This window comes from Vicugna pacos, chromosome 9, assembly GCF_048564905.1.
Source record: "Vicugna pacos chromosome 9, VicPac4, whole genome shotgun sequence".
NCBI classification, from domain to species: Eukaryota; Metazoa; Chordata; class Mammalia; order Artiodactyla; family Camelidae; genus Vicugna; species Vicugna pacos.
In genome coordinates this window covers 69,721,838-69,945,492 of record NC_132995.1, presented here as the reverse complement: position 1 = coordinate 69,945,492, position 223,655 = coordinate 69,721,838, and the positions used below count along the sequence as shown (strand labels likewise).

Genomic DNA, 223,655 nt, shown 5'->3' with positions numbered 1-223,655 from the left:
CATAATCTACTGTTTTAAAACTTAGATAACAAGTTTTTTTCTGTTTTTTGTCTTTCAGCTTTACTTTTGTAACTGACTCTTTTCTGTCTTTTGTAATTCTGTTGAAATGTTCCTCTATGTATTTTAGAAATGTTATCCTATTTAGGAATAGCTGAGCAGTTTTTATAAAACCCTATTATCTTTTTATCTCACCTTCCATTTTATTTGTTCTCCTTACTCCCTTTTTCCCTTTTCTTCATCTTTTTTTCTCTCTCTCTCCTATTTTCTTTTATTCCTTGAAAGTACCTTATTCTTACCATAGCAACTATAGACATCACATGGCCTCACAGCAGTTTCATAAATAAAAAGCTGAGCAGCTTCAGGTTTAATACCTACAAAATCTAAACCTCCTTGGACAAAACTTTGAAAGCAACCAGATTATCTGGTTCAGTATCTTTGCTTTTGCAAGAACTCTGAGTGATTTTGACTAAGTTCCATCAATACTATAATTCCCAGATTTTGTATTAGAAATGTTATCTGTGTGAAGCAATTCCATTTTCTAATAATCTTTCATTATTCCCATTGTTCCTGTAGGAAAAAATCGCTTCAGCCAAAAACATTCTAAAACCGCTTTAGTGGTCAGGATTCTGTCAGGTAAATACTTCAACTGTTTGTTTATTTAAAGCATTCTGATCCATGTATTCTGATCCTAACTTGTTGAACCAAAGTGATTTTGTTGTTTCAACTAATACATATTTCAAGGCTTCTCACAACTGTGGATTTTAACAGTTTTCTCTCAACTTTCAGACCATAGATACAGGAAAATCACCCCATGGTACTGTACACAGTCTTCCCTGTTGCTAAATAAAGTCAGGCTGTACCAGTAGGGACACCAGGAGGAGACGTTTTTCCTTTGGTAGCTCACTTCACTCATTTCCCCTTCGGGCTGTGATAATTCCCATGGTGGAGAGGGGTGAGGGGAGGCAAAAAGGGTGAAAGGGGGTCAAAAGTACAAACTTCCAGTTATAAAATAATGAAGTCATGGGGATGTAACGTACAGCACGGTGACTATATTTATGTACTAAGTATTTGAAAGTCGCTAAGAGAGTGGGTTTATTTTTTGAGAGTAGATCTGAAAAGTTCTCATCACAAGAAAAAAAATGTGTTTAACTATAAACGTTAACTAGATATGGTGGTGATCATTTCACAGTATACACGACTATCAAATCATGTGATACATGTGAAACTAATATAATGTTATATGTCAATTATATCTCAATTAAAATTATTCTCAATAATTTTAAAAAGTTATTGTATGGTGGGGAGAGGCGGAGAGGTGAGAACATTTCTCAGCAGAACTAATGTTGACCCTCCAAAAAAGGGAAAATTTGTCAGTCAAGAGCCAGATGTGATTACAGAACAATTTGATGACAAACTGAAAAAAAAAAAAGAGATAATCAATAGAATCAGGAATTTCAAACTTAAATTCCCAAGTTGAATTTTGAGCTAGTTGAGACCTATTTAATTATGCGCAATTTAAAAGTTAAAATACAGCTGAATCTTGATGAAAACAGGAATGTAAATAAAAAACCTTTCTGTGCACTTTAAAAAAAAATACAGTTGAATCTTTATTTAGTTAAAAGTAGGACCTGATTACTTTCTAATCATTTTTGGTTGGAAATTTTTAGTGATACACATATTTCTTAAGCATATTATACTCAGTCTTATCCTATCTAGAGTAAAATACAGTTAAAGGGAAAAACAAACAAATCAATATTATTTGTAAAGATAGTGCATAGAGTTATGTGCTTAGAAATTATAAAAATAAGCTATTAGCATTCCTGATTTGGCTTACAAAATGGCTTAATTAACTCAATTTTCTACCCTTTCTTTCTTTCTGCAATTAGTCTATTTCTTGCGCTATTACAGATTCATCTTCCGGTAAACGATCACTCCTAATGATGGGAAGAATAGTTGTCTGGGAGGTGATACAAGAGATACTGCTGTTAAGAAGGAAGGTAACGATGAGCTTTCACAACTGAGGCAGAGGGAAGCGGGTCAGTTAAGTGAAGCAAGCTGAAGTGGGCTGTTCTGCGTGGTTCTGTTTTTCTTTTTTATTTTGGGGGAGAGGCAATTAGGTTTTTATTTATTTATCTTAAATGGAGGTACTGGGGATTGAACCCAGGACCTTGTGCATGCTAGGCACACACTCTGCCCCTGAGCTATACCCTCCCCCTTACACGGTTCTGTTTTTCAAGTCCTGATGAAGACCCAACAAACAGGTAAAACATTTGTTCTCACCAGTATTTATCCTGCAGTTGCCAAAAACCATGTCATCTATTTCTGTAATAACTGACAGTTTCCTAGTCATTGCCAAATGTTGGAATATTATAAACAGTTATTTGAAAATTTCAACCACTGTAAACAAGCAAAGCCCTAGTTCTATGCTATTTAAAAAAAGGAACATGTTTAAGAAAGTTCATCTTTATATGCTAGTTACAAATGCAAACCCTGCTTAGAAAAATTCAAAGCCTAATTCAATACATGTTTGTACTCAACATTTTTTAAAATCCTTTTTCACTATCAAATGGGCCTTCCCTGACCTATCGACCAGATTTCCTTCTTATCTTCTCATGGGACTCTGTGAAATCTCTTGGCAGCATTTAAATAGTTACAATTCTATATCAGTCATTATTCAATTGAAATATTTCTCCTGCTAGATTGAAATTTCTACCTGAAAACAACATGGAGCCCAGTGCCTAGAACATAGTGATGGGGTTCAGGACACACTACCCCAAAATATGACACCTTAACATATTGGATATTTTTAACGTTTTGTTTCTAATGTCTGGCCTTTATTTCACAATTCTTTTGAGAATTATTATGGGGGTTTTGAGGTTTCCCCTAGTACAAGAAAGTCCCATGAGCCTTGTTCACCCTTGTGTATTCCAGCCTCACATATAGCATATGCTCAATAAATCAATGACTAAATTTTGTTTTCTCAGGACTAACAAACGAGGAGCACCCACAACTGAGTTGAAATGACTTAACAGCTAAACAGACATTTCATTCTGTCTCCCGGGACCTATAGCTCACAATCTGATATACATACAAAGCTGGTAAGCTTTCTAGCTCACGTTGAACTTTTAGGAGTTCTTTATTAAAGAGGTACACTAAAAATTGGGATTTGGAAAATAGTGGGGTTTGGCCAGGCCTAAACCAGGCCTTTATAGTGAGTGGAGTGATGGAGAGGAGAGCGAGTGTGGTACGTCTGTTGAATGTGGGCGATACGATTTGTGTTGGGATAAATTATGATAAGATTGGATACAGGATAAGGCCTTTGAAAAGCAAAAAAAAAGTAGGTGCAAATTAGCTACTCTCACCAGAATGACTAAAACAAAAAAGAAAAAACCAAGTACTGACAGGGACATGGAGTGGCTGGAACTCTCACACACTGCTGGTAGGAGTGCAAATTGGCACCACTGCTCTGGAAAACTATTTGGCATTACCTAGTGGGCTTAAACAAACCAGCAGCTCCATTGCTGGTGTGTATCTAAAGTGGAATGCGTTCATACCTTCAACAGAAGACCTACACAAGAATGTCCAAAGAAACAATTTATGATAGCCCAAATTTGAAACTTCCCCAATGCTCATCCACAGAAGAACAGATCAGCGCTGGTACAGCCATGAGAAGAACAAACTACAGCCAGAGCTACTCTGAAGGAAAATCTCACAGTGTTGAGTCAGATTCGGTGGAGTACATGCTAAGTGATTCCGTTTACATAAATATGCAGATGAGCAAAACTAATATATGCAATTGGAAGTCAGATAGTGGTTTTCCTTGTAGGGTGTGCAGTGTGCTTGGAAGAGGGCATGGGGAGGTTCTGGGCAGGGGCAATGTTGTGTGCCTTGATCAGCTGCTATTTATATGTGTAAGATCAGTTTACAGAAAATCCTTGAGCTGCACACTTGTGATTTGTGCACTGTTCTGTCTGTAAGTTACAGTTCAATAAAATGTCCCCCTAGCCCCGCCATCACTGCCTGTTTCAGAGCCCTGGTACTATTTCAATAGTAATTAAACTGTATCTTGTGATTTACTACCTCAGGTTTTAAAGATTCATTATCTACTGTGTGAAGTAGTCCGTTTTTTAATTTAGTTAAATTTATCCTTTCAGAATTATAAGTCAGTTTTATCAGTCAACCTATGTACCCTAGTTATATAATTAGCTTAATTATTTTGTAGTCTAACACATCTCAAATCTTTCCATCTATAATCAGTTACCCGTTCTCTCTTCTCCCCCTCTCTCCTCTCCCTCCTCCCCTCCCTCCATCTCCCCCACCCCCGACACACCCCTTTGCACACACTTCTAAAAACAATTGAGGCCTAAGTGCTTTATGCAGTGTTACATAGATTTTAAATGTAGGCTTCCTGACGCGCAGCTCAGCAGTCTTTTCCTGTATCTCCGCGGTACGAGAAGAAAGCTGGGCGCTTCCCCGACAAAAAGGTCAGAGAATTCCAAGAAAATTAGAAACCACATCAGCATGATATCAACGTTTACTTAAAGTATCTGACTTCTAAGAAACATAGTAATTCCTTTCGTGTTCCAAAGAGAACTCTTGAGTGAAAAAGCACCTAATCATTATTTCTGGAATGTGACCAAAAGCCACCTTTGAAAACTTAGGTACAATTAAATCTTTTTTTTTTTTAATTCTTAAACTTACGATTAATTTAAAAAAGAAGTCCCACCGAAGATCCAGTAACGTGGTAACCATCCCGGAGCACATCCCATCAAGATCCCATCAAGGAGGGGCCCGCCTGCTGAGCGCTGAGCGCGCGTCGCGGCTTAGCGAGCGCGAGCGAGCGTCACCTGGAGGGCAGTGCGCGCTCTGCTCTCCTCGCTGACTCACCCCGCTGCCCGCGCAGATGCGCTTGAGCAGGTGTCTTCCAGGTGGAGGAACCAACACTAAGCTAACTCCGGCTTCACCCGCCGAAATCAGGGCATACATGAGTGCTCTAAATCTCGTAATAAATCTCACTTGATAGTAACCCTAATATAAATTATACTGTAAGTAAGATAGGGGCTTTTCTTTCTCTCGTAAATGAAACTTTGCTTTCCTTTTGGATAAATATTGACCATAATTATTTCTTCTCTGACTTGTTACCCCTTACATAAGCCTTTCCAAATATTCTCAGACTTCTCAATAGCCTTACGGGATTGAAGATGTTTCCAATCTAACCAATTCTAAAAGAAATGAGATGACTTTTTTTTTCAACAAATCATTCAGTAAGAAACAGTACAATTATGAAATTCAGCTCTGAAATTTTGAATTCTTCACGTTGCCATTCTATATGTCCTGATAATTTTTCCAGTTGTCATCAGTCTCTTTATCAGTAAATTTATTTGCAGATCTTTATAGAAAAGAAATCCCTTATTGTGGTAATTTCTCAGTATATATGTATAGCAAATCATCATATTGTTCATCTTAAATTTAAACATCAATTATATCTGAATAAAGCTGGAAAAAATGAAAAGGAACCAAGGCCAAAACCCCAAAATTAAATACAGATTATTTCAACAATAAATAAGGTTGAAGTTTTAATTCATGAGAAAATTGATGTTTGTTTGTTTGGTTTTTTTAACCAGTAAAGAGATATTCATTCCGGTTTAGTAATAGTATGGAAGGGAAAAAAACACTTTTTCATAAAGCCTCTTCGAATAACAACTGCCATTAAGAGATGAGGTATTTCTATTGTTAAAAGGAAACAACATGCCCAAAATGGAGTCAGTTGTGTTAGACCCACGTCACCAAACCAACTTATTACCTAACCTAACTGCAATCTCACCTTCCCATAAGTGTAACCTTTAACCAGCCAACCTGGAATTACCTGGTCAGCACTAAAGGAAGTAATCCCTGTAGGCCCTCCCATTCCATTTAGGAGGGTGGCCTGGCCTGAAACAATGCATTCTTTGCTAACAATTTCCTTTTCTCACACCCCATCCTTTGTATTTGCTAGATGGGATGCCGCCCGCTTCATGACTCGTTTAATTGAGCCAATCTTACATTTACTCAGTTGATTTTGTTGTTGAACACTATGCAGCCAATCTGGATCAGGAAGGTAATATTGTCCCCACTTTCAAATATTTCCCTGTAGATAGAGGTGGCTAGGGAATTGAGTAAGCAGAGAGGGGAGACACTTCCTGATTGCACAATATTAGTGGTTGGACAGGTTAAAAGGCAAGCTCTGTGTTCTCAGGACTCTAAAATGTCAGGATTTTGATCATCTTTGTCAGTTTAATCTTTTCTCTTCACAAAGTAACTCAATCATTTCATACTTTGTTCACAGCCAGTTTTGGAGGAAAGTCTCTCCTACTCAGAGACTTCCAGGTCACATGTGTATAGAGAATTTTTTAGAAACATGAGACATGACCGTTCCTAAAATATGCCAGTTTACTGTTAAGAAGAGAGATTCATAATCTTGGTCAATATCAAACAAGTTGTAAATGGTGAATTAAGTTACTATCAATTTCTATATTCGGTTTTAGGGGAAAAGAAAAAGATCCTCGATGTTGAAAGGGGTTTGTTTGTTTTCTCCTCAAAATAATCACAAATTGCTCAAGTGTCCTCTCTAGTCAAAGTTAGTGTTTTTTAATAAGTATAAAGAAACCTCAGGTCTCACATGATTTTTATATTTATGACACAGAGATTTATATGCAAAAGAAAACAGTTGTAAATATGGCTTATCATGCAGATAATCCCCTCCTCCTCCCACCTCTCCTTAAGTGTAGGGACCTCCGGGACCTACTTATTGGGGAGGGGGAAGTTTCCCCTACCCTTCTCGAGTTCTTGTGGCTGAACTGCTAATAAAACTAATACAGGACAGATGAACAGGAGAAAAAGAACATTTTTAATTCATGCGCATGGAGGTCTCATAGAGATGAGACCTAAGAAGTGGCCAAAGCAGGCAGCCTTTATACCTTTTGGACAAAGGAACAGTAAGTCTGTGAAGCAGCCTGCCCTGGGCCCCACCAGTGCCTGCCTCTGAAACTCCCCAAAGTCTCACATGTTAGCCGCTGAGCTGCTGGCCGCAGAGAGTGTTAGCAGAGTCCTTTTCGCTGAACAAGTTTCTTAGTTCTGAGAACAGGTCAATTCCCGGAAATAATGATGTCTCATTTCAGGAGGCAGTGATGCAGACTGGCTCCCAAAGCTAATCCTGTGGTGCAAGGAATCAGGTATTTCATATTAGGTGTTTCTATGGAAACAAAAGGAAAAACAATGGTTAATGATTGGCGCAGACTGAAACCAATTTCTGAGCCCGGGGGCAGTCAGTCAAGAAGATTCCTAGATGTCAGGGTCAAAGCTTCTTTTGTAGTTTGCAAGGTCTCTGAAGATGTCACTGGGCATTCAGGTAAAGTTTCTGAATGGCTCCTACAGCAGTAGGCATGAGAATTGTTTCAATACGAGCTGTTGGGCAATTCCTCTGAAGTTTATATTGTCCTCTAGCTTCAGTTTGCCAGGATTCAGGAAAAGGGCAGTTTCATTTCTCAGTGATTGCATGTCAAAAGGTAGGAGAAAATTGGAAACATTAGCTCAGAGTTGAAGCCAGATATTGGAGGCGATGAGGAAAATTCAGGACCCAGTCAGGTTTCAGGTGAATAACAAAACCTCAAGGAAAAGTAATAGCACAAGAATCTAATATCCACTAGTGGCTATTATAGGTTCTATTGAAACATAATTTTTCCCCCTGACGTCACCCACATTTCTATCAAAGATAGCCAAATTAAAATTAATTTGTTTGCAAAGTTGTACTGGGCTCAATCACTAGTACTTCCATTAAAAAAATAATAAATGTAGGTTTTATTAAAAAAAACAAAGAGGTAGCAAATCACAAGATACAGTTTAATTACTATTGAAACAGTACCAGGGCTCTGAAACAGGCAGTGATGGCAGGGCTAGGGGGACGTTTTATTGAACTCTAACCTACAGATAGAACAGTGCACAAATCACAAGTGTGCAGCTCAAGGATTTTCTGTAAACTGATCTTATACATATAAATAGCAGCTGATCAAGGCACACAACATTGCCGGTGCCCAGAACCTCCCCATGCCCTCTTCCAAGCACACTGCACACCCCACAAGGAAAACCACTATCTGACTTCCAATTGCGTACATTAGTTTTGCTCATCTGCATATTTATGTAAATGGAATCACTTAGCATGTACTCCACTGCGTCTGACTCAACACTGTTTGTGAGATTTTCCTTCAGAGTAGTTCTGGCTGTAGTTTGTTCTTCTCATGGCTGTAGACTCCTCTGTACCAGCGCTGATCTGTTCTTCTGTGGATGAGCATTGGGGAAGTTTCAAGTTTAGGCTATCATACATTGTGTTTCTTTGGACATCCTTGTGTAGGTCTTCTGTTGAAGGTATGAACGCATTCCACTTTAGATACACACCAGCAATGGAGCTGCTGGTTCGTTTAAGCCCACTAGGCAATGCCAAATAGTTTTCCAGAGCAGTGGTGCCAATGTGCACTCCTGCCGGCAGTGTGTGAGAGTTCCAGCCACTCCACGTCCTTGTCAGTACTTGGTGTTTTCTCTCGAGTCAGGTTTCTCCGTTAGTTCTGTCAACCTTGCCCGATGATTAAGGGTGATAGGGACAGTGATAATTATAAGATGCCTGAAAGGTTTTTGTTAAGGCTCCTGTGACTTGCCCAGTGAAGTGGATGCCTTGATCACTGGATAGTGTGGAAGATACACCCCAAGCGGGAAAACTTTTTTGAACAGTTTCTTTGCCATTGTGTGCCATTTGCATCAGCCTTGCAGCAAGGGAAGGTTTAGCCCATGCAGAACACACCTATAATAACAAGCACATTTTGAGAACCCATATTAAATGTCAGTTGAATGAAGTCCAGCTGCAGGTGCTCAAAGGGTCCAGAGGGAAGAGGTCTGAGGTCTCTGAGGACAAAAATATTTTACCCACCCCCCCAACCGGGGTTATATGGACCTGACAGGACAGACCTTGCTGGTAGACTGTTTTCACAATTTTCTAGAAATCTTCCTGCCAATGTCTATTTACAGCTGGAGCCCTCTTAAATGCACTATGTTAGGCGAAGGAATGCAAAACAGAACAAAACAAAAAAACAAAAAATGAGGTTTGTTAGGGAGCCAGAAGAACCAAGCAGCCGTCCCGGGTTTCCTATACCCTTGACTGCTGTGTAATTTACAGCTATTGTTCACCTGTCTGAATTTCTCTGATTCAGGAGCACACTGTGGCCATGTTATGAGGACATCAGATGGCGAAAGTATGGCAATTAAGGATCAATTTTTTTTTTTTTGCAGAAGCAGAATAGATTGCACCTGTGTGTGCCAAAACCTTTACAGGTTCTGCTGTAGCTACCTTTGCGTGAAAGTCAAAGCATTTTGCTGATACCTGGGTGCAGTCCTTTTAGCGTGAGCCTGAATTTTGATGGCAGACAACATTTTATGCCCTCATATAAGACTTCCAGGAATTCCACATAATTTGTGAAACATTTATATTATGTACCTGTACAGACACAACGTAAAGAAGGCTTAAATTAGTTTTTGACAATGTTCCCCGTGGAATTTAACGTATCAAATATGCCTAATTAGTCTCATACCTCTTTTTATAAGGAGAGAGAACAAATCTTTGAGATATTTCAGGGGCCCTCTGAAATATATCTCAGAGTTAGTTCTAAGTCAAAAAGAATCATTTAGTATTTGATTTGAGGGAAGTTTGTCCAAAATATCCAAAAGGTTTGTAAAACACTTAGTCAAATAGATCACTGTGAAACAATGCTTAGTCATACATTGAACCAAAATAACAGGTAAAGACTTCATAGGCAAATATAGAAGGTTATAATATTCTAAGCAAAGCGTATCTATTTTAATATTGAGAGGACTAGGTTTACTTTAGTAATCAAAGGCCTAATAAAGACAAGATAAAACATAAGTGATTATTTTGACAAGACATAAGATCTTTTTTTTCTCCCTCTAGACAAATTACCTAAAGGTAAAGAAAAATCTTTCATAATCTCTTATTATCGAGTGGACCAATAGGAAAAAAAAATCAACTTTGTTCTTTTAACAGAGAGAACAAAATTCCAACTTTGCTCTAGTTTATTTTATTTTTTATTGAAGTATAGTTAATTTACAATATTGTGTTAGTTTTAGGCATATAACAAAATGATTCAGTAATACATACTTTTTTTTTCAGATTCTTCTTCACTGTAAGTTATTACAAGATAATGAATATAGTTCCCTGTGCTCTACAGGAAGCCCTTGTTGTTTGTCTATTTTATATATAGTAGTTTGTATCTGTGTATCCCAAACTCCTCATTTATCCTTCCGCTATCCCTTTCCCCTTTGGTAACCATAGTTTGTTTTCTATGTCTGTGATTCTATTTCTGGTTTGTAAATGAGTTTATTTGTATCATTTTTGTTTAGATTCCATATGTAAGTGATGTCATGTATTTGTCTTCCTCTATCTGACTTACTTCACTTAATATAATAATCTCTTAGGTTCATCCATATTGCTGCAAATGGCATTATTTCATTCTTTTTTACAGCTGAGTAATATTCCACTGTGTATATATGTGTGTGTGTGTGTGTGTGTGTGTGTTTGTATGTGTGTATATATATGTATATCACATCTTCTTTATCCAGTCATCTGTTAATGGACATTTAGGCTGCTTCCATGTCTTGGCTATTGTAAATAGTGCTGCTGTGAACATTGGAATGCATGTATCTTTTTGAGTTATAGTTTGCTCCGGATATACACCCAGGAGTCAGATTGCTGGATCGTACGGCAACTCTGTTTTTAGTTGTTGTTGTTGTTGTTGTTGTTTTCATTTTTAATTTTTTTTTAATGAAGTACAGCCAATTACAATGTGTCAGTCTCTGGTGTACTATTTTTAGTTTCTTAAGGAACCTCTATACTGTTCTCCGTAGTGGCTGCACCTGCAGCAGTTTACTTTTAATGTTAAAACTCATTTACTTAATTAAATTCATCCCAGTCTTATTCAGTGCTGAGCACACATAAAAGTCCTTTCTAAAGATTCGTTTTTTCACAAATCTTTTACAGCTTTTTATGACCATTTTAGTTTGTGCCTTATTTTCCTTCCCATTTTGAGTTAACCATTCCTAACCATACAGAGTGTTTAGGGCAAAATCACTTTCTATTTCCTCAACAAAAACATCTCCATACCTTATACTTTTCTTACTCAAAAACACATCATATTTCTATTATTATGTCTAGTGGTTTTAACCACGTATATGAATTAGAATTCTTAATCCTCTGAAATTTTAATTTTTTAGTGAAAATAAAGAAGTAAACAATTGTGAACTATATTGACATTTTGTGGCTTGGCAAACTTACAAACACATTTTATAATATCTAGAAACATGTGCTACTTCATAGTACAACCTTTCAATAAAGCACAGGATATATTTACTAACATACTTAGTCTCTGTAATAAGAGGTCAAAAGTAGGTAAACTAGACTTGTTTGGCAATTAATGTTTTAGTATTTTATCTTATTTGGAAATGATCTAGACATTCAATGAGTTCTCATCATTTAACTCGGCAAAACTCTAGGGGTATAAATTACCAAAGAGATTTAGGAAACTACTTAAGTAGACGTATCATAAAACAATTTTGTTAAAAAGTTCACCAGAAAGCTCTTATCTCAATCACATCAATTTAATTCATTGGTTCTTAATAATCGTATTTAGATTACTCATGAAAATTTCATTAGACATTAAAGCAATTAGTCATTATCAAGGTTTTTTTCTCCTGACAAATTTTGCAACAGAAACAAACATTAGCCCATTTGACCAGTAAATCCAGGTAGAAAAAAAGTTGTTTATATGCATTATATTTATTGCTAATTCTCAAGATATGCCTGTATTAATTAAACTAACAAACTTAAAATTAGCTTTTATTCACTAAAGACTATCCTAGATCATGGAAGCTTGGAAAACCATCTGGGTTGGTTTTTATTATTTAAGACTTTTAATATAAGTGCTTGATTGTTTAAGTCAATTAAATAGGGTTCTTTTACAAATTAGTTTGGCAATACCCTCCAGAGGCAGAAGGAGGTACAAATAGACATGCAGACAGACTCAACCAGAGAGCTCAGAGTTTTCATTTTAAAACTTCAGTCATGAATCAGGTACAACGCCAAACGCAGTCGTTTATAAATAACAGTTGGAATCACGTAGATTTTTCCTTCAGATAAATAAAATCTTTTATTTGTGGAGAAGAATTTTAAGATCTGCATTTGCTCTTGACAAGCAATTTTAAGGATGCTATTTGGGCAAGAGAGATCTTTTAGGAGTTTGTGTTTAAAAGGCCTCTTTCCCGATTCTTTCTTTAGTTTCAGGTTTTAACAAGTGAGCTAATCTGGGCTCACTCTCAAGTGATGTGGGCTGTTTGCTCTTCAAAGACAGGATAAGATTTACAAGGAACAGAGAAAGTGTAAGTTTCCTCTTAGGACTTTTGAAGTGTATTTGTCTATTTTCGTAAGTCTTAGTGTAATTATTATTAATTTTTTTCTTAAGTACAGGACAATTTTGCTCCAACATCCTGATCTTTTATAATATCTACAAGCATTTTGAGAGAAATAGACAAGGCCTTAGGACTGGTAAAGTTAGGCCCTGACTTGTTTCCATTGAAACAAGGCTAGGTTTTGTAGAGATTTGCAAGATAAAGACAGTTTCTATTCTTCCTTGAATATCAGACTCCAGCTGATTTATTTCCTGATTGTTTGTAGGGAGGCCTGGAGAACTGCTGAGGAGAGGCAGTTTTTAAGAGGAGTTTATGCAGGATTTTTAAGTCTAATTTTTGTTCTTTCATCTTAAAAAGGGATTCTCTAAGGCTAGTCACTTTTTTTCCCTTTCAATTTGATCCTCCCCTAAGTACCAATATGACAGCTGTTAACGATGAGAGCTTTCACAAAAAGTTTTCCTTTTAAACAGAGCCAGTTTAAAGGATGCATTGCCAGCCATTGACAGGTAGGATCCTATGCTAATTTCAAACGTCGACTCAAACCAGTAAGCTTTTTTTTTTCAATGGTTTAACCAAAGAAGCAAGAGGCATCTCACAAGAGAATATGTAGCCATCACCATATCGAGAAAGCTCACTCCTAGAGACAGCCTAAGAAAGTAAAAGTCCTTCATTGCTACAGGCAGTAAGAATGGTGCGGAGAAAAATATGTGTCCATTGTCCCACAGAAATGCGGGGCACCTCCAGCCCTAAACCCACTATTAATGGCACAAGGCAGGAGCTGCTGGAATGAGACTTGATGGTGTAAGTGCCAATCTGATTCCAAAAGCCCAAGAAACAAGAGCTCAGAAGATGGATGTTTCAGCTCAAGAAGAAAGAGTGAATTCACCCTTCCTCCACTTTTTGTTCTCTTTGGCCCCCACCCAGCCTACCCAGTGTGGGAAGGGCTCTCTGCTTTACTGTTCACCTATTTAAATGCTAATCTCCTCTGGAAACACCCTCACACACATGCAGAAGTAATGTTTTCCCAGCTATCTGAGCACACCTTAGCCCAATCAAATTGACACATAAAATTAACCATCACAGCTAGTTTCAGGGTGAAAAACGTTCTAATTTCAGCTCACCAATCATGAGACAAAGAACAAGAAGTAGTAGGAGGTTCTGCTTGGCCTTCTCAACAGGTTCACACAAAAGGGGAAAGGTATAATTTGGCCTTGTCACAGGTAAATAGTGACAGTTACCCTCAAGGCTTACATGAGTTGTGAGAGTGAACAGGAGAGCGTGTGCTCTAGAGTGCAAGCTCGTACCTCTTCATTCTTTGATCAGAGAGGAAAGCTTCCCTTTGCTTCTGAACTGGAAAAAAAAAAAAGTGAAGAGTGAGTTTTATCTAAGTCATATGAGGAAGGAGTAGGCGCTTTGCTTTGTAGTAAGCGCTTTCCTGGAACACAAAATGTTGGTGGCCGAGTGGGGGATTTCTTAACTGTTCCCTTCTTCAAGAACACAGGGCTCAAGTTGAGCACTGTCACTCTTTTGCTCAAGATGAATGAATATCATTTTTGCCGAACAACTCAAAGGTGAGAATAAACCTTCTGAATGCTGCCAAGCAGAGTCCAAAAATAACCCCTTAAGATGTCCCTTTGGCACTGTTTCTACAAAATCAGTCGAACCATTTATGGAGATGTGTTAGAAAAGGTCAGTTGTTTTAGATTCCTGGACTTCAGATACCTTAATAGAGGAATGCCTGAAATGGAAACAGGAACTACTGGTATGAAAGTGTGTACTGACGTCAATAGCGTCAAGAGCTGAGAGTAACCGGTCGAGTGGGTTCCATAAAGTCGGCGGCACACTGGTCGTTGAGTTCCTTGAAGCTAAGACGTTGATGCTCTTGGCAATGTTACCTCTCATGTAAGGGCACGCATGGCTCAGTATCTTGCCAAGCTTCCTTACTGGCCCAGACAGTGGCTTGTCCAGGGAAAAATCCAACCCATGCATGGCCTGCTATGGCGATGAGTCCTGAGTCCTTCAAGGTTTGTATGAAGTAATTGGGCTTTAGCTCACAGAGCATCTTCAGATCCTGGGGGGAAAGGCCAGTACAGCATACAGAAGGGATCTAGGTGGTCAGATTTTTAGTTTCTGAATATGGGAGGGATGGAATTTGGAAAACTTAGTTTAGAGGGTTGTAGTCAGATATTGAAGAATTGTGGAAGAATTGAACATTTGGTAACTGTTAGTAATTTGTGCCAAGGAACAGGATCCAGTCCAAATTATAGGCTGGTACCTAATCTGGTTTTTCCACAGGGAGGAAGGAAGTCACTTAAACCTCTACCAGAGAAGATGGAGTTTGCATACTCATCAATTACCTGTAATTTACTGAGTAAGTGTGCAAATAGCACAAAAACAATGAACAGGGCTAGAGTTTGATAACTTGGGACTAGACTCAGAGGAGGGTGCCATAGTTTTCCATTAAAACATAAAATTTCTCTCTATAATCACTCCCCTTTTAATCAAAAATAATTTCAAAGATTGGTATTTATGCAAAACTGGTATTTATCACAGAGCACCTCTTAAGTTTGCTTTGCTGGAAGTTTAATACAAATGTCACATTGGATTTTTAAAAGCATCTTAAGCCAAGAACTCACCGTCAGATTTCATCTGTAGTGTCTATAAATTTGAGTAAATTCCTCTCTTCTCAAATTCCCTGAAACATCCTGAAGTTCCTAGGCCTGCCAGGAAGTAGCCTTCATTACTCACCCTGTAAACCAGATAACAGTCCAGTGTTCCTCAGCTTTTTGTCAGCATTCGTGCCACAAATGTTTAGTTTAGTCCCTTAAGAGTACCTGGTCATATCTGATGAAATGAGCATTATTCTCAATCATGACATTCCAAGCAAGGCCTTGGTTGCATAAGCAACGTTTTCACTTAAGTCTTGTTAACAGAAAGGACAAACTGTTATCAAAATTGTGAAAATAGCTATATTGCCATGAAAATAAGAATATTCAGTAAGAGTTTTTGAATTCTGGAGTTTCTGAATTTCTCGCTGGATGAGAGAAAATTATAAATGTTTCATTTCTGTTTATAAAAGCAGCACTTACTAAATTATTATGAGTTATAGATAGCTCAAGAGAAAAGAGAAAGGGGTTCCTTATATCTAGAAAATATAACATGAATATCAACAATATTCTAAACAAAATCCACAATCATCCCTTGTATATATATATTTTTTCTATACTTAGATTTAATACTTACTCAGAAGATATAGCTGTTTTTATTAAACCAACAACATTAATCTAGTCTTATTTGCCAAAGATTTACTAAATAATGTGAACTTGAATTCCTAGGCAATTTGCATTAATGTATATGTATGTATATATCTACATATATACATATACAGTAGAATTATTAGAGGATTAATTTCTTTAATTTCTGAAATTTCATAATTATACAAGGCCTACTTTTCTCTAAATCATTCCAAATAGCACTCTTTTAAGAAATTTTATAATCTAGTATTACCACGAAGGAAAGAAAAATTACACTCACAGACATATAAACATACATACAGACCCAAACAGAGTTTATGGCTTCAATTTTAAAATTTCAGCCAACTTTGCTTTTCAGCCAAGTAGAAAGAAAAGAGGGGTTCTCTTCCCATTAGGTACAAATTCTTAATTGATTTGAATTTAAAATAGACAAAAAAGAGTAATAAGCCAGATTCCCTGCTATCTTTCACCCACAGAGACAAGATTTCTATTAACCATTTAGGATATTTACAGAGTTCATCCAAATTTCAGACCATAAAACTGAAAGAAGCCAGCACCAGAAATCAAGCCAGTACTCAAAAAAGAATAAAAATCAAATCCTTACTGTGCCACTGATGGACAGGAGTCTGGAACACAGGACCAAGAGCTGGGCTTGCCACGGCATCTCTGGATCATGAGTCAGGAGTGGAGCACAAAGGACTTGCGGAGTTCTCCTTGCCTGGGTGGCGTAAAAGGGACTGCAGGAGAGGTCTAGTCCTGCCTGACTCACGGCACCACACTGTCGAAGCCAAAAACTGGACAAGTAAGGATACTGATTTTATTCAGGCTCTTGGGGAGAGCAGATCACAGTATCTCAGCAAGTGGTTTTGCCTCAGAGTTTCAAGAGAAATGCTGTGGTCTGAATGTTTGTGTCCCCACCAAATTCACATTGAAATCCTAATGTCTGATGTGATGGTATAAGGTGGGGCCTTTGGGAAATGCCTGGGTCATGAGGGTGGAGCTCTCATGAATGGGATTAGTGCCCTTATAAAAGAGACCCCACAGATCTCCCTAGCCCCTTCTGCCATGTGACGATACAGGCAGAAGGTGCCATCTGTGAATCCAAAAGCAGGTTCTCACCAGACACCTAACCTGCCAGCACCTTGATCTTACACTTCCCAGCCTCCAGAGCTGTGAGAAATAAATTTCTTTTGTTTATAAGCCACTCAGTCTGGGACATTTTGTCACAGCAGCCTGAACTGACTAAGAAGGCTCAAGGCTGCAGGTGGAATGATTTACAGTTGGAGCTGTTTTGCAAGCAGGGGAAGTCTCAGTTGGTTAGCTGAACAGGAAATGTTTTCCTCTGTGGAGAGCTAATTCCAGGTAGACAAACAGTTCTAATCTCAGCTCCATCATGAGACAGAGACTGGAAGTTGAACATTCTGTGTCTGCCCAGTTCAGAAGATTCATGTGAAAGGAACTTGTCACAGATAAACAATGGGGTCATGTGTGAGTCTTACGAGAATCATGAGAAAGTTAGAAAATCTTACTTCAGTTGTACTTGGAAAAGTTGCTCTCTGCAGTAAGCCATTTCTCAGACCATGAAAGGGTGGAGGAGTTTGGGAAAACAAACGGTTGGGGTATTTTTTAAGCATTCCTCTTTTTCAGTCTCAGGTAAAGTTTAACATTGACACTAGTAATGTAACCTAATCATGTGAGTGACACCAGGGGCAGAGGTCATCGGGGCCATCTTAGAATTCTGCTTATCACAGGAGTGATTCAAGAAGCTGAGAAAGTTGCCTAATAACTTTGGTTATTTCTTTGCCATATGTGTGTGAGGGGGAAGGCTGGCTAGAAGAGATCTGTGAAGGTTTGAAATGACTATTGTGAATAATAGAAACAGTCAACTGAAGATACTTAAGATCACCTTGAGGTAGATATATTAATACTGAAGACCATACATTTGCAATCCACTAATGCGCTCTAAATCTAATCCACTAAGTTATGTGGTTGTGTAGTGTTCTCCAGGAAATCTTTGACAGATTTGTCAACTGAGTGAGTGGAGAAGGAGATCAGTGGACTGATCCAAGTTAAAGTAATTCTGGGTGAATGGAATGAAAGTACAAAAAGATATGGCAATGGCAGGAAGAGGTTATGGACACTGTGGGTCAAAGCTAGATAAAGAAGGAGGGAAGGCAGGAAGGAAGAGGGAGGGAGGGAGGAAGGAAGGGATGGAGGGAGGAAGGAGGGAAAGAAGAAGGAAGGAAGGAAGAGGGAAGGAGGGAGGAAGGAAGGAAGGAAGGAAACAGAACAAGGTAAATGGAGGAACAAAGTGACTAAAACTCCTGAGGAGTTCAAATAAATAGGTATAGTGGGAGTAAAGTAACGACACAGCTGAAATGAAGGGAAGTTCGGGATAAATACTCGACTGTTGGGGTCTATAATTTAGAGGTAGAGCATCATGGTGATGAAGTCCAAAATGGAGTCATGGGTACAGGTGGCTAAAGCACATTAAAGAAACAGACTGTGAATCACGTGGTAATGCTCCTGAGAAGTGTGGAAACGTGGCGAGCAGGTGTCAGGGGAAAGCAGGGCACACGGTGGGAGAGTAGGAATGGCAAAGGAGATTTTTTTTCCCTGTCAGTGAGGGAACAATGTTTTAAAAGTAGTAGTGAGGAGCCAGAAAAACGGCAACGCAAACTTCCAGATCTGGAGCAGCTGTTTAATTGAGTGAGTGGCCTTCCTGGCACAGGATTTCAAGAAGAAGAATGTCAGTACCTTGTTGACATACATGTTTCTCAAATACCTGCTACCTCCCTAATAAAAAAGAATGGTACTTTTATTTTTGTGGAATGCCAATTTGCTGAAAAACACCATCAAAATAACCTGCTGCCAAGACAAAGCTGAATTTACAGTTTATAGCTTATGGTGGGAAAGGTATATGTAGAGAGAGACTACAATTCATTTTTTTTAAATGTGTCCAATTCTATTAGTTTTAACACATGCATAGAACTATTGAACCATTACTGTAATCAGGATACAGAATACCTCCATCACCCCCAAAATTCCCTTACGCCGCTCCTTTGTAGTCAGAATGTCTCCTCGCCTCTAATCCCCGACAACACCTAACCCCTGGATGTCATACAATAGAACTGCACGTTGTGCTGAGGCAGCCATTCGGAAACATTTGGGGCATTTCCAGGTTTGGGCAACTATGAATAATGTTGCTCCAGACATTCATTGATAGGATTTTGTGTGAATATAAGTTTTCAATTATTCTGAGTAAATAGCTTCCTAGGAGCAGGATTGCTGGATCATACAAGTGTATTTAACTTTATAAGAAATTGCAAAACTGTTTTCTGGAATAACTATATGATATTGTGTTCCCACCAACAGTGTGTGATAATTCGTTGCTTCCTGTCCTTGTTAGCACTTATTATTGTCCATTTTTTGTTGGCTTGTTTGTTTAGCCATTCTATTAGATAAGTAACGTTATCTTATTGTGATTTTAATTTGCATTTCCCTAATGGCTAATGATGGTAACCACCTTTTCCTGTGCTTACTTGCCGTCTGTGTATCTTTTAGAAAGTGTCCTTTCAAATCCTTTGTCCATTTGTTAAATTGGGCTTTTTCTTATTATTGAATTTTGAGAGCTCTTTGTACATTTTTTTTTGAGAATTCTGGGTACACTTCCTTTGTCCAATTTTGAAACATTGTCCAGCAGTCTACAATTTGTGTTTTAATTCTCTTAAGAGTGTCTTTTGCAGAACAAAAAAATTAAGTTTTGATGCAGTCCAATTTATAGTTTTTTTTCTTTTATGAACTGTCCTCTTGGTATCATAACTAAAAACAATTTGCCGAACTCAAGGCCACAAAGATTTCCTTCTATGTTTTCTTCTAAATGTTTTATAGTTTGCATGGTTTTTTTGAGGTTGGGACAGAGAGGTTTTGTTTTGTTTTGTTTCGTTTTTGCATTTGGGTGTTCAATTGTTTTTCCCTACCACTTACTGAAAGAGCATTCTTCATCCATTAAATTGACTTTGCACCTTTATCAAAAACCAGTTAACTGTATTTGTGTCTATTCCTGGACCCTGTGCTGTTCCACTGATCACGTGTGTACGATTTCACCCATAACACACTGTGTCAATTACCACAGCTTTATAATGAGGCTTAAAATTGGGTAGTATGCATTCTCTAATTTTGTTCTTCAAATTTTTTTTTCTGCACTAATTTCATTCTCACTTCCTCCTGCCTCTCAAATGTATGAATGTTAGACTATTTGATATCATCTCATTGTTCTCTCTCTGTGGTTCAGATTGGATAATTTCTATTGCTCTTCAAGTTCACAGACAATTTCCTCTTTTCCTTTCTGCTACTGAGCTATCGAGTTTTCTTCTGGTAATCCTAACATCTGAGTCATCTCAAACTGGGGTTTGTTTTATCCCTTGTGAGTTGCTGCCATTTTCTTATTTTTGCCTCTGTTTTATTATTATTTTTTTTAATGTTGAGTAATTTTGCTTTATATCCTGGATGTTTTAATTGTTATGTTATGAAACTCTAAGGCTTGTTCAAATCCTCTGGAGAATGTTGAGTTTTTCTCTTTTTTGGGGTGTCGCAGCTTGTTGTCCCTGTTAGGTTCAGGCCAAAAGTCTTGGCTTGTGGGCCATGCATGGTTCCAATGTAATTTCAGTTTTCATACCTTTTCAGTCCTATTTGGATCTGTTCTCTGTGTGTCTCCCCGGGGGCTAAAGGGGCCTGGGTGGTGGTCTATACCATGGACTTTGGTCTTCTATATCATGTCAGTTTCACACATGAGCTCCTCGGAGTGATCCTAGAACTTCAAACACATATCTATGGGATTGCCTTTTTGAGTTGTCTCCTCTCCAAAATTTCTACAACATTCTCTGGCTCCCAGGGTTTCTTCTCCTGGTTCTCTGGCCAGAATGCCTGGCTTTCAGTCTTCTTGTGCTGTCAGATACCTCCCACAATTGGCTCTACCTTCAAGGTGTATCAGCAAGCTCAGCTGCTGATGCAGCCAGGGCCCTCAGCCACTGCCCAGACAGAGCGCAGCTTGGAGCTGGAGCCCTGCACAGCCAACAGAGGAAAACAAAACCAGGATATTTCCCCATTCTGTCTGTTCTTCAGGGGACCCTTTTCTCATTCCACTTATCTGAGAAAGAGATTTTCTTTTGCCTGTGCTCTTCACAATATTCCAGAATCTGGGTTCCCTTGAGACTAAGCCAGGAAATAATAAAAGGGGAAAAAAAATTGGAAATTCACTATTTTGTTGGTCTTATTTTTCAGTTTTGATTTCTTACCCAATTTGTCTGCTACTATTTACTTTGAGCATCCTCGATTAGTTTCTTTATGTATTCTGTCCAGGATTTGTGTTGTGGTCGTTGGGAGAAATAGGATAGAGTATGCTTATGCCGTTTAACTAGTGATAGAACCAGTACTTTTTATAATAATTCAGGAAATTTTGCTGTGTTGGTGTGACCTATTGAGATATACTTCTACAAGTTTTATGTTAGGTAGGCTGTGTTGCTTTAAGTGTATTTGAAGTAGAATTTTCCTAGCTTCAAAGTAATGTCTTTTGCGTTAACAAGCACTTTCATTTTCACAGGTCTTGTTATAAACTGCTTAGTCTTTTTACAAATTAGAGCAATGCTCAAAGTCACGTGAATAGACATCTGCTCTGCAAGATACCATGGAAATCAGCTTGTGATACAAGCAGCTTGTGATAACAGGACGAGCGAAAATGATTGTCCTTTACTCAATTTAAAGTAGCTGAATTTAGCCCTACATTTACAAAGAGTTGTTTTGTAACATGAAGTTTAACCACATGTTCTCAATTATCACATTATCTCACAACTGTGACTGGTAGGAAATTATTGTCTTCAGTTGCTGTGAAGAGCACATAGATGTCTTTAATTTGGATGATGTTATATACATTTTATCATCCTTTTCTAAATTACCATTGGTTCTTCTATCTCCTACATTGTGTACTTGTTGTAGAGTTCGTTTTATTAAACACTTCTAGTTGGTTAAAATCACATATACTAGATAATAAATTTATATGCATTTTCGTCTGGTCTTATATGAAAAGTACCACAAACTTTACATAAAACCAACTTGCATTGACTATTCCTCCTCATTTGCTGACTATAAAAAAAAAAGAGAGAAAAATTAAAAATTAAAAACCCTATCCATATTCTTAGATTCTGTTTCAATTGTTAGCTTCTCCTCCAAGTATTTGGGCAGTTCCCTACTGGTCTTCAGGCCAGTCTGGGTACTTGGTTAGTAGCTGAATCTCTTTGATTCTCAGTAGTAATGATGCCCAGCTATTGACACCAAGCAATTAGCCAAACCTCTCTCTCAAGGAATGACACTGTAAAAATAGTCTAGCTTAAAAAGCAAGGATAAAAGAACTGGTAAGATGGGACAGTTTTTGCCTTATCAATCTTACTAATTTTTTTTTCAAAAAATGAGCTTTTGGTTTTGTAGATTTTCTCTATTGATTTCTTGTTTTCAATTTCATTGGTTTCTGCTCTAAATATTTCTTTTCTTCTGCTCATTTTGAACTTGTGCTTTCATTTAAAAAATGATAAACAAGGATCAGAAATAGCAAGAGTCAAAAACTAGTGGAAGAAACAAAACTATTTTTAGGTTGTTATTCAAGTAAGTCAACCATGCTTTGAAAAATTACAAACATGAAAGTCATATTAATCTAAAACAGCAAATTTGACTTACAGTTGAAAAAATAACTTGAGAATAAAGTAAGAAAATAATTATTGGGATAAATGTTTTGAGTTCCCCTTAATACTTTGGATATCTGATCATTCAGGTAGCATATAAGTTTTCTTTCCGAAGTTTTCCAGTGTTGTTTCTGTCCTAAAAGCCTTTATACAAGGGTCCTTTCTCACAGAAAGTTTTTACAGGTGTCTCAGAAGACACCTATGATCTTTTTCTAAAAATCACTTACCTCTGGGTTTTGTACTTAGTTGTTCTGTGCATCTGTGCTCATCTAGATATAAAAAACCCGACTGGAAAAATACGTATATGTATTAAATATATTATAAGACATAATACAAATGAATGGGAATCACCATCTTAAAAAAAAAAAGGCAAGGGTAATCTTCATGACCTTGGATTGTGCAATAAGTGTTTAATATCCAGAATATATATATATATATAATATATTTATACATACATAATATATAATATATATTATGTACATGTGTGTATGTATTTATATATATATATATATATATAAAACCCTACAATTCAACAACAAAAACCCAAACAAGCCAATTCAAGAATGAGCAAAGCACTTCAATAGACATTTCTCTAAAGAGTATATACAAATGGTGATTAAGTACACAAAAAGATGCTCAAAATCATCAGTCACTAGGGAAATCCAAATCAAAGCTGAGGTACCCCTTGATACCTAGCAGGATGGCTATAACAAATAATGGAAAATAATGTGTGTTGATGAGGATGTGGAGAAACTGGAATCCTTGTACACTGTTGGTAGACTGTAAAATGGCACAGACATTTTGGTAAACAGTTTGGCAGTCCCTCAGAAAGCAGAGCATTACCATATAACCCAGCAATTCCACTGGGTATATATCCAAAAAAATTGAAAACAGCAACTCAGATACTTGTACCTGAATGTTCACAGTACCTTACTCACAATAGCTAAAAGGTAGAAATAACCCAATGGTTATTGGATGAATGGATAAATAAAATAAAAAGGACTAAGTTCTGACACATGCTACAACATGGATGAATCTTAAAAACGTTATGTTAAATGAAATCAGCCAAATAAAAATGAACAAATATTATATGATAACATTATGAAGTCTTTGAACAGGCAGATTATAGGGAGTTATTGAAGAACAAAAACAAAAATAAGAAGAGGAAGACCAACAGAAATGTACACCTGATACTGGTCCAGGGCAAGGTGTTGTCAGGTCCTACCCCCACCCTGGATACAGGAAATAGTTATTGAATTAGAGGCCCATTCTGCTCTCTAAGTGGGCCTGCCCACTCCAGGTTTCCTCCTTTTCGATTATCTTCCTTAGCCGTATCTGAAGCGGGCATTGGAGAGTATGCACTCTTTGGAAGCTAAGCAGTGTTCTCAACTCATTTCCTATCTATAGAAGACTGGGGGCCAAAGAGGCACTTTAAGTCCTGTTGGGGCTCTTGGTTTCCTTGGCAGCATAATTATCTCATAAATATAACTGGCTTCTGTCTATTTGATTCCAGTGAGCTTCAATTGCCAGTAGCCATACCCACAGTCCTTTTCTTGCTACATCTCCAGTTTCTCTGTTTACTTGATTCCAGGCACCTTGTACCCATCAAGCTTTTTGGGAGAGCAACACCTCTGTTCCCTTCTTCCTGAGCCATTTCATCCAGTTGAAAGGATTCACTGGGTGACATTTCAAACCATTTGGAAATTTTAAAGATGGGTATGACAGAAATATGCTTGACTTTATTCTTGCCTAAAGGTCTAGTTCTAATAGCCTTATTTAATTTTAAAAGCCTACTCAATTGTATAGTTTACCAACTGGGAATGAAAAGCCTATTCACTTTTATAACTTACCAACTGAGATAAAAAGCATTTGCCACTCCCAACCCTGAAAGTTACTGAATTTCCCTGTCTTCTTTCTTTCTTTCCATTTCTGCTTATAAATTAGTCAATTATTTTTTGAGTACCTCTCTTTCATGAAGTATTTTGTTATATGCAGCAAACACTAACCAACATATACTATTAACATTTGTTTTCTAGTTTCTAGTTTCTTCTCCCAGAGCTACAAGCTTACTAGTTCCATTATATACCTTCCAAGTTATGTGGGTGGCAGTGTAATCAAATATTCCAATGCATAACATAGTCATTCTTCCAGCTTAACCCCAAAGCCAATTCTACAAAACTAAGGTTTTGTTAAAATAGCTCTGGCCATCAATTTCCGTATCAATTAATATATGCTAGGTTTTGTCAAAATCTTAATGACATAAAGTAACAAAGATTTATTTGTTGTTTATGCTGAATGACTATTGCTAGGGTCTTCCCTATACACCTCTGCCCTCTTGGTTGGATACAGGCCTATGGAGTCATGGTTGAAGAAGGATTAATAAAATGGCCATATGTAGGCTAACAGATTGCTTGTTCTTGTGGTTGCCCTTAAAACAGTCAGCTGACCTGACTGACCCTGACCGGTTGCTACTCACAGTTCCAGGTCCATTGTTAAAATAAAGCTATTGATCTTACAGTTTCCAGTAATCAAAAGCTATAATCATGCTTAGTCTCTGAGTCGATCACCAGGGAGAAGGTCACAGAACTGTAACCTTAAAAAGTAAGCTAAATACTGAAAAGACCACACCTTGAGTGTCTTATGAGATTAAGAGATCAAAGAAGTGACAACTGCTGGCCTCAATAGAATTGGTTGCCTGGAGGCATTATGACGCCATCTAAGTCTTCTGAAGAGAATATGATTCTGTTGATTGTTATTGATGCTTTATTGTTTGAGCCCTAGCTGTATAACCACCCCACCCCATCCCCAAGGTGGGCTCACAGTTTTGAAGGCACTAGCCTGCTGTGAGTCCCCTTTGCCCAGCAAAGTAATAAAGCTGCCTCTTTTCTTCTAAGCTCCAAGACCTGGTCTCTGAGTTATTTGGCTCGTCAGGGACAGGGCCGATCTTCATGCAACATGATCACAAGAGAAAGAGAGTTCCAAAGGATCACAGAATAGCAATTCACTACTATGGCTCTTGATGACACACATAATCTGCTTACAATTGATTGACCATGTCTGGAGGAAGAAATTTTCCTCCACGCTTCTAGGTTCTTCTGGCTGGTCCAAGAATTAAAATTGACATGAGACAGATTAAAAGAAGAAAATCAAACAAAAGTTTAATAACATGTATGTGTGGGGAGAGCCCCAGGAAAACTGAGTAACTCATTAAAATGGCTGAAATCCTCACCTGAAATATCATCTTCAGCTAAAAACTAAAGAAGATGTTGGGAATAGTGGTTTGAAATTTCAAAGAGGAGAAAAGTAATTGATCTGGAGATGGAGAAGCAGCTGTTTGGTAAACAAATGTTGCTGGACCATGCAGACCAATGGGGCGCCGAGAGGAATTTTCACAAACAGATTTTGCTAGGTTCCTCCCTTCTACATACCTGGTTCATACTACAGTTATCTGTGGTGATGGCTGCCTTCCTGGAACTGGTCCTCTGTCTACATTCTTTAGGCAGCAAGGGGGAAGGTCAAAGTTTCTTCCTGAGTCTCTTGGGCCTTGATTGTTTTTAGCTTGAAATAATCCACATGCCAAAGAGAAATTTTTGATGGTAAATTTTGTTCTTCTACAGCCAGAACTAGTCATGTGGTCCCCATTCAAGCACAAGAGAGCCAGGAAATACAGTCTACCATGTGACCTGAAGGTGGAGAGCAGGAAGTACTTGGTGAACCACATAATCCAACTGCATATGAACTGTATAATCAACTGTACTCGAGGACTGGTGAACAGAGGCCCAGCTTCAATAGATTGCAACCCCTCATCCATTCTTAGACTTAAGAGGCCCCTGACCAGCTTTAACAGCACAAGTACATACCAGGCACCTTTCTCCCAGACTTCCACAAAAGGAGTCTGTGGTTATTTTGTCAGGTAACTATACCAGGTAAAGGAGAATTCCTCAAACTTCCATTTACAATTGACCCTGACTGATATAAAGCCAAATCTTGATGCCCAAACCACCAAGTTCATCTACCAGTCAGAGTCTTAAAAGGACATCAGGTGATAACTGAAGCTTTGACCAGAATCCACAAGCTCCACGGGACAGCAATCATCCAGGGTAATTTCCCTAGTTTCTAAATGTATAGATAGAGCAAATGGCACCACTTCCATTAAACCACGCCCCCATCTCCTCCCCAGAAAAAAGTAAGTCTGCTATAGTAAGAAGAGCCAATCAGAAGTCCCTCCTGTGTAAAGAAGGAAATAAAACATAAGTTCCTTTCAAACCTTTCAGCTAGCTGTCCTATGGAGTAATCAACATTACAGATCTATCTCCAAGCAAAAGAATCGCATGACTATTGAGCTGTTGATGATGTGAAAGTGACTTCATTCAACTTTCAGAGGTAAATGATGGATAAGCAGATAATCTTTGGCTATGCTTTACAGCTTTTTTGACATACAGGTTCTTTGCCCTGAAGAACTAACAAGAACATGCCAGATCCAGCTAATTTGATAGCTTGAGAGAAAAACTGGTTTTTCCTGTTCGTGAGCTTTAATTTCAATTCTACAGTTTTAAGAATTATAATAGCATAGGAGCATAGTATAACTGACACCCAGAAACACAAGGTTTAATTTCCTAAGCACTGAAAATTTTTGTATTTTAACTGTTTTGGAAAGAAATTCTTTAAAATACATATATCACCATCGCCCCTGCTCTCTTTCTTTCTTATTTGTTGTCTTTTCATCAGGAATAGGAACAGGTACTGTGAATGATATATACAGGGAAACTCAGAGCAGTCTAGTGTTATCAGAGTATAAATTGTAAAGCTAGGAGAGGCTATGAAAGTGTTACTTGCTTTCGGTCATCAGCTTTGGGACTCACATCTTTCCATTAGTTGTGGGTCTCATATTTCTGGGCCTCTATTTTCATTGTTGTGTTTATTTGCCTAAAGTTTTGGCCATTTTCCAAAATGCCAAAGTACACGTTACTGTTTCATAACTCTAAGTGCTTCCACTTTTCTTTTTTCTTGTTTTAAATATTTCTGAACACACTAAAAGCTCTTTTCTTCTAAAACAAAATGTGTTTATGTCATAAGGTATATTTTTCCTGCTGGTGTATTTTAAAAATATTTTAAATCTTTTTCCCCTTAAAACTACACATAATTACTAACTAGTATTTTAAAATGAATATATATATATATATTCATTACATATTATATCTATGTATATATATAGCTAACTCAGTCTTAGAATAGTGCCTAGCTGTTATTATTACCAGGGACATTTTAGTTCCAAAATATTTGGACAAACATTAAGATGTAATATATATTCCACCAATCAGGGATTTTATCAACTTCATATTACGAAATATTTGAAAGCCAGTTACTCTACTCGAACACAGTTACTTAATTTTATTTTTCTGCTCTCTTTCTCCGTTTGTCTTTCTTGGACGGAGTGTTAATCATCTGCAATATAAAGAGACACAGGCTTAATTCATAGCGGCACTGTGTTAAGAGGAAAGGGGTAACCCTGCTCTGCTATTTGGTGGCAGCGCGCTGGGCTCCGCTCAGCCTCCAGGTCTCAGCTAGGGAGGGAGAAGTGGTCATTTCCAACTGAACCACGCTTCTTCCACGACTGGGTGGCAGCCTGGGCCGGAGTGGATCTCGCTTGTTTTCACAGTCAGTAACAGTTACTTCTAGAAGCAGGTCTGTTTGTTTCCCGGAGCTGCCTGCCCACTCCCCCAGCCTTGGTCCTTTGCCCCAGAGGACTTTGACTTGACTCCCGCGGCCGGACGCCGTGGCACCCTTCGCCAGTCGGCAGCCCGGCAGGGTCCGCTGCGCGAGTCACTCCGTCCGCCTCGTCCCCGCAGGACACATCTAGCAGGAGGCAGTGCCCCTGGGGGGTGACGCGACAGTGAAGCCGGCAGCGGGGGTCGCCAGCGGAGCCGTCCCGGTGCCTCGCCTTCAGGATGGAGCTGGCGAGAGCCGAGCTGGGGCCGTCAGAGCCGAGCAGGGAACGGCGTTTGCCCGGGCCGAGGAGGAAGCCGGAGCATTTGGGAGACGGGACCGCGGGAACCCGGAAACGCCTGGGCCGCACCGGGCCAGCGGCGGCGGCGGCGGCGGCGGCGGCGGGAGCGGACGGCGCTGCGCATCGGGGGTCGCGGGGGACCCGGCGGGCGCGGCAGCCTGGGGCGCCCGGCGGAGCGGAGCCGCCGCCCGCAGTGCGCGCAGCCGGCCGAGGCGCGCGGGAGGTGAGCACGGTGCGCTCCGAGGCGCTGGCGGGCACAGGGAGGCCGGAGGCTGCGGCTCCGGCCGGGGACAGCTCCGGCGGCGGCGGCGGCGCGCGCGGGTTGATGTGAAGTCCGTCTGAGTGAAGGGGACGGTGTCGAAGACCTTAAGTACTAGCGAAGTCGGTGTGGGAGTGGATGAAATGACACGTTGTAACTCCGAGGGACGACGTGAGGAATGTGCTGGGTGGTGGAGGAGGAGGTAAATGGCCCGAGGAAAGGGGTGTGTCAAGCGAATGAAAACGGCAGTGTGTGCTTCAGAGCCTGCGGCGTGGGGACCAGTGGCCAGACGGCCAGGTTGGCGCTCATTCCTTCAGCGAAGGGCCCTGGAGCTCCCGCTCCGGGTGTAGCCCGGTGGCAGGCCCACCAGATCCGGACCCTGCGCCGAAGAAGCCGCAGGGACTTCAAGGAATGGAAAGGCTGTCCTTGGTAAGGCTAGCACGTAGGCAAGGGCCATCCGAGGCCAGGTGGATTCCTACCGGAACAGGTGTGTGTGTTGGGGGAGGGTTCTGAATGTTTAGGAAGGGAGAATTTTAATTAACGAACTTACTTAGATCAGATAAACTCCCAGGAAAGCGGATTCACGTGAATTAAAGAATAATATTAAATGTAGTACTGGGCCTTGCTTAGTAAACCACTTAACGTTTCATTACTTTGTGGTAAAAGACTGAATCTTTTCTTGTGTTCTGTTACTTGCAGTGTTTGAAAATGGAACCAGAGTTAAGTTTTTTGTTTTCAATCAGCATACAACTTTGGTAGTTAAAAGATGAAATTTGGTGCCGTTTCTCACGTGGTGCTCTTCCTCCATTTTCACTGGTAAACTCAAGTTGTTTCCTATAAGGAAGGGCGTGACTTATAAATTTACATTTCTGCTCCTGGCTTTCCTCCCAAGTATTGATTCTACTTCGTCAGCATCTCAGTTTGCTGCTTTTTTTCATTCCCACTGCCTCTGTGCTAAATGTGGCTCCTCTTTCCTCTTCTTATTTGCACTATAGCAGTGGCTGGACTTGCTGCCCTCAGCCTGTCTCCCTTACAGTAACTCCCCCCATACTGCTTTTTAAAGCCAGAGAGGTCTTTTCGTTCTTTGGTGACCCTTCCCTCAGAAATACTCAATGACTCTCCATTGGCTCCAGAATATATTTTAAATTATTTAGGGTGGCATTCAAAGCTCTTCAAAATTTGTAGCTCCATGGCTCCAATCAAATCAATATGCCCTTTCACTCTTTTTTAAAAAACTTACTTTGTCCCACATATTCTATTTTTTAGCTAAACCATAGTAGTTACTTTGAAATGAAATTTCTGAACATGTTCTATCTTTGCTTACATCCTTTCTTCCTACAAGGAAGGCCTTCCTACCATCTTTGTAGAAGTTCTATTTATTCTTTAATACCACCTCCTTGAAAATTTTTTTGTTGAGATATAATTGACATATAACTTTATATTAGTTTCCAGTATACAACATAATGATTTGATATCTGTATGTATTGCAAAATTATCACCACAAGTCTAGTTAACATCCATCACCACACATAGATACAAAGTTTTTTTTCTTGTGATAACAACTTTTTAAGATTTACTCTCTTAGCAACTTTCAAATATACAATACAGTATTATTAAGTGTAGTTACCATGCTGTACAATATCTCCCAGGACTTATTTCTTTTCTAACTAAAAGTTTGTACTTCTTTCTTAATGAAACTTTTCTGAAGTCTACCATTAGTCCAAAACATTCTTTTTCTCTTGTTTGTTGGGCTTTTATAAATTTTATAATACTTGTTAAATTTTCATTTTTGAGAAATGTATCTATACTACCTCAAAGATTTATTACTAGGATCAAATAAAGTACTAAAACAGAACAGAAAAGAACTTTCAAATATGAGATTTCAAAACAGAAATAGAGTCATAGTTTCAAAGAACAAACAGGTGGTTGCCAGAGGGGTGGGGTTGGAGGAAGGAGAGAAATAGGTGAAGGAGATTAAAAAGTACAAACTTTGAGTCATGAGTATGAAGTGTACTATATGAGGAATATAATGAGTACTGTAATATCTTTGTATGGTGACAGCTGGTAACTAGACTTACCATGGTGATCACTTTGAAATGTATAGAAATATCAAATCACTATGTTGTATACCAGGAACTTCATGTTGTAAATCGTTTGTACTTCAGAAACAAACAAATTCAGAAAAAGAGATCAGATTTGTGGTTACCAGAAGACCGCAGCACAGAGGGTAGTGTGGAGTTGGATGAAGGTACTCAAAAGGAACAAACTTCTAGTCATAAGATAAATGAATACTAGGGATGTAATGTACAACATGATAAATATAATTACACTGCTATACATTATGTATCAGAGTTGTTAAGAGAGTAAATCCTGAGAGTTCTCATCACAAAGAAAAATTTTTTTTTCTGTTCCTTTAATTTTGTATTATATGAGTTGATGGACTTCACTAAACTGACTGTGGTAATCATTTCATGATGTATGTAAGTCAAATCATTATGCTATACAACTTACACAGTACTGTATGTCAATTATACCTTAATAAAACTGGAAGGAAAATAGAGTTATCCTTGTCTCCAGGAGCACTGGAGACTTCTTTAAAGTTCATATCGAGTTGTTTAGCTTCAGCTTGCAGGGTTTTGGGAAAAGGACAGTTTTTATTTTTTATGATTCCAGGTTAAAAGGGTGAAAGAAAATTGGAAATGTTGGTTTGGAGAGTCCTAGCCAGCTATTGGTGGAAACTAGAATAATTTAGTAACCAGTCCTTTACAAGTAATTAACAAAACCTCAAAGGAAATGAACGGCACTAGAATCTGATAATCCACAAAAGTGTGCTTCTGAAACGTAATTTTCCTCTCTATAGTCATCTCCATTTCTCCCAGTGGTAATCACGGTAAGACTAATCTGTTTGCAAAGTAAGTCTAGTCTCATGAAACTTGGCCTGATTATTTACGTAAGTGCAGCAAGGATAGTATTTGACCATATAGGCTCTTTTTAAGTCTGCTTTGCTGAAACTTTTCAGAAGGAATCTGAGATTAGACTTTTAAAAGTGTCTCAAGCCTAGGAAGCCAAGTCAAGGGCTCACTGTCCGATTTCTCCTGCAATATTTAGAGATTTGAGTGAACTCTTCTCTTTTACTGAGGTCCCCAAGAAATCCTGAGTTTCTTTGGCCGGCCAGGAAATGACCTTCCTTACTCACCTGGTAAGGCTGAGAACTCTGAAAGCAAGATACCAGGTGTTTTTGCTTCTGATGGGACTTCATTGGCTCTATAAAGTCAGCCTTAGTTCCTTAAAGCTGATATGCACATCCTTCTCAATAACACATTCCAGTCAAAACTTTGGCAATATAGCCAATGTTTCCAATTGTGTCCTATTAGAAAGAGAACAGATTTTTATTGAACCTATGCAAATAACTATATTGCCGTGAAACTAAAAATACTCGTTAAGAGTTTCTGAATTCTGGAGGGATCAGGAAGGGAGAAAACCTTTCTGTTTACAAAGGTATACTTTACTAAATTGCTGTAAGTTATAGAAAGCTTAAGAGAAAAGGTTTCCTTAAATCTGTTAAAATGTTAAAGAACTAGCAATATTTTTAACACAAACTCAAAAAATTAAAATCATTCTCATCATTTTATTCAGGCTCATGCAATTATTCTTGTTTTGCCTGATCTAGAGTTGTTAGTTTCATGAATCCATTAGTTTTTTTTCCATTAGCATTCTGGAAATTATTACCCAGTTCAATGGTCTGATCTTAAAGTTATTAGAAATCTGTATTCTAGAGTACTTGTCAGAGTGATTTCCACGAATCTTTTTGAAGACAGGCATTTTTGGATCACAGCTGCTTGTAAAAGCTTTCAGGAAAGCATGAGCGTAAATATTAACTATAAATGACAAAAGACTTAAAAGTGGCCGTGGTTAAAGGTCTAATGAGAGTTCATTCTAATGCAGTTGACAGGGAAATTTGGTTATTTCTGTGATACACAAAATTTTAAGGTAACATTCCACTCTCCAAGCTAGCAACAGCCAGTAGGATACTGGCTGCAAATGTGCAACCCACATTTCTGTCTGACCGTATTATTTTGGCCCCCAACCTGACAGTTGAGCTGCTTACACACACAAGAACCCATAACGTGCATGCCTCAGGCAGGCAGAAATCCAAGCCAGGTTCTCAGGACACAAGATGAACAAAAAAGTTATAGCTGTCCTTGGGAAGGCAAGGATCAATAACCAATGGGTACATCAAAACCAAATTCACAAGAGTCACAGTTCAGAGAACTGATTTTTACTAATGTTTTTCTTCCATTAATCTGAATTTGAAAAGGAAGGGACATTGTGAAATTTCACCTTTCTCTTTCTACTGGGCATCATAGACAGAAATCAGGGAAAGCTCAAATTGGTAAGAATTCTTACCCATTGCTGGTTTCTGCCAGTTCTCCCAGGATCCCATCAGCAGGCTCTGGAACAAGCCTATCTCAGTAATCCCATCCTTTGTCACCATAAACTGTATGGGAGGAAAATAATTTTCCCTCCATCTTTCTGACTTCTTAGCTAAAATCTTATACTAAAGGCCAATTATCAAGAAAAAAACAAACAAGTTTATTAACTTGTATACTTCAGGTATCCATGGGACACACTGAAGGAAAATGAGTAACTTAAAGAGGTGGCTTTCAGAAGTCAGGATTAAAGACCATCTTAATAGGAAAAGTGGAGAGGCAGTACGTAGGCCTCTTAAATGATTTTTAGGAAAGCTGAATGTGCCCTTAGAGAAATAGAAGATATGATACTTTGTGACCAAAGTTTATCTAAGTGTGGTGTTGACATCCGGTCTCCTCTCCTGTGATTAATAGTCAGTTCTCCTTGGTTGATGAAGCTCTGCCAGGGAGGGGATTTATGACAAGTGAGTTCCTTCTAGAGGATTTATCTTTAAGCAAATAAAGGAAGTTCAGATAATGCCTTCCTGCACTTGAATACCTACAGCTCAAAATATTTAATATGCCTAAGTGGCATACTTTGAGGATGGCATACTGTGCTTTTCATCCCTCCCATTTTATAGATGAGAATATTGAAGGTCAGTCAGGTCAAATAATTGGGCCTTGGTCCTACATACACTTTTTAGGCTGCCTCAGTTGTATTTAAAGTGGATATAATTTGTATTCTCAAATGTGTGTTTCACTCAGTAGGAACTCAATATATTGAATAAATGACTGGATAAATATTAGAATGAACTGAAATAGTCTCTCAGTTAAAGCCTAATCTTATCCTTCAGTAGCTATAGATTATAACTTTTGAGCTTTCCCTTTTCTATAAGTTTTAGAGAGGAAAGTTTCTATTTGATATTGTTCTGCTATGGATTTGTGTGTGGGTGTATGTGCAGTTGCAGAAAATTTAAGAGTAAATTGTAGACCTGTCTGGGTAACTGAAACAGTTTGAATATCATCATATGGGCAGTTAATAATGTGTGTATGAATTTATTATTAAAGTTCAGATCAATATGAATTAGTAGTTTAACATTCTGTTTCAGCCCTCTAAAAAAAATAATAGCTGGGTATTCTAAGTATATTCAACTGAATTGTCTCCTTTAATGAAGGAATGTAGTGCTGTAGTGATAAATATTTTAATGATTGTTTTTTGGATATGTTTTGCTATGTAAATTTGAGGGCGTTTGGTATATAAATATGAGAGTGTTTATTTTATAGTCTGTAATACTACTCAGCTTCTCTATCCAGATTGCCTGCCCAGAACTCTTACTAGTTTATCATCCATACTGGAGATACCATCTCAAATAAAACCAAAGAACCAGTTGCTGTCTGGAGAGAAGCATTTTGATTGAAAAGGTATGCTAAGCCAGGTAATGTAGTAGAAATTAGAGTTCAGATGAAGTGGAAACTTTTAGGTAACATCAGATAAATGCTATGAAAGAAGATCATTCCAATTAGAAAGTGTTCACATACTACTTTACAGCCACTCTGCCTAGTTTTTCTGTAAAAGGTAGGTAAGGAGTTTTTTCTAAATCCGTGTGTGCTATAAAAGGCCAATTTTAAACAATACTTCTAGTAGCATTTTGTAACATGAGTAGGTCTCATAAGGTTATTCAGTGAATGAATACTCAAATGAGGCATTGTGGTATTATAACCACTTTGTATGATTTATATCCTTTAATCCTCATAACCATCCTGTGAGGCACATACTATTGTTTATCCACATTTTATAGATAAGAGAGAGACAGAGAGGTAGGTTGCCCTGGTTATCAAGTGGTGGAGACAGAATGTGCAGTTAGGCGGTCTGGTCCAGAGGCATACTCTAGTATGCTACGCTGACTGACCCTCTAACACTTAGACAGGATTTAACACGTTACTGCAAAGGCCACACAAAGGACTTACTGCAGATATTCACGGGTCATGAATTGGTAGCTTAACCGAGAGAAATCTTGCTTCATATCTGAGCTGTGGCGTGTTATGCAAAGCAAGTTTAGACTTAATATCTCTGAACCTCAGTTTTTAAATCTGTAAATGAGTGATACCTCCTTTTACAGATTAAATGAGATTTAAATGAGATGATGCCATAAAGTACCTAGCGACAATATCTGACGTGTTGTAGATGCTCAGTAAATGTTATTTCATTAATTTAACTTCTCTTGTGAAGTTGGAATTATTAGAAAACATTTAATTAGAATCGGTTTTGGCATGCGTCTGTCTTTTATGTATTATACAGAAAGGCTTAATTCACAGGATCATTCTTCCCTTCTGAGAATTTACGTGTTGTGGAGTTTATTTATTCTTTTATAAATCCAATGTAGAGTAAATGCCTAATATGTGACAGGTACTGGTAAGGAGGTGTAGAAAATACAGTGATGAATAAAAGAAGGAAATACATATATGTCAACCAAGTCACTTGATAAAATTTACGAATGGTATTATGAAAGACATGTGCAGGGTGGCATGGGAATCTAGTAGAGGGAAGGCTTGAGTCCGCTTGGAAACTTCACTGAGAGGAGTTCTGTATTTTGAGGTCTGTAGGATATATAAAAGTTCTGCAAGTAAAGGAAAGAGTTTTTTTAAAAGAGGGATATTGATTCAACGAATACATGAAGAGCAAGTTTTTGAGATAGGCCATATTTTATGGCAGGAAATGTAGCTTGGGGCCAGAATTGAAGGGGCTGTTTTATGTGAAGGAGTTTGTACTGTTCTTCTATTTGGTAGAGAGTCAGTTAAACTTTACAAATAGGGAAGGGATGTGGTCAGATCTCCATTTCATTAAGGTATTTGCTGTATATGGAGGATAGATTAGAGTTATAAGAGTCTGAAGGCTGTACCCATGAGGAGGCAGGGTATGAGACCTGAACAGTAAATATTGAACAAGCATCATTAAAATGTATTCATATTCTGTATAGTATATATAAACTTATAAGACTATAGGTTTACCTGAGAGTGGTTGCATAGTCAGATTTAGAAAGGGTGTTGATTAAAAAAAACAACATTATACAGCATTTGAATTTTAACATTGGAATTCTGTTCTTAGGGGAGAGTGATAATCTTCCATTAATTACCTAAGCACAATTAGCAGCTAGGATTTTTTTAAGTTTTAAAATCCTTGACAATTTGCCAGACCATAAAGCCATAAGTAACAGCTCATTTTATATCTTCTGTTAAGTTTCAGTTAAATTATTTTCACTGATAAACACATTTTTCTAAAATTTTTACCATTTGCGAATGCTACAAAGAAAAACATTTTAAGTCCCCTTACCTCAGGTTTATCCTCAGGCTGAATTAAATGAATAGCTAAACATTATTCTTGATTACTCTAGTACCTTTCAGTACTTAAACATTTGAAAAATTGTTAGAAAATACTGGCACCTTGTCATTAATGTTAGTGTTTGAAAATACTATTAAATAGTATTATAAAAAATACTATATAAATATTGTACAATAAATAGAGTACTATTTATAGGCTGATTATGTTTGACTTTCTGCATAAAGGTAGATATGTTTCAGATGGCATGTTTTGACACATGATTTGCCCAAATATTTCATGCTTAAGGGAGTCAATTTGAGAATAGTCTAGTATGGACAGAAAACTTTAAAATTGAGCATTATTTTCTAGCTTATAACCTTTATCTCTGATTATCTGCTATTAATATTTCAGGTTATAAAAACAAAGACTAATAAAAATAATGATAATCTGTACTTTTTGACTCTTACGTCCTTTAAAATAGCAAAGAAATTGATGTTTTCTAAAATAAGCTGTAACATATATATGTGGGAGACACCCAGGAGAACTGAGTAACTTGCCAGCATGGCCTAAATCCTCACCTTAAATGCCTTCTTCCACTAAAGACAAAGGAGAATGTTGGGGGTGATAGTTTGAGGCTTCAAAGGGAAGGAAGTCAGTTAACATGGAAATGGAAAAGCAGATGTTTAGTTAGTAAATGATTGCTGGGCCATGCAAAGACAATGGGACAGTGAGTGGACCCTGATTTCTAGGCTCTGCCTAGACTTCCTGACACCACACCCAGCCCATATTCCTTGCACTTATCTCTGGTGATACTCTGGAAACAGGCCCTCTAACTAAATTTTTTTTCAGTCAGGGGAAAGGTCAAAACTTTTTACTGCGTCCTTCAGACCTTCACTGTTTCCAGCTTGAAATAATCCACAAGCCAAAGAGATATTTTGAGCTGGCAAGTTTTGCTAGCTTACAGATCCTGCCCAGATTTTACACTAGTCTCTGTTCTTTGTAGAATACCCTTAACTTCAGCCTTTAGCTGTAAGTGGTGGGAAATGACCACTGCAGAAAGTGGTAGAGCAGAATAGCAATGGGAGGGTGAGAAGGAATATGTTTTTACATGACACCTCACATCAGAAGGGGATCTTAAAGCTACATTTATCAGGTCATTATGTTTTCCCAATCATTGACATTATGTAAAGAGTGCAATAATACTTGTACAATTTTTAATCTAAAAATTAGAATGCAAATCAGTTTTATATTTGTAAAGTTGAAGAAATATTTGGGTACTATTGATTTTACCTGAATGTAGGAGTGGAAATTCTGCAGTCTATAGAAGAACAAGTTAAAAATTGACAGTACTCTAACTTATATAAGGGTGATATTATCGTATGTAAACAGATGTACGATACCTTAAGGAAGAAAAGGAAGTAGAAATAATGATAAGTTGTTTAACTTAGAATGTAATAAAAACTGTGGAATATAATAGTCAGTTGTTAAGTGTTACTGAGAAGGATTTCGCTTTTCTTAAGCACTGAAGAATTGTAGAAACAAAATTGACTATATCACTTGTGTAAATTACCTTCAACTTATATTTCTTTCACTTTTATAAAAAATAAGATTTTTGAATCTTCCACAGGACTATTATGGACTTCAAATACAGCATATTGTTGCTACTTTGGGGAAATACTGTATGTACTTCTGAGGTCATTGGAAAGAAGATATGTAAATGCCAGTGTCAGAAGTAAAACTAGTTGTGATGAATTTTAGTTTTCATATTTAGCATACAAGTGTAGGGTTGCAGTTTTAAAGTTTTGACATCATGGAAGATAATGAACAAGAAGTTGCAGCTGAGGTCGGCATTTCTGTATGTATTCACTTTTTCTGTTTATTTACTTGAAAAAAACCTTAAGAGGCTTATTTTTACACCAATAGCTGTTTCTGACTAGTATATAATTTGTACTTAACATTTGCATAGCGCTTTATAACTTGTGTGTTTTCATATGTACTGTATTATATCATTAACCTTCAATAGATTATTGTATTATACTTAGGGAGTATATTTCAGAACTAGTGTTTAGAAAATGTAAATGTAGCTCACTGTAAAAGTCTTATGTTACAAATTGAACCTTTTATAATAGAAGGAATATTGATTTGCAGAATTTCTTAGGTATTTAGTAGTCTTTAAAAATCTCCACGTATATTTTATTACAGTTTTAAAACATTGACTAGACATTATGTTTTGTGAGACTTTTAGTGGCTGGAGACATATCGGTAAAATACAGATATTAATTGTCTCAGTAGAATAATGGGCTTTATACGCAGACCTGAGGATTATCCATGTACATTGGTAAGCTATTAGAAATAACTGTAGCCAGACAGATTTTCAGATTTACCTACAAGTTCTTGTCTCTGTTTGAAAAAATAAATAGAAATTATTAATATATAGTGTTTTGAATATTTCAGAATTTATTTAATGCATATCTAATATAATTAATGATCATAAACAATTTTTCACTAAATCTGGAAGTAGTAGTGGCAGTGTGCGTTAATAACACTCACACCTTGTGTAATGTATATTTTTAAAACATCTGTGAAGTAACTCAGAATTGGCTGACAAAGAATGTCAAGGCAGAGATGTTTGGGAGCTACTTTAATGAAAATGAGGGATATGTAATTAACATATCAAATGTACTTAAATTATGCCTTATATTGGGTTTGAAAAAACTCTTTTTTTCTTAAGAGTATTAAATAATTACTGAGAACTTTTTTGAACTCTTAATACTCTTACTCATATTTTTTGCACAAAATTCTAACCAAGATATCATCCAAACTCATCAAATCCAAATGAATGGAGCTTAATGGATGAACGAAGTTTTGTTGTATATTTTTCTTCCAAGAGGTGAGAAGGGATTTTAAAATAATGAAATTCAACTTTGTAAATATCTAAGCTTATCTAAAAATTCAGAGGAAATGTTTAGTGATTAGAAAGCCAGTGGAAGATTTATTATAATGACTAAGCAAATCCTGAAACATTCTGTGCAAAAGCCTTTCAGAAGTACTAGCAGTGTGATTGCTGTATCAGTATGATTGTAGTATACACACACACAAAGATCACAATTATATTATCATTATTATACAATAATTATACACTAATCATTTTACAATAGTTAATGATTATGTTGTATATTACTGTATATGTACTCAAAGTTTACAATTTAAGGATTGAGACAACACTTTAAGATGAAAAATTAAAATTTCTTTAATAGAATTGTGTGTGAGAACTGGAAGAGACTTGAAATCATATAAAATACTAAATTTAGAAAAATAGCTTAAATTATTTATAGCTTATATAATATTTAGGAGCTACTTGTTGAACATTTTTAAGGAAAACTTTGAGATTTAAAAAAAATTAAGATTTAAATTTAAATCTTTAAAGGGAAAAGAAAAAGCTCCTAAATGTTCATCAGTAGGAAAATGGGTAAATTAAAGGTCTTCTCATTTGATGGAATATTAAAAGCAATGAACTAGGTTCATATATCAACACAGATGGCAAAACAGTGCTGAAGAAAGTAAGGAAGATGCTGAATAATGTGTACAGTTTAATGCCATATATGTATATTAAAATATTTATGGCTTATAGGTGTATGTATATAAAGTACATAAAAACTTAAAAGTGGACTGAAATACATACTCCAAAGGCATGGTAACGGGATGGGAAAAGGAGTACGACTTAGAGTTATGGCTTAAAGGGGACTTTGACTTTAGCTGTAATGTTTTATTCCTTTAAAAAAGGACAGGTAAGCATATGTAACAAGATTGAAACTTGATAGTTCTGGGGGTGGAATCATGGATGTTTATTATATTCTTGGTACTTGATTATATTTTAAAAATCTGTTTCTTTTCCTCAAGAAAAATGTACTATCTTTTAGGAGAGATTGGAACTTTGTCATTTTAAGACTTTATTTTCTATATAACTAAAAATCCCAAAAAGTTGTTAAAATCCATTTGGTGGGAATATGAAATGGTCTAGGTACTTTATTTCACCTTAGCTGCTAATGTCCTGGGGTTTAGGGATTTCCAAAACAACTGAAATAAGAAAACATTGACAGAATCTATACCAAAATATCATTGGATGTCTTTAAATGGTAGGATTATGGTTTAAATTTTTGCTTCTTAATATAATTTTAAAATTTCTACATTTTTCTAAGAATATATTACTTTTAAAGTAAAGCAATAAATACTTTTTTTTTCTTTTAGAAAAACCAGAACAAATCAAAACAAAGAAAAGCCATCAGAATGAAACAGTGCCTTTTACTCTAGCAATCAGGAAGAGTGCATTTTTCAGGTTTTAGCTGATAAGGTGACAGTGGAGCGTCTAAGCGTCCTGACTGTTCTGACTCTGCTGTAAATCTGAGGGCGTCACTGAACTCTAAGTGGGTTCAGGGAGCTTAGTAGCCGTGGTCCTTAAAGGAACACGGGCAGTAATTTGGTGAGTAGTTCTTGAGATTTTTGACAGTAAACTAAATGAGGCTGCATTTGTGAAAGAACTTAACAGTTTCTTGGATAGGAAAGTTTTGTGAAACAAAAGATAATCTGAAACCAGAGGATTGCAATACCTGAAGGGGTAAAAGAAGGGGAATTAGGCAGTAAGAGAAAAAGATATATAGGAGGGACTGAAATTAAATCTTAAACAGGAAATTGCATAAAGACTGTTTCAGTTATAATGGGAAAATATTGTGGACTTTAAAATGAGGACTCAATGTTAATCTTATAAATTATAGAGGTGGAATATAACCTTTGTTTTGGTCTATTTCATACTTATATATTTGCTGTGCATTTATGGGTTGTTTTAGTGATAATCACTTCTAACTATATTGTACTCCAAAACCAAATTAAGTATTTGTGTATTCTTAGGAATACTAGTAGTTTTTCTTTTTTTTTGAGTTTTTTCCACCTTTGGGAAAATTGTAAATTAAATTGTAGTTCTTTATGAGTGGTCTGGTACAAATAATCATGTGTTGCATGTATTTTACTTTTTGACTTCATATTAGAAAAACAACGCAGTTCTTTCCTCCTATGTATCTCCTTTACGTTTCACACAGAATACTTCACTTCTAACACTTATGTCATCAAATGTATGTGAGAGTTTTACCCACACCAGGCAATTCTCTGCAACATCAACTGGGCATCCTACAATGTAATTCAGTTCTGACACTTTCTGGAGATAGTGTCAGATCCCCCAGGTTAAGGACTTAATCCCACCGGACTGCTCCCACCGTACTTCAGATGCCAGTGCCAAGTAGCAGGCCCTCAGGTGACCCACAACTTCTGTCTGACTTGGTTACAAATCAGAGTTTCCCACAACCTTTTCCTCAGGTTTGATTAATTTGCTAGAGTGGCTCATAGAAATCAGGGAAACATTTATGTTTACCAGTTTATTAAAGGATATGATAAAGGATACAGATGAATAGCAAAATGAAGAAATATTTAGGGTAAGATCTAGGAGGGTCCCCAGCAAAGGAACCTCTGTCCCCAGGGAGTTGGGTGCCTCACCTTCCCTGTGTGACTGTGTTCACCAAGCTGGAAGCTCTCTGAGCCTCATGCTGTTGGGGTTTTTATGGAGGTTTCATCACGTAGGCATGATCTATCATTAACTCCATTTTCAACCCATCTCCTTCCAAGAGAATGAGGGGTGGAGAAGTTCAGGGAATGGGGCTGAAAATTCCAAGCTTCTAATCATGGCCTGATCTTTCTGGTGAGCAGCTGTCATCCAGGAGCCATCTATAAGCCTACCCAAAGATGTCTCATTAGAACAAAAGACACTTCTACCCGCGAAATTATAAAGGTTTCAGGAGCCCTGTGTCAGCAGCTGGAGTCAAGGCCAAATATTAAAACAAAAGATATTTCTAGTGTTCTTACCACTTAGGAAATTACTAGGGTTTCAGGAACCTGTGTCAGGAGCCAGGGGCAGAGACCCATATTGTGCGAGACTAAGTATTAAGAACTGTAGTAATAATTAAGAACTGTATTATCACAGTGAATGTTTATATTGGTGGTGTTTATACTTGAAAATGGAAAAGCAAAATTGTAAAAAATAGTGTATCCTGGCTTAGAATCTGACCTTTAAATTTTCATTTGAAAAGAAATCAGATTATTTTTGTTAGAACATGTACATTGTGGTCTTAGTTACACGGAATAAACAAAAGATTTTCTTTTGAAAGAAATTTTTTGAACAGATTTGAAGGCATTGACATTTTCCTGGGGAATCAGATGCCTATGCCAAATCAGATTGCTGGCAACTTGTTCTCCTTCCATATAAAGGCCACCAGGAAGTCCTCTGTAATTCTACAGTAGCACGGAATGGGATCCAGGGAACCCGATATTTAACTGTCTAACTGATATTTCCAATTAGTCATATGACCTTGTACAAGTCCTCTGACTTCTCTGTTCACTGTTTTCTTTATTTTGAAATGAAGAGATTATACTAGATAATTCCTGAAGCATCTTCCGCCTCTAAAATGCTGTAATTTGATTTCCTGTTATGATTCTTCTGCTAATGCAGATTTATAATGAGCTAGGTTGTTGATAAAGTGGGTTGCACCACATTGCGTTCCCACGAGCAGTGCTGAGAGTTCTGTTTGCTCCGAACTCTCGTCAACACTTGTAGCATCAACTGATAGGATTTTGGCCACTCTAACAGGTGTCTAATGTGTCTTGTGGTGTTAGTTTGTGTTTCTCCAACAACTGTGATGTGGAGCTTCCTTTCATATGCCTATTAGTCATTCATTTGTCTTTTTTGGTGAAATGTCTATTCACATCTTCTGTCCATTTTAAATTGGGTTGTTTGTGTTCTACTTACTGTGTTGTAAGAGTTCTGCATGTATTCTGGATATACGTCCATGGTCAGATTTTTGTGTTGAGAATATTTTTTCCCATGGTGTGGTTTAGATTTCATTGTTTTTACAGTGTCTTTGGAAGAGCAGTTTTCAATTTTGATACCGTCCCGTTAATCTACATTTTTCTCTTTTGGTTTGTGCTTTATGTATCCTAAGAAATTTTTGCCCATTTCTATGTAGCTATGATTTTCTCCTATTTTCTTCTTGAATGTTTATAGTTTTAGCTTTTATAACAGTTCTGTGATCCATTTCTAGTTAATATTTGGTGTGAGGCAGATAAGCAGAAGTTCATTTAAGAAAACCCCAGATATCTCATTATTCCAGAAGTATATGTGGAAAAGACTGTGCTTCCTTTTTATTAACTTTGTCAAAATTATTTGACCAAATACATATGGATTTTGTTCTGGACTCTATCCTGTTCCATTGATCGATTCTTCTGTGCTTATGTAAATAGTAGTCTTAATTACTAGGACTTTACAGTAAGTCTGGAATTTCAGTATTTTAACTCTTCTCACTTTATTCTTCCTTTTCAAAATTGTTTTGGTTGTCTAGGTGCTTTGTATTTCCATATAAACTTTAAAATCAGCTTGTCAATTTTTACAAAAACAAAACCTTCAGGAATTTTGTTTTAGGATGGGATCTTTAGATTAATTTAAAGCAAAAGATGTGACCTGAGATGGAGAGGCAGTTGACTGACCATGCACATTGTATTAAGTCCTTCCTTGAAGAAGGATCTTACTGGAGCATCTCTCAAGTCTATAGAGTTATAGTGGTTGATCAGATCTTCTATATTCTTTCTGGGTTTTGTTTGTTTGTTTGTTGTTTTTTTGTCTCTGGGGTATGTGTGTGCATTCTATCAATTATTGAAAAAGATTGGTTAAAACCCACATTTTAACTGGATTTACCTGTTTTTCCTTTTAGTTTGGTCAGTTTTTGCTTTATGTGTTTTGAAGCTGTGTTATTGGGTACATGTATATTTGTAATGGTTTTATCTTCCTGATGTATTGACTCATCATTATGAAATGTCCTTCTTTAGAAATAATTCTTATATAGTCTATTTTGCCCAGAATTAATATAGCCCCTCCAGTTTTCTCATAGTTATTTTTTTCTCATGTCATATCTTTTCATATCCACTTACTCTTTAACATATTTGTATCTTCATATTTAAAGTGAGCCTCTTGGAGTTAATATTAAATTACATCATGAAAAATATAGGAACTTTGCAGCTTATATCTTTGGGGGAAGCTGGGTGGAGGGTACGTGAGAACTCCTGTACTATATATTTTTTCAGATATGTGAGTCTAAATTTACTTTAAGAGTATTTATAATTGCTTGTTGGTGTTGTTAGTGGTGCATTTTTGTAGTAACTTCTTTAAAATTCTTGTCTTACAATTCCAACATCTGTATCATGTTTGTTTTGTCTATTCATTGTCCTTACTCATCCTACTTGAGATTTTTCCTGTCTTTTGATGAGTATACTTATTTTGGGTTGAGTCCTGGACGTCTTGAGTGTTATGAGACCTTAATTCCTACTTAAGCCTTCTATATTAGTGGACAGCCACTGAGGATAGAGGAAGGATGCTGCCTCTTTGCTGACATTCACCTTATATAGGGCAGGAATAGTTGGCAAGGCTCTGCCCCATAGTCTTTGTAGCTTCAGTCCCTGGTGGGAGATGGGAAGGCCACTACCTCTGTTGTCATTAGTGCAGGGTGGGGATGGTCAGCAAGGCTCTGCCCCACAGATTACGCAGCACTCGGCTGGGAGTGTTTCATCATGCAGGGCTGCTATCGTCCTAATCCTTTGGTTAGAGACAGTGGGTTTTTTCTTGTGGGTTTTTTGTTGTTGTTGTTGTTGATGTATACCCCTTGGTGGTTCCAGGTTGTGAACCCAGGGTGAGATACATGAGTAGCAAAAAGTCTCCAGGGAATTCATTGCTGGATCATCACTCAGATCTAAAATCTCTAGCCAGTTTGTTTTATTTTATTTACCTTTTTGGAGTCTTCTGGTAGTTGCTTTGTCTTTGGTCCAAGGTTTATAGTTGTAATTATAATTAGCAGGAAGGATAGGGTGGAATGCATTTCCTATATCTTGTGAGAAGTCTCTTACTGTTTTTCTATTATTATTTCTAATTTTTGTATTTTCTAATTTTGTTTATTTGTCCTGTGTATTTTGTTTTTCAGGCAAATGAAGATAAAACAATGTCAGCCAACCTAAAATACCTTTCCCTGGGAATTTTGGTCTTTCAGACTACCAGTTTGGTTCTAACGATGCGTTATTCTAGGACTTTAAAAGAGGAGGGACCTCGTTATCTATCTTCTACAGCTGTGGTTGTTGCTGAACTTTTGAAGATAATGGCCTGTATTTTATTAGTCTACAAAGACAGCAGTAGGTATCTAGGTTTTTTGTTTTTAATTCATTGCAATTTATTTAATTGTTTTGGAGTTATTCCATATGATATATATATATATATATATTAGTATACATTGATAACTACACATTTGAACACCATTGCATTATCTAATGCCCTGCTATTAAGACTTCAATTTTCATTTTATTAAGATAGTTTTAGTCTAGTAATAAGAGTATTGTAATGTATATCATGATTCATGTCTTCTGTTTAATGCTGTAAATATGAAACAGTTTCTTACATTTTTAGTAATTTGAGAATATGAGTAAATTCTATAATTCTGTGACTGTTAGAACTTTAAAGGAGTCATAATTTTTCTAGTAAAGTCAAGGCTTTTCATTCTATTTGCTGCATGATAAGTCTAGCAGTGACTAATTTGATATAGTTTAAAAAGTAACAGCTTTATTGAGATATAATTCAGGTACCATACAATTCACTGATTTTAAAATGTACAATTCAGTGGGTTTGGGGTATATTACATTATTAATTCTTTGACATAGTTTTATGTCATTGATATATATATATATATCATAAAATTTGCAACTGTAACCATTTCTGAGTGCACAGTTCAGTGGTATTAATTACATTAACAACGTTGTACAGCTATCAGCACTATCTTTTCTAATCCCAAATGGAAACTAACCATTAAACAATAACTTCCCCCTATTCTCCTTTACCCTAAGTCCCTGGAAACCTCTAATCTACTTTTCATGTCTACAAATTGGCCTATTCTAGATATTTCATCTAAGTAGAATCATATAATGTTTGTCCTTTTATGTCTGGTTTATTTCAGTATAATGTTTTCAAGGTTTATTTATATTGTGGGATGTATTAGAATTTATTTCTTTTTATGGTTAAATGATATCCCATTGTGTATGAGTGTGTGTGTATATGCACACATGGTCCCCAGCTTACAATGGTTCTACTTGATGATTTTTTTTTTTAAACATGCTTTCCTCTCATTTAATGTTCTAAGGAAGTACAACTGTAATTATTAATACTGTTACAGTTTTATGTATATGTTAAAGTTCCAAGGCTATATATGATTATCAAGTAATATCAGTAAGCATTCCTATCATAATATTCCAGCAAATAAAATCAGTTGCCTTTTGAGAGAAAAAAATATTTTGAAACAGTTACAAGTAGACTTATCAAAGACAGCTGGCATTTTCAATAACAATGCACACATAATTTGTAAAAATCTATTATCTTCCCAATTTAGCACAAATTCAAAGCTAACCTAATTTTAATGTTTAAAATGTGTTTCTCCCCTCTGGCTTGAAATGAAATAACAAACTCTTCTAATTAACAGATATTCTTAATGATTTTTTGACTTTTTGATGGTGTGAAAGTGATATGCATTCAGTAGAAACCATACTTAACATTTTGAATTTGGATCTTTTCCTGGGCTGGTGACACACAGTGTGATACCTTCAGTGATGCTGGGCAGCCGCAGCTCCCAGCCAGCCATGTGGTCCTGAGGGTAAACAACCAGCATACTTACAACCACACTGCACCCATACAGCCATTGTTTCTCACTTTCACTACAGTATTCAATAAATTACATGAGATATTCAGTTCTTCATTACAAAATAGGCTTGCGTTAGATAATTTTGCCCAACAGTAGACTAGTGTCAGTGTTCTGAGCACGTTTAAGATAGGCTTGGCTAAGCTATGATGTTTGGTAGATTAGGTGTATTAAGTGCATTTTTGACTTAGGATATTTTCCGCCATGTGCTTATCGGGATATAAGCCTTATTAAGTCAAAGAACTGTATAACATTTTATCCATTCATGTGTTGATGGACACTTGAGCTGTTCTACCTTTTGGCTTTTGTGAATAATGCTGTGATGAACAATGAATAATGCTGCAGTAGACATACAAGTCTCTGTTCAAGCCCCCGCTTTCATTTTTTTTTTTAATATGTACTTCAGAGTGGAATTGCTGGGTCATATGCTATTACCAAATTTAACTTTTTGAAGAATAGTGAAACTTTTCACAGCAACTGCACCGTTTTACAATCCCACCAGCAGTGTACAAGAGTTCCAATTTATTCACATTGTTACCAATACTTATTATTTTCCATTTTTAAAAAAATTATAGCAATTCTAGTAGATATGAAGTAATATCCCATTGTTGTTTTGAATATTATTTCCCTGATGACTAATGATGTTGAGCATCTTTTCATGTGTTTATTGACCATCTGTATATCTTTAGAAAAATGTCTACTTAAGTCTGTTGTCCATTTTTGAATTGGGTTGTAACTATCACGTTGGCCAGTGTGGCTAGAGCACACCGATCTGGGAGGAGAATGGAACAAAGAGAGATTGAATTGGTATTCAAAAAACAGACTATTCAGGATAGTCTTGTAGGCTATGAATTTCATTGTGAAAGCAAAGGGAAATAACTGAAATGTTTAAAATATGGTCTGTTTTGCAAATGAAAAGACCAACATGGCAGCCGTATTGACAGGGATGGAAGTGCACGAACAGGTGCCGGAGATCATGTCTGGAAGCATTTGTACTCGTCCAGGCAAGAAGATGATCCTGGCCCAGACTATATTGTTAAAGAAGAGAGGATGTTTATGAGATATCTTTTTGAGCTACAACTGAAATGAGTTGTTAGTAGATTAGGTGAGTGAAGGTCAGGAAGAAGGAGGAACCCAGTGTGAGAAATAATTCATTGTTTTTTGTTTTATATATATATTTTTTGTGGTAGGGGAGGTAATTTGGATTATTTATTTATGTATTTATTTATTTATTATTATTAAATAAAGGTACTGGGGGTTAAACCTAGGGCCTTGTGCATGCTAAGCATGCATTCTACCACTGAGCTATACCCTCCTCCTATTCCTTGTCTTTTTAGATTAAGTTACTCAGTGAAAGAGTGTGCAGTGAATGATGTGTGGAACACAGATTTTTAGGGAAATTGAGGCTTCTTTTTGGGCCATGTTAAATTTGAGATGTTTATAAGGCATTCAAACTGAGATGTCATAGTAGAATATATGAAGATGGAGCACGACTTGTCAACTTATATATTGCTTTAAAGTCAAGGGCTGTATGAAATAACCTAGTATATACTAAGAGAAGAAGGCTGAAGACTAAATTGTAACATTCTCAACATTTAGAGGTCAGACTGAGTAGGCGGAATCAGCAAAAAGAGACCGAGGAGTCCAGCAAGATAGGAAAAAAAAGCCATGAAAATATAATAGGAAACTGAGAAAGCAGTGTTTTTGCTGTTAAGGTGTAGATGACTGGAAATATCCATTCATCTAGTACTGTGAAGCCAAAGGTATCTTTGACATGAGTAGTTGGCATTATGGAGAGATGTGATAAACCAATTTTATTTATTAAACCAAAGCATAAATAGATACACCATGCACAAAAGTAAATTCTAGGTGGATTAAAGATTGACATTTAAAAGACAAAACTTTATGTCCTGGGTACTGTGAATGATTTCAAACAAGATATAAAAACCACAAATAAATTGTAAAAGAAAATATAGATAATTTGGGGTACATTAAAATAAAAAACATGTTTTTTCATTTTTTTTATATATCAAACCAAGTGAGAAGACAAGTTACAGATTGAGAGATGATATTTACATCACATATAATCACTAATAATTAATATCCAGAATGTACAAAGAACTCCACAACTTCCAAATAAGAAAAAGGCAAGCAACTCAATAAAAAAGGGGACAAAGATATAAATAGGCAGTTCACAGAAGAGAAAAACTGGCCAATTAATGTATAAAAAGATGCTCAGCCTCTAGCAATCAGAGAAATCAAATTAGAACCACAAGACTCAATTTTACTGCTCTCATACTGGCAAAAATGAAGTTTATCAATATCAAGAATTGGCTAAACTGCTGAGAAAAATATATGATAACATTAATTATTTAAAAGTTTAACTTAAAATGAGCGAATATTTTAGATTTGTTTCCTGCTAAAACGAAGAAAAAACTTTCTTAAAAATTTTTATTTTCCTTATGTAATTTTTGACTTATTTTAGTGTGAAGAAAGGATGAATACCAGATAGTATTCTTTAAAGTTTTTTTTTCATTTATAAACAATTTTCATTATCAAAGTTTTTACAAAATGTCATTGTTGGTAAAGTGGTAGGATTCCTTAGAACTTCTCCTTTCTTTGGGGTTTATGTACCTCTTAAAGTTCTTTGGACTTTTTTGTGATTGATACTGTGGGTTGGCTAGCTAGGAGTCCTCCATTTTTAACTCCTTTCTCCCTTTCTTGTCTCTAATGTGGAGGATGTAAAAGAAAACATTTACTTTCTAGACTCCTTGCAGCAAGGGGTAGCCAAGCAACACAGTCCTGGTCAATGAGAGGGAGGAAGACGCCTGCTAGGCGACTGTTTCCTCCTCCTCTTTCTTGCTTCCAGAAAGAAGAACCAGGCGTGCATCAGTCATTTGGTAACCTTGTTGCAATAATCATGTAGACAATAGATGGAAAGCAAGAAGATAAAAGACAGTACACACAGAGAGAGCTTAAGTTCCTGATGTCATCCCTGAGCTGCTATAGCAACTTTGGACCTGGACTCGGGATATATGAGACAAATCTGTATGGGTTTGAGCCAGTGTTGGTTGAGTTTTCTGTCACTTGAGCTAAACCCACTCCTTAACTAATTTACCTTCTTTTTATGATTAAAGTCTTCACAGTTATTAATAGGCATGAATGGCTGATGATAAAATGCATTCTAAAATACAAGGTATTGTAATGTTGCTATGATAAAGTGACAATACCTGGTTAACAAATTAATACTTTGAGGTTTTGGTTATCATAAATACCTATGTGTATGTATGTATTTGACTCATTTCCCAACGAAACAATGTAATGATATGCTCTGCTTAATGTGCTACCTAACATTTGAAATGTTGGCATCATTAAAGGTTTTAGTTTGCCTTGTTTTATTGTCCTTTGCAGATAATTGTGCTTTTTACAAATTGAAGATTTGTGGCAACCTGTGTTGGTTAGCATTTTTTAGCAATGAAGTATTTTTTAATTAACGTATGTACATTGTTTTTTAAAGACATAATCCTGCTGTGCAGTTAACAGGCTATAGAATAGAATAAACATAATTTTCACATGCACTGGGAAACCAAAAATAAGTCTTTTGACTCACTTTATTGCGCTATTCACTCTATGGCAGTGGTCTGGAACTGAACCTGTGATACCTCCAAAGTATGTCTGTATATTTTAGACCTAAAAGTATCTCTACATGTAGTCAAATGTGCATTTTTTACAGGTGAGAAAAGTGAAGAGAAAGAGGGTGTGTAACTTATTCAGAGTTACTTAATTACTGATTTTGCCCATTTCATGTTTTTTTCTAGAATGTAGTCTAAGAGGACTGAATCGAATACTACACGATGAAATTCTTAATAAACCAATGGAAACTCTTAAACTTGCTATTCCGTCAGGGATATATACTCTTCAGAATAATTTACTCTATGTGGCACTGTCAAATCTAGATGCAGCTACTTATCAGGTACTTAAAATACATTTCTAGTAGTACTTCTAAGAAAGAAAGAAACAAACAATAATATTAGCTGTTTTCTTTTTCAGGTCACATATCAGTTGAAAATTCTTACGACGGCATTATTTTCCGTGTCTATGCTTAGTAAAAAATTAGGTGTGTACCAGTGGCTCTCCCTAGTAATTCTGATGACAGGAGTTGCTTTTGTACAGGTAACTATTCAAGATAAGTATACCTTTCATTTTTATCACAGTTTCAAAACTTCATTTTGGAGAATATGGTTCTATTATTTGTTGAAGCAAATAAATGCATATTCTCACAACTGACTTTTTCTGAGGACTTCCTTTGAGCAAGATGCTACATTGGGACTGTAAATGATACAAAGAAATAAAATCAAATTACCTGACATAAAGAAATGAACAGTCTAGTTGGGGGAAAAGACCCTATATATAAAATAAAGCTGATTTTAACTGGGTATCTGGACATTTGAGATTGACCACTCCCTTCCTATTGTCTTATCAGCTTCCCTGAGACCGTTCTTCCCTGGCTCTTCTCGCGTCCTTCGAATGGTCCCTTACTGGTTTCCTTCCTGGGGTCCTCTCCCTTGATACTCCCATTAGATATTGGGGTTACTGATAAGCTGGTTATCTCTCTTAAAGTGTGTCCTCATTTCTGGAGAGTTCATTCATTCTGGAGGTTTTTATTAACGCGCACTGATAGCTTCTTGGTCTGGGTCATCAGCTCTTGTTTTCGCCCTGGTTTCAGATTTGTATACCTAAAAGCTGTCGGACGTCTTTGGCTGGTTGTTCAATAGACCTTATAAACTCAGTGTATCCAACACTAAACTTTATCTTTTCCCACCAAGCCTGTTCTTTATTTCTGTTTTTTCTAGTCATTATTTGCACAGCCTAGGAGTTGTTCTAGACTCTTCCTTCAGCCTGTACATTCAGTCAAATCACTAAGACCTTTCTGATTCTGCTTTCTAATACTTCTTGATTCTGTCCTTGTCTGTCTCTGCTGAGACCTTCTCTAGTGCCTCAGGTAATCTTTTGCCTAATTGATTTTTTTTTTTTTTTACTTCAGTCTTACCTATCCCCCAAAATTCGGCCTCCACTTAGTCACCATTGTGGTCTAAAAACAAATCCAATCATGTCAATTTGCTGCCATCCAAACCCACCCCCCATCACCTTCCTCCGGGTGTGGTATGTATATTTTGAATAAATATTCTAATATTTATTTAAATGGATATTACAAAAGTATAACTGGCATATCAAACTCCTATTTTCATAGATAACACTTATAGTAAGCTAAATGTGGTATTCAATTTTGAAAAGTGAGGTATTTTAAATTAAAATATCAAGTAATTAATATTTCAGATAGAACACAGATTTGACAAAGTCCATGAAGGTGATAAGCAAATAAATGAAGTTTTAGGAACACTGACCTGCAGGATAAAGCTCAGAATTGTTAGCATGATACCACATGGATCTTCCATAAATGCCAACAGCTCCAGGCTCATTTTTGCTGCTCCAACACTCCATACTCTGAATGTCTACAGCTGAACAGCTTATAGGGCCTATTTTATGCATCTGTATTTATTCGTTCTCTTTCTCTTTTTTAGGGGATTTTTTGAAATTATATTTTGTGACAGTAATATCACTATGGGGAAAAAAAAAACTGATTTTCTAAGGTTTTCTTTCAGAAGCTCTCCTCTGCAATCCCCAAGAACGGTGTTGGTTGCATTTTTACCTTAAGGTCTAAAAGTGGGCAGTAAATAAGCATTTTGCAAAATATTATAGGAATTAAAGTTCAGTTTTGTTTCTCTTTTTGTTCAGTGGCCCTCAGATTCTCAAGAGCTTGATTCTAAGGAACTTTCAGCTGGCTCTCAGTTTGTAGGCCTCATGGCAGTGCTCACAGCATGTTTTTCAAGTGGCTTTGCCGGGGTTTACTTTGAGAAAATCTTAAAAGAAACCAAACAATCAGTGTGGATAAGAAATATTCAACTTGGTAAGTTTCAAATATTTTCAAATAGTGTTTCTTATAGTGAATATGTTATTATGGATAAAGATTTCTATATATCTTTAATTAAATAAGCCTTTTATAAAATCTGCTGATCCAAATATCTGGCAAGGTTTTTACCATTTGAAAAACTTATTTTAAATGAATGTCTTTTATCAAGAGTATACAATTTTAGGTCAGTGACATAGCAGTGCATCCTGTTTCTGTCCTTACCATTTGAAGCCTTTATTCTTCATTGCTACCTTTCCCTGGAAGATGTTGCAAATAACTTACACAGTTTCCTCCTGGGAAAAGAGATTAAGGTAGCAAGTTTCAATTACATGATACAGTGTTATCAACTATAGTCTATGTAGATGTATATCAAACCACCACAATGTACACTTTAAAAATCCTACAAATTTATTGATTATACCTCAAGAAAGCTGGAAAAAAAAGGATACTTAAATAGACGAAGTTTGAAATGAAGAAACTCTTGTCAGTTTTAAAATATTAATATTTTTATTTCAAAATGTTATGTTTTAGCTTTTAAATACTATAACATTTTTCTAGCTGAAGATAAATAGTTTAAAAGAAAAAAAAATCCACATATTGAAAGATTGCCTTTGAACAGATATTTAAACTATTATTTACAGCACGGTAACATTTGACTCATACAAAGATTTCAGAATTTAGTATTCCTGTCGTATATTAAAATTTTGGAAGATGCTGCATGTGTGCAGCAGCTCAGATTGCAAATCAGCACATTCTTTTAAGCCTCTGTCCCTCTGATTTGGAGCTCATCTTTGAAACCACTCTTTTTTTGTGTTCACATCAGCTTAATAGATACGTCTCCTGATAGCAGCCATAACAGGCCCTTCCAGTCCCTACACAGTGAATTGTCTGTAATCCTAATGGCCTGCATTTTAAGTCTAACAAAGCTTCCAAATTCGATTAAAGTCCATCTTTCCTGCTGTTTTCAAGTAAAGTGATTACAGATGGAACCTTCATTTTATCACATAGTATTTATTTGTTTCTCTGCAAAATTTGTAGACATGTATCAAGTTTTTTTAAGAACCTTCAAAATAAAGACAAAGTTAAATTAGCTTCTTTTTATTCATTTCAGCACTGGTTACAATTATAAAAAATAGAAAACATTTAGGAGATTGGTTAAATAAATGACTAATATGATAATAGTGTAGTTGTTAGGACCATGGACTTCAAAACCACTGCCTTAAAATCTTGAATCCATCACTAACCAGCAGTAAGAGTTTGGGCAAGTTTATTTAATGTTTCTTTTTCTCAGTTTCTTCATCTGTAAAATGAGCATAAAATTATCTACCTCATAGGATTGTTATGAGTTAACATAAACAAAGCTCTTCGAACATTTCATTGCATGTGGCATTACATACATATTTCGTATTATTACTATAGAAACAATGGAGTATTATGTAACTGATAGAATGTAGTAGATCTGTGCATACCAACATGTACATATTCTGTACTTATACATTTTTTTATAATTATCATGTTATTTTTATAACTTAAAAAATATGAATACCTTTGAAAGTTTGTGTAATTTTCTATTATCCTAGTATTATTTTCATATTCTAAATTAGACATATTAAAGTGACAGAGCTGGCATAAATAAAACTTTAGTAAGAACATTTCACATCCTTTTTGGTTCCTTGTCATTGTGGAATACTTTGGTTAGTTGTGGCTTTATGAAAAATTGCTTTCCTCTGCACTCTTTGACTGCATATTGTACCAGAGACTGCCCCAAAGAGGTGACATCTGTAGGCATCCACTTCTTTATTCGTAGTTTGGGATTGCTCCAGGAAATCTTAGATCCAGTAGTCACGTGATAAGCTCTATAGTAGAAGTAAGGGGCGCGGCAATGAATAAGACACACTTCTGCTCTCACTGCGCCGACTGTCCCTCATGATGAGACTTCAGTAATGACAGACTCTGATGTTGCCTGTGACTATTTCTTAGCTCTGATTTTTTTTTGTATTACTTATTATATTTCCAAAATTTCTAAATAAAAATACTATTTTTTTTTCCCCATACCACATACCTAAGCTTTTATATCTGCATGTATGAATGTTTGAAAATCTAGATCTAGCAACAGGAAGATGTAAGATACAATAAAATATACTGAAAGTGAACATTTTACAAATATTTGAATGGGATAGTCATGTAGTCACGTAATGTATACTTTTTTTTCAGTGCTCCAAAGTTGGTGATCTCCGTTCTTTTTTATATTCTCGTGTCTTTTCCTTATAGTCATAATATACTACTAATATACTACCACTTTTTGCTAAGTTTATATAAATATCCAACTTAAAAAATTTTTAAGTAATCAAATTTTATCAAAAAGGAAAAGCTAAGTATAAAATTATTTGGAATGTCAATGGAAAAATTTCTCTCCAGACAAACTAAATGGCATATGACATAGACTTTACTTTTTTTTAGGTTTCTTTGGGAGTATATTTGGATTAATGGGTGTATATATTTATGATGGAGAACTAGTATCAAAGAATGGTTTTTTTCAGGGATATAACCGGCTGACCTGGATAGTTGTTATTCTTCAGGTAAAGCATTTAAAGTCTTATATTTAATAAACTTTATTTCAATATAGAGAATCAAAGCAGCTATGATGTACTGATGTGAAGAAAAGTCTCCTATTAGTGCTCTCATTATATCTTGTTTATTGAGCAAAGTTAAAATAGAACTGGTCTTAATGTCATAATGAAAACTTACCTGGAAGTGGGTTGTGAATGAACTTTGTGATATTTAAATTTAACATAATGAAAATGCAAGTTTGAAAAGAAAAGAGTTGAAATTGAGGACAAATATAACTTTCGCTTTTTCTATAATTCTAGTCATTATACAGGAAGTCTGTGGTCAGCCCATCCAGGCTGAAGAAGCAGATGTAGATATTTACATCTGTAACAGTTATAGCCTCCTATTGCAGTTACATACTGCAGTAGTCCTGTTAAATTCCCTCGGTTTATAACCTGAAATTGTTCAAGGGTTGAGTAATTTCATCTTCCAAAAAAACTTACTGAGTATTCTGGAAATTAAGACACAAGTCTCTGCATTCACAAAGTCTTTCTCTAGAGGTAGCTGAAATGTCAGGAATGAGATCCCTTAGGGAAGGTGAGTGAAGGTGGCAAAGGATAGTTGTATTTTGAAAGCAGGAAGGATACATCTGTTTTCAAGATAGAAAAGAAGACAAGGATAAGTGAAAATTGAGAGAAAATTTGAAGTAGATATAGGGTAAGTCAGGAGAGTTTATGTATGATGGCTTTTATCCCATCAAGGAGGGAAGCCCTCTTTCCTTAAGAAGTGGGTGCAGAGTTGAGTAAAATAGAAAACGTTGGGTACAGTGGTATGAGGGATTAAATAGGAAGAAGTCAGTGAATGAGAATATTGCCAAGAAATGCTGGAACTCCAGCATCAGTTTGTAGTGAGCTCAGTTGGTCTAAGTTGGGAAGAAACTAGAGAAAGAAAGCCAAATTAGGCTATTAAAAAGCTGGTAAAATAACTTTCAAGTGACACTTTATTTTTAATCAAAAGTAAAAATATTTCACTAATCAGAGTGTCCAGTCTTCCCATATTTGTCTGAACAAGTGATGCTTAATTACTAAATTGGATGAGGGTAGATACTTTATTTGTAATATTGTCAAACTCCATTATAATAAACTGCAGATTATGCTGGTAGTTATTTTCTCAGATAGCTTTTAACATAAGTGGGCTGTTGAACAAAGCCTGGAAGTCTATTGGTTATGAGACATTTATTAAAAATCACTTACTTTAAGGGGATTAAATTTATAGGACAAAAGCCTAAAAAACTTTATTGAGTAATGAGATTGTTTTGCAAAGCAGTTTTATATATGTTTATTTTTTGAAATAATCTTTTAAAATTTCTGCAGGCACTGGGAGGCCTTGTAATAGCTGCTGTTATTAAGTATGCGGATAATATTTTAAAAGGATTTGCAACCTCTTTGTCCATAATTTTATCAACACTGATATCCTATTTTTGGCTACAAGATTTTGTGCCAACCAGGTAATGTATTCTCTCCTATTTCTTTAAATTTTCAAAAGTATATAAGAATTCCATCTAATCTGAAAATTTTTGTTCCATTACAGCTTTTTAAGAATCATGGAAATATAGTGAAAGATTCATTTAACTATCTTTTTAAAAAGGTTTCGAACTAAACACAGGAAGAAAATCTGTAACTCTGGAAAGTTTTATATATACTTTGGCTGGCCAGAATTTTCCCAATAGGTCTGAATGGACTTTTTTTCCCTCAAAGTTTAAAGTCATATTTTTTAAAGTTAATAGGCTGTATAAAGCCATAAAATAAATCATATAATGACATTTTTAAATGAAGAGTTTACATAGCTAAAGCCAGGAAAGTGGATGACATTCTTGAAGAGGGTAGTTTGTTCATAGAGAAAAGTTGGCTGGTGAGAAAAGTTGTCGTCATCAGGGGCTTATTTGGTTTGGCCCTTGGCTGCCTTTCTGTTTTCATCTGATAATCCTCTTGTTCACTTTGATTTTCTTTCTTTCTTTCCTTTTCTCTTTCTTCCTTCTTTCTTTCCTTCTCTTCCTTCCTTCCTCCCTTCCTTCCTCCCTTCCTTCCTTCCTCCCTTTGGCTGTCATAACCTCTGCTCTGGGCTTTGACTTGCCCTTTATTCCTCTTGGAATTCTCAGCCCTGCGCACTCACGTGGCACACTCCCTCCCACCCTCCCTCACACACTCCCTCACACACTCCCTCACATCCTCAGATCTTGGCTCAAATGTCACTTTATTAAGGATCTCTCTAAATAAAAAGTACCTCCACTTTCATCATTCTTCCGTCCTTTCTTCAGAAGACTTGTTGCCATCTGTTAATAAGTAAGTGGGGCTGGAGCTTGGCATATAATAGGTAATTAGTAGGTTTGTTGAAAGAATTTCAAGAACTTAAATGAATTTCACTAACTATATTAAAAATTTGTGTTAGTTAGACAGAATTATGGATGGAATTTGGCAGTAGAAATACATAATATGCTCATTTTATTTCTGTATTGAACATTTATGGTTTGGTTTTTCTCTAGCAACTGGCACAGTAGGTCTGGGACATGCATGTTGAAATTTATAATTTTTCTGAGGCATGAATTTTAAAGTATTTCTGTTTTTTAGCTTGGCATGGGAATGAATTACTTAGCTAGTGAGACTACCCAAATAATTAGCACCTATATCTTAATGATGCTCATTCCCCATTCATTAAGTGGAGAAATTATGTGCTTTAATATTACTTGAGAACGTTTGGAACGTATAGATTTTTAGGATACCCTTAAAAAGGCAACAGCATACCTTCAAAAAAAAAAATACCCTCATATCAAGCCAAGATGTTAACTTTAAATCTTCAAATCATGTAGGAGATAAAATAAGTAAATGAAGAAGTAAAACAGCAGAAAGACAAAAGAGTAGGCGTTTTTCAGTGACATACAGCTGCATGTGTAAATCCATGTTTCTGAGGGAGCATGTAAAGTGTGTTAGGAGGAAGATAAAAAGAGAAAAGATGTAGTGGGGTAGGATATAGCTCAGTGCTAGAGCGCATGCTTAGCATGCACAAGATCATGGGTTCAATCCCCAGTACCTCCATTAAATAAAAATAAAAATAAATAATAATAATGAATAAGAAGAGAAAAGATGACATTTTCATTATTGAATGAGTGACTATTTGGGGAATATGCACAGGACACTGAGTCAGATGGAGGAGGTGGGTTATTTTTTCTAAAGTAGATAACAAGCCCTCCATCTTCATGTGTTCTTACTTTCGTGGAGAACATCTCCCCAATAAATCCAACGATCTGTATTCCCAGGGCAGTAGTATATTTTCCTTTGTTATCCCTGTTTCTCCACCTGAAACAGTTTTTTGGTTTCTCAGAATTAGTACCCCTGTACCTGCCTTTCTGATTGTTCCTTTGGTAACCTGTCAGTCCTCACCCACTCTGTTGTCCATCTTATCCACTGCCATGTCTTGACTGTCCTCTCTATGAAGGAGAGTCCCAATTTCACCTTGACTCTATATCCTCTATATCCCTATATATTTTCAGTGACTGCTAGCTGTCTCTACTGATACCACATCACCAGTGTTCCCTTGCCTATTTTCCTTACGCTCATAAGTTTGCTTATTGGTATTACCATTCTTGCATTTAGGCTTGCTTATTCTTTTATCAAAAATTCATTAAGTGTGTTCACTGTGTATCTGCCAATCAGTGTACAAGATCCTAGAAAAACAGGAATGCATGAATAATGGTTTTCTGTCTTCAAGGTCATCACAGTGATCAGAGAGACAGGAAAATAAACTATGACAGTATGATCAATGCAGCAATAGAAGTATATACACAATTCCATTTGAAAGAGGGGGGCTAAAATCTTTGAAATGATACTAAATTCTGATAGTTTTGTCCTTAAATTTTTCTCTCGCAGAACCATCTAAAAATAGCTGGCTTGGAAAGCGGGGGTTTCCTGATGTTAGTAGGTATTCTGGTAGATCCTGATAGAGATGGCACAGAGTGGATTCCTACAGTGGGTAGAAATTTGTATCAGACAACTTTTCAGCTGAATATGTGATGCTCTGCAATTCCAGAGTTCTGGAAAGCTGTACGTGCATCTAAGGCTTTTGAAAATTTGCCCATTTGCATCAACTCAACACTAAACGTATCATAACAGATAATGATTAAGCTCCCTATATATGCTAGGTACTGGCGATACAGTGATGAATGAGCAGCGAATGGTTGAGTAGGGGAACAGAACGTAAATAATGCATTATTTAATACAGTGTGATAAACTGTTACCAGAGAGTAACTGCCTAGGGGAGTGAGTCTTAGAGACTTTAGACCTGAGTTGTTATGAATAAATAATTTTCTTGGGAGAAGGGTTATTACAGGCAGAGAATTAGCATCTACAAGGTCACTGCCCTGAAGGGCAGGTTGTGTTCACTGAAGGCCATGGCTGAGTTATAACGGGATGGGGTGGAGTGTGGGAGATGAAGCTGGACAGATCACATTATGAAGGGTTCTTTAGGTCATGATAAGGATTAGTGATCTTTTTCATGTCCCTGCAACTGTACTTTGAAGAATATATATGTTAAAAGTTAAGATTGGTATTCCAGTTTACATTCAGTTTAAATTCCAGTACCAGTTTAAATTCATTTCCAGTTTGTAATAAGGTATATTATATTTAAGAACAGATAAAATAGAGATGAAACCAAGTCTCCCTGCATTTAATCTAATTTCCTTCTGTAAAGCATCCTATAAAAATTAGTCCTGAGTTTTGATTATACTACCTTGTATTTTAAACTGAACTTTGGTTTGGAAAGAATGCAATTTTCCCTTTATATCTTCAAATATTTTTAAAAATTGAGATCTTTTATTATTCAATATATTATAGGCAAAAGGCATATTAAGGTGAAATACAACATTTAAAACATCTTTGCTTGGGAGACTACAGTACAGCGCAGTGCATGACAGTGCAGGCTTGGCTCTGGAGGCACACATACCTGGCTTTGAATCCCATCTTCCACTTCAAGCTGTGGGACTTTACACAAATTACTTAAATTTGCTGAACCTCAGTTTCCTCATATATAAACAAATGAGGAAAATACTAGTCCTTCATTGGGTTGTTGTGAGAACTAGATGAGATAATGCATGTAAAACACTTAGCTGAATACCTGGAATGTAGTAAGTCCTCAATATTTGTTACCATGTTACTGGAACATTTTGTCCCAAATTATATTTGTTTTTATGGTGAAGAAATAGAACTTGTTTTGATTTTAATCTGATTTCTCTTTTTCATTTTTTCTTCATCTATTTAGTGTCTTTTTCCTTGGAGCCATCCTTGTTATAACAGCTACGTTCCTCTACGGTTATGATCCCAAACCTGCAGGAAATCCCACTAAAGCATAGCCCCAATGCTGTCTTTCTCTGGTCTTTCACAATGGTGCCCTGGGAGTCTCAGCGTTAATCTTGCACAGAGGACTGCTACAGATTCTAAGAAGAAATCATCATGTTGAATCTGATCCTGTTGTTCAAATGGTTTGAAAATATCAAAGTTTAAGGATAAAATATATGTATATGTAACAGAATGCCTATTGCATCTAGAAATCAAAACTTGAAAGTATTTCCAGGGATTAGAGTAACTATCAGAGGAAACTTGAAATCTGAGTTTAAAAAGATTTTACTTTTTGATTGCTGCAGAAATACGCTATGCACTCTTCGCAAGAGCACACAACAAATGTCAGATACCAATTTTTGCAAATTAGATATATTTAATCTTATTAAATGTTTTTTATCTTACTCTTTCTGAACACATGTATCAAATCACATGGAATATTCAAAGTTTGAACATTATAATTACCTATAAAGCTGTGAAGAAATAGAAGTATGATTTGAAAAACATTTTCATGAATCTAATTTTTATACTTATACAAAAGATTACTAAACAAAGGATTGCTATATTGCAAATATTTAACTGCATAAAAATTGATAAAGTAACATTCTGGGTCTGATTTGTCAGAGAATAAAATTCATATTTAAATTTAATGTAAAGGAATATACACATCTGTTTCTCCATTTATATTTTAAGATCTTTTAGTGCTTCAGAACTGCTGAAGGCAATCCAGTTGCTCCTCTGCTAGATAGTAGCCAGTGACTTTTACACTAATGGAGTTTTGTCCTTAATCCCTTAATTGTATTTCTTTTCTGTAAATCAGATAAATCCTTAATATTACTTTAAATTAAATTTCTATATGTTAATTTCCATTAAAGTTTTAAAATGTAATTTAAAGGGATTAAATACTCATTTAATAATTTAAAATTATTATTATTGTCTAATATCTCCATTTTGAGAATTTTGAACTATCAAAGCATATACTGTACACATCTAGAATGTTTTTAAATGAATATTTTACTCACTGATCTGTAAAAATTTCCTTTAATATACAACTCTTGACAAAACAACTACCAAAAAAATACTAGTACAGATGTCAGGGAATTGAGACCAAAATGACTTTTCTTGGAGGCATTCCAGATTGCCATGATACTACATTATTTTAAATGGCACTATAACTATAAATTCAAGGCTGCTCAGAAGAACTTTCTAGGTGTCTCATAAACTCACCATTCCTGGGAATACTCTGATCGCATGTCTTGAAGAGGCAGCTGAATTCTGACCTCCCTTTCTGTGGCCCTACAAAAGCTGCCAGAAAGGAGCTTTAAAATAGTGGTTTCTTTTCCATTTTATCACTGAAGTTGAGGTTGCAAATTACATAAGTTATTTAATAAATTCGTTCAGGGAAAGAAAATATAGCAGAAATGATCAAATGAATTGGTGGGCACAAATACTTTCTAAAATTGGAATAGGGTTTAATTATTGATTAGAGACAAAATTACTTACTGTGTATGAAGTATTTTATTTTACTTTTTCATTCATGCTTTATATATTTTTAAGTCTCCTGTTCTAATAGTATTAAAAATTGTAAAAATAAATATTTTTATATAGTTCTAATGGAATTTGTTAAACAAAATTTGGCAAAAAAATACTGTTACAAACTGTTGGGTACTCTTGGCTAATTAGGCCTGGCTATGTTACTTTGCTGATGCAAACCTAGTCTCTACAGGACAGAGACCTAATCTATTCCATCTAGAGTTTTAGAAAGTGTTTAAAATTACAAAGTATTTTAAATTAATTTGCTGGTGATTCCAAATCGGCACCAAGCAAACTTTCTGGAACCCTTACTTACCGATTTTCAGTGACCACCTTTTAGAGTATTTGTTTAATAACTTTACCACATTTTGAGAATGGTGTTTTTAGACTGTATCAACATTCAGACTTATATCTTATTACCTACTGCTAAGTGAAATTGAAATCCTGCAAATGCACAGACTGTAAGACTAAATATAAAGATTTGTGTTCAGCTCACATTGAAGTACTGGTTGTGTATTTACGTATTAATTCAGTATGCATTCATAATTTTTCATTCAGGTTTAGCCTATCCCTATTTAAACACTTCAAAAAATGATACAAGGAAATTATTGGACATCAGACATGTTAGTTATAGTAATAACATTTTCAGCTGTCCAAAATAACCCAATTTTCAAGATTTCCACCAAAGTTCATACAATGTAATCAAGAGTTCTAAGAAAGGGGAAAATAGTCTCAAGTATATTTTCAAATTAAACTTTTATTAGACAGGCATAATTTATATTTTGCTTTTCTAGTAGGTTTGAAGATGTTAGAGATTTGGTTGTGTAGTTCATAATTTTTAATTTATGAAGAAATAATCATATTTGAGAAGGTAGACCTATATCCTAGGTCATGTCATATACACAGATAATGCCATTTTCTCTGTTTCGATGACCTTCAGAAGCCTTATTGTGTCAGTCTTTGTAATGATGACTCCTTGATTATTTAAATTCTTATACTTTTTAAAGTTTACATGTTATCTCTCAGCTACTTTGTTCATTATAAAAATGTGCTAAATCATGGGAGAAGAGTACCAACGGATCGCTCTGTAAAAATTAAGAATATGGTATTTCAGAAGAAAAGTTTAAAATGCAACATGTAGATGTTTCAACACAGTCATATCAATTCTTTAATAAGTGGTTTTTATAGAAGTTATAGGCTACTTTTATGGTGAAAAATATAGTTTAGAGATGCAAAACTTTAATGTTTACATCAATTTATATTGAATGTCACAATTTCAAAGAAAGAAAGGTAGTTTGATATTTAATCGAGTTTCTAGGGAGACAGAATCTGAGAGGAAACTGATTTTGTGCTCGGTAGACTTAGTGTAATACAGACTGTTCTTAAGAATTGATACATTTTTCCTACATATCAAATTATTAGACTCTTAAAATGTCATATATTTTCATTCACCTGAGTGTTATTTTGTTTTATTTTTAAAAACCAGGTTTAGCATCGCTCATTTTCAGTTTCATTATAATATTTAATTACATGTGAATATATGCTCTATATAAGAGAAAGTTTATAGAAGTTATTTATGCTATATTGAAAATCATCTTATGGATCTCCCGGATATGTAGCATATCTGAAGTAATTATAGGACCAAAGAAAAAAACACCTTTATCAAAATTTGGTCCTGTGTGCCTTGCTTTACCAAATACCTAACTTTTCTGGAGGATATTACCATAATTCACAACTCTGGACACATAGGCAAAATTAGGATGTTTTAAGAATAACTGTAATTCAATTTTGTTGTCTCAACATTTGCTATTTAAATCCATTGTCTAACAGAATATTAAAATAGGTGTATTATACAAGCATTAGTGAACAGTACTTATTTAAATAAATTATGGCACAATTGCTCCATCATTGAACTTTTGAAACTTTTAACAATTGTATATAACCGTCATTTTGGTTTTTTATTTCTTACGATAAGATATAATTTACTGTGATTTTTAAAATATTTTTAAACGGTCTGGGATTCTGAATCTGTCTATATGTCTGTGTATTTCGTTTATTTAGAAAGATTCTTTTGGGTTTGGGGCTGTGGTTTATATATTTAAATTTTTTATGGACATAATTCAAAGGAATGTATAATGTGTGGTCTTTTGTTAAATGGCTTTTTAATTGACAAATTTCTCTTTGTCATTATTTGGTATCCAGTTATTATTTGATAGATGTATGGAAATAAGATTATTTTCATAACTGTACATTTTTTCCCTATATTTCCTTGTTCCCCTATTTCCCCTGTGTCGGACTTAACCATGAGTTAGTTTCCTCTCTACATACCAAAAATGACTCACTGATCCTTTCCGTAGCTCTCCAGTCACCTTTCCATGTGTGTAATCTTCCGTTTTTCTAGCCTATGATCTAGCATGAAAGACTGGATTTTATTTAAACTAGTTAGAATTCCTCTACCTGTATAATAACAGCCTAATTTTTTTTTTGCTTTTAATAAATTATCTCTTTACTAGCTTCAAAGTTAAGTAATTACAGTAATTGGTATATATTTTCCTCATAGTTTGAATGTAATTGCTTCTATGGTGACTATCAATTCAATGCATAGAGATCAAATAATCAGCATGATAAAGGGTTTTATTCCTACCTCTGGTACTAAAGTAACCTTGTACAAAATGCTGTTTTAAAACATTAATAAGAATAGCATTTTAAAAATATACATTCTTCTGGTATCTTCTCATGAGAAGTACTAACTGAAAATCTTTATTTATACTGAGATACTTTTGTTGAAAGTATGTCATAATCCCTGAATCCCGTGCTATGCAAATGCGCCTTATAATCCAAATCTTACAGGTACTCCTGCTGTTCAGTAAAGTCAGATAGTGCCCGGCACTGGTAATCAGAATTGTCACTGTTCTTAAAAAGAGTTTTTAATAAATAAATAAATAAATAAATAGCCTTCAAATCCCAAATATTTGAAATGCTGCTGTAGTAGTAGAGAGTGTCTTGGTGACTACAAATTCAGGGGTTTCCCAAATTCACCTTCAAGTTCAGTAATTCATTACGAAGACAGAACTCACTGAAAGGTATTCTACTCACAATCACATTTATTACAGAGAAAGGACACAAATTAGAACCAGACAAAGGAAGGGACACAGAGGAGTCTAGGAGGGGTCTGAACTCCAGCTGTCCTCTCCCTGTGGAGTCACAGACGATGTTACCTACCCCTGACCACAATGTGGATGATACTGCCAACCAGGCAAAGCTCACTCATGCTTTTGGTAGTCAGATTTTTACTGAAGCTGTGTTACTTGGCATGATTGACTGATTTTTGCCCACATGATTGAACCTGCTCACCAGCCCTGATCCTCCCTGGAGAACTGACTGACATCAGGCTCCGGGGCTTCATCCTGAATCATCTTGTTTGCATAAATTATCAGGTGGGACTTGAGGGGCCTAACATGAATAACACGCCAATCACTGGAACTTCCTGAAGATGTGGACCAGAACTTTGGATAAGGCCAAATTCCTTTCCACACAGTGACCATTTGTCTCTAATAGACATTCTTCTGAATGCATGAGGATGATACAAACAATGACAGTTGTTTATAGAGATTGTTAATTCATATCTTGTCATTTTTCCAGAAATCTTGTTCAATGATTCTGAACATGAATCGAGGGTAGAAAAACACATTATCAGATTTGGAGCTCAGGAGCATGCGTAGTATTCACTTAGTTTTCAGTTCTGATATTTAAGGAGAACTTTAAATGCTGGAATACTTTATTTTTTAAAAGATACTTTTTTATTGAAATACAGGCATTTTACAATGCGTCAATTTCTGGTGTACAGCACAATGCTTCAGTCATACATGAATACACATGGATTCATTTTCATCTTCTTTTTCAAGATACTGAATACAGTTCCCTGTGCAATACAGTAGAAACTTGTTTATCTGCTTCATATATCGTAGTTAGTAGCTGCAAATCTCAAACTCCCAATTTATCCCTTCCCACCCTCTTCCCCTGCTGGTAACTGTTAAGTTTGTTTTCTGTGTCTGTGAGTCTGTTTCTGTTTTGTAAGTAAGTTCGTTTGTCTTTTTTATTATATATATATAGGAATACTTTGAACACAAGTAAATTTAAAAATTAATTCATAAACTTTTAATCTATACTCTATATTAACATGCAATCTTGAGCTAATTAATTTTATTATTTTTTTGAAGATCTAATTGAGTTTTCTGGTGATTCATGAACTGGGCAGCATCCCATCTAGCTCGGTGCTCCCCGAGCTAATTTTAAATTACCATTAACCATCACTATTCTATGGAAGAGTTAATAGAATAAAACTGCTATCAGTTGTTAGTTTGGCTCACAGTGGGCCTTTTGATAGCTCCATACTTCCAGTCATCCTTTACCATGGTTATCAGCCCTTCAGTGGATTTAGTCAACTTTTTTCATTTATGCATTTATTTACGATTTCTAGTATGTTAAAAATAACTTCTTTAAAACAAACAATAACGATATTCCTTTAGAAATAGTTTACCCAAGATAGGCATTTTCATCCTTTTTTAAGTTGAACTCATTGAGGATTTAAAAGAACAATGAATGCTGTTACAGTCTTGTGGGGTAATCATCTGCACACTTGTTAAATGTATTTTAAACATAGAGTATTTAAGAGGTCTAGTTAATGTGCTAGACAAACTTCACCTGTGCTTAAACAAAATCTGTGAATGTCTTTGTGCTTAAACAAAATCTGTGAATGTCTTTGTGTTTGCCGTTTTAAAAGACACTGCATATACAAACACATGATTTCTAATAATTGAGGGTTTAAGTTTTCCCCTTTAGGCTAAAGTTTTATTATGTGCCATTTTATTCTGCTTGGGTAATAAATATACCAGTTAAAAATGATGACGCCAAGTGCTTTTTCTAATATAAGCAAGTGGCTTCAATAAGTTTTTAAATATAGCAGCAGTAGAGTAATATTTCTTGAGTGATGAAAGGATTATAGAAAATCATGACCGACAGATAAATTTATGTTTGACTTTAAAAATATTGCTGTGAATTCTAGAGCTTTAATATCTGAGGCTTTCTTTGGATGTTATATGTATAATGCCCCAAACTTCCATTATTTCATATTATTTATCTCCATTTACCTTAAAGGCCATGTTTGTTTTTATTTTTAATAGTTTGTTCTTAGCATATTATTGCCATTTTAATTAATTCAATCATGCTATGATAGTGTCAGCTTAGCTCTGAAAAATTCATGGGTTATCTCCATGCGCTCACAAAGCATTAGTAAACTGCTCCACCTTCCCAGCCCCCGCAGCTGGGGTGACACGTCCCCTTGGTCAGAACACCATGGCTGTGCTAGGTGGGCCCCCAACGTGGGAACGAGTAGAAAAAAGTGTAAGGCTGGTCTCCTCTCCTGACACTTGTCCCAGGGTAGTCAGTCCCCTCCTGTTTTTACTTTGGTTCAGAGTGATTTTAATTGTTTTTAACATTTTTGTACTAAAGTTGAACACATTACCTTGGTTCCGGCAGGCTCAGCCCTTCCCTTTCTCACTGAGGTGTTCAGAAAACTCAGATGACAGCAGGGCTGTAAGAGGAGGAGTAGGTCCAGACAATGCTGAGTAGGTGATCACAGAGGCCCTTTTTTAACTTAAAATTTCTCCACCTTTTTATTTTGAAAATTTTTGAACATATATAAAAGTTGAAATAATGGTATACCATTTACCCGCCACCTAAATCCAACCGTTATTAACATTTTGCCATACTAGCTTTATGAGGACACTTTACTCCTAAATATTTCAGTATATATCCTAAAAATAAGGACATTTTTCTAATTAAACTCAATCCCATTATCACACTTTAAAAATGTAATTTGATAGTATCATGTAAGTTCATATTCAGATATTTCAAATTGTCTCAAAAATGATCTTTTACAGTTTTTTTGGTTTTGAGCCAGGATTCATTCAAGGTTCATAGTCTGTATTTGTCTCTTTAGTCTGGAAGATCCTTTCCTGCACCTCTATGGCTTTTCTTCCACATGAGGTGACTTTCTGAAGAATCTAAGTCATTTGGCTCCCATTCTTGATCTGTCTGTATCCTTGACGTGTTCCGTTTATTTTCTGCATTTCCTTTGAACTGGAAGTCTATAGGTGTGACTAACTTCAGGTTAAATGTTCTGGGAATATTTCACAGGTGATCTTGTAGATCTTATACTGTATCACATTAGAAGATACATAATTCTAGATTGTCTCAACACTGATGATAATCATTTGGTCAAGGTGGTGACTACCTGATCTTTCCATTGTAAAGGTCATTTTTTCCCTCTTAGTAATTAGTAATCTTTAGGGTAATATTTTGGCACCAAAGGAATGTTCTTTTTCCTGACAGCCTGACAGAAAATTCAGTGGCTTTTGTATCAACTGATGATTCTTAATGGAATCATTTATTACGTTGACGTGCAAAATCATGACTTAAAAATTTTTAATTCTCTAATTTTCTTCATTTATTAGTTAATATTCTTTTATTAAGAAAAGATTGTTCTCCCTTTCTTATTCCCAAAGTGCCTCCATTTCCCCCCAAATATCACTGTCTTCAATATTCAGTGTATTACAGTCAGTTAGTCATTTTTGATGGCCATATGGTGAGTCGGTAGCCACTGCAAGCTTGTTTCTGTGTCTTTGAGACATGACATTAGTCTTGGAGTTCTTCCTTGCTTCAGGTACAACGTGACCCAGGCTTGCCTTGTACTTGTCCTGTTCCAAACCTGGAGTAGCAGCCACTTCGCCAAGGAGCCCTGCCTATTCCCTTTAGGAGGAATGGAATCTGCACTCCATTTGCTGCTAGGCTGTATTTCAGTGGACAGAGCTGGGAAATAACGTTTTGAAAAGTTCATGAATTCAAATTGATGTTTACAATTAAACTTTAGCATTATAATTTTTCTTTTTAATTTTATATTTGCCTCTCTTTTCTCTTACAGTGAAAATATTGGTTCTGAGTAACACTGATGTATTTGCTTCTATGTTTTATTATGCAGCTTATGCTCAACACTGCAATTCCAGTATTACTAACGGTAAACATACTGAATAAAATTTAAGATTTCTTCGCCGTTCTCTTTGTCTTCAGAGTAATAGCCCACTAAGAATATATAGTCAGAGTACAGTGTTCAAAAGTTAATGGCAGGGGAAAGGGTATAGCTCAGTAGTAGAGTGCGTGCGTAGTACGCACAAGGTCCTGGGTTCAACCCCCAGTACCTCCATTAAATAAACAAACCAACCTAATTTACCCCGCCCCTCCAAAAAAGTTAACAGAAATTATTCCTTTCTCTACATGGTTATGTTACCAATGTGATATAATTAGTTTCATTTGTTTTTGTTTGTGTTCAATTTTATATTTAATTAAAGCTTTTTATTATTGAATATGCAAAGCATTTACGTGGCTCAAAGTTAAAACCATATAAAAAGTATACTCAGATTAGCCAAGCCTCATGCCTATCCCTCCACTCCATTCCTAACCACCTCCTGTAGGTAATTATGTTCATTGGTCTCTATTCATCTTTCCTGCATTTCTTTTTTAAAAACAAATGATTATGAATATTGCTGTATTTACCGTGTTGCTTTCACTATGTGGAGTGTGTTCTTTGCTTTTAAAATTTCTTTTTATGTTTAGAAAGGTTTGTTACGTTATAGTGGTTACATTTATACTGGTAAAATTTTACATAATGCTTTTAAGAGTCCCCTTTTTGCTTGTCTAAGCTTCTACTATTCAGTTTGTCATTTTTACACAATATTCTTTGTCATTTAATTTCCTTTGTAATTACTAATGAACTTATTCTACTCCTTTCTCCCATCTTCTCATATTTTTAGTTGCCATATTTCTATTTGATTAGAATGTATAATATTCACATACTGTTTTTTCACCCTAGACCCTGCATTATGTTATACAATTAAATATATTTTAAGTACATTTAATACTCTTCATCAGTACTTTAGCTGAAGGCTCCCCAATCAACTCTTGGCCGGATGAAGCTCCTCCGGTACAGGCTCAAGGAGGGCTTGGCGTGTGAGTACAACGTTCCTCAAGTCCTAGCCTGTTTAAATTTTTTTTCTAGAGCCTAGATACTTTAAGTGCAGCTTGACTATAAAGTCCTTGGCTCCCACTCTCCTTCCTTGATTTTTTTTTTTTTTGAAAATTTCGCTCCGTTGTGTTGCTTGGGGTTATTGTCAAGAAGTCCGGCACCACTTGTTTTTTTTTTCCCCTTTGGAAAAAATGTTCACTTTGTTGGTTTTTGCCTGGAGCCCCAGATAATTTTTTTTCATGTTATTTTTCTCTCTGATCCTTTTTTTCCCCCCATAGCTGGTTTATTCCTCTCCTCCATTTTTCTTACTTTCATTTGTGTCTGTTCTTTCTTAGGAACTCTGTAATTTGTTTTCCTTTTTTAGATGATCTTATTTTTTCAGTATATTTCTTGAGTTTGATCAGTTGTCAACTCATATCTTCCTATTGCATTTTTAATTGTCCAACTTTCACCTCTGCAATTGCTTATTTAATGTTCTTTGATTCATTCTGGAGTGCTGTGCATAGTTTTCCTCTGCTTCATATTTTCTGTAGGGTAGTACTTTCTGTTAATTGAAAAGTTTTCATTTTATAGGAGCCTTTCCTGGGGTTTTGCTGGCTTTTTTCTATTCCTGATAAAATGTGTAGGATTTTCTTGGATCAGCAAGAACAAGCAGTTCTATGGAAGGGAGCAGTGAAGGGCAGCAGGTGACTGTTTCACAGATAAGGAAGGCCCTCTGCTGTTCATATTGTAAAGTGCAGTTTCTTTAATAAACGGCACATTTAAGGGGTTGGATCCTGTGCTACAACCTTGTATCTTTAGGAATATTTAGCTTCAGCTACTTGCCCTTCTCTCCGAGGGATTCGTCTCCCTTCCAAGGTGCCTAATGAAGCGTTCTCATGGACTTTCCAAATACTGGTTCTTGCCTGTTTTCAAGACTGAATCTTCGCCTTCTTGTTGATTTTGGGAACTCCCATTATTCTTCCAAATCATTCCCTTTTGCTTATGTTAGCAGATGCTAGTTTCTGTTAACTGCAACCAAAGGACCCTAACTGATACATCAACCTCTTAATGTAAAGTTTATGAAACTTCACGATGGCAGGTCACATAAAAAGCCACAAGCATACGCACAACACACCTGTTAGAACAAGCCTCATCGCTCGTGTTTACTATCCCAGCTCTTCTAGCACAAAGTCCTGGGGTATTGCGGACATTCAATATGCGTTAAGTTTCTTATTCCGTTTTTTCCAACAGCACTTACCACAACCTGCAATCATCTTCCTTTTGTGTTTGGTTTATAACTATGTCCCCCAGTATAATCAAGCTCTATGCAGATAAATACCATGTTATTTATTGATGTACCTCCAGTGTCTAGTAAAACACTGACACTTATAGGTACTCAGTAAACATTTTTTGAATGACTGAACAATAATCAGTTCTTAAGGATGATAAAACTGGTGCGGCTGAAGTATGATTTTGAAAAAGTCAGAGTAACCACACAGTAAGTGATCTTACCAGCCTCTACATCCATCTAAAATAAGCTCCCGGGATTTACTTATGAAATTCACCTCATCTTACTTTCTCTAAAGTGCTTCAAGTCAGAGTTCAAGTAAATGTTTTCTGTAAGAATATTTTTAAACACCTGATGAGTTTACTTACTGATGGGAAAACATGATGTATCAGGCTAAAATGCCTTTCTTTCTCCCTTCCATGGAAATTGGTTTGTCTTCTATATCTAGTCAGTTATGGAAATAGAAAATTCAATCAAATTTATTTTTTAACATTGTATTTTGAAATAATTTCAAATTTACAGAGAAGCTGCCATAATAGTACAAAGAATACATATTCCTTTTACCCTGTATATTCGTTACCTATAGCTGTATACCAAATTACCCCAAAGCTTAGTGGCTTAAAACAAGGACTCTTTATCTTACAGTTTCCGAGAGTCAGGAAACCAGGAGTGGTTAAGCTGAGCAGTCCTCGCTCAGGGTGTCCTGAAGTTGCAGTCAGGATGTTGACAGGGGTTGCTGTCGGCCACAGGCTTGAGCAGGACTAGAGGACTGCTTCCAAGACGACTCACTCACATTTCTGTTGGTAGAAAGCCTCAATTTCTGGACACCAGGACCTCCCTGCAAGCTGCCTCAGTGTCCTCACGACATGGCGGCTGGTTTCCACTAGACGTGGGCCCTGAGTGAATGAAAAAGGGAGAGGGGGCAGGAAGGTGCCTTTTATGACCTACCCTATGAAGTCAGGGCTGTCACTTCTGCATGTCCTATTAGACAAAAGACAGTCACTAAGCCCGACCCACATTCAAGAAAAGGGGAATTAAGACTCCACCTCTTCCAGAAGAGTATCACTAAATTCGTGAACATACCTTAAAACCATCATACCTAAATTCGCTAATTTTTTTAACATCTTGCCATTTTGCTTTAACCGCTCCTCACATATACATACGTTATTTCCTAACCGTTAATGCATCACATCCCCTCACTCCTTAACATTCCACGTACTTTAGAAAAAAGGATATTCTCTTATATAAACACGGTGCAGCTTTCACAATCAAACTTAACATCGTGATACTTTAACCCGCAATTACCCTGTCTAGCAATTTTCCCCTATTAAATTGATTTTTAAACAATATGGTAAGGCAGGTAGTGGGCTACAAAGCGTGACACAGGTGATGAAAGTTTTTATAGACGAGGAATAAAGGAAAGGTGCTGGGACAAGAGAGCTGCTGGTAACAGGTAGGCTTCGGTTGAGCTCTAGGCTTCGCCGACCCCCGACCCCGACCCCAGCCCCGAGTCCCCAGCTCCAAGCCCCGGAAGAACCAAAGACTATGAGAACTCAGCATATCTTTTCTCCTTCAGTTACCCACTATTTCTGGAAAGCTATTTCAGCTGTTTCCCTCGGTTCCGGTCTCGGTCAGAACACAGCTGGAGGCAGCCCTAAACAGTAGAGGACGGCTGGTTAAAACCCCAGCGCAACCATCTATCAGCCGTACTTCCAAGGGCAGGTAACTTTCAGATAACTTACACCTCCTCTGTCGAGGGGCGCTAGAACGGCCCCTGCCGCCCAGGGCTGCCGCGAGGACCGAGCGAGCTGGCGAACCGAGAGCGCAGGGCTCCCCCCACCGGCGGCCGCAGCCCTGGGCCAGCCCGCCCGCGCCCCTCCGGGGCTCCCTCCGCGCGCCGGCGGCCGGGCGGCCGGCCGGGCGGGGCGGCGTCACGTGGGCGGGGCGGGCTCGTCGGCCGATCGCACGATGTGACGCGCCGCCGGAGGCAGGCCGGGCCCTCAAGATGGCGGCGGGTGCCCCGAGCGGCTCGGCCCGGCAGTAGTCGGGGGACGGCACTCGCCGCTGGGGCCGGCCGCCCCGGGAGTGGCTGCAGCAGCGCCAGGAGTCGAGGATGGTAAAATGACCCAGGGGAAGAAGAAGAAACGGGCCGCGAACCGCAGTATCATGCTGGCCAAGAAGATCATCATTAAGGACGGAGGCACGGTGAGCCGGGGTACCGCGCCGGCGAGCGTCTGTCGGGGTCCCGATCTCCTGCCCGCAGCGCGGCCGCCTGCAGCCGCGCCTGAGCGCCCCCGTCTCCCCCTCCCCTTCCGCGGTGCCGGCCCCTCGGGCTCCCGGGCCCCCATGCCTCTGCGCCGGGGGCTCCCCTCCCGCGCCCGGGCCTGCGGCCTCCGGGGCCCGTCCTCTTGGATGGAGAAGCCGCTCGGCTCTCCCGCACCTGCCGGCCTCCGCCCCGGCCGCCCCCGGAGGCCACGCGCGCCTCCGCCGCGGGGAGGAATCGGCGCCGGGCCCCGCGTCGCCGGGGCGGTGCTGGTGCCGCCGCGCCCCTCGCCTCCGCCGCCAAGGCCCCGCGAGGCCGCGGCCGCGCTTTGGAAGCGGCCGGGAGCAATCCGTGCCTCCCATATGCTGCTAGCGGGGCGGCATCTGGCGCGGCGACCCCGCGGGGGCCCCGTGGTGCGTGCGCCCTCTTCCTCCACGGCGCTCTGGGTCCGGGCCCCCGCTCCGCGCCGCTTCCAGTGCGGTAAACACCGTCAGAGGTGGGCTTCCCTCCTCACTTACCGGAGTCCGGAGCCTGACGGAGGGCGCCGGGGGCCTAGGCTTAAATCTGCTGGTTTTCAATGAATACTAATGACCCTGTTGTTTTAAAATCATCTGGTGTATTTGAGAACAAACAGAAATGCTAGGAAGAGTTGGTCTTGGTCTCAGGATAGAAGACCTTTGAAAGGAAGACAGTAAGAAAAAATGTTTGCGTTTTCGAAGCAGTTGTCATCACAGTAAACTTTATGCATCGTGCTGTTCTTAACCGGCAGGGGACGTAGGCCTTTTAATTGAAAATAACTCGCCTTTACTTTTTTCGTGCTGAAATTTCTCCGTTGCAGCACTCTGTAGTCTTTGTTGCATTCTTTGATAATCACATTCTGAAATAGAATGGAAAGGCGAAATACATTTTTCGCTGTCCCAAGAAATAGGCAGGAATAGTTCCTTTTATTCCATATTTGTATATATTTTGTTGGAGCCCTCAACAGCTAGCCCAGTGCTACATGTGTAATTAGGCCACCAGTGAGGATTTGCTAAATTCACTTGAAATCAGTGACAACTTTATTTTGACATTTCAGAATATGGCCCAGTCAGTGTGTTAAAACATAGAAGGCTTGAGACCTACGGACCAGTTTCAGAATATATTTTTAGTTAACTGTCGAATCGATAGATGTCAGCGCTTTGTCATTTGGTGAAAAAAGAAACTTTGCAATTCAAGTCCTCAGATCTTTTTGTTGTATTTAATTAATTAAAACGGCGCTTTGATTTAATCAGCTATGGATCGTCATGGTTCCTTGGATCAAGTTGTTTAGAACTGCTATGTGAGGAGAGAAACAGCTTGAAGGAATACCTATGCCCTTTGTCAATCATGGGGACTCAGTATTTTTTTTTACAAAAGACTAAGAATGAAACTGTGATCAAGAAACGCTTTCCTTTTCCTTGCAGAGTTCAGTTTTGTTACCTCTGTGGAGTATGATTCTCTTGAGAGCAGTTAAATCCTGTGAGATTTGGAAGAGTCTTTTTTATCTTGTTGTTTATTAAAGTTGTAGTGAATTCATAGCTTGTTTTTGGACACAAAATACAATTTTTACCCCAGCAGTATGCTTTTAAGAGGGCACATGGAGCAAGTGCAGGCTGCTTTTGGGGGCTGTGGGCATGGGGGTGTTACCATTTACCATCTTTTTACGCGTGTGCTGCACTTTCTAAAACCTCTGGACACCTCTTTAGAATAGGGGCTTTGTTCATGCATCTTTGAATCCTACAGGGCCTACTATGTGAATTTAAAGTGATAACACATTTCAAGTGATTTTGAAAAATGTGTCTACTTGTACATTCTTAAATGATTTTTAATGTAATTTTATGTATTCCCATGTATAAATAGGGGAGATTTGTATTTCTAGAAGTACTTTTTTGTAGTATTTGCCTTTTAATCTACTGTAGCTGTAAATGAAAAAATATATAACTATTATAGTTATAGAAATGATTTTAAAATGGCATTTGCTTTTCTGACTACTGTTGTGAACATCCAGGTATCTGAGGCTAAATGGTCATACATGACAGGCTCTGAACAGTATTTCACATCCCTGACCATGGGTGCTGACCTGACTCCCTTCTTTTTCCTTCTAGTGTTCAGCTTTGTTAAGATTATTTTGCTTTGTCCTTCTGCTAATGACATCTTTGTAAGTTTGATCAGCCAATTGTAATATTCAAAAACAAAATTAGTAATGAGTTAATGATTTGTCAAAAACTTAGCACGTATTTTCTGTAGTTTTTAACACACATTTATTGTAGTTTGAACACTTGTAAGCAAACCAAGTTAATCATAAATTGCTAAATGTTTTTCTTTTCTTGAAATTGTATTTCATTTGGCTCTGAAGCCAGAGATGTTGTCCATTTGAGTAGCACACAGTTAAGGTAAATTACATGAAGGTGTGTGATTCTGTATCAGGACTTCTTAACTTGGGTCTGTTCACCCTGAAGTTGTTAGTAAAATTTTCTTTGACTACATTTTTCTAGGGAGATGCCAGAAAGGATCCATACTTCCCCAGAGAGTTTAAGAACATGTGTTCTATTTGAAAACAACATCAGTAACTAAAGAATAGTTCAACAGGTTAAATTCAATAAATATTTCCTTAATCATCTACTGTGACATTATTGGGGAATTTACTTTTTGAAGCATCCATACATAGGATTATAGTTTTTAGTTATGTTTAGGGTATTTTTTTGTGTGTGTGAGGATAGGTAATTAGGTTTATTTATTTTTGTGAAGGTCCTGGGGATTGAACCTAGGACCTCACGTATGCACGCACCCTACCACTGAGTTATATGCTCCATTTTGCTACGTCTCTTATTCATTGTAGACCGTTTAGGACAGCTGAATTAAAAGTGCATTCTGACATTTTAGAATACTTCTGGTTTTGTTGTTAAATCATTACCATGTATTACCATTTTGTTTATAAATATTCTTGGTAGAGGCTAAGAGCTGAAGAGTTATATACATGAGTTCTGTGTATTATCAAAAATAGAATGTTCCTTATATTTTTTCTTTTTTTTAAAATATGACCTTGATTATTGTATGAATACAACAGCTGTGTGCCTACATCTCTGACGAAATGGAAAATGTTCAGTTTTTCCACAAGTGAGTTGGTAACAACTCAAGTTGTGGAAAACAACTTTAAAGATTAGATAAAAAGCTAAGCATATGTGAATTGCTTTGTTGAAAGTACTGAGAAAAGAAAAACTGGTATTTGAAATATGCCAAGGGATGCAGAGAACCAGATTTTTGTTCCTTGTATCTCTGACTTTATTCACAATAAATAGGAATCAGCAACCATTTCAAAAGTAGTACCCAAGCTCTGATCCTTTGCGCTCTTCACCTACTAGGATGCTTGAAGAAGTTGCAGAATAGCCCTCTGTAGCTCCCAGAGAGCTGCTAAATAGTCACCCTCCAACTGCTAGCGTGCAGGCCATGAAGAGGGCCATGGTGCTTTAGGTTAGTGTGTTTGGGGTTATATTCGTTAGTAGTTTTCTCAGATTGTATTTCTAGTTCATCTTAATATAGTTTGAAGACCTGCTTCCCAGTGTCATCTGTGGAAATCCACTTAGAGTTGAAGTGTAACTCCTTTGTAGCTACCAAATTTTGCAGTTTAAGTAAAAAAATCATTTTTCTCAAGTATCATTCTGACAAATATATGTGATTTAAATTTTGCAATTATTTAAAAGCTTGAGTTCTTTTAGCATTATTTTTTAGATGTGTCAGTCAAATGAGCAGTTGACCATTTCAGCCAGGGTACATCAAGATCCCTGAGATGGGTTTTGTCTCTTTCAGGGATGGATGTAGTAGCTTGTTCTTAATGGATCTACTTTCTCAATAATGTATAAATACAGTTATGAATTCTACCTCACGAAATACTTACTAGGGATCTTTTAAAAACAAGAGGTAGCAGATATGCCATCGCTTAGCTATGTAAATTGAGTAATTAGAGATCGCACCAAGACTGATCTCGCTTAGGCTCCATCCTAGATATTGATAACACTGATTTTTGTGTTGATGGGTTTTCTTTTTTAATTTTATTTTACCTTTTTAGTGAGTTCAGTTTGTAGTCATTTGAACCATGTAACCCAGTGTTCACGGGAATAAACACTTAATGTAATAATGGCTGAACAGCCACGTATTTTCATCTTAAGAATGGAGAGAGATGCAATAGATCGTCATGTTACTTATCTTTTCAAAATTTACCACAAAGCAGTATAATCTTAAGCTATAGACATTTTTTAGTTTTTTTAAGAGTAAAACTTGATCTCACTATACTCTTGTTGAATATTTTTAAGAAGTAGATTTCATTCTTTTTAGGTACAGTCTAACCAGTAATCTCTTCATTTTTGTGATGATACACAAATATTGAATCTCTCTTTAAAACTGGTCCATAACATACCAGTAAAATAATTCTAAAGTCTTACTGCAAATTAAGCCAAAATGACTTAATTAGTATGCTAGTGTCTGTCTGTGTTTATGGTGATTCATACTTTCAGGGAACTGAGGATCAGTTATGTTTTTGCTCCCAAATGTAGTAAACCTTGCCTTGTCTGATGAAAGGCATAGAACATAAACCTCCAGCTGACTTTGTGACAGAGGAAACACGGTAACAAATACTAGCAGTAAAGCCTTAGATTTCCTCATAATGAGTCAGGATTCCGTGAAAGCAGCTTTGTCGTTACAATATTTTCTGTAAGATTTTTTTAAAGTATTCTTCCATGAAAAGCTCCATTTCTTAGATGTCTGTAATTAAGCATCTTTGCCTTTTTGTGCAAGATTTTTACATTATTTTAGTCAACTTATGTTGTGTATTGTTCAGAGATAATTGTTTCTTTCTGAAGATATATTTTACCCTCATTCTTGAGTGATGACTTGTCAATATTTAATTCTAAGTTCAAAATTACTCTCCTTCAGACCTTATTTTGGTTTTTGTCATTTTTTTATTTTCTCAAATTTATTTTGAGAATTTTCAAAACTAGAAAAGTTGCAGGAGGAGCATGATGAATATTTATTTGCCAATCCCATAGATTCGAGATTCGCCAGTTGTTAACATCTTGCCCCATTTGTTTTTCCTTTCTCTCTACTATATATATATATATATATATATATATACATATAAATACATATCTATACACATACTTACACATATACCTTTTTTTTTCCTGAACATTTCATTTAGTTGTAGACATCATGACCCTTTATCCCTAAAGTATTAGGGATGTATCCTAAGAATAAGAATATTCTCCCACATAACCACAATATAGCCACCACATTCAGAAAGTTTAACATTAATACAATACTCTTATGTAAGTCACGTTTCCTCAGCTTTCCCAATAACGTCCCAATAATGACTTTTTTTTTTGGATGCAGAATTTAATTATTACATTATTTGCCATGTCTCTTCAGTATAGAATAGCTTTTTGGTTTTTTGTAATACTGACATTTTTGATCGTCTAGGCCCTTTGTTTTGAAGACTGAGCCTCAGTTTGGCTTATTCTCATGGTTTCCTCACATGATAACATCCTATTTAATAAGTAGGATTATAATGGCGTTATACTGCCCAGTTACTGGTGGAATTACTTCTGTCCCCTGGCCAGCAATCCATGTAAGTCCCTGACTGACTGAGAGGAATACCACATTGGTCATGTCCTGCGCAGTAACTGCTGGATGCATAAACTTGATTGGGCAATCATAGACTCAGAATTTGAGAGCAAGGTGATGATTTAAGTAAGAAATCAATAGTTCACCCCTAACTCCTGAGAGAGGTAAAGTGACTTACTTAAGTCACCTAGCAGCTTAGTGACTGTAACGATAAAATCCACGGACATTAAATCCCCTTTCTGTACCAGGCGTTGGGCTATGTATGCACTGGGTGGCTAAGAGTGGGTCCTGCTGTTAAGAGTAACAGTATGTGGCCAATTTGTGCTCTGTAACCACTGCAGCCATTGTGACTCCAGACTTGGGCTGTGCATTTGCCTGGGTTGACCCTAAACTGGAGATAATACTATTTAACTTGAAAGGTTGTTGGGAAGGGTAAATAAGATTATGAATGTAAATCATTTTAAGTCTTCAGTAATCTTCGTTTTATTATTTTAATCTAGTGTATGTACACAGTAAACCCAGGTGATACATGATACAGTAGTGAACAGTGGGATATCGGAGTACAGAGAAGGGAATTAATGAGGGAAGTTGCAAATTTAATTAATGAACATATTGTCCTTTTAACAGTGTTTAAATACAAAATGCTGAATGCCTATAGTGATGAGTAGAGGAGACTTAGAGAGTCATTCATTTCAGTTCTACAAACACTTAGGAAGCACTTTTGTGCTGTGCATGTACCACATGCTCCAGATCATAAAAGGATAAAGCGTGGGGCCTGCCTCAGCCAGCATGAGCTTGCAAAAGGTGAGTGTAGGTTAAATAAAATGGAATAGGTACTTTACAGAACGAAATATAACTTTGTAGAAGTCATCTACCCTTGCAAGATAGAAGAACAAATAAGTAGATTTTAAAAGGCTTATCCAAAAGCCTAGATGATGAAACCAAATCTGTTACCAGTGGGAAGTATGATCTGGGAAATGGGAACTGGATCAGAGGATGGAGATGGGCCAGAGAAGATTGTCCCTGACTTCTGGGGTTGAAGTTGGAGGTGACTGCCAGGGAACCAACTCTCATGCCTCCATAAGAGAGAAATTACTCAACTGAATGGACTTTTGATATAGTATTTATTAAGACTTTAGGTGGCATATCTTGGCATTTGGGTGGGGTTAGCCATGTGTTGGTTTATGTTCAAATCCGTCTCCTTCAGGATTTTTCTCTTTGTACCTCTTGAATTCTTTCGAGAATCCTCAAAAGTCATCTGTTGATACTTTCTACTCTTGATGCTGTAAACCACTCACTGATTAAATATTTGCCCCCCACCCCCACCCCGCTTCTCTGTTAACCTTTTCCGCCTCATCTTTCTGCCCAGGCCGTGATGACCCTTGTGTTCTTCCCAGATTGTCCTGGGATTTTGATTACAGATAGGTATTCTATTAAAACCCCCAGCCCTTATGTCAAAAGTCCTAACTAGAAGTTTTTGTAATTCCAATTCAGGAAAATATTTTTTAAATTTGTTAATTTCATTAAGATCATGTATCACTTTTGAATTCATTTAAAACAGGGTAGATGAATATGGATACAATACAACTCTCAAAATTACCAGTGTCTCTCCCCTTGCCCTGCGTTCTAGTTTTACATAGTTTTTCTCTTAGATAAACAAAACATTTTCCTCTTATTGAAAGTACAATCATGCCTATTAGAAAAGATTTAGAAAATTCAGAACAGCATAATAAACAATTTTATGTCACTTAAAATCACTACCTAACATAAACATTGTTAACACTGAAGTGACTTTTTGTTTTTCATAGTTGAACTTACATACACAATTGTATATCCTGCTTTGATTTTTTTTTAATTTAACATTGCCATAAACATTTTTACAAGTCTTTAAAGTGTATTCATAAACAGTATTTGCGTATTATTTGTCTGATTTACATAGTATGATTTGTTTATAGGATGTGTAACTAAAGGTCGAGCACCTAGGTTTCCGTGTTTCCTACTATAAATGATGCTGCTGTGAACATCTTTGTGGTAGAGCTTTTTCTGAATGTTTGGTTATTTCTATAGGATAGAATATTATTAGCTATTCTGAAAATTATTTGTTTATATTCTTTACGTTTTTATGGTGTCTTAGTATTTTTGTACTGATTTTCATGAGTGCTTTACCTGGTTAAGATGTTTCTAGCCTTTTGCCATTTCTTGTGTATTTTACTCACTTTGTTTTCTTCAAATCAGAGAATGCTGTACATGTTTTTCACCAGCAAGTATGCCTGAAACTAATTTATCTTTATTCTTTCACCTTTCCTCACTGTGCAGCTGCCCAAGGCAGAAACGAAAGTCTTTTCATCTTTGATCTTCTCCTCTGCTGCATCTAGTCAACCCCTGAGACCTTTTCATTCTACCTCCTACACGTCTTTGTACCCGTTCCCTTGGCTCCCTCGCTGCTACCTCTGTCTCCCTCTTTTGGGCAACTTTGCCAACACTGTCCGTGAATAATTGAAGTGTTCTTCACTTTAGCAGCCACTTTTAACACATTTATTTTCTTCCAGGCTTTTGGCTCTATGTGTATACTTACACACATCGTTACATAATTATCATCTGACTTTTTATCAGCATTTCCCAAAAAGTTTTCCAAGGACCTCAAGTGCTCACAAGATACTGTCTCTTATATGACAGAAGGAGTCCGTGGTCAAGTTTGGAAAACAGTGCACACAGCATCTTTTTGGAGATTCATAATACAAATTAGCATGTTAGAGGCCCTGGGAAGTTCTGTTTGGCCTGCTCTAATGGGCGCTGAGTACCTGTGGTGAACAAAACCGGTTTGGAGCTTACAAATCCTGTGGACTTTTTTTAACCTTAACTCACCGTACTTGCTCTGTTTGGTTCTGGTCATTACCCCTTCCTTCCTGAAACTGCTCCTTTGTCTTCTGAGGCACTGGGCTCTCTTGATTCTCCTGATAGAAATATCAGGATTCCCTGATGGTTTCTTCTTTATCTCCAAGGGTCCCTTTTCTTCTGTCCACTCTGAAATGGGCGAGGCTGGTGCCCCGAATCCCCTCACTGGTCAAGGGTCAGAGGTACTTAAATGTAGGTGTTTCTTGGGATTGTGTCTTAGGCTGCTTTTCTTTTCACACTTCATCTCACCCACTCTGGTTTCAAATATCACATTTGCTGCTAACTGATTGTTTTAATCAGCCGTCAAAGGACAGTAGAAATGTTTTAAGTACAAGGGTGATCCTCTTAGGTAGGACCTGAGGTAACTCTGAGCCTCATGAGGGAAAAAGAAGTAGAAAGCTACCATCTTCCATTAGTAGACAACCAAACTAAAACCTTAGAATTCATTCGCTCCATCCCTCCATCCTCCGTGGGTGCCACTCCCCTGTTTCACGCGCTCATCGTCTCTTGTTTGAACTCACTAAGATGGCCTCCCTCCGCACACACTTTGCTCCTCAGTTACAGCCTTTAGGAAATCACTATGATGTATTAAAAAGTGCAGGTCTCATCACACTGTTCTCTTGCTTGAAACCCTTCAGTGGTTTCCTTTGTCTCTGGAGTGAAGTTGAGAAACTCCTTAACACAGCTTAGAGGCTGTGTGTTCTGCCTTCCTTTCAGCCTTAGACCATTACGATCCTTGTCTGCTTCCTCTGGCTTTCTGTGTTGTGATTGTCCACGCTACTTCCCTTTCTTGCGTTTACATGTAAGCAGATGTTTATAATGAGGCTTCTTCCTCTCCAGGCTGTGAACTCCTTGAGATCGGAGAATGTGTCTTACTGTTTTTTAAATCCCAGCACCTCTGGTACATAGTAGGTGCTCTAAATGTTTACTGAATGAATGAAATCTTGTACAAATTCATTCCCAGCTGTGGTCCTTCAGTTCTGTCTCCCAGCCCCCACCTACTTCCGTTTCTCAGGTTCCTCAAATTCAAGTTCTCCTACCAAGGGACTTTTCTAAATTCTGCAGGTTAGGAGAGACATCTATTTTTTTTTTTAATGATGTAGCATCATTTTCAGTATATAGAGAAATCCAAACATTGTTAATATTTTCCACTAAGACTGTTCAATATATTGTCAAAACTTAAGTATAACATTGTAATATGTATTGACTGTACTTATCTTTCATTTATACTGACTTATTAATGGAAACTGAGTTAATGCTATAGGTCATTGACTCTTCCATCCATTTAATATTACCCTTAGAAATATGAAATCCAACAACTGAAGTAATTGTTAAGATATTACCAGCAACAGTATACGCTGATTTTGTATTGTCTTCCTTGTGTATATCAAGTCCCACATCTCTCACGTGCTACTCAGGACTTTTCTGCTTTTGAGCTGTGTTGGGATCTGTTATGATTCTTGCCACATACTTCATTTATATTTTTAGGGTTAGTGCAGTAGCCTCCTAACCATTCATCTTCCTTAGTTTTGCCCTCTTTAATCCATTTGCTGCAGCTTTGCCAGAATGGTCTTTCTTAAAACTTTCATCTGATCCTGTGAGTCTCACTTGACATCCTTTAGTGGCTCCCCAATGCCTTCAGAATTGAACATAGACTCCTTAGCATGGACGTTAGTGCTTTGTGCCTCGAGCTCATCTCTCAGTGCTCCCCGTGTGCAGCCCGGGCTCTGGTTGTACTCAGCTATGGGAGTCCTGCAGTGCCTCCTGCTCTCAAGCCTTACTGCCTTTGTGCAGGCTGCTTCCTTGATTTATGCTGTCCACCTTCCTACCCCGACTCCTGGCCTGACTCCTTTACATCCTTTCAGTCTTCCTCCTAGAAGTCTCATATTCCCACCCCTACCCTGGACTCTGTGTTCCCATTGTACACTGTGTTTATATAATGTATTTATTTGTTTCCTTGTCTGCCCCCATCACCTGGAGGACAGGGTGTCCAGATGTTTGACGTAGTGCCCAATACATGTGTGTTCTCCTTAAATATTTATTGACTGTTGTCATTATTGTTAGTAAATCTGGAATGCACTGTTAACTTTCTAAAAATCTGTTTTTACAGCCTCAAGGAATAGGTTCTCCTAGTGTTTATCACGCGGTTATCGTCATCTTTTTGGAGTTTTTCGCTTGGGGATTATTGACAGCGCCCACGTTGGTGGTAAGTAATCTTTAACTTGTTTAACACTGACTTTAAAATGTCTTTTTCTTCAGTTTTGTGGGGGAGAAAGCGGTTCTTTTGTCTTTTCCCTGGTGAATTCTCCCACCTGTGTCGTCAGCCCTTGGGTGCTGTGTCTCACTGCCGGCGCTGTCTCTTCCAGCCCTTGCTCTCCCTCACTTGCTGGCAGCGCTTGGGCGAGTGGGATTCTTCCGGTAAACAGTGGCCTTGTTCAAGCAGAGGCGCAGTCCCCGCTCTGGGCAGGGTGGACGGATTCTGATACTGACCGGCTTAGGGAGAGTAGTGTCTGTGACCTGAATCACCCAGCATTATTATTTTGAGATTCATTCATGCAGTTGTATTTTCCAGATACAGGTTTCTTCTAGTTTAGGCCAAGGATCTAGAGGGGACCACCTAGAAAGGTGATTCTTTTCATAGCCCTGAGCTGATCTTACTCAAACATTCCCAAGGGTAGAACCTTAGAAAAGACCACTCTGTCAGACCGTACAGCTTAGATGCTAGCTGGTTTTCTCCTGTTGGTGTAGATGAGAGGAATGGAATGAAGGAAGGAGTGGATATGGCAGAAGTGTGTAATACCTTGAAAGGTGTAACCAGGATAAATGTACAGCTTTCCAAATCCCAGAAGAACAGAGTTTTAAAGTGTATTTCCTTGTATTTTCATGAGCTTGTTTGTTGTTATACAAAAAAATTACAAAAAATTTCTTTAAATAAATCGAATGAGTAGGTAAGTAGATTCAACTAGTCTAAGAAAATTTGTTCCCTATTTCTTAGCATATTTTTTATATAACTACACAATCATTACTGTATCTACATAAAACACAGACATTTAACAGTTATTTCGAATTATTATTTACAAGGCATATTCATGAATACTGCTAAAACAGAAGAAAAACAAATCTCAAATAAATACAGTTTGTTTTGCAATAAACCGTGCATTGCAAGTTAGAACAGTTTGCTGAATAACAGTTCCCTAACATATAATTTTAAGAATGCTGATTTGATTATGTTTTGATTGAGATCTTTTCCTTTTTAAGAAGGAAACAGCTCATTTACCTGTAACAGGTCATCAGTTTCACATAAATGAATTTTCAAAATAATTGAAATGTGGACTTTTAAAATGTCTGATTTTTTTATAATTTCGGATGGGAATCTTTCAAATATTAATTTACACGTTTCCTGCCTTCACAATCCATGGACACTGATTTGGAACTTCATCAGATGATGCAAGTTCATTGTGACATTTGTAACTACATTATACTGTAATAACCTGAAGTCAAGGACTACTGTGCTGTTGTAATAACTGTGTTCTCTCACAGCTTTATGTTAGCTTCCTAATGTTTCAGTGTGCTTATTTATAATCTACTACCAATTTAACGTCTAAATGTGTCCGGTAGATCATTAGTCGTATAGTTTTAAAGTACTAAAGCTTTGTAATAGCAAACAGTTCGTATACATTTATATTAAAAATGAGTCCAAGCACAGCCCTGAGCACTTTAAATACATTATTAGTTTTAATCCTTAAAACCACTTTATCAATGAGAGATTAGCCTCATAGTACAGATGAAGAAATGAAGAGTTAGAAGAGTTAAGCAACTTGCTTGCTACTCTGATAGTAAACTGCAGCTTTGGCTTCGAAGTTAGGCTTGTTTTGTTCCAGTGCTCAGTCTTGGGGATACTGATTTAAGAGGTTCATACCCATGTTCTGGGTAGTCAGGTCACTATTGGCAGTCCAAGCACTAGCTAAGTAGACAGATTTGAAAGTTGGGTAAACTGTCAGCAAGCCCGTGTTGATTCCATGATTTGTCATCATGATTTGAAATGTGTATAGCTGTTTTTTTTTTTAATTTGTTTCTGGTTTATATTTTTTTGGCTATATCAACTTTCTGTCTAACTTTAATATCATTATTTCTAATTGGACAAAGAGACTGTCTTCTTTAAGAACAAGGAAGAAATCCAATTATTTATATATAAGTGCTTGCTTTCTTTTTTGTAGTTTTGGAAAAACTATCTTTTTGCTTAGTATATTCTTAATTATTTTTGTTAATTAAAAAATAAATAGTACCTTTGATTTCTTTTTTTAAGTACTGAATTGAATTGTGGTCAGGAAAATGAAAAGTGCTAATTTGGAACTTAGTGAATTGTTTTCTTTTGCAAGCTTAAGTACATTTATGTGTGTGGTGGGCAAAACCTTGGGGGGAGACCTAGGCAAAGTAAGAATTGAGTTGGAGAGTTTAGATTGTATCTGAATGCTGAGATTCTTTCTACTCCAGCTACTTTCTGGTATTTTGGCCTTTTCACATTAGAACAGCAAGAATCTTTAAAATATCATTGAAGGAAGTAGTGCGTGAGAAATAGGTACACATACATTACTCACTGTATATATTATATATATATGTATATAGCTTTTTTAATAATTAGAAACACAGTGTGTGTCTATTGTAAACCATTCAGCTGTACAGAACTGTGTAAGGACGAGAAAGTTCTCCTGCGGGCCTGCTCATTCCTCCAGGTGACTATCCCTTTTTAGGCGATTTGGGGCTCAGGGTAGGCTTCACCAGCTCCGTTAGGTCACACTGGCCACCTGGAGCTGACTGTTTCAGCAGTTAGAATGTAGAGTCTATTAATTCAGTGATTTTTTTTTTTTTTTAACCAGAGGTGAATATCCGGAATACCTGGGGAGTGTTTTCAGAATACCTAGGCCCTTACCACCTGTCTGGCTGAAATCAGAGTTTTCAAAGGCAGGGCCCAGGCATGTGTATTTTTTAGAAGTGATACTAGAGTGTATCACTAATTAAGAACCAGTTTATTAAGTCATTGTGGGCTTTCAAAAAGGGTTTGCTCATTTTGGGACTTTGTGCCTGTGGTGTGTTGTTGTTGATGACTTTGTTAGCATCTTCTTTGTTTCAGACTCTTACGCTCCCCCGTGACGGGACATGGGAGAAGTGAGTTTCAGGGTCAAAGGCACAAAGTTGTAGCACTTCTTCTCTTTCTAAAAGTCTGTTATAACCTTTAAACAGTTTATTTCTGTCTTATGTGTTTTGAAACTGATTATAAATGGTGCCTGCTAGAGAGTCACAACTCTTAACATTCATTTAAAAAGGAGTAGTGAGGATGAAGATATAATTTAGTCTGTGTTTTATCTCTCTCCCCCATCCATAGCTCTCAAAAATTAAGTTTCAGCTTTTCAGTTTTCAAAGATGCCCTTTGAATTAATTCATTTAACAGATACCCAACCTTAAGACATATTAATTATAATAAATGTTTGGTTTGGGATTTATAATAGTCTTCGTTTTAGAGAGTAATGTGAAATTAAAAGAATTTTCTTTTAAATTTCATGGGGTTGCAATTATTTTTGCATTGTAAGCTTACAGAGCTTATGGAACACTGTGCTCTAGAGTACAGTCAGAGAACAGAGGCTGTGTCCTGCATGGAAGTCCTGTCCGGGAGCGAGGTGAAGTCTCCACCAGCAAGAGGCGTTAAGTTAACTACAAAGAAGAATTTTTTTTTCACTGACAAATGTTTTTAAGGACCGAGTCTAACATTTTGAGAGGTTATGACTATATGGTTAGTTCATAGTGGGTGTTCAATCCGTGATTATTGATTGACTAAATGACATATATTTACATAAAGAGAATTAGTGACAGTAGGTTTAAGGATCTATAATGCTATAAAGTGGCTTCAGTTTTTTGACATACTGATGATTCTAGAAATACTTGATCAGTGCTTATGGTTCAGGCAGCTAGATGCACAGTCCATCTTATGGAGCAACACCCTGTGCTCCAGTCCTCTAGCATCTCTTCTATAGAAATGGCTGAGCACCCTTTGCTGCAGAGATAGTCCTTAGGCATTTAATGTTTTAAGGACTATTTGCTCTCAGAATTTTTTAAGCTTAGAAATTTTAAGACCCATAAAATTTCTTGGAAAATGTTAGATTTTTTTCTATTTAGCTCTAAAATCCAGTGCTTAAAGTTCCTCCCGGATCAAAAATCTTTACAACGTATGTATTACTTGTTATATTTGTCTTTGTGTTAAAATTTTGTTAAAAACAAACATGGGGGCTTGTTTATCTTAAATTAACTATATTCTTTTGCAGTGGGTTATAAAGGTTTTTATTTTGTAATATTAGGTAAATTAATTTGCATAATTGTCATATTAAATCATTTCAAAAGCAGAATTTGTCATCAGTTATAAACATTTAGTAAACAATTACTATATGAAAGCACTCTTTGAGGTACTCATAGAGATAAACATTTATTAGATGCAAGGTATAGTAAATATAGTGCCTGTCTGCCCTTAAGAAATTTGAAATATAATTGAAAAGAAATATTTATTAAATATCTGAAAAGATGAAAAATAGAAGAACTAAGCAACACAGTACTGCAATATAAGAAATATTACAAAGCTGTATGTGACTACCCAGTGAGTGCCGTAACCACCTATTACACGGTCCTAAAGGCAGAACTGATCGCTTTGGACAGGAAAGTTTGGTGCAGAGGAGCAATATGGAGGGTTTGGGGGTCAACTAGAGAGCGAAGAGAAGGGAAACTAACATTTAAGATACAGAATATCGTATATGCAAGTATGCATATTGGAAAGCGTAAGAATATTTCTGAAACAGTAAAGAGACCAGATTGATTGGAATGGAAGACAGCTTGGCAAAGTGAATTGTTAGCAATAAGATTTAAAGTATTATAAAGCTTCTTGTAGGCATTCATTCATCATGTCCTTCATTCTTTTTCACACCAAACCCATTTTTTTGTCCCCAGAAAGAATTGGCCCTTAGTAATAACTAGAAGAAGAGCAGATTTGAGTTGTTACAAATGGTTTTGGGATACCAGTTTCAGGAGTTTAAACCTTTATCTTTAGTACACGAACTAACAAACTGACCAGTGCAAATGCTGCTAGTAGCCCATTTTTCTGTAAATAAAGTTTTATTAGAACACAGGCAGCCTGTTCATTTACGTGCAGCCTCTGGCTGCCTTTATTGAGTTGAGTGCTTGCAACAGAGACTGTGTGGCCCACAAAGCTAGAAAAAGCTGAAAATACTTCTAATCTGATCCTTTACAGACACTTTCTTCAGACTTGTGGATCTTTGCTGTAAATAATACGGTTTCTCAACTGTTGAGATTTGGGGCCAGATGCTTATTTGTTGTGTGTTGGGGGTGGGGAGGGGCTGGCCTGTATATGACAGGATGTTTAGCAGCTTTCCTAACCCCTCCCTACTAGGTACCAGTAGCATCTTTTCTCTCCCCTGTTCCCCCAAATTGTGGCAATCAAACATGTCTCCAGACATTGCCAACTGTCCCCTGGGGTCAAAGTTACCCTCGGTTGAGAAACACAGAATATGTGACTATCATAAATATGTAATTTTTCCCATATTAGTGATGTCCTTGGACTATTAAACATTTCATTTCTAATTTTCTTTAGGTTAATTTTTGTTTAATTTCTAGTTATTGGCAAAAGAAGCGTAACTGAAGAAGAGAGCATTCTAATCCTTCTAAAGGTTTTACTTGCAAAGATGTCAGAAAGCACTATCAGCATAGTTTTTATTCCTAAAGAGATTTTTCCCACCTTTCTTATTCTCCATATGGCCATTCTTCATTGCTTTTATTGAGAGACAGTGTGCTGTCATGGAAGAAGCATTGGCTTTGTCAAGTTAAGAACTCAGTTCCCACGTCTGTAAAGTGGTAATATTATCTAATTCATGTTATTGTTGGGATTAAATAAAAGAGTATGTATTATATATAGAGCCTCTGGCACATAGACTGTAAAAATGGTGGCTGATGCTTTTTATTTTTTCAGTTACCTTTCCCTAATTGCTTTTTCAACCACTGAGTTCCCACTGGTTCCCTTGTTGCCCAGTGAGCAAACTGATTCCGTGTGGTTTGAGATCAGTCCTTAAAAAGGACGGAGGAATTTGTTGTACATTTTCATGGCTTGGGATTTTTTTTTCTTACCTTATAAAATCTCTAGATCCACTTTTTGGCAGTTAAAATTTCCCTATTTATTCTCCTGGTCCCCTGTTTTAGGTGATAGGCCTGTCTGTATAGGAGCTGTAAGTCCGTCAGTTATATGTGGGAAGCAGGACAGCATTAAAAGCAGGGACTTGCAAGCCCGACTTCCTGTGCTCAATTTCAGTTTTGCCATTACTGTGTAATCTTGGATAAGGCATGTAACCTCTGTGTGTGTCAGTCTTCTGATAGGGCTGTTATGAGGAATTAAAGGAGGTAATGTATTAAAGTGCCCAATTTAGTGCCTTGTGACATAGTAAATGCCAAATAAACGTTTGGTGGTATTAGTATTTACTCATATGCATAGTGTCATACAAACTGAAAATTTTATGATGAAGGGACGTTTTAAGTTTTACTAGGACTAAAAAATGTAGCATGAGCTTTTTATTTTGTTTTTATTCTTTAGGTATTACATGAGACCTTCCCTAAACATACATTTCTGATGAATGGCCTAATTCAAGGAGTAAAGGTAAGATCAGTCATATATATATACGTATTTATGTGTGTATGCAAACACACACATGTTCTGCCAGTGTGTTAAGTTAGTTAATTGACCGATCCACTAAGTGTTAGTTTTTACAGTTGGAGTATATCTTGGGGGATTACTTAATACTTTTTAAATGAACTAGGTTTTAAATATGATTTTAGTCAAATATAGCCAAGTATGTATAATAATGATAAACCACGTCATAACAGATTTTCCCTGTTTTTTTATGTGTTGCCATTTTCATCACAGAGATCTGAATGCTTTTGTAAACTAGAAACAAGAATATAGATTGAAAAGAAAAGAACTATTTAAAAAAATGCATAAGTATAAAATATATCAGTATGGTTACAGTCTTGATTATTCTATACTTTTTATTATTCTGTGTTTACTCTTGATTCCATTTGATCAACAAGTTTATAAATAGGTAATTAATCTGTGGATATAAAAACAGATAATTAGCATATGGTATTTTCTCTAGAATTGGCTAATGTAGGATTGTGGTTGAGAGTTTATTAGAACATTTCATATTTAATCCTCTACCAGAGCCCTGCAGATGATTCTAGACAGTCTTGGGAAATTTTTAAATTATATACAGATAAGAAATAAGTTGTGTATGTAAAGTTTGGTGATATGCCTATTTTAGAAACGAACTTATTTAAAATTCTTCTGTGGCAGGAAAATGATTTACTCTTGGCTCGTCAGCATACACGGTGCATGCCACTTTTCCGTTTGTCTTCTTAGGGCTTGCTGTCATTCCTCAGCGCCCCGCTTATTGGTGCTCTTTCGGATGTTTGGGGCCGAAAGTCCTTCTTGCTGCTAACAGTGTTTTTCACGTGTGCCCCAATCCCTTTAATGAAGATCAGCCCATGGTACGTGCACATTCAGATTATAGCAACTAAGTATCACTGTTGATGATTTTCTGAATATTGCTTTCACTTTTTTTTCCAGCTTACCTATGTCGGTTTTAAATGCATTTTTCTAATACATTTATTCTTTGACATAGATAAAAGGGCCCTTAAAAATACAGTAGCTAAGGAATAGTTCATAAAGGTTTTTGAACTGGCTGCCACCAAAGAAGCCATGTAGACTGCTGGCTAACCTGCTTTTGGATTTCACAGCCCAAATTTCCAAACTATTTTAGGGGCTGGATAATGTTGCTGACTTTTTATTTTCTTGAGTAGAATGTTAAAAACACAAAGTTTATCATCACTATCTGCATTAATTAGGAATAGGCTTCGTTATATATCAGTAAAGACCTGAATAATAGTTGTTTAAAATCAGGGAAACTGATTATTAATTTTTCTCTCCGTATGAAAGAAGTCTGGAGTTGAGCAGTCCCGAGCTGGTGTGCCACTTCCCGGGACCAGACTTTTCCTGTCTTTGTGCTCTGCCATCCTCAGCTGTCACCTCACTGTCAGCAGTGGGGAAGGCTGCTGAGTGAGCTCCAGCTCATGGCACTTCCAGGCAGCGAGATGGAAGGAGGAGGGCATGAGAAGAGCGCGCTGCCTTCCTTTAAGGAAACTGTAGCGTTCCCCCTCAGCCTCTCCTCACATCTGGTCAGATTTCAGGTGTCTGCTGCTCCTAGTTACAGGAGGCTGGGCTCATGGCCACCCTGATTAAAATCAAGATTCTTTCACTGAGGAAGAAGGGAGGGAAAGCTCACAGGAGAATGATTTTCCCAAGATGATAGAGCCCAGTTTGGTTGTAGGTGTATTAATTCTTTGATTAAAGTTCTGTATCACTTGACTATTACTGTTAATTCTACATCATGGATGGGACATGTTTCCAAGGTGCATCTAGAAGGGTCAGGGGTATATGTAGGCAGGATCTTCCTTGCTTTCACAGGTTAGATACAACCCTAAAGGCCGCAAACCCTTGATGAATGTTAATCACACAAATGATATCTTACCAGACAAATCTAGCGCATGAACAGATCATTTGCTGTGGAAAGCCGTGTGTTAGAAGAAATTGGGGAAGCAGTTGAGTCCTGGTGGTATGATATTTTGAAAGTGTACTGTGATTACACTTGATTTTAAAAACTAAATGTCAGCTTTACAATAGAAACTTCTTACTCCCAGACAGATATTTTTGAATCATATATAGCAAAGTGTCGTCTGCTTTTTAAAATAGCATTTGTTCATTTTATAGTATATTCTCAACTTTATTTCTGAACACTGCCATACAGCTTTCTTTTACATAAAAACTGAGTTGTTTTGCTACCATTTGAGGAGCTAAGAATAACTTAGAAAAAACACCTCGTTTCTATATACAGACTAGAAATAAGTATGGAGTAACTTGTTCCTTGGATTTTTTTTTTTTTTTTTTACTAAATTTTGATTTTTTTTTTGTGGTACCATAATGGGAAATTGCAATGGATGAATTATAATAGATTCTAGTTTGTTGCTGTTTTTAGTAGAAACAGCAACAGCAAAGCCACTTAACAGTTCAACAATTGCGTAAAAAATTGACCTGAATACATGATCTAATTTATCTAAGTATTTATAGCAAGTGAGTTGCTATTGAAGGCCCACTGCTAGCTCTATGTTTTCATAATATCTGTGGCTTATGATTTATAGAAGAATTAATCTATAAACTGTTGACTGAAATTAGCTATTCTTACGTCAATTCACTTACAGAAATGAAAGAAGATTAAGGTAATGGTAATTATTCTAACCATTTCTTGTCAATTGTCTTTCAATCCTAGGTGGTACTTCGCTGTTATCTCTGTTTCTGGGGTTTTTGCAGTGACTTTCTCCGTGGTATTTGCATACGTAGCAGATATAACCCAAGAACATGAAAGAAGTATGGCTTATGGACTGGTATGCATGTTTAATCTGATGAAAAACACCCCATATTATCTCATATTACAAAGAGTGGAAGCCTTTGCATGATAAGATTTATTTTTGCATAAATACATTTTATAATAAAGTCATCCATTAGGCTACATTAAACTTTGTTCTCAATACAAAGCCATGTAAGTTTTGATATTTTCATTCAGTATTAGTTGCACATCAGATTGGAAATTATAGTGGAATTTCACTTATAGGAGTTCTTTTTAATAGAATACTAAAATTAAGGAGCTATTTAATATGTCATAAATTTAAAAGTTACTCCTATTTAATGGCCGATCTAAAATAGAATAGGTTAACATCTAGCTCAGGGATCACCAAACCTTTTCTGTGGCTTGTTGGCCGCATATAGTCTCTCTCGTCTCTCATATCCTTTTTTATTTCTTTTTCACTTTTAGCTTTTTTAAATTAATTTTTATAGAGTAAACTGGACTCAGTGATGTTTCCCACCGTCAGGTGCACAGCGTGTTCCTTTGATACAGTTGTACACTGCAGTATGAGTGCTGCTGTTGCTGTAGTTACTACGGAGTTATACAGTTCAGTGTGTTTATCTGTATTCACTTTACTGTGTGTTGGATCTCTGTGGCTACTTTACTGCTCACGGCAAATTTGCCTCGCGTATTCTTTATTTTGCTTGTGGGTGTGTGTTTACATCTCTTTCCACGTGGAAGAAACATTTATACCTAGACTTGGCCCACAAGCCATAGTTTGCCAAACTAAACACTGTTTATATTTAAGGGCAGTATAGTCTGTTTCTGTTAAGTCTAGAAACAAAATAGATAACAAATCATTATTAGATAGCCAGAAGTAGGACAGTGGTGAGTTTCAGCAAAAATGGGACAAGCAGGTTTTTGGTTTTTTTGCCCATATTTATCTTTATTTGGTGCTTACCAACTCCATGAGGTAAGCGGTATAAGTGTCCTCATTTTACATAAAGACGCTGCTCAGGGAGTCCAGAGATACTGCTCCAGTAACTCAGAATTAATCATCTCCTTTCATCTCACTCCCAAACCTCCTCAGCAAACTTGACTTCTTAGCTTTGGTGTATGGTTTCCTTCTGGTGTTTCTTTAGCCACAGAAATAGGAGATACAAGCAAATGGGTTAAAGAACCCTGATGTGGCTTGAAGAGGAGGAAGAGCTAGGCCGTGCCTTTCAGCCCCAAAGGCTCTGTTGATTCACAGACTCCAGTGGCTGTGAGAACACCCCTCCAACCTCAGGCAGTCACCAGTCTACTTTCTGTTTCTGTAGTTTGCTTTCAATAGAAATTTCATATAAATGAAATAATCTAAAATAAAGTCTTTTGTGTCTACACTTAGCATAATCGTAGGAGATTTATCCATGCTGATGTCAGTATTTCCTTTTTATTGCTGTGTAGTATTCCATCATGTGGGTTATACCACATTTTGTTCTTCCATTCACCAGCTGATAAACATTTAGGTTGGTAGCTAGATGTTTAGTTACTAGAATTTGATGTACTTGTCAAATAATTGACCATTGGAAATTGAATTGCTTATCTTGAGCATCTATTAATAATTAACAACTAAAACTATGACCTCCTGTGAAGTTTAAATCCTCCATGCAAAAGTCATAAATAGCATAGAAACAGAATAAAGCACAGAGTAGGGAGCAGAAGCTTGTGCACCTCCCACATTAATTTCTAATTATCCTCTGAGGAGTGTGGTCTCTATCAGGTGTTCCCTGCTATCACATTTACTGATTTGCAGACCACTTTGTCCAGGAAGCCAGATATGTCTGGGATTAATAGGATTAATAGTTTTTTCCCACCTGTGTCTTCTCTACTTTAATCTGCATTTTCACCAGACTTGTATGGGCTTCCTCAGAATTTTAGAGGCATGGTTAGCGTTGTGCTCAATGCTGAGGATGGACGAGCCCATTCCTCCGCACCCTGCCACCTAAGATGACCTAGTTCAGTTTTGTGCTGCAGCTTAACACAGTTCCTGACGAAAAGATATACTTCAAAGTCTCGAAGCTTTATTTCAGCAAGTCTTAAATATGTATCACAGTAAACATTCACTTAATTTTAATTTACATATTGGGGGGGAAAATCACAGTGACACTGGATTTCCTTCGAGTGTCGATTTAGGCTTCTTTCACAGAGCACTGAGGGTGGGTGGAGGCTCTCAGGGGAGGCAGGGAGGGGGCATTTTGGCTGCACTTCAGGCCCCCAACTTTTCTCAACTAAAACACTTTTTGTTTATTTTTAAATCTGTTTTACTTACAAATTTGTGAGTAAGATTTATCTGGACAGAGGGCACCAAATCTTAAAAGATTAAGTTTGAAGCCACTATCTTAGAGCTGATTACATATTTTTTAGTTAAGAATCTAATTCGTTTCTATTCCTGCAAAAGAAGAGAGTATAAAGAAAATGGCCCAGGTAGGAAGAAGAAAGGCAGGGTGCGGTGGGGGGGGCGGGCATAAGTCAGAGTTTCTGAGGTGCTGAAGTGAAGGAGCCAAGGTGTCCTGACTGATAGCTTTCTGTTGACCTTGATGTGTTGCAGGTTTCAGCAACATTCGCTGCAAGTTTGGTAACCAGCCCTGCAATTGGCGCTTACCTTGGGCGAGTGTACGGGGACAGCCTGGTGGTGGTCCTGGCTACAGCGATAGCTTTGCTGGATATTTGCTTTATCCTTGTTGCTGTGCCAGAGTCACTGCCGGAGAAGATGCGGCCGGCATCGTGGGGGGCACCCATTTCCTGGGAACAGGCTGACCCCTTTGCAGTAAGTCTGCACCTTTTCCTTCTCTTTGCTTAAAAAAGGAATGTGTGATTCAGTGCAGCAGTAATGTTTTGTTGTGGATGTTTCTTTGGGGAAAACATTGTGATGGATTTAAAAAAATATTTTGCAGTCCGTTTCAGAATAGTTCGGGGGAGGATGAAATAAATTTAAAAAAGAAAAAGAAAAAAAGACAGCTAGGTGTCTGTCTGCGCACTGCCAGAAGATTTCTCTGCATGTTCGTACGACTAGGTCAGTGTTTTGATGTAAAACCTAACATCAAGTCATCTTCTTGTTCTAGTCCTTAAAAAAAGTGGGCCAGGACTCCATAGTGCTGCTCATCTGCATCACGGTGTTCCTCTCCTACCTGCCGGAGGCGGGCCAATATTCCAGCTTTTTTTTATACCTCAGACAGGTACAGTTCTGTCCTACCAAGGTGGACTTTTCTTTCTTTGTTGAGTGCTGCAGTAAAAGAATATTTAATCTTGAGAGAGCTACAGTAATGGAGACTTTTACAAATGGCTATGATTTTTTTTAATGGCCCACTAGAGTTAACTTCCTGTCTAGTGTGGCTGACCTTCCTTATGCATTTCTATTAAGACTTTTGGCTTCGTAGAAAAGGTTAGTTTTCCTGTCAGTGTACGTGGTTTGAGTTTGTTTATGTGCTGCTTACAGAGGTGATGGGATGTTTTAATCCACTTACCTGCTCCAGTCTCTGTGATTGAGAGAGTATGTGAGAAAGCAGCTAGCCAAAATGAGGGCAGTCGTTTTTCCCTCCTTGACACTAACCTTACTAGTCACCTTTATCAGTACCTGTAAAAAGCACAACACAGTGCAATATTTATTTGTAAAATGGATTTTGAGTGCTTGATAGCTGTCTCCAGTTTAGGAAATCTAAATTAAGGGATTTAGATTTACTTAATCTGAATTAAACAGCTGTTATTTTCAGTATGTTAACACTTACTATAATTTTGGTTTTCAGTGATAAACCAGATTCTTCCTCTGAGGAATTCTTTGATTATAAATGAATTGTAGGGGAAAGGTAGAGCTCAGTGGTACAGTGCATGCTTAGCATGCACGAGGTCCTAGGTTCAATCCCCAGTACCTCCATTAAAAATAAATTTTTTTTAATGAATTACATTTGCTTTTTTGGGGTCCATTTAATATCAATGTACAAGTAATTGCATCAGTATATTTGTTGTGCTTTTTTATTAATGTTACTTTTTCCGGAAACCTCCTAGATAATGAAATTTTCACCGGAAAGTGTTGCAGCATTCATAGCGGTCCTTGGCATTCTCTCCATTATTGCACAGGTAAGTTTCTTTTTAGTTAGAGGGAGAGATGTTTATAGGTTCAAAAACACAATTCTGTTAGTATAGTCAGTGTTGATCAGATTTTGGTGACTGACACATATTCAGTATATGATGTATGAACCAGAAAGACTGATTTACACTAGAGTATTTACCTGTATAAAATCAGAAATTTTATATATCTTACTCTTGTTCTACTGCTGATTTCATTCAGTACATGTTCAATAGCTGCCATGCGTTAAGCACTTGGGATATAGCAGTGAACATAACTAAATTCCTGCTATGGTAAAGTTTGCGTTCTTGTGGGATAAGCAGATTAATAAACATGTCAATATGAACATATCAGGTGTAACGGAACCGCTAGAGAAAAGGAGTCAAGGGATACAGAGCATGGCTGGGTGTTATTTTCTATGGGAGGACTGGGAAGGCTTCGTTGATACAAGTGACATTTGAGCAGAGACCCAAAGGAATGAAGAACATGCCACCGAAAACAGCTGGAGGAAGAGACTTCTGAGCGGCCAGAACATAAACACAACCCGAGAGGCCGCAGCTGGCTCGTAATGGCCAGGGGCCAGGGAGGCTCTGGTGGAGTGAGCAAGGGAGTGTCAGGAAGTGAATCCCAAGAGGTAGAGAGAGACCAGAGCTCTCTCGTTTATGAATTTCTGGTAGGTTTAGTGAGAAACTTCAAATTTATATTCTGTAATGTACTTCCCCCATGGCCCCACAGATGCATACATGTGGCACTGAGTATTAGTACTATTTCTAACTCAGTTTTATCCTTAAAATCTTTTATCTGGAAAAACACTGCATTTAAGTACTTACTCCTGGGTATTAGAAATGTGCTTTGGGGGAAAATACATTGTTGCCCATATATAAAAACAGCTTTTGAAAAAAAAAAAAAGAAAAAAAAACACCTTTCTGAGCACAAAGGAAAGTGCAGAAATAGAATAGAGCTTGATCAATTATCAAATGTTAAACCGACCTTGAATCCTGAGATAAATCCAACCTGCTCGTTATGTCTTGTCTTTTTCACATATTGCTGAGATGAGACTTGCAATATTTATTTAAGATTTAGATCTTAAAGAGAACAGGCTAACATTTATTGTAAAGATACTTAAGAGATTAATAGCTGTAAGGTCTTAAGTTTCATTTCATACTTAAATGAGCATGGGAGCTGTAGGTAGGCAGCTAGTAATCTGAGCAGTCACACTGTGGACTGCGTGAGTGATGAGCTAAAGGTGCCTTAGGGGAAAGTTTCCCTCTGCTCAGCTGGCATCTGGCGCACAGAGGATGCAAGATGGCAAACAGTCGATAAGGGCTCAGAATCTGGGAGGGCAGAGACCTGGAAACCCAGCAGGGGGCGTGGTCAGGTTTGTACTGGAGGGAGCGCAGCGGCGGCCGCAGCGTGAGGGCTGGAGTCTGGGAAGGAAGGACCCCCCACCAGCCAGCGTCCGTGGCGCAGCGGATGCCGTGCAGAGAAACGCGGGATACAGGACTTAAATGCCCATTCGGCTTTGGGGGTCTACATAGAAACACAGTTTTTGAGATGAAAAAAAATCACATTTCTAAAAGAAGATGAGTTGAACTTCAAAAACAGGTGGATAGGAGTATGTAGTCTGCATGTAAATACTGGTAATTACACTTTGTCATTACATGAATTAAAATATTATGAATAATTTATAGCCCCAGAGGTAGAATTATCTTGTATTCTCGTTTATGTCAAGTATACAGTTGAGAAGGACTTGTCCCCTTTCCCCCCTCAAGTCAGTGAACTGAGCCCAGCGTCTGACTCTGCTCCGCGGCAGCGCGGAGCTGCCCGGAGCTGCTCCTTGACGCCCGCGTGCGTGCGTCGTGCGTGCCTTCCTCCTGCTGCGCCTACTACCTCCTGCTTCCGCCGTCCGAAGTGGCCCTCCTCTCAGTTCCCATGGGAACTCGGGTGTATGGTCCAGAATGCATTGTATTCTGAATTTTACTCTCCATTTCTGGTGGTTTTTGCCTCAGTCGATCGTGAGCTCCAGTAGAGCTCTGGGAAGACTGCGAAGGCAGGATTGTGTCACATTTGTCTTGGTCTCTCTAGTGCCTGCAGCCCAGTAGGTGCTAAATTAGAGGTGATTGGTTTTTCCCATGTTGATTTAAAACCTTTAAAAAGTAAGCATTGAAAAATTGGGAGATGTTACATGAAACTATGGAAATGTACTTTCTCCTCCCAAACTGAGATCTGGTAACGTGAATACAGCCTTCCAGTGAGAGCCAGACAATCGCTGGCCCCCTGGGGCCCTTACTGTCTGGTTTGCCATAGGCCCCTTCGTTTCCGTGGCACCAGTAGGCATGAGTTTGTAACATCTGCACTAAATAAATGTTTGCAGGAGTTCGTGGCTGTGGTTAGTTCCACACATTTCTCTCCCTCAGTGCTGTCATTTAGTCCTCTGTGTTCTAGTGACTCCCAAATTGATAGATACCAAGCCAGTCCCTGAGCTCCTGTTGGACCCACCTGCTGGACATCTCAGACCTGACGTGGCCCCGGCCACAGTCTGGATTCCTTCCACCCTGTGCTGCCCATCCCGTTCAGTGGCATCACTGTTCTCCTGGTGGTTGGGCCAGAAACCTTGGTGTCATCCTTGATGCGTTTGTTTCTCCTTACCCCACATCCAGCCCATCAGATGGTATCTCCTTTCACGTCTCGCTCCAAAATACATTTGAATCAAAGCATTTCTCACCACCTGCGTTTCTAGGAGCCTAGTCTGAGCCAGGGCAGTAGCTTCCATCTGGTCTGTCTGCTTTCGTACTTGTCTCTCTACAGCTTATTCGAGACTCGGCAGAGTAATTTTTGTAAAGTGGAAATGTAATGAGTGCTTACTTGTTTAATATTCACTTTCTGTTGCAACCAGAATAAAATCAAGTCTCTTGACAAAACCTCATTTTCCTCCTTTCCCCGAGTTGTTGAACACATTCCAGATCCAGGGCATTCCAGATCCACCCCTACCTGTCTAGATATTCACATGGCTACCTCCTCCTCGTCCTCATTCAGCCCTCACCTCCGACGTCACCTTGGGGAGGCCTTCCCCACACATCCTGGTTCAAGCAGCACCCCTATCACACTGCCCTACTTTATTTTCTTCATAGCAGCTCAGGCCTGGAATTCCCGTGTTCAGTAAGTATGCTTATGCCCGCTTTCCTCTACTAGGAGGTAATCTAAGTGCTGACCAGTACTCTGACCTATTCACTGTCCCTGGATCAGTGCCTTCAGACCCAGAATAGCCATTGGATATAGTGGGAACTGGGCAAATATTTGTTTACTGAGTGACCAAAAGTTGACATCAGTTAACTATTAATTAGCTGTGTCATCTTGGATAAGTCATACATCATTTTAACCTTTGGGACTTGGTTCTCTCATCTTTAAAATCAGAATCAGGGGACACTGATTTTTTTTTCCTGTCTAGCACACTCTATATACAAAGTAAGTAATTTGCGCCATTATTACCACTGAGTTGAGAATATGGTGACATTTAAAATCAAGCATCCTTCCCATAAATACTTAGGAACTTATGGGAGGTGCTGGGGATACAAAGATAAATGAGAAAAAAGCCCCTGCCCTTGGGAGAAAACCGAAGTCCCCACTTAGAGTGTCGTGTACTCAGGAAGTTTTTGCTGACGGCTGGGTGAGTCCCCTTTTGTGTCTGTGGTTGTTGAGGAATGCGATCCAACAAGGTTCCATGCCTTGTGGAACTCAACCTTATTTACCCTCGCCTGATTTACGGGAAAGTCTCAGAGAAGAAAGCTGTGAGTCTTAGTTGTTCAGGAATTCTTAAAAGAATCTTCATTTGCTTTCCACTGGCTTATTTGTGATTAAATCTGATTAAACATGTCTCAATTTAGAGAGTTTTATACTTGATAATTGAGAGCTTAGGAGTATGCCAGTCATCAAATAATGATTTACTGAATTTTCACTTCTTCTGTGGACTTACCAGCTGTCTTAAGGGATATATTTAATATTTTAATTTGAATAGCAAAAAATAATTTTTAATGCCCCCAGATTATTGCTGAATTTGTATTAGCTTTGAAAGAAAAGGAAAAGCAAGAACACTCAATTCATAATATTGTGTATTAAATGGTTTTTCTGTGCCAGGCACAATGCTAAGTATATCATTGCCTTTAACTCACATGGCAAAGTTGTGAAACAGGTACTGTTAAACCACCATTTTGTAAGAGATCAAATTGCATCTCAGAGTAAAGTGACTTGCCCAAGGTCACACAGTTAGAGCCAAGATTATGATTAAGGCTGTTTTCCCAAAGGCTGTGTGTTCTTAGTTATTACACTACGCTGCTCCCAAGTCATACTTGTTAAACTGATTTACCATTCACAGAAGCATCATGGTTTCAGCAACAGGACAGGTTCATTTAGGTGAAGGACATATGAGTAATTGTACTATTTCAGTCTTCTTTTAGTCAGGAGAATAAGCGTTTTGGATTAACTTGGACCTGTGAAAACTCTTTTAAAGCTGTTACATAACAGGGATCTCCAAGCCACGAGTTAGAACTTTTGACCCTACTGTTCACTATTTCTGATTTTAAGTGGTCCTCAGTAGAAGAGGACTGAACACAAAGTGCACCTTTTCTATTTTCAGTTTTCTAACTTTTTCCCTGAATCTGGATCAGCAGAGGAACCTTTCATCTGCTTATATAACCTGGAGTAATGGTTTTAGCAATTATCAGGGCAATTGTTGCTAAAAAGCCAAAATGTAGAGAAGTGGTAAATAATAGTCCTTTTATATTATAGATTGAAGGGAGTTACCAAATATTGTTTCCTTTTCAGTATTAAAAAGCTTATTCTATTTTAATAAACCATTTTGGTTTTTCTTATTTTCCAGACCATAGTCTTGAGTTTGCTTATGAGGTCAATTGGAAACAAGAACACCATTTTATTGGGTCTGGGATTTCAAATATTACAGCTGGCGTGGTATGGCTTCGGTTCAGAGCCTTGGTAGGTGCAAATATTTTAATTTCCTTAATTCTGGTGTTTGCCTTTTTCTTTTTTCCAGCCTTATTGAGGTATAATTGACAAATATTTTTGTCATTTTTTTTGTATTTCTTAATTTGCTTCTCAACTAAGGCTGACTTTATCTGTCTTAGTATGCTTTTTCTTCTCTGAAAATGTATGTGACACAAATTTCTCACTGGTGTATTATTTGTATACTCTAGAGTGGCTTGAGAATAGCAAAGTGACGTTTTATACCTGAGAGACAGGTTGGGTTTCTGAATGAGCTTACTGAGTTTTTGAATCTCTAGTGAGTATTTAGTCCAGATCAGTCTGTGAGGAAAAAACATGTAATCCCAAAGCAATAAGGCCCTGAGAGGTAGCCTTGTTTGCCTTTTTCATTTTTCTGATTGGGGGGAAAAAAAGGTTGAGTAACACCAGTGATCGTAACTGATGGCAACCCAGAAGGCACGGGGCAGAGTCCAGTAGTTTTGGTCCCGGCTTCACGCCGGGAAGGCGCTCTGCTTTTCTTGCCAGTCTGGGTTCCCGCAGGGAGGCGATGGCAGCGGTGCTGCGGACGCCAGGCTGCCGCGGACGCCTTGGTTTGCAGTGGTGTCTCATTCACTGAGCCGCCATCTGTTTGGACTTGGGTATGAGTAAGCATCAAGAGTGTGTTTCGATGGACGTTTTGTTTTTCAGTCTAGCTTGTACAAAGAGGTACTCATAATTTAAATTATCAAAAACATTTCTTAAACATCAAGCCAGCAGCACATTTAGGTCAAATCAGTGATTTCATGACGCTGAATCACAAGCCTGTGAGAACCTTGCTGGAAGTTATTAGCAAATGTTTTAAAACATTTAATGACGTTTCCTGCTGTGTGTTATCCGTGGTTCTCAACGCCCCCAGGCCTGCAGTAATAATATCCACACACTTTGCGGTTCGGTTGTGATACATGACATCCCAGTTCTGCCTTCGAACCCCCCACCACTCTTGTGAATAAGTGGCTGTAGTTCTGCTTTCTAGAAGAGTAAACAGGGATAGGCGTTTAAGTGACTTGGGAGGCACATGGGAAGGAGGGCGAGCACAGCTCTCCTTTTCCCGGCACCACAGCCGTCTCCCCGTCAGTTGCTAGATTCTGAATGTGGGCTTCGACGCGGACAGGGACAGTGGGGACTAACAGCGCTCTCGCTCTGCTGCTCCCGCTGCAGGATGATGTGGGCGGCCGGGGCGGTCGCAGCCATGTCCAGCATTACCTTCCCAGCCGTCAGCGCGCTCGTCTCGCGGACTGCCGATGCCGACCAACAAGGTGAGTGGACAGGAACCGGTGACAATGATTTAAAAGTACAGGACACTCGAACCCTGCGTTCTCGCTGGATTTTTCTCGCAGAGGATTTTTCATTGTTTTCATTGGTAAGAAGAAAAGCAGGTTCTAGGGTGTTGCCCTTCGGTGGGTGTATGTAGCCTTGCCTCACTTTGAACATGTGCTCCTGTCTAGTCTTTTGCTAGAAAACGTAGTGAAGGTTGGCCACCTTATATTCACTAACCGTTTACTTATTACGTGCTTGCTATGATGTGCTGGACACCTTGGGGACAGAAAATAACCCTTTCATTAAAATGTCACGTTTTAGCTATCTAAAGACATACAGAAAACTTACTATTGTCTTACCCTTTTGTGGCAGGAACACTTTAATTCCTAAAATGCTAACACATGAGGAATAATTGTTTGAAAAGCCTATGTTTTAATGTAGTCATAAGGAAAAAGAGGGGTGTTACAAACGAGTGCCAGCGGTCACTTGGCTGGTAACTGAGGAAAGGCCTGTGGCCAAAGCGAGTTGCATTTTCATTTTGGGAGAAGATCCCAGAGATAAACAAAACCAAACTCTGTAAAAAGGGACTGTATTTGACTAACTGAGGTCTTAAGCAGCTACCTGGGGACAGTTTTGTGTAACAGTTGTGCTTATGAACTCATGCCTGGTTTTGAGCCAGGAGACGTTTCCAAGAAAAGAAAGTGCTTCTGCCCGCTTGCTAGATGCGTGCCTGGGCCTACCTGAGCCCACGTGTGCATCAGACAAGCTCACTGAACTTTGTAGAGCTGATGGCTTCTAAGTAATTTTTCATGCCATTGCATAAGTAAGTTGCTAGTGTCTGATAGAAACTTTGGTTTTAGAATAAATGATTTCAGTTCTGGGCTAGGAAAAAATAAATGGTACACTAAGTAATTTGTTTAAACAATTCAGGCGTCGTTCAAGGAATGATAACAGGAATTCGAGGACTGTGCAATGGTCTGGGACCAGCTCTTTATGGATTCATTTTCTACATATTTCACGTGGAACTTAAAGAACTGCCAATGACAGGAACAGACTTGGGAACAAACACAAGCCCACAGCACCACTTTGAACAGGTAATTCTTCAGATATGTGATAAAAGTGTACTTCATTTGGCTGGATTGAAAGATGATTTTTGGTCACTAAAGCTTTTGAGAGTCTTACAACTTTAGACTGAATAAAAACACTTAGAACCCCAAACCTAAGGGACTGTGTCCTCCTGCATACTCTGTAAAATTGGCTGTGCATCCTTTCTCCCCTGGGTAGTTAAAAAATTATATATTCTACTTTGTCTCACGATACCGTGTGGCACGGGGAACCACCACCTGTCTGCACGACTGCCTGCTTCTCATCTGAGACCACCGGAGCGTTAGGGTTCCCCGTATTGGGTGCTGGCAAACGTCTTGGTTCACGTGCCCGCTATATTCCCCTCACAACTGAAAAACATCGTCGTCATTTCAGCCAGTACAAGCAACTCATCAGTTTCCTTGTATTTAGCAGAATTCTACACTAATCTTCTGACCAGTTAAGACTACTTTTAAATAAAAAAGAATGTGTGGGCTCTACACAGGTAAAACTGGCGATGCAAGTTTTTGCTAAAAATGAATGTAATTGGGCCAGGAGAGAGGTCTGTTTGGTTCTTCTCATAGTAAAGGCATTATATGTGGTGCCCTTACTTTCGGTCACTAAAGAATACAATTAACTAAACAAAGAAAACGGTAATTGATTCTGCTACTGTAGTTAATATTGTAATGTAATGTCACGTGCTTGATTTTACTTTTGAAATCTGCTTCCTCTTGAACAGATTAAGTGAAGGCCTACAGAATGTGTTCAGATTTTATGCTACAAATGACAGTATATTTTTTTGCATGTGCTGTTTTAAAAAAATGTTATGGCTGTTTCTTGGGTCAGCTGTTATCTCCCCAGAACTCTGTAGGTGTGATAGTGTTTATTTTCTCCTAAAAAGGGAGTATGTTTTCTAACTGGGGCTTTAATGAAGGAGAGGCGCCGTTGGCTTTTAACTCACAGCAGTTAGTTATTAAAAAGATAAGCAGTTTCTTCTCAGCTAAGATGTTTACGCAGAAATCCTGATTATCTTTTTCGTCCTCAGAATTCCATCATCCCTGGCCCCCCTTTCCTCTTTGGAGCCTGTTCAGTACTGCTGGCTCTGCTTGTTGCCTTGTTTATTCCGGAACATACCAATTTGAGCTTAAGATCCAGCAGCTGGAGAAAGCACTGTGGCAGCCACAGCCACCCCCACAGTACGCAAGCGCCAGGAGAGGCCAAAGAACCTTTACTCCAGGACACAAATGTGTGAGCTGAAATCAGGAAGACTTTTCTATCAGCACCCAGGTCTTAGTTTTCACCTGTAGTTCTGGATGTACATTCCACTTCCACCTGCCATGGACTTTAAGATTGTCTTAAGACATGATCTGCATGAACTCCGTGGAAACTAAAGAGAACCGAAGCGAACTGGACAGTTTTCCAAAGATGTTACAGTTTCTTTTGAAAAGAAACCTTTTGTTTTATTAGCACCAGTTTCTTGCCACTAAGCTGTTTGTTTTATTATACATCCCTTAATTAAAATTAAAAACTATATATGTAACTTCTTAGATACTAGCAATGTCTCTGCTACCATTTCCTTCAGGTGTTGAGCTTTAATTCTATTTATGCCGACTCGCAGTGAGACAGAGTAGGTAGTATGGCGTGGACCTGTTCGTTTTAACATTGTAAAATCTTGAGTCAGATTTTAATATTGTAAAATCTTGGGTCAAATAATTCAAAGCCTTAATGCAGATGCACTAAAGTAAAGAAATGGTAAATGAATTGTTTGCATTTTAAAAACAAAACTCTTAAGAAAACTGTACTAAATCTGAATCATGTTTCAAGCTTGTTTGTAGTAATTTTATTTTTAACATTATTCACTACTGTTTTTGAAATGAAAAAATATCAGCCATTTAGAATTTAAATTGGGGTGTTTGGAGCCTGTAAGTCTAAATGCTGGCTCAAATTTGTTCCCCAACTACTTATACCACTATTCTTTTAATGTTTGCATAATCATAAGAACCTCAACACTTGAATACATAATCTAAAAATTATATAGTAAAGCTGGTAGCCTTGAAAATGTCAATGTGATATCTATATGTAGATAAATATATATAGTGGCCTTTCAGGACTGTCACAGTAACACGTTATTTACAGAGCTAATGTTTGTCCTAAATTTTCAGGACCCTAGAAGAGAGCTTTATACAATTACTGATGTGAATTTCTCTAAAGTGTATATTTTTGTGTCCAGTTATATTATTTAAAAAAGTGTTACTTTGTAAAAATTGTACATAAAGTATTGTATAGTTTACACTGTTTTCATCTTGTGTGTGGTTATTGCTTAATGCTTTTTAAACTTGGAACATTCACTATGGTTAAATAAGGTCTTAAAAGAAATGTAAATATTGTTAATAAAATTAAATATTTTAATGAGTTTTTTTTTAAAGAAAGTCTTGATCTGTGATTCCCTTATAAGGCCTACCTGTTTTGGCTTTATTTGTTACTGTATCATTTTACAGTAACAAATAAATCAAAGCTTTATACCTTCTTGCTTTGAATCCATTTCTTTTCCCTTGCTTAATAATATACTACTGTAGAAAGACAAAAGGAAAGAAATGAAAATTTGGCCCATAGATTAATGAAGTACTTAATCTAAATATAGATGTTGGCGGTCAATCATTTGTTTTTATATACTGTTTACATGTCATATTCCCAAAATATTAATACTTTTATTAACAAAGCTCATAGTTTACAGAAATACATGACTGCAACATTTTGATTATTAACACATGTACAACTGTACACAGCAAAACAGTTTCAAAAGTTTAAGAGGTAGAACAAATCATTAATTAGCACACCCAAGTCTGTACATACACATTTAATACCAGAAAAGTCTTTACCAAGTTGGTATCCAAAGGATCTCTATCCTATCTTTCAGAAATTTTCCCAATTTTCCATGTGTAGATACGGAAAAAGGATACCTATATTTAAAGAGCTACCCATATGACATGTATCCCATCCAAACCCTGTCACAATGTCTTATATTACATACTATTTACAAGAAGGATTCCAATATTGCCAAGAAGTTTCCAGATTATGAGTACCTTCAAGTTACTGTAACTAAGTATTCTTACTAATGTAGTATATCTAAATGATGGGGAAAAAAAGTGTATATAAAATGTCACTACCTAACAATGGTTACTACATTTTTCAGATTAGCTCCCTAGTTTCAAACGGTTTACAACTGCCAGCAGAGTTTCAAGAGTACCATAAGACTCAATATTGTGTCTTCATAAAAAAATTAGCAAAGATTCTTTGTCTTGCCATGGAAGCCAGTAACATTGGTATGTCATTAATATCTTGAAATGTCTCTTTCCTCATCTGTGTAATAAGGTCCTTGAAAGTAATTTAAGTATCACATGAGCATTAGCAATCTCCACAAACAAAAACTGATTTAGTTTTCTCAAGAGAATGTGACTCTACTGGATGGTGGTCAACAAGAAAACAAAATGGGACCCTGTGATTCTGGGTGAGTTTTTTTAAAAATCACCTCATTTTTTTCCAAGGAGCAATTCTTGTTTGAAACTTGTAATTATAGGGAAGTGAAGAAAGTTAGTAACTTCTTACAGTTTGTCATTTTGCCTACTGTATTAAGCAAGCATGAAAATGAACCCATTCTGATATAAAAATGAGAATTCATGATGGTCTCATAGTAAAGATTTTGTATAAATACTAATTTTTAAAACAAAATTTCACTAATACAGATATAACTGCGTAACAACTAGAATTCCAAATGAAAAAAACTGGGTGAGTGCAGACTTCCAGGAAGCATTAAAACCCTATAAACTCTGAAGCTCAAATGGCCACAGTGCTTTCTCCCTGATGTGGTCATGTAAATAGACTGTCCAAAACATTTTTACAGTAAATTTATCAAAATTAATACTTATTCAAAAGCTAATTTAAAGGTTTCAAGGAAAATATTTACTTGCTATGAAGGATTTATTTATTTCATTCTAAGGCAATTTTAGGACTTTTCCCTTTAAATATCAATACAGATACCTCAGGAGATAATCATTTTCCCTCATAATTCTACGATGGCAAATTTAAAATTTTTATTGTACTAATAAAAATGATAAAATGAATTGATAGAATTCTTTGGCTTCATACTATTCCATCTGAACAGGCTGTAATTTACCCAGATATTCAGTATGATTAGAATGTCTTTTACAAGGTTCAACTCTTTCCTTAGAACTTCTGAGAATGTCTAAGGATTAGTTTAATAAAATTCATATTAGTATTCTATAAAACACCATGTTCCAAACTACAGAGTGTCATTTGCTCAGAATCTTCACCAATCCCTAAGTACAAACTTGCTCCCCTCAACTGCATAAATGAGAGCAGTACTGAAAGGAACCAATCCAATACAGCAGCTCAGGTCAACTTGCTTGTTTAAGATTTGATCTATGCTGTCACTATATTTTTAAGCCACGCAACTTTCTAAAAATTAAAAAAAATAAAGTGAATGATACTAGGACTAACTGTTCGGTAACTGCCCAGGGAAATACGCTGAAGACGCAGAAGGAAGCACTGCGGGCTTTGAAGATGCCTGTAATGCTCCTACAGTGCCATCTTTCTGATGCTCTGCAAATGAGGACAAGAAAAGATTATTTATAATCACGTAAGTCTGTATCTAATACATTTAATGAAACCAGTGTACGATCCATTTCAGAAACGTCTTCTCACCTGCATTATTAAACAGATTCTGGCTGAGCCCCCGTAAAGGAATGCTATCTTCCCTTTTCTTCAGATACTTGGACTCCAGCCCTAAATTTTCACCACTTGAAAGGAAAATAGTAATTATTTACTTATTTTAACAAAGTTTAATTTTTTCTTTAGTAATTAACTCTGAGTGTTTAATCTCTCTATATATACATATACTATATACAAGATAACTAAATTATATATATAGCTTTGTTCAAAACAAATCATATTCTTCACTGGGTTCTTAAGCAAGTAATTTAATCTCTTCATAAGCCAAAGTACACTTCCCAGTAGAGAGTAAGTTATAATAAATAACATTAGAAAGCTAGAAAAAGGAATGTAGGGTAAATAATAACTCTTATGAGTACTATAAAATTTTAAATAGTAATGCATAAATGGTACATGACAGAAGAAAAATACACATTATGCCTTGAGAATATTATTTAATTTCTATCACATCCTATATTTAAAACGAGTAAGATTTCTTTCTCCTTTGACCAAAAGCTCCTCAAAATTTTGTAGTGCTTCAAAGTTGTTGTTATTAAATATCAATATAGATTGTACAATAATGAATTCTGGTCAGGTGACTATAAATATGAAATTCTGAAAAAAACAAAGGAGGACGGGGCATGTCTGTTGGTTACATTTTTCCTCTTTCTACCACTAGATTCCTTCTTGTGAAATCTGTCCACTAGTACACTTGTTCTCTAGCAGTACACTTGTTATAAGAAGTTAAAGTCTCTTGCAAAACAATGACATTTTATCTTTAAAAGTAAATGATAGTCTTTTCCCAATTTTCAGAAAAGAATAAATAAAGTGGGTGAATAGGTGTCTTTTTCAATTTTAATTTTTCCTTTAACCTCTGATGCCCATTGCCACTTATTAACAGCTGACAAGACAACAAACCAATTCTAAACAGAAAAAAACTCAAAATAGCTGAACAGTCCTAATTTTATGGACACATGATTGATTTTGTACTACAAATATGATCAATTTTTTCTGCAAGTAAAATTGTTCTTGGTGTGCAGATGATAGAGTTAAACATATAAAGATCATGGTATTCTACCATTAATATGAATTCCAGGTGCTCTGCCACCTAAACAAGTATGAGATTAAATATAATAAGCATACACATTTCAGAACTTAAAAGAATTCTCACCTTTTTAAAAAAGGGAGGCCCATCAACATTAACTATTTTAATACTCATTTTGGTGCCAATATTAGAGGAAGCAGTGAATAAAGGCCAGAGAGTTGGAATACAAAGCCTCTGAGCCATGCCAGTAGTTTGCAATGTACCAGGATGGTGACAGTTCATGATAATGAGGGCCAGCAGACAGGCCTTAAACTGATTAAATTTTAAATAAAGAAACATAATGATAAGAAAACAGTATTACAAACATGAAGACTACTCAGAGAGACAAGTTTGCATATATAAATTGTTTACTTAGCCATAACTCATGATTCAACAAGCTTCACTATGCAAAACCTGCTTAAGATCTAAAAACTAGGCAAGGAATTTCTGAGTAGGCAAAACAGAAGTCACAGATTGGCACTGAAGCTTATTTATGTTAGCTTGGCCAAGGGGCAACCTCACAAGCCATTTTATTCCTATTTACCAAAGAATTCTAACAGTTTACCTAGCTGACTTCTCAGATTACACTGTAAGCATAACAGAAAAACAAAGAGCTTCCAGAGACAAACATAGCCATTATAACAGGAAACAAAAAATAGCCAACTGTGAGGAATTTAAAAGATTTCTCTTTACTTGCCCAAGAATAGTGTGTTCTTCATTTGTGTAGGAAAATCTTTTTAAAATATTAAATTCTACTATATATCTATCGCACATTTTTTTTAAAAAATACGAGAAACCTTTTTCATAGCTAAAAGTGACTCAAACTTAAATCTCACTGATCAGAAACTTAAAATGTCATATAAGTAAGTGGATATCATAACTTTCAAACACTGATAAAAACTTTTTTTTGAAAGGAAACTTTCAAAATTGCAAACATTAAATTTTGTGTCAAGAACTTACTTTTCCTTATCAGTGGAGCAAGGATTAATAGTTCCTGATTGAACATCTCCAAGTGATGTACTTGGTTTTGTAAACTGCAAATTAAACTGAACCTGTGAAGAGGGAAAACATCTTCTGTAACTGAATTAATGAGACCTGAGACAATTTTATATGGAAACAGGTGGTTAAATTTTTTTTCTGCTAAATCTAGACCATGTAAGTTCAACCTATATTGTATAACATAAGCACATCTTATTGAGAAGATTTAATTTAAAAAATCCTATTTCTCCTTGCCAGAAAGTTCCTGTCATATAAACAAGATGAACAGCATCAATCAACAATTATTTTGAAACAAAAACATGAACACTAATACATTTAAGTAAGTGTTATAATGCTAAAAGTATCCAAGTACCACAATGATGCACTTATCTCATGCATTCTGAGAACTCTTCCCTTTTCAAAAACTTTCAAAGCCTGTCATATTTATTCAAGGATTCTAAATGAGTGCTAGGAGTTTGAATTTTGAAACAGTCAAAAGTAATCCAAGATTCTCCGCAAAAGTCCAAACTAAAATAGCAAGCATACAGGACATAGCAGTTTATTTAAAGTAATAATGACTGTTACTGAGTGGGTTTCATACCAGGAATGTATAAATGGGATTTATGCTAGGAAATCTATACACATAAGTCACCATACTAATGAAGAAAAAAACTGTGACCACTTGTATGCAAAAAGTAAAGGTATGAGAAGATAGTATCTATTTTTGGCAAAAACTCAAAAGAGGAATAGACAGATACTAGCTTAATAGGATAAAATTATAAATTAGAAAGGTATTTGCTGTACTTGGTGACCAAAGTTCAATATTCTAAAGCTATCAGTTCTCCCTACGTTAATCTATACATTTAACATGATCACATTAAATACAAATAGCACTTTTAAAACTGAGACAAGATGATTCTCATATTTCTTATAGAAAAATAAATATGCAAGAAGAGTGAGGAAAGTTAAGAAAGAGTCTAAGATATTAATACATAACATAGTTTCCAGCCACCATTCATAAATAATTAGAAAACTCAAAAACAGACAGTGCAAGACTATGATCTCTGAGAGAACTATGTGATCTGCACAACTGACCCCGCTTCCTAATTAGAGGCACTTCCTAGGTACAGAGAAAGAACATCCCTGCTAAGTGGAGGGGATCAGAATCAGTTTAGAGAGGCTGAGATGACTGGAGGCTAAAAGGCAGAATTCTGATGAAAAGAGAGCTATAAAGAGAACAAGCCCCAGAAATCTGCACATGAATCCCCTTGAGTTTTTGCTGAGTAACAGACACATGCACAGGGTAAAAATCCACAGTGCTGGGCAAATACAACAGGAGAGTTTTAAGCTGAACAATTTCTAAGGTTTATACTCATGGAGACAAAGTAGAGAGTCCTTGTAATCATTTTAAGGCCTTCACTGGGGAGCTATAAATGGTCACAGCTTTGTAACTGCTGAACTATCCCCAAGTAAAAGCTACTTTAAATGCATCCTAGTAAAGCTAAAGAAAAAAAAAAAAAAACAGAAAAAAGAACTCAAAGGGACCACGGGGATCCACAAGTAACTTAAATACTTGCCACTCTTTAAAGTAAGACAACAAAATCCAGACAATCAACAATGTGACATGGACAATGTTCCACATCCTATCAAAAATTAATAGATGACAATAAGTAGGAAAATATGAGTCATACCAAGAAAAATCAGTCAACAGAAACAGACCCAGATATGACAGAACAAGGACAGACATGTTAAAACAATGTAACTCTGAAAAATTTAATGGAAATCTAGTATGAGAGAAACAAAAGATATAAAAAATGAAATGGAATCTATAGAGGTGATAAATTCAACGTCTAAAATGAAAATTTCTCACTGGATAGGATTAATAGCAAATTAAACACTTACAGAAGAAAAGTTAGCAAACTTTAAGACACAATGTTAGAATCTGTATAAAATGAAGCAAATGATAACAAAATAAATATATGAAGTCTGAATGGGACAAAATCATGTGATCAACCATGTGTAACTGGAGTACTAAAAGGAGACAACAGGGGGAAAAAAGTGAAGAACTAATGGCCAGAATTTTCCAAACTGGTGAACTATATATAAACCCACTGATCAAAGGATCTCAATAAAAAGTCCCAAGTGGATAATAAAAGACATGCACCACACCATATATTATAAAAAAGTTGCTGAAAAATAAATGAAAAAAATCTAAAAAGCATCTGGAGAAAAAAGTCACTTTCTAGAAGAAAAGTGATAAACATGACTGTTGATTGTCTTGCCAAAACCTATTCAATCCAGACAACAATGGAATGACATCTTCAAAATGCTGAAAGGAAAAAACAGAATCTTGCCAACCTGAAATTCTATATGCAGAGAAAATAATGCCAAAAATATAAATGTAAGACAGAAGCAGAAAGAATTCATTGCCCACAGACAGGCACTGTAAGAAATCTTAAAGACCTGCACTGTAAGAAACCTTAGTTACAGGAGAAAGGGAGATGGTACTAGATGAAAATGCAGATCTATACAAAGGGACAGAGCATGTAAATCGAAAATATACAGGTAAACCAAAAGGACTTTTCCCTCTTTAATTTCTTCGAAAGACATTTGGTTGTTTAAAGAAAAAAAAAGTGGGGTTTATAACTAATTCAGAAGTAAAATTTTGACAATAGTTAGCAGGTCAGGAATGAGGAAATAGAATTATATTATTTTAAGGTTGTTATATGGGAAGTAATATATTTTAAAGATAGATTATAAGATGAAGATGTAGACTGTAAACTACAGAGAGAACAAAAAGCCAATAGTAAAGGTAAAACAGAATGCAAAAATGAGCAATTAACTGAAGGCAGGATTAAAGTAGAAAAGAGGGAAGAAGAACAGATGGGATATGTAGAAAACAAATATCAAGGTGATAAACATCAACATATACGTTAAACTTTAAATTGTTAAAGACAATGTCAGAATGGATAAAAATGTAAGAGTTAAGTACAGAATATCTACAGAAAATCCACTTTTTATAAAGACATAGATTGATAAAAGTAAAAGGATAGAAAATGATGCATCATATAAATACTAATAAGAAAGCCAGAGTACAATATCAAGGTATATTCTTCTTTCTGTTCAGGAAAATGAAAAGAGAAATTTCTAAGTGTCAAAGAGTGAGGAAAAGCCCCTTTTCCCCACAGTTCTCTTCTGCCCCAACCACCGGACAGTTCTACAGAAACAGAGACAATTCTACAGAAACAGAAGCCATAGGGGTAATGGTGACAACAGAACTGGCCAAGCAGGCCCCTAAAACTCTGAAATAGGGGAATCACATCCTCTGATCACAGATGCTGTGATCTCACCAGCATGGTGAAACTCTCATTACTTTTTTTTCTTTCTCAGTGCTCCTAAGATACAGACACAATTGCAGGAAGTGTGTCTCAGACCAGGGGAACTCAGGCCCATGCTTTCTAGCCAGTATCCAGGAAGGAGGACCCTGGGGACTCAGAAATGTGTGGGAAATCACAGAAAGGAACTCAAGAAAGAGCTCCTATAAAGTTGTGTATGAACTGCTAGGTTCACTTCTAAGCTGGATATGCAAGATTTGACCCTAATTAGCATACCAAAGGCTTTGAGAACTGAACTATGGAATAAACCACTGCTCAGTCACAAAACAGCCACTAGATGATGATGCAAACACAGACAGATCCAAATAACATGGCAAAGTCCTTAAGGACTGAACCGACACAGGAACTGCCATCTACAGAAGGTAAGGCAGAACTAGCAACTTGAGCAGAACAAGACTATTTGCTAAAACAACTAAAATAAAATTTATAATTTAAAAAATTCACATTCTTCTTAGGATTTTAAGATCTAAAGACTTATATACTATTCAATATCAGATCCAGACACAATCCAAAATCACTCAACAAAGAACCAGGAAAACCTAAGAAATTCGCAAGGCAAAAGATAAGCCAGCAGATGTCAACACCAAGATGGCAAAGATAATGGAATTATCAGAAAGGCAGTTAAAAATCTCTATTATAATCATGCTCTAGGAAGTAAAAGTGAACACTCTGGAAATAAATGTAAAGAAAAAGTCTCACCAAAAAACAGAGGATGTGAAAAAGAAACAGAATTTTAAGAATTAAAAGTTCCCTGGATAGACTCTGTAGCAGAATGGAGAGTACAGAGCAAAGAGTAAACTTGAAGCTTGATCAATAGAAATGATCAAATCTGAAGAACAGAGAAAAAAATATCTAAGAAAAAAGAAACAAGAGAGTCTCATGGATCTATAGCAAAACAGACAAAGGTCAAACATTCTTGTTGCCTGAATTCCAGGAGAGAGGAGTGTGGTACAGAAAACATACTTAAGAAATAATGGCTGAACACTTAAAAAATTTGGCAAAACGTATCAACTTAGAGATCCAAAAAACTCATCCTAAAAAAGATACAGTCAAATAAATCCATGCCCAGACACATCACCAACTGCTGAAAACTAAAAGACTAAATCTTAAAAGCAGCCTGAGAAAAAGGACACATTATACGTAGTTGAACAATAATGGAATTTACTTCAGGTTTCTCAAAGAAAATACTGATCAGGAATGAAGATGAAAGAAAGGTGTTCCCAAATAAAGAAAAAGAAAGAAACTTCTTTGACAGACAACCTCCCCTAAAATGAAAGAATGTTCTATTATTCAGGGAAGTTATATCAGACAAAAACATGAAACACCAGGAATAAAGGAAGACCAATGGAAATGGTAAACAGGGACAAGTATAACAATGATTCTCCACTCGAGTGTTTAAGGCATGTATAATAGTTGACAGCAAAAATTATAGCACTGTCTGATGAAGTTTCCAATGTATATAGACATAATACATATGAAATACCAAAACATAAAGAGACAAAGGTGTAAGGGACTATAAGCTAGTAAGGTATTTATATTCCACTTGACGTGATAAAATATTAGTTCTATAGATACTGTGAAAAGCTAAATATGTTTATTACGATACCTGGAGAGACCACTGAAAAAAAAACATTATACAAAGAGACATAGTCAAAAACAAACCAGAAAAACTAAAAAGGAATACTATAAAATGTCCAAATAACCCACAAAGAAGTCAGGAAAAGGAAAATGAATGAAAAATGGTGGAAACAAACAAGATAAGCTCTTTACATGAAAAACATTTTAAGTAGGATAGACAGGTTTAAAGAAAAAGGGTGGAGTAAGATATTCCATGGAAATATCACTCAAAAGAAAATCTGAATAGCTATATTCATATGAAACAAAGGAGACTTCAGAGCAAGAAAAATTACCAAAAATGGAGGAAATTACATACTGATAAAAGAGTCAAGCAACCAAGAGGATAACAATTACAAAGGTTTATGAACCTAACAAAAGAGCTTCAAAATACACAAGACAAAAATGCCCAGAAATAGAAGTCCAGGACCAGATGGTTTCATAGGTGTATTCTACCAAACAGCCAGAGAAGAAGTTAACACCTATCCTCCTCAAACTATTGCAAAAGATTACAGAGGAAGGAACACTTCTGAACCATTCTATGAGGCCACCATCACCCTGATACTAAAACCAGACAAAGATATCACACACACAGAAAGAAAACTACAGGCCAATACCATTGATGAAAATAGATACAAAAATCCTCAAAAAAATATTAGCAAACCAAATCCCACAATACATTATAAGGATCATACACCATGAATAAGTAGCATTTACCCAGGGATACAAGGATCTCTCAATATCTGCAAATCAATCAGTGTGATCCACCATATTAACAAATTAAAGAATAAAAACCATATGATTATCTCAATAGACGCAGAAAAAGATTTTGATAAAATTCAATATCCATTGATATTAAAAACTCTCTGGAAAGTGGGCACAGAGGGAACATACCTCAACATAATAAAGGCCACATATGACAAATCCACAGCTAACATCATGCTCCATGTTAAAAAGATGAAAGTATTTCCTCTAAGATCAGGGACAAGTCAAGGATATCCACTCTGGCCACTTATATCTAACATAGTTTTGGAAGCCCTAGCCACAGCAATCAGAGAAGAAAAAGAAATAAAAGGAATCCAAACTAGAAAGGAAGAAGTAAAATTGTCACTGTTTGCAGAGGACATGATACTATACATATAAAAGACACCACCAAAAAAATACTAAAACTCGTCAATGAATTCAGTAAAGTTGCAGGATACAAAATTAATAAGAAATCTTGCATTTCTGAACACTAACAATGAACAATCAGAAAGAGAAATGAAGGAAACAATTCCGTTTACCAAAAGAAGAAAACACCTAGGAATAAACCCACCTAAAGAGGGAAAAGACCTGTACTGGGCAAACCATAAGACACCGATGAAAGAAGCTGAAGTTGACACAAACAAATGGGAAGACACACTGTGTTCATGAGTTGGAAGAATTAATATTGTTAAAATGATCATACTTCCCAAAGCAATCTACAAAGTCAACGCAATCCCTATCAAAATACCATTCACAGAACTAGAAGAAGTAATTTTAAAATGTGTATGAAAACACAATATATCCCAAATATCCAAAACAATCTTGAGAAAAAAGAACAGAGCTGGAGGAATCATGCTCCCTGATTTCAGACTATGCTACAAAGTTACAGTAATCAAAACAGCATGGAAGTGGCACAAAAACAGACAGATCAGTGGAACAGAACAGAGCCCAAAAATAAACTCACACACTTGCAGTCAATTCATCTATGACAAAGGCAAACTATACAATGGAGAAAAGATACTCTCTTCAGTAAATGGTGCTGGGAAAACTGGACAGCTACATGTAAAAGAATGAAATTAGAATATTCTTTAACATCATATATTAAAATAAAACTCAAAATGGATTAAAGACCTAAAGATCATATACCATAAAACTCCTAGAGGAAAACATAGGCAGAACATTCTGACATAAATAAGAGTAACATGTTCTTGGACCTGTCTCCTAAAGGAAATAAAAGCAGAAATAAACAAATGGGATTTAATTAAACTTAAGAGCTTTTGCACAACAAAGGAAATCATCAACAAAGTGAAAGGACAACCTACTGAATGGAAGAAAATATTTGCAAATGGTATGACTGACAAGGAGTTTAATATCCAACATATATAAACAGCTCATACAACTCAACATCAAAAAACAAACAACTCGATTAAAACATGGGCCAAAGATCTGAATAGATATTTTTTCAAAGACATATAAATGGCCAACAGGCATATGAAAAGAAGCTCAACATCGTTAATCACCAGGGAAATCCAAATTAAAACCACAATGAGCTATTACCTCACATCTGTCAGAATGGCTAAAATCAAAAGAATACAAATAACAAACGTTGGCAAGGATGTGGAGAAAAGGTAACCCTCCTACACTGTTGGTGGGAACGTAAATTGGTGCAGCCACTGTGGAACAGTGTGGAGGTTTTTCAAAAAACTAAAAATAGACCAGCAATTCCACTCTTGTGTACATATCCAAAAAAACAAAAACACTAATTTGAAAGGATATGTGCACCCTGATGTTCATAGCAGCATTATTTACAACTACCAAGATACAAAAGTAACCTAAATGTCCATCACAAACAAATGGATGAAAATGTGGTGTACACACACCCACCCACACAATGCACTACTACTCAGCCATAAAAAAAGAATGAAAATTTGCCATCTGCAACAACAAAGATGAACTTGGAGGGCATTACACTAAGTGAAATAAATCAGAGAAAGACAAATATTGTATGATGTTACTTATATGTAGAATCTAAAAAATATTAACCAGAGAATAAAACAAAAAAGAAACAGACTCACAGATATAGAGAATAAATTAGTGGTTACCAGTGGGGAGACAGAAGAGGGAGGGGCAACAGAGGAGAAGGGGGGATAAAAGGGTTATTATGAGATTACATGAAATCATGTGTGTGAAACTTTTGAAAACTGTAAAAGCACTATAGAATTTAAAGAATCTTTCAATAATAAAACAAATGTTTTTAAACTGATAGAAATGGAAACATCCAAAGTAATAACTGGAGATATCAAAACTCTTCTCTCAGTAACTGATAAAACAAATAGAAAGACAACAAGGATATAGAAGAACTGAACAAAATTAACCAACTGGATCTGACTAACATTTAGATCGGTGAAGTTTATCCCAAGACTGTAAGGCTGATATAATATTTGAAAGTCATAATATACTTATTAAATGATGAAAGAAAAAAAACCACACAATCATTAACAATTAATGTATAAAAAACCACTAATAATGACTTTAGCAAGTTTCAGGAAATAAGATCAATATATAAAAATCAATTACATTCCTATACAGCATTAATAAATACTCCGAGAGAGTAATCAATAAAACAATTATATTCACAATAGCATCAAAATAATAATATACTTAAAAATAAATTTAGTAAAAGAATTGTAATATTTGACACTGAAAACTGCCAAATCTGAGAGAAATTAAATAACATTTAAATAAACAGACATTTAACATTCATGGATTAGAAAACTAAATATTGTCAAAATAACATTTCTTGCAAAATTGACCTATAAATTCTATATACTCTATCAAAATCCAAGCAGACTATTTTGTAGAAACTGACAAGATGATCCAAACATTTACGTGGAAATATAAAGTATCTAAAATAATGAAACAAGTTTGAAAAAGAGGAGAGTTGGAAGATTTATACTACTCAATTAAAAAACTTAATAAAGTCACAGTAATCATGACAGTGTGGTACTGGCACAAGGACAATCAATGAAGCAGAATTGAGAGCCCAGAAATCCTTACATTTATGGTCAAATGTTCCAGCAAAAGTGTCTAGACAACTGAACAACAAAAGTATTTTAAATAAGTGTTACTGAGATAATTGGATATCCACATTCCAAAATAAAAAAAGAACCAAGACCCTTAAACCTCATACCATACATAAAAAGTAACTCAGAGTGGAACACAGATCTTATTTTCAACCTGTGGCTGGACAAAGTTCTTAGATATGATTCCAAAAGCATGATTCACTAAAGAAAAAACTCTGATAAACTAGACTTAATCAAATTAGAAACTTTCTGTGCTTCAAAAGAGAAAATGAAAAAGAAACCACAGATTGGGAGAAATACTTGCAAATCACATACCTGATGAACTATTTATATCGAGAATATATGAAGAACTCATAACTCAGTAATAAGAGAAACAATCAAATTTTAAAATGGGCAAACGATTCAGTTATTTCACCAAAGCAGATACTTTATATTTCTATGAAAAAAGCAAAGTGTAGATCAGCCGGCATGCACTATTGATACCTATCTATACAGACACTCACGTATACAAACACACATACATTTACAGATATCCTTGTATATCCTTTAAATATTTTTGGAAAATACCACAAGAAATTCTTAACAGTGATTTTTTTTTTTTTTCCTGAGGAGTGGACTAGGGACCCCCGGAGGGACATATAAATAGTATATTCTCTTATACGTTTGGGAGCTTCCCATGCTCATATATTATCTATTTTTTAAAATAGTTAATACAAAAGAAATAGAAATAATTTAGAACCATCCAGTGAATGAGGTAGTTAATCAAACTAAGAAATGCTATCTCTAGATAAAATCTGTCTGTAAATACACACTTTGCGCTAAAAACACTATCAAAATAAATTAATCATCTGATCCTAGATAGCTCTTCTCTCATTGTGGAAAATCCCTCATCTACTTCATAATCTCCACAATGAAATATGATCATGTCTTACTTTGTGAATTTATGCCACACAAAAAGAATCAGAAATTACAGTGTTTAAGAGATCTTATCACAAGCATTTTCTTTGACCCAAATAACATCTCCTCTTTAATAACAGTTTACTTTGAAAGACATTACGGTTTACTATCACAGTGGTGTTTCACCACAAACTGCTCTATCTTTTACAACTAGAACAATGTCTGGCCACAGTAGACATTCATTCAGTATTTACTGAATGAATGAACCCTTGGAGACTATTGTCTTCAAAAATAAAGCAGAAGAAACAAGTTATTTTGTCTGTCTTGTTTTAAAATTATCCAGTGATCTATTGGTCAGCACGGCACAATCTTTTAAAATATTCCTATGTACTTCCTTTGGCATGATGTTGCTTCTTATTTAATTTAACTCATGTTATTTTACATCCTCACAGTTAAACATACTTGAATGTACTAAATCTTGAAATTAAGATTTTAAGAAATCAGATATATCACAGATTCAATGTATTAAACATTTTTTTAACTGAATTTAAAAGAACATGTTTGAATCGCCATAGCTGCTAGCACAAGACTACCTAGATCAGTGGTCTCCAACGCAGGCAGTGATTACAACCACCCACTAGGCATGAGAAAAAAAATCCTGTGACACTGATTAGTAAAATTTTTTTTAATTGAAGTACAGTCAGTTACAATGTGTTAATTTCTGGTGTACAGCACAATGTCTCAGTCATGCATATACACACATATATTCGTTTTCATATTCTATGTCATTAAAGATTATAAGATATTGAATACAGTTCCCTGTGGTATACAGAAGAAAATTTTTTAAAATCTATTTTTATATATATGGGTAACATTTGCAAATCTCAAATTCCTAACTTTAACTCTACCCACTCCCTTTCCCCTGGTAACCATAAGATTGTTTATGGTCTTCAAGTCTGTTTCTGTTTTTAGATGAGTTCATTAGTGTTCTCTTTTTTTTTTACATTCCATATATCAGTGATATATGGTATTTTTCTTTCTATACATATTTTTAATCTCATTCTTTAATTTCTATTTTTAGTTTATTAATAATAGCTAATATTAATGAAGCACTTATACATCAAGCACTATTCTAAGCAAACGCATTAGTTCACTTAACTTTCACAATAATCCAGTAAGATACATAAAACTATTGCTCCATTTTTCAACTGGAGAAACTGAAATATAACCGTTGGATGTTGTTTTTTGTTTGTTGGTAGCTTGCCCAACTTCATACTGATAGAGGCAGGATTTAAACTCTAATGCTAGATTCCACTTTTTAAACCACTATAATTGAGTAGTATATGGATTCAATTCACAATTAAATATTCATATACTGGAGATTCAAGCTTAAAGATTTCATTAAAGATTTCATTGTTGTTGTTGCTCTTGCTGTTAGGTATGCATGATCAAAAGAATATGGAGATGCAATGTTCACAGCAGCACTATATACAATAGCCAAGACACAAGCAACACAAGCACATGTCCATCAACAAATGAATGGATAAAGAAGATGTAGTAAATACATACAATGGAATACAACACAGCCATAAAAAATAACAATATCATTTGCAGCAACATGGATGAAAGTGGAGATTGTCATACTAAGTGAAATAAGCCAGAAAGAGAAAGAAAAATACCATAGGATACCACTTAATATGTGAAATCTAAAAAAATTATACAAATGAACTTATTTACAAAACAGAAAGAGGCTCAGACATAGAAAACACTTACGGTTACCAGGGGGAAAGGGGAGGGTAGAGGGATAAATTGGGATTTGCAGATACTAGCTACTATATATAAAACAGATAAACAACAAGCTCCTACTGTATAGCACACGGGAACTATATTCAATATCTTGTAATAACCTATAATGAAAAAGAATATAAAAAGGAATATGTATATATATGTATAATTAAATCACAATGCTGTACACCAGAAATTAACACAACATTGTAAGCCAACTATACTTCAATTTAAAAAAAAAAGAATATGGAGATCCAACAATGTCCTAGTGAATAGCACAGGGAATTATACTCCGCATCTTCTAATAAACCATAATGGAAAAGAAAAATATGGAGATCAGTAAAACAGGAAATCACTGAAAGCTTCCATGTTTATGAACATACTTGTCATAATAATTCCTCAGATTCCATAAGAGCTATAACAAAGGTAATATTACTATTTCATAAGTCATATTTAATCCTACCAACTAAGCAATTATCTGCAGAAAGTCTTGTCCTCATTTTGAACATTATATAAATTCCTGGAAAGCTGTTTATAATAAAAAGCAACTGTGAATTCAATAATTCTGAAGAAAAAATTTGATACCAAGATGTAAAGCATACTTGAATATACCTATATTTGTTTTAAAAATAGTATTCCTTTGAATACACATATCCAATTTTCAATAAGCAATGTAAGAAAAGCCAATTAAATGCATCTAAATACTCTTCACATAGTAATATTCTAAGCATAAAAACTCAGGCTTACTTCTCATTTCATTGAGAATTCTCAATACCTCTGAACGATAGTTAATAAGGCTAAAACTAATAAGAAGTACATGCCTAGGCAACACCTCCAACTTATTTTTAGGGCAGCTCAAAACCAATTTGACAAACAGTTTATAGCAGCAGTTCCAAAGTCCTCAACTCTATCTTTTATAAAACATTCTTTTCAAAAACGTTTATCTCCATGATTTAGGAAAAAGTCAATTTGGACCTAAAGCTAGGAAAGAAAACAGAATTAGTGGCTCATCTGGGTGGATTAAATTACTGTGAAAATAGAATTATAATACATAGGAAAACAATGTATAAATCTAAGACATTAGTAATAACAATAATGATGAAAAGTGGGTGGAAAGAAGCCTTAGCACATAAATCAGGGTTTGGAGGGATTGCCAAGCATATGCTATTTGAGATAATGTTGCCAGAAGTGTATTTTACAATTTTTTATAAGTCCACCTATCAGACCCTTAAATCCTGACAATGGAATCCAAAAATGTCACCACAACTAATAATATACCAGTAATATGAAGTCAGTAACTCTAGATAAGTTTGACCGTTGTAGGAGATGTAAGTAAAAGAATGAATAAAAATGGAGAGGTTGAACAGGAATAAATCAAGTTTAAGCATGCTGATATCCAGGTTTTTATAAGTTATACTGACCCAAAAAATATCATATAGTGCATATATTTCCCGTAAGCATATATACTATTCAGAAATAAACTCATCTTATACATCACCTAATACTTAGCAACTGATCAAAGAAAAAAAATTTAAATGAAAAAACATTTGCATGTTTATAAACTGCTATATTTTTTCCCCAAAAAGAGCGTATTAGATAATCTGGCTACCTTTGGTCCTGAAACTGGATGGATAGTATTTTTGGCAGATAGAGGATGGGGAAAGGTGTTCTGGAATGCAAACGCAGAGGAGACAGGATAACCAATCCCACAAGTTGGGTAAGTCAGTCTACCATCAACCTAAAAATAAAAACATAAAAAAGGTTAAGAATGAGAAATGAGTTCTGAGTAGTATTTGGTGATCCATCATCTATTATTAAATACCTGATAGTTAAGAGCACTATCTCGGAGGCCAATTTTGTCTACGATGACACTACAAAACTCTGCTTTATTATACAGCATGAGGCTGGATACCTTTGCCCAGAGAGCTCTTCAGGGTGGCTGTGTAAGTTTAGACAAAACAAAACCACTGGAACCTGCCTCTGAACTGAAGTAAAACAAAGACCTCTGAATCACCTTGGTTCCCTCTAAGCCTCCCCATTCCTGAAAAGGGGAGTGAGGAGCTAGAGTCATAGATCAAGAGTCCAATCAGGGATAAAATAAAAATAATTTTCTACCAGGTTGAGTAGAAATAATGTTTGTGCTCTTAAGTAGACTAAGACAAAAGTCTGCTCTGCCACTGATTTTCAATATAGTAACCTCACTAGTAATGTCATGAAACCTTTAGTTTTGTAAGAGGACAAAACACAGATCTTAAGAAGCACTTACGTGCATCAGCGGCTGCATGACAAATACACCTTTCACACAGCTATTTATCATCAGTCGTTAAGATTAAGCCTATCAAGCTTTTTCAAGTTTGTAATTCAGTACCAAGCATTTCATTCTGCACCTTTTCCCAATTTAGCAGAAATATTTTCCCTTCTTTAAACATCAAGTACTATTTCATTTACTAGGGTAGGCTAATAATTCAAAGTGATCACGGATTTGCATTTTAAATACCCCGCCAATGCCTTCCAAAGACTACCAGAAACATGTCTATAGTGTACACGCTGTGTTTGCTGCTCCTTGCAACAAAGAAGACCACACGCTGTGAGGATCCTAGTAAGAGGGGAGGCTCAGTAAGGCAGTGTTAAAGGGACTTGCCTACTGGACTTGGGCATGTGTTAGGTGATTTAAGGAACAGTTTAAGGACATGAGGCTTTGCTGTGGATTGAATGCTATTAAGAAACGGGGATAATTGTATGACTGGGTACCTGAATAAATTTTATCTAATAAGACAGGAGGAATGTATTAAGGCTGAAACTGTAATTGGTAATGAGTAGCAGTCACACTTTAGCCAGGAAAGAAGGATGCTTGCCCATTTGTGTGGTTTGGCAATGTCATATTTTTGTCTGTGTTCAGACATGATTATAAAGTTGTCTTGTTTTTGCCTTGATCCATCACAATCACAGAGTGGTCTCGTCCAAGGCTGATATTCTGTGAAACTGTTTATGATCAACAGGAGACCCAAAGCCCAGCTGTACGTACAAGGCCACTTCCTAGCAATATGTAGGCCTAGCTGAGACCAGACCTCAGGTCCTCAGAGCCAGAAAGCTTAAATCGTGTAACTAGGTTCTTCCAGAATCTAGAGCTGACAAGCCTTTCTCTTTTATTTCTAATGGAATTCTGTTTAGGCTCCTTCCATCCCAATTCTAAATTTGAGGCCATAATCTATTCTCCTTTCTTGAGGTCTCCTAAATACTTCGTGTGTGTGTGTGTGTGTGTGTGTGTGTGTGTTACAGTTTTTCAGCACATTTGGCATTACTTTAGTTAATGCTGAATGATTTGTATATTCATCAAAATCTTACAAATGTGCCTTTAAAAGCTTCTTTGTTAAGAACAAATATACCTTTACGTCCTACTTCCAAATGCAACTTAAACTCTACTTCAGTATCAAAAACTAGAACTTCAGTCATATTAGTACCAGAACCTAACATTTTTGTTTTCAAAAATTTACTAAGAACATTCACAACATCTTAATTTAAATCTTACCACATTGGAGTTTGGAGAAATTCCACTTCTGATGGTATTGCTCCCAGAATGTAGAGGTGAGGTGGTAGAAGGTCCCAACACATCTTGCTTTCTCACTACCTGATTTTCATTTAGTTCTTTATTTAACCATGTGATTACTTAAACAAAACAACAAGAATCAAGCTAAAGAATTTTGAATATTTTAATCTTTCTAATAATTTTAGAAGACTATTGAAAAGTTTTATTGAAATTTTTTAAAGTTTTTAAAACCACCTTATGTCACAGGAGAATAATATAGATTCACCTAAATTTCTGTCATTAACGATCTTATTTTAGAAACTGCCACAGGATTCCTTACTCTTTTACGATTAGAAACACATATTTCTGCTAGTCAAGGATCTCTTTGAAGGTTTTCATTTCTAGAAGGATATTTTACAGTTTATTTAAAGTTCAAATTCTTATTTCTGATAATCAATACTAGAAACTGAGAAACAGTTAAAGCTTAATCTCATTATTTTTGTTTCAAATAATTCATATTATTACTAGTAGCTAAACACAGCAATTATAACAAGGAGTGAAGAATTTAAATAGAAAATTATAGTCAATATTGTCAACATCTTTAATTATTATTAAATATTAATATTCTATTAAGTTTTAATTTTGGGTTACAATACATGTGATAGGTTCTTTTTTTATAATGATGTAAATGCTTTATAGGGTAGATGATAAAATTTACTATAGCAAAGATATTAAGATGGTATATTTAAAGATTATTTGTGTATAGCAGTATCTTGATTTACCTAGATTTATTAATTCAAATAAAATTTTCAGGTTGAGAATAAAACTACAAACCTCATTTACATAAAAAAGGTAAAATACTTACATTTTTCATTATTTTTCAGAAGTTGTTTGCTTTCTTCAAGTTTCTGAACAGTTGCTTCTAATTGTTCTTGTAGTTTGCATACCTGAAATACATAATCCTCATAGTAAGTATAATAAAGACTAAAATAAAAACTGAAGAAATGTATTACTATTGAGTAATTAATTACTATTATTATTAAATAAGAAAGAAATCAGCTGATCAATGTAATAAATTATATATGTACACATAATTATACATATACACATATACATATATACACACACGCACACATACATATGAACGAGGTATTTCAGTAATGATAAGTAACTTCTCAAACTGAAATAGGTTATTAAGTTCTGTTCATTATAGTCACATTCTTTTGGGAAAAAAGCCAAAGCCATTCTCTAATATAACAAAGCAGAAATTTAAAAAATATATCTGAGGAAATTTGTTATGCTTTGCAAATAGTTACACAAACAAAAAATATAAAATATTAATTACTTCTTGCTCTTTAATTCGGAGAGACTGTCCAACATCTTGTAATTCCTTTTGTTCCTTTTGTAATTTTTCTTCCTTCTCAGCCAAGAGTTTCTCCTGCTGAATAGTTACTGTATTCTTCAGTTTCAATTTACCCATTAGAGTCTTTAGATCCCCTTGCAACTTCTTGATAATTTCATTTGCCTGTAAAAGAGCTTCATATGTATATCTCTATATAATCCAATGAAATATTAATATTCTATTAAGCTTTTAAAAACAAACCTTAAGAAGTTCAGCTGATAATGATTTTATTGTAGCTTCAAGTTTTCCTAGTTGTACCTGATTTTTCTCACCATTTTCTTCTAAAGCCACCTGACATGTATTTTTAAAAACATGAATAATTAGGACATTTGTGTTTATTTATGTAAAGCATCACTCATAAATATGATCATCAATTTAAGAAAATTTTAAAATAGACCTTTTGTTCCTGGATTGTATCAAATGCTTCTTTTGTTCTTAAAACAAGCTGGTCCTTATCCTTGATTTCCTGTTCTAAAACGGCCACTTTTGTTTGTAGCTGATTAATATGCTTTTCTTTTTCATGGCATTCAGCATCTAGTGTAGAATTCTCTCTTCGCAAAGAGAGAACTTCTTGCTTAGCCCGCTGGAGCTCCTAGAGGACGGAAAGAAGGACGCATTATGAAAAAGGGAAGTTGACTGGTTTGGTTATTTATAACTAAGATATTTAAAATAGAAAAAGTCTCCTTAATAGTTTTAAAGGTCTAGTATTGATGTTCTTTAAAGGACATGAAGGTCTCTCTCTCTAAAGGTCTACGTGACTTGTAGATTTGGAATATAATTGTAAAATGTGTTAATTCAATCACAACAAGGGAAAATAAAACAATCCTGATTTATGAATTAATTACTACAACTTTAAAAAACCAGCAACAAGAACTTTCTGAAATTTACAGTTTTAAGAAATCACTTAGGTAATAAATGCTCATTGTAACAGAATTTCAAAATACATAAAATAAACAAATAAAGCCTATCACTCTGCCATCTATGTGGTGATTCGCCGTCTAATCTGCATGCTGGAATCCCCTGGGAAGCTTTCACAGCTCCCGATGCCTGGTACCATGTCCAAGGGATTCTGCCTTCATTGCTGTCAGGTGTGATCTGAGCTCTCCAACTGACTCGAAGGGTAGCCAAGGGTGAGAGCCATAATCTAGAGTTAACATTTTTCTCTCTTGCTTATCTATACAGATTTACTTTTTTAAAGCGACTATATAGTGCACTTTTATAATTTTCTTCATAGAATATACTACAAATATCTTTTCACTTCAACAAATATGTTAACACTCTGGATTTCCTTTTGGTTCAAGCTTTAAAGCAAAAGCAAACAATAATTGTTAATTAAAAATCGACTGTGTAAAAATCTAGACTAGATCACATCTCAATCAGTTAATACCAGCCCAAATGTTGCCAGTATACTAAAGTCCACTATGTAGTATTCCTAGTTAGTTTTCATTTTTAATAGAAAATTTACAAAATACTTTAATAGTATTATAACATAGGGGTTTTAGAAGCACTATTATACCAAGTAGTTTTAGAAGTGCTAACAACAGATAAATGCAAAACCTGGCTCCACTGTGTGATCTTGGGAATTACTTAACATCCTTAATTTTCAGTTCCCTAGTTTGTAAAACAGAAATAACACTTCAGAAATTAATTCATTTCATCTTCACAAAAACCCTTACGTAAACTACGTAGCATATAGCTGATACATAGTAAATACCTAATAAATGACAGTAATTATTATTTTTAGGGCACTAACATTTAAAAGGTATACTTTAATATAATTAGGTAACAATACTCAAAAGTTAAAAAAGGAAAGTTCCCAGGACTCATAATTTGAAAGTCTTTTGAAAACCCTGGAAGAACTATTTGATTAAATTATATGAAAATCAATGTAACAAACCACACTGTTTATACACTGGTCACTTTCAGGGCTAAAAAAGAAGAAACCACAGAGCATCACAGTGAAGCATTCACTGTGCAATGTACTATGGCAGCTGAACTGTTTACTAACTAACTAACTGGCATGAAAGGTGAAGGGAGTAGGGAGGAGGGACTGAAGACACCTATCGTTGGGCAGAATGCTAAGAGGATCTGAACACAAAATCAGTCAGGCTTTAGAGTTTCTAAGCATAACAGACTGCTGAAAGGGAGTTGGATGTCTTTTGAGTTAGAATACGGCTGATCTTTATATTTAAATATGATAGACATAACAAAACTATATATATGTCTTCTAACAACTCATAGGACAATAATGTATGACAGTGCTTGTAAGGAGTTTATCATCAGTGCCAAAGCATCAATAAAAGTACTACTAAGATTTTTTAAATTTGTTGCCTAAAAGAACAAGGTAGTACTAGAGATAGGCAGATAATAGAGGGTTCCTATCCTCACTCTTCTGCTTATTGGCTATGCAAACTTAGACAAGTTACTTAACCTCTCTGTGCCTTAGTTTCATCATTTGTATAGTGGGGATAATAACATTACCTTCTTTAAAATAATTGTTCTAATTAAATGAGTTAATCTATGCAAAGCACTTAAAACAGCGTTCGGTAAGCATAAACTATTATCGTTACTGTGTTATTATCATTATTACTAGACAGTAAACTCCATAGCGGTGCGATACGTTGAGCAGGCTGAAAGACCCAGCCCTGTCAACACTGAGCACCCTGAGCTCCAGACACTGCGCTGACATTAAAAGTACACTGAAGAATCTGAGGGCTGTGCCGATGAGCTGCTCCTCAAGAACCGAACCAAAAAGATCCAACTTTACCTTAGTTCTGTTCTAAATTAGCCCATTTAACTAGATTTCAGATTCTCAATTTTTTTTGGTAGTCTTTGAACTGACCACCCTAAGACCACAAGAGATCCCTGCAGAACATCCAGAGGGGCACCATCCACATGAGCAATAAGTAACCAAAGTAAAACATGCTCTTAAATTTGGGGGGGAAAAAAGACCAAACACAACAACAGCCAATACCTCCTCAACACCAGACAGTTTTGTTTTGAGCTCTCTGATGGTGGCGTCTCCTTTGTATTTCCTTTCAGTCAGGTCTTTATTAGCCGATTCTAACTCAGACAGTCTGTTCTGCAGCTGCTGGACGTTTCGTTGATGGAGGATTTCTAAATCTTTTTTCTGTTGTTCATGCTGCTGTTGGTACTGAACCTGTGTCTATTTTATAATAAAATATAGCACCAAAATTCAAAGAAAAAACCGGAAACAAGTAAAGTATGAGAAGATTTTAAGGAAAAAAAAACTTAATTATTCTTCTTCATAAGATTTCCCTCTTTTTAAGAGGATCTATTTTCAACTACAGATTTCATGAACCACACAGTAAGGTCAACAAAGGCAAATTTACCACTATGATTTTGTTCATAATTTCTATTTCTCCTAAATCCACATATGTTTAGAAGTAATAGTCTTCAAGTTAAAGGAAGAATGATAAATGATTAAGTTTTCAAAAAAACAAACTGCAAAATAGTATATGTAGTGTGAATCTATTTGTGTGAAAAAACAAATGAGCAGGCACGTAAGGAACTTTGAGTAACTGCTTTAAACAACATTACACTGTTTCAGTTTTTTACAACCAGTATATATGTTTTCTAATGAAAAAAACACCTAAACTTGTAAAATTGACAAGATACTGTTCATTAGTTCAGTCTTATACTTAGTTGTTACATTTTACCAACAGTAAAATCTGAACATGGTTGTAACTACAATCTGTCTGAATAGTACCACAAACTTATCTTAGTAATTTCTGTTGACGAACACTATCAAATCCTAAACACATTTTAAAATGAATATTTTTCTGATTATAAAAGTTATGTTTTCTTAAAGATACAAGAAAGAAATCACAAATTAATAGGAAAGAGCCCATATAAAACTGAAAATGCAACCTTGGTAAACATGCTAACTGTACCTGTTTGAGGGTACTCACACATACTGAAGGCAACAGAGGCCAAAGGCTATAAAATGAAGAACTGGCTTTATACTAGTGATCATTAGAATTTTGGACTTCTTGTTTAAAAAAAAAGTGTAATGGATAGGATTACAACATTTACATTTTCTACTCTGTTCACTTCAGGTGATTGTGATGCACACTTAAAATCACTGGTCTTTAAAGTCTTAAAATCACTGCCCTATAGAATATTTATCAGCAGGAAGAGAAGAGTGGCCTGCCTGGTTTTAAAGTCTTTGTCCCTTAAAAGACAAAACAAATTAAGAACATAAGAGAAATGGTATGAAGATTTTAAAAATCTTAAGACAGTATGTATGACATTGTACTAATACATTTAAAACAGAGATGAAATACTTGGCTTTCTAAGGAAATACAAGCTAACATAAATAACTCAGGGAAAGGAACGATAGAAAATCTGAACAGACCAATAATCATGAAGGAAATGGGGAAAAAAAACCCCTCAAAATAAATGCCTCAAAAAAATACCGGACTCATATGATAAAAGGCTAATTCTATCAGGCCTCCAAGGAACAGATAATTCCTCGTTATTTGGCTGTTCCAAAGCGTAGAGAAAACCGGAAAATGTTCTCATAACTTTCACAATGCTAGATAATTCATAGTCCAGAACCCATCATTTTAATTAGCAGACTAACACAGGGTTCAGAAAAAGGGTAATCTCAGATCAGTATCACCTATGAATATATATATGCAACATCCTAAATTAAATATTTGCAAACTGATTCAACAGAATAGTAAAAATCTCTTTGGCTAAATATATTCTGTGAATTTAAACAGGGTTCCACATTTGGAAATTATTGTCACTCATTACATTATTAAGGTGAAAAACATGATATGATTATTTGATTAAATCCCCAAAAGTCACTTCATGTGACTTAGCACTCTTTGGAAGCCAGACAGGTACACATATACTGCAGTCTCACGTCTAGGAACAAAGAACGTTCACTGAAGCATTATTTGCAATAACCAAAATTTGAAGCATTAAATGTCCACCAGCTGGGTAAGCAGTTAAGTAATTTATGACATACCCAAATAATGAATGCTACGCAGCCACTTCTGAACTGTTAAAGAATGATGTCATGTGAGGTGAAAAAGTTACAGTCAATATATCCAGTAGGACCTTATTATCTTAGAACAAAACCAAAACTCAAATATGTGTTGTACTTATCTATAACTATATACAATATACATATTTCTACATTTATAAATATAAACAACTATTTATAAGTTATATGTTATTTACATATATAGAGAAAAATATGGAAAAACAAGTATCAAAGTGGTTATAAATTATCTCTGGGTAATAAGACTTAAAGAGAGACAATTTTTACATACTTCTGCACTGTTTGAAAATTTTAAAGCAAGCATATATTACTCTTATAATTAACAAGATGACTAACAGCAATAACAAAATATTTTTCCAGTTTTTTTTAATGTTCATACCTGCAAAGCCTTCTCCTTCTCGTTCGTCAGTTCCTGGGAGTGCTTATTTGACAACGCTGCTGTGTGTGATGCCCATTCGTTACGTAATTTATCTAATTCTTGAATTTTTTCCGATAATGTCTGTATTAGAATTCAACACAGAATATTAAAACTCTTGAATATGTTAATTAGAACATGGCAATATTTGTAAAGGATATAAAAGAAAATGGAATCACAGCTTTTTAAGACATACTCAAAGCCTTTTCCTATAGAAACTATTTGAATTTGAAGAAATCAAGATCAGAATAAAAGCAATTTTAGAGCTAAAATGGTCCACAGCTAAACTATTACTAATCTTTTAGTTAAATCTGGCTCTTTACCACCCAATTCTCTCCTCTGGCATTAAGAAATAAAGCAACCCAGGGTAGAGCAAGTCAGTCATAAACAGTACAGGTGACCTTTGGACAACACAGGTTTGAAATGTACAAGTACACTTATCCTCAGATTTTTTTCAATAAATACATACTACAGTGCCAAAGTCGGCTGAATCCGAGCAGGCAAAACCACAGACATGGAGGGCTGACTACCCGAGGATCTTCAACCACACAGTGGGTAGGCGCACCTAACCCCTGTGTTGTTCAAGGGTCAACTGTAGTTTACTCCTGCACGTAAAACCTAGTTATGTCGGATCCCAAGAGGTGCCATGCTGTGCAGGACAATTTTCTGCCTGAAGTCATGCAGCTTATCAGATACTTTGGTCCTCAATTTCAAGGAGTAGCTATGAATGAAATGATGATAAGCCTATCAGAGGGATTAAGGCAATGCTTAACAGAAGGAAGGAAGGGAAAGATTTAGAAGAAGGAACTGAAAAGCCATTTAGACAAGAGGAACGAGGTGAATAAAAGAGAAGCAGAGAACTAACAAATGACAGATCCTATATATTACCTTATTTAATGAAGACTTGGAGGGAGCGTGTCGCATATTGGGGATAACAGAAATGTTTGGACAGAATTCATTATCAAGGAGAAAAAGCACCAGGTTGAGATAATTAACTGGTACAGTAAAGGTATCAAAAAGGAAAGGGAATTCCTTGGAAGCATGATTTGGAAAAAAAAAAAAACCCACAAATGCCTAGATTTGATTCAAAAAGCAATTCAGAGCCTATGTTTGGATGTCTTACAAAGAGAAAATGAAATGTGAATTACCTTTTGTGTGAAATTCAGTTGCCTGGTAACATCATCTAGTGATTGGGTCAATGATAATTTTTCTTCCTATTTACAAAAATAATACAATTATGCAGCTTACAATTTAATCATCTGTAGCTGTGCTACCCAAAGTGCAGCAAAATACAGCATCAGCCCCGCCCTGGGAGTTCATTAGGAAGGCAGAATCTCAGGCTCCACCTCAAACCTTCCGAGTTAGAATCTTCACAAGTAAGATGCCCGGAAGATTTGCCTAACCACTAAATTTTGAGATGCACTGATCTATAGCATTCAACTAAAAGGACTTTCTGAAAACTCCTACAAGGCGTCCCAATGTTATTTCCTTGTGCAATATACCTTAAACAATTTTAGAGCACTTTGTAATCTTCCAGACACTTTCATATATTTTATCTCCTTTAAAATAGGCCAGATAGGGTAGATATTTCCATACATATCTACCAGCTGATGAAACCAAGACACCAAGAGTTTAAGTGACCTGCCCAAGGTCACAAAAAGCTAGTAGAAACCTGGCACCTAAGTTTCCCAATCCTGGTCCATTTCTATCCTGTTGTGCCATGACTAGATAAAAATAAAATAAAATAAAGTCATTATATGCTATAAAAATTTCCTGGGCATCTTTTAAAAAAACTTTATTCAGAAAACAAAATCTAATAGCAATATAGCTCTTCAGCGGTTTATCAGAGACCTTTGGGACTTATTTTATTTTAAAAGAACAACTTAAAAGAAAAAAAAGAACAACAAACTTAAGTCTTACCTTGCTACACTTCAAACAGTCTGCTAAAAACTTCTTTATTTCCACATCATTTCCAGGTAAAAGTTTTAGTGAGAGGTGTGTGAGATGCTTAAAAGGATTTGTCTCCACCACATTTAGAAAGGCAGGCGAGTTTTCCAAAATAGCTGCTGGAGAAACTAACTGTAGCAAAAACCTTTGAAAAGAAAGTGCCACATAACACATTTACGAAGTCGTGAAACTCTCCTACTGAATCGTTGAGCTTTTCACTGGATCATCATCAATGATTAGAAGGATCAGAAAAGGGGCTTATTGGAATCATAGGGGCCAATATGAAAGTACTCCCAATGGTAAAACTGGACTAATTAATATAAAGAGTAAAATGGACATTTATCTGTGGACTGAAACACAGTAAATATATAAATGTCCATGAGTTCACAATGAAGAGACAGATGAGGCGAGAGAGAAAGCAAGACTTAAAATGAAAACAAACCAAAAACACATGGAAACCACGACAGTAACCACTCCTTACTCTGAAAATTGACAATTTAAAAGTAAGAATTAAGCATTTTTCCTTTCCTATATGAACTTTCGGAGTAATCAAATAGCTCTAACTGATGAGGGAAAGTTCTTCTTTATAAAAGAATTATACCTAATAAATACTAGAAGAATAATGGAATTCGAAAAGCATAATTTTGTAGTTCCTAATGAAGTAACAACAAACATCAATTGATGAAACTAATAGATAAGAGGGTGGAGAACTTAACAGTGCAAGGTTCAGGTGTTAGCACTACACAAATATGGATACACACATACACACACACACAAAACCTTATTCCTCTCTTCCAAATTCATTATAAAAACATGTTTTTTTAAATAAAAACATACTCTGAACACTAACAAAAAACTATCAGAAAGAGAAACTAAGGAAGCCATCCTATTTACCATCACATCAAAAAGAATAAAATTTCTAGGAATAAACCTATCTAAGGAGGGAAAAGAGCTGTACTCAGAAAACTATAAGACATTGATAAAAAAAAACTGAAGACAACAAACATATGGAAAGACATATCCTGTTCATGGATTGGAAGAATTAATATTGTTAAAATGACCATACTTCCCAAGGCAATCTACAAATTCAACACAATCCGTATCAAAATACTGATGGCATTTTTCACATAACTAGAACAAATAATTTTAAAGTTAGTATAGAAACATAAAAGACCCCGAAGAATCAAAACAATTTTGAGAAAAAAGAACAGAGCTGGAGGAATCATGCTCCCTAAATTCAGACTACACTACAGAGCTACAGTCATCATTAGTCAGCATTATTTACAATTGCCAAGATATGGAAGCAACCTAAATGTCCATCAACAGACAGATGGATAAGGAAGATGTGGTATATATATACAAAACGCAATAATACTCAGCCATAAAAAATAATAAAAATTTGCCAGTTGCAACAACATGGATGGATGTGGAGGGTATTACACTAAGTGAAATAAGTCAGACAGAGAAAGATAAATACTGTATGATACCACTTATATGTAGAATCTAAAAAATACAGCAAACTAGTGAACATAAAAAAAGAAACAGACTCACAGATATACAGAACAAACTAGTGGGGAGAGAGAAAGGGGAGGAGCAATACAGAGGCACGTGATTAAGAGGTACAAACTGTTATGTATACAATAAGCTACAAAGATATACTATAAAACACAGGGAAGATAGCCAATATTTTATAATAACTATAATTGGTAAGTAACCTTTGGAAAAAATATACTTGATGCTGTTAAATATTTTAGGTAACTTTGACGGCTTTGTGAAGACATAAAAATTAAGGGGTAAATATTCCTCATTTTATAAATGTGAGATTTATGAAGCTCTCACTACAACTTAAAAAATAGACAGAGGTACTTATAATAGATAGAAAATATTTTGCTATAACTTGTCTAAGAACCGAGCTTGTCTTGAGAGAAGTTTAATGATGTACTGCTCTCCTGAGACTTACCTTGGAATTTCTTTGGCTTGCTCTTGAGTACACTGCTGAAGGAGATCTATGAATTTTTGTGGGAAAGCTAAGAAGTCAACCAGAAGACCTTGCTGGAATTTTAAACTATACAGAAGACATGAAACAAGATTTTTTTTAATTTTAATTACTGTATTTAATTATAATCAACACCTTGAAAGTTTTTTTAAATTTACTGAATACCCATTATAATCAAGAACTAAGCCACAGAACTTTGTTATTTTTAGATTTTATTCAGTAGGAGGAAAAGGTCAATAAATTTAGCCAAAGTTCCAAATCTCTGAGCTGCTTTAAGCAGAACTCTGATAATATATGAAATATTTATTTTCAAAAACATTCTGAATAATCACAGTATAAATATTTCAGTTTCCAAAATACCTAAACGTTCCTAATAGGTATGTGTTTCAAAGAGAACAGTATTGATACATTCATAAAACTTAAAAACATAACTTATTCCTAGATTAAAGACCAGAAAAATAAACTTAGTTACCTCTGAAAATCTTCCTCAGATATAACAAGGTTATACAGAAAAAAAGGATCAGTATCATCAGTCAGACGGATAACCAAATCCTAAAAGAAAGATTGTTATTTTTTAACATTTCCAGTAGATTTGGCTTTTAGAGTAATTTCTTCCTGGAAGTGAAATCCTCCAATGAACATCAACACATCACTGCTATAGTTCAGATGACTTTGCTTTCTGGTGCTGCTGGGTTTTCATTGGTCTTTAGAGACTTAGCATCTTTAACAGGGGTAGATATTTCTGCTCCCTGAGAGCCACATGGGCAAGGGGAGTCCATAAAAATTAATTAAATGCTAAGAGTGGAAAGGTGAGGAGTATCACTCTATCAGAGGCTTAGGAAAATTCAGACCTAGCCCTTGCTGCACTATGACACCATGACAGAAATACTCTTTACCACTGACTGTATCATATTCGATTATATTTTCAGTTTCTCTCAAGTCAATTGTCTGGTATTTCAAAAGTGGCAAATACATCAGCAGAAATGACAGTCACCCACCCCCTAGACAGGAAAGGAGCATTTGTCTCTCAGACAGAGGACAGGGTGTCAGGTGACAGGCTGCCAGGGCTTCTTCCTAAGAGCCTGTTCTCTCCCACCCCAGGTGGCCTCTGATGTGGAACTCCATCTGTTTCCAGTTTTAAATGAAATGAATACCCTTCACAGAGGCCACTTTCCAGGTAGTTAAATTTACCATATGGCAGATCATCACAGGAGCTAAAACTGGCAGAAAAGTACACAGAAATTATGTACTTCCGAGAACAGCAGCGCGAGGAACACAGGCACAGCTATAAGATAATGAAGGACTAATAAAGAAATAAGCATTCAGGTTAAGAATAAGTTTCTACTTTGAAATAAAATCTATTTGTAGCTACTGAGGAACTGCTAGGGTCCTAGAAAAATCTAAACCACTTATGAGTAGAACAAGAAAATGAAGAGGTACAGCAGGCATAAGGAATAACATGTAAGAAATAAAATACATAATCTTTACCCTGGAAACTTGGCAATTTGCTCTGCCTCAGAATGCCCTGTTCTTAAAGTAGCTTCTATTTAAGTATTTCTTGAAACCCACTGAAATGCTATAAAAACCTGAAGCTGCTACTAATACTATTAGGTCCCTGAATATGTTTAGGGAAAGCTATGACACGGAGAAAACAGACTCTCAGCCCTCTATTCTATGCCCATGCTCTGTTAACGACTCATACTTCTGAAGATCATATAAGACTGATGTTTTAAGTGTCTCTCTTCAAAAGTCAAAGATTGAAGAGTATCTCCCTGTAGTGCCTCAATTCATTCTGTTCTCACGTTACGTGAAATGCCAGTTCTACACAGTAGCAATATATAGTCTAGCAACTTAAAAGTACATTGAGCAAACCAAAGGAGACTGCTGTCCCAAACCCCAATTCTTGCGTGCTTTAGAAATACACGGTACAATAATCTCTCAGGTGTTGTCTTAGCAGATTCTAGCACCCTAGATCTGCAAGTTACAAAATGGCCCAAAAGTAAAAAGCAAAATGGACGTAACAAAAGATCTCACATTCTTAAAGAACAACAGTAATTATAATGTACAGAAATTACCGTATCGGCCCAAAAAAGACAAGTAATTATTTCAAAAGAAATAAATACCAACCTTTCTGTGAACTGGATTAGAAACTGATTGTAGTTCAATGCTCACTCTAATACTCACTCTCCTGTGTGAAAAGATATGCCCAACTATCAGAAACAGTCACATGAAATGAATTATCACTGTCACTTGTACAGCTAAAGTTTCCCTTCATAAGCCACAAGATCTTCCACAGGTTGCCTCTAACTTATGAACTGATGTTTGGAAAGCACACTGGATCTGAAGTTTAAATTCTTGTTTTTCCATAGGGAAGTAATCAGGTTTTTAACCTGAGGCTAAATTTTTCTCTCCTGTAAAAAGAAGTTGTTGTGAGGATTAAATGAGATAAACAACTTGGTATGTCTACTACTGGCCTAGTATACACCCTTAATGGCCTGAGTTTTCTCAAACAGCATCTATTGAACGACAAACCATCAATTTTATAACAACTTTTCACATTAAAAAATTACCAATTCAAATGATCAAATTGATTTATGAGCGATTTCATTTGAAAAATTTTAAATGTGAACTAATGTTAGAATACTTGGAATGTTTACAACCAGAAAAATCATATTCCCTTCCTTTATGCATACACAAAATTTCTTTTTCAGATCCACAAACTACATCCACTCAATAGACTCTCTATGCAATATATATCCACAGAAGTACTGTCAACAAGTTTATTATCATCTATCTAATCCTAGAGTAACTCCAAACCCTAAAGGGAAAAAGACCATAGTTTTACACATTCTGTATTGCATCTTAGAGAATCCAGTATCAAATAGAGACATATAAATAAAGGCGCTCATAAACATTAATCAAATTGTGCAAAAATATTTTAATAATTCGGGAAATAAAGGGATAATGATATAAAAAAAAATCCCTGTACAGGTGGTTCTCAAACTATTCTGCTAGGATTAAATAACAAGGGTCTTTCCCTGAGGGGCAGGGAAAGTAAACTAACAAACTGAATGTTTTCAATTTTAAGTTATTCTTTTAAAAACATATTTTAAATCTTTCTTACATTCTACTATTTATCTACTACAGACATAGCAACTGAGTGTTGATGGAGAAACTCGGGAATAGTTGACTAAGGCTAGATTCAACTGTTTGGATTTTTCTTATGCTCTGATTTGTAACTTAGATTGGTTGAATTCGTGTCATTGTAGTTAAGTTTCTTATTTAACACACGACTGGATGCTAAATAACAGGTCATACGATGAGGTCACAATGGCTTGTGCGTTACCCGAAAAGGAACAGGCAGCACTGGTGAACATCACAAAGGCAAAAAGACACTCTCAATTCCCTCATTTGTAAAGCAAGTGGCCTGAGTTAGGTTTGTGGGGGCCTTCTCAGCTCTGCAAGGTCATGATGTTTGGTGCTCATTTTCTGAAGCTTTTTCTAGTACGAACTACCACAACGAGACTTCCGGGCAAGATGGCGGAGTAGAAGGACGCTTGTAAGTCACCCTCTCCCACAAATACACCAAGACCCACATCTACAGAACTACCACAACGGCATGACACTGTTCGGTAACCAACTTGATATGGTGAGTTACACTTTTAAAACCGTCATATTTGATAAATCTGTAAAAAGAAAAAAAGTTCAGAAAGCATCCCTTTAATACAGTGTTCTTTACCTAATACTGGAAGAGTTTTATTACTATGCTAATTTCCCAATCATATTAATGATATTGTTGCATATATTCCAAAAGCCTATGCACATCAGATGCTGGGAGCAAAAAGGAGGAGGAAAGGTCCGCAGATTAAAACTATTCTCCACGAGGAGGGGAGGGTGTAGGTCAGTGGTAGAGCGCATGCTTAGCATGCACAAGGTCCTGGGTTCAATCCCCAGTACCTCCATTAAAAAAATAATAATAAAATAAGTAAATAACTCTAATTACCCCTCCCCCTAAAAACTATCCCCAATATTTACTTCAAAAACCTTCTTAGAAATACTTTGTAGAAAAATGTGAGCTTTCAGAGGATCTGAAATCACAAATCTTACTTTTCTCCATTGTAAAGCTCAATGTTACAGGAACAATATAAAACAAATCAAAAAACACTTTCTCAAATAAACATCACACCTGAACAATGCATAAATCGACGTAACATCCTTCCTGTCAGTTAGATTTGGCATTAGCAAAACTGGATTCTAGCCCACCTCTGCCACCTAGTAGCTGTAACCTTAAATTCTCAATTCAAACAAAAGCTACTCTAAGCCAGGTACTATGCTGGGTGCTAGGGATACAAACAGAAATAAACATGGTCCACGTCCTCAAATTGAGATCAGATTAAATGACTTTACCCTAGATTTGCTCCTGATTGTATTTTAGGGCTACAAGAGAGAGGAGAGTTATTAACACTCATTGAGTACACACACGATTGAATACCTGCCAGGCATTTTGCTTTTATCACTTAACAACAATAATTTTGTTAAGCGAATATTATCTGTCTTACAAAGGAAAAACCTGAGATGCGTAGAGTTACAAACTTGGTTAAGGTCACACCACAGAGCCCAAATTAGAATTCAGATCTTTCACCTACACCATGCTATCTAATAAATGAATACACACAATTTCAACTTAGGCAACTTTGAAAAGGTCCCTATAGCAAAGGGATTTAAAACAGACAGTGCAGATTATGAAAGAAAAAGCATTTGAGGAAGAGGGAAGAGCAGGAGTAAAGGTATGGTACTGAGACAGCATCAGCTACATTCAGAGGGTAACAAATGGTCTTATGTGACTAACTACACTGGGGAGAGGAGGTCAGGAAACAAACTTGGAAGAGCAGGTTGGTGTTAAACCATGGGTTTCAAAGTTCTGAATCACTTTCCTCCAGACAGAGTTCTCTGAGCATTACCACTGTCTTCAGCTGAAGTTCCTTCTACTCGGTGACTTTAGTTCATTTATATTACTTCATGCATTAATCACACTTTAATGATAGCTAATGTTTAGTGAATGCTCATTAAGTTCCAGGCACTGTTCTAAGCACTTCATATGTATTAATTTATTTCATGCTCATAATAATCCCACGAGGCAGGCACTTTTATTTTCATCAATTTAAAGATAAGGCACAGAAAAGTCAAGAAAAACTGTACAAAATCGAAGAGTAAGTGGTAAAACTGGGATTTAAACCCAAACAATCCAGCTCCAGAGCCTGAACTCTTAAATGTGTTGTGCCACTCCTCCAAGGAAGACCCTTTTGTTTTCCCTATGAAACTCTGAGTTCCTTGAGTGCTAGAGTGAAAACAGATTTTTATTTTCCTGCTATTGGAGGAAGGTGGGGAGGAGGGAGGGAGTTTTATATTCTCAGCACCTAAGACAATGCCTGGTACATAGCAGGCATTCATAAATATTTGCTGAGCTGAACTGGCCTTGAATATCCAAGGGTCTGGATTGGTTTTTCTATAGGTCAGGGGTCAACAAACTTTATCTGTAAAGGGCCAGAAAGGAAACATTTTAGGCTTTGCAGGCCATAAGGCCTCTGTCACATTTATTCATCTCCGCCCCTACAGCACATAAGAAGCAACAGACAATTCTTAAACAAATGAGAATGGCGGTATTTCATAAAACTTTACAAAAAAGGCAGTGGGCCATCTGGCCTATGGGCTCCAGTCGGCTGACCCCTTTTATAGGCGATGTGAATGGTTTCTAAACAGAAGGGATGAAAGGCTGAATTTGTGTTTTATGACGATAACTGTGATGGCAATATAATGAGACGGAGAGGATCTAAGAGTTTCAATATTGGAATGAAAAATCATCCCCTCCCCCTTCCTTTTATATTGTTATAATCATTCTAGAACAGGGCCATCCAATAGAGATACAATGAAGGCCACAAATACAAGTAATTTTTAGTTTTCTAGAAGCCACATTAAAAAAGTTAAAAGAAACAGATACATTTTAGTAACATTGCATTAACCCTATATATCCAAAATATTGTCATCTTAACACATAATCGATATAAAAATTGAAATAATTTACATTCCTTTTTTTCTTACAGAAAGTCTTCAAAGTCCGATGTGTTTTTTACTCTTATGGCACATCCGTTCAGATTAGCTCCATTTCTTTTGTCCAATAACCACTGTGGCTCCCATACTGGGCAGCACAGAAGAATAACCTACAGATATCCATTTACAGCTGCTGGTTTTGGTACCATTTCCTTGTCTGGCTTGCCAAGTGCTTTTGTACCTAATTCTGAACTATAGACTAGTTTCACGTTACTGGCAACTCAATAAATCAATGCCTTCATTTTTTACACGTCACATTTCCACACCATTTAGTTTTCACATACAGTTACACACTTGATCCTCATTAACAACCAACCGTGTGGACAGACAACTTATATGAGTTTTACAAATGAGGAAACTTAAGGGTCAGAGAAGTTAAGAGACAGCCAATGAGTGGTGGAACTGAAAAACAAAATTGAAATCTGCCTTTCAGCCAAATCTAGCAGCACCTCTTTAGTCAAAGTTGTAATCTTGTATTATGTGTGAGACTGGCCTGTCTTTCCTCCTTAAACAGACAGAAAACTCCATGAACGCAAGGACTTTTTCCTGACCCCTGTATCCCCAGGGCCCAGCAAGGTGTTTTGCAAACAGGCAGTGTTTGTTGAATGAATAAATGAATGAATGAATTTACGGTCTTCCCCAATTGTTTTTGGTCTATTAAAAGTAATGTATTTTCTTTTTAGTAATTAACATGAAAAAGAGGCAATATACCGTAAAACTGATTTTTTTAAGTCGAAGCTTAAAATTACTTCCAAAATAATTCGAAGGAGAGAGAAAATAGGGTCGGGAGCCAAGGCCTGAATTTAGTGCCCGCCCTGCCATGAACTCGTGAGCACTTGTGTAAATTATTTCTCTCGGCCAGAGCTCTTATCTGTCAAAAAGAGAGCAAAGGGCTATAATCCCCACGATTCAGTTCAAAGTTGTTGTTGTTGTTGTTGCTGTTTAGTTAACCTGATGCAGGTCAGCGTCCCCATTTCTTACACCCTTCCCTCCTCAGCAACGGCCGACCTGGTGAGAGAAGGAACCCCTAGGTCCCAGCTGGGTCGGTCTCCGCGTCCCGGGACGCCGGCCGGACACCCAGCCGCAGGGCGGTGCCCACTGGCCGCAGCCGCCATCTTTCCCCCTTGGCCCGACCCCAACCGCCACCCGCGGGCAACGGGGTAACGCGGCCCTCACCTTTCCTCGCAGTCTTTGCATTTCACCTGCAACGGGACTAGCTGCTGGAACAGAACCTGGCTCATGTTGAACCGCTGCCCCCGCGGGTGTACGGAGAAGTCCTACAGGCCCGGCCCGCGGGTACTAGCCCGAAAGCCGCCCGGGCCCTATTAAAGTTTTAAGTTTGGCGCTCGGCTTCCGCGGAGAGGGCGGGGAAAGAGAAACAGAGGGGAGACGGAGGAGAATTGGACCTCGCCAGCCACCATCAGCTTCTTCCGGTTTTGCGGAGGATGGGCGGGTAGTTCCGGGCGTGTCTTGCGTGGCGGGACCTGAGGCAGCCATATTTGTTAAGGGAAGGGGACCCGAGAGAAAGTGACAACTTTTCCTCTCTCCACCCAATCGATGCTAGCCATCCGAAGCGAGCCCTGAATTATGGCGGCTTCTGCGCCGACGCCGCACGGAACTGGCTTTCCAATTGAGGGGCGATGTGGTTACTATGTGGAAAAGAAGAAGCGGTTCTGCAGGATGGTGGTGGCAGCAGGGAAAAGGTTCTGTGGTGAACACGCTGGAGCCGCGGAGGTCTGGTATCGCCCTACCCTCTCGAGAGTCGGAAATAAGTTTGCTGGTCCGGCACCTCCCCTCTGACAGATTTCCCCTTCTGTCCCCTGGATTTTCCAGATTTTCCTGTGATAAACGCGGTCCTGGCCTCCCTAGGGAGCAATGATGCGCCCTAATGAAGTGCAGTGTTCTCTTGTACTAAGTAAAGCGCCAGCAGTGACCCGGTTATCTTGATTCCAACTCATAGTAATGCTAGATTTTAGCTTTACTGCAGACTCTCGCTTCTTGCAGTCCGCCCAATCTCCGCTTTCCTGATGGGAAGGGGTAGTTCAGAAAGAAGAAAGATCAAAGAAAGATCTAAGGTTTCGCTAATTGTGTTTTTATTGTTTCGTGAATAATCACTTCTTGTGAATGCGGTTGAAAGAAACTTTTTAAAATCTTTATTTAGGCATACAATCTTTTGAAAGCAGCTAATAACTACTTTGCTGAAAAGGGGAAGGAAAAATTTTTTTAATGTGTAAGAATTGTCTCTCCTCTTAAAAATTGGTAACAAAAAGTGTACAATTTTGTCCAATTATACATATGATTGTACCGTCAACAATATATATTTTTAGGTACGTGTATTTCTTTAGGATATATATGATAGAAAAAACAAAAAGAAGAGCAGAATACTCGTAAAAAAAAATAGCATATTTAATAGGTTTTAGAAAGAATAAACCAAAGAGACAAGCGTATGATTTCATGCCTTCTGAATGTCTGGTATTATTTATGTTATTTTTCTTTGTTAGTCAGATGGTTTATCTTTCTAGGCAATATCCAGTACAGATAAGCTCCCAAAGCCCCTTCGTCAGCTGCTGTCCTTCAGCCACAGCTCTACTTCGTATTTTGACTTGACTGATATTTGCCTAGAGGGATATTTGTTCTCAACTAAGACCTTACACTTCACCGTAACTAGACATCCAGAAGGTGACTGCAGGTGGTGACAGTAGTAGAATATGAATAGATCCTTACAGGATGGTCCGTATTCCTGGAGAGGAATGGCATCGTATTGTGATTAATCACTTGAAGAAACATTGCAAAATACCGAGTGGAAGCGTTTTCCATGACTGTGATTTGGTTTTCAATTTTGGGCATCCTACTGAATCTGTGATTTATAACATAATTGGGTGTCATATTTAAATCTTTTTTTCCTTAGGTGTCATATATAGCTGAGAAGACTTGTATTCATTTTTACCCAATGGTTCTTAGATGGGGATGATTTAGTGTTCCCAGGAGACATTTGGCAATGTTTGGAGACGTTTTGGTTGTCACAGCTGAAGAGTGTTTTTGGCATCTAGTGGGTAGAGGCCAGAGATGCTGCTAAGCATCCTACATTGCGCAGGGCAGCCCCCACAAAAAAGAATTATCCAGCCCAAAATATCAATAGTGCCAAGGTTGAGAAACCCTGTTTCTAAACCCAGATAATAAATTTTAATAACAAATTTTAAAAGTGCTTTTTTTACCCCTACTCTATGGTTAGACTTTGGGAGGTTAGTCTTCTCTTTTATGGAGGTTAGACTTTAAAATCAGCAAATAAGGAAGAATAATGTATTTTCAAAAAGATACTGAAAAATCTCTTCTTGTTCATGAAATTCAGTGTACATAGTTTTGTGGATATGCTGGGAGGCAGATCAGAACTGAAATAAACTCAAAAAAGAATTATTAATATAGTAATAGTGGCTACTTAGCATTTACGATATGAACAGCACTGTGCTAAGCAGTTTTTTTTTCAACTATTAGTTCACTTAAATTTTACAAACCTTAGGAGGTAAGTTATATTCATCTTTTAGATGAAGCAATAAGCCCACCTCAGATTGTAGAGTTAGGAGCTGATAGATAGAATTGGGAATCATACCTAGGCAGTCTGGCTAACCAGTGGTTGTAACTATCATACTATCCTATTACATACAGATTCATATTAACGTTGGGTAGAATTGCCAACACTATTCCTTTATTTTTCCCAAATGCATGTAGTTAAGTCCATGTAACTTAGAAATGAACAGTATGTAACTCCTCTATACTAAAGAGTTGAAAAGCCAGTAAAGTATGATCACATACCAAATGGTTAAAATACAGATGGTCCTCAACGTACCATGGTTCGACTTAGGATTTTTCGACTTTACTGTGTTACGGGAGCAATAGGCATTCAGTAGAAAGCGTCCTTTGAATTTTGAATTTTCATCTTCTCCTGGGCTGGTGATATGCAGTGCTGGGCAGTGGTGGTGAGCCATGGCTCCAGGTCAGCCACACCACCACGAGAGTGAACAACTGATATGCTTACATTCAGTCCCCATATGACCATTCTGTTTTTCACTTTCAGTATCCAATCAATTATGTAAGATATTCAATGCTTTATTATAAAATAGGCTGTTAAATGACTTTGCCCAATTGTAGGCTAATCTAAGTGTTCTGTTCATGTTTAAGATAGGCTAAGTAGGTAGGTTAGACATATTTGACTTAGGATATTTTCAACTTACTATGGGTTTATCAGGATGTAACTCTATTGTAACTCAAGGAAGATTTGTATTTCATTATTTCTGAGATACTTTTATTTTACATTTTAACATCTCTGAAGTCAGAATGCTTCTTAAAATCAACAAAAAAAGGCATAATTTAAATTGGCAGCATTTTTTTCTTTCTTAGTAATGTCTAAAATAAGTGTATGTTACTGTCAGTGCTATCATAGATTCAGAATTCTATATGTAGACCTTCTCTGTAACCTATTTGAAGCTATAAACCCTTGTTTTCCAAAGCAGTATTTGCTCGTATGTGCAAAAACCAGCTACCACTGGAGACGTTTTTTAACTGAAGTATATATGATGTTATAGTATATGTTACAGATGTACAATATAGTGATTCATGATTTTTAAAGGTTATACTCCATTTATAGTTATTAGAAAATATTGGCTATCTTCCCTGTGTTGTACAATGTATCATTGTAGTTTATTTATTTTATACATAATAGTTTGTATCTCTCAGTCCCCTACCCCTATATAGCCCCTCCTCCCTTCTCTCTCCCCACTGGTAACCACTGGTTTGTTTTCTGTAAGTCTGTTTCTTTTTTGTTTTTTGTTCGTTTATTTTTCCTTTTTTTTAATTGAAGTGTAGTCAGTTTACAATGTTGTGTCAGTTTCTGGTGTACAGCATAATGTTTCAGTCATACATATACATACATATATTCCTTTTCATATTTTTCATATATACAGATATTGAATATAATTCCCTTCTTCTTTGTTTTGTTCACTAGTTTGTTGTATATTTTAGATTCCACATATAAGTGATATCATAGCACTTGTCTCTGTCTGACTTATTTCACTTAGCATGATACCCTCCAAGTCCATCCATGTTGTTGCAAATGGCAAATTTTAATTTTTATGGCTGAATAATATTCCATTGTATGTACATACGTGTACGTGTGTGTGTGTGTGTGTGTGTATACACACTATATATACACACCACATCTTCTTTATCCATTCATCTGTTAATGGACACAGGTTGCTTCCATATCTTGGCAGTTGTAAATAATGCTGCTATGAACATTGGGGTGTGTGTATCTTTTCTAATTAGTGATTTGGGGTTTTTTTCAGATGGATACCCCAGAATGGAATTGCTGGGTCATTTGGTAGTTCCATTTTTAGTTTGTTGAGAAACCTCAATGCTCTTTTCCATAGTAGCTGCACCAATTTACATTCCCACCAGCAGTGTACAAGGATTCCCTTTTCTCCACATCCTCACCAACATTTGTTATTTGTATTATTTTTGATAAAAGCCATTCTGACAGGTATGAGGTGATACCTTACTACACTGGAGATTGTTGTTTTTGATTTTTGTTTTATTAATATCCTTTTAAGGTTTCCTTACCTTGTTTTGGGATGGTATAAGCTTATGTTTACACTGAAGTTATATTTAGTATCTGTAAAGCAAAAAACTTGATATTTTATTCAAATAAAATATATCCTTTTTTTTAATAGGAAGAAAATGCTCGGAAAAGAATCCTATGTCCTTTAGATCCAAAACAGTAAGTATGGGTCAGAGAAGGGTTTTTCTGTGCTGAAAACAGTAATTATCATGGTCTTATTTTAAATAGTTTTTTCTTTATATTTAGCACAGTATATGAAGATCAACTAGCAAAGCATTTGAAAAAATGTAACTCAAGAGAGAAGCCTAAACCTGTAAGTGTTTGATTGGTAAAACACTTGAATGATGAAATGTGTGATATGTAATCTTTATATATACTTGGTAGATTACAAATGTGAATTTTTAACAAGGCTCTTGCCTCAGGAGGCTTAAATATGGCAAATACCTTTGAGATAGGACATCTGATTGTGAATCTACTGAAAGTCCTAATTCAGATAATAGAATTTTATGCAACAAGAGTGGTATTTAGAGAATAATTCCACAATTTGTTTATTAAACAATATTTACTTAGTACCTACTAAATTTATTTCAATTAAATATGATCCCAGCCTTCCAAGGAACTTATTTGAGATTGGTAAGTAAACTTGTAAATAGTGGATATTTTTTAATAATTTCAATGATTTGAAACGAGCACATTTGATACGAGCACACACTTGCTTTGAAATTAAATCCGAGGGGTCAAGTAAGGCTTCCCAGGGGGAGTAACACTTGTGCCGCGCCCTGGTTTGGCAAAGAAAAGGAGCAAGAGTCCTTCCAGATGGAGAGGCAGGAACTGAGAAGGCGCATGAAGTTGTCAAGGAATTTGGACTTGTTCTGAAAGATATGAGGAACCACTGAAAGATTTCAAGCAAGAGTATGGTATTAGATTTATCTCTTAGAAAACTTTCTCTTAGAGCAATGTGGGAGGATGACTTGGAGTCGGAAGGACTAGTTAGGGCCATTGCTGCAAAGATGTGAAAAGAGACTGAATTAAACAGGATGGAAAAAATGTAGGTAAATTCAAGAATTATTTAGGTACCAGAATCAGTAAATCTTGGTGACTGATTGAAAATTCAGAGTTGGATACATGAGTCTAAAATTTGATAGAAAGATTGGGCAAATAATAAAGATTTAGAAGTCAATACATACAGATCATAGGTGAAGCTTTGGACTTTTAAGTTACCCAGGGTAAGAGATTGAAGGGGTGAGAGCTTGTTTATTCAATAGATATTAACTGGACACTTATGCCAGGCATCGTACCAAGCACCCTGCCTGGAACAACGTTACAGTCTAGTGGAAGAGACAGAAGATGCAATATTATATGTGTTAAAATGGATTAAGTACAGGGTGCTGTGGAAAAATAAAAGAGGAGAGCCTAACCCTTTTTTGGGAGGACTTAGCAGGTGAGAGAGATGGGGAAGGAGTCAGGGAAGCTTCTCTGAAGGAATGTCATCAGATGAGACCTAAAGGTCAAGGGGAGGTCATCCAGATAAGGAAGAAAACATGGATAAGGGTCTAGAAGTGAGAGAGTAGACAGCTTCGTCTGAGACTGGGCCTTTCACATGATGAGTATGGAATACAAGGGGAGAACAGAGTAGAAGATGAGAGGTAGGCAGGAAGTAGAGTGTGAGACCACGGACAGAGCTCTAGGTGACACTGACATTAAAGAGCTCTAGGTGACACTGCCAGTAGGAAGCATAGAAAAATATTGAGACAGGATGCCTGGAGAGGTAGGAAAGAAAGAAAAAAAAAGCAAAACCATGGTATATCAGAAGACAGGGGAAGGAGAATTTCAAAAGAAAAGAGTGGTCAATTGTGTCCAGCATCACAGAGGAATCAAGTAAGGAGGAACAGGAGAATCCATTGGGTTGAAAGTATGGCGGTGGTTAAAGATGAAAGAGTTTAGCAAAATGCATGTGTAATAGAGTAGAGCAGGCAGAAATCAAACTGAAATGGCACAGGAGTAAATGGAAGATAAGGTAGTAGAAATCACAAGCATAGCCTATTCTTTAAAGCAACTTGTCTGTGAATGAAACTGGAGAGTTAGATTGGTAGTCAGAGAGGAAGGTAGGATAGAAGGAGTATGTTTTAAGATGGGTGAAAATTTAGTTTTATTTATGTGCTTAGAGTAATGAGCCAGCAGAGAGGAAGAAATTGGAAATAGAAGAAGACATCATAGATAATGTGAGGTTCACCAGGAAGCAAGCAGAGATAAGGTACAAAATAGAAGTAGACAGGAACAATGAGAGAAAAAACTCTTTCGCTGAGGAGGATGGGAATGAGTAAAAGACAGGGATCGGTTCAGGAACATTTCAGCTGACAGGGGGTTAATTCAGAAAGAGATGAGGCGATTGAGGGGGATGATGGTGTAGCAGGAGATCTGAGTAGAGAGGTAAAAGTTTAGAATTAGAGTTATGAAGAAGAATTGCCAGGCATCCTTGAGAGTCAGACTGAGATGGAGACACTGAGTGTGAACTGGCACCAGGCCAAATGACTGAGCAGTTTTGCTTCAGCAGTGTTCAGCAGGCCAGATACTGGGAGTTAAAAATCGTATTAACACAGGCATTAGGTTTTGTAAGGGTGTGTGTGATGGAAGGACCTGATTGTGAAAGATGATGATAACAACAGTACTGAGTGTCCAGACTGGATGGCATGAAAGGGAAGCCATCAATTAGCTGAGGGAAAGTAAATAGAGGCCTTTAAAAGGTGAAAGAACATGATTAGGAGCAAGAGAGTCGCTGTACTTTGTACTAACATAGTGCCCAATCTAGAGGGCCCATTAAAGTAGTTTGCCAAAGTGGAGTGAAGGTCACTAGAATTAAGAAGGTCAACAGAGCTATTTGTTGGGTGGCTTGAAAACATGGTCAGATTGGCTGAACTTAGTGGAAAGAGCAGCTTGATGTCAAAATTCCTAATGAATATCGAATAATGACCAACAGATTGATAGTCGACAACTGCTAGATTTAGAAGAAAATTTAACAGCCCAGTATTTCTCAGTGGGGGCTTTTGTCATTTTAAGTGGGACGGTCATATCATGTGCACTTCAACGCATCCCTGTATTTAGCATTCCTGGCTTCTGAGTGGCAAATGACAGAGGCCCTTGTCAAGAAGTTTGAAGGATCTGAAATTTTATTTTCAAGCTAACAAGTTACCTTGCTACAAGTTTGTTGATGCTGGTGGAAAATACGAGACTCCTGGGTCAGTGACAAAGGGCTTTGTTACTCAGTGCACAGCAAGCAGCATGAGCTTCTTCTCTGCATCAGTTCCTCTTGCTCCCTAAGTTCCCTCGAGATGGAGGGGCCTTGATCAGTGCTACGCATATTTGTGCATAGCTGTGTCATAGCTGAAAAACCCCAAGCGTAGGAAATACACAGCTTTTTAAACAGGCAGTAGGGAAACCTGCCTGAGCTTTGTTCCATAAGTAGACATTGCTTTATTATACTGTACAGTAAGCAGGCCTGCCATGTGCTCTGGAAGGAGACACTGTTTCTTCTAAGATTGCTTGGTATGCAAATATCCTTGAAAAGATAGTCTAGAATAAAGGGAGTTGGTGCCTTTGCTTGTAAGACTTGCAGAAAATTGAGATTCCTGTGGATAATTGTCTCCCAACATCACCTCTCAGTCATTTTGACAACAAAGTATCCTTACACGTTTCCAAATGCCTCCCAATTAAGCATCATTAGGCCAGATGGCATAAGTTGAAAAAGAAAATATTTTTGCATTAAGATGTGTAGAAAAATAATGACTACCCCAGTGAGCCCCTTAGAAAAAAGAAAGAATGTTGCCTTTGCTTTCAAGTAGGCATGAGGTTATCTTCCTTACCTACGTGTCAAGCTTTAGTTGAAGCAAGCAGGTGGAATATGTGCTCCGAGAAAAGTTTGAAAGGAGAAGTGGGTTTATTAAAAATGGAATCCCCCTGCGCAGATTCCACTGCATGCTGGGACACAGTGGAAAGGAAAGGGAGGAAAGCAGTGGGATGTGAGGAAAATGCAGCGCAGTGTTTATCTAGTACGCTATCTATGGCGTGGAACTTGGAACCAGGTACAGTCTTATCACTCTTTTGCTTTACTAATAGTTATAGCTAATTTTCTATTGTAGTTTTGCCAGTCATTCAACAAAATATTCTAAATACCCGCTGTCTTCACCTGTTCCACTTAATCGCCTGTCGCTAGTATTACCCGTGTAGGTAAAGGCAGCATCACGCAGTCAGCATGTGACCTTTCTACCATCTGTGTAACCCAAGCCCATTTATGCATAAAGTCCCGGGAGTTGTTTTCACTTTCAAAACAGATTGTGAAATTAGTACTATTTCATTCATCTGTATCTACGTGGTTCAGTGTGGTAGCCACTAGCCCTGTGTAACTATTTAAATTTCACTTAATGAAAGTTAAACAAAATTGAAAATCCAGTTCCTTAGTCGCACGAGCCATGCTTCTAGGCTAGTAGCCACCATGTTGGGCAGAACAGATACAGAGCACTTCCGTCATTGCAGAAAGTGCTGTTGGACAGTGCTGATCTAGATTCTTGCTTCAAGTCTGTCTCTCTAAAAATGGACTAAACAGATCTCACTATGTTAATTTAAATAAGATAGCATCACAGGACATTTCCACTTTCTATTTTAATTAGTAGTTTAAAATAGGAAAAATCAGACCTAAACTGTTGTGCTGTATCTCTGTTTTTGATCATACTACCTACCTATCTGAAAAGTAGCCATTTGTAACTCTGTTTTTGTTGTCTTTGCTTTAAACTGTAAGCAAAACTGACATAGTCCACAGTCTATGCTGGAGACACAAAAACTTCAGTAAGAATTACTAATGAATTTCTTCAGGCTATAAATATTTATTCACAATACCACATCACTAGAATATAAGATCCATGAACACAGAGGTTTTTGTCTGTTCTGTTCTCCACTGTAGTGAATCCTCAGCATCTGAGACAATTGAAGGGCCGCAGTACATGCTGAATAATTATTTAATGAATAAATGAATGGGAGGAAGGGAGGATGGCAGGTACAGAGTATTGGAAGAAGGGATGGATCAGTTTTTCAGTTTAATTTTTGTGAACTCTTCACATTAATAACAGTAGTGTTATGTTTTCGTTTTGTTTTGTTAAGGACTTCTTTATTCAAGATATTAATGCAGGCTTAAAAGATGAAACAGAAATATCTGAACAATTAGTAAGTATTTACCTTTAATTTTAAAAAGTATTTATGAACACTTCCACACTGTGAATAAGCTCTGTTCTAATTTTTGGAATAAATTAAGTGTTTTGATTTAGAATGCATTTCTGATAGAGTCAACATTATGAGTGGTGGTTGGGTCCCAGACCAGCTCACACCCCATTTTTGTGTATAGGTTCCAATTTCGTCTCTCTCTGAAGAGCAGTTGGAAAACTTAATTAAGAAATTGAGAAAAGCGAGTGAAGGTAAGTCTGCCTAAAGTTGCAAGTTAACTTTTTTTTTTAGAAAAATCAGGTGGTATATGAGTTAATTCCACTGTGCTTTAAAAGATACTACTACCGTTATTCAGAGCCCTGTGGTTTCATGTTTGGTTCCTTAAGCTTTTGTGCTTCTATTTGGCACAGGTTTGAACTCAACACTTAAAGATCAAATCATGTCCCATCCAGCATTGCATGATGCCCTTCATGACCCTAAAAATGGTGATTCTGCAACCAAACATCTGAAGCAGCAGGTATGTTTAAGCCATAGTAACGCTACTGAAAATGGCCTTTTTGTTCATTTGTTAAAAGCTGTTGTTTTTAAATGTAGTTATTACTGAGATTTTGTTTGGATTATCTTTCAGGATACAGAATCTTTCCATTTCAAAAAATGTGTATAAACACAGATAAAGAATTTTTGGCATGGTTATGATTCTGAGTACTACATGTTAAATATTTAAAAGCAAGAGAAAAACTTTAAAGCCAAACAGAAATTATCAATGTGCTCCCCTATGTAGAAGTTACTGTGCTATTTTCCCATTTGAGCCAAATGTGTTTGCTCTAGTTTACAAAATAATCTTGTGAAGTTTGCAGGCTTCTATTTTAGGTAACATTGAAAAATTAAAGTTACTTGGTCCAAGAAGATGCTTTGTTGAGTTTGGAGCAGGAAAGGGAAAATTATCTCACTGGGTTGATATTGCCTTAAAAGATGCTGAAGAAGTTCACTTCATCCTAGTAGAAAAGGTGACCACAAGATTCAAGGTAAGTGAAACCATTGCAGTATATTTTGCACTCTTCTTGTTTGAAAAAAAGAAAAAATGATACTCAAAAACATACCTCTTAAAGAAAATGAATTTTTGTGTGTTTATTTGATTATAGCTTTTTATCCTAATTATATTAATGACTTAAACTGAAGGTAAATTTCTTAATCTAAATTTTGATAGTTCATTGATCTGAGTTCCTAAAGTATTTCCAGAGATAAGGAAATATGTGGAAAGAGCCAAGCTCAAGCTAAGGGTTAAAAAATCTTGGTCCTAACCTACCTCTGCCACTTACTATTTATTCAGTAAACAATTATGGAGTGTAGCACTGGCTCCAGGATTGATATTGGGTAAAGTCAAAAGAGACACGGTCCATATGTTCTGCACTTATATTTAAAAAGAAGAGACGGACAAATAAATAAATGTTATAGAAAAGTGCTAAAATATGAAAAAAGTCTGCACAGAGTATAGTGTGGGTTCAGAGGAGGGAGTGACAAGTTTTATTGCAGGAAGGGATGGTGAATGGCTACACAGAAAGGGTGATGTTAGAGCTATATCTTGAAAAGTGGATATTTGCTAGATTCAGGGTTTAAGAAGCATTCTAAGAAGCAAGAACAATGTACCCAAATGCCAGAAACATGGGAACATTTCCGTGTGATGGGAGGTAGAGTTCAGCAGTGATTAGGTGGGAGAGACAGGCTAGACAAGGGAAGGTTTCATTGGGGAAGGAATTTGGTTTTATCGAGCTACACACTGGGGATACACTGGAAAAAGGATTTAGTTCTGGACTTCAAGAAGCTTACATATAATGGGACAGAATTATAAGTATATTGGTTCATTATCCTAAGTGTCTTACGATAATGGTAAGTACCAGGTGCCATAGGAGTGTAAAGACAACAGCAGCCTCAGTCTAGTGCGGGTCACTGAAGGTTTCCTGGAGGAAGTGACAGCTGAGAGGAGATGGAAAGAATATATAAGAATTGACAAAGAAAATAGAAAAGGGTTTTAAAACTTCATCCTAGCAGCACCATTAAAGCTGTATCAGAAGAGTCTGAAACTTGAAATAGGGACATTAGTAATAAGACAGTTCTTATCCAGCAATCCAAGTAAGAAATGGGCCAGAGCTAAGGAGGTTGCAGTGAGATGGAGAGGAGGGAAGGGGTGTGAGAAATGTGTTGATGTTGGAAGCCAGGAGACTTGGTGATTATCCATTAAGTGTGAAAGAGGAGTTACTTCTGGTGACCTTTTGTGGCTCAAGTGACTAAGTGGCATTCTTCTCTGACATACTGAATATAGAAGGAGGAAGAAGACAAATAGTTTGAAGGGACAGATGAGTTCAGTTTTGAAAGCAGAGCTTTCTAGTTCACCACTGGATTTGTGTCAGTGCTCATCAGAAGGGTTCTGGGCCACAGTGTAGATGTATAAATCATAGGCACATAGATACCAGGTTAGAATGACTGTAATCTTTCAGGGAGTGTAAGAAGAGGAGCCAGCCAAAAATAGTGTTTTAGGGACTGGCAAATTATCCTGGGTATGTCATCTATGAACTTTAGTTCCTTCATCAGTGAAGTGGGAATTTTTAGAGTTAAAGGAAATAATGTGTACATAGTAACGTATAAAATTTTCAAGCCTTATAAAAATGTTTGCTGTTATTATTTTGGAGTCTTCATCACAGAATTTTAATTTTTTAATTAATACTTCTATTTTTCAAATACTAAAAACAATGGAAAATTATTTGCTCTGAATTTTGTAAACAAATACAAATCTTTCTATTTTCATAAAGCTTTCTTCTACCTAAAAGCCATTGTTATAATGATGTTCCTTTTGTGCAGGTTGATGGCAAACACAGAAAGAAAAATTCCGTGTTTGAGAGACTTCAAATTGATATTCAACACTTGTGTTTGAGTAAGTTGCATAACTTTCAGTTGCCCTCCCATAAATCATAGAAGTTTCAGACTCTGAGGGTTGCTTAGAAATTCAATCATGCAAAACAGTGCTTCAGGGAAAACAAAAATTAATCCATTGTTAATATAGAATGTTATGTCTAGCATTTATATAAATATAAATGGAATTACAGTTGAAAGTTTAAAAATTATGTTTCAGTATCAACTAGAAATGAAATGTCATACTAGGGAATAGTTTAGAAGCTTTGATAATATGTCTTTACGTTGTTTCTTTGTCCTGTTTTAATTAATTACTGTGTCTTTTCATACCATATGCTAGCCTTCTGCCTACAGTTAACGTGACTTTACCTAAACTGTTAAAGAGATGAGATAGTTCCCTGCCTAGCTAATATGTGAAAGAACTGCCTAGAATTTTGAATTGTACCAAAGGAAAACACCCATCTCTGTGGAACTCATATTTCATACACATATACACACACAAACACACACACACACTCATTAATCATACTCTTTAGTGCCCTTTCTGTGTCTTTTAATAGTTTTTCATATTATTTAAAATGAAAATAATAAAAACGTATGCCAGCAACCTCTTCCACTAGTTTTAACTCAGCCTTGTGATGCAGTCCACAGCGGGCCTGTGTAGCAAATTAAGTTTGTTGAGTTAATAATTAATCTATAATTTTGTTTACTTGATCTTTTTAAAATGTATTTGTTTTAATACATCAATCAAGTATTCTGTAAGTTTCCATCTTCCTAAAAAATTCTCTCCTGGATCCTTCAGACTTGTTCCAGTCCAGACTGTATGCCTTCTATTCCTGGGGCACAGTGGTCAACCTTAAAACTCTCTTCTTTCTCATCCTGCAGATTCCTCTCACTCTCCTGGGTTGGAATTTATTTTTCTGCATCTTATCACACATCTTCCTCTATTGATTTACTCTCTTTGAGCCAAGCACCTCCTCCCATAGCCTCCTGAGGAACAATTGTAATAGAGAGAAATTTGAAACCTTGCATTTTCTGAAAATATCTTTTATTTTACCCTTACACTTGATTTGGCTGGGTATTTCTATTTCTAAGTTGAAAATCACTTTCCTTTAGAATTTTGAAGCTATTACTCTACTAGTATTATTGTTTAGAAATTCAGTGCCATTCTGAGTCCTGATCATTTGTATGTAATCTGCCTTTTTCTTTCTAGAAATTCATAGGCTCTTTTCTTTGTCCTCAGGATTCTGAATTCTCAGTGATGTGTTTTGATGTAGTTATATTTTTATCTATTGTGCTGGGCACTTGGTGGTCTCTTGCGTTTACAGCAGTCTTTCTCAACCAGAGGCAGTTTTAGCCCCCAGGGAACACTGGCAAGGTCTGAGACACTTCTCTTTGTCATGAGAGGGGACATGCTGCTAACATCTGATGGGAGCCTGCAGTCCCGCTCCCCACAACAAAGGATTATTGGGGCCAAAAATTAATAATGCCAAGGATGAGAGATCCCGATTTAGAGATCTAGCATTCTCAGCTTCCTGGGAAGGCTCCATGCATTCTTTCTTTCATAATTTTCTCTGCTCCATTTTCTCTTTTCTCTCTTTATGGAAGAACTTCTATGATTTAGTTATTTGACCTCCTGGAATGGTTCTTTACTTGATTTGCCTTCTCTGTTCTGTATCTTTTGGCCTTTTCCCTATACTTTCTAAAATTTCTTCAACTTAATTTCTTCTAGCATAGTTTTAATTTCCAAGATTTTTTTCTCTGAATTTATCTTTGCTAGTATAACCTGTTCTTTTTTCATGCTTGCAACATCTTTGTGAGGATATTAATGATAGCTTTTTAAGAAGTATACTCCCTTCGTATTCTGTTTTCTCTAAGTTGCTCTTTTCCATTTGTTTTGGTCTTTTTCAACGTAGGGGCTGTCCTCAAACATCTGTGCTTTTTGACAGTGTGTTCATAGTTCAGCCTGAGGGACTAAGAGCTCTCAATCCTCGGGTAGAGTTGGACTTACCTAAGATGTGATCTTTCCTCTTGGGCTGGTCGGGTTGCCCAGAGAAGACTGCTGATCACCTGCCTGGAGGGTAAAGGTCAGGTTACCAACATTCTGGGACCCAGGAGGGAGTAATAGCTTAATCCATATGCACACCCACTTAATCCTGCTCTTTTACCGCACTTCAACTTTCAACTTCTTATGTCCTCAGTCTAGTGACCTCCTGTTTTATTTGCTCCAGGGAATTAATCTGCAGTTTTGCACCAAGTGGCTATGAGGTGAGGAGGACTGCTTCTTAACTAGCCCTTCCACCACAGCTCTGTTACAAATGACTCCCTAAGTTACCTGGTGCCCCCAATTCGTGAACCTTCGGGAGATTTGTGAAGTAAATTTAATGGGTTCTCAGCGTTTCCCACTTTTATCTCCTTTTCTCTTCTTCCACATCTTATGAATGGCTTTTTAAGAGTCCTTTTATTCCCATTTTGATGGGGTTTTAGGAGGGAGCAAACTAGATGCTTGTATTCAATCTGCCATCATTGCCCAGAAGTTCTGCCCTATTTTCTAAGCCCAAAGAAATAGGAGAGAGAAGAAATGAGGTAATTTTCAAGCATAAGAGCTTTCTTAGACAGCCTTTCTCTTCACCTTGATTGGTAAGTTTCTTAAACCGCCTTAATTTAAACCTCTGTATTCCCTTACACAGGCAAACTTTCCCACTTGGTGCCAATTTCTTCTAGCATGTGATACCATCTGAAAGCAAGCCACAGAAAATTTGAAATATTTACTGAGGACCTCCATTGGACAGTTCAGTGTGCTGGGTGCTGTAGCTGGATTTGTACAGAGAAGCATACTTTTCATGTCAGAATCTTAGAAAAAGGAAAATGAATACGGGGGAAAGATGGAAACATTAACTGTGATATACTACATTTTACTGCATTACCTTGAAGACATCTTTTTTTTTGCTTTTACACTACTATTACGAATATTTTCTTTTATTCAGAACAGTGTGAAAAGCTAAGATAATATCTTATTCTGATCATTAAGATCTAGTAAAAGCTCTTTTTGTGTATCATAATATTGAAAATAGTATTCTATAATATAAAACATTAATTGTATTATTCATGTGTATTTATCCTATATGTTATTTATGCAAGATAAATCTGGTAGGAAAGGTTTTGAGTCCTTTTAACAATAGGTTAATAAAATTTAGCAAAATAAGGCTTCTACAGGATAAAGCCCTGGGTTGGTATATAAGAAATAGTAATGGCCTAAGAGTCAAGAAACTTAAACTGGGGAGTAAAGAACTGGCTGGGGATGAGGAGGGAAGAAAAGAAGAAAAAGAGAAGAAATTTTAACTGATTCTGGCTGTGTCAGTAGCCATCTGCATTAATCCTCAAGTCACTCCATCTTTGAGCCTCTTATTTCCATGCTATAAAATAAGAATTTTTTTGTTTGTGTCTCTTTCTGCCCTAAAATGCAAAGATTCTAATTAGTTCTCTCCTTGGGAGGCCACTTAATGCCTTATCTCACAAGAGAGCTAACTCAGATCTCAATTTTTTTTTATTTCAGACAAGATTCCTTTGCTAAGCAAAGAAAAACTGCCTGTAGTAGGAATTGGAAAGCATCTGTGTGGTGTGGCAACAGGTATGTAAATGTACTAATAATGTCTAGAGGAACCCACTAAGTCTTAGCTTAACATGGTCCCAAACATTTAAACAGTCTCTTTTGAGTAGTTTCTATCCGTTATGTTTACAACTCATTACTCTTCATAGTAGTACTAGGCCTGTAATATATCAGATTTAGAGCTTTCTGATTTGTCTGCTCATTTTGGGCATTTTACAGGATGAATTAAGAGTTTTATGTGTGAAATGAGGGATTTATAGCTCAGTGGTAGAGTGTGTGCTTAACGTGTACGAGGTCCTGGGTTCAATCCCCTGTACCTCCATCAACAAAAAAAAAAGAAGAAGAAGAAAAGAAAAGAGTTTTATGTGTAAATACTGTGTCATATGGGATTTAAAGTTCTTTGGGTTATATTTCAACCAAAAGGGAAATAAATCATTTATGGAAACTGTATGATTCTGTCTCAGAAGCTTTTGTAGAAGAGTTGTTTAGGTAGGACTCTGAAACCTCTCCCACTAGAAGGTGATTATATGTTCGGATTCTAGGGGAAACAAAAAGGAAATGTTAAGATGTGTTGTCTTAGCACTTGGATCGATCGATGTAGCATGATAAAGTAGAAAGAGCATGGGCTTTGACGTCAGAGAGTCCAGAGTTCAACTTTGCTGTCTCCCCTTGGCAAAACACTTAACCCTTCTGAGCTCTGGTTATCTCATCTGTAAAATAAGAGTAATAATAATTATTTTCCAGGTTACATGTAAAGTGTCTGGCACATATCGGTGCCCAATAGATGTTAATGTTGTTGTATCTTCTTTTGGCTCCTGTTCGTTTCATCATTCACTCATATGGGGAACTTGGAGCCTCCTCCAGAGATTATTCAAGTTGGCTGGAAATGGCTTTGAGTATTACATATTTGTGTTGCCTTGTACAGTTTTTAGTTGGCTTTCTTGTATTTTGTCTCATTTAACCTCATAAAAGCCTTCTGAAGTAAGCCAGTTCTGTCCTGGGGAGGAAACAAAGAATATTCCTTTACTCCTACCCATCTAACCCAAGTTTCCCAGAAATATAACCTATCCTGGCCATTTCTCATTGTTCCAAATACTCCCCCGGCCCTTGATTCACTCTGTCTGAATTCTCCTTTCATTACTCTATCGTTACCTCACTGAAAAATCTCTGCTGTTGCTGCCTACCCTTCTTGAAATTCTGTTTTCTTCTCTTTTCTGACACTCTTCTTTCCTGGTTCTTCCCCTACATCTATGCCATTCTTTCTCTGTATCTTACATGGTGTCCTAACACTATATGTCCTTTAAATACTAATATTCAGACCCATCTGTCACACACCCAGTGTGTCTTTCCCCTTCTTAAAACTCTTCAGTAGCTCCCAGTCACCTACATCATTAAGTCCAAGCTCTTCAACATGGCATCCTGGTCTCAGTCTGGCCTCTGCCTTCCTCTCTTTGCCACTTCCTGCCTCCGTATTTGTTGGTCTGCGGATTCAAACCCGGTGTACTTTTCCTTTATACTATACTGTGTCAGTTTCTAAAACTGCTCAGTCTCTCCTCAGCCTTCAGCTCAGTTGTGTCACTTTCAGGGAACCTCCCTAAAGACTCTTCCTTAGTATTTATCATAATTGCCTCTGCATATCTTTACCTCATTGTATTTTAATTGTCTCTTTATATCTAATTCTCCCACTATCCTCTGATTTTTTTTTTTTTTTTTTTTTTTAGTATAGGGAGTGTGCTTACGTGATGTTTGGTACATAACAGGAACTCAGTAAATCTTTGAATGAATAAATAATCTTGGCTGCCAATTTGCTGTATTTCCTGGTTCCTTTTTAGGTCTGTGGCTTTGTCCCTTAAGTTCTCTATAAAGGAGGGGTTGAGATAGATTCTAAAATAACTCTGTTCTTTTAGTAAGTTACCTGATTATTCACATTCCTGAAGACCATTTACTTAAGTCCAGAATAAGTAAAATAGTGACTGAATATATTTCATCAGAAAATACTAGTTTATGAAATAATAGATTACCTGTCAGTTTCTCCAAATAAGAGGTTCCCAATAATGTTTGTTGACTTAAATTCATATATTGGATTAAATTTACTAATAAAATATCAAGTTATTTACTATCCACTTGTGACATCTTGGGGTAATAAAATTTAAAACTACATGTTTTTGATTGAACAAGCACAGTGTGACAGTCTGTCTAATCAGAAAGAAAATGTGGATTTTATAGCATCTATTTAAGGTCTTCCCAGTATTGTGAACAACATAGCAATCTGCAGTGGGAAATTGTCATAGTCATCAAAACCCGTTTGTTTAGTTTTTAAATGTACTGTAAATTTTTCATTTTAATATAAAGTACATCCACCTCTAAGATCGTGTTTATTAATCATCATGTATTCTCAAAGCCTTGCTCATGAAAGACATTCAGTAAGTATTGGCTGAGTTACGCATAACTTCAGTAAGGCTACTCAGGGAGGCCTACTTTCCATATTTTGACCCCCCTCTTCTCAGCTCTACTATTTCCTGTGAACATCTTTCGGGACTGACACATGACATCAACTTTAGCAGATGCTCAGTCGATGCCTTTCCCTTTTCTTTCTTTGGATTCCTTAAGCTCAAAACTTCCCTAGAATGTAAGTGTAGATAATAAATTTTTTTTTCTATACAAGTCATTTCCTCAGCCAACGTAGGAGAAATGAGAGCCAATTTGAATAGCTGGACTAAAAGTTTTACAAGTTGTAAATCTTAAACTTCAGACAGTCTTTTGGGGAAGTAGACTTTATGCAGAATAAATCAATAGAGAAACTGATACAATAAGAGAAAAGAGCAAATATGAGCAAAGTTGATAATTCATAAAAGAATTATTACAAGTATGAAGCTAAGTAGGTTTTTGTTGTTGGGTTTTTGAAAACCATACTGCCTAATAAATGTAAAAGATATTCATTTTTAAAGATGATGTGGTTTGGGGGGCCACATAATTGTGTTTGCAGATCTTGCATTACGATGTTTGGTTGAAACCTATGCTGCCAGTTGTGAGGAAAGGAATGAAGAACCTTTAGCCAAACGCATAAAGAATGATAAAACAGAGAAAGAAATTAACACTTTGGCCAAGGAAGGAAATGAAAAAAATGTCCCAGAGAAGTGGACCCCTGTGGCTGGCATTGTTATTGCACTCTGTTGTCACCACAGGTGTGATTGGAGACATTATGTGGGCAAAGAATATTTCAGGGCCCTAGGCCTTGGAGCAGTGGAATTCCACTATTTCCAGCGAATGAGTAGTTGGGCCACTTGTGGGATGCGAAAAACAGCTTTGGAAGCGTCAGATATTTCCACAAAGAGAAAAGATAAACCGAACGATGACAGCGAGGAGCACGATGATGGAAGGCATGGAGCCACAGATGACGGCGCTGAGAGTTTGCCTGGGTAAGTGACTCCTTTGAAAGAGTAACACTAGAGCAGAAATATGTTATTATTACTATGCTTTCTTTTGAGATGAGTGTTACCAAAAACTTATTTATGAAAATATATTATTTACCATCTAATTTTAGAAGAAGAGAAAATGCACACACTTTTATTGTGGCATAAATAAAAGTTGTAAGCATGGGATATAGCACCTAATATACTGTGGGTTATTTAGCAATTTACCAATAAACAGAAATGACTAATATAAATGTTTACAGAATTTTAACAATGTGTTGTATGTGTTTATTCAATTTAGGTTTCTTACCGTTGAAGAAAAGAAGAAAATAGGGCATCTTTGTAAATTGCTGATTGACCAAGGCCGAATCAAGTATTTACAGCAGAAAGGATTCAGTCCTGCTTTACAGTATTATACAGACCCTCTGGTGTCTTTGGAAAATGTATTGTTAACTGCTTTACCAAGTCGTTCAACACCAGAAACAACTGCTTAATGGAAACGAAATTTTGAACAACATCTGTCTTCCACCAAAAAAATTTTTTAATTGTATTTTTATATTCATGAAAGTATAATTTAAATAGCAGGTAACATGAACTTTTAAAAATGTTGTGGCCTCAATGAACTTTGGTAGTAGCTTTGTTTTTTCACTTCAGAAGTCCAAACAGTAGAGAATTCACTAAATTCCCAAAGTAATCCTCTTCAGCAGGGCATCTTGAATTTTATTATCCATCAGCATTTATAGAGATTGGTTTAGTAGTCGAGCAGTTGACTTGGTTATCTGAAACACACATAACATGTCAATTGTAACTAGCACATTAACTTTCTACTTGCATTAATTTTGGAAATTTATTTTCCTTTGATTTTATTTAATACTTTTTATCTTTCAAGTTCAAGATGCGGTGATCAATTGTCAGTTTACAAGAACCAATCTGAGAATTTGGCTTATGTATGGATTTTTTTGTCCTTGAAGATCTGGGAAGAAAAATTAAATGTGATTATTTGTTTCTAATGTAAACAAATTCAGGAAGTTCACAATCAATTAATGAATTCACCTTCCAGATTTCAAGAGCCACACCTGTGTTTATATATAATCAGAATGTGTCCAGAATTTTTCAAGGGAAAAAAACTGTTTCACTTCATCATTTTTATTGGATAATAAGCTAGTTAGAATTTCCAAAAAGATACTTATAAGCCTAATTCACAAATTAAATTGAAACTTTCAAATAACTCCTGAAGTTAATTAGATGCCATATCTTTTAACAGGCTATTTTTACATGTATAAGTACAAATGTAAGTATATTCTCTCCTGTTTGGAAAAATAATTTGGAATAAAGTGGAAATTAGGTAATGAAACCAAAACCTTCTCACATATAGGCCTCATTTAACTCATAAGCAGTTTCTATGCATAAACTGACATTAAACCAAACATATGGCAAGACTGTTAACTTTCCTCATCTTATCCTTGATTTATTTCTGCCTTTATTTGTAAAAATTGTCTTGATCTTTGATACATTTGCCAAGACAAAGATCCAGAATTACTCATTTTAGACATTATAATGATATTCTTAGGTAACTATTTTGTAGGTCTATGATTACATTAATTACAGATGAGAAGTCTAAGCATTTTTAATTTCTGACCTTTCTCCTTTAGTTCTATCTCATGTATCTCATGAGACTGCCTGCGTTCAAGTATCAGCCCTACTACTTGATCTCTTTGTGCCTCTATTTCCCCCTCTTAAAACGGGGATGGTGAAGATAGTAATACCTCATAAGGTTGTTGTGAGCATTAAATGAGATAGTACATGTGAGATGCTTAGAACAGTTCTGAGTACAGAATTTTGTACTCAATAAATATTAACTATTATTAATAGTACTAATTCATGAAAATATTTCTAGTAACATAGTAGGCAGACTTGGTTTTATTATCTCTGTTTAAGTTGTAATCATTTTTCTCTTGTTATAAGTTCTATGTCATATTATTAAAGTAAGATAGTTTATTTTTTAAAGTAGTTACTCATGCCTGCAAATCAAGAGAACATAAATGAAGATAATAATACATAACTCAGAAATTAACCTGATTTTACTGAGTTAGGCAATGTTAATTTGTGTCATACTATCTGTTTTGCATCATTCAACAATTTATGCCCCAAAATAAAAATAATTCTACAGCAGGTATTATCTCCGTTATGTTTCATGAAACATATGTACAACACAAAGAATTATATAGTCCTGTGGCCCATCAGCTTAATGACTGTCTCTGACGATGATACCAAGTACTGTATGGGAGGATAAGCTTGTCCTCAGCATGCCAGCCGTAGGTCAAGATTGTCGTTTTCCACAGCTTTGCTCATTTCCTTTAAGATAACATGAGACAGTGACTATGTGGGATACGCATATAACCATTTCTTGGCCTGCAGAATTTTCAGGTTCAGCAAACTCCTCGTACTTTAGATTGATCTACACAACTACCTCTTCCTGCATGTCCCACAGGTTCATCATTCACTGTGTTGAAACTGAAGCTCATGTTCCACTTCTGCCACCAAACCAGCTTTTATACTTCATCCCCCCGTCACCGTTCACCCAATCGCTCTAACCAAAAACAGATTCATCGTAGACTCCTCCCTTTTCTCATCTTCATTCAGTCATCAAATCTTTCTCCTGCTTGTCTTTTATATATTTATATTCCGCTATCCGACACGAGGCCCCAGGCAGTTATAACTTTTTTACTTGTCTTCCTACAGTCGATCCTCTGTGTGACTGTTTCTGTGACCTTTCTATAACAGACCTAATGACCATTTCCTAAACGTCCTCCATTGGATGATGGTAAAATTAATTTCTGTAGCTGAAAAAAAATTCTTGTATTGTTTGCTCAGATTATACTTATTCTTCAAAGTAACTATTTGAAAATGTAACCAAATTCTACGTTTTAATTCAAAAAAACTTCACATTTTAGTGAATTGTAAAACCATGTTTTCTGTTGCTGTGCTACTGTTTATTGGTTTTATTAACAGAGAACTGTGTGCCCTTTGTCCTCTTCCCTTAATCTCAGTTTGTCGTTCCTTCCTTAATTGTTTTTTAAAAAAAAGAAGAAAAGGTTTTAGTCCTAAATTATCAGAGATAAAGTGATTGAAATCTACATAGCAAAACCTTACCAAAATCTATTTTCTCTTGATAATTTTCATTCCAACGCAAAATGCTTTTTCGTTCCTAGGCAAAATATTTCTTTTACTATTTGCAGATTGTAGAAAAAGAGAAAATGTAGCAAAGGTAGTGTTCATGAGTAAACTGATCTATGTGACAAACTGAGACAACGCGGCAGTGAGGCTTTAAGAATTCCGTCTTCATTCACTTGGTTTTGCTTCAAGTGCTTGGCCAAAGAATTTTATTTTCTGACGCTACTTGAAAAACTTTCAGTATCTTTATAACCTTTGTCTCCAAGCCCTTATCAAAATTGTGAACAGGTGTGAACTTCACTTTTTTCTTTCTACAATATTGACCAAGTGACCAGCACTTGACAGAAAAGTTAAGATGGAATGAGAAATCTACAAAGGAGTAATATATATACACACTCTCCTACCAAAAAGAATTTTTAACCTGTGTCATTTATATACAAGCCTCATACCTGCTCTCCGTGACTCCTGTATGTAAGTGTGCATAAACTGAAGGCCGAATAATTCCCGTTCCTCTTCCTCATCTGTGTTTTCACTGGGAGGAAGTGTTACTTCCAGTTTCAACGGGTTGTCTCGGAAGTTGACAAACCTGGCAGTTCACCAAAAAACAGTATTTTTATAGGTGCCAAAGAAGTGTACATTTATTTCCCTGGAGAAAGATCAGATGATAATATACTAAATTACTCTTTTTTAACTGGCTTCAATAACTGAACATCTTGGTGAGATGTGATATATCCCAAGAATCTTTAAGTTTCTTTCCTAAAAGAAAAAAATATTTTCTTTAGACAACTTATTTTCCAAGCTTGTAAAAGCAGTTATTAGTCCATAGCATATGTTTAATGTGGTACAGTTTAACTTCCAAGAGCAATCCTAATGTATCTCAGATATGCAATTAATGCTGTAAACTTAAAGTTTCTGCATATTTTATACATCGTGTCTTATTTATCATTGTATCTTCACCATCTGGTCCAGGACTCAGTAGTTGCTGAATAAGTAAATGAATGATTTTGTTATGAAAGGTGTAGGATTTGGTATGAATTCTAATGTCTTATGCTCACTGTCAGGAAATTAAGTTGAGGAAGGAAGATTTTTGAGAGTTCTGATAGTAATTAACTTCTTAAAAGGTATATTGACTCTATCTGTAACATAATTGCCTGTGTTCATTCGTAGTTTTTTAGAAGGAAAGTAATCACTGTTCTTATGCTTTTAGTTTTTGTATCGTGCATAAAGTTTGTTAGCAGTTATAAAATGATGGGGGTGAGGGTGTAGCTCAGCTGGTAGAGCACATGCTGAGCATGCACGTGGTATTTGGTTCAGTTCCCAGTACCTCCATTTGGAAAAAAAAAAAAGAAAATGAAAACTGATGATTTTCATGAAAATGTCACCATCACAGGGTAATTTAAAGCTGATAAATCCCAGTCCTGTTTCAGTTTCAAGGATTCTTTCTTGAATAATTTAGACTAGTGTTATATGAATCCTATTTATAAATTATGGAATTTCAGAGTTAGAGAAGATTTTTAAATGTATTCATTGATTTGAATGAGAACTCAAATCTGTTAACAACAAGTTCTCTGTATTACTTTGTTCTGCAGCCAGAAAGGGACATGTCAACTTTGGGTCTATAACTGTCACCTCAGACTGGTCATCTCTTCCATACACGCTGGAATATCTTGCAGCTTATTGTTGCTGAGGACAAGCGTGCTCAGATTTTTCATATTGCTGATTGTTTCTGGCAAGCATGTTATTTCATTCCGTTGCAGCCACAATGTATGTAGACTTTGCATCCTGAAGAATTAAAAAAGGTTTCTGTGATTAACCACATAACCCTGGTTCTTATTAACCTAAAGTTTTTTTAAATGTCCTCTTGTACAACGTCACCTTTAACCAGTATTACCTATTGAGTTAACTGACTTCACATTACCTGGTTTTAGGGAAACTGTATCAGGGAGTTAATCTCTATCTACAGTACAGCTGTCACCATGTAGTAGTAGAAACGAAATCAATTCTAGAAGTCTTCACTATTCTCATAGGATTTCTTGCAGAAGAACCGCTAAAATGTTATCTAATCTGAATTAGAGTCTCAAGAGAAAACTCAGAAATTATTAATATGCCCATTTAGGGCAAGACAAGTATGCGTGATGGTTAACAGCTTGGACTCTGGGACCAGGGTGCCTAGGTTCAAATCCTAGCTTGCACTTTACAAACAGATGAGGGAACTAACATAGATCTCTACATTAGTTTCCTCCTCCGTTTGTAAAGTCCACAGAAGTACCTGGCAGGTACTAAGCAATGTTATTGTTGTGGCCTATTCTTGTAAATTTGTTAAAGTCAGGTAGCCAGTTTTTCTCTCCCAAAGCTCTTTTTCTTATTTGGAATAAATGAAAATATTCTGTTAAGAAGAGGCATACATTATTTAGAACTAAATGGATCTATTATGATTGACTATGCTTGGAGTCCCCTTTGTTTTGTTTATTATTTCTTATTAATCATAGATGGCTTCAACACATCTCTTGGCAGCAAAAAAAAAAAAGTTATTTATTTTACCTTTCTATAGTATCAGGAAGTTGCTGAAGTCTGTTGCTTCCCATATCAAGCCACTCAAGGGCAGGCATGTTCAACACAGCAGGAGGGACTGTGGTAAAGTGGTTCATGCTCAGATCGAGATGAGTCAGCTTTATCAAATTGCTGAGCTGAGGAGGAAGGCAAGGGTTTTCAAAGTAAATGCCCACAATGTAAACTACTAAAACACATTGATAAAGGAGGTATTTCACGTCAAGAAATGTTTACATGATGCTTGGGTTTTACTTAGTCTTAGCAATCCACAGCAAATTTGAAATAACAATACAGCTAAATAACCTCCAGATAAATGAAAAACTTCCTCATGGAAAGTTAATCTATTCAAAGAAAATTTATCTTCCAAAATAACCAAGTTCCAGGGTTTACTGAACCTGCCAGGCAGGAGCTTTTTTTTTCCCTTTTCTTTCTAGCAGTAAACATATGTTGTATTTTCCTTTTATCTAGTAGTTGAGATTTTCATGGGAAGACCCAAACTTTAGAATAATAGTTATCTTTATTTAAATTTCCTGTGCCTGATGCTTTAAATATGTTATCTCAGTCACAGAATTCACAGTAATTCTATTTTTAAATGAAACCATCAATTAAAAATGTATTAAGACTATATAACCACACCAGTGTGCTCAACTTAAGAAAGAACTATATAGGTATGACCACCCCCAGTGTACTTCTCCCTCCTGCCCCTTGAAAGGTAAATCAGTTCTGAATTTGGTATCTTATTATTCCTGTGCATTTTTTATGCTTTTATCATGATTCATAAATATATTTTTCTATATATTTGCATATTACTATTATATATTTTCCATAAGTGGAATTTAGTATTTTTATATGTTTCAAAATTTTATTTAAAGATGGTGATATTGTGCTTGTCTTTCTTTAACTTGCTTTTTTTCTCTCAATATCAGTTTTTAAGTATATTCATGTTGATGCAGACAGCTCTAGTTTATTCATCAGTTTTCCAAGGTGAGTAGCTTATTTCCATTTTAAGGACAAAATGGTTTAGAGAGGCTGTGTAACTAGAAATGATGGTGCTATAGTGTGCATTCAAGTTTTTGTGGACCTAAAGCCACAAAATTTCTAAATTTCTCTTTCTTCTGTAGTGACAGTTTCACAATATAAGAATTTAGTTAACTCTTACAAAAAATCTCCATTTAGCCTGGCACATTCAATTTCATTCTACAACTTTAACACATAAAAAAAATGCACAAAACAATGCTTTATGGGCAATGAAAAAAGATCAGTTTTTCCATTTAGTATGTGGTTCCCCAGCTTTAGAATTCAAGTCATGAATAAAGCACTTTTTCAAAATCTGTCATCAGACCTTTAAATTTTTCAAGTAATTCAGAATAAAAAAATCGTTTTTACATTAGCATAAATATGTGTGTTATACTGTGTGCAGTTTAATGGCTGAGAGATGTCTCCCTTTGTAGATTTCTCAGTGGTACTAGAACCCTTTGATTTTAGAAAATTGAAAAAAAGATATTAAAACCATGATAATCTAAGTCTTAAATTTGCATATGTGAAAATTGAGACCTAGCTCTGTAAAGTGGTACGTTCAAGGTTACACCTTGGAAATAATTCCAGGCACAAGGTCTCAGTTCAGTATTTGTTCCTATAAAACCTATTTCTTTAAGTGAAGACATTAAGGTAAAGACAGGTTAATAGGCATGTCCAAGTTCACAGCTTTTTATTGACAGAACCAAAGCTAGAAACAAAATTACAGAATTAGAAATTAGAAATAAAACATTTATTGGCCCTCTTTTAGGTATAAATAAAATATCCCTGTGATCATGATCTTCATCATAAGCAAGTATATACATTTTACTAAATTGAACTATTGTAAGAGATGGATATGGGTATAGAAAGTATGTTTTGCTTGCAAGAGTAACAATTATTGGTACATGTTTCCTGGTTTGGGGGAAAAAAGTGACATTCTTACCAAGATACAGTGGGAGAAGGGACTAGTCTTTTATTTTTAGTTTTATTATTTTTCTTAACTTTTATTTTGCAAAGTCATTGTTTTCAAGGCAAATTGCCGTGGAAATTTCTTTTGCTGATTAAGTATGCTTGAAAAGTAATTTAAATGTCTATATCTCTATGATCAGTTTGGTTTTACCAGTTACAAGACATCATGCCAAATCAAGGTTTAAAGGCTTTCCAAGCCCACTGCCTGGCTTTTACTTGGTAGAACCTAGGAAGCTGGCAAAGAAACACTTCTAAACTGAGGAACTCATGTCATCACTTTACTTGTTCTCAAAAACTGATCACCTTATAAAAACCAACTAATAAAAGAGTTTTTCTACCCCCACATTGTCTGAGTTTTATGTTAATCATGTACTCATTCAGTAAGCATCAGGTAACAACCACAGCCTAGGCTGTGCCTTCAGTTCTGGGAAGAGAAATAAAAAAGACTCTCACTCTGGCCTTCAAGGAGATCACAGTCTAGTCAAAACAAAAATAGAAATAAATTTTATGCTAAATAGATCTTTCTTTAACTAAAAACGTGCTTTTTAATAGCATGAAATGTTTTCACTAAAAATATTATTTTCTGAAATAAAATGTATAGCATTTCTTCATGAGTGTTATTTTTAATGACCACACAGAGGAGAGGTGAACCAGTAGAGGATGGAAAGTAACATAGACATTTACATCATTCTAACCTCTTGTGGAAGCTCACATATATCTCTGTTAACAGCAAGTTCTAGTTTCTCCAAGCTGGCGCAGTTACTTAGCTCCTTGGGGACAGTCTTGATCCTGTTGTAACTAAGAATCAGTTCCTGAAGTCTGGTGAGCAGTCCTACAAATAATGATACACAACAGAGAGCAGATGGATATAAAGTAATGTTTCTAGTTATTGAGTATTTTAACTTATTCGCCAGCTTCATATTGGCAAATTCACTCTTCTTAGGCTCCTCCCTTTTCCTAGTATGTGTCCTCCCCCTTCTCCAGATAAGGAGCAGGCGATTTATCAGTGCTCTAGGCAAACATATTTCTTTTCATTCTGTTTTATCTATACTATATCCTGACCAATTTCCCACTTGGGATTTTTTTTTTTTTTTCTCATTTAAGGAATTTTTTTTCACTCTCTTTCTTGTCTTCATCCTGTTCCCTTCCAGGAGGAATAGCTGAACCGGCAATATTGTTTCCAGGATCTACACAATGTTATTTCTAAAGAGACTTCTCTTGCATTGAAATCTCATCTTGAATCACCTCAGTAAATCCAGAAGGTTGGATCTCCTGGAAGCTTCCGTTTAGATTAAATGTTTAAAATTTTCTCAAGATTTAGGGCTTTGTAAAGATGAGATCTTCATTCCATGTATCCAAAAAAAAAAAAAAAAATCTCAGTAAAAAGCAGGAATAAAACCTGCCTTCCTTACCAATTCCTCGAGGTATCTCTGAAATTGTGTTTCGAGATAAATCTAACACAGTAAGGTTCTGGAATCTTCCGATGAATTCGGGAATTTTCAGCAAACCAGTTCTATGAAGTTGCCATTCCTGTAGCTGACTCAGTTTCAGCAGAGAAGAAGGGAGGGTCTAAACTCAAGTAAAAGAAATGACAGACTTACTGTATTACCTTACAATTATTTTAGTATCATGTCACACTTGAAATATGATTGTAGAGGTATCATTTGATTTATAAAAGAACTTAGGAATATTTTTCTTTAATGGGTTATACTTCCAAATGCTTTTGACTACTTCTATGTTTTAAGACCTTTACTTTGGGGGGTGCTAAACCTTCAAACCCAAATCATAATAGCTTAAACAAAAATAATGTATTTTGCTCAATAGTGCACACACACAGAGCTGTGTTCTAAAGATTCTGTTATATTAGTCTTTGCTAGAGTACATATTTTATTGCAAATGAGAATATGGTGGTTAATTGAAATCACAGAGACATGGAAAGACCATTTTAATCAACCATCCAAACTTCCCTTTGTGTTTTGAAATAATTTGTAAAAGGTTTTAAAAGAGGATTTTCTTTTTATTTAAGAAATTTAAGAATTTCAACTATTCTGAACTCTATGCCTTTTCTTTTTCAGCCTAAAATAGCCAAAAGATAAAATAAAGGAGTTAACCCCCAAGTTAAATATACCTGTATGTAGGGAAACAGACACTGATCCAAGGTTTAGAAGATGCCTGTGTCAAAATTAGAGTAGGCCTAATGTAACTGAGCAACTCTGTGTGTGTGTGTGTGTGTGTGTGTGTGTGTGTGTGAGAGAGAGAGAGAGACAGAGACAGAGACAGAGACAGAGAGAGAGAGAGAGAGAGAATATGAATAAGGTCATGGACATGGGAAAAAATTAATAATACATTTCAATTTTAACTGAAGTTTTAACCGAGCATTTGCTTTGGAAAATCTGTATGATTTTTGTTAAGCAGATGATCATCTTTTTATGGAAAATGAGAAATTGCTTATTAGAAGGATTAGTAGAAGTTTTACAAATGACCTAAGTTTAGGCAGAATTGAAGCACATTGGTCCAAATTTTGCAAAAAAAAAGTTTGAAGTTATGTTTTCAGTTGCTCATGTTGCCCAGATTCATTTGGTGTATTATTAAAATTAGAATTCCTGTAACTATTCCAGTCTTAAGCACACAGCCTCAGAATCATTCTCTCTGCTCTCCCACAAAATGTGAAATGTAGAAAATCAAATATTACTTCTATAAAGCTTACCTTCCATTCCTCTTTTTCTATCTTCAAAACAAGTCTTCCATCTTCCTTGGAGACCTTTTCTCTTAGCTTGGTTAAGCTTACTCGTTCTTCCCAGATCCGCACTAGCCTTGGAGACCAGGAAATCATTTTAGTTCACAGGTAAAAGACATAGGTAACATTCAGTTTTATATGAAAAATAGACCCATCAAAAATAAGCATTCGATTGATAGTATGTGAAAATCAGACAAGAATTTATTTTGTAAGAATTACAAATATGCTTGGTATCATAAATGCCCTATTTTTAAGTTTTTGAAAAGTATAACTCTTCATAAGTTTTTATAAGTTTTATTGAGGTATGATTCACATACTGTAAAATTAATCCTTTTAAGCATACAATTTTTTTTGTACATTTACAGAGCTATGCGACCATTATCACTATCTGATTCAAAACATTTTCATCACTCAAAAAAGAAACCCCATAGCCATTAGCAATCACTCCCCATTCCTCCCTCCCCCAGACCCTGGCAACCACTAATCTACTTTCTATCTGAATGGATTTGCCTATTCTGAACATTTCAGATAAAGAGGATTATATAATATGTGGTCTTTTATGTCTGGCTTCTTTCACACAACATAGTTTTTCCCAGAGTTTATGCATGCTACCACATGTGTCAGTGCTTTATTCCTTTTTATAGAAGAATAATATTCTACTGCATGGATATACCAGATTTTGTTTATCCACTCATCAACTGATGGACATTTGGGTTAATTCCATTTTTTAGTTACTTTTGAATAGTGCTGCTATGAACATTCGTGTACAAGTTTTTGTGTAGACATATGATTTTGTTTCTCTTGAGTATATTCTTAGGAGTACAATTGCTGGGTCTTTTCATAACTCTATGTTTAACTTTTTTAAGAACTGCCAAATTGTGTCCAAATCGCTTTCATCATTTACCTTCCCACCAGCAGTTTATGAGGGTTCTGATCCACATCCTGTCCATCTTTTTGATCACAGCTGTCCTAGTAGGTATGAAGTGGTACTTCATTGTTTTCACTTGCATTTATTAAATATCGAATCCATAGATATTTAATAAAAAATTTTTAATGACTTGCAAATTATGTAGTTCAACTTCAGAGTTAAATTATATATTACTATATTCCACTTTGTCCAGATTTTGTTTCTTAGATATAAAAATATACAAAAACTTTGTCATTCTGGAGCACATCCTGTTGATTTTTGGTTCATTGCAAACATACATAAGAAAAATATCAAACTATAAAAATGATTAGCAAAAGGTTACAGAGGTTTTCTATTTCTAGACTAGAAAGTTTTCATGTATGAAAAATAAAGAATAAACTTAGAATTGAAATGTTTATGCTTTTAGCCTATTAGAATGATGCATAATAAAGAAATATAAGCAGTCCTCAAAGAACATAGGTTTAATTAATTTGAATATTTATTTTTCAAAAATCTCTTGACATCTGAGAGTTAATATATATTCTTAGCAACTTCTCATATTAACTGATCTTCAACAAAGATTTTATTTTAATGAACGGAAAACCAAGTATCTCTAAAAGTGTAACATTTGCTGTGTATATATGTTGGTGTTTGCAAAATATTTCTATAGATCTGCGTGTTTTCATCCACTCCTTGTCTGAAAGTTAACTCATCTGCTAATAAGTGCACTGTGGCAACGGCTATATGTAGCCCTCTAGACTGCAGCTAGGCTTCCGATAGATGTGGTTAACTGAGACAAAATGTATAATACCATCTGTTCAATTACATCACTTTTTATTAAAAATAGAGCTCTTCATGGGGAGAGGTGTATAGCTGAAGTGGTAGAGCGCATGCTTGGCATCCACGAGGTGCTGGGTTGAATCCCCAGCATCTCCTCTAAAAATAAATAAATAAATAAACCTAATTACCCCTCCATACCCAGAAATAATATTTAAAAAAATAAAAATAGAACAGTATTCAAACAGTAGACATAAAGATTATTAATTACTTGTTACTCACTGAGATACATGGATTTCAGAGCAAGATTTAATGATAAAAGCAAATAGATGTCTTATTCCCTAACCTTTAACTTCAGTTACAGAATTCACCAAGCAGCCATTATATGCCAAGTATTATGCTGGACACTGTGTATACAAAATGCTCTGTCCTCGGTGAGTTTACAGTGATGCTATTATTAGACAAGTTTATTTCCATCTCTATAATGATTCATAAATTCTTTCTTGCTCTGAATTACTATGATCTAAGTTCAGAATGTATCACTTAATTTGGCGACCATGGGTGAGATATCGCACCTCCATGGTTCCTACCTATAAAACAACGGGTTTGGATCAAGTAATGTCGCCAGTCTCTTCCAGCTCTGGGGCTCTGTGAGTCCTACACTGCTTATTTTAAGCTTGATGTACTTCCAAGTTTTGAACAGAAGTTTTCTACTTCCTCTGAAACCTTTTTGTTATAGTCTAAAGCCTTTCTCTTTTATCGAAGTGCTTGACTTCCTCAAGGCAGCTTGGCATCAAAACACAATGAGGACAATTTCTGTTTAAACTTGAGACTTTCTGAGCTAACTCTGGTCATTTTTAGCTGAGAGAAGAATCATTAGATTACATCCTTACCCTTTTCTGCCCCTTGCCTGTTTTGTACAGCGAAAACATGAAGCTGCTGAAATTAAATGATTCTTAACTAGACACATTCAATAGCTGAAATTCAGGGGTTTAGAACCGACTCATGATTTCTGACCACTGTTTTTGAAAATGGAGAGTATTTATTAAGAACACTCAAGTCAGGTTTGTCATAATTGTGTAATATAAACATAATAGGTTTCAGAAGAGTGGCTTTACATATAAACGGCCAATCCAGGGAAATGTCAGACCTGATGTGAATGTAACACTTACTGGGTCAGATTACTTAGGTGTGAATACCAGTGAATACCAGTTCCACATTTATTAGCATGAGAGTTTTGACAGGTTACCTGGACCTGTCCCTCCGGTTTTCCATCTTTAAAGTGGAGAAAATAATGTCACCTATGAGTGGCAGCGGCTGCTTATTGTTCCCCAGTATGTGTTACTTCTCTTCTTCCTCAGTAATAGATCCTCTGAGTACAACTGAGCACAAGGCTTCATTTAGCCATCCTCCCTTGCAGCTATGTACTGGTCATGTGTAGCTTTGGCCAATGGGATGTTAGCAGAAGTAGTAGTGTGTGCAACTTCCTGCTGGCTGGAATCAAATTCAATGGCTGCAGTTGGTCTGTGTATTTGGAGCCCTGAGGTGACTTTAGGAATGGAAGCCATGCACAGTTGAGCAACAAGATAAAAGCCTGAGTGTCTGACTCAGTAGAGTGCTGCACCAGCCCTGGATCACTTACGCAGAAAGTTAGCTTATCTTGCATAAGGTACCATTATTATGGTTTTCATTCTCTCACAATGCGATCTAATCCTCATCATGACACGACGACTCAGCATGTTGAGAGGATTAAATGAGATGCTGCAAATAAAGCACTTAGCAGAGGGTCCAGTAAACACATAATAAATGTCTGCTACCCTTATCATTGTCAGCATCACTATCATCTTCATTGGCCCTGGCCGGGAAAAATGACACTTCCTCATCCAGATCTTTTGTTTTTACAGTTAGGAGACACAAATAGTTACTTATCAATAAACATTTCCCCCTCTTCTTTGCTGGGAGAAAGCCAGTTATTTTCCAGTAACCCAGGAAAAATCTTAATTTGTCTAGACCTCATTATAGTCTCATTCCCCTAGAAGGTAACTGCATTAGGAGTGTACAAATGACCCAATTTTGGCCAATGAGATGTGAAGGAGAGATTTGCTGGGGGCCCTCAGGAAGATTTTCTCATACTTAAAGAAGAAATAGAAATAAATAGTTCTCACTCATCTGATAACACAATGATGCCTGGCTGTGATGCCTGAAAGTGTACAAGTCATCCTGCGACACTGAGCGAAGCTACCCCCAGGACCAAAATGACACACTGAGATCAGCTGTGGAAGGTGATAAAGAGAAGCTGAGTCAGTTTTTAAAGCTGTTGAAGCTTTGGAATTGCCTGACCCCAGGACTTCCCTATTGCTTAAGCCATTTTTTGTTGAATTTTGCGTTATTTGCTAACGGACATGAGACCATTTTTTAAATTGAGATGTAATTGACAGATAACATTATATTCGTTTAGGTATACAACATAATGGCTTATATTTGAATATATTGCAAGACACAAGACCATGTAATGTTTAGGAAGAGGCCTAATGTATGGTAATTGTAGGGAGCTCTATGGAAGTTACGAGGAGGGGGCTATTTGTGTAGGATTAGTAGAATACTTTGGAGATATCCAATTAGGAAAGTAGGTAACTGTCAATAAGGCAGAGGAAATAGGAGCCAAACTATTTAAGTGCAGCCCAGATAGAGGAATCAGGTGATCCGCAGGGGACCTGGCTGGAACTCACGGCTGTTCAAACAGCTGAGGCTCTCCAGCACCTTCTACTGCCGGATGCTGCCTTAGATCGCAGGCAATGTAATGCAGAACAAGCTCCCTCTGAAAAGCAGACTGAATGGTACTAATCAGACCTTGATGGATGTTGAACAGACTCCTGAGGGGGCCTAGGATAACTACTATTTTCACATACAGACATTCGTTATTTTTCGTATCACATAGCCACATAGGTGGTTCCTTTAGCTACATTTGGGTTTTCAGTAAATTATAATCCTATCAACTTCAATAATAAGGCATTTAATAAATGCCCTTTTCAATAATGATGATGTCAGGAATTTTTACTAATTCAAAATCATAAACACGGTATCACATACTTTTGTTGAAATTCCCTCTCTCGCTTCAGGTCTTCATTGTGTTTCTTTATTCTTTCTTCCCAAACTTCCTTTGCAGCATTGACAGCGCCAGCACAAAACACATTTTCTGACATGATTTCTCCACATCGTCACAGAGTCACTAACTTCATTAAATTTTGAATAGCTGAATCGCAGATGCCATCTCAGAAAGGACCTGATTGTAACAGAGAAAAAAAAAAAACACCAAACCAATGTGTTTCCACATATTTATTGAGTCCCCTAATGGTCATAACAGCTTATATTTATTGAACACTTTCCATATTCCCAGAACTATTTTATGCACTTTACATGCCACGTTTCACTTAACAATTCTCATATTAAAAATACCAAGGCATGAGTACCTTTGTCGTCTCTAAAATACAGATGAGAAAACCAAGCCCTAAAAAAGGTGGGCAATTTAAGGTCTCATCCCTAATAAATGATAAAGGTGGCAATTGATGCCAAGTCTACTTCCTTTGTTACTATTAATTCACAATGACAAAAAATTGGCACTAGTTTACATGTCCAATTATAGGAAAATGTTTAATAAACAGATACATAAGAATTTGACACAACATTGTAAAATGACTGTAACTCAATAAAAAATGTTAAAAAAATAAAAATAAAAAATATATATAAAACAGATACATAAGATCAGCAGGCATCTTGGGATGTCTACTTAATCTAGATGCTGTCTGCACAAGCTGGGATTCAGTCAAGTGATAATATACTGGGATTGTTTGTTCTTATGTAAAATAAATTGCAAGCAGACGGATCTAACATTGAGGATTGTGGCCTGAAGCTCTGAAATAAAAGGAAAATAATAATAGGGTAATGGTTATGTAAATTACGGTAGATCTGTCTGATGGAATGTTCTTCGCTTTACAAATAATGGTATTGATTTTTTTTTTACCAAATTAGATTAGCAATAATAAAAGAATTTGATTTACAATTAATTAAACTTTCTTCTTCAAAATTCAAGAAGTCAAAGATGTCCATAATTACAAATTCTATTCAACATTATACTGGAAAACCATAATGCAAGAAAATTAAGTAGAAAGGTATAAAGTTTGGAAAGGAAAAAGTGAAATTTGCAACAGCATAGGGAAACAGGCACTCATGCACTAAAGGTGACAGAATGTACTGTTAGATTCTCTATGGAGAGAATTTTGATAATATCTATTAAACTTACAAAGCCACATTTAAACTTGTAGGAATTTATATTGCAAATATTTTCAATTGTAAAATGACATATTACAAAGTTTTTCACTAGAGTGTTCTCCATAACAGCAGAAGATTGAAAAGAATGTAACTTTCTACAAGTGAATTATAGTACATCCATGTCATGGGAAATTTTACTGGAGTATTTAGTAATCAGGGAAATCTAAATTATATACAATATCTGTTAATAACCTATAATGAAAAAGAACATATATACAAATGTTAATACAATTAAACATTGAATCATTATGCTGTACACCAGAAATTAACATAACATTGTAAACCAACGATGCTTAATTAAAAAAAATAAGAAATAGAGATTTAAGTATTTGTTTTAAGTCATAAAGGCAATCAAAAGAGAGGTTAAAAATAGGGATTAACTCTATGGGTGTGTAGGCAAACTTAAGCATCATCTTTTTTGAGGGGGAGGAGGTAATTAAGGTTTTTTTTTTAAAAATGATTTATTTTTTAGATTAATTTTTTTAAATGGAAGTACTGGGGATTGAAGCCAAGACCTCATGGAGGCTGAACATGCACTTTACCACTGAGCATCATCTTTTGTAATGAAAGTCCATGGATAATAGAGCTGATAAGAAACAGCATAACTGCTTTTGAGAAGAAAAAAATTATTATGGAGATAACAATTGAAAACTAAATTCCGAGATAGTTAAAATGGTTACTTCTAGGGTGATAGAAATGAGGTAGAGAATGTTGCTTTTGATTATTAATCTCCTCTAAATTACTGATTTCTTTAAACTGAAAGTATGTGATGTGTGTGTGACAGAAAGAAAGAGACCGAGAGAGGAAGAAAAATGTATTACAAAGGAAAAATGTTTAACATTTCAGGATGAATATGTAATTGTCAATACAGAAAATTATTAGGAGGGGGTCCTTATTTTTAAGCCATGCACGCAGGAACAGAGTTGCAAGATTGTTTTGCCATCGAGAAACCTTGGCATCTGCTTATGCTGGTAATATAACCCCCTGGGTATATCACAGTCCAACTACAATTTATTGTCCCAGGTGTAAGCAGGTTTAAAGTATTATCAAATAATAGAATTTTTTTTTAATCCCAAGGATCTAACGTAAATGTGTATTTTACTAGACACGTATATAGCTATTCAGTTTCTAATTCATTTCCCCATTTGCCATTAAACTTTAGTCAGCCATGCGTTTTTCAATAATAGCGATCAATATCCCTTTGAGGAAGACAAGTCAGTAGTGATACATGTATTTCTGCCTCCAGCATAGGACTGTGTTCTCTACCTTGATGGTTTCTGTAAGAGAAAAGCACACAGCATGGCAGTGAAGTAAGCATGGCTATGACATGACTGGGGAGTCAGCTTCGCAGAGCCAAAAGGAAGCAAAAGAAATACAACCGCAGACAAAATGCCTCTTGACTTCTAGAGAAATCAGTCTTCCAGAGGAAGACAACTACATAATGGCTATGAACCCCCAAAAGACTTTTAAATTCAATTCTAAATTTATTTGAACATTCCAGCAAATACAGACACAGTAAAGGCACCAACAGCAGTCTATTTATATGTGAAGAATGGGAAAAAAATGTTTTTGGAAAACACTTACCATGGTCGGTGGATGCAGAAGCTGACATGCCCAGAGTTAGCGATTATCAGCTAGGGGTAGATTGCGGGGAGAATTGTTTCCAGTGTGACCCCGAATGATTAAAATCCTCAGTCAGACCGTAACCAAGTGAAATGTCATGTCAGCCCAGTTCTAATTTTAGTTCATGGACAAAGCTGAGAATAGCAAAAATCACATGGAGCTTCTGTGCAAAGGATCAACCGATAATGTATGTGAGCGCATTCTGTGCACTGCAAAACGCTGGGCTGTAGGCATTATAAAATCATCCAGCATAACTATTTCAAAGCTCCTGCAAAGTAATTGCTATTGAAAAGTCCTCACTTTTCATGATTTGCACGTTTTGAGTGTTTACTAGAATCTAATGAATCTGTTCCAAGCCAAGAAGTTTGGAAATATGCAGATGTGTATAACAAAACCCTACCTGGTAAGCCAGAGATATTTAAATATTTTTTAAGTTTTTTGGGGGGAATTAGGTTTACATATATATATATATGTATATATATGTATATTTGTGTGTGTGTGTGTGTGTATGTATGTGTGTGAGGGGAGGTAATTAGGTTTATTTATTATTTTTTAATTTTTTTTAAATGGAGGTACTGGAAATTGAACGCAGGACCTTATGCATGCTAAGCACTCACTCTACCACTTGAGTTTACCCTCCCCCTCAGATACTTAAATATTTAAATTAAATGTGCAACTGTGTCAGAAAAAAAGAAAAATAAAGGTGTGGATAGATGTGGGTAACATAGAAGCCCCAAGCTTCCGCTGTATCCAGGCTTCAAATTTAATTCTCTCTCAACCTTTAGCTCCTCAGACCTCATAGATAGGAGCTAATTCCTGGTTCTTTAACAAATATATATGTATCTATTTTTGAATTGGAAATACATGCACATGGGGCAAATTTCAAAAGGTAATGAATTCCCCTCACCTCCAGCCTTTTAGTTCTCTTCCTGAAGGCAGTCACTATCACCAGTTACTCCTGTGCCCTTCCAAAGACGGGCTGTGAATTTACAAGTATGAATACGTCTTTAAAAGCACACACACATGCTGGGATGTACACACATATACAGGGCAGCACACTATATACATTGTTCCATGCCATGTTTTTTCCTCACTCAGAATACCTTGGAAATAGTTTCATATTAGTATACTTAGAGTTACATCATTCTTCCTAATGGCTCCATAACATTTTGGCATGCAAGTGGGTCACAAGTTGTTTCGCTACTTGGACACTTGGGCAGTTTTGGTGTTTTAAGTCCCAGATTATCCCATAGGAATTCTCTAATGCTTCTATAATGAATAAGATCAGAGACTTATGGGGTTGCTTAAGATCACAGAAAGAGGAAAGAAGGTCACAGGATCTCAGCTCTAACCTCCCTGTCCAGAGAGTTTGCACCATCCCACACACGGCTGCCTTGAATATGCTCATAAATCAACATCAAGGTTCAGGGAGGAGTTCTATTAATCTTTGCCAAAAACACAAAGGTACGAAGGCCAGGTTCTGATGTGATTTGTAAAGCCCTTGGTTTGCAGAGTGGTTAGTGTGATGGCTTAGCCTGGCGACTGACTCTTCTCTGTCAAATATCTGAATATCTAATATTTCAAACTGTTAGTCATGTTCAGATTTATATTTATGCCAGCAGTTTCCAATTATTTAATTACACCTACCATCGCCCTGACTTACCTCGGTTACTGCAGTTTGAACTCTGGCTGCATTTCTCCAGGAAATTAAGTCGCTGGGTTTTTCCAGATGATTGCACGCTTGCAACTTTTGTACAGACTTTACAAACTTTCTTTTCTTTACTTTCCTATTTATCATATTTCTAGAGCTATGTACCACATATTTAGAGGATTCTTGCAGCAAACTTCAAGTTAATAGTTTATCACAGGTTGAACACAGTCTGATGGTTCCTCTGGGAATGTGGGTGGGTAGGGGCACTGTGCCGCCTGTTGCCCGAGACTGCCCCCTCCTCAGCCTGAGATGAGAATGAACCCTTCTTTGGCTGTCCTGCCTTTCCCCCTGCATCTAAGCTGAATTCTCGATCTCCCACCTACTCTCATTTCCCCTGTCCTGACTTTTGTTAAGACCCACAACAGCTGTTCCCCATGCTTTGCGTTGCAACATTCCATGTAGTGCTCAGTAAAAGCCTGATATAGATGTCCTCTTCATAACAGAACTGCAGTGATGCATGTCAGGCTTGTTTTTGTGGCTCCTCTGGACTGCCTCCAAATTCTTCTGCTCAGTTTTAGCAAGCTGGACTAGAGTTCTCTCACAGGGTTCTTGATTAGCACACGAATTCGTTTCTGGTTAAAGCCTTTCTGCTCAATACTGGGACCACCTCATAATGAATTTATTTCTGTTTAATTCTGAGCTTGTGAACATCAACGAGTCATGCTACCTTCAGTGTTCGCCTAAATAATATTGCCTTCTGTCCCATAAAAATGCTTGTGGTTATTTTGATGGGATGCCAAAGGTAACAAGAACCATCTCAGGTTTGGCATAAATAGTTCAGAGTTGACTTGGTCTGTCTGATGAGACATCACTGAAACATGTGGTGACCTTGAGATGCTAAAGACTGAAGATGAGCTGCATAGAGCTCAGGAGAGAGGTGGCTCTGGAAAGGACTATTAGGAGACATTTGGGAGAGAGATGTGACCAAGCCTTTTCCCAAGCACACTGTGATTACAGGCGAACAGCGGGGAAGGAATCCAGGCTGCGAGTTCAAGTCCACCCATGCAATTCAAACTGAACTCGTCAGGCAAAGGCAGGGAGGAGCAGGAAGGGAAGCTTGTGACAAAGGAGGGTTGTGAGTCTTCTTTTAGGAAGAGGGAATTTAGCTCAGAGAGAGGTAGGGAAGTTTTGTTTTGGTTTGGTTTTTTTTGTGTGCTAGTGATTATTTAAAAAATAAGAACAGTTCTCTCCACATTTTATCAGTTAGAGCAGCACTATCCAACAGAATTTTTTATGATGGAAATATTCTTATATCTGCAATGTCCAATATGGTAGCCACTAGCCACATGTGGCTATTTACATTTAAATTTATTACAATTAAATAAAATTAAAATTCATTTTCTGAATTACACTAGCCACATTTCGATTGTTCAATAGGCACAATAATTAAAATTAAAATTTGAATAGTCACCTTTGGCTAGTGGCTATAGCACTGGACAGCTCAGAGTTAGGGGACTATTTTGAGATTAATCTCAGAGAGTGGGGCTTTGCTCCACCTACTTGTTTGGAAATACTGGTGCCTCCCACCTTGTGTGACTGCCATCAACATGCAGGCCTCAAGGTTGCTATGGAGATGAAATAGAGTGTTTGGAGTTCTTGGGAGGTTGAATGGGCCACATCTGGAAAAGACCTACATCACTTCCACCCATATTCTAATGGCTAGAAATAAATCACATGACCCTACCTAACTGCAGACTAAGCTGGAAAATATTTAACCGTGTGCCCAGAAGGCAAAGGAAATGGTTCTATGGACAACGTTATGCCACCCCATTTATTAACAATAAAAATTTTAAATTTAGAGAGTTCTGAGTCTCCAACACCTTCTCCATGAAGAACTGGAAATTAGTCTTAATTAGTGTGCCAAGGGAATCCTACCTAGTTCTGGGTGTGAGGAAGACACGAAAGGAGACATTAAGGACCCCCAGGTTGAATCACCTTGTCTTCTCTGGAGATAGAAGGTGAAGTTCTCTGCTTAGTATGACAGGGCTGGGAGATGTTTGTATCAGTGCTTCAAATCATCAGAAAAGATGTGGGACAGATACTGTGAAGAATGGCTGGGCCATTTGGCTCCTGACCCCCTTGTCCCTTCCAGGGGACCCTCCCATCTTAAAGGTCCAACACACAATGGGAAGCAAATCCTTTGCTGAATTCTCAAAGGATGAGACAAAAGAGAAGGTGGTAATGGCAGGGATCTGGGTTTATTTTGAGCCAATGATGTTAGACTTTCGGGGGAACATATTACATTCTCATTTCAAGTTTCATGTTCTCCTAGTTTTCACATTTTAAACGAGAGGGAAATTTTTACTGATCATGTCGATCTTCATTTAAAATTCTGTAGATGCCATCAATTGGTTAAATTATAGTACCTCCTCTCCTCAGTTCTAGGCAGGATCAGTAACCTCTACTCGCTGCTTTCATGGCACCCTGTTTTTTTCCTACTTAGAGGCTAATTATATTTTTATTTTTATGATTATTAAATATCTGTCTCCCCTCTAGACTGTAAGCCCAATGAAGACAGTGGCCACAAGGATGCGCATTTTGTACCCAGTGCTTAGCACCACGCTCGGTATACAGTAGATGTTTAATATTTAGATAAATAATAAATGCAAATAGTAGAATACCATGGAGCCATTTAAAAGTATGATAATGTAGAACAGTTTATTGATTCATAATATGTTAAATTAAAATAATCAAATTATATAAAATAGCAGATACAGTATGATCCCATTTTTATAAAAAGAATAGCTATGTATACAGATACCTTGATCAAAATGCTAAGTAGTGGTAGGATTAGTGGTAGGATCATGGACGATTTTATTTTATTTGTAACTTTTCATATTATCTGAATTTTAAAAATAACCATCATTTGACCCATTACTTTGTAATTTATACACCATTTCCATTTTGAGAAAGTCAAGTAGACAGTGAAATGACTTCCTTTTCTGCCATAAAACTTCACTTGGATATACATTATTCAATTACACAATATTGGAAACAGACTGAATTTCTGAATGTAAATCAAAATGTTGGATTAAATTCATCTTGATGCTATTTCTGATTCAAGTGGGCCTCTAACAAAATGATCATGAGGAACCCTTTATTTCTGTATAAAATTCATTATTTTCTTTTAGTGTGTCCATAACTACCCATAATTACTAAAGGGTAGTTCTGCCCATACGGGGAACGGAATAGACCGTAACTTCTTAATCTGTCCTATTTTTCAGTTGAAGATCAAGAAAGTTAAAAAAAAAAAGGTTGAAAGGCAGTGGGCTTCTGAACATAAGACAACCTCAGCGGCCGCTACACTTAAGTAACCTCCTCATGAAGCGAGGCTGCAAAGGTAAGGTTTTTCCCAATAAAACACCAAAACATTACCAAAATTCTACAAGTGTATCCATTTTAAGCAAACACCTTCCATGGCCTTACTGGTTATAAAACTATAATTGGGAATTTTTAAGATTAGCTTATAATTTTCTCTTCTAAAAGATTAATTTATACAAATAAGACATTTACAGAAGATAATCTCTACAAAGCAACATACTCCTGGATATCTTAAAAGTATAATTGCACTTACTTTGCACGACAATTTGCATTATTGTGGGGACATAGAAAAGTTTTTGTACATAAATTCTTTTTCCCAACTAAGTGTAACGGCAAAGTTTCATTAAGAGTTTGTTTAAAATAAAAAAAGAAAGAAATAGGGCAAATACTGTATATGAGTATCTGTGTTTTAGTAATATTCATTTTGTTGTTCTTGCCAGTTTCAATCCATTGACACGAAGACCTCAGACATATTAAGAAGTTGTACTATGACCTATAAAATATGACAGCCCCGGGAGAATGATTTCACCATTATCCATCTTCAGTAAAAAGCCTAACAGAATAGGGATAAATACTGTGCCTCAGAACCTTATACACGTTACAAATCACGTATAATACAAACTGCAGTGAAGAACACGTGCTGCACAGCTGGGCCCTGCAGACTCTTTGGAGGCTCAGAAAGTTCAAGGACATCTTGTCCATCTTCACTTCAGATCTAGCAGCATAAAAGCTGGGTTTTCTAAGTAGGATTTCCACAAATTAGAGAAACGTGACACTGTAGCGCCATCAATAATTCTGTGGTCGGCTGACCAGCTCACATTCATTATCTGAGCCTTATACACGTCTCCTTTCTCGTTAAATCGGGGGAGGGCCTACGGGTAGGGAAAAGAACAAAGAGTCAGCCTTCACTTGCTCAGAGCAAGCTCCAGCAGCAGCAACAGCGAAAGATTAGGCAGATCCCCGCCCGATAACCGGGAGGAGGTGGATGTCCCAAATGCCAACTCCTACTTTTCCCGCCTTTGTGAGTACGTGTTTCAAGTTTCCAGAGATTCTCCAAAGGCATTTCCTGTCCCCTGTGTCATTTCTACACGTACAGTGAATTTCATTTCAGATTCAATTATTTAGTGGATATTTATTGAGCTCCTACTATGTACTAAGCACTCTTCTAGACTCTGGGGATAAAGCAATGAATGAAACAAACAACAACCCTTGCTTCCTTGGAGCTAACATTTCAATGGGGAGAGACGGATGATTAAGTAAAATGTGCACATTGTGCTAGACAGTGAGAAGTGCCAAGGGAAAAAGAAAGCGCTTTGGAACGAGGATACAGACTGTAGGCAGGAGGTGGAAATAGGGCAGAGGCTACATTTTTTTTGACAGGTGGGCAGGAAGAGCCTCGCTAAGGTGTCCTCACTGAAGGCAGTGGCGACACAAGCCACATGAACATGTGGAGAAACAGAGAAGGGAAGCAAGACTGCAGAGTTGGCGGACCAGCAGGGTTGGCAAGGGGGAGGTGCCGGGGTGAGAGGTGAGAGGTGAGGTCACAGACGGAGCAGGCTGAAGGTGGGGCATGTTCTTAAGACTTAAGGAATAATGTTTCTCAGAGGGAGGGTATATCTCAGTGGAAGAGTGTGGTGCTTAGCACACATGAGGTCCTGGGTTCAAACCCCGGTACCTCCATTAAAAAGAACAGTAATAAATAAATGAATAATTAAGCCTAATTGCCTGCCCGCCACCCCCACACCCCCGAAAGAGTAATGCTTTTCAATCTGTCTTTGATTTGAAGAAAAAAATAATTAAAAAAATTCTAATTCATTGCAGGCTACTTTAAAAAGATATTAAAAGTGAAACTCAATGAAAAAGAAATACAAAGACACAAAATAAAAGGCTCATTTCTCATTATTAGGTTCAATAGACATAAAATCACTGTGTCAAAGGGCAATGAAAGTTTCTAAGCCCCAGGCTCCTCTTCTGTACTTGTCTCCGCATAGCCCGGGTACAACAGCCAAGGCCTGACGCGGGTCACAGTCACACAGAGCAGCACCAGCGCAGAGCCATGGAGGCCACTGCAGCTATTTTGCCTTTGATTTGGAGTGAGGTGAGAAGCCACTGGAGGTCTCTGAACAGAATGGCCAGTCAGTGAGATGGGAAGACTCCAGGAGTAGGCAAAGAAGAAGGAAATGTGAGATGCCTAATTAGACATTCAAGCAGGATGTGTAAGCTTGGCGTTCAAAGGACAGGTCTGGTCCGGAGATAGAAATTAGAAGCCATCAGCATATAAATCAAAGCCATGAGACTGGATCAGATAAAGAAAAGGCTAGAACTGAGCTCTGGGGCACTCCAATGTTTGGAGGTGGGGAGACGGGGAGGTACAGGCAAGTAAGACTCAGAGGGAACCAGCAGTGGCAGCAGGAGAGACTAGTGAGGCTTTCTGCAAGTCATAGTCAAGAACGTTTTCCAAGGAGGTGGTACTGATCAACTCAAGGTCAAGAAGATAAGGACTGAGAATTGAGTAATGTGGAGGTTATAGTGACTTAAGACTATTTAGCAACAGTTTAAAATTTATAGTGAAAACAGAAAAATAGCAAAGGAGAAATGAGACAGGGACAAAGGAATGAAATATCATTTGTCTCAACCCAAAAAAAGGTGAATTCCATTAAGTCACTATGAAGATCTATATTCTAATTATATTCTAAGAACTATGCTTCAGAGCTTGAAGAAACCATGGGTAAAATGATTCTGAAAAAACACAACTGACACAGACACTTGCAGACCCACGTAGACCACAGCAGCATTATTTCCAATAGCCAAAAAATGGAAACAACCCAAATATGCATCACAGATAAATAGGTAAACAAAATGTGGTACATACACACAAAGTTTCAGTGTGGGATAATAAAAAAGTTCTGGAGACAGATGGTGGTGATGGCTGCAAACAATGTGAATGTACCTACTGCCGCTGAACCTTACACTTAAAGATGATTAAAATGGTAAATTTTGTTATGTATAGTTTACCGTAATGAGATATCTATACATACAATTGAGAAGAAAAGAAATAGCTTTCAGGAAAAGGGAAAATAAAACTTTGTCAAATGGGTATGATGGTTTGGAAACTGTAAAAGGTAAGAATTTTATGAGCATCAGATGTTGAATTTTTGCTGCAAGGAGAATGAGTGACAGAGAAGTTACCTTCTAGAGAAACCCCTGATTTGGACAGGACGGTGTCATACTACGTGTTCTTATCTTTTTCTTCCTGTCTCCTCTGTGTGCCTGAAGGGAAAGGAGCTGCCAGAAGGGAGAGTAACATAGCAGCCAAGCACTGTCTGCTAGAAAGCAAGTCAAAGGCTGAGTGAAAGTATCTGTGAAGTTTCTGGATACTGACATGAAAATAATAAACTCGAGAAAAGCAAGTCCTAGAGATGCTCAATGTAGAAGCGGCATAAATACAGAGAAGAGGAAAGGTTCTTCTGAAAACATGAAGATCAAAATCAAGGTTAATGCAGTGACAATGACATTTAAGAATGGTGGTATTGAAATGGCATCCAGGACTTATGTCTTTAACTCTGCTGGTCTCAGCCATGGGTTAATAGGGATGCCCAAGCCCCCTTCTCCACCCCCACTCCTAGTAATTCTGGTCCAGTTGGTATGGCCTGAGGCTGGGCTTTTTTTCCCCAAGCTTCCCAGATGATTCTAACATGCAACCAGGGTTAAGAATCATTGCAACCCTTATTGTAAGTCAGTCTTCTAAAACATGGCCGCAGCTCACTCATGCTGGAACCAGCTGGGTTCTTGCTTAACATGTAAGCTTTGGAGGCTCTGTCCCCAAAGCCAAGAAATCTGCATTTTTAACCGGTGCTTCCAATGATTCTTGAACAGAGTAGAATTTGAGAAAAATGCTCTCCACGGTGTCTCGCTGTTATAAAGAATAATTTGGACTGGCTTATATTCTTTGGTATTTGGAAATAAGGATATTTTGATAGATTCAGATTGGCTATATTTGTGATTATTCATAAAGACTCACATCTGAGCCTGGCATAACCCGCCAATGCCTGATCCACACAGAAGCGATGCAGGTCACCAGCATTTCCTCTACAGAGAGGCAGCCACCAGAACTGGAGGCCCAGCTTTTAGGAAGAAATAACTGACTGACTAAACCCAATCTCATACTCAGACCTACAAAGTGAGGAGAAAACCTTGGAAATGATTACTCTTTTTTGTATCTACTCTCCCAATTTGCTTAAACTCTTACAAACACACCTTAATCGCTCCAAGGGCTCCAATTGCCACCTCAGGTGGTAATATCACTGGTTTGGCATAGGTGCCACCAATCTAAAAAAAAAGAGATAGAAATCAAGCTTTTGAAGAACAAATGGCAAATGAAGGTTTATGCTTTTAACTGAGCATATGAACACAAATCGTAAGTCAGGGTTTATGAATTTGAACACCACGATTACTCACTGATCCAATGTTAGAAAGAGTAAATGTTCCTCCTGTAAGATCACTGGTGCTGAGCTGACCCGCGGAGCCCAGGTTCTGGAGGCGGTTCAGTTCAGCGGCGATCTCAAATACCGAGCAGATCTGAACGTTTTTCACATTAGGAACGATCAAGCCCTGCTCTGTATCCATTGCTATCCCAATGTTATGAGAAGCCTGAAAACAAACAAACAAACAAAACCCCAATTATACAGTAGGCCTTTTCATAAGCTAATAGGAAAGTAAGGATCAACCTTCACTGCCTTATGAACACACCTATCAAAAACTATTTTCACCATGTTGGTGACGATTTAAAAGAAATAATTTTAGAAAGGTTTTGAAAAGATCTCTCAAAAAAGATGATTTTTTTTTGGTAAGAATATAGAACAATCGGTTATTTCCATATATTGTTAGTGGAAGCGTAAGCCAGTATGTAAGTTCTGGAGAACTTTTAATGATACATACCAACATTTATTAAAAATATGTGTTAAGAAGATAAATGCAGAAGTATGTAGAGATGCAGAGATGTTGAGTTCAGATTGTAAGACTGAGAAACTGCAAGTAATCCAAATGTTTATCAGTAAGTCACTGGCTAACCAAATGACTAACAAAGCCATATTTATTGACATGTAAGGATGCCATAGAAATATATTAAACGAAAAAGAAAAAAATTTAATTAAAAAACATAATTCCATACACTTTTTTAAACTAGGTAAAATCCTAGAAGGATGTACATCTCAGCATAAACAATGAGTTATCTTAGGTTTATGAGACTGAGGTAAACATCACTATTTTCTTGTCTGAATTTTTTTTTTGAAACAAGTATATAGTTAAAGAGGAAATTGTATTAATCATATGGAAAGATTTTAGATTCAACCCCCCAGAATAAAAAGCTCACTTTCCAGTTGTATATTTCTAGTAAGAAATATAAATAAGGGTCAGCATCCCAAGAAGAGTTCTCAGCCATAATAAACTTTCACTCCAAATAAACTTTCACTCAGCGGAATTCAAACTTTCATTATTTCTCCCATTTAAATTACTTGTTTTAAAAATTGCAGGAATCCCATCTTGAAAGAGCTCTTCTTTTTGAGGGGAGGGTATGTAGGATGTGAAAGGTAATCCACTGCCTCACAGCTGTATTTTTCTGCTACTTCATGCAAAAACCAAAAGCAGCTAAAAATAGCAATCTAATGCGGAGGGTATAGCTCAGTGGTAGAGCGCATGCTTGGCATGCATGAGGTCCTGGATTCAATCCCCAGTACCTTCACTAAATACATACATACATAAAAAATCTAATTACCACCACCAGAAGAAAAAAACTTAAAAAACCCCCAGCAATCTGCACATTAATTATTAACCAGTAAAACCAACAACAATAGCAATAAATTTATCTTCAGTTTAATGATTTACCCCAACATATAGACTAGATAAACAAATTTATACCGTATAGTACATGGAAATATATTCAAGATTTGTGGTAGCTCATGGTGAAAAAGAATATGAAAACGAATACATCTATATTCACGTATGACTGAAAAATTGTGCTGTACACCAGAAATTGACACAACATTGTAAACCAACTATAACTCAATTAAAAAAAAAAAGATATACCCCATACTTTCAATTGTGGTCTAAAGATCACTATTTGAGGTATGAGAGAAGCTTCTCTAACCTACAAGCACATTTATACCATTGCTTATTTAAACAATATATTTTCTTTTCTTTTTTTGTTAAATGTCCTTTCTTTCAAAAAAACAAAAAGAAATTTCAAGAGATTTTATTGAAGTATAGTCAGTTCACAAGGTTGTATCAATTTCTGGTGTACATCATAATGTTTCAGTCATGTATATATATACAAACATAGATTCATTTTCATATTCTTTTTCATTGTAGGTTGCCACAAGACATTGAATATAGTTCCCTGTGCTCTACAGTATAAACGTTCTTTATCTGTTTTATATATAGTAGTTAGTATCTGCATGTCTTGAACTCTCACGTTATCCCTTCCCACCCCTTTTACCGCCCGGTAACCGTTAACTTTGTTCTCTATGTCTGTGAATCTATTTCTGTCTAAAATAAGACATTTTCTCAACACATAGCCAACCTTATACGTTATGTTCTGGCAGTTTTCATCCACAGATGCATTAAGGATAGGAAACTGTAGTAATCCCAGGGAAGCAGCCTGTGTAACAGAGAGACAACGTAAACACTTCTCATTCTGAAAGGACAGGGGATCATTTGAAGTAAGAAGAGGTGTAAAGGCTGGAGGCAAAGAACTCTTACTTAAGCTGAGTTCATTTTCAAGTCTACATTCACAAGGCATACTAATCCCACATGGCCATGTGGAACCAGGTCACCCAAATCATTAAAGAATAAAAGATAAAGGAGGCAGGCAGCCTGTAAACATCAAGATTTTTTAAAAACACTATGCAGACTGACCAGAGAACCAAAAAAAAATCTAAATTCTACGTGTTTCCCTCACTTACATGTAGTGTTAAGATTTCCATGAGAAGTAAACCTGTAGTTCAGAAAAACACTTCAGATTAAAACACAGACAGGCAGTAATCTACTCCCCTGTGTAAAAAGCACAAGCGATAAGGATGTGAGAGGTCCGTGCTCCACCTGGCGTCCTTGGTCAGGTGAAGGGCAGAGCTGGCGCAAACATTTACTTTAGAGCCTGTCTCCCTGAATCGATGGCGTTTAGTCTTCCCGCTTTGCCTTCTTCTGCCTTAATCTCTCCCCTTTCCTTTTCCTTTTTTCTTCTAATACATCCGTTTTCTGTCCATATTCAGACTACCCTAACTGTTTACAGAATATTCTTTATAGCTGTTTCTCTGCCCACCTAGGATCTAATTAAAGTTCACACATTGCCCATTTGGTCGTCATATTCTATATTCAACTTAAAAAACAGGAAAATAAAAATGCTAAATATTGTCCTTGAAAAGAATGCCCTACCCCACTGCCTTCATCTTGTTCAATTAAGAGTTCTTTATATACATTGTGTTATTTTTGTCTGTGGGTCAGTGGTCTTGACAGAAAAAATAAATCATATCCCTGAAGTAGAGAGTTAAGGAAAATTTTATTAAGCATTTGATTTGATAACTGTGGCTTTAATCTTTATATAAAAATCCATAACTAAGGTTAATCAAAGCATTAGACATAAAAACAATATTTTGAGTATAATCCAAATTTTGTAAAAGGAGAAGCAAAGTGTGTGTCCACCGACAAGAGGTCATTTTGCCCCCTATACAATACTTGGTAGTATTTTCCAAATGTTCTAAAACTTTTATAGACTGGAAAAAAAAAGTTAAAACAAATAAAAGCATATTAAATTTTATTTTCAAAATAAAGATCAGGTATTTCATTCAGACTGGAACAATAAAGAAAAAAATAATCAAATAAACTTAATATATCAAAAGGCTGGTCTGTTCTTGCTTCAAAACAGACGTCGCAGGAAGCAGCATGAGGAACCCAGCTGAAACAGGAGCTGGTAGGCAGTCTCTCGCTCCTCCAGGTGAACGTCTCCACTGGGGTCTACATCTCATTCTCCCCTCAAGCCCAGGGCTTACTCCAACCACCCCTCCCACTCACACACTTTTAACTTTCCATTTTCCAGCTCTTTCCTTCGCCCACTGATCTGCTCAACTTTTCCTTGCAGGTGTGCAGGAGGGGAAGGGGCAAATGGAACCTTTCTTCAGTCTGCTCCAGCCACCATAACTGCCTTCTCCACCTACGCCCTGTCTGCCTTTTATCAGATTTTTTCAGTATCTCTTCCTCAGTTTCTTTCATTCCCCAACTAACTGCAATCAGGCTTCTACCTCAACAATACTTTACTCATTCAGCTCTGGCGGGGGACACACTCGACTGTTTATTGACCAATCCAATAGCCTGTTCCCATCCCTTATCCTATTTAACCCCTGTAATGTATACAGTTACCTACTTTACTCTTAAAACCTTTTTTCTTCTCTTTCAGTGTGAGAGGCTGAATCAGTGGCCCCAATCTTTCATGCCTCTCAGTCCAAACCCTCTGGCAGTGCTCCTGCAGGCTAATGTGGAGCTTAGTCACGTGATTTGCTTTGGTCACTGAGTTAAGAACAAACACGATGTAGCAGAGAATGCAAAAAATGCTCTAATTCTACTTCCTCTCCTCACCCCTGCCGGTACTGAGACTGTGCGTGGGCTAGCATTCTGGGAGAGACATCCAGGAGAGAAATGAGTCACGCTCCCTGAGGCCATCCTGCCCCAGCCGGCCCTTGGCCAGCCTTAGCTGTCCGCAGACATACGCGAGAGCCCTGCAAGATCGGCAGACCAGCCCTGCCCTCCTGCAGCCTCGTGAGAAATGATAAATGGCTGTTGTTTCAAGCCATTAAATCTGGGGGAGAGAGGGCTGTTATACAGCAATAGGTAACAGATACACTTGGCTTCCAAGGGACTGTTTCCTGGTTCTCCTACCGTCAAACCACTGGCCCCACTCACTGTCTTCCATTGCCTTTGCCCAGTCAGCTTCTGTACCCCTTAAACACTGGTATGAAGCACTCAGCCTTCTTTTCTCCTTCACACACAGCTGGGGTGATCTCATCCACGTGTCTGAATTGCCATGTCTCTACAGACGACTCACTACAGCTGTAACACAGTCCAGACCCCCACTTACTGACAACTGCTACGCCTCGTGTTTATAGAGCGCCCCCTTCCTTGTTAGGGCAGCTGTTTAAAAGACAGAGGTACAGGAGAACAGCCTCTACCTGGTGAGGCTCAGCGTCAGGGAAGAGACAACAGAGCAAACACTGGCAGCACACTGAGAGAAACCGCGACGGGAAACAAAAGGGTATTTAACTCAAACTGACAGCCACAGGCTTCCAGAAGGAGGCGATACCCAAACAAAATTTGGTATTTAGGATGAGGATGTACTTGATCAAGGGAGGAGGAGGCCCTTCAGGTGGAGTTAGGAATCCCAGCAACTACGTGTAGCTTAAAGTGACTAAAGCCGAGGGAGTGACTGTGAGAGAGAAGGCAGGAGAGGCAGCAGCAGAGACTCACAGAAATATTTTTGATGCTACACTAAGGAGTTTAGGAACTATCCTGAAGGCAGTCCTGAAGGGGCACCATTAAAAAGAATCAGGGAATCATGAGTAACTGTCTTTAGGGAAGATCGGCCTTCGTCCAGTGTGGGGAGGGCGGGTGGGAAGCCACACTGGAGCGAGAGACAGCAGTAGGCATTTTTGAGAAAAACAGACCAGAACCTGAAACTTAGCTTCTCCAATCATAGCTATAAATCCTTGCGAAGTGGCTCAACTTCTCTGAGCCCCGATTTCCTTAAATGGGAAGGAGGGACAGTGATATTTACACGTCAGGGTTACTCTGAGAATTAAAAGAGATCATGCATACAGCAGGCGTGGCACGGGGTCAGCCGCTCGGTAGCGGCTTCATAAATGGTGCTGAATGTGAGCGAGACGGTGGGCTGCTCAAGGGCAGTGGATGGTCTCATTCCATCTCACACTGGGCCCGAGGCCTCGTACAGGAAACGATGCCCACAAGTCTCAATGTAACTTTGTTGAAAAGTGAAAATAAACACACGCCAATGATACACAAGATCAACACTAAGTTTCACTTCGTTCAAATCAGGACTTCGCTGGAGTGATCTTTTCAGAATCAAAGGCTTTTACCTGACTGGCAGGACAATCCTTCTCTAGCTTAAAGAGGTAAGGAGATAAAAATCTGATATAGAAAGTTTAATTTTACAAACTTCCATGAAACAAAGAGAGTGTGCTTGTACATTTTTCTATGTGATACAGTAAGAAATAATATTTTTGTGCAAACCCACGGTCAACACATTGCACTCTGGCAAAACAAAATTTAAACATCTTACTCAAGTCTTGCTTGAAATGGATGAAACCTCACCTTTAAGAAGAAGGGCATAAAGGTGAGTTTAATACCACGAGCAAAAGCAATGGGTTTTAGTTCTTCTCGTAGCTTAACCAGTTCAGTAAGGTCAACCTCATCACAGTACCCAAAGTGGGGTATCTTCAGGGCTGCGGACATGCTCTTGACCATTGCTTTGTGAAAGCCTAGAAAACATTATACATAAATCATATATTCTTAGATCCTTTAAAAAACTAAAGTAGAAGTTTCTCTAATGTCATTTACTCTCAACTCAACTCTTCCTCTTGGAGTTACCATCTTCGTCACATAACTTGAAAGCCACTAATTTCAAAGCTGAAGCACTGACCGCAGCACAACACCCAGTACCAAGTGTGATAATGTAACAGGTAACTGCTTTCAACGCTGCAGTACATGTAACATTCAGAAGGATGCAAGCCATGAATTTACATGATGGGTTTCTTGCAAAACCGCTCTTCTGGAAGCTAATTATCAGAAGAGTTTATAAACAACAAATCAGAAGTAGCTGTTTTGAAAGCTAACTAAAAGTAATGAATATTTAAAATATCCTGAGTGAGTCTTCAAACAGAAAAATTATCTGTATGTAAGCTTACGTTCTAAGAAACCTCCTAACATAGTATTCTTCAAAGATTAACAGTACATCTTGAAGCTTTTCCTAGAAAAACTGTTATTTCAGCCTGTTGAAGTGGCGTCCCCCCAGATAAACTGCACCTTACGTTACTTTTATTATTACCTTTGACGGGCTCTGTTCTGTCTTTGCCCGTGAACACCGGAGGCTTTGACATGGGTATAGGAATAGTCCTGTCTTTTGATTTTGGTGGAGGTGGCACAATTTCAGCTTTTGGTGAAGGAGGTAATATAGCTCCTGTCTGCTTTTCCAAATAGTTGAGAATATCTTCTTTTAGTATTCTGCCATCTTTTCCTGAGCCAACAACTTCACTCAGCTTAATCTGTAAAATGACACATTTTAATGCTAAAAATAAAACTACCTAAAAATAAATAAATCCATCATTAAGGTCCCTAAATAGAATCAAACGAATTGGAAGTTAAAAAGTATCTCTGTCCAATAAATCAGTATAAAGAAATAACATTTTCATCACCTTAACAGAATGCTATAAACGTTAAACAACATTTTCATCACCTTAACAGAATGCTATACACTACAGCTTCCCTGCATGGGTGATCATGTCACTTTTGTACATACTGGTCATTTGCCCATGTATCTGCATTGTACACAATCCATAGCTATTAATGAACACTTACATTTTTAAACAACTATTTTTAAATTTCTTGCATAATTCTTATCTGATTTTTCCCCTTATTTTTAAAGACTACATAAGAAGAAGAGCTGAGAGTTTAAAAACAGTTAAACACAGTAACAAATGTAGACCAATGTTTCTGACCTTGGCTACCAGCAAACACGTAATGGTTAAAATAATTATTCTATGAAAGCTCTCTCAAATTAGTTTTTATCTGATGGTTGTTTTAGAAGGATCAGTACAAAAAATAGAAAAAAACATTTTTTTGAGGCATATGTGGAATGTGAGTTCCTCAGCCCAAGTTAAAGGTCAAATACCTAAGTTTTATTATTTCTTTCTATAGAATAAACAATAAGATGATACAATTCCACTTTCCACTAGACATTCATGATACTTCTTGGAAACATATGTGATCTGGCTTTCTTTAATCACTTCCTATGTTTGGTTATAAAGACAAAATATTCTCGCTAAGTTTAATTCTATTTAAAATAAAGATCCACGAGCTTGGATGACATCCTCGTGCACAGAGTTCATTGGTTCACCTCTCAAGGCTAAGTCCTGCTTCGTTTGTATCAGTGCTTCTCTAAGAATGACTTCAAAATGAGAAACTTGGTCACGTCAAACATTTAGTTCATAACAAATGAACTCAGAGAGTTTAAACAAATAATTTTTAGGTAATTACAAATAACTGTAAATGTCACAGGTTTTTCATTTTAGAAACACTTAATTCATTAATATGCAAACTACAAGAAAAGAAAAAAGAAAAGGTGATTTATAATAACAAATCAACTATTTAATTTTCAGTAAGTATGCAAATACTCTAGTTGCTACACATAGCTTTAGGAAGAGGCGTAGGAAGGCCACATCATGCATTTCTACAAGTAATCCTTCCATATAATTTTTTTTATAATTTTTTTAAAATGGTAAAATGTTTATAACTTTCAAAGCAATATATAAGATTATTTCATCTGATGCCCTTAACAATCTAGCAGTCCATATCACTATTTCTATTTTTCTATTATGCTAAATGTTCTTCATATTTGAACACATGAAATGGCTAACAGATTTTTAGTAAGGGGTTTATAACATAATTTACCCAGCCATTTCCCTGATTTTGAATACATGTATTGCCCTCTAAATTTTGGCTACTACATAAAACACTTGTAAGAATACTTCCAAGGTTATTTCCTTGGGATAATTCTCCCATGGTAGGTTAACTGGTTGAAGGGATAAGAACATTTTAATGACTCTTACCATATACTCTCAAAAGGTAAACTCCCCTCCCCCCACTAACTAAACTACTTCTTTCCAAAACAGGTAGACAAACAAAAACCCTGCATTGTGGGGCACAGTGTAAAGAACTCAAGCTTTGGAACCAGACAGATTTGTATTCAAATCCTGAGTTCAGCTACTTACTTGATTTTAACCAATTTAATCAACTTATCTGCCCTTTCTCATCTGTAAAAAGAGGATAATCCAAACCACCCTGCAGGGTTACTATGAGGATTAGAGATAATGTATGTACAGTGTCTGGCTAAAAAGTGCTTGAATAATGGAGGCAACAACTGTTGAGACAGTATTAAGATGACAGAGCACAGGTTTTGGAGTCACGGAGACTCATTTCAGAAACCTGGTTCCACCCCTGTGCTAGCTGTGTGAACTCAGACTAGTTACTTGACCCCTCCAGGTCTTAGAAGAGCCCTTCATCTCACAGTTGTGAAGATTAAACGTGATCATATGTAAATTATTAGCTCAACGCCTCAGAGCCACCTTTCCTTGGAGGTTAAGCGTCAATGGCTTGCAGACAAGAGGGAATACAGCCTCCTTGACTCAAATCAGTCCCTGTCTCCCTGGGATAAGGCAGATCCTTGAGACCACATCCTTGCCTGGCCCATTTCCCTCCCTTTCCTATACTGCTTCCTTCATTCCTAGTAAAGGTCTACTCTCTCAATCAACCACACGTTCCCAAATCCCTGTCTCCAGCTGTGCTTCTATGGTACCTGATCTAAGACACTAGTATTTACAAGTGGCCAGTAAGTGGTAGCCCTGATTATTGTTAGGCTCTAAGGAAGAATAACATTCTCAATTAATATCAACAGTAAGTCCTCATTTCTCATGAGGACTTTTATGCAACTATTACTTTTCAATAACAGACATTTTCGTGTTTTCTTTAAACCCAACCTGAAGCCATCTTCATCATCAGATGGCTGGGTGATTTTTCATAGATATAAATGTAAACTTTCTATGCCATCTCACACTTAAATATTAAGAAAACTTACATTGTTTTCCATTGCAAGGCGACGAACGGCAGGAGTTGCCAGTGTTTTTTGGCCCTTTATCTCTTGGTGTGTGTGTTCATCGTGGGACACGGCAGGAGTTTCAACAACATCTTCTTCCGAATCTGGTATCAAGGTAGAATTTTACTCTTTAGTTGAAAATATTAAAACAACAACAAGCTTAGCGTCTTATATAAATAAATTCAACTTAGAGTTTATATCACACAATAGATGACACAATAGATGAGCTACTTTAGAATGGAAAAACACAACTTTAAAATGGAAAAACAAGGGTGGAGTGAGTGACCTGGCACTGTTTAGTGACTATTATTACCTGCTGTTCACTTCATTTCTGTTAAAACAATGTACCAGTTACAAGTTAAAAAATGAGTTTCTTTCATAGATTTTAAAACACGTTGTATTGTAAATGTTTTCCTAATAAATTCCTCATTTATATTTATACATATGGCATAAGACAAGAATCAAATGTGAGGTCAATTACATGAAAGATCTGTGACAATCTTACATGCTTTCCTAAGACAATGTAGCATCTAAAATTTCTCTCTGCTTTGAATATGGCTTAAGGAAAGCTGTGGAAGGTTTTATTTTCATGGCTAATACTAATTTGGTTGTTTTATTCTCTAACTCTAGAGCAGTGATACAATGAAAACTCTCGGGCTATTAGCATGTATTTTTGCAACCAAAAAAAGAGTTTTGAGAGCATTTAGTTGTCAAGGTCTGATGCTAGGAAATCAATGCTGTAGTACAGCAGAATCTCTGGGAATTAGTGAAAAAGAGGCTAAACCTCTGACAATCAGGAGGCAATTGAGTTTGCTTTGATATTCAATTGTAAGCAAGTAAGAAATTTTCGCTGCTGCAATTATGGAAAGACATTCTATTCATTCATTTCTGCTACTAGTCTATGAACTGTCCCAGTGGTGCTCTCAAATTTACCCTACAGGTGAGGAAGGAATAAGAAAAAAACACAAACAAAAACCTTGTACTGAAGATGAAGGGTAGCGGAATATGCCACCCCAAAATATGACTGTAGGGGTTCAGGACATGCCACTTCGGTGCACGGATTATTTTGAGCTACAGGCACTTGAAAACAGCAAATGCAGTGAGAGGCTTACTATGAACTCTCCTCATTTGCCTAAAGGGACTTCCAAAAGGGACTCAGTTTTCATAAATTCCCTCCACAGGAGTTTCATCCACAGGAAGATTGACTCTTATCACAGGAGAAGAAATTAGATGCCAGCAACACACCCTGGTAAACTTTGTCCCGAACTATCATACCTTTCATATATTCTTCTAAGGGCCATTCCTCTTTCCTAAAGTCATTTGTTCTTCCCTCGGAGGCCTACATCTCTTCTCCCCTTTCCTGTTAAGATGGTATTTAAGCCTGAATTCTAAGCCACCTCTTTGAGGTACTCATTTTTCCCTGGGTGTCCCCCATCTAGACATGAGGTATATGTGTCAATAAACTTGTTTTTCTCTTATTAATCTGTCTTCTATTAGAGGAGTCTTAGCTAAGAACTCAGAGGGTAGAGGGAAAATTATTTTTCCTTCCCATGAGCACCTAGGATGTCAAATACTGTACTACATATGCAGTATCTTAAACTTCATTCCAGTTGTGTAAGATAGGTGTTATAATCCCCATTTTACAGATTAAAAAAGCAAAAGACTTAAGAAATGAAGGGACTGGACCAAGGTCACACACCTAATAAACTGAAGAACTGGGATTCAATCCCAGGGCTGACTCATTCTCTCCTGTTTGCATTAGCTCATGGCCCTAGGAAATCTCCTTTCTGGTCAGATAAACTGGAATAGAGCTTCTATTGTTCAAGGCATAATTTTGTTGCACTTTGAGAAGCCCTGTGTATTGTCCACCTCTGTTAAGATTATTGGAGAAACTAGCAAGAAAGATCAGCATTAGGAACTAAGATCCAAAGAAAAATCAAGAGGATTCAATCACAGGAATCTCAAATGCTAATTTGAATAACACGTATTTGCTGAAATAGGAGAAATGCACAAATGCCCAAATATATCATATACAAAGGTCATTAATATAATATTCCAAAAAGATCATGTAATTTATTGCTACGCGCCTTCCTGGAAAACATTTTGATATATCACCAAGTAGTACTATCCCTTAGAATAACTTGGGAGTAAATATTAAGTAATAAAATATCTGTAAAAAGTCACTAACATTATATACGATTTGTAGTAGTCATGCAGTTGTTGGAAGAAAGGTCTCTTAATCCATACTAAGACATCACCTGGTTATACAGCACTTTAAGTCACTTTCTAAGTGTCTTTATATACTTATATAAAGTATATTTCACACTTATTTTCTCCTTTGATGATCACAACAACGTTACGAAAATGCAATGCTGCAAAAATGCCAACATACAAACATTTCTCGATTTTACAATGTAGAAACAGACTCTTAGGGGATGGAGTTAAGACAACTAAAATTTCATGACCCTCTTCAACAGATGTGATCTCCATGGTTCTAGCACTATATGTGAGATTTTATTCCTTCAGTAGTGGACTTAGGTACAGTTTTCAAAGCCTTAATTAAATTTTAAGAAAGAGCAAAAGAACTGGTAAATAAACACTTTTTGTCATGAAGATTGTCAATTTAGTGTGGCTGGAATTCATCACGTAAAGCAAACTTATAATAAAACTATATTGTTTCAGATTAACTAAATAAAATGGTAATTTGAATTAGTAAAAATACTAAAACTCTGAAATTGCAATATTCTTAGGTATTTCAAAAACTGTTTCTAAGAATCACATTAAGTAGTTCAGTTTATTCACTTAACTGGAAAAATTCTTTTGAAATACTAAAGCACTAAAAGGTTTCTGGAAGTTTCCTTTTGTAAAATGCTTCCCGCTCCCCGCCTGCCCCTCAGCACAACTGCTTAGGAAGAACTTTCTTAATACCACAAGTGTAAACCTTAGTTTAGTTTCTGCCCAAATGATCATAAATTAAGAATTAATGACAACTAAGCCAATGAGATTTGATTCCATTTTCAAGGCAAATTATTGAAACAGCTGATTCAATCAATCCAGTCTACAATCAGCTGTACAAGAGAGCGTTACAGCTACCATTTTTTGAGTACTTATTATGCTCAGGCATGTACTGTGTAATTGGTTACTGAGCTTAATTTAATTAAATGACGTATGTTCTTGGAATGGTCTTATGTCAAAGAGCTTTTCTTTAAAACACTGTATTATCCCAGCAAATATTTTAATACTATAAACTCTACGGGACACCTAATGTGTTCTTACAGCAGAATTCTGGTAAATATGCATATGTATGTTGTTAGAAATCTAGTCCCAGTGCTCTGGATGCGGTGTGGAGTTGCCACCTATAGTCTCTGAATAGAACTTCCAGCATAACAAAGCGGTGAGGACCACGGGCTTTAGAGTTAAACAGGGCTGTGATCAGCTCATCGCTCCACCTGACAGCTACGTGGCCACAGACAGACAGCTCTGTAACCTCTGTGGGGCTCAATGCCACATGTGCCAAATGGGGATAAAAATCCGTATGACTTAACAGGATAATGTACAGATAGCATCAGCACAGAGAAAGCATTCAACAGTAGTTGTGTTCATGTTAAAGAGTAAATGCAATATAATGGCAGAATAATAGCAGTTTTATAAAGTTTTCTGCTAGCGCTTGTGTCCGCCCGTCTCCTCCCTTCGTACCTACGCATGGCACCAAGACACGTCAGTTAGGGGTAATTAGGTATAGGAGCCCCCTACTTGTCTGGTGGTCAGCCTTTTTGGCAACTTAAGCTTATATAAGGCTTCAGGCCCAGAGCACCTGAAGTAGCTGTCACACAGCCTCAGCATTAGAACCAGGCACATGCTCCAGAGAAGAGGCATTCAGACTCTCAGTCAGATCCTGTCTTCTCTTCTGAAGCACGTACTTCTTAACAAACTGGGGTATCTGTGGTCCCAGAAAGTTAGGAAGGAGAATGATGGCACGGCACAGTGACATGCTAAGAGGTAGGCTGAAAAATCAAAACTCAGAAGCAGAATCGTGTTGCTCCCAGAACAATGAATATTCATTAACATGTCTCTGCATAATCAAAAAAGATTTCAGGTTATACTCAATATCCTCAGTTCAGGGAGTAAAGTACGTTAATATTTTTTATGTAAAGATACGTTCAAAACCATTAAATAAATGGTTTTGAAAAGTTTTGGTTCAAAAAGCTTTAGTTGTTCACAGACATAGAAAACAAACTATGGTTACAGAGGGGGAAGGGATAAATTGGGAGTTCGAGACTTGCAGGTACTAACTACTATATATAAAACAGATGAAGGGCAGCAGCACAGGGAACTATACTCAATATCTTTAATGAAAAAGAATATGAAAACAAATATATGTATATATATGTATGATTGAAACATTATGCTGTACACCAGACATTGACACAACATTGTAAATGGATTATACTTCAAAAAAAAGAAAAAGTTTTAGTTGTTTAAAGTGAGGAGTCATCTTACTTCTTTAGAGGTCAGAGAAAGCCAAGTTAGCTGGCATGTAAAACTGAGTTTATAGCAGACAGTGTACTGTGACATGAGTTAGCTTTGATATAATCTTGATAGTGTTAAGTAACTAGATTTCAATTTGCAATGTAGTTTTCTTTAACAGTATATGTTTTCTACATGACACAGATACAAGTTGGCATCAGTGAGTCCAGTAACCTCTTTCCCAGTAGAGGTCACTCTACAGTCGAAGCGCTGATAGATAAGATCTGGGGGTCACAAATACGTTTTTCCTCATCAAAATTATCATGACATTACGGTCTTGAAAAGTAGGCTGCAACACCATGTCTTCAAAGAGTGCCATAGAATGTTACTTAAACAAGTATTAGAAAACAGGATTTACACTCTTGATGGTTCTATGCTATAATTATCTTCTACCTGTAAAATGGACCTAATGTATCTAATACTTCTAAAGACTTTTCCTTAGGTCATTTTCTCTTTATAGATAATAATTGATTTTAGTGGCACTAAAACAAGAAACAATACAAATTCAGCATTACTACAAATTCTTAAGACAATGTACACAAAATATTTAGAAACTTTTATCCTTTCCAGAATTAAAAAGAGGCACATAGAAATTTCTCAGTGAAATCAACCTACCCTTTTATATAGGCCTGCTTACTTGATATACAGGTTTATGTTTCATAGTTTTTACAGTTAAAAAATTAATAAAAAGTATAAGAAAACATAACTATAAAAGCAAAAAGGTACACAAACATAGTAAAACTAGCATGCAAGATAATTATTCAGAATATACTCTGAACAGCAAATGAAACAGAACAGCTAACAATGATCAGTTCTCTGAGGATTATCAGATCTTTTTTACTCTGAACATAACCTATCCAATCCCATTAATTTTTTACAGACTTACAATACATACATAGATATAATACAAAATTTGATAAGCTTTGAAATATACACATACCCACAACCCATCACCACAGTCAAGATGATGAACATCCCTGTCACCCCCGGAAGTTCCCTTGTACCTTGGTTGTCCCTCCTTCCCAGTCCTCCCACCCTTATTGTCATTAGAGATTAGTTTGCATTTCCTGAAATTTTTATGTACATAGAATCATACAGCATGTTCTCTTTTTCAGTCTGGCTTCTTTTGCTCAGCATAGTTGTTCAAGATTCATCCATGTCATGCAGGAAATTAAGTTTTGTGAAAAAATTATCTAGAAAAAAAAATACCTCCCTCCTGAAAAAGTGCTTTGATTTTATAATTTGCTGTATCAAGACTTATTGAAAGTTGGATCTCACTTCAGATACCAAAAGAAACTAAAAATCAATGCAAATAAACAAACAAAAAAGCCCCTACAAATCACAATTGCTCACTTGTTCACATACAGTAAGCCGTGGGAATCAATAGGTTCTATATCCAAAGATCCCAACTGCTGATAAAAAATATTCAGAAAATAAAATTCCAGAAAGTTCCAAAAGGCAAATTTGAATTTGCTGCATGCCAGCAATTTACCTAGCATTTACATTGTATTAGGCATTATAAGTAATCCAGAGATGATTTAAAGCATATGGGAAGATTTTTGTAGGCTATAGGCAAATACTACATCATTTTATAGAAGGGATTTGAGAATCTGCAGGCCTTTATATCTGTGGGTGTGTGTGTGTGCTTGCGCATGTGTGTGTGTCCCAGAACCAATCCCTTGCAAATACCAAGGGATGATTATAATTTGCTTTTTTTTTTGTTTTTTGAGTTACAGTCAGTTTATAATGTTGTGTCGATTATAATTTGCTTTTGTGGATGGCCAGGATAGGTATCTAATCTGGTCTACAGCCCCTGATTGGATATCCTAATGTAATGACATCCACAGTAACGTTCAGCACTTTGGCTTGTTTTAGTTTATGCCAAGAGTATAACTCTTTTCTTTCTGGATCTTAACTGAGTGAAAAAATAAAAAATCTCTACCTATATATTGTTGATCCATCATTTCAGGTAATTTTTAAAGGTAAATTCTTTTTTGTTTTTAATAGTCCTAAATCATGCCTTTCAAAAGAAATTTGAAATCAAGATGGTAAGCAGCACACCTAGCACCCAGATTATGGTCTCTTAATTCATTCCACATTAAGAGGAACAGAGCAGCTGAAGGAATTGGGCTGGAAAAGTACAAGGTGAGTCCCAACTCATCTTCTTGTGCCAAAAGCGAGCAAGCTTTTGAAAATTCACAGAGTCATGCTAAAAGAACACATAGAAGCCACCCTGAAAGGGTCACAACTTTTAATGATTTAAGTATTAAAAAGAATGTAATAGATTAAGTACATCAAGTCAATTGAAATAAAAACAAAGAGAAAGTTGGAAAAATTAATATTGTAATTCGAAGAGTCTATTAAAGCAATTCCTTACTTGAGAATTGGTAGAGGAAAGAATCAAGCATTTATTTCCTTTTTGCAGTGGGAACCGTATTTCAGAGTAACTAAAAGCCCCAAAGATGAGGGGATAGCTCCACTTTACAGAATAATGCCAGCTAATAATGTTAAAGGAAAGGAAAGAATCCAAAAACCATCATTCTGCAACTACTAAAGCAATCACTGATTAAGGCAAGGATTCTCAAATGACATTAGAAACCACTTACATAGTGCCAAAGTAACACCGCATAGATAACTCTCACATTTCAAAGGAAAACACATAACCATACAGTGGAAGGGCAAGGGGATGGTTTATCCTAATTCTGTGTTTAAACTTAGCATCACTACAGAAGGTCATTCAGATGTTTTGTGTGTCCTGATGTGAAGAAATACGAAGTACATAAAATTATCCATGATGTAGAATATTTAACTGGAAACTAGCTTTTAAAATTTACTCCCAGTTTACAGGAAATATAAAGATAAGAGGAACAAGTCAAACACCACCATGAAGAAGCAACAAGACAAATCCAAAAGATGTAACATTCTGCAAAACAAATGGCACCATCTCTTCAGCAAGTTGTGTGGGGAAGTAGGAGCCAGACTAAGAGACCAAGTGCAATGTATAGTCCTGCACTGGACCCTAGCTTGAACAAACCAGTTGAAATCTCAAGGACATTTTGGTGGCAACTGGGGAAATTTAAATATGGTCTGACTACCAGATAACATGAAAATGCACTGTCATGACAATATGTAAATCATAAACTAAGCAAACAGAATACAGCAAGTACGAAACATTATTCTGGTTAAAAAATACCAAAATGTGTCTGTGCCTAGAAGAACATACACTAATGTGTCAAGAGTGGTAATTAATGAGTAGTAGAACTATGTTTTCATTTTCTTATTTTTGGTTTTCAGCATTATAGAACTTTCTACAATGCACGTATCCTGCTTTTACAATAGAAATTTAAAAAATAATAGGAAGCCTTTCAATAAGCTATTCTTCCAACTTTTGGAGGCAACATGTTGTATATAGTGGAAAATATTCTGGACAAAGGCTCAGGTCATCCGAGTTCTAAATTTGGCTTTGTCACTGGGCAAATCACCCAATCTATCTAGGTTGGGTTTAGTTTCTTCATCTGTTAAATCGGACGACCTCACGAGAAAGGATAAATAAAATATTAAGTGTGAAACATTTTATAAACTGTAAAGTGTGATTATGATATTAGTTATTATATTATTGTACAGACTACAGGACTAAGAGTCAGCCAGCCACTGTAATTCAGGCTCCTTCTGGACTTTGGAATTACACGACTGAAATGTCTCTACTCAGCCCTTCCAGAAAAATTGCTGGCTTAGGGCTGCCTTACAGAATTATGCTCCCCTACCCCCACATCAAAACTTCCTAGATAACATAATCTTGGTGTATCACAACAAGGCCAAAAGGAACTTCTGACTTAGAGAGCCAGCTGTCTGCTACCGTAAGGACACTGTACTGTTTTAATTTTCCTCTGAATAATTTTCGAAAAGAATTCCCTTCTGTCAGGACATCTACTGCTTGTAAGTACCACGGTTGCTGCTGCTTCTGAATACTGGTTTCTTTGCTTCTCACTCTGATTTCCTTCTTTTCTACTTTTCTTCAAGAAGTTTGGCTTTCATAACCAGCACCAATTAGAGTGTGTTTGGTTTTTTTTTTTTTAATTGAAGTATAGTCCTGTTTACAATGCTGTATCAATTTCTGGTGTATAGTATAATGTTTCAGTCATACATACACATACATACACATACATACACTTGTTTTCATATTCTGTTTGAGTGTTTATATCATTGGCAAACAGAGCAATCCCATTATACGAGATTTAATCTTTGTGTATTTCAATTTTTGTTGTAAGTGACCAATGTTCAAAGCTTTAATCTCTAATTCCCAAGAAAGCTTGTTACTTCTTTGAATGCCAAGGTTTCCCGAAGGTAGACCTCCAGATAAATGATATATTACTGTACATGTTTTAACATGGTAACTGGTTTAAAAGATAATCACGCATCACAGAGGACCTTTTCTATTCTCCTGATTTCAGCTTCTAAACCCCCATATCAAATCCTGTAAGTAATTAAAAGTAAACACCGGAGGGTGGTTATAGCCCAGTGGTAGAGCGCATGCTTAGCATGCACAAGGTCCTGGGTTCAATCCCCAGTACTTCCATTTGGGAAAAAAAAAAAAAAAGTAAAGCATGAAAAGCGCTAATAACATTAAAAAAAAAGTCAACACCACTTTTAGTTGGTACCCAATGACGAAAGGAAAGCAGGAGTCAATTTGGCAAAAGAGATGAACATACAGTACCTTTTAAGGCTTCCGTTTCTATGTCTACTAACGGCTTCCCCACATAGGCAGTATCGTCTAGATTATAATACAGTTTTTTAATGATTCCATCATAACGACTAGTGATAGTTACAGAAGCTTTATCACTTTGAACTTCACAGATGCTATCAAACTGAGACACTGTATCTCCTTCTTTTACATACCTAAAAGACAAAGACACAGGACGCCTTTACATGAGCAACAGTAATACAGGTCATCCTAACACATAAATGCTACACTGAAGTAGATCAGTGTCCATCTAGCCCAGCATCGGGTCCCACGTGGTGCACCAAAGAATGTTCCAGTAAAGACTATAAATGGCTTCTAGAGGCTCTTTGATCTCTTTAAGAAATATACAATTTTTAAAAACTAATTTTAAAGTTCATAGCTCAATAATCCAAAAATTTAATTAAATTGTCAGATTTTCTGCCTCACCCATTTCTTGGGAGAAATTCAGAAGTGTATTTTAAAAGTCTTATTCCCGTCTGTTGTCTTACATTAGCCTTGTCAAGCTTTAGGGGATGCCTATTATTTCTAGAATTAAGTCAAAGCATTGATATCCCCAGTACATATCCTTTCTAATTTCATGAATCTTAGTCTGAGTTCTTAGACTTTGTTTCTCAGATGGTTAGTAAGTTTCAGAGTCAGGTTCTTCTAACTTGAAGCCGGTTGCCCTTTCCTTGATCCCACAGTGCCATAAAGACACAACTGTGCAATACACTGATGTTATTATAGTTCTCTTTTAACTTACAGGGCAATTATAATGAGAACTGGGCGGAAAGAATGTTCAGAGGCTGAATCAGATCCTTTCTTTTTTAAAAATTTATTTTTTAAATGGAGGTACTAGGGATTGAACCCAGGACCTTGTGTATGCTAACTTCACACTCTACCACTGAGCTATACCCTCCCCTCTGAATCAGATTCTTAAAAGGATCTTTAACAGTATAAAACTATGGGACAGATAATTTATTGACTCACCTTAACTGCTACTTCTAGAAACCTTTAAAAATCAGTTCAGTACCCAGAGGTGTTTCTTTTTTTCCAGAAAGGGAAATAAAGAAAAGGGGTAAAAGGATGGCTAAGGCAGTATCAGCTTTCTATTTTTGTTTCAAGCCCTTTTTCGGGACAATTTTTTAAACCTTTTCGATAGTTATTTTTTGATTCATGCCCTTTTATATAATATTTTAACCTTTTCTGAAAATATAAGTAAACTGTCAGGTAATGTATTTGTATCAAATGTATTTGCATTCTTACTAAAGTCATTTTCGGTAAAGAAAGCTTAGACTACATGATGATTTTAAAATAGTTTGGAAAGAAATGTTAAGCTCACATATTAAATGCTTTTCAAAACACAAGGTCACAGCAATTTAATATCCTCTAGAGGCTATTTTCTTTTTTAACTGAAGTGAGGGGTGGGCAGTGAGAAAAAATTATTTTAAAGAGGAAAAAAAAATCCTTAATAAATTAAATCAAATACAGGGCCATGATGTATGATGAACTGAGTCACCAGAATATTGGCAACACAAACTATGCTTACCCTATTGCTTTTTTAAAAAAATCATTACATGTTATAGTAAGAAGTTTCTCAATTTAAATGGATTTCTACTTATTTTTATCCTAATTATTTTCATACTTAAAACTGTTTTCAGAATAACTTACCATTCTTTGACAGTTACTTCTCTAATCCCTTCTCCAATGTCTGAAAGTTTGAACTGAACAATCTGTCCCTGTAGCGCTTCAAAGACAAATGAGAAATGATCACATTAAATATGTAATAGATTGTTAGCAGGCAGGTGCTTTGACATCTAAAATTAGAAAATATTCTCAAGCAGAGACAGAAATTATTCCATTTTACAGACTGAAACATTTTATAATGTTTAAAAGCATAACATCATTCATAACTATCCAAGATTTATATCAATTATTCAGTGACAGAGACCAACTGATATTGCCACAGAACTGGCATTTTTCAACTTACAAAATAATGTTCTTTCACAAGGGTATAGAAGGCCCTTCCAACAATGAGATTTTGCAACAATAGCAATGCACAGAAAATAGAACAAGATATCATACAAAGGGAAACCCAGATGGATCTCCTTGTTTTATGTTATGAAACTGTAATTACCATTAATGGACTGCTCTTTTGACCTCATGCAGCTCTTCTCATTCTTAGCATCTAAAGAGCAGGCAGATCCCTACCTAGAAGACTTGCCCAAACCATGTTCTGCCAGCTTATCATTAAATTTCAGTCTTCTCTTTCCTCTTTCCATTTTTCACCTCCTTTCAAATTTCTGCCCCCTTTTTATAATACTTAGATGCCAATGACACTTTACAGTAATTATTCCCAAGAAAGAAAGAATTTCAGGTCAACAGAAAGGATGCATAGATCCTCTCACCTTTCCAGGTTAACAAATGGCTCTGAACGGATTCAGGAGAGCTCCACTACTTTAGATGCTGTTAATCAGAACTGTTTATAAAATGTACAACAAGTAGATTAAGGTAGTAAAATTTTCTTTAATAAGTATGAAGAGGTAAGTTAGCAATTACAATACACTGGTCTTAGGTACCGCTAGTTTCCTCTCTAGTTGTTGGGGCCTCTCACAGCCTGCTGCTCATAGTATAAAGTAGAACCTCTCTGAAAAATAGTTTGGCATTAAGTATCAACAGCCTTAAAAAAAAAAAAGTCAGATTCTTTGACTCTGTAATTAATTCTACTTCTAATTACCTTTTCCCCGGAGGAAATAGAGACGTACACAAAGATTAGTGCTCAAGAATAGTCATCACAGGTGTAATAAAGAACTGGAAACCAACTGAAGTAACCGAAAGTGGCATGTACCTTGCAGCATCTCTATACAAAGCAGTATTATGCAAGGAACAGCATGTGCAAGGCCTGGGAATCTGACAGTGTGTACGGAATGACAGACAGTTCTCCACAGCCGAGGGGAGGACACGTAGCAAGAAATCAGCCCCGATTTAAGGCTGTGTGTGCCACACTCAGGCAGGATGTTTGGAATTTATCCTAAAGGTAATCAAGAGCCAGTGGTAATAAACACAGTCATAAACTCTTTGCAGATGTTCCCATAGAGGTGGAGCTCATTTAACCACTACAGAAATCTATGCAGGTCTAAGTGTTGTTTTGACCAAGAGGATATAGCAGACGTAAAACTGCATAAGTTCTGGGTTGCAAGCCTCACAGGACCTCACAGCCTCTACCTTCTTCCTTTTGCACAGTGCCCCGAGATCCCCAGGTGGGAAGCTGTTCTAGTCTACTGGAGGATGAGAGAGGCCACGTGAAGGAGAGATAAGATGCCCCAGCCAGAAGCCAGCACCAAATGTCAGACACACAAGTAAGACCATCTTGAACCCTGAACCGTCTTGAGCAGAGAGATCTTCTAGCAGAACACAAGTCACATTAGTGAGCCCAGGTGAAACCAGGAGAGGGACCACCCAGTTAGACAACCTCCAGAATCCTGAGGAACAACACATCATTTTTGCCTTAAGCCACTAAGTTGTGGGGAAGGTTATTATTCAGCAACAATTAGCTGAGAGTCCCATCTGCAATTTCAGATCTATAATTTTGGAGAAAAATATCTCTGTCAGGAGTGTGATGGGAAGGACGGGGGGGGGGTTGGATGGCAAAGAAAGCAGGAGGCTATTGCAGGTAAGAAACTGAACTACAGAATTAAATAGAGTTACATATTCTCAAAGTTGTCTGAAAAGGAGAAGACAGATTTAAGAAACATATTAGATGTAGCGTTAATAGACGTTGGTAATCACTTTGGTGTGAGACAAGGAATCAGGATGGCTCCAGGTTTCCAGCCTAAGTATTTATTGAGTTAGGGAATAAGAGATGGACAGTGTAGCCCAAGTATGTAGAGCAGTGCCCTGGCGCATAGTAGGTGATCAGTCAACAGCTGTGCTGAATGAATTTACTCTCACAATAGTATGAGTTAGATACGATTTCTCCCACTTTCCAGATGATGAAACAGAGAAATTAAGGAAACTGCTTAAAGTTACACAGCTAGTAATTAGTGGATCAAGAACCCAAAGATCTTAAGTGTTTAGAGACAAGAGAGGAAGTTAGAGTTTCTGCTGGAATGGCCTCTATTTTCTCTGAGAAGTAAAGAGAAAAGATCAGCTTTTAAAAATAGAAGTCTTTTTTAGAAATGGTGAAGATAAGGTTTACGTATGTGAGTGCATTGTAGAAGACGACAGACACAAGCATGCAAGGACTGACCAATCTCAGGGGTTGGAGCTGCCTGGAATTCCCTTATTTTTCATTGCTGACACAGATTAAGGCATCAAGGATCTGTCAAAAGCCTAATGATATAACAAAAGTCTAGGGTTCTTTATCAGGGTTCTAAATAGAACATCAGAAAAAAAAAGTTTTAATGCCTTTGCCAAATCTAATACTTAAAGCCTACAGATCTTTACAGAGGGTAGAAAAATTGGGGGGAAAGGTAATTAAGTGGTAAAAGCCAGGGGACTTTCTAGGAGCACCTCATGTTGGTTTCCTCACATCATCTTAACATGAAAGATTAAGTGCCTCATCCAACAAATAATAATACAGTGAATACAAGGATACAATCTATTAAGTCAGTAATTTAATTTGACTGAGAAAGTGGTATCAATGCTGACTTTCGCACTTGGACGAGTCAGATGATGAAGAACAGATGGCCCAGGAGAACCCATTCTCAACATCATGAAGATACAAGTATTAAGGGAAAGTATGTGAAAGGGAGGGGTGGGAGGTGGGGACACACACACATATACACGCAAAGTAAGAATTGGATAGATGTGAGGAGAGCATGGAGGGCCAGGCTAGAAATAAAAGGTCAACTTTTTTTTAACTTTGGTAAATCTTCAATTACTTTTTTAAAAGTACTCAATAAGATGCAAAGCATTATTTTGTATAGGCTATTTTGAGATCATACTTACCAGCAGCTGTTTTCAGCAACTGATGTGGATGACTATACTTGAATGAAGGATAACCAAAGAAACACACATATTTTGGCTTCAAAACAGGACCATTACCACATGTCTGAAAGTAGCGAACACAAATCTAGAGATGACAGAACAAAAAAGGAAAAGATTTCATAAATGACCTTCATGGCTTACCTCTAAGTATACATTGAATTTCAAGTCGATTCTATAAGTGAAACATTATCACAACATAAACAATATGAAACTATCCAGGCTGAAATCAGAATATTTGGCATCAGTGACAAATTTACTATTGGTTATTTCTTAAGTATTTCTGGTCAAGAAATCAGAGGAACTCAAACCCCAGCTCACAGAGAGCATTTTGCTGTTCTTCCGTTTAGTAAATTTTGTTAAGTAATTATCTCCTTGAGTCAGATTTGTTCACATGCTTACATGATCCTTGCCTACAATCCCTTATGAAAGTAAAGAAATGTTTAATGATGCATTCTGTACAAACACATCAGCTTGTAAGTACACTTGAGTCATTAACAATTTTCTGAAATAACACTATTAACGAATTCAAAAGTGACTGTTAGGATCTAAGGACACAGAAAACCTTGTGTAGTATGTACCCAAAGATTTTCTTTTCCTTCTTTTTCTTTTAAAATTAAAGTATAGTTGATTTACACTGTTGTGTTAGTTTCAGGTGTACAGCAAAGTGATTCAGTTATATCATATACATTGTTTTCCATTATAGGTTATTACAAGATATTAAATATAGTTCCCTGTGCTATACAGGAGGTCCTTCTTGCTTATTTATTTTATATACACTAATGTGTACACGTTAATTCCAAACTCCTAATTTATCCCTCCCTTGCAAAGGTTTTCTTACCGTCATTTATAGATAACTTTTTAGATTTAGCTATTTTATATAGCATCTTAGTATAACAAAATAGAATATCTTATAGAAATAAGTAAGCCTGAATGTATTTCACTTGACTTACCAAACCTTAAGTATCAGAAAGGCAGAATATTTTATTTTAAAAGTTAACAATTCAATGCTATTAATATCTGATTAGCTACATCACAGTTTTAAACACAAACTACAGACATTTCTAACTTTCTCAGTGTATCTGAGAATACTGGTATGTATTTGAAAATGCTTCATTAATGCAGGAAAGAGTCATTTTTACTTTAAAAAAATTACTGTATCATCAAGTACTTTATACTTTAAAGATGATTAGCCCTTAACATTTAAATTACAATATATATTATAGTCTTGTTATAATACCTATTTATAAACAAGAATTTCATTCTTTTTCTTACAGCAAATACTATAAAAGCAAATACATGGTTTATTGACAAGAATAATACATTTACATTTTTCTGAGATTTTTTTCACTGTAATTTCCAGGCTGTTACTGATTTCTGAAGAACGCCAAGAAAAAGTAAAGACCTCTTTTCCTAAAACACGAATAACCTTCAATCATACACTTTAGCTTTACTTTAAGAGACCATCCTAAAGCAGCTAATGTTTATAATACTTATATTTTACTCTTACTAACATCAACATGCACGCTTTTAACATAAAGTTTAAAATAACTGAAATTGATGGCTTAAAATTTAGCAGACAGTGAAAGAATTCTTTCCCAAACAGTCCCATTTTGTCTGTCCTTTCTGTCTCCTCCAACTCCCACAATCCTGACTCTGGGTCAACAGACTCAAAGGATTCAATTAACCTCTCCTTCATCAGATAGTATAAAATTTAGGGACAGTAAATGAAAGTTTTGACTTAGATAGATTTACCTCAATATTGGTGAAATAGTTCATGTTTTCAAAACCTTTCAAAGGAAATTAAACTACAAGAAGATTCACCTTCAACAATTCAACTTTTATTGAGGAACTATTAATGGGTCAAGGGAGGTACAAACTATCAAACTCAACATGTGCTGAAAGCCTACTATGTGCTGGGTACTTTGAAGGTATTTATAAGCATCTTCTTTATATCCATCATCTTTGTATCTCACAACTACCTTCTGGAATAGGCACACTAGCCCTCTTTAACAATAGAGAAACTAATGATCAGAAAGGTAAAGTAATTTGTCCAAAGTCACACAGCAAAGGAATGGCAAAACTCAGCTCTGAAGCCAAGTAAATTTGACTCTAAAGGCCAGGCTCTTTCTATCACATCACATTGCTATAATTAGGAGAAACAATCCCTGTTTTCAAGGACTTAACAACCTAGTTGAGACAATAAATACACACACACACACACACACACACACACACACACTCTCTCTCTCTCTCTCACTCCCATGTGTGGGCATGTGTGCTCCAAGTTTTTCTAATAAGTATAGATAATATAGATAATATTAAAGGAGTTTAAATAGAGAGTTTCCGTTTGTCTTTGTTTCTGTTTTTGTTTTCCCCAGACTGGTTTGACCCAAGAAGACTTCCTGGAGGAAGATTTGAGCTGAGCCTTGCATAATAGGTATAAATAAATAAAGAGCAGAAGTGTACTTTGAAGGCAGAGGAAACAATAAAAAAGAAAAAGGACTGCAGTGAGAACTTGATTAGGATGTCTGCCAGGGCAGTGAGCAGCCTGCGTTGACTTGATCACATCAAAGGGAGCAGTGGGAGGAGCTTGAGCACCAAACTGCAAACTCAGGATAAGGAATGTGAACTCATACATTATGGGTTACTAAAGAAAAAGGATTAAGAAGTTAATCCATTTGTGTATTTTTAAAAATTAGATTACAACAGGTAAAGCCTGGAGAGAAAGGACAAAGAAAATATTTTGTATCTGAGGCATGAAACGACGGGCTCCTGGCTGAGGTGATTAAAGACTGGAAAAAGACAAAGTGAAATAAGAGCAACAGGCATTATGTGATAAATAGTGACGCAATGTCCATTAAGAGAAGGCTAAAACACATCAGTGAAGCTGCCCGCTAAAACGATAAAAAAGGAAAACAGAAGGATAAAAATGGGATAAAGAGAAAAAAATAATTTTTCAAGTAGGAAAGACTTTTTTCTACAAACAACACAAAAAAACAAGAGATGAAAAGGTTTAACAGGTTCACATAAGGGAAATAATAATAATTCAACGGGCAGTCATGCAGCATACCTAAAGACAGGATGGTTCTGTGCTCAGGAATTCAAAGCTAAATAAGATACAGGATACAGTCTCTGAATTCAAACTGCTTACACTTTACTAAAGGAAGACATAAAAAAATAGAAAAATTCAAGATGATATAGTAAGTCAATTAAGTCAAATGCATGATGCTGCAGGGAAGTACAAACATAAGGCTTTCTTAATAATTTATTGTAGGTGGTAAGACCTCTTGTTGCTTACAATTTTTTATAACAGATGGAAAAGAAACAGAGTATTTTTTCACTGAGTCATTCAACAAATCTGTTGAGTACCTACTACTACATGGCAGGCACCTAGGATTAGAGAACCCAACTGATGCGATTCATTCCTTTATGGAACAACAGTCTATACCGTGAGAGATAAAAACAAGTAAACAGGTGACTACAACAGAGTTGTAACGGGGGAGACACTGTTAAGGAAACACAGAGGGATCCTACCTGGAGAAAGCGAACTTGAAATAAGACCTAAGGGATGAGTAGGAGTAACTGAGAGGGTGAGGTGTGTTGCAGGTCAGGCCATGGGGGAGTAAGGCAAGAGTCTTTAAAGCAGAGGAAATGCATGTGCAAAGGTCTAGAGTTGAGACAGAGAGAGAGAGAGAGCGCAGTATATGTTCAATTAACTGAAATAGTTCAATATACTTCTAGTGTAGTTTAGTGTGCACTAAGGGTGAGGGAAGTGCCAAGAGTGAGGGTTGGGTTGAGGTAGGTTTTAGCAAAGAATGAAGTCTGAGAGACCGGAAAGGTTCAGATCATAAATTGCTTCATAGTCATCTGAATTCTCAACATTTTGCTGAGAACAGTTTTAAGCAAGGAAATGACATTCTCAAATTTGTGTCTTACTTTATAAGATCACTCTGGCTATACTATGGAGAATAGGTTGGAGAGGCAGAAAGTCCAATTTAGGAAGGTCCTGCTCGAGACAGGGTGGGGAACAATGACTACTTTTTTCAATTGAATCAAGAGAAACAGGTTTGAGGGTTTCATCGCAGAGCCTAGAGTCTGACGTGCCTTGGAGGCATTAGAGCAGCCACTGTGAGTTGGTTCCAAACTCCCCTGTGCTAGCCATGGCCACTGTAACACAGTTCTAACCAGTGAGTCTGGATGGTACGGCCCCTCCCTCCTTCCTGCCCTGAACACAAAGTTGTAGCAGCCCTCTTGCGACCCTGAGGGGGGAAGGTCAAATGAATTGTTAAAATGACAACCCTGATAATGATGGGCCACTTAATCAGTGCAGCTGTCATCTAACTTTCAGATGCTTTGTATATACAGGTATTTAACTTCCTACTTATTGGCTGGGTTTATTACTTACAGCAGAAAAACACCTAATATACATGCAACTTGGAGATTTCCAGGGCAGTTAAGATATTCGCGTCTGGAGTAGAGCTGGCTCGAAGATTGGGTAACTTCAGGAATCATCAGCATTTAAGTGGCAACTATGTTCAAAGAAGTGGATGAGGTAACGAACAGGCAGTGTAAAAAGCACACAGAGGGTCAAAGTCAGAACCCTTAGAAACACCAGTATTCAAAAGTTGGGCAGGGAAAGAGGAAAAGCTTTCTTCTACTGGTTATCTCCTACTTACCTTTCACAAATCTCAAATTATACAGTATCTTCTGGGAACTCTCTGACCCTCAAGACCCCTCCTATGTGTCTCTGTAGCTCTGTGCACTTAATTCCGTCTTCTCATGCTGTGCTATAATTTTCTGTTTATGGTCTACCCCTGTCTCTCTCCCCTGTGCTCCACCACAGGGCCGTAATTAAATCTCAGAGGGCAGAGATCAGCGCCTGACTTACATTTGCATCCCCAGTTCCTACCACAGTACCTGGTACATGGCAGACTCTTGAAAAGGTTTGTAAGATCAGAGGTCGAACACTGAAGGAAAATCCGGAAGAGGGGACCCAGTTAGAAAAACGCTAGACAAATAGCATGAAACACTGATTACTGGGATGTGACTTGTTTGGTGCTAAAGGACTGTGTGAAAGGGGAGAAATGCAGGGCAGATGGTGATTAAAAAGGTAGAAAGACATAAGTGATAAGTATAGATCCAAAGAACAAAGCTGGAGTCTCTCAAATGCTCGGAGGCCAAGAATCTACAGTGTTGTGTTCTGCCTGATCAGTCTCTTTCTCTAGACTGCAGATTCCTCGAGGGCAGGGGTCGTATTATCAGTGTCCGGAACAAAGAGGTGCTCAATAAATGCTGAATGAATACGGGATATCTCTGTATCCCTAGTGCCTATCACAATGTCGGGTACCCAGATGATGCTCAATGAAAGGCTAGCGGGCGAAAGGCTAGCTGGACTTCGGGGTACAGATGGAGCGGTAGAGTGTCAGGTCACAACAGAAACGCGTCCAAGTAAGGAAAGGAGAGGGGGTGGTGGGTCTGCAGACGGGTTGGCTCGCCACCGTCGCTGCCCTTCGTTTTGCAGGCATCCCTCCACCTCTCCATCACGCGAGCCCTGCACGCGAGGCACTCGGAGGACAAAGTAACACACCTCTCCGGGCTGACTCCGGATAAATCAGTTCTTCCCGACCTCAGATCTGCCCAACCTGCTTACCAGCCGTCCGGTATTCCAACTACAGGTAGTCAGCACACGCGCCGCAGCCATCTTACTCCGGAAATGACAGCTGCTCGGCTGGGGGAAGGCTGCCTTGGCGGGGGGAGCTACTGGGAGCCGGGAAACGCGCCTCCCCCGAGCGGCCACTGGACGGCGGAGGAACAGCCTCCCACCCCCCACAACAGCCAACCAGGGAGCGGGGCGGGGCTGGGGCGCGCCCTCGGGGGCGGGGCAAGTAGGGCGGAGGGCAGCCCAAGTTTAATTTCAGGGACAAAGTGGGTAAGGCACTGCTGTGTGAGTACGTGTGCGCCAGCGACCTTTCCAATCCACGAAACGGGGGAAATAGGGTTAAGGAAACATAAAGGAAGAACACTTACCCGGAGAAATGTATGTTGAAGTAAAATCTGAGGGATAAGTAGGGGGAAAAAACACCCTTCCTTGAGCCTGAATTATAACCACCCTGATTACAGAAAACGGGACATTTCTATACTTTGTAGCAAGACTGTACCGCTAGGGGAGTCAAAGCTATACTGGAATACTTCCTAATGACTGGCATTTCCTACCAGCATTGATTGTTCTTGGTTACCGAAATTGGCTTTTCGATTTTTTTTTTCTTGAAAGATGAACAAGATTATCACAATGCCTAAGATAAGCGTCATCAACAGTACCTTTCTTTCTCTGAGCATATTGTCAGATGTAGCAGCCCAGAATATGCAATATATATCTCAGACATTACCTTGATTTATTTGCCTCTTGGAGAAATGCCCGGGATATTTGTCTGTTCTTGCCTCATGTATGGGAATGGAAATCTGTACAGGTGTCTAAAAAATTATGGAGAAAAAAACAGAACAAAGACAAAAATCAGATTAGTGACTATAAAACAAAATTTCAGGTACTTCACAAATGCACTAATATTACTTAAACTCACACTTCTTATTTTGCCTTATTTGCTTTTCAGTGTATTTCACACACACACAAACTACTGTAAGCCATAAATCTAAATCATTACCTTTACAAGAAAATCTGGGATAGTCAAAGAGCTTTGATTTTTAAAAATTTTCCCACTAACAAAACATTTTCTAGGTACTATTAATATATTTGATAATAACTACATGCATGTGTTTGTATAAAAAGATAAAAGTAGCCGTGCCTTTGAAGTGAATAATTTTTCTTCCTAGGGCCCCTATACCACCTTCTTCCTCTTAACTTTCCCTTTAACTCTACCTTCTCCTAAGAAAATATCTAGTTTATTTCTTTTCTGTGTTTATCTCCTAGGAAAATATCTAGTTTATTTCTTTTTACCTCAGTGGATTACTGCTTCCAAATTCAGTATTATATGTTTCCTTATCTTCCAACATCAAGAAATATG

The 223,655-nt window shown here is 36.7% G+C and overlaps 6 protein-coding genes, 2 long non-coding RNA genes and 1 other non-coding gene across 38 annotated transcripts; 5 read left to right on the top strand and 4 right to left on the bottom strand.

Moving 5' to 3' along the window:
• Window positions 1-6,867: 6,867 nt before the first annotated feature.
• On the bottom strand, window positions 6,868-74,044 carry LOC116281763 (uncharacterized). 15 transcript variants are annotated; one of them, XR_012075976.1, is made up of 13 exons: window positions 73,682-74,044; window positions 72,741-72,993; window positions 72,466-72,541; window positions 68,272-68,340; window positions 53,500-53,570; window positions 33,163-33,253; window positions 31,952-32,122; window positions 16,360-16,549; window positions 15,138-15,250; window positions 13,753-13,851; window positions 9,407-9,520; window positions 8,149-8,830; window positions 6,868-7,231 (listed from the first exon to the last, which is right to left on the bottom strand). It is a non-coding gene; the product is annotated as an uncharacterized lncRNA (long non-coding RNA). The 15 variants fall into 15 exon arrangements; XR_012075977.1 differs by having other exon boundaries at window positions 13,806-13,851; XR_012075979.1 differs by lacking the exon at window positions 15,138-15,250 and having other exon boundaries at window positions 13,806-13,851.
• On the top strand, window positions 28,504-64,921 carry SLC35A3 (solute carrier family 35 member A3). 3 transcript variants are annotated; one of them, XM_072968140.1, is made up of 9 exons: window positions 28,581-28,719; window positions 40,732-40,963; window positions 45,552-45,756; window positions 51,125-51,279; window positions 51,357-51,479; window positions 53,103-53,274; window positions 55,738-55,856; window positions 57,201-57,334; window positions 61,138-64,921. In XM_072968140.1, the coding sequence occupies exons 3-9, from the start codon at window positions 45,570-45,572 to the stop codon at window positions 61,226-61,228; spliced, it is 981 nt and encodes a 326-aa protein (XP_072824241.1). In that variant the 5' UTR covers window positions 28,581-28,719; window positions 40,732-40,963; window positions 45,552-45,569; the 3' UTR covers window positions 61,229-64,921. The 3 variants fall into 3 exon arrangements, with proteins under 3 accessions (XP_015099328.1, XP_072824241.1, XP_072824240.1); XM_015243842.3 differs by lacking the exon at window positions 40,732-40,963 and having other exon boundaries at window positions 28,504-28,719; XM_072968139.1 differs by lacking the exons at window positions 28,581-28,719; window positions 40,732-40,963 and adding an exon at window positions 28,761-28,957.
• A 35-nt stretch (window positions 74,045-74,079) lies between the features above and the next one.
• On the top strand, window positions 74,080-108,294 carry MFSD14A (major facilitator superfamily domain containing 14A). Its single transcript, XM_072968130.1, has 12 exons — window positions 74,080-74,302; window positions 85,000-85,095; window positions 91,531-91,593; window positions 92,353-92,480; window positions 94,316-94,430; window positions 96,981-97,199; window positions 97,495-97,608; window positions 98,435-98,506; window positions 103,372-103,484; window positions 104,688-104,785; window positions 105,717-105,880; window positions 106,915-108,294. Exons 1-12 carry the CDS (start codon window positions 74,219-74,221, stop codon window positions 107,119-107,121), a joined length of 1,473 nt encoding a protein of 490 aa, XP_072824231.1. The 5' UTR covers window positions 74,080-74,218; the 3' UTR covers window positions 107,122-108,294.
• Window positions 108,295-108,557: 263 nt separating this feature from the next.
• On the bottom strand, window positions 108,558-145,992 carry SASS6 (SAS-6 centriolar assembly protein). Of its 3 annotated transcripts, XM_006197359.4 has the most exons (17): window positions 145,783-145,992; window positions 140,626-140,686; window positions 138,971-139,050; window positions 138,463-138,567; window positions 136,476-136,647; window positions 135,704-135,769; window positions 134,520-134,639; window positions 132,080-132,271; window positions 129,503-129,697; window positions 129,307-129,396; window positions 129,049-129,228; window positions 128,569-128,650; window positions 127,707-127,843; window positions 125,787-125,915; window positions 112,642-112,733; window positions 110,592-110,686; window positions 108,558-110,489 (listed from the first exon to the last, which is right to left on the bottom strand). In XM_006197359.4, exons 1-17 carry the CDS (start codon window positions 145,845-145,847, stop codon window positions 110,383-110,385), a joined length of 1,968 nt encoding a protein of 655 aa, XP_006197421.1. In that variant the 5' UTR covers window positions 145,848-145,992; the 3' UTR covers window positions 108,558-110,382. The 3 variants fall into 3 exon arrangements, with proteins under 3 accessions (XP_006197421.1, XP_031536252.1, XP_072824230.1); XM_031680392.2 differs by lacking the exon at window positions 140,626-140,686 and having other exon boundaries at window positions 145,783-145,980; XM_072968129.1 differs by lacking the exons at window positions 108,558-110,489; window positions 110,592-110,686; window positions 112,642-112,733 and adding an exon at window positions 121,811-121,931.
• TRMT13 (tRNA methyltransferase 13 homolog) lies at window positions 141,835-167,530 on the top strand. 7 transcript variants are annotated; one of them, XM_072968132.1, is made up of 11 exons: window positions 141,835-142,147; window positions 150,330-150,376; window positions 150,464-150,530; window positions 155,369-155,431; window positions 155,610-155,679; window positions 155,839-155,945; window positions 156,286-156,453; window positions 158,285-158,357; window positions 161,892-161,966; window positions 164,932-165,364; window positions 165,660-167,530. In XM_072968132.1, the coding sequence occupies exons 1-11, from the start codon at window positions 142,118-142,120 to the stop codon at window positions 165,850-165,852; spliced, it is 1,326 nt and encodes a 441-aa protein (XP_072824233.1). In that variant the 5' UTR covers window positions 141,835-142,117; the 3' UTR covers window positions 165,853-167,530. The 7 variants fall into 7 exon arrangements, with proteins under 7 accessions (XP_072824233.1, XP_072824234.1, XP_072824232.1 ...); XM_072968133.1 differs by having other exon boundaries at window positions 155,341-155,431; XM_072968131.1 differs by having other exon boundaries at window positions 150,446-150,530.
• Window positions 165,878-186,677, bottom strand: LRRC39 (leucine rich repeat containing 39). Of its 4 annotated transcripts, none has more exons than XM_072968142.1 (9): window positions 186,653-186,677; window positions 180,580-180,772; window positions 175,776-175,881; window positions 174,481-174,637; window positions 173,764-173,900; window positions 171,074-171,219; window positions 170,162-170,314; window positions 168,982-169,118; window positions 165,878-166,137 (listed from the first exon to the last, which is right to left on the bottom strand). In XM_072968142.1, the coding sequence occupies exons 2-9, from the start codon at window positions 180,690-180,692 to the stop codon at window positions 166,082-166,084; spliced, it is 1,005 nt and encodes a 334-aa protein (XP_072824243.1). In that variant the 5' UTR covers window positions 180,693-180,772; window positions 186,653-186,677; the 3' UTR covers window positions 165,878-166,081. The 4 variants fall into 4 exon arrangements, with proteins under 4 accessions (XP_072824243.1, XP_072824242.1, XP_072824244.1 ...); XM_072968141.1 differs by lacking the exon at window positions 186,653-186,677 and adding an exon at window positions 185,105-185,801; XM_072968143.1 differs by lacking the exons at window positions 165,878-166,137; window positions 186,653-186,677 and adding an exon at window positions 185,105-185,801 and having other exon boundaries at window positions 169,099-169,178.
• Window positions 186,678-186,799: 122 nt separating this feature from the next.
• LOC140698290 (uncharacterized) lies at window positions 186,800-191,727 on the top strand. Its single transcript, XR_012075986.1, has 3 exons — window positions 186,800-187,110; window positions 188,377-188,492; window positions 190,465-191,727. It is a non-coding gene; the product is annotated as an uncharacterized lncRNA (long non-coding RNA).
• On the bottom strand, window positions 187,776-222,392 carry DBT (dihydrolipoamide branched chain transacylase E2). 3 transcript variants are annotated; one of them, XM_006197362.4, is made up of 11 exons: window positions 222,287-222,392; window positions 216,598-216,721; window positions 213,319-213,394; window positions 211,642-211,823; window positions 202,383-202,504; window positions 199,578-199,794; window positions 198,845-199,011; window positions 195,051-195,128; window positions 192,932-193,123; window positions 192,731-192,802; window positions 187,776-189,345 (listed from the first exon to the last, which is right to left on the bottom strand). In XM_006197362.4, the coding sequence occupies exons 1-11, from the start codon at window positions 222,335-222,337 to the stop codon at window positions 189,178-189,180; spliced, it is 1,449 nt and encodes a 482-aa protein (XP_006197424.1). In that variant the 5' UTR covers window positions 222,338-222,392; the 3' UTR covers window positions 187,776-189,177. The 3 variants fall into 3 exon arrangements, with proteins under 3 accessions (XP_006197424.1, XP_072824238.1, XP_072824239.1); XM_072968137.1 differs by having other exon boundaries at window positions 222,224-222,361; XM_072968138.1 differs by lacking the exon at window positions 211,642-211,823 and having other exon boundaries at window positions 222,224-222,361.
• Window positions 194,142-194,213, top strand: TRNAA-GGC (transfer RNA alanine (anticodon GGC)). Its single transcript has one exon. It is a non-coding gene; the product is annotated as a tRNA-Ala (tRNA).
• Window positions 222,393-223,655: the final 1,263 nt, after the last annotated feature.

Bases quoted from the DNA above. Each gene is read 5' to 3' on its own strand.
- SLC35A3 (XM_072968139.1), top strand. From the start codon at position 28,934: ATGTGCTGGGTGGTGGAGGAGGAG. The intron at 51,480-53,102 runs GTAACTATTCAA...CTTTTTGTTCAG, and splicing joins CAGGAGTTGCTTTTGTACAG to TGGCCCTCAGATTCTCAAGA. The intron at 55,857-57,200 runs GTAAAGCATTTA...AAATTTCTGCAG, and splicing joins GGATAGTTGTTATTCTTCAG to GCACTGGGAGGCCTTGTAAT.
- MFSD14A (XM_072968130.1), top strand. From the start codon at position 74,219: ATGACCCAGGGGAAGAAGAAGAAACGGGCCGCGAACCGCAGTATCATG. The intron at 91,594-92,352 runs GTAAGATCAGTC...TTGTCTTCTTAG, and splicing joins GCCTAATTCAAGGAGTAAAG to GGCTTGCTGTCATTCCTCAG. The intron at 98,507-103,371 runs GTAAGTTTCTTT...CTTATTTTCCAG, and splicing joins TTCTCTCCATTATTGCACAG to ACCATAGTCTTGAGTTTGCT.
- SASS6 (XM_006197359.4), bottom strand. From the start codon at position 145,847: ATGAGCCAGGTTCTGTTCCAGCAGCTAGTCCCGTTGCAGGTGAAATGC. The intron at 134,640-135,703 runs GTAATTCACATT...ATTCTAATACAG, and splicing joins AACTGAATTTCACACAAAAG to ACATTATCGGAAAAAATTCA. The intron at 129,698-132,079 runs GTATTGGCTGTT...TCCGTCCTCTAG, and splicing joins AACTGTCTGGTGTTGAGGAG to GAGCTCCAGCGGGCTAAGCA.
- TRMT13 (XM_031680393.2), top strand. From the start codon at position 146,194: ATGGCGGCTTCTGCGCCGACGCCGCACGGAACTGGCTTTCCAATTGAG. The intron at 150,531-155,368 runs GTAAGTGTTTGA...TGTTTTGTTAAG, and splicing joins CAAGAGAGAAGCCTAAACCT to GACTTCTTTATTCAAGATAT. The intron at 161,967-164,931 runs GTATGTAAATGT...TTGTGTTTGCAG, and splicing joins TCTGTGTGGTGTGGCAACAG to ATCTTGCATTACGATGTTTG.
- LRRC39 (XM_072968142.1), bottom strand. From the start codon at position 180,692: ATGTCAGAAAATGTGTTTTGTGCTGGCGCTGTCAATGCTGCAAAGGAA. The intron at 170,315-171,073 runs GTAAAATAAATA...TTAATTCTTCAG, and splicing joins CTTCCTGATACTATAGAAAG to GATGCAAAGTCTACATACAT. The intron at 166,138-168,981 runs GTATGAGGCTTG...TGTGTGTTTCAG, and splicing joins ACAGGAGTCACGGAGAGCAG to ATAACCAAGTCAACTGCTCG.
- DBT (XM_006197362.4), bottom strand. From the start codon at position 222,337: ATGGCTGCGGCGCGTGTGCTGACTACCTGTAGTTGGAATACCGGACGG. The intron at 216,722-222,286 runs GTAAGCAGGTTG...TGTCATCTCTAG, and splicing joins GTTGGAATACCGGACGGCTG to ATTTGTGTTCGCTACTTTCA. The intron at 213,395-216,597 runs GTAAGTATGATC...TTGTCTTTGAAG, and splicing joins GTTGCTGAAAACAGCTGCTG to CGCTACAGGGACAGATTGTT.